At 45.5% G+C, this 272,457-nt stretch overlaps 1 protein-coding gene across 1 annotated transcript; it reads right to left on the bottom strand.

The window, feature by feature from the left end:
* Positions 1-61,704: 61,704 nt before the first annotated feature.
* On the bottom strand, positions 61,705-226,720 carry CABP7 (calcium binding protein 7). The gene is made up of 5 exons (XM_088443534.1): positions 226,156-226,720; positions 133,609-133,752; positions 107,411-107,523; positions 71,056-71,209; positions 61,705-70,240 (listed from the first exon to the last, which is right to left on the bottom strand). The coding sequence occupies exons 1-5, from the start codon at positions 226,262-226,264 to the stop codon at positions 70,113-70,115; spliced, it is 648 nt and encodes a 215-aa protein (XP_088299660.1). The 5' UTR covers positions 226,265-226,720; the 3' UTR covers positions 61,705-70,112.
* Positions 226,721-272,457: the final 45,737 nt, after the last annotated feature.

Below are 272,457 nucleotides of genomic sequence, written 5' to 3'. Positions count from 1 at the left end.
TGGAGGTGGTCTCTCACGGGTACGCCCTCTCCTTCCGGCACAGACCCCCGGCTCGATTCTTCACCACGGGTCTACCATCAGACCGGAACAAGGCTACGGAGCTGCGGAAGGTATTGCACACTATGCTCCAGGCTGGAGTTATAGTGCCTGTTCCATTCTCCCAGAGGGGCCAGGGTTTCTATTCAAATCTATTTTTGGTACAGAAACCCAATGGGTCATATCGTCCGATTCTCAACCTCAAAGCACTCAACAAGTCTTTGCGGGTCCCGAAGTTTCGGATGGAGACCCTACGGTCCATCATTCTGGCGCTGGAACCTGGGGACTACATGGTGTCATTGGACATACAGGACGCTATGGCGGTCATGGCGGCTTCTCTGCGGCTGCAAGGAGTCCGCATGTTGCCGTACTTGGACGACCTGTTATTGGTGGCAGGATCTCCAGACCTACTGTTACACCACTTGGACCTGACCATTGCACTGCTGCAACGGCACGGCTGGCTAATCAACTGGCAGAAGTCCACTCTAATCCCGTCTCGGAGGATTCTGTATCTTGGAGCCTTATTGGACTCGGGACAGCAAAGGATCTTCGTGACGGAGGACAAGATCTCTGCTTTACAGTCAAGGGTGCGCAGTTGTCTGCACAGCCGCCGGGTGTCCTTACACTCGGCGATGAGGTTACTGGGCTCCATGGTGTCGGTGTTCGACATGGTGGAATACGCCCAGTTTCACTCCAGACCTCTGCAGCACCTGATCCTGTCCAAGTGGAACGGGCTGCCTCAGTCTCTGAAGTTCCAGACGATTGTGCTCACCCCGGAGGTTCGCCTGTCCCTTGCGTGGTGGTTAAAGACGACCCACCTCAACAAGGGACGTCCGTTCTGGGTTCCAAATTGGGTCCTGTTGACAACGGACGCCAGTCTTCGGGGCTGGGGAGCAGTTTCGGGTCCACACTTGTTCCAGGGCAGGTGGACACCGACAGAAGCGGAGCTTCCAATAAATATCTTGGAACTCCGTGCGGTCTTCAATGCTCTCCTGCAGGCACAGCGGTTTCTCCAGGGTCACCCGGTGCAGGTCCAGTCGGACAATGCTACCACCGTGGCCTACATAAACAGGCAAGGAGGAACTCGCAGTCGGGCGGCTCTCGTAGAGGTCTCTCGGATCCTGGTTTGGGCGGAGCGCAATCTTCCGGCCATATCAGCGGTCTTCATCCCGGGAGTGCTAAATTGGGAGGCGGACTTTCTAAGTCGCCAGGACGTTCATCCAGGGGAATGGTCCCTGCACCCGGACGTTTTTCAACTACTGGTGGACAGGTGGGGTCTTCCAGAAATCGACCTCATGGCGTCCTGGCACAACAACAAGTTGCCGGTGTACGGGTCTCGCACAAGAGACGAAGGGGCGTCTCTGGTGGATGCGCTGTCCGTCCGGTGGACGTTCAGGTTCGCATACCTGTTCCCTCCGGTCTCCCTTCTTCCACGGGTAATCCGGAAATTCAAACAGGAAGGAGGGACGCTCCTGTTGATAGCTCCCGCGTGGCCCAGACGGCACTGGTTCTCAGACCTTCAGGGTCTGTCCGTGGACAGTCCTCTGCGGTTGCCGCTACGACCGGACCTTCTGTCTCAGGGTCCTTGTCTTCACCCGGACCTGACTCGGCTGTCTTTGGCGGCGTGGCTGTTGAGACGGCCATGCTGAGGTCCTGGGGGTTTTCCAGCTCTGTGGTGCGTACCATGTTACGAGCTCGGAAACCGTCTTCCGCGAGGATATACCATCGCGTGTGGCATACGTTCTTCCAGTGGTGTCGACCGAGAGGTTATGCACCGCGGGAGTTTCGTCTGTCTCGGATTCTCGCCTTCCTGCAAGCGGGACTAGATCATGGGCTTCGCCTTGCTTCTTTGAAGGTACAGGTTTCGGCCCTATCTGTCTGGTTTCACCGTAGGATTGCTACAATCCCGGATGTGCGCACCTTTATGCAAGGTGTTCTCCGTATTCAGCCGCCCTTTGTTCCACCTGTGGCGCCTTGGGATTTGGCTGTGGTCCTGAGGGCTCTCCAAGGACCGCCGTTTGAACCACTGGGCTCAGTGGATATTAAATGGCTAACAGCTAAGACTGTTTTCCTTCTGGCCGTTGCTTCAGCCAGACGTGTTTCTGAGTTAGGGGCTCTTTCTTGTAGACCCCCTTTCTTGGTTTTTCATGGGAACAGGGCAGTGCTCCGCACTCGGCCCGAGTTTCTTCCCAAAGTTGTTTCCCAGTTTCATGTTAACGAGGAAATAGTTGTTCCGGCCTTTAACTCACCGGGTCTTTCCGTGGGTGAGGCCTCTTTGGATGTTGTGCGGGCCTTAAGGACTTATGTTGACCGCACTTCTTTGTTTAGGAAGTCGGACGCTTTGTTGTCCTCTATGGCTTCTGTAAAAAGGGTTGGCCTGCTTCAAAGCAAACTTTGGCAGCCTGGATCCGTATGGCTATTTCTGAAGCTTATCTTCATGAAGGCCTACCGGTCCCTCCTTCTCTGAAGGCTCATTCCACTAGGTCTGTGGGTCCTTCGTGGGCAGCTCGACGTGGTGCCTCGGCAGTTCAGATCTGCAAGGCTGCTACGTGGTCTTCTGTCCATACCTTCGTGAGGTATTACAGGTTTGACACCTTCGCCTCTCAGGATGCTTCCTTCGGGCGGCGGATTCTCCTTTCTGCACAGGAGCGTCCCCACCCTTAAAGGATACTGCTTTGGGACATCCCCAAGGTATCCTGTGGATACCCTATGGACCCTGAAGTAGAAAATATGAGATATGGTAAGAACTTACCCTTGTTATCTCTATTTCTACGAAGTCCATAGGGTTCCACAGGACTCCCGCCCTGTCGCACCTGTGCTGCAGATGGGCTTTGCTCTGGTCACCGGTTTTCCGTCTCCCTCTGGTGAGAATGTGATTCTTGTATGTGTCCAGATCTTTGTTCTCTCTCTTCCTTCTCCTCCTCCGGCCTATGGCTTGGTAACTAACTGAGGTGCCTTGGCCCGTGGGCGGGGTATAGGAGGGGGACCTAGTGCATCCTGGGAGGCTGAAAGCTTAACTCTTTGGTGCCCTGCGACTGACGTCACACCTATACCCAAGGTATCCTGTGGAACCCTATGGACTTCGTAGAAATAGAGATAACAAGGGTAAGTTCTTACCATATCTCATATTTTTTGTTTTTTTTTATTAGGGATCCATTTGCCACTCTCCCGATATCTTAAATAGGAATTGATAATATGTAGCAATGATTGGAAATCTTAACCCCCTCAAATTACTTGCATCCTGAAAGGACAGTTTATTGCATCCTCAGGGGTATTTTCTTCCACACCAAAGCAGATGATGATGGACTATGCTTTAGTTTTGACAGTTTGGCCCAGAAAACGCTGCTTTAGTTAAAAATAAAGAGTGACAGTGATAATGTGTAGCCATGTCAAGAGTCATTGGTCTAAGGGATTAACTGTAAACCACTCATTTAATTGTTGCTGTAGAACAATAATACAGTACCTTAACGTATACCAGATATGTAGTTGAGAAGTCTATAAACCTCGTCACCTTAAACACAAATACCCAACTGACCCGATCAAAAGGCTTTTTCTGAATCAATGGATAGCAATATCGGGAATAAATAATTTATATACGCATTCTATAATGTTTCTTTGGCATAGTGGTTAGCAATACTGCCTAACAGTACTGAGGTCTTGGATTTAATTCCTGCTAAGGCCTTATCTGTGTAGAGTTTGTATGTTCTGTGTGTGTGCGCGTTTCCCCTCTGGGTGCTCAGGTTTCCTCCTACTATCCTAAAACATACAGGTAGTTATTTGGCTTTTGACCAAAAATGAACCCTAGTGTATATGTCCGTGTGTACATATGGTAAGGAATATAGATTGTAAGCTCCTCCGAGACAGGGACTGATGTGTATGACCAAATATTCTCTGTAAAGCACTGGATTATATATATGCATGCACTATATAAATAACTGTTAATAAACACTTGTTAATCATATGCCTCTGCCGTGGGAGGAACCTATTTGACCCAGGTGTATATGTACAGGAAGTAGGGTGAATTTTGGTCAATTCGCAAACTCCATTAGATAACATTTTACACCCATATTAGGCAATGGGCTGTGAGCCAAAAATATGACATCTCCTAGCCTTACTCCATTAGAGACTTGTTTAAATCCACCTCCGTCAAGGTTCTGATGAATAATGATCACCCTACTTGTCCCTACCTGTCTGAGCTCTTACACAAGCTGCCTTGTGCTGCTCTTATTTATTAACCGTTACATATATAGCGCAGCATATTCCATTGCGCTTTACAATTTGAATCAACATTAATAGAACAAGACTGGGTTGTAAAAGACAGGCCTAAAGGTAAGAGGGCCCTGCTCGCAAGCTTACAATCTATAGGGAATTAGGTGTTGATACACAAGGATAGGTGCTACATATTGTAAATTGGTCCAGCCAGATTGCAGAGGTTATTGGTGGCCTGACTGGAAATTGAAGAGAGAAAATGTGATGTGTAAACTATAAGAATGGAATTAGTTGGGGAAGCTATAAAAGGTTATGTGGGTGGTTCTGGAATCTGATAAGCTTGTCCTGAAGAGGTGAGTTTTCAGAGAACGCTTGAGTTTGGAGACTAGCGGAAAGTCTTATTGTGCATGGGAGGGAATTCCACAGGGTGGCTGCAGCCCAAAAAAAGTCATGTAACCGTGCATGGGAACAAGTAATGCATAAGGAGGAGAGACGTAGATCTTGTGCAAAGTGGAGATGTCGGGTTGGAAGATATTTTGAGATAAGTGAAGAGATGTATGTTGGTTTGGTTAATAGCTTTATGTGCGAGTGTAAATATTTTATATTGAATACAGTAGAAGACCGGTAGCCAATGGAGGGACTGACAGAGCGGATCAGCAGACAATGAAAGTTTGGCGAGGAAGATCAGCCTCACAGCTGCATTCAAAATGGATTGTAGCGGCAAGTGTTTTTGGGAAGACCAGTAAGGAGACTATTGCAATAGTCTATGCAGGAAATAATGAGTGCGTGTATTAGCGTTTTTGCAGTGTCTTGCGTAAGATATGGTTGAATTTTGGATATGTTTTTTAGATGTATGTAACAGGAGTTAGAGACAGATTGAATGTGGGGAACAAAAGACAGTTCAGAGTCAAGGATGACACCTAGACAGCGAGCTTGTGGGTGGGGTTGATTGTCGAGTTGTCAACAGTGATATAATGTATATTTCCACCAGACAATAGTAGTTACCAACTTGATATCTCTAATTCTGTTTTGGATATATCAAGTTTGAGGTGGCGAGATGCCATCCAAGATGAAATGGCAGAGAGACATTCAGTGACACGGACCAGCCCAGATGCTGACAAACCTGGGGAGGATAGGTAGATTTGAGTATCATCTCAATGCTCTTGAGCATCTTTTTCCCTCAGGAGCGGAGTTCTGCAGGTTTCCTCTGGGCAGTGGGTGCTAACATCTGGACCCGACATGCCAACTGAGTGGAGTTGACCCAGCTTCTCCTATCTGCCCCCCTTTGTCATTGGGGACCACCTGGTGTTCCTCAGTACCCCTGGACTCTTCCACACCGGGCTGGGACACCCAACTCCAGGAACTCCGGCCTCCAGTCCTGTCTGCAGCACAACACCTGCTGGAGGGATAGTCCTGACTCTCCTGGATCAGAGACTGCTTGTGGCTTTTAGTAACTTCTCTCCTTTGATCGTTGACCAGTTGTGTGGTCTGGTGCCTGCTCCTGAAGAGGCTGCTCCCATGGTGTGTCTGGGAATGCAGCATTTTTCCTGGGTCGCTTCTGCGTAGTGTGATGAGTGGAGCCTCGGCAGTTGCCTGCAACAATTTTCATTGGATGCCTGTCATCTCTACATTCTCACCAGGTCGCAGCACTGTTACTGGGTCCTAAGTTACTTTTTCTTTTCAATGCCATAGACCTGCAGCTTTAGAGACTCCCTATTTTTTCCATATACTGCATTTGTGAGTATTCATAATAGTTTTATTGTTTTGCATCTGAAACCTCAGCTTTTGCAACCACAGTTCTACACTCTGCTGCCATCTAGTGCCTAAGTTTAACCTGTTGATCAAACTTTACTATTGCTGGTATACAATCGGTAAGCCGGCTGCTTTAATACCGGCAGCCGGCTTCCCGACTGTCATATCTCAGCGAGGGATGAAATGCCGGGAGTCTAGATGTAGATGCCTGACATTTCCCCGACGCCGGGAGACCGGCGCCCGGCATCACGATCGAAGGGTTGCCGCGAGCGGACAGCCGTGGGGGGGGGGGGGGAGGGTTAGGTTTGGGGCATCCAGGAGGGGACATGGATTAGGCACCCCCCCCCCCCCCCGGGAGGGTTAGGCACCACCGGGGGGACTTAGGGTTAGGCAGCAGGGGAGGGGGGGGGTAGGGTTGGGCACTTGGAGGGGAGGTTAGAGTTAGGCACCTATAAGGAGGGTTAGGTTACTTAGTACTTACCTATCCACGATCGGCATTTCCAGTGCTGTCGGGCTTCCGCTGCCGGGAACTCTGCTGTTGTCGGCCAGGCGCTGCCGGGAATCGGTATTTCATACCGATTCCCTATTGCTGCCTGCAATTATGATTATTTAATTTGGACCACTAGCCTTCACATGGTTGCTGCCCTGTATATAAATCTCAACATTCCAGTTTTCTATCCATACATTGGTGGATAACGTGTGACACTGTCTAGACCAGTGGTTCTCAAACTCAGGTCCTCAGGACCCCACACAGTTCCCGTTTTGCAGGTCACTCAGCAGGTGCACAGGTGTATTCATTACTCACTGTCACATTTTAAAAGATCCACAGGTGCAGCTAATATCTCACTTGTGATTCTGTGAGGAGACCTGGAAAACATGCACTGTTTGGAGTCCTGAGGACCGAGTTTGAGAACCTGTGGTCTAGACTGCCTTATTATATTGCTTCCCTACCTGCAAACCATGGATACCATGCATGTAGCTTTAAAGTTTTTTTTCTCTAAGGGAAATGTGACACTGGTTATGATATCATGTTTTTTATTTTTTTATTGAAGCAAAAATACCATACATCAATTTAGCAAGACATAAGTGTAAAAATCCAGTACACAAAGGGAAAACAGTGCATACAGTGTCAAATAGCATACAATAAACATTCCAGTGCGTCTCCATGGGCCCTTACATTATACAAGCATTAATTTAGCCCAAGGTTTTTCCCAACATAGACTGAGATATAAAAACAAATAATAAAAAGTAAATAAATGGAAGTAAAAAAAAATGTAAATAGAATAAAAATAATGTCCGGCACTCGCTCACCAGGCAACGTGATAGGAGGATCACCCAAAAGAATTCTAGTTTCATACCATTGAGTCTGACGCATGCTATGATGAAATCTGGGCTTGTATAGAAGTCAGGGGGGGATGCAGATGCACACTCTAAAGGGTCCTATCCATTAGCAGATCTTTCTGAAAGACAAAAGATTTATCTTTTGAAAATCCCTGGGGCTGCTGTGACAGATATCTGTAATGTACATGACAGATTTTTGCAAACAACGAACGATATTGTATGACATCATTCTGGGAGTGGATTTTTTTTTTATGTTTCTATTCATTTTCATAAAAAAAAAAAAATCGTTCGTCGTTTACCGCGACAGATATTTCTAATATCTGTCAGCGATAAACGATAATTGACCAACATGTTGGAGAGACAAAAGACCAAATTTGTCAGCCGCGGGAGTACGCATTTTTATCGTTCAGAGCCTATCCATTAGCAGATAAATTTGAATGATGAACGATTTATCGTTCAAATTTATCTGCTAATGGATAGGCCCCTTAACACTCCCACAGACAATGATTGTCAGCCTCCTCCTTGGCACAACTAGAGCAATTGTGGGAATTGGATAAACCCATTCTATGTCGTCTGTGGGGGAGTAAGTGCTATGATATACGTTTCAAAAAAAGTTAATTATATGAACTAGCAGTCAGAAGTGCATGCGACCTCAGAGTTGGAAATTGCATCAGCCGTTGGCGCATCCCCTGGTTGACCAAATCATGGTCTAAATCCTCACTTAAGAATCTATAAGGGATAGAAATAGCTTTTCGTGAGGGTATTGGTCCAGAGCGACATTGATCTAGCGGTTTATGCAAATCAGCAGCCGAAAATGTCTGCACCACCAAAGCTATATAATGCTGTGCCTGAATATAAGCCAGTAAAAATCTAATTTTGCAATTGCCTCGACGAATGTCAGGGGTCGCTGCGTATCAAAGTTGAGCAAATTACTTATATTATAAACCCCCCCCCTCTCACAGACCGAAGAGTTGGAGAATCGCAGTGGATGCTACGGAATGGTTCCAGGAGAAGCGGGGAGAGGTCATCTTTAAGGATTTTGTAGTACTCACCTGAGTAGCCATCCCCACCGGGGGGCTTTATGGGCGGGCAAGGTTTTAATAGCATCACGAAGATCATGGTCAGTAATTTTCGAGTCTAAGATGTGCGTTGGTCCTGAGTAAGTTTGGGTAGGCGAGCTTCGTTTAACAAAAGTGTCTGTTGTTCTAAGTTGACTGGATGTGGGGAATATAATATAGAGTAATAGGTATTAAATAGGGACAATATGGCCTGTGAATCAGTAATGGGAACGAGTAGCAGGATTGAGAACCTCTGAGATGTGATTCCTAGGTTTTCGTGGCTTGGCTATGGTGGCTAAGAAACATCCGGCCTTGTTGCACCAGCGATAGTATTTGTGTTTGGAGATTTCCAAACTTTGTTTCGCCTGAGAAAGAAGGAAGTCCTGATGAGCTTGTTTATAATGATGCAGCTTATCAGGAAATGGGTCTGGAGTATACGCAGAAACCCGCAATGAAGTACAAGTGGTCGCTGCATTATGCTTAGCCATATAACCAATAATGTGGCCCCGTAACACTGCTTTTGAAGTCTCCCACATAAGCCCAGGGTTGTCCCAATAATCAAGATTATCATCGACAAAATCTGACCATTTTGACTTAAGAAAGGAACGAAAATCTGCGGAAAAAAATAAATATGCAGGAAAACGCCATATGTTATCACGCTAAGGGTCTGAGGGGAATGTAAGAGTAACAGTGATGAGAGCATGATCAGAAATCATGATGTCATGTAAGCGTGTGTCGTAGAGATGAGACGTCAAAATGTCGGACAATAGTAGATAGCCATTATGTGATAAAGAACCGTGCACTGCAGAGAGATGTGTGTAGGACCACTCGGTAGGATTCAAAAGACACCATGGATCCGACAAGTGTAGTGAAGTTAATAGAGACTGGAGCGTTCACCACACAGAAGGTGTTCTAAGGGGGGGGAGGCAGAGGATCTAGGACTGTTTTAAAGTTTCCTCCCGTGATGAGAGGTTAGTTTTCTCTCTGCTGCAACAGTCTAGTGAGGTAAATAAAGAAAGTCAGGGAGTCCGCGTCAGACAATGCGAAGATATTCACCAGTGTGAGGCCGAAGTGCAGAATTTTAACATCAGTAATAAGAAATCTACCATGTCTGTCCACCACCTGGTCTAAAATAGTGAGTAGTAAACCCCTTCGGGACAAAATGGCAACACCCCTGGATTTAGTGCTAAATGGAGCTGCAATAGTCTGCCCTGGGGGCACGGAGAGTAGCAATAACCCCCATACGCTAATGCGTCTCTAGTAAAAACATTGTCTGGGGGGGGGGGCGTGGCTTGGCTGCTGAGGACAGTGGACATGCCTCTCATCAGCTCCTGCATTAGGGCCAATATTGAGGGGATTTTCGGGGGACCTCCCTGTCCTCAAACCCTTACCACACTACTTGAGGTGTCCCCGGTCGGCTGGCCCTCCCCGCTGCCTTCCGGCAGTCTCTGCAGCTCTGCATCAAGCCGGGGCCTGCGATTGGGTGAAGCAACGGCCTCAATTTGATCCACCCAGGCGCTGCATCCCGCTGCTAGCGGTTCCCACCTTCTCCCTCAGCGCGACCTCAGACCGCTGCCCCTACCCTCCGATCCCTCTACAGGACCGGAGAGAAGCCCTCCGGTGGCATGACTAAGGAGGGAGCGACATACCCGCGAGTGCCCCGGGACCCGTCCACCATCTTGTTTTTTGTTTTTTTTCTCTCAAAGGAGCCAGCTTTGTATTAGGAGGCTGCCCTGAGCCTAAACCACCTCTCTTCTCCAGGCTCTGCTGCCGAGGCTCCTCTTACCATACAGGTACTCACTGTCTTGGTTGGGGACACCCCACTGACTTTCCCCCCTGCTGTGTGTGACACCAAGCCTTCCCTGCAGTCTCATATCCCCTGCTTTATATACCCTACCAAGTACTAAGGTCTGCCCTGCACACAGTGTTCAACCTCTGAAGGGTTTCCAGAGCTGTTACCTCTCCACTGGCATTACACTTTTTCTGGACGTTCCTGTACTAACTTTAATGCTTCAGTTGGCTTGGTGCTCCCTCCTGTGGCTGATTGAAGACACTACAGCGCTGTATCTGCCTGTTTTAATATGTTCCACAGCCCGGACTAATCCATTTAGAAACTTACTCCTCGACCTCTCCACCGACTGGACTTTAATGTGACTTCAACTCCACTGTGTCCGGGGCCTCATGTAGGCACTCCCTGTCCGCTATGCCGTTCCACTAACGGGAATATAATCTTCGTCATCCAATTTATCCGCAGTGCTCTCTTTCTATGTAACTTCAATCCACTGTTCTGATGGGCAAGACGGGGAAAGGGTCGCAGAGTAAGACTCCCCGAACTCCATGAGATTGTACCTCCCAACAGAATTTGCGCTCCTCTTTGTCCATTTCCCACAGTACGGACCCCTATGAAGTGCCACAAGGGGCCATCTCCAGTCCCTCAAAGCACATGGCTGTTGCTCCTGCCCCAGGCGCTATTCAAGATCATATGTCTCAACTACATGGCGAAATCACTGAGATACTGTCCCATGTGAAGTCGCCTCCTTCCAAGCAGGATATGCAAGAGCTCAAATCTCTGCTCCATGAATCTCTGCAAACACAGATTTCTCTGGCCGATGTCACTCATCTAGGTTCCCGAGTGCTCACTATGGAAGAGGACAGAGACGCTGTACACTCGCAACTATCCCTGCTTCATGAGACGATCACTCAACAGTCCTTGGACATGAGGGCCATGCAAAATAAGTTGGACAATAGGGGCTGCAGGAATAATATTAGAATCCGTGGCCTTTCAGAAGATATTCCTCCTTCGGGTCTCATAGACGTCCTTAATAAGATCTTTGGGGAAATCCTGGACTTGGACCCAAGCGATTCCATTGAATTTGATAAAGCCCACAGATCCCTCCGTCCGAAGGGTCCGGCATCGGACCGTCCACGCGATGTGATCTGCCGGATTCGCTACTCGCAGAAAGAAGATATCCTTCGCAAGACCCGCAACTTGGAAGGTGTAGAATTTAATGGTACTCGCCTGCAGATATTCCAGGACTTGTCGTGGCGCACGCTTCAGCAGCGTAGATTATTGAAGCCCCTTACAGAAGTGCTTCGCAAGAAGGACATTAAATATAGATGGGGATTTCCACTTTCCCTCACACAATGGCGGTTTTCTTAATCTCAAGACTCCTTTGGATCTTCCTGATTTCTGTTCAGCTTTGGTACTACAAGTTATAACCCTTCCTGATTGACAGGCCCTTTCTCTTCCCAATACATTACCTCCCAACCTTCAGAGGAGAGCCCGCTGGGAACAAGTTCAGCATAACAAGAAGAAGCCTAGAGGAGAAGCTTCCGCCCATGAGTCTGACCCCCCGTGAACTACTGCTGGTTTGCTGTGTATTTTTTATTTATTTTTTTGCTATATAACTTTACTGCATATTCTTGTATTTTTTGCGTAATTTGTTGTTATTACTGTGAGTCAAACTGGTTTTTAGTGGGTTTATCTCCAGGACTAGCCGTTAAAGCCACTACCTTTTATTCGTATTGATTTTTGTCGGCAGTACTTCCTGGTCCTGCTGTCCCTTGTTTTTCTAGTTTCCTTATATGGGTTCTCACCTAATTGCACCTTTGCTTGGGCCATGTTCCCCCTTTTGCCCATGTTGCCCCTCTGTTAGATTAGGGCAATCTCTCCCAAGCGGGGGATTGTCCTCTTCTGGGGTTACATTTAGTGTCAGATATTTAGCAGTCAGCACTGCTTTTTCATTTTGCTAATTTGTTATTGTCTTATTGTTTAGGATGACGAGGTTATTGCCCCCTAGTGTGCCCCCAACCGCAGAACTTTTTTCCGTGAAATGGACACCCTGGCGGTCCCCTTCTTGTCCGGATGCGGTTTGTCTAGGCTTCTACTGTTTCTATGTATATTTCAAATCGTATTTTTTCTTATGAATGATTTTTCTATTCCCTTTTTTTTTTTTTTTTTTTTTTACCCTCTTCTCTTTTACCTTTTTCTTTTTTTAAATTTAGCTCCGGTCCCCTACAGCCTTTCATTTGTGTGCCTCCCTTAGAATAATTTCTATTAATGCCAGGGGGCTAAATGTAACTGAAAAATGGGCTCAGGCACTACGTTCTTTTCATGCCGAAAGGGCGGACATCGTTCTGGTACAAGAGACCCATTTCCGCCATTCTGATTCTGCCCCTCGCCTTAACAATCGGTTCTTTCCCATAGTTTATTATTGCAATTATACACAGACTAAATCTAAGGGAGTGGCGATTTTGTTCGCTAAACATCTTTCTGTGTCTAATGTGGTTGTCCATAGATTGGAGGAGGGGAGGTGTTTGCTAGTTAAATGCACTGTATTTACCCAAACATTTACCATTGTCAATATCTATGCCCCTAAACAGGGTCAGCCAGCCTTCCTCGAAAAGATATTTGATAGGGTTGCCTCTCTTCAAGAAGGTATCCTGGTGGTTGGAGGGGACTTAAATTAGGCCCTGGACCACCAAGTAGATGTGTCTTCTGGTTCTGCTGCCTTCCTAGTTCGTACGTCACGTAAGGTAAGGAGTCTTCTCCACACTCATCAGCTGTCCGATGTTTGGCGTATCCTTCACCCCACTGATAGAGACTTTACTCACTTCTCACACCCACATCAGTCCTATTCAAGGATAGATTATTTATTGTTAGGCCATAGATCTCTCCATTTAGTGCGTGATGCCTCCATAGGTCCGATGACTTGGTCAGACCATGCTCCAGTCCTGTTGGATCTTTCTCTAGGGATCTCTGACCCATTTTGTAGATCTTGGTGTTTCAGTGAATCCCTACTGAATGATCCCTATTGTAAATCCCAACTTGCAGAGGCTATTGACGGGTACATTGAGTGTAATGTAACCCCTGATGTGTTAGGGCTTACTGTTTGGGAAGCACATAAATGTGTTATTAGGGGGAAGTGCATTTAGGTAGGTTCGTACTTAAAAAAACAAAGGGTCGGCCAGCTGGAGGATTTGTTGCAGAGGATACAGAGTTTGGAGTCTTCCCATAAGGTTTCCCTATCTTCTGAAATTTATGTGGAGCTGGTTGCTGCACGCACGGCATTGAACAAGCTCCTCCTTAATAAAGTTAAATACTCTTTTAGGAAATGACGTAGCAGATATTATAAATGGGGCAACAAACGCGGAAATTTGTTAGCTCGAGCGCTCCGTGTGCAGAGGGCTATCTCTTTTATACCTTCTATTAAGGATGGAGGGGGTCTGGCTCTTCACGACACCAACAAGATTGCAGCAGCATTTTGTTCCTTATACTCTTCCCTTTACAATCTCCCTACTTCATCATCTTTCCCCGATAAATTGGTGAGACAGAGGGCCATTAGTGACTATCTTGTTAGAGTAGGGTTCCCACGGCTTGCTGAGCTTCAGTGTGAGGAGTTGGAGAGGCCTTTCACCATGCTTGAATTAGAGGAGGCTATCAAATCTATCCCTACTGGGAAGAGCCCAGGCCCCGACGGTTTTACTACAACCAGGCCTTTAAGGATAGATTGCTCCCATTACTTCTGGAGGCCTTTAACATGGTCTCTGAACAGTCCCCTTTCTCAGGCCAGTCCCTGGAGGCCCACATTACGGTGATCCCTAAGGAGGGCAAGGACCCCTCCCTTTGTCCCAGCTTCTGGCCGATTTCCCTCCTCTATGATGATATCAAACTCCTTGCAAATAGACTAAAAGCTTTCCTCCCATCTATCATACATAGCGATCAGGTTGGATTTGTTCCGGGTCGAGAGAGGCTCGAGACAACACCTCTAAGATCCTGGCCCTTATTCACCATATCTCCACATTGAAGGTCCCAGCCGTATTATTGTCCACTGATGCCGAGAAGGCATTTGATCGCATTGACTGGGGTTTCATGGCCGGTGTGCTGAGACATATGGGACTAGGTCCTGTCTTTCAACGTATCCCTTCCCTTTACCACTCCCCGTCAGCCAGGATTAGAGTCAATGGTTCCCTCTCTGAATCCTTTGTTATTAACAATGGTACTAGACAGGGCTGTCCACTATCACCATTGATCTTTATCCTCTGTATGGAGGCCTTGGCGCGGTCTATTAGACTAAACCCCAATATATCTGGTTTTGTTCTACAAGATCAGGAATATAATATAAATTGGCCCTTTTCGTCGATGATCTACTGGCCACTATCACTTCCCCGATTACCTCCCTACCTAATCTAGAAGAGTTTAGGGTATTTGGTGACCTTTCGAACTTTAAGGTTAACAATACCAAATCAGTTGCCCTAACTATTACTGCTCCACCTCAAATGATGGCAGGACTTAAATCTGCCTTTCCATTTGCCTGGCATGCCTCTCAATTAAAATATCTCGGAGTTGTTATTACTAGAGACCCTGGTCATTTGTTTGAAGCTAATTTCACTCCCCTTTTAGCCAGAATACGTTCAGATTTGCAATCTTGGAGAGCTAGACCCTTTTCATGGTTCGGGAGATTAGGCATTTTAAAAATGAATACTCTTCCAAAGATTCTGTATCTTCTGCAAACCTTACCTATTAGGATACCCCAGCAATGGTTTATGGATGTCCAGGCCCTTATTAGGGACTTTGTGTGGGGAGGGAGGAGACCCCATCTTAAACTAGATCTGCTATACAGGACAATGAATAGAGGTGGCCGCCGGCTTCCCAATATTCAGGGATATTACCACGCATGCTTCCTGACTAGAATACTTGATTGGTCTAGAACTGATACTCTGAAGCAATGGGTTCAGATAGAAAAACAGGCTTTAACTATCCCTATTTCCATAGTTCCATGGCTCCCTTCCCCCCTAGCTCTTCCCATCCTACCATTGGCCCTATGTTATCTTGTTGGAGGTCTCTTCGCAGGAGTCCCTCCATCTCGTCTACGACTTCCCCGTATTTGTCTTTTCTTTCGAATGTTAATTTTCTCCCTGGGTTGGACCTTTAAAGCTTTTCATTGCTAGTTCGATGTGGGCCTTTTTCGAATCGGTCAGCTGGTGAGTGGGGGCAAGATTGCGTAATTTGCTGATATGCAGAGTAAATGGAACCTACCTCAGGGAGAATACTGGCGATATCTTCAGGTGCAGAAAAAAGGAATTTGCCCTCCAGCACACTGCAGCTAAATCAAAAATACTTGAGTCCTACATAATAATAGAAATTCAGAGGTATTTGTTACATACATTTGCAAATATATGAATAAGCGCTGGGCCAACGTCAAGGCTCCTCTATACCAGCGTCCCTAACATTAAGGGGTTCACGTCCGAGAAGCAAGGCACCCCAAAAAATTCCAGCCAAGGACCATCCCCAGGGCATCACACGAAAAGGGGAAAAAAGGTGTTAGTGAAGTGTAAAGGATAGATGTGTAAAGATAAATCAATGTGTTAATGAAATGTAAAAGAATTAAAATGACATAAATAATATACAAACGATTAGAGAAGTGAAAAAATATTCTATGTGAATTAAGTGGTGATGCCATGAGAAAGGTCCAGCCAGAACAACCCCGGGGGCCCCACTCCCAAACGCTCACCCCAAAATAATTATTGCTACATAATAGTAGCACCCACTCTGGGTCATATAATTACAAATTGGTGTACTGCATGATAACAGTACATGTATGAGCTGAGAGCTAACTTACCTTGGAGGTACCCCAAAAAACCTCCACATGGCACTATATAAGGATCAGCACCTCCTCCTAATCCCTTCATGCCTCCAAACTGCAAGCAAAAAATATGGTAGAGAATTTGCCCTCCAGCACACTCCAGCTAAATCAAAAATACTTGAATTCTACATAATAATAGAAATTCAGAGGTATTGGTTACATGCATTTGCAAATATATGAATAAGTGCTGGGCCAACGTCCCTAACATTAAAATTACATAAATAATATACAAACGATTAGAGAAGTGAAAAAAGGTAAGTTAGCTCTCTAATCGTTTGTATATTATTTGTAATTTTTTTGTCCTTTTCTCCATTATTTTCCTTATAAGTCACATGTTTCCGCCAAATGTTCACATCTGTAGGTCTTTAACGGCATGTCATTAGAAGCCTTAGTCATTGAAGAGAGAACCTCCTGTTGAAAATAGAATATTTGGAAGTAAAACCATCTGGTCCGCAACTTTTTCCACCGGAGATTTTATAGCTTCTTTCGGTTTTATGGGAGAAACTAAGCTCATTAAGGATTTAACCTGAGCTGGTGTAAAGGTTTGTAATTCCAAGGAAGAAAAGTACTGATTTCTGCAGAACTGTCGGGAGGATAGGATACAGAATTCTGTAAATTGTACAGTTTTTCATAACAATCTTTAAATAAATTAGCAATATTCCTAATCCCTATGAATAATACTATTCTTGTTTTTCCTGCCATGAGGGTGCTAGCCCTCTTTGCTTTAGTAAATTTAGCTAAAAGCTTGCTGCGATTATTATTGTTCTCATAAAAACCTTGTTTATAAGCTTTAAATATTTCTTCTGCATTAAATTGCAATAATAATTTTAATTGTTTCTTCAGCTTGTCTAACTCTAAGAATTGTAAAGTGTTATTGGGATTTCTCTAAATAGATTAGAACTTTCTACTAATTTTCTGTAAGAATATCTCATTTTTTTTTTTTTTTTACTTATCCCTAAACATTCTTTATTTCATTCCCTTATGCTTTGCTCTGCAATCTGAGGAATAATGTTTATCTCTAGGAAATGTAGTATAATTTTATAAATTCTGTTACAAACCGTCCTATTTTTTAATAATGAATTGTATAGTTTCCATTGCCAGTCTGTGAATATTTATTTGCATGGGCAACTTGACTATATTTAATACTTTCTATTTTACTCTCAAGTAATGTAATAGAGCCTAACAGATATGTATTTAATTCAGCTAGACGGCGGCTATATGATTTGTACACTCCAGAGTAAAATGTGCAGTTTTTTTTTCAACTGTGTGTACCAATCTTTATCAATCCACCGAAGTATCAGACAATAAGGATTTGTTTAATTAGGACAACTGAACTCTCAAAGGGAACAATCTAGTAGGAGTTGAAGCTGTTATTGAGATTGTCTCCTTACAGCAGCCTTCCAGTGGGTAAGGCTATTTCATGAGCACTTGATAGGAAAGAATACTAGTTAAGCTGCATACACACGATTTTGTAACCAACGATTTTCTGTCAGATTTTTTAGTGTATTGAATGATTTTTTGAACTACAAACGATTTTTTTAACTTCCCTTAATGAAAATAGTTCAGTTGGTCAGTCAGAATGAACTTCAAACGGGAACGCGCATGAACGATAATTGTTCATCGTTATAAAGGGGCCTATCCATTAGCAGATCTTTCTCTAACGATGAAAGACAAAAGATTATCCCTTGAAAATTCCTGGGGCTGCGGTGACAGATATCGGTCATGTACATGACAGATTTTTGCGAACACCGAACGATATTGCATGACATCATTCAGGGAGTGGATTTTTTTTATGTTTCTATGAATTTTCATTAAAAATATTGTTCTTCATTCATCGTTTACCGCTTATAAACTGCCAGATATTTGTAATATCTGACAGCGATAATTGACCAACATGTTGGAGAGACGAAAGACACAATTTATCGGCCGCGGAAGTGCGCATCTGTCATCGTTCAGGGCCTATCCATTAGCAGATAAATTGAACGACTGAACTATATATCATTATAATGGATAGGGCCCTTTACTAAGAAATTGAACAGTTTTTTCAACGATTGAACGATAACGACGTTGTTATAGTTAAATTGTTCAAAAAATCGTTACGTGGGTATGCACCTTTAAGCTGCATACACACGTAAAGATTTTCTGTCCAACCATCCAACTAGTTGATTGGTTGGAATGAAAATCTGATAACATATGGGAGTAAATGATGATCAGCAATTTGCTCCTAAATTCCAGAAAACAGGTGAAAATGGTCGTTCAGACAAGTTTGTTAAATGTTTGATGTAAACAATTTGTTCAAAACCGTTTTTGTCCATTTTCCAGCATTTAGGAGCAAATTGCTGATTGTCATTTGCTTTCATACCTTACCAGATTTTCATTCCAACCAATCAACTAGTTGAATGGTTGGACAGAAAATCTTTACGTGTGTATGCAGCTTTAGAGTTAGCTTTTATACATGCTAAGGCAACTTTAAGTGAATGGAGTTTTCCTTGGAAAATACAAGAATTAGAAATGGATTTGTGACTTTATTTTGCTGTGCTTTACTTTAATAGACTAAATTGTGTTCCTTGAATGAGTATTGGTGTTACATTAGTCATACTCTACAGCGGATGCTTCTTATAAATGCATATTATGACTAACATCAATAGTTAAATCTTAGACTATAGCTTGGAGCTTTGCTGTTACTCAGGAAATCACATAATGGAACACTGACAGATTATATCTGAACATTTAAAACTGATTTGGTATAATATTGTGAACCTAATCTTTAGTGAATTAAATTGTAACCTCAATATAAAGCAGAGTGATAACCTTCGTGTGATTAAGGCATGCGTCCGATTATCTGATTCTGAGCGCTGTAAGAGCACAGTAACAAAAAAATACTTCATAAACTTGGCATCCAGAATGTTAAACATATAACATATATTTTCTGATTGCTACAGTCCGTTTCAAAGAAATTAAGGTAGTGAAGTGACTACTAGAAGTCAAGAGCTGACCAGTGTTTACAAAGCTTTGGTTTGTGTGTTGGAAACATCCACGCCGCTGATTTTGGAAGACAATGCAGTAATTTTGCTCAGAAACGACAATGCCATCCCTATCTCTGCTGTCTGTCACTAGTTCTATTGCTTTTTATTATTATTATTATTATTATTATTATTATTATTATCATGGTCTAACTCTCGGTTGTCCAGGGCTGATGTCTGTGTTCTTTAGCTGATATCACATCTGTTGTGAGTGATTTGAAGTATTTCAGGACGTTTAGTAACTTGAAAATGACTTCAGTTTCCGTAGATACATTTTATGATATCAGTGTGACAGTCAATGTATATAGTGGTATAGGGTGCCTAGCATCTAGCACAGGGGTCTTCAAACTTGGCCCTTCAGCTGCTGTGGAACTACACATCCCAGCATGCACTGCCATAGTTTTAGCATGCTGTTATATCAAGAAGGTGGTAGTGCATGCTGGGATGTGTAGTTCCACAGCAGCTGGAGGGCCAAGTTTGAAGACCTATGATCTAGCATGTACCTGATTGTAGCTTTCAGTTTTGGCATACCAAACAAGGACTCGGAGATCCTTAGAAGAAATGCTTTTATGAGGGTAGTTGTGTCTGGTGGTGGCTCAGTCAGAGTGATTCCTCTAATTCTTAAGATAATTATTGATCTACTAGCTAAAGTTCTCCATTATTACACGTGTCTTCCAATTATCACAGTAAAGAGAGTTGACTCAACTCTACATTTCTGTTATGAAATCACTGAGGATTCTCTGGAGAAGTCTTCATTAGGTCCTGGTATAGGGGCCCATAAGATCTCTATCTCATTGTGTCAAAGTATTCACCTTCTTAGATGTATCCTCTGTTCCTTGTGGTGAAATGTCATTAGGGATATTCAGGAATAGCCGCATGAGCAAGTTTGAAAAGTAGTTTTGTGCATGTTTGCCCTTATTAGTTCTGCCCATCATGCAGACTATCCGTATTTAGTGCAGGAATACGTGTTACACACAGATCTTGTTATGTGGGGGTCTTGTGCCACTTTATGAGCTCTTCGCTGGAGAGAGGGGAGGGAGCACGCTTGTGTGCAGGTTATGCCCCATAGAGTTGAGTTTTTACATTACTGAAAATCATAAGGATCTTTAAATAAAATGTTACTAAGAAAATCGTAAGGTGAATGAGGAGGGAACAGAGGACCTCATTCAGAGTCGGTCGTTGCGGTCGTACGGCCAACGACCGCAAATTCCGATCGTACGGCAGGTTGATCGTAAACAAAGTGACGCCCATTCCTTAGCACTGCACCTCCTCTAGCTACCGACTGATGTGATCGAACGAAACAATCGTAGACAGGCGCTGTCAGTCGTTGTATGCTAATTATGTTCTGATGCTTGCGGCCGTATGTGTTGTTTTGATGGTCACATGTCATGTTTTCATGGACTATCGATCAGCTTGTTATGAGCTTGTTGTCAATTATCTAATTAAGAGTGTTTAACTCTTGCCGTTCTTGAAAACGAGTTTTTTATCATGTGTCAATAAACATTATTGTTCATTTCGTGGGTGTTTTCTCCGTTCTCTTTTTTTTTAACACAATTTAAAAAACAAAGTAAGATTTATTATCTGCGAATGTACTGTTGATAAGTGTGTTAACTTTAGAAATACATGTGCATTTTGCGTTAGGATCATTTGCACTCTTATGTTTGCAATTGCACACTGCGTGTTGTAGCCAATCAAATGTGACCTTATTTTTCGGGCCACATGATTAAAGTATTGGCCAATAGTGGTTTTTTTTTTGGAAACTGTGTAAATATTTTAGACAATCATCTTTTTTTTAGCCCATGTATATTTCATGTTTTCTGAAAAATCGGCCATTGCCATCATGAGAGCCGAGGCCTTTACCAGGAGAGAATTGCTGATCCTTGTAAATATACTGGAAAGGCGGATTACGTCCGCAGAGCCGCCCATTTCCAACCGCATAAAGCGGGCGGCTTATGCGGAGGTGAGGCGAACCCTGAGAAGTGCGGGATACAGGCGCCATATTGCGCAATTAAAGAGGCGCTGGTCTGATCTGCGCCGTCGGTTGCCTGTCCTTTTGATGAATTTGCCGGCGCAACTATGCAGATGTAAGTATGCGTTTGTTTAAAAGTAATAATTAGTGGATGGTTAAAAATGTATGTTCCTTTGCCAATTATTTTTGTCACTGTTAAAAAACCCTCCTGTATGTTGTCCCTATTGTCCTGAATGTGTAAAGTGTACTTGTATTGTGTAGCCGAAATTGAAAACTAATATATTTTTTTTTTTTATGTTTAAATTTTAGAAGCACAGCGGAGACAGAGAAGGGCATGCAGAAATCAAAGAAATGCAGGTGCCAACCTGCAGCCCTCACATTCACCATCTGCTGAACCCAGCCCTCCCTCCCCACCACCATACTCCCCAAGTAACCCTCCCTCCCTCTTCCAATACTCCCCGAGTATTCCTCCCTCCCCTGCCCACTCATCCCAAATTTCCCAAATATCCCCTCCCTTGGATATTTCGAGCTCTATTTCCCCTCCCACCATTCCCCCAACTCCAGATTATTCACCGTCTCCTGCAGCATCTCCAGCAACATCGACATCTGGGGTTGTGCCACACCACTCTGAGGGTATGTGGTTTGTAATATTTTTTTGATTTTTTTTTTTGGTGTTGATGTTATCCATGTATTTGTAAACATTTTTGGGAGTTTTCTTTTTGGTAATTTCAGTATGGGTGTCAAAATCATTGCGCAGTAATGCTGTTTTTCAAAATTGCGACCTTATGTTTTGTGCCTGGGCCTTTTTTTTTATTGGGGACCACAAAAATGTAAGTCTTTTGGGCTTTTAAAAATGTTTTGTATTTTTTGGAAAAAATTATTACATTAGGATTAGTATTTTAGAATGTTAAAAAACATGTCACACAAATTGGCAAGGTGCTAGGAACCAGACTACCCTTGTTAATGTTGTGGACACTGTGTTGAAAATGTACTAAGATGTAACTTCATTAGGAAAAGTGATGTTTGCCATAGCAAACAAACACATTGTATTTTAGGATTATCAAGAACATTCTAGAAGTGAATACGTGCATTGTGTTTTAAGGATATGGCCATCATGACTTAAGAATACACCTCCCATTATTTTTTACATCATCATAGGGGTTTTTGGCTTATGCCACATAGTTAGGGTTTCCAATTATTTTTACACCATAAAAGTATAAACATATTAATAATGTTGTGTGGCTGAAACTTTCAAACACACCCTAACACCATTGTGTTTACCCACTTTTTGGTACATTGACTAATGTGTAATGTTCAAATGTTTGTAATTTTTATTAAGTATTTAAACAAAAAAAAATGTTTCTGTCCACAGATCTAACCCTACATCCTGAGGCAAATAAGGGAGGAGCTGCGAAGCACAAGTGGATATTTAATGCAGGCCTACTGCCGCCTCCAACAAATTGTGGGGAGTTTGGAGGATTTTTAGTTTTTTTATCATATTTGTCCATTTTTCTAATTAATATTATCTTACATTAAAGTTTTTGTTGTTCAAACATTTGTCCTCTTTTTTTGAAGAAATTAAAGGGTATAATTCTGCATTTCAAATACTTTGTGAACAAAGCTGGGTGCCTTTCCATAGTGTAATAAATGCAAAAATGTATTAGTAAACCTTAATAAATTTTAGTAATGTTGTATCTTTTTTTTTTAGGGGTTGGCATACATTATCCACCTCAAAATGGCTTTCATTAAAAAAAAACCCATTTGTAATTAATTGTAAAAATTTATTAAATAACAAACCTGTTGCCAACAGGCTTTTACTCGTAAAAAGAATTTCAGAACAGAATCACACATAACAAATGTCCTCAGGGTTTTGCCAAAGAAAACATCTGGCTTAGACAGACATAAACAACAATAGTAAAAAACAAACAGATTTTTGAATGGAAAACATACAAATTAATAAAACAAAAGGCAAATTAACTAAACATGTTGGGGTATATCCGTGCTAAATTTGTTAGTTGTCCAAAAACATACAGGGTATTGCCAATGGGTTCCATTAGTTTTGCAGTTTTGGGAAGTGTTGTGATTTTGTTGGTAGGAAAAGAAAAAACAAAAATTAGGTACACATTAAAATACATTTGCACTAAGTGTTAAAAACAAAAAAACAGGTAAATATTCTTACCTAAAAAAATGTGAAACAATATAATTGCGTCTGGCCCCCTGGACAGCATCACAACACCTTCCTCCGGGGGGCCATCCTCTGGCAAGGCATCCTCTGGTTGCATGGGTACTCGATTCCTTATTGCAATGTTGTGTAAAATCCCACACAGGACCACAATGCGAGAAACCATATCCGGCGAGTACATGAGTGCACCACCAGAGTGATGGAGACACCAGAACCGGCCCTTTAAAAGGCCGATACAGTGCTCCACCACCTGCCTGGTGGCAGTAAACGTGGCATTATATTGAGTTTGTGACCCTGGTGTGGGAGTCAAATAAGGAGTCAGCAGCCAGGGCGTGCAAGGATATCCACTGTCACCTGATGGAAATGGGACACCAAAAGATACATAAATTGACCATGAAAACATGTTTACACTATTACTATAGCTACATACTGGATTTTTACTTACCAAGAAGCCACGCGTCACCAGCTTGCAGTGTGCTTAATTTTGGCCAAATCCCTGAGTGCTGGATCACGTACGCATCATGGCGGCAGCCTGGGAATTTGGCATTCAGGGAGAGGATCTGGAGGGAGGCATCACATAGCACCATTACATTTAGGGAATGGAAATGTTTTCGGTTCCTATATATTTGTCCCCTGCATGCAGGGGGCTGAAGTGCTATGTGAGTGCCATCCACTACCCCTATGACGTGTGGGAAGCCTGTAATTTCAAAAAACTTCTGCTTTACCACATCAAGGGCTTCCGTATCCAAAGGCATACTAATAAAAATGTGCTATATGATTGAAGAATGCATCTAGCACACGCCTCAGGATCCGTGAAAATGAGGGCTGGGAGAGACCACCCATCAGCCCCACAGTGGTTTGGAAGGACCCTGAGGCGCATAAATGTAACACCGCCAACAACTGTGTAAGTGGTGAGACTGCTGTTGGAATGTGAATCTGACTTTCTAGATCATTCTCTATTATTGAAAGAGTGTCTAGGATAATATTTGGAGGCAGGCGATAAGTGGTTACAACCACATCATCAGGCATTCCAAAAAGGGTGACACATGTTCTATATATCTTGGCCCTTGCACGCCTCCTATGCCTACGCCCAGGAGGAGGCTGAGGAAGTTTGGTGGGGGGCAACATGGCCACTATTAGCTGTCCCACATCGCTCTGTAAAGTTACATTTATTTAAAAAAATGGTTTTAGAGAATGGTTTTTGATTATTTGTTCAAAAATACTTAGCTTTATAATATTGGTGCATATTCTTACAGGGTCAGGCAGTGCCATCTTCGGAAATCCCTACAGGTGTATTTGTTGTACGGTTGATTTTTTAAGGGAAGAAAAAAAATGTTTTGATTTTTTTTATTAAAAACCACTATTACTACTATTATTGTTAAAACAAACCTTAACTTTTAAATTGGTCAATATTAATTGTTGTTAATTTTTTTTTTAACATTTCCCAAATACAAAAAAAAATTATTAAATGATAAAAAAACGACACAAAAATAAACATCAATTAAACAAACAAAATTTTAGGTTTGTATAAATAGACACTTATCTGATTCAAGTACCAAATTGACTGTTAAACACCATTAAAAAAATTAAAAAATAAAGATTAAAATTAAAATAAATAAAAAATGCAGTAGGCTGGCACACTTACTTGAGTCTTCTAATAATAATTTTTTAAGGCTACAAAATCACGGCCACCCAAACACAACAAGTAACCGGGTTTTGTAAATGTCTGCACCAAACAAATTTTTAAACAAAAAACCCCCACCAAAAAAAAAACCACCACCAAAAACTAAATAAAACCACCACCCAACAAAAAACCTAAAAATAACAAACCACCACCAAAAAAGACACAAAAAAACACCACCAAAAAAACCACCACCAAAAACTAAAAACTAAATAAAACCACCACCCAAAAAAAACTAAAAATAACAAACCACCACCAAAAAAAACAAAAAAAAACCACCACCAAAAACTAAAAATAAAAAACCACCACCAAAAAAAAAACCCCCACCAAAAAAAAAATACAAAAAAAACCCCCACCAAAAAAAAAAATACAAAAAAAAACCACCACTAAAAACTAAATAAAACCACCACCCAACAAAAAACGGAAAAAAAAAAACACAACCAACACTCAAACAACACACACAAGCACCTCTCAAACAACACACACAAGCAACACTCAAACAACTCACACAAGCACCTCTCAAACAACTCCAAACAATGTAACCAGTAACAATCCCTTCCTGCACCACAAATCACTCCAACTACAACCCACAAGTAAGGGAACATTTGGCTTTGCCTTAAATAAAGAAAAAAAAACACAATTATTGAATCATGCAGGAAAGGTGTACATTTGTAGTTAGGCAAATAAGGATGCACAGGTAACCAATCCAGGGATGCGCTCACATCTAGCCCAACCCACGCAGTGATTACGGAATGCAGGAAAGGTGTGCATTTGTAGTTAGGCAAATAAGGATGCACGGGTAACCAATCTAGGGATGCGCTCACATCTAACCCAACCCACGCAGTGATTACGGAATGCAGGAAAGGTGTGCATTTGTAGTTAGGCAAATAAGGATGCTCGGGTAACCAATCCAGGGATGCGCTCACATCTAGCCCAACCCACGCAGTGATTACGGAATGCAGGAAAGGTGTGCATTTGTAGTTAGGCAAATAAGGATGCACGGGTAACCAATCCAGGGATGCGCTCACATCTATAAAAAAGTCTGCACAAGCAGTATTCTTCATGCTCTCTCACAGGTTTGAAAAATGTCAAGCGAGGAGCATGGTGAGCAGAGGCCAACTGAGGCTGGTAAGTGCGAATCACATTTTTTGAAACAACACAAGAACAGTTCATATTTCCAAAAATATACTTTTTTAGTTTTATCTAATTTTAAAAATGTTGTAGGTGCTGGGAATCCAATTCCACCAGTAGAGGAGGAGGAGGCGGGCCCAAGCAGGCCAAGGCCAAGAAACCCTCCGTTTTCACGGATCGAGCTTGAGACATTGGTGACCATGACAATGGAGAACCTTGTCCATGCCCCAAGAAATATGGGGGCTGGAGTCAAAGACACGATTTGGGAGGAGATATCCAGGGCTGTTAATGCTGTGGGGACAACCTACAGAACCATGAAAGTCGTTCAAAAACGGTAAGAAAATTATATTGTGAGTGTACTGAAGTCAAAAGCTTGATCTTATTTTAAAAAACTAACCCTTAAAAAATGCAAAATCACATTGACAGCTGGACGGATTTCAAGTACCAACTGAAGAGGAAGCTACGGAGTAGGGTGGACCATGCTGCGGGGACAGGTGGTGGTCCCATCCCTGAGGAGCTGGCCTTGACGAGGTTGGAGACGTTGGCTCAGGGATGTGTGACGGAAGAGGAGATGGTCGGCGTGTCCACTATGGACACTGACATGGCTGACTTCAACGCTCCAGATGTGCAAGAAGGTAAAAAATTTTTGGAAGCCAAAAAGTATAAAGCTCAAACGTGTATGCGTTTTTTTTTGGGTAAAAAACACTAATGTTTTTTTTTATTATTCCAGACTCAGAGGAGGTAGTGCCTGCTTCTGAGGTCAGGTCTGGGTCCAGCACAGATGGAGACTCTGCAGGGGAGGATCCAAGTACTCCATCTGGGGACCCTGTGGAGTCTACTCCAAGGCAACCATCAGACCGAATAGAAACAACGCAGGTAACATCAGATTAACGATTGTACTGTTGTGGCTTACGGACGCTTCTTGCCTACCTTAGCCTGGACGATCAGCCTGTTCGTAGAGTGACGTTTTCATGCATCCGCAATTCTTGGTCGTACGAAGCAGGTAATTTATGCACTCCCCTAAAACGCCTGGAAACGCTGAAGAACGCCTCCGTTTGCAGACCACCACCCCCGTATACTCCCACAAACGGTCTTTCCTGTCAATCAACTTTAGCAATCCACTTCCGTGTCGGAAGCCCTACGACCGACAGTATTTTTCATCGGTAGAGCTTGTACACACATGCGCACAGCTAGCCGTGCGCAGGCGCAGAAAGAAAAACATCGTATGCGTACGACCGTGCTGCCGCAACGACCGACTCTGAATGAGGTCCAGAGTTCTGCAATGGCTGTATATTAGATATGTTTCTACTGGCAAAGGCACCTTCTGCTTGCAGATCTATTACCCTCTTGGTTAATAAAGAAACCAGTGTGTTATAACAGAGTATAGTGTGGAAAGGGGCATAAGCCTATCTGTAAATAAGGAGATGCCTGCTATGAATACATATCCTGTTGATTCCTTGTTCTGAATAAGCACAGTACACCAGATTGTATGACTGTAAGTAAAGAAAAAGAAAAAACGATCTAAGAAATGTAGCGGTGCTGTGTTAGGATACAGGAAAGAGGGTTAGGGGGTGAACAGGGCAGGGTTACAATACTTACTGTTCCCCTGTCGGGATTATCAGCATCAGGATGCTACTGTCGGTCTATTGACAAGCGGCATACCAAGTGCCGGGATTTCATACCCAACCCTGTATTATTATATGGTATTAATAAGTAACCCTATTGATAATCTATAGCAGTGCACCCCTAACAGTGCATGTTTTCCAGATCTCCTAGTTGGTGCACAGGTATATTTATTACTGGCTGACACATGTTAAAAGAATCACAGGTGGTGCCTATTGTTACATTTGTGATACTGAGAAGAGCATGCAACACTAGTAACAATTCTATATTACTACAGTATTTCTATTGTGGTCATGGTGTGGGCTGAGGAGGGGGGTTTCCAGGCAACCAGAAATTCCCCTTTGTTTTCCAATGCGACTAACCCCACATTCACGAGCCGCCGTGGAGGTATATGTATGGGGATGCAGGGGGTCCAGGGCGATGCAGGGGGGTGGCGGTAGCCGGGAGATTTGCCTACTTTTCCGGGGGGGCCAGGAGCGCCACCCGATGTTCGGGAGACTCCTGGCTATCCCGGGAGAGTATGCATGTATGGAGTACAGCAGTACAGACACATTGCTGCACAATAAACCAAAGTACTGGTTAAGTCCTGAGTTCTGTGTGTTGCATCTTGGATTCCGCTAGTACAGAGGTTCTCAAACTTGGTCCTCAGAACCCCACACAGTTCATGTTTTCCAGGTCACCCAACAGGTGTAGTCGTTGCTCACTGATACATTTTAAAAGAACTACAGGAGGAGCTAATTATTTAGCTTGTGATTCTGTGAGGAGACCTGGAAAACATGCACTGTTTCGGGTCCTGAGGACCGAGTTTGAGAACTTGTGCGCTAATGTATAAAGGGCCTGATTCAGCAAGGAACGCACGGATGCAGATGCACCTGTCCGATGCGAGAATATGCTAATCAATACATACGCTACTAGACCGCAGCACAAGATACCTAGCCCCATATTAAGCCGCCCATCTCCCTTTACTCACAGCCTGATCAGTATAAACATCGAGAACCATTGGACCCATTAGCATAATAGTGGCTGACCTGACCTGCCACAGGATTTTGGTCGCTTCCTATGCACAGGTTACGGTATGGCTGTGTATGCCACTGCCGCACTGCCTTAATTATGCACGCCCCTAAAACGGCGTTATGATGCCTGCATTTGCTTGACCACCCCCCGTCACCACCCACAAACGGCACTTCCTGTCAAACAATTTCGGAAGGGTCTGCGTACACACTGCGTGTAGTCTGCGTACCATAACCCAAAAGCACTGTCTGGTGCGCGTACGCACAGTGCGATGCATGTGCAGAGCAAAAACATCGGCCAAGTGCGTGCGTTCTCTCCTTTGCGTTCCTTGCTGAATCAGCCCCACTGTTTGCTCAGTTTACCACCATTCAAATAATATACACATATTAACTTATTAATGGGTCAGTAATTATCCCACCTGCTCCCACATATAACAATCTTCAAAACATGACCTGTTGGGGGTACATGAGGGCTGAGGTTGAGAACCACTGCAGTAATGAAAGGAATGCCCTATATGGTATTATGGTATATTCAGTTCTGAAACCAGAAGCATTATACATTCCACTATGGTACTAATGCAGTCACTGATTACATGACTGATGACACTACTCAACAAAATGTAGAAACTTCTCTGCATCGGGCATGTGATTGTGTTTTCACCTAATTTAGAGATGCTGAATTCAGTGGAAAAAATCTGATTTTCTCTCTCACTTCACATTTATTAGATGCACACAAATAACAAAAGTGGTGATAGATATATCTGAATAAAGTAAGATACGTGAAAGTTTCAAGCTGCTTAATGCGGCTAATCCCATGCATTCTCCTGTGAAAATGTGGACGTCATGCCCAGCGCGGGGCTGGTCGCTCAAAACAATTGAATAGCTCCTGTGTGGTCTAGACGGGAGCTACAAACAATTGAGTCGCCCCATTGAGTGTTATATACAACAATATTTAAGATTTGCAGACAGGATGTGCAGTGTTCACACTAGGTTGTTTTAGCAAGTGGAAGAATGTGCCATGCCGCCTTTCGGAGCGCAATGCTGAGCTGTGGATGAGAGCCCTTTGGATTGGAGGAGGTTTGTGCCACTCCGCCTCCTGTACTGAGAGACTGGGCGCTTGGGCTTGGATGCCACTCTTCCTGCTGAGATCCCACTGAATCCACAGCCTCTGACTGTCTCTTCATCAACCTGTTCTGAGGTATTTACATGTGTTATTGTATACTTAATGAATTGGAGACACTGCTGCGTGGCATATTTATGTATTGGGTACACTGATGTGCAGCATATCATGTCTTGGGCCACTTATGTGTGGCTTAATTAGGTGTTTGGAGCACTGTAGTTTGGCATATAATTTATTGGGGACACTGTACTGTGGCATATCATGTAATGGAGCACTGATGTGTTACAAATTATGTATTGGGGCACTGCTCAGTGGCATTCTGAATTGGGGCACAGGTGTTTGGCATACTAGGAATTGGGGGGAATGCTGCTTGGTATATTACGAAGTGGGGGCACTACTGCATACGGCATATTCTGAATTGAGGGCACTGCAAATCCCTCACAGCTCTTTTTTAGTGTACATTCAAATATTTTTCTCAAAACTTGGTCAACAGCATGTGGGTAAGGTTTTATGTACTTTAAATGGCTGGGAAGAGTGTATTTGGGGGGAAGGGGGGGGCAGAGCCTGTAGGGTCTGTGTAGGGTGAACTTTTGCCTAGGGCTCAGAGAAACCCTGCAGCAGTCTTGGGTCTGGGCCTTCCTCCTCCCTGTACCCAGCTCACCACCTATTGCTGGTGTAGAACACTTATGTAATTCAGTCAATTCAGTATATGGTGCCTTCCAAATCCAAACGGTAAATATGTATAGAGAGAGGTCATCAAATTTTTTCTACATTATGCCAGTCCCTGGAGAGCAGCCACTCTCTGCTTTTACATATATAACGTATGTGTGTGTGCATATATATGTATATACCATACTTGCCTACCCTCCCGGAAGTTGCGGGAGGCTCCCAACTTTTCGGAAAACTTCCTCCAGCCCCAGAAGATTAGGCACTTCTCCCGCATTATGCCCACTTCCTAGTGAAGTGGGAAAAATTGGGGAGAATATCACCAGGGATCGGCGGGTGTGTGCATTGGAGGCGGGGCCTAATGACACGATTATATGAGAAACACATGATTTATCCCCACCCCCTATTTTAAATATCCAGTAGTTGCGACAAATTTCTGTGAGGGGGTGGAGCTTAATGACGTGAGCTGGCTGACCTCGCCCCCAACTCCGCCCACCTGCTTCTCCCCAGTCTTCTCCCGAGGAGGAGAATGTAACAGTTGGCAAGCATGGTATATACATATATGTATATACATGTAAAAGCTTCACCTAGTGACTCTCATTTTTCGTTCTCACTATGGATATAGATCTAATATCTTCTTGGTATAGCTATTAATAAGATTAGGTCGTTTTTATATAGAGAGATGTCATATTCATGACATCACTAAGTGACCCACATGATCTTTAGTACGGAGATTTCAAATTCATGTGATCACTAAGTGACATTTTATTTTTTTGTCACGTTAACAAGGGGTATTTCTGGCATACCCAAAACAGTTAAGGGACCCCAACTTATTGAATTCCTTACGACTGCCCTCCCTAGAGAACTGTAGATTTTGGGTAACTCCTCTTTACCGCATATCGAACGGGCTCATCGCATTGGCCCTGAAAGGCCTAATTCCACTACTTGACCCCGCCCAGTGATAGCAAAATTCCTTGACTATCGCATGAAAGAGGAAATCTTGAGTGCCTATCGTAGAGCCCAACAATTGGAGGTTGAAGGATCTCACATTTTGATCTTTCAGGATTTTAAGGCTTCTGTTTCGCAAAAGCGAAAATAATTCGATGATATATGTAAACTGCTCCATGACAATAACAAACGCTTTCAACTCATGTACCCTGCCAAGTTAAGGGTGCAAGAGAATGGCCAAACCCTTTATTTTTCTGACCAAACTGTGGCCGGAACCCACTTCACCCGGGTCCTCAATGTAGCTGGTTCACCTCACCGCTGAGATGTCTTTAATTAGAATATTGTTTGAATTAATGATTGTCATGTTGTCAATATAGTTAGGCCACTACGATTGTTCTTATTTTTCTATTAAATATGATTCTCTATGTTTGTTTATTTTTGGGTGTTTACTCACTAACCGTGATACTCAGCCTAAATTTGTTTGGTATTGGAAACTTTTCGAAAACACGTTTTGAAGTGTTTTGTGTCCATTGCTCATGTACTGCTGGTGCCTGCTTTCTGCCCCCTCTACCCCCCCTGTTTTTTTCTCTATTTGCTGCAATTAGTCAACCCCTACTGCTGGCTGGGACAGAAGGGTCATTTACTTGTGGTTTATATCCTTGTTTCCAAATTTTGCTAAGTTGGGTATAGGATTAATGTCATCAAGCCCCAATACTGACCCTATTTCCACTGCCTCAACCCATTTTAAACTGATTTCCTGGAACGTGGGGGGTTTCAACTCCCCTGTCAAAAGAAAGCGGGTAGTTACGCATTTTCGTAAATTCCGCCTTAAGGTCATATTCCTACAAGAGACTCACTGGGAAGCTGGGGGCGATTCTACACTACGGACCCATAGGCAAACCCAGGAGGGGTTTCTGTCTGCCTGGAAACCCCCCTCCCCAGGTCACATCATGACCACAATAGTAATAGAATAGAATTTTACTAGTGCTGCATGTTCTTCTCAGTATCACAAATGAAATAATTTGCACTACCTGTGGATCTTTTAACATGTATAAAGTAATGCCAGTAATAAATAACTTGTGCACCAACTAGGAGATCTGGAAAACATTCACTGTTAAGGATGTGCTGCTATAGAGCCCAATATGTACATATATGTCCAGGGCAGTGCTAGGTTCCTCTGCTGCTCCCCCAGACTCCCGGACTTGCTCTAATACTCTGGAATGGAGCCCACATCTAAAATAAAACCATTCAGCTCAGACAGGATGTTCTTACTGCTGCATTTATTGGCTTACTGTGATCGCTGGTCCTCTATATGCTGGAATTATGACACACAATATACTTTGTATGATGCATATTAAAGCTGGTTAAGTGCTAATTCTGCCCTCTTCATGGACAGGCCACACTCACTCTAAATCAGGCATTGGAAACCCCCCTCTAGAAATCCTGCATTTGCCACTGGGGCCCCCTGGTTGGGTGAATGTATTTCCTCTAAATTTCAGAGAAAGACAAGGGGAGTCTCCATTCTATTTCACAAAGATGTTCAATATACTATTACTTCTATGGTGTCGGACCCGGAGGGGCGTTATTTAATATTAGATGCAACAATTTTGGGTACGAATTATACTCTAGTCAACTTGTACGCACCAAATGTGTCCACCTCTGAGTTTTTACATACCATCACACAGCTTCTGGCTCAGCGACAAAATGGCTTCCTGATCATGGGGGGTGACTTTAACTCAGTAAATAACCCTTCGTTGGACAAACAACCTCCTTCTAGAAACCCCACTTTGCCTTTATACAGACAGATGCAATTTCTAAAAACTACTCTTCAGCTCACTGATATTTGCCGCCTTCTTAATTCCTCTGATTGTTCCTTTACTTTCTTTTCTGCGGTATACAGCTCCTGGTCACGCATTGATGCATTTCTAATAGGAGATGCATTGGTCTCACATACACACCAGACTGACACACATAATATAGTCCTTTCCGACCATGCTCCTATCTCCCTTACGCTCACTAAGCCTGCTCTTACAGGGGGATTTCGTCCATGGCCATTTCCGTCTTATCTCTACACATCAGATGACTTTCGTAAATTTCTCATTCATTGTTGGATGACCTATTCTGATGATAAAATTGATTTCTGGGATAGGTCTGCTACATTTTGGGGGGCCTCCAAGGCTACAATGAAGGGGACACATAATTGACTATGTTTCTCGACAGAAAAAGAAATCTTCTTCTCAATATCAAAGTCTACATAGTTCTCTGACTAATGCAATGCGTGCTTATTTGGAGACTCCCTCTCATGACACACAATTGGTATACACCCAGGCGAGGCAGTCATTGGATGACTTTTTGCTGGCGCAGGCGAAGCATGATTTGACTTTCTCAAAGTTTAAATATTTTCACTGGGGCAATAAAATAGGTCACGCCAATCCCCAAATACGGGTTGCGTCCATTTGCCATCAGAGAGTTGTGACAGATTGCTCTCGCCCGAAAATATGGACGCTGCTGGTCAGACCCAAGTGGCAGACCCCAGTCTGGGTCTTATGAACGTGGTAAAAAGATTTCAGATGACACAAGCAGGTTTACTACAATACTTGGCTGATTGTTTTACCATGGCTTCTCAGTCTCAGAGAATTGTTTCAGACACAGTTAACCCCTGCATACCTCCACTCACTACTGAAGATTGTGCTGGTAACCTGCAACTAAATAGCTCAGTTAAAGGGACCACTACTCACAATTGTTCACAGACCTCCCAGTCACCAAGTAAATTGAATCATGCACAGTTTGCAGTATTTCAGCAAATGCTAGAGCAGCTGCAAAAGCTTTTAACCAACATTATGCTGATCGTACCAGAATTAATTACTTCTGATTCTGACAAAACCCCAACTCAGCATAATAAAGCCAGGGAGTTTGCTGATTTAGGAGCCTTAAAGACTGTGGCCCTCATTCAGAGGCGGTCGCAAGAAGCGATCGCTCTCTCTGAATGAGGGCGGCCACTTCTTTTTTGTTAGTGCGGCCTCCTGGTCGCTAGCTAATCTGTGGGTTACCACCCACAGCTTAGCGACCGACCAGGGTGATGGTCAAGACCATCACGACCATCGGGGCTTGTGACGAGACCCTAAGGTTGGGTCTCGGCAACCGCAAGCCCAAGGGAGCTTCCTGCTCTGATCGAGCAGGAAACTCCCCACTGGTATCACTGCTGATGTCATTGCGGCAGCCCACAAAACAGTAGGTGTTCCTTAAGGAACGCCTCCGTTTATGAAACCACCCCCCGCCCCACCTACAAAACGGGCCGAGCTGTCCATCAACATCGACAGCCGGCCCTTTTGTAGTGAGCTCTGGAGCAAGAGTTTCTCGCTCCGGGGCTTGCGCACGCGCATTGCGGCCGCTGCGCTTGCGCAGGACCAAAACATTGACCCGGTTGCGAGCGCTCAGCACTTGCGACAGGGTCTGAATGGGGTCCTATGTCCTTCTCTTCTGTATCGAAAAGGGAGAAATATCAAAGTTTTCCACGGCCCAAGCTCTCAGAAGCTGAATGTCAGCAGCGCAAGGAATTTCAGCTTTGTCTTTACTGTGGGGGCCCTGATCATTTTATAAAAGACTGTTCTCTGTGCAAATCAAGGAAAGGTGACAAGTCTCAGTGTCACAGCAATAATGCCAATGAATTATCTAGATTGTCACCTTCAGTTTCAGTTTCCATTACTAGGAGTGCTAAGGAAGTTGCCCAAAAAGGAACTTCAGTTCAAGATTGGGGTCCTGTGACAAGAGCACCCAATTCCAGCTTTGGAAATCAAAAGAGAGTATTAAAATCTCCCAAAGTCAGTGAGAAGTCTGTTCCTGCAGTCTCAGGAGGAGTATCCGTTATTCAAACTCCAGCAGGAGTATCCAATGTTCAGACCTCAGCAAGGGTATCCGATGCTTCAGTCCAAGCAGAGATATTCGATGTTTCAGTGCCAGTGGGGGTATCGATAATTCAATTCCAACAAGGGTATCCGATGCTCAGACTCCAGAAGGATTATTCGATGTTCAGATACCAGCAGGGGTGTCCGATGTTCTACTTGTAAGCAAGGTGTCCAATATTCCAACCAAAAAGGGGGTATCCAATGTTCCAGCTGCAAGAGAGGGATTCAATGTTCCAGCCCCAGTAGGGGTATCCGATGTTTCACTCTCAAGAGAGGTGTTCGACTGTTCAACCCCAGTACCGGTATCTGATGTTCTAGTTTCAGCAGTGGTATCCGATGTGTTAATCCCAGCAGGGGCAGCCGATGTTTCGGCCTCAAGAGCAGTGACCGATGTCCCAGTCCCAGTGGAGACACCAGACTTTCCAGCCCCAGAGTGGGCATCCAATTCTCTAGCCCCAGAGGGGGCATCTGATTCTGTAGCCCTAGTAAGGCCATCTGACTTCATAGCCCCAGAGAGGGCATCTGATTCTGTAGCCCTAGGAAGGGCATCTGACTTTGCAACCCCAGAGAAGGTGTCTGAGTTGCCAACCCCAGAGGAGGTGTCCAGTACCTCAGCCCCAGAGAGGGGTATCCAGTGCCTCAGCCCCAGGAGGGGTGTCCAGTGCCTCAGCCCCAGGAGGAGTGTCCAGTGCCTCAGCCCCAGGAGGGGTCTCCAGTGCTTCAGCCCCAGGAGGGGTCTCCAGTGCTTCAGCCCCAGGAGGGGTTCCCGGTGCCTCAGCCCAAGAAGGGGTCTCCAGTGCCTCAGCCCCAGGGGAGATTTCCAGTGCCAAGATCCAGGGAAGGATTCACAGTACCATGGATACATACATGTATTGCTGTTTGCCACTTCATGAGAGCATCACCATGTGGACATCTAGTATGGTCCAGACCCAGAAAGGGTCATCTAAACTTCCTGTTCCATCCAGTTCCAGTGTGTCCGGTCTTAATCCGGTTTTGACCTGTACTATTCCTGCCAGTTTAAGTGTCTCCAATCCCAATCCGGTTCTACCTATTCAGCCAAGTGAGAGCCCTCCGTCTTCTGGTTCCAGAAAGGGCTTAGAGTTCTCACAGATCAATTTAATTCCTGCTGCAGTGGGCCCTTCAACTAATTCTCTGCTAAGAAGTTCGGTGGATGATCGACCATCCATTTACTTTGATGGAGATTTAGATCAGTTTTACGCCTTGACACGTCAATATCTTTCTGATGTGGATTCCGGATTGTTGCCTTCACTTACTACTGCCAATGTGGTAAAATATTTACTTTTTTACTTTTCGGGATAAAGCTTTGGACTGGGCTAATCCACTCATAGAGACCAATGATCCCATTTTAGAAGATCTCTCAGCTTTCACTGAAGCGGTACTGCAAAGGTTTGCTCCAAAAGCATCGAGATCAGCACAAGGACCACGACCTGCGGTACTGCAAAAGTTTGCTCCAAAAGCCTCAAGATCAGCACAAGGTCCACAGCCTGCAGTACTGCAAAAGTTTGCTCCAAAAGCCTTAAGATCAGCACAAGGTCCACAGCCTGTGGTATTGAGACTTGGGGTCACTTCATTGGCCCCTCTCCATGAAGGCTCCTCTGGGTATTCTGGTCCTTTGGATCCATCATCCACTTCTGGTGCTGTTTCCAAGGAAAAAAATTAGATTTTGACTCTAGACTTGGATTCTGATTCTGATTCTGATCCTGGAGCAGACAAAGCACCTTTCCCTGGAGGTCCTATGTTTAGAAAGGAAGTTTTTCGTTGAACCAGAGATTTCGTCTCTTCCGGGTGGATCAAGACATTCCCAAAAGGGTAAGAAGAATCACCTAAAGCATTAAGGGGGTCATTCAGACCAGTCGTTAGCGCCGATGCGCTCGGACCGGGTCGATGGCCCCCCACAGAGCATGCGCACGACGGCACTGGCGCCGTCGTGCGCATGCGTGAGACCCGCTACGACCGACAGTGCCGTCATAGCGGGTCTCGATCCAAAGGGGGCGAGCTGTCGATGTTGATTGACAGCTCGCCCCGTTTGGAAGGTGGGCCGGGGGGGTGGCAGCCCAAATGGAGGCGTTCCCATGGGAATGCCTACCGTTTGGGGGAGGCCCCACTGATATCACTAGTGATGTCAGTGGAGAGCTTCCAGCTCTGACAGAGCCAGAAGCTCTCCGGGGCTTACGACAAGTGAGACCCTACCCTAGGGTCTCGTCGCAAGCCCCGATGGTCGCGATGGTGTCTGACCATCGCAACCATCACCGGAGCGGTCATTAGAGCTGTGGGTGTAACCCATACCCATAACATTGTTAAATACGGATATTAAGATACTTGCTAAAATCATGGCTGATAGACTTCAGCTTTTGTTGCCTCAGCTACTAACAGAACACCAGCTTGGATTTGTCAAAAATAAACAACTGGTAAAAGGGATTAGAACGGCTGTGGCGGCGGTAGTGGCGTCTCATGGTGAAAGTCGCACACAAAACATACTTCTTAGTCTAGATACAACGAAAGCCTTTGATACGGTCCTGTGGCCGCATCTGTTTTCCGTTCTTCACTTGAGACAATTTCATCCATCTTTTATTCATTTTATCAGATATCTTTACTCCAGTCCTTCCACTTTTTATTGATCAATGGCTGCTGCAGCAATCCCATTACTATGTATAGAGGTACTCGGCAAGGGTGTCCCCTCTTGCCCCTTTATTCAACCTTGCCCTTGATCCCCTGCTTAGACTTTTACAGTCTGGTACTTTTTTCCAAGGTATCAAAATAGGCAACAAGGAAATTAAGCTCACAGCTTTCGCAGATTACATTCTGCTATATGTGTCGGATCCCTCAGTGTCCCTTGATCGTATTTTTGCTGTTTTGGCTGACTTCGGCTCCATATCAGGTTTTTTGGTTAATATTACTAAGTCGGTGGCACTTCGCCTGGGTCAGCCCTCTTCTCGCATTGCTTTTCCATCCAATATCCCCATTATGTGGGCTACGCAAAGTTTCACGTATTTAGGTGTTCAGATTTCAAGTAATCCTCATCTTCTCTATGACTTAACTTTTTCCTCCGTAATCAGATCTGTTTCAGTGGAGCTGGATGGTTGGAAAAATTTACTATTATCTTACTTAGGCAGGGCCAACCTAATTAAAATGATGCAGATTCCTAAGCTAATGTACCCTATTCAAGTTCTTCCCTTCCTTCTTTCTAATAAAGACGCACAAATGGTCAATTATATTTTCAGGAAGTTCATTTGGAAGGGAAAGTGCCCACAAATTTAAATAAGTTGCAGCAACTCAGATCAAATGGGGGAATTAATTTTACTAGTGTACAATTGTATTCTTACGCTGCTCAGTTTAGATACGTTAAGGACTGGCTGTGCAACAGAGACCTACACGCTAATACTTCTCTTGAAAGGGAATTTTTGGAGGGTGGTGATCTTCGAGTTTTCTTCACGCTCACGATCAGGAGGTCAGCCAGGCGTTACTGTTATGTTCTGGGTTGTTTGTGGACCCGGGGTGGTAGCAGGAGCGATCACAGAAGCGGGTTTGAAAATAAAACTAGGTTTTTTAATAAGTGCTTGAGAAGACATAAAGTATGGCAGTAAATAAAAGTCCAGGTATATATAAACGTGCACTAAAGTTCTGTGGTGGGAGTAATGGGTTAATGTCCAAGTAGAAACAATTAGAACTGTCCAGGTGTGCAGGTAGTGAGACTGGAATAATCCACCAGGTATGCAGGTAGTGATGCAGGAAATAATAAGCCAGGTTTGCAGGTAGTGAACTAAGGCAAATGAGCTGGATGTCAGCAGGCTCAGGCACTCAGGTATGGGTAAGGGTGGTGGAGTAAGCGGGGTAGTCCAGCGGGAGCTAGGAGCTGACAGGCAGACTGGCAGACAGCGAATTCACAGGAACAGGATAAGCACAGAGAACTCCCTCTCAGCTAGGCTGAGATACACGTTGCACTGGCAAAGAAGGAAGGCACTGACCCTTCCTAAATACCCCATGCCGTGCTCTTACTGGCCGGAGGGAACATGTGACTCACCAGGATTGGCCAGCCGCATCACATAGCCAGAAGGCAAGATGGCGGCGCCCATGCCAAACGGAACGGACACGCCGCCAGGCCTTACCAGCGCAGAGTGACAACAGGCCCGCACAACAATGCGCGCAGCCAAAGCCTCCCACCAGACACCAGCTCCGCCACCAGACAGCCTGCGCCACAACGACCTCACAGGTAACACCTGCCTAGCGCCATGCTAAAATACCCTGGCCATGACAGTACCCCCCCCCCCCTTGTGGGGTGGCCTCAGGACACTCACCAGGCTTCTCCGGATGGGCAGAATGGAATCTCCTGATGAGCGTGGACATCACGAGCATCGGTCCAGCAACGTTCCTCTGGACAGTAACCTTTCCAGTCCAGCAAATACTGTAGATGACCTCTGCGTAGACGAGAGTCCAAGACCTGGGCGATCTCAAACTCAACTCCTCTCTCCGTCTGGACTCGAGGAGAAGCAGGTAGAGATATGTGGAACCTATTCAGAACTAAGGGCTTTAATAAGGAAACATGGAAGGAATTAGGGATTTTTAGGTATTATTATTATTATTATTATCGTTTATGGGGGTAACTGTAAACGGTAGGCCACTGGATTAATGACCTGTTATGGTGAAGGGACCAATGAAGCGAGGTGCATTGAAGGAACTCTTAGATGAAGATTTCGGGTGGACAACCAGACCTGGTTTCCTACTTGCATGCGTGGAACTATTCTACGCTTCTTATCGGCCTGGGTCTTATAGCGAGAGGATGCCTTCAACAAATCAGACCGTACTTGAGTCCAGATGGCAGCAAAATTCCGCAATGTGTCCTCCATGGCCGGAACATCAAAAACAGGCAGGCTTCGGAATTCGGGGACACGAGGATGAAGGCCATTAACAGCTTGAAATGGCGTTTGGTTAGTTGACGAGTGGTAGGAAGCATTATGTGCAAACTCGACCCACGGCAGCAAGGCAGCCCAATTGTCTTGGGAAGATGTCATAAAGATTCTTAAGAAAGTCTCTAGATCTTGATTAACTCTCTCGGTGGAGCCGTTGCTTTGCGGATGGTAGGCCGTGGAAAAGTTTAACTTCACTTGAAGAACAGAACACAAAGCCCTCCAGAATTTTGCAGTAAACTGCACACCACGGTCAGAGACAATTTCAGAAGGAAGGCCATGAAGACGAAATATGTGTTGGACAAACAACTGTGCCAGGTCAGGAGCAGAAGGTAACTTCTTCAAAGGTATATAGTGGACCATCTTTGAGAATCGGTCTATTACAACCCAGATAGTATTGAAGCCTTGAGAGACTGGCAGGTCTGTGACAAAATCCATGGAGAGATGCGTCCATGGATGTGACGGAGTAGGTAGTGGAAGCAATTCCCCAGCTGGAGCTTGTCGTGATGATTTATGCTGGGTACAGGAGGAGCAGGAAGAGATAAACTCCATTATATCTGCCTTCATGGAAGGCCACCAATAGTGTCTTTTCAGGAACTCCAAGGTCTTCCGAGTGCCTGAGTGTCCTGCGAAGCGAGAGGAATGTGCCCAAGTGAGAAGCCGCTTCCTTAATTCCGGGGCCACAAACTATTTTCCTGTAGGAGGTTTAACCTGTAATGTGGCAAAGACTCTTGATTCCAAGACAGGGGTGTTGTTTTGATTTTCAGATTGATCATCACAGAGGAGAGATCTCTATAGGGCATCAGCCTTCTGATTAAGTGCTCCAGACCGGAAGGTCAGGGTGAACTGAAACCTGGCAAAGAATATTGCCCAGCGGGCCAAACAAGGACTCACACATTTAAGGTTTTTGAGAAATAGAAGATTTCTATGGTCCGCAAATACAGTAAATGGAAACTTAGCGCCTTCTAGCAAATATCTCCATTCCTTCAAGCCAACTTTACAGCTAGTAGTTCTTGCTCACCTATTGCGTAGTTCCTTTTGGCAGGTGAGAATTTTTTAGAAAAGAACCCACAAGGATGGACTTGATTGTCCTCATAATGTTGAGACAGGATTGCTCCCACAGCTTCAGCTGATGCATCTACTTCCAACAAAAAAGGCCTGTCCAGATCTGGTTGTCGAAGAACTGGTGCTGAGATAAAGGCCTGTTTTAGGAGATGAAAGGCAGACTCTGCCTCTGGTGACCATTGGGCAGGATTAGCACCTTTGCGGGTCAAGGCTGTAATGGGAGCCAGCAGTGTAGAGAATCCCTTAATGAAATGCCTATAATAATTGGCGAAGCCCAACAATTTCTGGATGGCCTTCAGTGTCTGAGGTCGGGACCAATCCACAATTGCTTGTACCTTCTTGGGGTCCATTTCCAAACTGGAGCCAGAAATAACAGCCAAGGAAAGGTACACTGGGCACTCCAAAGACACACTTCTCCAGCTTGCAGTAAAGGTGGTTCTCTCTCAATCGGGTCAAACCTTCTTTAACATGTTCATGATGTTTAGCTACAGACGATGAAAAAATCAGTATATCGTCCAGATAGACAACAACTGAAACATATAACAGATCCCGGAAAATCTTATTAACAAAACTCTGAAAGACAGCAGGGGTGTTGCACAATCCAAAAGGCATTACTAAATATTCGAAATGTCCATTTCTGGTATTAAAAGCGGTATTCCATTCATCGCCAGCTCGAATACGGATAAGATTGTAAGCCCCTCTCAGATCTAATTTAGAAAAAATGACAGAGCCCTTGACCCTATCAAACAACTCAGTAATCAGGGGAAGAGGGTATTGATTCTTTACAGTAATGTCGCTAAAGCCTCGATAATCGATACATGGTCTTAAACCACCGTCCTTGCCAACGAAGAAAAACCCAGCTCCGGCAGGTGAAGTAGAGGGGCGAATTAACCCCTTTGCCAGGTTGTCCCGGATGTACTCGGTCATGGCTTGAGTCTCAGGCAAGGATAACGGATAGGTACGACCACGAGGTGGTATCTTATCAGGTATCAAATCAATTGGACAGTCCCATTCCCTATGAGGAGGTAAGATATTTGCTTGCTGCTCAGAGAACACGTCGGCGAACATTCTGATATTCCTTGGGAATGGCAGAAGAAACTAATGGAACTGTCTTTCTTACAGGTCGAATCTTTGTAAGACAGGATTTCTGACAGTCCATACCCCATGAAAGAATCTGCATAGAACTCCAATCTATCCGGGGATTATGTTGATGCAACCAGGGTAGACCAAGAACAATTTCTTGAGAGGCCTCTGATATCACCAGGAATTTTAAGGACTCAGAATGAAGTGCCCCAATTCGGACCAATACTGGTTGAGTCTCCTTGGTGACTATCCCGTTAGTTAGAGGGCGTCCGTCTATAGAGGTCAGAGAGATGGCATGATTGAGAGACAAACAAGGAATCTGAAATTTATCTATGAAACTAGACGCTATGAAATTTCCAGCTGCTCCCGAGTCAAGTAGAGCAGTAGCAAAGACAGGTTTGGGTTTAAGATCTAAAGCTAGGGTAATCGTGAAGTCTTTAATTTTTAGAGACGAGCACATAACTCCTAACTTGATGTCTCCAGGGTCAGTTAGGATTTGGGCATTTCCCGGTTTATGGGGACAGGAGATCAGCAGGTGACCTGATTCTCTGCAGTACAGACAGAAGGCCTAATTCAGACCCGCTCGCGAGCGTAGGACGCTCGCAAGCGGGTCGATGGTGCCCTAATGCGCATGCGCACGACGGAGGGAGCTCCGTCGTGCGCATGTGCGAGACCCGCATAGCGACAGCCAAGCTGTCGCTCCGGGTCTCGCACCAAAGGGGGTGTGCTGTCGATGGTGACTGACAGCACGCCCCCTTTGGTGGGTGTGCCGGGGGTGTGGCTGCCAGACGGAGGCGTACCCATGGGAACGCCTACCGTCTGGGTCCGGCCCCACTGACATCACTAGTGATGTCAGTGGGAGTGATTTTGGCTCTGATAGAGCCAAAATCACTCCAGGTCATGGATGCTCGCATAAGCTGTGGGTGGTGACAGCCCGTGCCACAACGACCTCACAGGTAACACCCGCCTAGCGCCATGCTGAAATACCCTGGCCATGACAGTTACGAGATAACCCATTGCTTTGGCAGACCAGGAAAACGTGGCACAATATTTGACACAAACTTGGACTGAATGCATATAAGTCTTTGTACCTCCCCTTTCTTTCCTACTCGGGCTTTCAAAATGGTAGGGCATCATATCCATTTAACATATGGCGAGCTCAGGGGGTGGGTGATATAGGAACACTTGTTAATAAATCCACCAAAAAGCCCCTCACGTTCCAAGAATCTAGGGAAAGTTATCTCACATTAGCAGCATACCCGCTTGCATTTTTGCAAGCGCAACACTATATTATCTCAGTTGTACGAGTTTTTTCAAACTTAGATTGGAATAACCCACTGGATACCCTCATACAAACCCAATCTCTGACAACAAAAGACATTTCCATAATTTATACCCTTCTTCGTCCCGTATTTATACCTGACAATTCTCTCACAAACCTTGCGCCTTGGCTAGCCCGATTTCCTCATCTGACAGCAGATGATTTAATTTGATCTCATGATAAAGCATGTACATTGCTGCCTTTCTCCCCTTATACTGCAATGTTTTTAAATATCCTACATAGAGCCTATTTATCTCCCCATAGGAGTTTCTTGATAGGATCCTCGCCAAACTCAAATTGTTATAAATGTGGAGCTCAATCAGCAGATTTGTATCATTGCCTTTGGGCATGTCCCATTATTCGTGGTTTTTGGCTTCAAGTGCATACCTACTCTATTGCTAATTTGGTTAATTATGTCCCTTTTACGTTGGGATGGGCCTTGTTTGGTATAATTCCCCCCAATATTCGTATTACTCAGACGCCTTTTATTGGCATTAAGCGCAGCGGCATGTAAGGCTGTTCTACAAACCTGGATAAACCCCCTCCCACCCTCACTTTCTCTTTTTAAAGCCAAATTACATTACTTGTTTAGAATGAATTGGATTGAAGTCATTTTAGATAAAGACCTTAAAACTGAGAAATTCTTCCTTACGTGGGAAAGTTATATATACACTTTCTACCTCTATGCGTTCCCAAATCCATAATAGTCTACAGAACTCGTCCTGGTATCTGTTACAACTTGCAGCTAATGACCCTCCGATAAGATTGCAGTATTTATTTTTTATTTTCAATAACTTTATATATGTACATTTGGTGGAGTATGGGGGGCGGGATGTGGCGAGCTATCTAGTTTATTTCTATTATGTCCTTACAATGATTTGTTGTACTATTCTAATTTTCTTATGTATGGCAATTATTCCATATGTAAATAGAACCTATTGGTTCTTCTCTTTGCTGTTCGGATAATATTATACACCATTTGCACTATTGTATAACTATTGTGATCATTGCATTTGTATCATTGTTCATTGTGATGTCTGTAAATGTTACACTTGGCGCTTCAATAAAAAATTTGTTTATAAAAAACAAGGGGTATTTCCTTTTGTTCCTACACTTTCACATTACACTGTTGATATAAGCGTGGGGAGTGTGAGTGCATGTGCTGTATGACAATGCAAAAAAAAACAGACTTACATTGAGCTCCATGAGATATAAAGTGGAGCCTCAATGTCTACAGGTTACCATGGTAAAAGGCAAACATTTACATAGGCTGTATAGAGAGATTTTTCTTTAGAACATCTGCGTTGTGTAGTCTGGGTTAATGTGTATTCGATAGGACTTAGATTAGCAGAAAATGAGCAATTTATCTCCCAGTAATTAATGAGCATAAGGTATAAATAGTAATTAAGAATTTTGCTATTGCTTTCTAAATTGAATATAGTTATATCTTATGATAGTTGAGAGGGTACATTAGATGTGCAAGAGGGACACATTCCGTTGAATGTCTCTGGTTGATGAATAGACATCGTATCCTATTCTCCTCAATATTAATTGTGTTTTGAAAATGAAATGCATTCTATCCTCAGAGCTTAGTCTATTTCTAACAAAACATACCAAATGGTCATTTTTGTCAGCACCTACTTAAATTACCAGTATGTTTTTGATGATGGGAGAAACAGCAGCACACAGAGGAAACCCATGCAAACGTTGGGATGAACATATAAGCTCTACACACATAGATGAACATACAGTGCTTCACTTTTTCCACATTTTGTTATGTTACAGCATTATTCCAAAATGGAATACATTAATTTTTGTCCTCAAAATTCTACACACATTACCCCATAATCACAACGTGTAAAAAGTTTTTTTTTGATTTTTGCAAATTGAATAAAAAAAAAAAAAAAAACTTTCTGGATGCACTGTATAATCTACACACCATTTATGAATGACGACAAGCCCTAATATCCTGTGAAAAGTAGAGTTTTTGCAGGATTTTTGGCTTCTGACAATTTATCAAAGCATCCCTTCTGATGATGACTATCATGATCTATCACCTGCAAGTTACCTTCATGGGGCCTCCTGCTCCTCCTGTCTATGTATCATGAACAGTAGCAGTACAAGTAGCACTGCTGTCTCCAATTACTAATGCCGTATTAGGACGGTGTTACCCGTGGGTGTCCACAAGAATAAATGCTTTATTACTAAAACAAAGCATACCGTATATTAAATTTTTTTAAATTCATTGTTTTATTTTTTTTTGCTTTTAGAAGCAAACTTTAATTTTTGGGGGGTGAATCTGTAACTGGAAGACCAAGTCCGTTAACACAAATATATATAGAATGTCTTCGTTAAATTGGGATTTTGATAAATAGACCCCTTAGCATCCTGGTGAGAATCAAACCCATGGCCCATTCTAGACAGGTTGTTTGAATCTCAGAAACCGTATGGGTGGCAAACTTTGGCTGCCATAGAGCATTCAGAAGAAAAGGAATTATCAGTGAGTGTGATTGCCAGTTTTCTTCTTCAACATTAATGGCAACCATTACAATGGGATGTAACCAAACAAATCACAAGGGTGAGGGAATTAAGAATACTAAGGCATATATGCCGCATATCAAACATTTATTTAAGTGGCAGTGTGGAGAATATGTCTCATAAGCTGTGAGTCAGTAGAGGATAGCACAACCTGTTGATTATGACGTGAATAAGTATGGCAGACTGTCGCTTTCTAGCGTTCTGCTGCAGAGACCTGAGCCTTCTTCACCCAAGATCGTGCTACTGCTCTAATCGAATGTGTCCTTTGGCGCTTTTGATAATTTTTCTTATAAGTATTTTTGATTATACTAGGGGTGAGCGGGTTCGGATTTCTGAAATCCGAACCCCCCCGAGCCCCCCCGATCCGAGGCCGATCCGAGTCAGGCTCGACTTTTCCCGCCTGACTCGGATCTGAAATCGAGGCAAAACGTCATCATCCCGCCTTCCGGGTCTCGCGGGTTTTGGATCCTATATAAGGTACCCGCGTCGGCGCCATTTTCTCACTCGGCTGTGGACAGTGAAGAGGGAGGGTGGGAGTTAGGGCTGGCTGGGCTGTGTAGTGTAGTGTAGTGCAGTGTAGTGTTGTGCTGCGCTGTGCTGCTGTTGTCCATAAGGGCTGTGTCCACTCCTCCAAAGTCCATAGGGGCTGGCTGTGCTGCTGTTGTCCATAAGGGCTGTGTCCACTCCTCCAAAGTCCATAGGGGCTGGCTGTGTTGTGCTGTGCTGCTGTTGTCCATAGGGGCTGTGTCCACTCCTCCAAAGTCCATAGGGGCTGGCTGTGTTGTGCTGTGCTGCTGTTGTCCATAGGGGCTGTGTCCACTCCTCCAAAGTCCATAGGGGCTGGCTGGACTGTGTTGTGCAGTCAGTTGTCCATAGGGGCTGTGTCCACTCCAAAGTCCTGTGCAGAGTCCCAGTCCTAAAGGGGTGCTGTAGTGTTGTCCAGGGGGTGCTCTGTCCATCAGGGGTGCTCCCCCCAAGTGCAAAAAAAAATAAAATATTTTCTGTGTTTGTGAATTGTGTGCGCAGTAGCCGCACGTGCATCAACAAAGTAGTGCCAAGCGTGCGCCTGTGTCATAAGTAAAGGGCTGGCTGGCTTGTCCGTTAAAGGGTGCTGTAACTCCCAAAGTACACTCCAAACAAAATAAAAAAATATTTTCTGTGTTTGTGAATTGTGTGCGCAGTAGCCGCACGTGCATCAACAAAGGAGCAGCGCCAAGCGTGCGCCTGTGTCCCATAAGTAAAGGGCCGGCTGGCTCATTTCTTAAAGGGTGGTGTAACCCACAAAGTGCACTAGTCTCAAACTAAAATAAAAAATTATTTTCTGTGATTGTGTGCGCCTTAGCCGCACGTATATATCAATATAACATAAATGGAGGACCAAACTTTCTCCGATAAAAATAAAATAGGGAAAGATCAAGAACCACTTCCTCCTAGTGCTGAAGCTGCTGCCACTAGTCATGACATAGACGATAACATGCCATCAACGTCGTCTGCCAAGGCCGATGCCCAATGTCATAGTAGAGGCCACATACAATCCCAAATGACAAAGTTCAGGAAAATGACCTTGAAAAAAACATTTAAATCATCTGAAGAGAAACGTAAACTTGCCAATATGCCATTTACGACACGGAGTGGCAAGGAACGGCTAAGGTCGATCCCTAGTATGTTCATGACTAGTGGTTCAGCTTCACATGACGATGGAAGCCCTCCTCCCGCTAAAAAAATCAAACGAGTTAAGCTGGCAAAAGCACAGCAAAGAACTGTGCGTTCTAAGAAGATATCACAAATCCCCAAGGAGAGTCCAAGTGTGGTGGCGGTTGCGATGCCTGACCTTCCCAGCACTGGATGGGAAGAGGTGGCTCTTTCCACCATTTGCACGCCCCCTGCAAGTGCTGAAAGGAGCACCCACAGTCCACTTGCTGATATGCAAATTGAAGATGTCACTGTTGAAGTACAACAGGATGAGGATACTGGTGTAGCTGGCGCTGAGGAGGAAGTTGGCGAGGAGGATTCTGATGGTGATGTGGTTTGTTTAAATCAGGCTCCGGGGGAGACAGTTGTTGTCCGTGGGATAAAAAAGTCCATCACGGTCATGCCTGGGCAGAAGACCAAACATTCCACCTCTTTGGTCTGGCAATATTTCTAGCCAAATCCGGACAACAACTGTCTTGCCATATGTACCATATGTAAAGGTGAAATAAGTAGGGGTAGGGATGTTAACCACCTAGGAACATCCTCCCTTATACGGCACCTGCAGCGCGTTCATAAAAAGTTACTGTCAAGTTCAGAAACTTTGGCTAAGACCGTAAGCAGTCCAGGGACACCTAAATCCCTTTTTCCTGTTTTATCCAAGGAATCGGTGGATGAGGAGGATGAGGACGACATCTTGCCTCCGTAGAGCCAGTTTGTGCAGGGACACATTAATTGCCAGCTTGTTTTGTGGGGGCCCAAACGAACCAATCATTTCAGCCACAGTCGTGTGGCAGACCCTGGCGCTGAAATGATTGGTTTGTTAAAGTGTGCATGTCCTGTTTATACAACAAAAGGGTGGGTGTGAGGTGGCCCAAGGACAATTCCACCTTGCACCTCTTTTTTTTCTTTGCATTATGTACTGTTTGGGGCCTAGTTTTTCAAACTGCCATCCTGTCTGCCACTGCAGTGTCACTCCTAGATGGGCCACATGTTTGTGCCGCCCACTCGTGTCGCTTAGCATAGTCATCCAGCTACCTCGGTGCAATCTTTTGGCCATAAAAACACTAGTGTGAGGTGTGAGGTGTTCAGAATAGACTGGAAATGAGTGGAAATGAAGGTTATTGAGGTTAATAATTGCATAGGAGCAGAAAACCCCACAAATTCTGTGATTTAAGCTGTTTTTATGCTTTTTTTCAAATAAATACAGATCCAAAACACAAAACCCAGAACCCAAAACACGGAAGGGTGGTTTTGGCAAAACCAATCCAGATCCAAAACACGAAGAAAGATCCAGATCCAAAACCAAAACACGAAAAGTAGCCGGTGCACACCCCTAGATTATACGCTCATAACCATCTGGAAATATCATGTTTTGAAGGTGTATGACATTTATGAGATACCATATGAAGCTCTATCAATTGTTCTGTATTCCTACGGCAATTTGTCTTGGAAAATTATGTGAATTAGATCTAGAGAATTTACCAACTTCTTTCAATTTAGTGGCTGTGGATGAAAGGATGATAATACAGTCTCTTGATTGATATGAAATGATGATACAACCTTTGGAAGGAAACATGGATTGTCTCTCATATATTCTAACATATTAACAAGGGCTTCTTTGCATGACATGGCCTGTAACTAGCAAACTCTTATTGCAGCGATAATAGCCACTAGGAATAGTGCTTTTAGGCAGTGTTGTATCTGGAAACAGATGACGTTGTACTGGCTGCTTTAGCTTGTAGCCCACAAATGCTGGGTAACTTTATATTTACACTGCAATTTAGATTTCAGTTTGGACATGACATATCCCTCTCAGACCTAATTCTCTCTGCGCTTCTTACATCTGCCCCACCTGCAGTGTAACATAGTTTTACAAGGTGCACAGTCAATTGCTCTTTTTTGCTTTGCTCAGGGAATCAGCCCCTTAATGTCAATTTCAGAGAAACTTCAGGCATAGGTTCCATTGGTGAATCCACCAGACATTTTCATATGAAATTGAGATCCCAAGGAGCAACAAATGATTTAATGGAAGGACAAATTATTTGTATTGCTTGGAAAAAAGTGAATAATCATTCAATTTGGTCCCTAAGCATATACTCTATGCTGATACTTGTACCTTAAATAGTGTTCACTCTAGGGCAGTGGCGTAACTAGGGCAGGGCCAGCGGGGCTTGTGCCCTTGGCACCATGGCGCCGCCGGCCACGGTACCAGTCCGTCCTAGTTAGCCAGTGTAGTGCAGACTACAGTGAGTGCGGTCAGTACTACACATTTATTTGGGTGCGGCGCTAGTCTTCCCTACGCCCAGCGCCATCCTGTGCTACACAGCCGAGCCTCTTCCCTCCCCTTGAGCGCTTACTCAATAGTGTCAGGCAGAGGGTGGGAGGTGAGTTCAGGCTAGTGCATTTACACATACATGTGTGTGTTAATCAGCAGCCAATGAGAGTCAGACAGACTCTCATTGGCTGCTGCTGCTGCGCCTACTGCAAGAGCCAGGCTGGAGCTCACTCATGAGCTCCGCCTTCCGGCTCCTGCAGTGGGTAATGGGAGTGACGTCATGATGTCTCTCCCATAATGCAGAGCACGCCAGCCCAGGAGAACTGATGTGCGGATGGCGGAGGGAGCAGTGGCCGGAGCCGGAGCACTACTGGGGGGGACTACTACTGGGGGCACTGCATCGGGGGACCACCACTGGGGGCACTATATAAAGGATATAGGGGGGACCACTACTGGGGTGCTGCATAGGGGGGTCTACTACTGAGGGCACTATATATGGGGCTCACTACTGGGGGCACAAGGGACACTGTACTGGGGGGACCACTACTGGGGGCACTGGATAGAGGGGACCACTACATGGGGCACTGCATAATGGGGACCACTACTGGGGGCACTGTATAAGGGGCACTGGATAGGGGGGATCACTACTGGGGGCACTGTATAAGGGGAACTAATGGGCGGCTGTATAAGTGGGACCACTACTGGGGGCACTGTAAAAGGGGCACTGGATAGGGGGGGATCACTACTGGGGGCACTGCATAAGGGGGGGCACTGCATAAGGGGTCCTACTGGGGGCACTGCATAAGGGGCCCTACTGGGGGCACTGCATAGGGGGGGCCCTACTGGGGGCACTGCATTGGGGGGACCACTACATGGGGCACTGCATAAGGGGGATCACTACTGGGGGCATGCATAAGGGGGACCACTACTGAGGGCACTGTATAAGGGGCACTACTGGGGGCCTGCAAAAGAGGGACCACTACTGGTGACATTGCATACTGGGGGCTACTGTATAAGGGGCACTACTGGGGGCCTGCATAAGAGGGACCACTACTGGGGGAACTGCATAGGGGAGACTGTATAAGGGGCACTGCATTAAGGTGCATATGGAATGGAAAGGAATGTTCAGAGTAACGAGAAAGCGGTGTGTCTCATGTAGACACGCCCCATTTTTAAATGACCACGCCCATTTTTAGCACGCAGGATTTGAGGAATAGAAGTGTAATTTCATTCTGGGTACACATCATGAAATAAACTTTCTCTAAACCTTGTAATATATTATGGAGTTTTTGGTTCTTGCTTTCCTAAAACTATCGATCCCAGATTCAGACATTCCGTTTTTTTGATTGTTTTCAATTTGTGCATGATTGAAAGTTGTGACTTTATACAAAATGTATTAAGGTGGACCCTGGGGTCAATGGTTTGAATGATCAGGTAGACATCCTAATTTTCCCTGAGTCCATTACTAGGTTATTGAAAGATAATAAGTGCATAGAAGAAATTGAAGAACATAACTTGGCGGCAGAACGGCATGAATCAGTAGTACTTTTCCTGATGCCTTGCTGAGGGTGACACGGCTTAACAGTTTAACACTTGCTTGGATTACCTGCTATTAAAAAAAAGATATTCTGTTGATGCATTCATCTTGCTTAACAAATGGATGTTGATACTAAATTAAGGATTCTTACTGCTCAGACTGGCAGTGTCAGCATATTTCCTCAGATAGTCTCAGTGGCGTAAATTCATCCAGACACCCGGAGGCAAGTTATAATTTGGTGCCCCCCCTAAAAAAAAGGGAAAATAAATATGGTGCATATCTATCTATCTATCTATCTATCTATCTATCTATCTATCTATCTATCTATCTATCCATACACACAAAAATATTAATATAGAATGTGAATTTGTTTCTATTAGGCCTAATTACTAAAGTCCATTTTCAGGACCCCCCCTTTTTCGGGTATATACAGCTATGCGTTAGCCACAGATAATATAGTGAACTGTATAGTGCAATTAGCATGATGCTCAGAATCCTCCTGATGGAAGCGAAAGCCATCTGATGTGAGATGGGGAGCCCTCCTGATACCCCTGATGGAAGGGAAAACCAACTGAAGTGGAAAACCGCCTGATACCCCAGATAGAGAGGAAAACCACGTGATGTGGGGGCTTCGACGACTGAGTGAGTCAAGATACTGTAAGACTACTTCAAATCACCCAGTTTACTGCCGACTGCTTCACATGCCGGGAAGTTGATCCACCAAAGATCTTCCCCCAGACTCAGTTGCTGGTGCCCCCGTTCCCCGCCTCCCATGCCCTCTTACCTGCAGCTCTGTCTGGTGCATCCTTGTTGACATCCAGCTCCTGGAAGATCTGCAGCTGCGCTTATGCTCGGGTCCGCCGCACAGGTCCGCGCCACCAGGGAGGATTGGGATGGGGGGTTGTGGGTGAGCGGGGGGGGGGGGGGGGGGAGGTGGGGGGCGCCAGAGTAATACTGGTCTGAGAAGCAGCAGCAGCATTGGTGAGTGGGGACAGGCTATAGAAAGATGGAAGCGGCATGTGATGGTCTGACACGGAGCCCTCCACTTGTATATGGTTATGGTAGCTTCTCAGGTGCTGGTAAGAGGTGCCATGTATTGGGCGGCTGTGACGGTACACTCCGGGTACATATTTACAGCCCTAAGTGGGGTGAATATATTGTGGGCAATGGAGGAGGTGCCCCTTCACTGCTGGCACCCGACACCTCCATTGTCTCCCATAGTTCTGCCCCTGGATAGTCTGATTCTGTATCTTTGTTGTAGTACTTTCATTATCAGAATGTTGAACAGATCTGATCAGACCTTGTATTTCCATGTTACTATTTTTGGTATCTCTGGAGATATTGAAAAGCACTTTAGCTAAAGAGTGATCTGGAAGACCCAGACTATTATAAATATTCTTTGCTTCAGTATGGTAAGAATCTAAGATTGAACAATGAAGAACTTTGATCCTTAAATACTTTGGGGTTGATACTGAGTTGAATGTAGGTTCATTGTAGAATATACCCTATGTTTTCGCTGTGTGGATGGGCAAGAACCAACCGTACACAACTACAGTGATACAGGGTTCGGTATGAGATTTCGGCTGTTGGGATGTTGCTGTTCAGAATACCGTCAACGGCATCCCAACAGTCAGAATCCCTGACACCCATAAGGGAACTTACCCCTACAAATCCCACCCTCCCCAGTGCCTAACCCTAACCTCCCCCCCTAGTGACTAAACCTAACCTCCCCCTCCCCACACCCTACCTAACACTCCCTCCCCGGTGCCTAAACCTAACCTCCCCTTAGTGCCTAAACCTAACCTCCCCCTCCCTGCACCCTAAACCTAACCACCCCTCTAAAGGCTAACCCTAACCCTCCCCCTAAAGCCCGATACTTACCCTCGGGATGCCGACAGTCAGGATTATGGTGCCGGAATCCCGCCGCTGTCTGGATTTCAGCACTGGTATTTTGCCCATCGTCATCCCTACATGGCGAGATGCTGACTACATCCCGTCGTGCACAAACTGACCGCCTCTGCACTTTGGCTGATGTAGGAGAAGGTGTTTCAATGGAATTACGCACTATTCAGAATTGTGTGTACATATAAATACACCTTTTCTCAGGTAAATCTTTTGCAGCAGGGATAATGCTATTGCTAGTGATATACTGATAATGATGATGGCTCTGAAATCATGCGTATAGGGGCAATGTATACCACTCTGCATAGAGACGGATATACACAGTTATGGCCTGATTATGAGGTAGGAGCGCATTGCAGCATGGATGGCGCGACTACTGTTCCCGCATCTATGGCGTGCACGTACATATGCACGAGCACGCCATACCCTTCAATGGGAGAATGCCGGCCGTGCCTAGTCGCGGCCCGGCGAGAGCTCTGCTATGGACGATGGACAGATGGACACGGCTTCATCTGTACTTCCCAGAAAATCTGGAGCTTCCAGCAGGTTTCAGGAGAGTAGGAATGTATGGGATACACCCTTCCCAAATGTAAATCTCTCTGCACATTTTAAGTCGGCCCCACCTTCTGTACAACATGATATTGTCAATTACTTGCTTTTTTTTTGGCTTCTTATAGGGCCCTATTCATCATTTATTATGGGACCATTGCACATGCGGAAACGTTCATTTCTGCATATTTTTAGTAACTGGCCTGTTTGTTATCTTGGGGACGCCTAGTATTCAGCAAATTGGATTGGCTTTAGGAACTCTATCCCGTGGTTGTGGTACACAATTCTAGTAGAAGAGTGAACACACCATGTGCTTAATATATTGTACGTTCTCACCCTATGTGATTTTTATTTCGATTATTTTGAGCTATGTGGATTTAAACAATTTAATTGAGATACCAATAAGGGGGACAAGAACAATATTGGACTACCTACTTTCTGTTCTTCTGCTGAACTTTTGACGTATGATTTACAAGTATGTGTGCTTTGTTTCAATAATCTAGGTTTTACTATTATTTGGCTGTTAGGGCTTAGGCTGCCTCAATGTTGCTGCTTTCATGTGGGCTGTAATCTGGAAGACAGAAGTGCTGCAGAGATCCCTGCTTCCTGTATAGGCTATAGGTCCATACTTGCCTACCCTCCCAATTTGGCCCCGGGAGCCTCCCCGGAAAAGCAGGCAAGCCTCCGCCCCCCTCCCCTGTGCCTCCCCTCCCGCAATTACAATATAAAAACCGGCAGCGTCATCGTGGCCCTGCCCCCTGCTTCACATTGCCGTTAATATGGGCAATGTGAAGAGGGGTCGGGACTACAATGACGCAATCGTGCTGTCATGCCCTTGACACCCCCCCGCCGTGGAAGCCCGACAGCTCCCTCCCGGAAGGTGGAGGCTAAAAGTCAGGAAGTATGTATAGGTCATTAAGACTGACGCCATGCACGTGTATGTGCAGAGGTGACAATATTTTGAATGAAGAAGATTCAGATCTTTTTAGCTGCCAGCAACTGCTCAATATAGCAAACTGGAAGCGCTGTGTTACCATCCTGTCCTTTGATTCAGCAGCATAGATAGTACGACCACGGGACCATTATGGTTCCTGACGAAATGATGTAAGATCATGAAACGTTGAACACATCAAGTTGTGTCTGAGTTATATCTTTGATGAAAAAACTTCCATCAGTGCCGCCTATAGTGTGGATAATATATATAATAAGCGAGAAAGCGTGTCTGTCTGTTTGTCCTTTATGCACAGCACCGGTAGTACCACTTATTCACATTATGCCCCCCACCAGCAAACCACATCCCCGTGGCCCTTGCTCAGCTTCTAGATTTCCCCTGTGTGCCATCAGCAGCCAGCAGGTGTGGATTTGGTGCTAGACTGCCAGCTAATTACAGCTAGCGCTCTGGCAGGCAGCTCCAGACATGGATAGGCAGCGCCGGCGCAATTTGAATCTGGCACCGGTCACGAGCCAATTGGAGCTCGCGGACCGACAGCCAATCAGGAATTGCCACTGCTGATTGGCTGCCGGTCTGCAAGCTCTGGTTGCCTCACGACTGGCGCCGCTGTCTCTTCATGCCTGCCTGCTGGGGCAGCCCGGTACCAGATCAACACAGCTACACCTGGGCGACCCTGACTGGACCGGCACACCTTTTGTGTGTGACTGGGTGCAGGGGGAGCAACGGCCCACAGAGGCAGGTCTGGAACCATAGCAGCCGCACCCCTTGCACCCACAGTAGTTACGCCACTGTTTGCATGCATGTTAGCAAACAGTGGCGTCCTTTTCAGGATCAATGGAGTAGGGTTGTAGTCGAGTACAATGTAAACAAATAAAGGCAGCAGGTGTACTTCAGGTTCCAGTCTTCAACAAACAGATGAGTACTCACCTTGACAAAGGGGCATGTGCACCCCGAAACAATGGTCCTATATGTGACCCAGCACATTAAAGCGCTTCAAGTCTCTGAATGCTGCTGGCTTTTTTTAATCTGTTTAATCAACCCTCAGAAGGCACCAGAGCTACGCACACCTCCTTCAGCAGAGTGCTGGTCGCCCAGGATTTATATATATATATATATTCAGAAGGTGCATTGAAAAGGACATATCTCTACCTGCAGTATCTAGTATGCAGCTTAACCTTTGTAATAGCTGAAATGGATATTAAAGAGGAAATTATAATTGTACAGGCTGAGTCTCCCATATCCAAATATTCCGAAATACGGAATCATTTTGGCATGACTGAGAAAATGAAACCTTTGATTTCTGATGGTTCAATGTACACAAACTTAGTCTAAGGCACAAAATTATTAAACTTATTGTATAAACTTACCTTCAGGCTGTGTGTATAGGGTGTATATGAAACATAACTAAATTTCATGTATGTACACAAACTTTGTTGGAGCCACAAAATTATTGAAAATATTGTATAAAATGACCTGCAGGCTGTGTGTATAAGGTGTATATAACACATAAATGCATTCTGTGTGTATATTTGGGTCCCATTCCCAATATATTTCATTATGATATGCATATATTCCAAAATACGGAATATTCCGTAATCCAAAATACCCCTGGTCCCAAGCATTTTGGATATCGGAGACTCAACCTGTATTGACCTTAGTTAAATCGTTCTCAGGTATCTTTAGTGTTTGGAAACTACTCAGGCAGCAATATCAGGCCATTGCTCTGGTTGTGTGTGAACAGCAAGTATAAAAATGTCTGCTAGTGAGACATTAACATTTGCATTCAACAAACTTTTCCTCTGTTGATTTGGATGGTGTAGGTCAGTGGTCTCCAACCTGAAGCTCGCGGTTTTAATTTTGGTAGCTCACCTAGCTGCAGTACTGCCGAGTAAACTAGGAGGAAGTGACTTGACGTGGTTCCACCCACGGTGTCTACGCTACGGCGGAATAAGGGACTCCCGCCCAGCCCTGCCAGAAAATCACACAGCAGCCCTGCCTATACAGTATCTTTTGCTCCTCTACTGCATGTACGTCCTTGGAGATGGTAATTAACAGTGAAATGTGCCTGTGCCTAAATATTATTTACAAACTACAGTATCACTGTAATAATCAAATGCAGTGTAGTTTTCTATGAAACTTTTTTTTTAATTTTCATTAAATGAGCTTCAATTGTTCGGTTATTAGCCAGATTTTTTTTCTACAATTTTAGTAGCTCTTCAGGTTTCATTTTACTAAAGTAGCTCACACCCCAATTAAGGTTGGCGACCACTGGTGTAGGTGTATTATCATTGCTATATACCCCCAATACTATTGGAGTATTTGCCAATGTTTAGGCAGCTGTATACAAGAAGAAACACCATGCATTAATGCAATATGGCATGCCCCTATTAAAATAAGAAATTATGCTATACATTCCACTGTCAACTTAAAAGCAGCAAAGATGTGATGATAGTGCTATGAGGAGTTTCTGCTGAGTTTTTAAAGGCCATATCCTACTGGCAGTAGCCAGATGAGCCGCAGCGACCTATAAAAGTTGGATTTGGAGTGGAGACCTTGATTACTGGCATCTGGCAAGACTTACAGTCCATAAAAATAGCGCTGTTTGTTGTGATATGACAAGTAACAGCTAGTAGAAGAGAGGTCAGAAGATGACCACACACCCCATAACGGTCTTTGGACACATTCATGAATGTGCAAATCGGCTCATTTCCCGGTTTGTGCCTCTACCTTTAAAATGAGACGGCTGAAAGAATGAAGTCACATATTTTAGTTACTGTATGAAGGTACAAAATTTACCATTGTGGGAGGTGGACAGAGGCGGGCTGGGGGGCAAGGTGCCATCTGCCCCACGGGCCGGTACAATCTTGACACTTTGAGGCCGCCCACAGGCAGCCAGCGGGCCTTGCTCTGTCTTACTGTCAGTCGGGAAGCAGTCCCTTTCTGCTTTCTCGCTCCGGCGACAGCAATGACTCCACCATGTGCCTGTGTCCCGGCCACTCGCTGCAGTGAAAGGGCAGCATATCTCTGGCAGCACCAGTAGCGCTGTGTGCAGCATTGACCCGGCTGGGAGCGCGACGTTGTTCTCGTGACATCATGTCCCGCGCCCTGCCGCAAAGAGGAGCCGGCAGCCATCTGGGAGAGGAGCAGCTACTACAGGACCATTTAAATGGTAAGACTCAGAGAGGGGGACAGAGTCTGTAAAGTCAGGAGGCTGGATAGCAAGGGGGGCAGGAGGTTGGAAAGAGAGGGGGGGCAGGTTCTTGGAAAGACAAGAGTGCAGGAGGCTGGAAAAACAAAGGGGCAGGAGGCTAGAAAGACAAGGGGGATGAAGGCTGGAAAGACAAGGGGGCAGAATGCTGTGGTCATGAAGAGCTTGGCAGGGACTTGTTGGGTGAGATGGAGGTTGGGGCACATGCAACAAGGTGAGAACGACAGGAGGGTATATGTGACATGGGGAGAATAAGTAGAGCACACGTCACAAAAATTAGGGTGCGAGCACAAGTCCTTAACAGACGACCCAGCTGCTCTTATGGTACCTGTACTGCCCAGTTAGCACAAATACCACTTCCACCCTTCTCAAGTGCTTCACCTATTTTACTCCTGGTACAGTCTGCAGAATGCTGGTTCTCTCATGTAATAGGCTGATGTGTTGTTAGCACAGGGCATATCACGCTCTGGAAAAAGCTCGCTCAATGTTTTTCCTGATGTTTAGGTGTCAGCGGGGTGCTGGATATGTAGGGGAGCAGGAGGCTGGAAAGATAGGGGGCAGGTAGCTGGAAAGGGATGCCGTCAGTATCCCGGCAGCCGTGATGCCGGCACTGATATCACCGGTGCCAGAATCCCGACTCATATCACAATCCCGGCACCGACATCCCGACCGCCAGGATTCCAAAGGTAAGTAGCGGGGTGGGGGGAGGGTTAGGGTGCGGGGTTAGACACTAGAGGGAGGATTAGGGTTAGGCACTAAGGGGGGAGGGTTAGGTTTAGGGTGTGGGGAGGGGGAGGTTAGGTTCAGGCAGTGGGTTAGGTTAGGGTCAGGAACCAAAGACGGAGGGTTAGCATACCCCTCAACAAGTGTCAGTATGCTAGCCCTGTCAGGATGCCAGTGTAAGGATACTGCCGGCATCCCATACCGATTCCACTGGAAAGATAAGGAGGCAGGGGGCTGGAAAGATAAAGGGGCAGGGGGCTGGTAAGATAAGATAAGGGGGTGGAAGGCTGGAAAGACAAGGGGGCAGGAGACTGGAGTGCCATAAGGCAGGAAGCTCAGGTGACATGGGGCAGGAAGTGACACAGGCGCTTCAATGTCATGGCAAGCTTGAGGTGAAACAGAGCTGGAGGTTACACAGGGCAGGGGCAGGAGAGATACAGGAGGCTAGAGGGGATATGGGGATGGAGCTGAAGGTGATACCGAGCAGGAGGGTGAAGAGACACATGTGGATGGAGGGGACATGAGGCAGTAGGTGACACAAGGAACAGGAGGCTGGAAGAGACAGCAGGAAGCTGAATGGCGTAGGGATCTGGAGGTGACACAGCGAGCAGGAGGATGGAGGAGACACGGGGCAGGAGGCTGGAATGTTGCAGGGATCTGGAGGTGACAAAGGAAGCAGGAGGCTGAAGATGACAGGGGACATGTAGCTGGAAAGACACGGGGAGAGATGAGACATGAAGCAGGAGGCCGGAGGGGACACAGGTGGCGAATCTGATTGAACCTCTGTTGTATGATAATGACACTAGTTATATTCCTACACAAACAGGCATCTTCTGGACAATGGGATTTCCAACATGAATAGTGAAGACACCGTCTGCCCAGAGAGGATTAATTCCTTCAGAGGTTCCACATCGCATATAAACCACCAAATAGGTAAGGTTAGGAGTATTTTTATATCGCATTCACATGCTGTGCCAAATATATTAGAATTGCACATAGTACACATGCCAGGGAATTGCAGAGAGAGAGTCCAATGAGCTTCAAAACAAAAGATGTGTAAAAGTAACTCCACACATGACATCTTTTGTGTTGCAGATCATTGCTCTGTTCTCTCTCTACAGTTCAAAAACCCCAGCACATGTACTGTGTGCAATTCTATTTGGCACAGGAACTACAGTATGCAAACAGTCCAGTCACAGTGATCCCCCCCCATGTCTTTCTCACTGCCCCCATCTCATCTTGCCCAGTGTCCCCCACCATCTCACTGACTCTCCCCATCCCAGTTTCTACCCACTTCCATCCCCAACCAGCCCACTGCCCCTCAAAAATAACCCCCTCTAGCCTTTCAGTGTCCCTCCATTATTCAGCCCAGTGTACCCCTTCTTCAGCCTAGTGTTCCCCTTTCCTACTACCATCTTTGCCCTCTTTCCATCCAGCCCAGTGCCCCCCTATATACCACAGGCTGCCCCTCCCCATTATCCTCTACCTGTCACCCACTGCCTTTCACTCTCTACCTGGCGTCACCCACTGCTCCTCCCTGACACCCTATTTCTGGCATCACCCACTGCCTCTCTCTGTCACATTTATGTCTGATGAGAGTATCATCATCCCAACCATAGGAATGGTTAATTGTAAAAGTCACCAAAAGCTCAAATAATAATATGGTCTGAATTTTATATAAGTCACTAGAATGTTCTTTTTAATATGTATGGGCTACTCATAATGCTCTCTGTTCTCTCACTAGAATACTTTGTGAATTGTGTAGAGGTTATTGTAATGCTATCTGTAATTTTATAGAAGTTACTGGTAGAAAGGCTGGGGCCACATGTTTATGCTTGCCCCCCAGGATGAAAGTTGCCAGCCAGCCCCTGGAGGTGGACACTAATGCAGCCGTGTCTGCGTCTTTATGCAAATGCCGCAGCCAATGGGATTCGTACAGAGACACCCACCAGCTGCATTGTTAATTTGACGTTTTGTGTAAAAAGTCGCACCATCGAACATTAGAGCTGCCGTATGGTTGCGCAGAATGCCCTTCGGAGTATGGAGCGCTGCTTGCGCCCAAAATCGACACTGCGTACACCTCTGAATCCGGCCCTCTATACTAATAAATTTTTGGCTTTCACAACCCTTGTTTTGTTTTTTCTACTTCAATATTAAAGTTTATCTGCAGTATTGAGTTCTTTTTACTACAGATTAAATGAAAGCAAAAAGGTAAGTGTGTGTATGACCAAGGCTCTTATTACAAAAATTGTGTATGTATTATTAAAATTATGCAAAAATTAAGTGAAAGAGAACAGTAGGGCCCTGTAATAAGAACTTGGTCATACACACTTACCTTTTTGCTTTCTTTTAATCTCTAGTAAAAACAACTCAATACTGCAGATAGGGCTCAAGAATAAGATTCTAGTGGCCCATAATCAGTCATGTGTATGACCAGTGCATGTCAGTCACTTTGTTGTGTCACCATGTAGACTGGATTGTGTATGTTTTCTTACACAACTTCCTTCTGTCAGACATATTATTACATATATAGGATTTCCTTTTTTAAGTTGTGCATGCATTGTTTTTTTTATGCTGTACATTTAAAGCAGCAAGTTACACATAAGCAATCCCTTTTTGATTTTGCAGCACAGTTGATTTATTTTGCTACGCAATACAGGAATTCTTCACTGTCTGCCAAAACTTGTGACATTTTATTTGACTTTTATCTGCAACTTTTTTTTAAATGTCCCAGCATGTTTGTATACAGAGAAATATAAGACACATAGGGAGCCTTTAATGTGACCAATGTTTCAATGCTCTGCATTCGTCTATTTTAAATAAATGTCTGTGCTTAAAGGTTAACTTCAAATTTACAAACGTTTTGAAAAGTGACCCCCTTGCTTCCTCTTACCTCAATTATAAATGTTACTCCCCAAGACTCCCCCTTTTCCTGTGTTGTTGGGGTCTGTGATTTTATCGGGTCCCAACGCAGAGCCAATTTGTGAGTAAGCCACAAGCTGATTCCTATGTTGTCTTCTGCTAGAACAGTTCTGGTTTCCGGTACCAGAGCCAACAGTATCTGGTGCAATGATGACATCAGCAGATGGATCCAAAAAAAGGGCTTGCTGCCTAATGGCACATCGGCTTCTTTGTTGTTGAGACTCAATAGAAATATGGACCTCAACAGCACAGAGGAGGGGGTCCCTTAGGAGAACTCCATAATGGGGTAAGCAGGTGGTTGGCATATTTTCAAAATATCTATTAGAAAGGTGGAATTAACATTTAAAGTGTACCAGTCTCCCACACAGAATGGAGGCCGCCATTTCCGTATTGAACTAACATGAGAATTCTCTAGGAAGTAGTGTTTTCACAGAAGTGGTTCATGGGCAAATATTAATGAAGCACTTACTTTAAACTGAGGCCCGCTGTCAGCTGCTCCCGATCTAACTTAATCTCTTCTTTCTTATGAAAGTGAGAAGGAGACTGAATGGAAGCAGTAGCACTGTGTGGTGTTTTTAAACCAAGCATGGAGAATACGCAGCACAACCAACCAGAGGGGATTATGCCCCTTGCGTTCTGGCTCCTTCCTCTGTGCCCCACCAACAGATTAGCAGATTATCCAGAGAGTGGCATGGGGGGTATGGGAGTGTCAGTGACATGGGAAAATGTCCACGTGCATGTGAAGCATTTCATGGCAAGTTGGACCTGAGGGAAAGTGTGCGATCTGATGGGCATGTGGTGAAATATTGGAGTGAGGAGAATGTGGGGGCACTTTGGGATAAATGGAGGACATTTAGGTTTATTTTTTCATTTTTGCATTAAGGGCCATATTCAATTAGAGGCGAAAAGTCCAAGGCTGGACTTTTCGTCATCATCAACGTTTTTCCTGGAATAAAGTATCGGGCGTGTGCCCGCTTATCCCCGTATTCAATTAAGAATCATCGAAAACGGGACCCGGCAGAAAGGTATCATAAAGTCCTGTCACTTTGGACGAAATCAGCCCCCAAAAGATGTCCTGACATGGGGGATCACTGTGGGTACTCCCGATTTGGCCTGCTGAAGGTAATTGGGGCTTTTAAACAGCCGTGGCAGGTGCATAAATGCGGCTTTGAAGAAGTGGTGAAGAATAGCATTTTTGCTTTATTTTTTTTTTAAAAATAACTAGTTCCATCAAATTTGGGGTACATGAAAATGGGTGCAAGCATATTTTTAAGTCCCTAAAGTGATTTTTTAAAATTCTTTAAAAATCCACCTGCCGCAACCACCCGCATTCTAGAAAATACCTGCCGCATACTTGGGGACCCCCTGAGTCAATTTTGCTAGTTTTTAACTTTGTCCCCAACTTTTTTTTTCTGCCCCCAAAATGAAACCACTTTTTTAGGGGTGTCCTATGCTCATTATTTACAATTTTCTGACACAGAATACTTTAAGGGGACATTCCAAAGGCTGCAGGGTACTTTTTTTAATTCTACACCCCAAAACCTCAATTCCGCAGTTTTTTCACCACCTAAGCAGTGGTGAAAACTTATCCCCATTTTTTTACAAAGACTTTTTGCACCTTGAATATGGGGATAAGTGGAAATGGCGAAAATTACGTCATTGGCGATAAGTTATCGCCGATAACGGACTTTACGCTCCTAATTGAATACGGCCCTAAGTGTCCTTTCCACATACAACCCTTCAAGTAAAGAAAAGGAGAGGAAACTGTATTCCAATGAAGGCATTCAAGTACCTCCATTAGAATGCGGTTTCCTCTATTTTGTATGTGACCTTGTCATATTCCAGAGTGCACCATCCATCCCCATATATTCTCAGTATTGTCGCTACTACTTGTCTTGATATAATCTAATATCAGCAATGGCTGAAACATAATTCTAGGTCTGATGCAGATACATTGTGTATGTGAGGCTGCCCATCCCTATAGCACTAGCTCTTAGTGAGTAGATAGCCTGCCTCCATTGAGTGCAGCTGATGGGTACACCTATATGTGTGCAGGAAATAGCCTATGCACGTGAACATATATTTTTCTGCTTATTAACATGATGGTCATCAGACAATTTCAATTTGTTCTGTAGCTGTAGTTTTCCATTAAGGATATAATGGAGAGGGCAGTTTCACAGATATCCACAATATACAAACAACATGAAGTATAAGCGTCCATTTTGCATAGATAATACATTTTCTGTAGGAGGATAAAATGCATCCACAGCTGTAAGCAAAGGGAGAAGAAATTATACCTGAACAGAAATAAATAATTCAGCTACAATAATGGAAATATACCAGCAAAACATTGATTTGCCGCTGTTTGACATTCAAGGACCAATCCTAAAAATAGTTTTTCTTAAGCAGCCATGTGTCAGTGCCTAGAGTATTTAGTAATAAGATACCTGCAGTATAGATTCCACCTTACAGAAACGTGTACAATCCATCTGCACCTGCTTCATCATGTGGCTACGGGTAGTGGGGTTGACAAAGAGGCATTTATGAATTAGACTTGATGGCATTAATGGGAAGAAAGGTGCAGCCTATTAGATCGCAGACAGAATATTATATAAGAATCCTCAATGCTGGAGAAGGGAAAGGGATGGACAGGGATTCCATATGTTCAATGAGTCCCAGTACCTGTCTCTCTGTACAATGGGGTATAATGTGAGCCTGCTTCTGGAGCATTCCCTATGCCCCCAGCAGACTCACAGTTGTATGAAATGTACTCACCTGAGCACAGTGCATGTTTGTTAGGTGAGCTCAGGCGCATGCATACTGGTTCTTTTTTCTAAGCTATCAGGAAGATTAACACAAAGCATTATGCAGCTGACAGGGGCTATCGTGACGGGGGTCAGTTACCACAGATGGGGTATCCCTTTGTTAACTGTAGTGTAACTTGTTTTGTACTGGTGCAGTACAAAATGTAAGTTACCACTGCACTAACAAATTCCACATAAACATACCTCTGTATGACATATACAAACACATACCTCCAAACATATTAGGAGTCTGGTTCAGGCCAAGTGGTGTGACTAGTGCTGAGAGCGCTAGGCTGTTCCATCTCCTCTTCATGTCCCTCACAATCACCATTATACTGCCATACTCACCAGGAGCATCCCACACCCCTGCACAGCTGTGATACAGAGCATCGGTGAATGGGTCATACCTGCTAAAGGCCGGACAGATTGGGACATTTAAGTCCCAATTCTGGCAGCAGGACAGAACCCACAGATCAGGGCGGGTGGGAAGTATGAAAAAACATTTCAACGAGATAGTCCTTTGCAATTGCGCTCGTCCTTTGGTATGTAGACCCTAAAATAGTCTAAGATGTACTTTTATCATTAACCAATCTTGTACTGGATGATCTTTGCCCTTAAATATTTTGTCGTTTTCATTTATTTAAATATAAACTTACATAGTTTTTTTTAATAATATAAATTCTGTATAGATTATGTATTTGTCCTTCTTAACTCATAATGACATGTTCCTGGGGTGGCAATGGATTACAATAGCTGACACTATTATTGTTAATTATGCTAAGAGAGAAATAAGACAATTGTTCTGCTTGCATGGGGTAGAGTTGGAATTGCTAATTTAAAGACAAAAGTTAGTTGATGAAACAAGTGGCTTGGGATTCTAGATCAATAGACATAGTTATCTCATGTAATATTGAAGGACTTCTGAATGCACACGCCATCAAATGCTGTCTGTCACTTCTGTCATTAGCCAAACAATGATTATTAAAGGTAGAAATGAGGTCTGTATGCAAACATTAGTCACATGGAGTGGACAATGTTGTTATTAGCCATGACAAGAAATGGTAAATATAGGTTTAATTTTATGTACATTGTATAATAAATGTGTTACTCAAAAGAATGATGTCACTAGGGGATACGACAAACCTGAGCATATATGGTCTCCAACCTTATGCAAATTACTGCTACATCTGTTTGAGTGTCGTCTAATGCACTGGTTCTCAAACTCTGTGCTCAGGACCCCAAACAGTGCATGTTTTCCAGGTCTCCTCACAGAATCTCAGTGAAATAATTAGCTCCACCTGTGGATCATATGAAATGTGTCAGTGAGTAATGACTACACCTGTGCACCTGCTTAGTGACCTGGAAAATGTGAGCAGGGCTGCCGACAGCTCTGCCGGGCCCAGGTACAGGAGGGGGCGTGGCTAATCGGGGAGGTGTGGCCAGACCCCCTCCTTCCGAAAAATAAATAAAAATGATTGTTTGCAGCCGTGCGCACTGCATAGGGGGCGCATGGGTCAGGGGGTGGGGGCGCTTTCGCTCCCCTGAGAGGCATGTAACGCTGGGAGAGAGGTCTGACTGCTGCTGCAGCAGCCTCTCTCCCTAGCCCTGCACACAGCGTGATAGCAGTGTGTGTGCTGGGCTGGGGAGAGAGGCTGCTGCAGAAGCAGTCAGTTCTCTCTCCCTACTGCCCGAACTTGACGACGCATGCAGGGTGGGGGACGGGCTGCAGGACCTGGGCCCCCGCCGGGCCCCTTCAACAGGCCCGGGTAAATAGTACCTGCTCCCCCCCCCTCTCGGCACCCCTGAATGTGAGCTGTGTGGGGTCCTGACGACCGAATTTGAGAACCACTGCTCTAATGTACCAAACAAATTGGTGACATGTATTTTGTTGCTGCACCCTCTGGTATCATGTAGTACATTATTTTGTTATATTAGAAATCATCATGTATGGCCTTAGCAGCTGTTGTATAATAATGTATCTGTGCCTGAACAAGAAGTAAAAGGTAAGTGGAGTGAGGAAAGCCAGCAGAGCAGAATACAATTGTCCAGAGTGGGAACCTAACAAATAAATGTATCAGTAAAGAAATGTGAGAGAGTAGAACGTGTGTGAGTCAGGGAGAAGAGGTGTAACTTTATTATCTGTTCTCTTCATGATATCGGCAGACACGAAAATGAGATTTACATCATCCTGTGACTTTGCCATCAAAATATTTAAGAAAGAAAGGAACGGGAAGGACAAAAGGGGGAGTGAGAATGGAGAGGATAGGAGTTGTGGGAATGAAAGAGACAGGTGGTGAGAGCAGAGGTGAGTGAGGGCTGTGGGATGAATGCAGCATTAGCTGATTATTGCAGGCTGTCACTCTGAGATCTCATTATCCCGTCTCTCATTGTGATGAAACAATAACTTCCGCCAAGAAGTGAGCGTGAAGGGAGCAGATTAGTCTTATGTGCAGGGAATCAGAATGGCTCATAGCTGCTGGAGGGGCTATCTATAATGTCACATAATGTGCACTGAAATATAGGCTGTATAACCCCTGAAGTGAGACATAACCACCAAAGTGCCTGATGTAAAAAGAACAACAAATTGCAATTCTTTCATAGACTCGACTGCTTGTCAAACGGTCACCTCCTGCAGTGCAATGTGATACTGAAATGTGCCTAAATGTAATCTCAGGAACCTTTTACTCTCTGCTCTCGCACTATTCAGGTATTACAGGAGGAAGACTGGTGTCTGCAGTGTGATAGAGGGAGAACTGTCAGATAACAATGGTGACAGAAGCTGCTTAGAGGGCAGAATAAAGTCTGCAGATAGAGAACAAGAGGACTACGGGGTACACAAAGTCTGATGAGAAAACAATGAACAGAAGGGAAACTGGAAGAAAATAAGGTAATATTGGTAGGGAACATGCGACATGAGTTGGAAGAAGAGGGAAGAGGTTACAAACAGCACAATACATGCAGAACATGGGATAGACATGGGAATGACGACTGCTAGGAGAGGGTTAGGGAGTACAATGTAAGAGGAGAAAGTGGCAATGCAGAGTGATGATTAATATTTGTAGAAAGCTTAGGGAATACAGAGGAAAGAGAACATAGGACCTGACTCAGAGATATAGGGGTCTATTTACTAAGCAGTGTTAGGAGACAGAGTGAAAAGTGATAAGAAAGTGATAAGGTGCCAGCCAATCAGCTCCCAAACGCCATCTCACAGGCTGTGTTTGAAAAATGACCGTTGTCTCCTAACACTGCTTAGTAAATAGACCCCATAGTCTACTGCCGCCACAGCGGCTGCAAATTTGTACCCAGTGGCTGTGCAAAAATATTCATATGTCGCAGCCACCGGGATTTGAATTGAGACGCCCACCAGCTGGCTTCAGAAATCCATGCAACTGGGTATAAAGACGCAGCATCAGTCGCAGATCAGTTGATAATCGGCCTTCTGAGTAACCCCATGGTGGCGCAGAATATGTGCGGGAACTTAGATGCCGTAGCCATCTGTACTACATATGAGATCGCATTCGCAGACTGAGACACGCTACAAAATCGGTCGCGACACACCTGCATTTGACTCACCCTCGCTGCCGCCCACAAAGGGTCCCTACCTGTCAATAAATCCTCACTGCGAGCAACAATTCCTCAACTGCATAAAATAATTTGGCATCGTGTCCATCTCTGAGTCATGCCCATAGTCCAGATGGGAAGTCACAAGTGAAGAATGGAGGTGGGCATGAAATAAGGTGAGACAAGCTACAAGGAGTAAAATGAAGGCCAGAAAACCTTACCCTGTGAGTCAGGATCCAAGCATGGGCAACCAGACCATTTATGGTGGGTCCTTATGGTCCCTTCTTTGCACACTATTTGAGTGCTAGCAACTAATACATTGATTATTAATCATGTTTTAAAATTATATTTTGTACCTAATTTTCTAATCATTCTATGTTATTAGCAATACCATACATAATGGGTAGACAATGGGAATTACAACATCCAAGAAATCTACATGTTGTGAAGCTGATTCATAAGATGTAATTTGGATCCCCGATCAAGTAAGGCAGTGGTTCTCAAACTCGGTCCTCAGGACCCCACACAGGTCACGTTTTGCAGGTCACCCAGCAGGTGCACAGGTGTATTCATTACTCAATTACACATTTTAAAAGGTCCACAGGTGGAGCTAATTATTTCACTTGATTCAGTGTGGAGACATGGAAAACATGCACCGTTTGGGGTCCTGAGGACCGAGTTTGAGAACCTGTGAAGTAAGGTAACAAACCCCTTCCAGGGAGCATACAGAAGACAAAAGGAAGACATTGGCAGAGAGAAAAAAATAATTATGAAAGACTGTATGGAGATAGGAAAAGTCGTAGATGCAGCAGTAAATTACCAACATTGATGTAGAAGGATACAGAGAATTAGAACACGTAATAGGGGAAAATTAGATAAAGGAGAGAAGATGCTGAATTTATCTAAGATATGGAAGGAATATTGTAAGACAGATGCAGTGAGTGAGTTATTAAGGAACGAGAAGATGGACGTCAGTAGTAAAGTAGAGAACTAGTGAATATTCTGCATACAGATAATTTATCATTATGATGAGCATTCCTGGTTTAGAAAATAACAACAAAATCAACTCTTTTGTTCTTGAAGCAACTTGCAGCGTATCAGTATCCAGTGCAACTGCAGCAAAGGGGATTAGAGCTTCACACCAATCCCCTCACCCCCACCCCTTCCTGTGTCACAAGGGATCATGTCCAGGCAGGGTATGGACCAATTATTTATACTCCAAGCAGGTATTTCAATATAGAGATGTGTGGAAGGAAAATAAGGAGAGCTACATTTAACATCAAACCATTCAGCATATTAGGGAGTAAGGCAGAGGACTGGGGAAGGGAAGACAAATTAACCTTCATGCTGCCTCTCATTTTGCAGTGTAGAAAGGCTTACACATTAGCAGGAGCTCATTAACCCTATTGACCCTGTGCCCAGCAACCAGAGTTAACCTTTTATCGACCAAAAGTGTTATTGCTCATAAATATAGACTTATATATCCGTATACATATATACACCTATTATATATATAGAGAGAGTCCCTTCGTGTCACAGATTTTGAAAGCACAGATGGTCACCTGACAATTTAAATGCCCATGCATTTTCCATGCAAATCCTCCCATGCACATTCAGACACTGGAGGGGGTATCCCATAGTTTTCAAGTTCTGGGGGTTCCCTCTCTGTATGTTGCAGTCCTTTTATGGGTGTGGAAGAGGCAGGAGAATCTCCTGAAAGTACATCAAAGTTCATGGCTTGGTATCCCCACTTGGTCACTTCATGCCACTGCGCAAGACCTGATTTGCTGCTATTAGCATCACACTGATGATGAAGGCGATGGCGAAGGCGCAGATCAGGCTCTTACGTACACAGGTCTGGCGGATTTGTTGATTTGGGGAACCTGAAACAAAGGGAAGTAAGTTCCATCAGAATTAACAACTACTTAATTATTGTATAAGCACCAAGTACAAAGGAAGATGACTAATTGTGCATTTAAAGGACACATTTTCATTAGGTGTCCATTTATATAATTTCTCAGGTAAAGTACAATACAATAAGCATTTATATTAATTACTATTTAAGAAGGATATGCTCCCGGCCCACTGCTGGATACACTAGCTAAAGGATTGTTTCATTATCCAAAGTGACAGGTTATTTACACTAGATGTGGTACTACCAGATGTGGGGTTAAGGGGGGTATCCACTACGTGACATGAAAGTCTGAACGTCCAGCGTTCAGACCTTCATGTCGCTGAGGTGCGGACACCGCACTGAACGGCATTCGCTGAATGTCATTCAGTGAACGAGCCCGACCTCCTATCCCTGAACATGCCGAACCTGAGGAGTGTCGTCAGGTTGACGGGTATGTTCAGTAGAAAGTCGGGGTGGATGGACAAAGATACAGCGTGCACACGCATCGCTGGTCCTTGCCGGTTATCCATTACCCGACTTTGTGAACAATGCGACCAAAACCTCCTGGTTTTGGTCGGATTGTTCATAAAGTCGGGTAATGGATAGGCCCCATTGTTTACAAAGTCGGGTTATGGATAGCCGGCAAGGACCAGCTTTTAAAATGTATTTCACCTTTCAGAGCTAATGAGTGTTTCAATCTTTCTAAATATCTCAGGCAGGTTTACTTTTATTTTGAAGGCTTTATTCTGGAACATAATTAAGGGCACAGTTGACTGTTGTTAATGACATATAAATAGCACTTACTCTCCATATCGACGGGACAATCCCCTCTTGTACCCAGGTTTCCAGCCTCCTCCGTCAAGATGATGTTCTCAATGTCTCTCATGGACAGGTGCTCACAGAATGTGTCGTACAACAACCGCTTAAGTTCCTCCACTGACAGTGACTGCATGTCACACTGCAGGGATACACCAGGGATATTGGGTTCACTGCTCAGGGGACATCAGACTGATAAATATCTAACAATGGCAAGTCACAGGCATGTCATAATAGTAATCATGGGATTTGTAATGTGTAATTCCAAGTATCATTCATTACCAAGAAGTCATGATCTGAGGTCTACCCAAACTAGTTATACAAATGGAAATCACAAAAGAGACAAAACTTCATTGGCACTGTGTAGAGATGTGCGGGTTCTGTTTTATTCGGTTCTTATCGCCAAATTAGCGCAAGTTCGGATTTATCTTATTGGTTATCCAAAACACATGAGAGCCCGGATGGCCAATATAATGCTGTTTTTGAGAACCGAATATATACAAGTAATTCCGAGTAAAACGGAATTGCACATCTCTAATACTGTGCTATGACATCTACTTCAGTTATCGTACACCATATAAAGGTAGAGCTTTAAAAAGTGAGAGATAGATGTGTTATGTTGGGCTCCCCTGCTCTCCATCCTGTCAGATAATTGTGTGATTTCAACTATATCATGCTGTAATTAAAAATGTTGCCTGCTCCAGGCAGCTGTTGTTCACTGATTCAAGAAAAATCTTAACTAAGAAAAAGAGTAACCCACAAACAATTCAGGTACACATTATATTACATGTGTTAGAAGTGCCTGAATTTGCATCCTTATCCAGCTACCACCTTGCAGACTCAACTGGCTGTAAGTTACTATGAAATAGTTCAAGTCTCCCACATATTATTTACTGACAATGAATGAAGCAGAACTGTTATCATAGGGCCTTATTCAGCCTGGATTGCAATTCCACTGCGAATCCTGATGGAAAGCAGCTGATAATATATACAAATGCAGCCACAACTTTATCCGTGCATAGAGACGCCCACTGCTGCCTTCTCTTCTGCGAGCGAACACACAGACTATTGTACACATCAGGAACATCGACCACCAACAACCACTTACAGCCAGTCTGACCTGTCTCTAATTCTGCTCTTGTGCTGCGGAGGTGATTGCACTGGCTAAATTATGGACGCCCATTAAATGGCGTCCAAATGGTAAGACACACCTAGTTGTCAAGACCATATCCCCGTCACCTCCCCCAAATGCTTGCTAGTTGTCAATCAATTCTGCGTGTTCACTGGCTTGCGAGTGCCATCGCTATGCGAACGCACGAAAGCGCTGTGCTGCATATGTGCACAGGATAATAGTCGCTCAGCTGCGTTGATGTTTGCAATTACGATCCAAGCTGAATCAGGCCCATAGTCACTAAAGCCCACTCTACCAGAGTATGGTTTTAGCTTTGGTGAAAGAGAGACATATTTTGAACAAGTAAGGGATCTGATTTGGTTTAGGAAGAATGTAAGGGGTTTTGCAAATGCCAACGGCGTAGTATTGTATTATTAGTAATGCTGATCCTCTGTTGCTTGAAGACCATAGAGCACTGTGGGAACATGATAGCAAGATATACAGAAGATCTTGCTATGAATATAAGCTGTAAAACTAAAGTGTATAAACAAATACCTGTGAAATCTAAGGACTCCATACTTACTGTACATACATATATACAATACATACATGCTAATTACATCTGCTAAATAATACAAGTCATAACAGAGATCAGTTTCATTGGGTATCGGGGGGTGTCTGGGCGGACAGGGGGGCGGACAGGGATTCCCACCCAACTCCTCGCAGCTGCCGCTGTGCGTGTATGGGCGGTCACACCGCCCTTACAAACCTGCCGATGGATAGATATGTCTGCAGACATATCTGTCCATCGGCTGTGCAGCACAGCCAGTGCGATATGTCAGTGAACGCCAATCGATCAATCGATTGGCCAATGTATCTGTCAGTGTGTACCCAGCTTTACTGTCTTATGTCTTTTTATCAGTACAGACTTGAGTATAAGTATTTATCTTGAGATCGAAAGTAGTGTATGCTTATATATAGGGTTGTCTCTATAGGTAGTGGGTGTTTACCATGGTCACAATAGATGGTTGGGATGCAGCCCATAACAAATAGATGGTTGCAATCAACTGTGTTTTACATGGTTATTTCGGATTATCTTTGTGACTTGTGGGACATTACTTTTATAGGGAACCCCAAGTTTTGTATATTTGCAATGTTATGTTATGATTTCTTTAATACTACTATAATCTCACAGTGTATGAACCACCATTTATATTTTAATAAGAGACTATCTAATTGTGCCACAACAAAGCCCCAGCCAGGGGAATTTGAAATGTCTGTAATACTGCACTGGACTGTGGACAAAGCTTTAGAGACTGGGGGGCATATTTATTAATCATTTTGTTTTCTACTAAAACAATGTGAGAAAGGGTGTTTTCACAACTTTTTAACATTATTTTAGTTTCACATACAATAAGCAAAGGGCTTTTGGAGGACACCTCATCTGAGCTTTAAAATATTCTGCATATATAACACACCTCCTTCTTAGGCAAGAAATATAATGTAATGAACATGTAATTAAATTAGACACAATTATCTGCACTATATGAATACTTTGTCCTCCTTTATCTGTTCCAGGATTCCTCCTCCTCTCCCTCCCTCCTCACGTTTGATAGCATCACCCCTTCTTCCCAGTTCACCCTCCAACTGTTTACCGCATCCTTGTAGACTGTAAGCTCTTGGCAGGTCCCTCTTCCCTTGCACTATCTTTACCACCTTTGCTCCTTGTTTCTTGTCTCCCCCCATTCAGTGACTCTGACACTTTCTGCTCGCCCATATGATGGGTACAGAATCACTGAAAGCTGTTGTGTCTTCCTCTGCGACTCACAAATTTCCCATGCACTTGTCACTCCCTGGTTATGATTTTACTGCAATGTTGTGCATTGCACCCGCTTTCGTGCATTATATTTATTCTTTGCTCTTGTACGGTGCTGCGTATACCTTGTGTTGCCTGACAAATAATAATTAATAATTAAGACTATATATTGAGGGTTTGAGGAGATCTCTGTCGCTTTTCAAGCTAACAATGGTGAAACCCTTGGGCACAGGGACGTTGTAAGCTACTTTTTTTTTTTGAGACTCTGGGGCTTTCTTGAATACAGTTGAAAATTCACATTCTTGTTGAAGAACTGGTGTAACAACTGCAGTCTCTGGAGGTAAATCTTCTTGAATAGACATCTCTGTAGAAGCAGCCTGAGGTTGTTCAACTAACATTACAGTTATCCTTTGAACTGATTCAACATTTGATCTCTTTTGAATTGATTCAACATTTGAACTGGCGACCTTCCTCCCTTAAACATTAAGGATTTGAGCTACTGATGACGCCATAAGACTTTTCCCATCATTTGTCATCTCGATAATCTTATGCTGACGCTTCCTGCGCAACACTGAAAATTTATTGTCAGTGTTTTACACATATTTTTGAATTGTGAGGGACCTCTTTATGGATATATCTGTGTTCAGTAAGCCTCAACGAGATCTCAGGTTCTGCTGAGGAAAGTCATTCCTTGTGTGTGCTATGTAGTAGCATGCTCAGCTTTTCAATAAACAATTAAAAAATTGTCAGTTTTGTGTTTAGTCATTTTCTCATTGCCTTGATAGTCTATTTGAATGTCTGAACAAATCTTTCAGCTAATCCATTGGTGGCTGGGTGATATATCGCCGACAGTGGCATACCGTGTGTGTGTGTGGGGGGGAGTGTTGAGCGGGGCATGTGCCCTGGGGAGTGTCGGACCCCGGCGGTGCAAGGGAGCGCCGCCGGCCGCAGTCCAGTGCACGTGCGGTCCGCGGCACTCCAACAGTAGTGGGTTTGTCTTAGCACTGCAGCAGCCAATAAGGGGTAAATTTACTAAGATTCATGTTGCTCTGAGATAGCAATCTCGGGTGAAAATATAGTTTTTTTACCAACACGGGAAATTACTATTGCTAAAATCAAGTGTTTTTTAATTTTGAATTCGGCCCTTTTAATCCCGCAAAATCGGCCGTTTTTTTCAATAGAAATGAATACACCATCGACTCAACTCGGAAGTACTTTTCATGCACTTCAGCATAACATGGGAATTTACCAATATTCATTTTGTTCTATTCGGCCGTTTTTGCAGCCAAATTGGGGAGTCAATAGAAGTTTTAAATAGACTACCTCCTGAGCTGCGAGTTTCCCTGAAACATACACAGATCAGTGTGATTTGTGTAAGTTTCAGCATGTAAATGGTTAAAATTGAAAAAAAAAAAATTTACATAGGGTCCCCACACAAAAGGCATAACCAGCCCCGTGCACCTCAGACCTGGTTCCTAAAAATATGGGTGGAAAAACGAGTAGGGTCCCCCCATATTTTAGGAACCAGCACCTGGCTGCTGGCCAGTCCTGGTTTTAAAAATAGGGGGGAAAAATGGCGTAAGAGTCCCCCTATAATTAAAACCAGCACTGGACCAAAAACCGACCGGGGTGTAATGCCACAGCCAGGGGACCCTATCACCTGGTCTCCCCGGCCAAAGCATTATAATCCCAAGCCGGGGATCTCAGGGGAGACGAGGACCCCCACAATAAAGGGGTCCCCCTCTACCTAGCACCCCAGGCTTAGTCTGAAGCCCGGGGCTTTTCCCTGGGCTGTGGGTACAGTGGTAATAATGGTATAAAAATAGAGAAACTATTGTATTTTACAGTGGAACTACAGGTGCCAGCATGCCTGCCCTTTGGCACTTGTGGAACCCCACTGACACATACTTACCTCAGCTGTTATGTCCCCTTCTCCAGTAAAATTCCAATGTGAGTACCTGGAAAGAAGATGTTATAATCACCTCTATCCTCACGCCGGTCTCTGCAGCATCCACGACAGTTTGCAAAACAAAAAAACGAATACCCGTTCCAAGCCAGACAAGTATAGGTTTGTGTGTAACCACACATACCTATACTACGTGAAATGACATCAGTCATCTGAAATTCACACGGGCCGCCAGCCAATCAGAGGCCGCTTTACATGTAGAGGTCGCTCATTGACAGTGACCCACTGGGCCAATACTGGGAGCACTATATAAGGGGCACTACTGGAAGCTCTACATAAGGGGCACTACTGTGGGGTACTATATAAGCTGCACTACTGGGGGCACAATATCAGGGGCACTATATATTGGGCATTGCTGGGGGCATTACTTGGAGCACTATATAAGGGGCACTACTGGGCACTGTATATTGGGCACTGCATTAGGGGCACTACTGGAAGCACTGTATAAGGGGCACTGTATCAGGTGCACTATATATTAGGCACTACTGTGAGCACCGATATAAGGGGCACTACATATATTCCATTACTGGGGGCACAACTGGCGGGGTCTGTGTAAGGGGCACTGTATATTGGGCACTGCATAAGGGGTACTACTGGGGGTACTGCATTATATGCACTACAACAGGGGGCATTGCATAAGGGGCACTGCTACTGGGGATATTGCATGACGGGCACTACTACTAGGGGCATTGCATAATGGGCACTACAACAGGGGGCACTGCAACAGGGGGCATTAAAGTGGATATGGAATGGTAAGGAATGTTCCCAGAGTAACAAGAAACGGTGGTGTGTCATGTTGACACGCCCCCATTTTTCAGTGCAAACAAAAAGTATGGTGGTCGCTCACATCAGCTTAAAGACTTTGCACAGGCGAGCGCACATTGGGGGGCTCCATTTTTCATCTTGCCCTGGGCTCCAAATTCCCTAGTTACTTCCACTGATCGCCGAAGTTAAATATTTAATGACTTCTCTTCAAGAATCTGTGGAATTCATCTGAAACTAACTGATATCTATTATCACTATCAATTTGTACATGTAGATCATTTCTGGAGAATATAGGCCCTCATTCAGAGCCGCACGTTAACAACAGTACGCTCGTTGCGTTCCGATGTTGACTAACCGCGCATGCGTCGGTGTTACACTGCGCATGTGCGTACGGCAGATTGCGAGCTTTTTTTCTCTCGTTCCTAAAATAGCGTACAGGAAGTGACATGTCAAATGTGATTGACAGAACAGGGCGTTTTTGGGTGTTGACGGGGGTGGAGATGAAAAAACGCAGGCGTGGCGAGGCGTTTTTGGGGCGTACATACATTAGCAGATGCGAACGTCAAATGTGTTCGGACCGTCTCATAGGTCACTGAAACATCCGCTTTCCCTTCAAAATGCTCGCACAGCTTAGGGTCAGGATTACTCGACCACATTGGCGATGGCCTTCTCCTCCGTCCCGGGACTCCACGATGGTGCAGCGATTAATCGCGGCTGGTCAGTAAAGTAATTAGTGTTGGATTGAAATCCGGCTTGGTATGTGTTTGGAAAGCAGTTTATTGGGATAGCACAAAAGCGTACGCAGGTGGAAATCAGAGCTGCTAATGTCATGATTACACAATCAATTAGCGTACATTTTTGGGGTTTTATTTTGGCCACAATTTGGTGGTTATGGCCTATTGTAACAATAATGTCATCATCTTTTAATTAGCTCCCCTTTTTTTTGGTTTACTGTGGAATTTGCATCGCTATGTGATTTTTTAAACGTTCCTTAAAGAGGCCTTTTTTTTTTTTAAAGAGGGTCAGTTTTTGCGTTTAAGGCCAGGATTAAATGTAACCCATTTGTACAATAATGTCACAATACAATGTCAGTGTTTTGTTTTTAATTTATTGTTTACACACAAACAAATTGGCCTAATATTGTATTGCCTTTTTTTGTGGCCAAGATATTTGATCCAAAAAAAAATAGAACATAACTACTAACATAAGCGTAAATACAAAATTTAAAAACATTTCACAAGAAAGGAGAGGGAAGTTTTGACCAGAAAGGAATATGAGCCAAGCACAGAAGGAGTGTGGGAAAAGTCGCCATTGCTGTCACCGTTTTCTCGCCCGTTTGGCTGGGTGAGGGTGGGCGCCAGACCGGGTCCGGGATGCCATCGGGCTGGCCTGTCCAGAGGCAGATGTTGTGGCCTCTGGACTAGGCACAGGGCTAGGCACATTTGGAGGATTGGCTGATGTTGTGCCAGAGGTGGAGGATCCGGATGTTCCGGCAGGAAGGGAGGTCGGCTCCACCATGTGCTGGCGAACGAGCTGCTCCAGGGCATCGGCGATGCGGATGTTGGCCCTGGTATTTTCCGCCAGGGCCTGACCAATGGTCACGTTGGCCGCAGCATTTTGCTCCAGGGCCTCAGCCACCCGTATCAGACTGGCGTCCATCCTCTGCAGAATCTCCGTATGGCAATCCGATTTAAAATTGAGTTCTGTGAGGAGGCCCACTGCCTGCGAGGGGGCACGCCCTGGACTGGCTTCTGCAGGGTCCTCAGCCGGATGTACTGGTTCCTCCCCTGCAGAGCCAGCAGAAATTCTGCGGCCAAGGCTCCCCTCTGGAGCAGACTCATCCGCCTCTGTCTCTGTTAGGAAATTGGAGAAAAGACTCACATTAGAATCTACATATTGGCACAATAGCATTTCTGAGTTGGTGACATCACAAGACTTACCTTGGCCAACATGAGGAGCCGCAAAGTCTGGCATGTCCGTATCCATGTTGGACACGCCAAACACCTCCACAGCCTGCACACACCCCTGTGCCATCTCTTCTAAGTCTGTCAACTCCAATGACACAGGGGTGGGACCCCCACCTGTCCCCCTTGCATGCCTAGCCCTGTCGGCAAGTTTTTGTTTGAGACGATATTTGAAGTCTGCCCATCTGTGGAATGAATTTGGAACCATTATCCTTTTTTTTACAATGGGGTTTGTTTATAGGATGGGAAAGTGTTTACTTACCGCCGTTTGACATCCCGGGCTAGACGGACATAATCACCCACCCTATTGACACCAACGGCGACCTCCTCCCACATTCTCCACTTCTGGCTTTGGCTCATATTCCTGGCTGCCTGGGGCAGGATGTCAACGCACTTCTGGATCAAAACCTCCATCTCCTTGCTTGTGAAATGTGGCTGCCTTTTTTTTTTGGCAGCTTTGGCGGGTTGACTGGGGCCAGCAGTCTCTTCCATGTCATCCTCCTCACCTATTTGGGTAAATATGCAGATTTAGCCACTTCACAACTTGACCAATATTATGTTTTAAAAGAATCATTGACACAAAATGCATGAAGGCCTTACCGCCGCAATTTTGACCATTGTTTCCCTGGTTTGAAGCCATGTCTCTGCTTCCAGCATGAAATCATCCAGAAATTCTATGTGATTTCGTGACGTATTTATACATGCGTCCTTAGTTTGCGGCCGCATCATTGATTGTGCGTCTCTATGATTCATCCTTAATTTGTGCGGGAAAATAAACACTATTTATGGCTTGGTGTGTGTGGATTCGAGGTGGGGTTGTTGGAGTGTTGTCGGTTAAGTGGTTTGGATTTGGTTGTTTGCGTTTGGAGGATTTGGCAGAGTTGTTTTTTTGTTTGTTTTTGCTACATTTCTTTGGTTTTTCCGTTCGCATTTTTTTCATTTTTTCAACATCCTTTCCTGATTTGGTAAGTTTTGTGCATTCAAATTTGTGGCCAATTGGTGTATTCTTCTGTTTTGTGGTTCGTTAATTTGTTTAACACTCATTTCATCTTTTTTAGTTTTTTTTTGTTTTCGGACCCAAAGAAGTTTTTTGTGGAAATCTTATATATTCGAGTTGGGTAAGTCCATTTTTTGTCTTGCATTTGCGAATTAATTACCGCATTTTTGACTGTTGGTGTAGCGACTTGCATTTGCGAATTAATTACCGCATTTTTGACTGTTGATGTAGTGACTTGCATTTGCGAATTAATTACCGCATTTTTGACTGTTGGTGTAGTGACTTGCATTTGCGAATTAATTACCGCATTTTTGACTGTTGGTGTAGCGACTTGCATTTGCGAATTATTTACCGCATTTTTGATGGCTTATTCATCATATAATCCAGTTTTGCTTTTCCCTTTTCCATTTTTTGGGTCCATTTGAACCCTATTTGACGTACGGTGTGCAATGTCGTTTTCATCGATGGCCAAATGTGTTTTTCCGCTATTTTCTGTGTTGGCTTGCAACAATTTTTAAACAAAAAAAACACCCTCTAAATTTTTGAAGTCTCATTGTTGGCTTTTTTACAGTTTATATGTATCATGACAATACCCCGGCATGTAAGCAGCTATGGATGGTATCAGAAAGCTAAGTTGTTTTTTCTTACTTTTGGGGTGGGTCAAAAGCCTTACATTGTAAACTTTGAATTTCAGGTAGATCTGGGGCGAATTGTTCTGGCCCTGCTCCCGGAAGACGACCAACCTCAAACTCGTCCCAGGCGTAGGCATCGTAGGCATGCAAGGCCCCAGATATTTCGAACACGTGTCACCCTTTTTGGAATGCCCGATGATGAGGTTTTAAGACGCTACCGTCTACCTCCCAAAATCATCATAGACACTCTCTCATTAATAGAAAGTGATCTTGAGCGGCAAATTGACAGTCCAACAGCAATACCACCACTGACGCAATTTATGGCGGTGTTACATTTCTGTGCCTCAGGATCATTTCAAACAACGGTGGGAATAGTGGCGGGCATCTCCCAATCCTCCTTTTCCAGGATCCTGAGGGCAGTGATGGAGGCACTTTTCAAGCACCTCCATCATTTTATTAAAATGCCTTTGGATATGGGTGCCCTTAGTGTGGCCAAGGCCAATTTTTACCAAATAGCTGGCTTCCCACACATCATAGGGGTTGTGGATGGTACTCACATACCACTTCAGCCTCCAGCACGGCTGGAGGCAATATTTAGAAACAGGAAACACTATCACTCCCTGAATGTAATGGTGGTATGTGATGCCTCCCTCCAGATCCTGTCCCTGAATGCTAAATTACCCGGAAGTGCTCATGACTCCTTCGTCATCCGGCAATCAGGGATATGGCAGAAATTAACCAACCTACAAGCTGGTGATGCGTGGCTTCTGGGTAAGTGGAGACCTTTAGTACATAACAATGTTAAGCTTGATACACAGTGTTCCTGATGTGGTCTATTTTTGTTCACAGGAGACAGTGGATACCCTTGCATGTCCTGGCTGCTCACTCCTTATTTGGCTCCCACACCAGGGCCACAAAGTGCGTATAATTCCGCACTTACAGCCACCAGGCAAGTGGTGGAGCGCTGTATCGGCCTTTTAAAAGGCCGATTCAGATGCCTCCACCGCTCTGGTGGCGAGCTCATGTATGTGCCGGATATGGTGTCGAAAATTGTGGTCCTGTGTGGGATATTTCACAACATTGCCATAAGGAGTGGTGTCCCAATGCAGCCAGAGGATGCCTTACCTGAGGATGGCCCCCCCGAGGTTGGTCGAAGGTCAGTATGTGGGGGGGCCATACGCGATGATGTGGTGGCCAGATTTTTTAGGTAAGTTTGAACAAAACTCCAGTGTTTATACCTAATGTGTTTGTGTTTTTTGGCGAACATCTAATTTATTTTTAATTTTCTCACCATCTTCTGTTTGTTCACATAATCTTTGGCACTCCAACGCTCACTACTTCCTGCTACCCTTACCAAACCTGGATCTGGTCCTTTTGGGCATATATTCTTGAACCCATATCGCAACGCCATGTTTGTGGAATCATGTTGGCATGGTCCTTCGTCAACCAGTTCTTGATTTTGTGTTTTTATTTAATTATTTCTTGGTATGTGTTGTATTTGAATTTATCACTGTGTATTTTTTTTGGGAGTGACCACTTTGTTTTCTCTGTTATGTTGTGAATAAATGTTTGAAGAGTGAAATGGTCTTCCTTTTTTGGGACGTTAACAGCAAGTGTAACCAGGTTAACACAAGTTACATTTGACTAAGGGGTAAACCAGTACTGACGCCAGTTGAGCAAAACTGAAATATGTTTTCAGCTTCCCAATCCACACCAAAAGGAAGCCTGGCCCAACCTTGGGATTTGTAAGATTGGCCTAAGCAGCTTGCGCACCAAGTAGGAACCTGGAAAATGTAGAAATCTGAAATTGACACTACACCCAAAAAGGGAAATGACATTGTTACTGTTATGTGTTTCTGGTGTCTGTTTGACATACAAAGACAAAACACAATCTAACTTTTAAAAAAGGGAAATCCTTGCAGGAACTTATGTCAGGCTAAACTATCTTGGTTTTGGTTTTTAAAAATGAGCCACAACGTATATTTGTCTTAATAAATTTATTTGGAAAATAGAACAAAAAAAAAAAATCTAATGCCGAAGGAGGCCAGACAGCCGGTCGAGGGCCACCAGAAGGCCGATTACATGGTGGCGCATCTGCCCCACAACATCCGCCACCTCTTGCCGACGCCTCTGTTCCTCTGTGGGTGAGAAAAGTGTGTGGGTTAATACAACAATAGGGAATCCACAGAAAAACATAAAAAAAAAACCAAATCACTCCTAAACCCAAAAACAGAAATAAAAAGGGTGGGCTGGCAAAAATACAAGGCCTAGGTACAAATTCCCACAGGTATGATATGTGTATGCTTAAATCACCAGGAAGAGGTAAAGGCAAACCTTCACAATCAACAAAAGTCAAGCCACAAAAACACGAAGAAAGGCACGACACATGATTACATACAAACAGTTTGTGCTTTAAAAAAAAAATTAAAAAAACATACCGGGAGACAAATCGGGAGCTCCGGCCAAACCTCCATGATCCTCCTCGGAGGATCCGTCATTCCCCAAAGAATGGGGCGGAGTTATGCTGGACTCCGGGGAGGGGGTAATTGGAAGAGGGGTGGGTGGAGGAGAGGGGGAAGTGGGACGGAGGGGAAGGAGGCCCGACATTTCCGGGAGAGGGTCTGGGAAGGATGGGGAGGAGTGGGGAATAGGGGAAAGATTTGGGGTGGAGTGTTGGCTGGGGGTTGGGGAGAGTGGGCGGGAACGCCGACGTTGACGGCGGAGTCTTGGCTGTCCCCCTAAAATATGTCAAATAAATTGCGTTTAGTTTATGGACAAATCCGGGCAACCAAACAAAAAAAAATAAAATAAAAAATAAAACCAAAAAAAATAGCAATAGAATTAAAAAATCAGAAAAAGAGTGGAAACATGCAGACGCAGATATGAGTACCAATAATAAATAGAACAGACAGGAAAACATGCAGACGCAGATATGAGTACAAATAATAAATAGAACAGACAGGAAAACATGCAGACGCAGATATGAGTACAAATAATAAATAGAACAGACAGGAAAACATGCAGACGCAGATATGAGTACAAATAATAAATAGAACAGACAGGAAAACATGCACACGCAGATATGAGTACAAATAATAAATAGAACAGACAGGAAAACATGCAGACGCAGATATGAGTACAAATAATAAATAGAACAGACAGGAAAACATGCACACGCAGATATGAGTACAAATAATAAATAGAACAGACAGGAAAACATGCAGACGCAGATATGAGTACAAATAATAAATAGAACAGACAGGAAAACATGCAGACGCAGATATGAGTACAAATAATAAATAGAACAGACAGGAAAACATGCACACGCAGTTTGCCCCACAAACACAAACATTAAAACCACAATACATAACACTTACTTGCCAGGATCTGCATGCGAAAGCATGCCAGCAAGCGGGGCGTTCGCCGTTGCAGGTCGGACCACCTGCGCTCCAGCTGCCCGATGTTGCGGCGTGAGCCGAAGGACCGCAGGCGGGACCGTACCTCCGCATACGCGGAGCGCTTCTGCCGGTTGGTCATGGGTTGAGGCTGGCTGGTGATCCGGCGATCCATGACCTCCGTAAGCACCAGCAGCTCACGCCTGGTGAATGCGGAGGCTCTCATGATGGCAATGGTGTTTTTCTTAAAAATCATTTTTGATAAAGTGTGTAAAAATTTTCTGATTGGCTAATGTATTTTGGAAATTAACAGGAGCAATTTTATTGGTTAGTGTATGAGTCATGTGTTCGACAGGGCCAGAAATCTCTGGAGAGTTAGGATAGGCTTGATGCAGTGACATGCGTAAGCAAATTTAAATAAAGAAATGAACCCAGGGAAATATGCGGGGATCCACAGCAATAGTACAATTGTTTAATTGTGGTTCACATGTTTTTTGAACAATAAAAGCGAATGTTTCATCCGTACGTATTCTGCGGGTAAACACAAACACGGACAAGAGTAAAGTTTCTTGCATTGTGTTGAAAAAAAACAAACAATTAAGCTAATTGATACATTGATTGGCATGATACGATTGATGGAGGTAGGCAGAATAAAGGAGCAGGTAATCGACATCTGACAAGGCCACTTCCTGTTTATACGTGTGCGTGCGTTCCTTTCAAGCCATTTCGGGGATGTACGCTCGCTATTTCGTACGCTCGTTAGTTAGAGGAGGGGTCGTCAGAGTTTAGGGAGGAATTTTAGATGCGAACGAAAATACGAGCGAGCCATTGAATTTAAATATTTTTGTACGTACGCCTAACGTACGTGCGCCCGCTTGCGAGTGGGTCTGAATGAGGGCCATAGTTCTCAAGACAATAATAGTTTTATCAGTCAACATAAATTTCACTTGGAATGTGCACCGCTGCAATCAGAATCATATAATCTATGACTGGACATGAAAAAAGTCAATATGAACTTTGGATTGCAAGTGTGATTACGCAAGCCATCGGCTGATTGTTGTGTTCTGCGCACGCGTATGCATCGCAGTGCATGTGCACAAACCAGTCGAGACTGCGATCGCAGTGACTATGCAGACCCATTGCAGAGTGGTTGACAGGAAGTGCCATTTGTGGGAGTGACGTGGGGGGGATGGGGGGGCGGTGAAACGCAAGCGTGCCAGTGCGTTTCAATGCCATTGCACGGGCGTGCATAAATTAGGCACTGCAATGCCATACGCAGCCTGAGTACTCACTGCGTAGGATGAGTTTAGCAATTCCTGAGTAAGGTCAGAGCTTGTGCAAGTGTACGGGGGGCTCCCATTGTACTAGATGGTTTTGCAGGCTTGCTAAACATTATGGATGTGTGTAAGGTAAGGTGAGCGTCTTTATGTTGCGCTGCAACGGCATAGAGATCGCAATGGATTAGCATATCATCGCAGTGAGAATGCGTGCGTAATCGCAGCCGCAATCCGTAATGACTCAGGCCCTATGTCATGGTCAGTGATATAGGTTGCACTACTTAAACATTTGGTTAGGATTCATGCTTCTAACATCTATAGATTAGCCCAGCGATATCACTCTCTGAGGTTTCAGACCATTGCACACAGGCTGAAGTGGATTCCTAGCTCCCGTCATATGGTTAAACTATCTGCACCGCTTAAGTGCTTAAAGTGAGACTTTACCTAGTAGGCAGTGCTAAGTGATTGACCTGTGTACCTGCTCTGAACTGACCTTGTTCTGCCCAGCTCCAGTTTCCTGTTGTAATATTACCATGTACTGACCCAATCTGCCTTCTGGTCTAGCTCTGTACATCTCACCTGTCTGTTTAATATTACTGTGGACCAAACCACTCTGCTTTCTGAATCTCCATTACCTGCTTAGTATAGTACATGGGGCAATTCTAGAGAGGAGGGGGTCCGTGTGCAGTCTCCGACACGGGCCCCCTCCTCTGGGTCGGGCGGCCGGCAGCGCACTGAGCTACAGCCCTGACGCTCTGAATCAGGGCGTGTTTTTTTTTTGGAGCGGCCTCCTGGCCACTCGCATAGCTGTGGGTGACCACCCACAGCTATTGTGAGCGGCCAGGATGATGGTCGCGATGGTCAAGACCATCGCGACCATCGGGCTTGCGACGAGACCCTTGTGGTAGGGTCTCGTGGCCGCAAGCCCCAGAGAGCTTCTGGCTCTAATAGAGCCGGAAGCTCTCTCACTCACATTACTGGTGATGTCAGTGGGGCCGCCCACAAACGGCAGGCGTTCGCATGGGAACGCCTCCATTCGTGAAGCCACCCCCACACCACGCCTCCAAAACGGTGCGAGCTGTCGATGAAAATCATCAGCCGCCCCTTTTGGTGTGAGACCCGGAGCAACGGAGTGCCCGTCGCTAGCCGGGTCTCGCACATGCGCACGTCGGAGCCGGCTCCGGTGTGCGCATGCGCAGTGGCCTAACATCGACCAGCTCACAAGCGCATAGCGCTTGCGAGCGGGTCTGAATCAGACCCTGTGTGCGGCTGAGTTACAGACTCTGGGCACTAGAGTGTGCCCAGAGTCTATAGAGCAGGGGTTCCCAACCACGGTCCTCAAGGCACACCAACAGTCCAGGTTTTAAGGATAGCCATACTTGAGCACAAGTGTCTTAATCAGTACTGCAGTTATTTTGATTTGAAAATCTGTGTTCAAGCATGGATATCACTAAAACCTGGACTGTTAGTGTGCCTTGAGGACCATGGTTGGGAACCCCTGCTATAGAGGTCACCGGGAAAATGGCCACGGCGGGCATTCTCCCTGTACTGCGCATGCGCAAATGACAGGAAAATGGTTGCGGCTGCCATTTTCCAGTCGTTCCTACAGCGTCGGACCCCCGCGCCGGCGTGGGACTCCGGAGAGGTAAGTAATACTATGGGTGCAGAGTGTGCAGTGCGGGGCCCAGGGGCCCATGTGCCCCGCACACCCTGCAGCCATTATAGATACGCCCCTGTATAGTACTGGATGACTTTTACACCTGAACTCGCTTGCTCTAAAGTGACCAATGCACTGACTAATGTGTAATTCCCTGACTATTGTATATGCATTAATCCTGTAATGGAAGTCAGTGGCAGATCCCCTGTAACATACACACCTCCAGATTAGCACTTTGGGTGGCCTCCCTCTCAGGGGCGTAACTAGAACTCGTGGGCCCCATAGCAACATTTTTAGGGGGCCCCCTACAACTCAGGTCTCAACCAGAGTGTGTGTGTATGTATATGTGTGTATGTATGTGTGTATATATATATTCAGGTAAACAAGAGTGCACTCACTAGGCTTAGTACAAAAAAGAAAAATATACTCAGCACTTTATTCTTTGCATTTGTATAAAAGACGCTTGTCCTTGGTCGACGTTTCGGTCCACACAGGAACCTTTCTCAAGACCCACAACCTGCCACAAAGTCAGACATATATATATATATATATATATATATGGCAAACAGAGGCAGCGGCACTCCACAATGATGCAACTAGTACAGTTCGGTTAGCAAAAACCTGTAAAATTTACTTTTTGAAGTAAATTTTACAGGTTTTTGCTAACCGAACTGTACTAGTTGTATCATTGTGGGAGTGCCGCTGCCTCTGTTTGCCGTCTATTCTATATAGCAGAGGGCACCCATCGATCACCACATGTGGAAGAGTGCCAAGCCTGCTGCTGTATGTGTGTGTGTGTATGTATATGTATATATATATATATATATATATACAAAATATAATATACATACATGTATTTATGTGTGTATATATATATATATATATATATAATACACACACACCCACCACAGATATACATATATGTATATGTCTCCAAGGGGTGTGCAACTACACAGTTTACGGCTGGTTGCCAAGGTAACCAGAGTGCATTGTAGATAGAACACGTCGTATGACCCAGACACACCTCACCTTGAAAAAGGATGTATAGTGTCCTGAAATGTTGGTGCAGGTTTTGTATCATGTGAAAAAAAAACTTTTCTACTGGGAAGACATGGAGTGCAGCCCATCATTCCTAAGGATTACTGTTTATTATAGAGGCACCTTAAGGGAATATCTGTACCAAAGTGATGGTCCCATCAAAATTGTTATTGTATTGTTATTACGGGGGCTGGGAAGTGAGGGAAGGTGCGCAGGAGTGGGACAGGACAGGGTTGTGGGCGGCAGTACTGAGCAAGAGGGGGACGGAGCAAAGGGGTGTCAGAAAAGCAGAGGGGGTGGCAGGGCTGGCCAGAGCGGAGGGCAGGACATAGAATGAGGTGACCCAGCATATGTGTATAATGTGTGTGTGTGTGTGTGTGTGTATGTATATATATATATATACATATATACATACATACATACACACACACTCACATATATAAATATAGATACAGACACTATGCACACACATATATCACATACAAATATAAAAATATGTGGTCAGTGGCAGTGCGCTCACAAGGGGAGCATACCATTTTCATAGATACTGCAATCAGGTTCCAGGACACGGACACCTCGTTGTTGATCAGCAGCAGCCCGTCCCCGCACAGCAGCAGCAGCCCGTCCCCGCACAGCAGCAGCAGCCCGTCCCCGCACAGCAGCAGCAGCCCGTCCCCGCACAGCAGCCCGTCCCCGCACAGCAGCAGCAGCCAGACAGCTTGTTATGAACTGCCTTCACGGAGATGAGCCTCAGCTTGTTGTTGGGCGTGATAGTAGCCGCGCCGGGGTTGCGGCGATCAAGTAATGTCATACAACGTCACATGATGGGGTGGAGAAGCCCAGTCTCACTGCGCCGCCAGTATTATCGAGCAATCACTACTTGAACCGCCGGCGGGCCTGCAAATTGGGGTTGCGCTTTCAGTGTCCTGGGCTGCCGCTGGCCCCGAGGCTGTATTAATGTAGAAGGGTGCAAGGGGTTGCTTGCTTGGCCTGCGGGCCCCCTACGCCGCCGGGCCCCATAGCAAGCGCACCCCTTGCACCCTCTGTAGTTACGCCACTGCTCCCTCTCCTTTCTTTCCTGTCCTAACCGATTTCCCCTTGACCCACCACTGACTTCCATTACAATGTCACTGCATGTTGTTGTTGATAAACTGGGTGCCGATTACTAACTACAAGACAGGTGAGCAACATTTAAAAAGTTGCTCGCCACATACTGCCAGATTCTGAAAAATGTCCTTGAAATCTATATTCTACTGAGTAAATAGGTAACAATCCATATTAGCCTGTGAAAAACTCTTTGAAGATGAGGGCCATTACCTGGAGTGTAATGAAACTGGTGGAGGAGCATTTTTTTTTCATCTTTTAACATCCTTTACAATGTAAAGTTATTGATTTGATCCTAACCTCGTTTCCAGACTATCATATACAAATTGTAGATAAGGCCTTCAATTTCACAATGCCAAAGTGGTCTTCATGCAATTCATTTTCATGAGGCTGCGGGCATGCTGGTTTGCAAAGCATCTCCACTGTACGGAAAAGCTGAACTATTTTGAGTAGTCTGACCACATAACTGGGTTTATTTTTAGGTCTCAACTGAGGGCCTGATTCATTACGGATCGCAACTGCGATTGCAATAGGGATTACGCACACAGGGGCTGATTCAGACCCGCTCGCAAGCGCTATGCGCTCGCAAGCGGGTCAATGTTTGTCCCCTGCGCATGCGCCGCCTATGGCGTGCGCATGCACGAGACCCGGCCAGCGACGGGCATTCCGTCACTACAGGTCTCGCATCAAAACGGGGTGGCTGTCGATTGTGATTGACAGCTCGCCCCATTTTGAAGGCGGGCAGGGGGGGTGACTACACAAACGGAGGCGTTCCCGAAGGAACTTCTGCCGTTTGTGGGAGGCACCACTGACATCACCAGTGATGTCAGTGGTGAGCTTCCTGCTCTATTTAGAGCAGGAAGCTCACTGGGGTTTGCGGGAACAAGACCCTACCACAAGGGTCTCGTTGCAAGCCCCGATGGTCGCGATGGTCGCAACCATCACCTGGCCGCTCACAAAAGCTGTGGGTGGTCACCCACAGCTTAGCGAGCGGCCAGGAGGCCAGCTCCATTAAAAAAAAACAAAAAAAAAAACGCCCTGATTCAGAGCGAGCGCTCTGAAAGAGAGTCAGGCTCTGATTCAGGACCACAGTCTCACTGCGTTAGTATGCTAATCCACTGGCGCTGCAGCACAACATAAGGACGCCCACTTTACCTTACACACATCCGTAATCCTTAGCAAGACTGCAAAATCATTGGTAACATCGAGTACCATCGCAGCCTCATGCACACTTACACCTTACTCAGAAATTGCTAACTTTGTTGCACGCTTTGAGTATTCAGGCTGCGTAAGGCATCTCAGTGGATAATTTATGCACGCCCATCAAACGCATTGGCACACCTGCATTTTGCCGACCACCCCCCCCCCTTCACCATCCCCAAACGGTACTTCCTATCAATCACTCTGCGATGGGTCTGCGTATCACTGCAATCACAGTCCCGATCGCAGTGGCCGGTTTGCGCACTGCGATGCATACGCATGTGCAGTACACAACAATCGGCCGATTGTGTGCATTTTAGCAGTTGTGATTCTTGCTTAATTAGGCCCTGAGCCACAGACTGTGGTTTAGTGCTTATTGTACTACTTTAATTTTGTCTTTGGACTTATGCAGATCTTTCTTGTCAATGTCATGTCTCCTGTAAGATATTTCTTCATTAAATAAATTACATTTAACTCAATTGATTGATAGGCTGTTGTACTAAAAAAAAACTTATTGCGAAGTGGGCGGCCGTAGCAGGATAGCTCCAGTCTCCGGGAGACTTGCTCACCTTATTTGCGGGAGCCTCCCAGGCCATTCCAAGAGGGTAGGGAGGTATGCTTCAATATTAGAACTATGACTATGGGCATGGGTCATGAACTCCATTCTACAGGTGACACAATTACTGAATCTTTTTGTTTTTTCAGCTGTGCCTCGACCCTTGGTTGAATAGCATATGGTACAGGTCGAAATGTGGAATGTATGAGTGCCTTTTTTATAATGTACAGTGCTGGCATTCGTTCTTTTGACTGTTTTTTATCCCTTTGATTTAGGGCCTGATTTAGAGGTGGACGCTACAGCATGCGTGGTTGCGATTTATGTCGGATTCACAGCTGCCATAATATGCCAATGCTAGTTTCAGTTCCACTGCAAGCCCTGAAAAGCCCACTTTCAATGTCTGTGGTCAGTGCAAGACCGCCGGTGGACTCCACCATCGATATACCATCACGTTCACCATCGACACCTATGATGCCCTTAAGCTAGTGCAGTGTCTCCTTCTGAACTTTCTCTAAACATGGCCTCTTTTTGAGAACACAGTCACGTTTACTGACACTCTCGTAAGATGGCCTTTTTTTCTGATCACTTCAAGCCACCACCTAAGATTGCCCATGTCTTTCCGTAACCAGCTCAAATGGGAGCAATTCAATCTGCAGCAGTGGTCTCTGCGTACACTCATTGGTATGCATGTGCCGTAGGGGTTTGCAAGACTTTTTGCGCATGCGCAGTGGAAAAAAAACGTTCAACTGGGCAAACATCGCCACTGCATCCACCTCTAAAGCAGAGGCCCTGTATCTGTTATCAGTATTTGAAATCGCAGATATTAGCACCTTCAGATTTTTTAGACTGCCAATCAATTTACATTTTCCAAGCAATGCCAGTCTGCAAATACATATAAATAAGGGGATTTTTGGTTACTTACCGGTGAATCCTTTTCTCTGAATCAGGCTGGGGGACACAGGACCATGGGGGTTGTAGATGAGACTGCAGGAGTTGGCACTGAACTAACTAAACCTGTAGCTTTAACAATAAGCTCCTTCCCTCTGCAACCCCATCATGCCAGTACAACTTTAAAAGTGCCCAGTGAAACTGTTATAACAAAAAAAAACCCAGAACCGTAGGGACCAACCAGTCATAAAATACAATGCAACATGACTGAGCATAAGGGAGGGAACGCTGTGACCCCCAGCCTGATTCAATAGTAAGTAACCAAAAATCCTCTTTTGTCCTTCATCAGGGCTGGGGGACACTGGACCATGGGATGTTCAAAGCCGCCCCCAGGGGAGGGAATGCTCAGGCTGCCTGACCAAAGAACTGTACGGCCAAAGTGGACGTCGCCAGAGGCAAAAACATGAAACCTGTAAAACCGAGCAAACGTGTGGACAGAGGACCAGGTAGCTGCGCGGCAGACCTGTTCATCCGAGGCCCCATGGCGTACCACCCAGGACGTTGCCAGCGCTCGAGTAGAATGAGCCAACACTTTGTCAGGTGCCGGTCTCCCCGCATCAGAATAGGCCAGAGAGATGACTGAGCAGATCCAATGGTCTGCTTCGTAGCCAGGCAGCCACTTTTCTGAACATCGTACAGAACCAGCAAGGAATCTGTACGACGAACGGAAGAGATCCTGTCCAAGTAGAGCCACAGGGCCCAGGCGACATCCAACAGAGCAAGTTAGTCCCAGTCCCTAGATGTCGATGATGGTGGAAACACAGGAAAGACAATTTCCTGGTTCAGGTGCAAAGCCGAAACCACTTTCGGTTGGAATTAAGGAACTATTCGGAGAACCGTCCTATCATCATGGAATATGAGGAACGGCGGTTTGCAGGACAAGGCCCCCAACTCAGAAACCCACCGAGTTGAGGCAACGGCCATAAGGAAAACCAATTTCCATATGATGAATTTAAGGTCCACGGAATCCAAAGGCTCAAAGGGAGCCTGATTAAGAACTGAGAGGACTAAGGACCTGATTCATTACAGATTGCAATTGCCACTGCGTACGCAGATCGGCCGATGGTGCGTACTCTGCGCATGCACCACAGTGCACGTGCACAGGCCAGTATTGCGATCGCACTCCAATCACGTACACAGATACAAAGCCATTGCAAAATGAGTAACAGGACATCAGTGTTTGAGGGTGGTGATGGGGGAGTGGTTGGAGAAATGCAGACGTGCCTGTCTGTTTGAATGCTGTTTCCTGGGCGTGCATAAATTAGCCACTGCGATGGCGTTCGCATCTTGAGTACTCACTGCGTGCGACAAGAATTGCAATTTCTGAGACAGGTGAGACCTGCTGTAATTCTGCGTGAGGGTCCGATGTTACAGCAGGATTGCGAGGTCTTACGGATGTGAGAAAGTGGTAGTGGGTGTCTCTATGCTGGCTAAGCAGTTGCTAACATTAGCATATTTTCGCAGTAGAAGTGCGTGCGTAATCACAGCTGTGATCACAGTAGCCATCCGAAATGAATCAGGCCCTGAGTTAAGATCCCATGGAGCCACCAGCGGTTGAAACAGAGGTCGAACCAGCAAGACCCCCTGCAAAAAGGTCCAAACCTCTGGCAGAAGGATCAGACGCCGCTGAAAATAAATAGATAGAGCCAAAATGTGCACTTTCAAGGACCTAACCCACAAACCGGCCTCCAAACCTCCCTGAAGAAAATCTAAAAACCAAGGCATGTGAAACCGGGATGTGTGAACCTCGTGCCGTTCACACCACAAGATGTAGATGTAGATCTTCCAGACCCTGTGGTAGTTGCGCAACGAAACCGGTTTCAGGGCTCGCAACATAGTATGGACTATGGCCTTCAAGAGCCCGGCATCAAAAGCCAGGCTAATAAAGTCAATCGAGGAAGGTCCTCGTGCCGAAACGGACCCTGCAGTAGTAGATTCGGTCTCAGCAGAAGCTGCCAGCCGGGGCCTACCGCCAGTTTGAGGAAGGAAGCGTACCACAATCTGCGAAGCTAGTTTGGAGCCACGAGGATCACCGGTACCTGTTGCTCTTTGATCCGCTGGAGTACCTGAGGTAACATGGGAATCGGGGGAAAAAGGTATGCCAGACGAAAGCTCCACAGAACGGTAATGGCATCCACTGCAAAGGCCAGTGGGTCCCCTGACCTTACACAAAATCAGGGAACCTTGCAGTTGTGACGAGAAGCCATCAGGTCCACCTCCAGAAAGCCCCACTTCTGAACCAGCTGCTGGAAGACCTCCGGATGAAGACACCACTCCCCCGGCAGGAAGGTGGTCCTGCTGATGAAGTCCGCCTCCCAATTTTCCACGCCCAGAACGAACACCGCCTAGAGTGCCAGAACAAAGGCTTCCACCGAGGACAGAAAGTGGTATGCCTCCGCTATTTCCCCCATGCTCTTGGTGCTGCCCTGATGATTCACGTACACCACAGCCATGACGTTGTCTTATTGAGTCCTCACCGGCAGGCCAGGACAGACTGGGCCCCCAACAGAGCCAGATAGATGAGCGGAGCTCGAGCACATTGATCGGTAGGGCAGCTTTCAATGACCAAAGACCCTGAAGACGGAGGCACGACATCACCGCACCCCAACCGATGAGACTGGCGTCCGTGGTCACAATGACCCAAGATGGAGTGACCAAGGATCGGCCTACAAGCAGATGCTTGGAAACCAGCCACCAACAGAGGGATTGCCAAGTGCTGTCTGACAGAACCAGAAGCTGAGATAAGAGGTCCTCCGTGCACCCCAAACCAATTTAGGAGAATTTCCCACTGGAATTCCTGCGAGTGGAAGCGGGAGTACTGGATGGTCTCAAAGGTGGAGACCATCGTCCCCAACAGCTTAATTCACAGCCAGATGAATGGGTGAGGGAACGACAGTACCATCGTGACCAAATCATGGAGAGCCCGGGCTTTGTACTCGGGTAGGAAGAGGAAAGTGCCTTAGATCACCCCCTAGGAACAGGAGGCACTGGCAAAGTATCAGGTGAGACTTGTCGAAGTTCAGGATTCTGCCGTGATCCTGAAGCACCTGCACCGTGCGGTCCAGACCTGCAACTGGGAAGCAGAATCTGCCTTCACGAGCAGATAGTCTAAATAGTGAACGACCGTTAACCAGTACTTGTGCAGCAGACTTGCCATTGCTGCCATGATCTTCGTGAAGACATGTGAGGCTGTAGCCAAGCCGAATGTCAGGGCCTAGACTGATAGTGAGCCGAGCCGACTGTGAACCGGGGGAGAGAGTGATGATTTGACCAAATAGGAAGGTGACGTTCGGTTTACGAACAAGGAAGAGGTTGGAGTAGAATCCCCATTTCCGTTCTGATGCCGAAACTGGAACTATAACCCCTTCCAAAAGTAGCGAACTGATTGCTTGGTCCAAAGCCACCCTCTTCTCCGCGTCCCATGGAAGAGCAGTTGCGAAAAAATGTTGCAGCAGCAGATCCCTGAGGTCAATTGTATAACCTTGATTTTAAGACAGGAGTTAGCGCTCACAGAATTTTTCCCAAAAAGGGGGCGAGGGGAGGGGGAAAGGTTTTGTGGGGGTATACCACTAGCGGATGGCTCAATAAGAGGTGTCCTAACCTCCTTAACATAGAGTAATTTCACATAAGGGAGCAGAGCAAGCGCTCTATGGTAAGACGTATGTATTCTACTTAAGTGTTTGATATGTGACAGAATAATGGCTAAATGTATAAATTGGAGTAGATGTATAGATGATTTTAATTGAAAACAGCTAGGCAATAACTGTAGGCAGAGAGTTCGTTTTGTAATGTAGGCTAAAGTTGGACTGTTAGGCAATAACTGTAGGCAGGGTATTCATCCTATGGTGAGGACTTAAGTAATGTTCCAAACAAATGTCCAAAAAATAAAAGTCTTAGATTAAACTCCAAATAACTAGGTGTCCTTCATCCACTGGTGGGCAAAAACTGTATGCAGGGTGTTCTCAAATGGTCACTAATTGGACTTTGTAGATGAGCTGGTGTTTCCCTGAGTCCAAAGGTGAGCCATTATCATGGCCATTACCTTGGTGAATACCCTGGGAGCTAAATATAGACCGAAGGGTAAGGCCTGGAACTGAAAATGTGAGCCCCGATGGTGAATCTTAGGAACGCCTGGTGAGGCGACCAGATGGGATTGTGTAAGTAGGCATCTTTTATGTCCAAAGACAACAAGGAACTTGTTTTCCTCGAGACCTGAAAATGACCAATTGATGGGACTCCATCTTGAGCTTGAATACTCTCAAGTAGGTATTAAGAGCCTTCAGGTTCAGAATAGGTCTGACGATCCGTCCGGCTTCGGAACCACGAACAAGCTGGAGTAGAACCCCTGCTTTAGTTGATGTGTGGGGACCTGTACCAACACTCGAGCATTCAGAAGTTTGTTTACAGCTTCCTGTATCACGACCTGTCTGTCGTTGGAAACTTGCAAACCTGTGGTGAAAAACTGAGGAGGTGGTTGGATCTGGAAATCGAGTTTGTACCCTTGGGTGATGAGGTCCCGAACCCAAGCGTTCGGACAAGATTCTGCCCATACTACCTTGAAATCTCGAAGACGAGCTCCCACCCTGGGGTCCCCCAGGTGAGAGGGAAACCCGTCATGCACCAGGTTTGGTGGAGGGCTTACTGTCCTGGTGTGTAGAGGTTCCTGAGGCTCTACCCCTACCTCTGGAACCAAGAGAAGTGGTAGGTCCTCATCTGGAATGGCCTCTAAATCTTCCTGGGGCCCAAAAGGAGTGAAAGGACGGTCCTGAATAAGGCTTACGAGGAGCCGGAGCAGCTGAGGGGAGATAAGTAGACTTACCCACCGTAGCCCGGGAGATCCACTTGTCCAGTTCAGGCCCAAACAGGACGTCACTGGTGAATGGAAGTGCTTCCACCGCCATCTTTGATTCTGCATCAGCCTGCCACTGTCGCAGTCAAAGAGCTCTGCCGGCCGATACTGCTAGAGCAGAAGACCTAGAGGCGAGATTACATACCTCTTTTGACGCCTCACCAAGATAAGCAGCCGACTCCCCAATCTGTTCTGCTAAAATAAAAAGATCCACAGCTGGGAGTCCTGTCCCTAATCCTGCATGTAGTTGTTTAGCCCAGGCTTCAATCGTTTTATTGACCCAGCAGCCCACCAACGCAGGGGGGAGAATCACGCCTGCTACTAAGTAAATGGACTTTAGGGTGGCCTCCAACTTCCTGTCCGAAGTCTATTTTAAGGAAATGGCCCCTGGTACTGGCAGAACCGTCTTTTTAGACAGACGAGAAACTGAGGGATCTACCAAAACAAACGTCCGTTTTCCTGATGGAACTAGTATGGTCCTCGTAGATCTTCAGAGCACTGACCACATCCAAGGAGGCCTCACCTGCCGAGAGGTCTGGTAATTGAAAGGCCGGAACCACAATTTCCTCATTAAGGTGGAAACGAGAGACCACCTTGGGAAGGAAGCCAGGACGTGTTCGAAGAACAGCCCTGTGCGGATTAAAGATCAGAAATGGGGAGCGACAGAAGAGCACCCCTAAATCTGATACCCTACAGGCAGATGCTATAGCCAGAAGAAAAAGCGTCTTCGCAGTGAGCCATTTGACGTTTACTGAATCCAGGAGTTCCTGAAGTGCATGGAGAACCAACAACAAATCTCACAGAGCCACAGGAGGGGACAAAGGGAGGTTGTATATGGAGAACACCCTGCAAAAGGTGCGAACATCTGGCAGAGGAGCAATCTTGCGCTGGAACCACATGGACAGAGCAGAGACGTGCACTTTCAGAGAGGCTAGGCAGAGTCCGAGATCAAATCCAGCTTGAAGAAAGGCAAACCCTAAAAACCTGAGGGTCATAGTTTCTAGTAGCACACCACTGGAAATATGTATGCCACACCCGGTGATAAATCCAGGCAGAGGCCGGTTTACGCGCTCTGTGCATGGTCAGGACCACAGAGCTAGAAAACCCTTTAAACCTCAAGAGCCAAGCCGCTAAAGACAGATGGGCCAAGACTGGATGCAGACAGGAACCCTGAGACAACAGGTCCGGTCGTAGAGGAAGTTGGAGAAGAGCGTCTATGGAGACACTTTGAAGATCGGAATACCAATGGCGTCTGGAGGGAAGAGGTATGCCAAATGGAAGGTCCACCTCACAGATAATGCATCCACGAAGGCTGCATCGGGGTCCCTTGTCCTGTCCCCATACACTGGAAGCTTATGGTTGTGTCGTGAGGCCATGAGGTCCACATCCGGTAGAACCCATTTGTCCACCAGGAGCTGAAAGACTTTTGAATGTAGAGACCACTCCCCTGCATGCACGTTGTGCTGGGCTGATAAAATCCGCTTCCCAATTGAGAATCCCCGATATGAACACTGCGGAGATGGCTGGGAGATTGAGTTCGGCCCATGTGAGAATGCCGGACACTTCTGCCATTGCTGACCGACTTCAAGTGCCTCCTTGGTGATTGAGGTAGTCCACTGCTGTGGCTTTGCCGGACTGTACTTGTACTGGCCTGCCCTGAAGAATATCCAGAGCTAGAGTGAGGGCTCTGTAGATGGCTCGGAGTTCCAGAACGTTGATTGGTAAGATCATCTTGGCTGAAGTCCAGTGTCCTTGGAAGGAGTGCTGGCCGTTCACTGCACCCCACCCGCGGAGGCTTGCATCCATAATGAGGAGTGCCCAGTCCGGGATCCAGAAGAGATGACCCTTGTTTAAGTGGGACATCTGTAGTAACCAGGATAGGGACAGGGGAACCTCGGAAGAGAGGCCCTTCATCTGGGATCTAAGCAGATTGGGCAGGCCATTCCGCCTGCAGAGGATCAGGTGTTGTAGGGGCCTGGAGTGGAACTAAGCGAACTCCACCATGTTGAAGGTGGACACCATGGATCCCAAGGTCTGCATTGCAGAGTGAATTGACACTCTGAGACTGTGGAGTAATCTGCGCACTTGGTGCTGTAGTGCAAAGATTTTATCTGCTGTCAGGAAGATTCTCTGAGCCTGAGAGTCCAGGAAGGCTCCCAGATGTACCATTCTTTGAGAAGGGGTCAGGGAAAACTTTTTCCAGTTGATCATCCAACCGTGCGTTTGTAGAAAGGCAATGATCACTTGTAGATGGCGGTGAAGAATCTCTGGAGTGCTTGCTAAAAGCAAGAGATCATCCAAGTATGGGAGCAGTCTGATCCCCTGATGATGAAGATAGGCCGCCATAACTGCCATGATCTTGGTAAAGACCCTGTAGAGCTGTAGAAAGCCCAAAAGGCACTGCTTGAAATTGGTAATGTTGCTGTAGGACAGCAAACTGGAGATATCGCTGATGAGAGGGCGCTATAGGTACATGTAGGTACGTGTCCTGAATGTCCAGAAACACCATAAAGTCCCCAGGATCCATTGTCAGGACAATAGAGCACAGGGTTTCCATACGAAAAACCTAGGCACTCTGATAAACTTGTTCAGAGATCCGTGGTTGAGGATAGGCCAGTGGTTCTCAAACTCGGTCCTCAGTACCCCACACAGTTCACTTTTTCCAGGTCACCCAGCAGGTGCACAGGTGTAGTCATTACACACTGACACGTTTAAAAGATCCACAGGTGCAGCTAACTGTTTCACTAGTAATTATGTAAGGAGAACTGCAAAACATGCACTGTTTGGGGTCCTGAGGACCGAGTTTGAGAACCTGTGGGATAGGCCAATGAGACCTGTTGGGCTTGTGAACCAAGAAAAGGGTAGAATAATAACCCGTCCCTCGCTGTAATGAGGAGACCGGAATTATTACCACTTAGAGCAGCAAGGACTGAATGGCATTCTGGAGGAGCAGGGCTTTGCTTGGGTCCGAAGGAGGGCCTGTGCAAACGAACTGCTGGGGGGCCGCCTCATGAATGAGAGGGCGTAACCATGGGATGGTCTGTGATGGTCTGATGCCAGAACTGGGTGAACTGAAGAAGTTGGCCTCCCACCGTGGGAGCCTCCAGGGAGAGGCCCACCCCGTCAGGCTGAAGGATTGTCCTCAGATTTTGTAGGTGGACATCTAGTAGCCCAGGCCTGTTTGGTCCTAGGTTTGGAGGCCTTTGTGGATGCCGACTGCCGTGGAAAGGACTGACATTTAGCTTTTCCCTGGGGATGAAAGGACCATAAGGATGACATCCGAGGCTTTGTAGTAGATACAGAGGGCAAGAAAGCTGCCTTAGAAGCTGCCAAGGTAGTCACAATCTTGTCCAATTCTTGGCCAAACAGGATCTCCCCAGAGTAAGGCAGAGACTCCAAAGCCTTTTTAGAGTCCGAGCCTGTCTGTCATGAGCGAAGCCAAACGATACAGCAGGCTACTACGTAGCAGATGCCTTGAAAGCTAGACCAGTATCCAAAGCCACTTCTCCTAAATAGGAGGCTGTATCCCTAATGTGAGAGATGTAGGACACCTGTTCCCACGAAGCATCAGAGGTAAATGTGTCTTCTAGAGCCTCTGTCCAACTCTCAATGGCTTTTGCCACCCAGGCCGTAGCTCTGGCAGAACGATGCTCCTGTAAGAGCTATTACTTCAGGCAAGCTTCAATTCTTCTATCCGTAGTCTCCTTTAAGGAGGTTGCTGTATGGATAGGTAAGGTAGCGTTCTTAACCAGGCATGTCACATGAGAATCCACAGCCGGGGGGAAATTCCCATTTAGTGCAATCTGTAGCTGGAAGAGGGTAAATAAAAATCAAGCGTTTAGGCAGCTTCCATGCTTCACTCATTAGATCAGATAGCTGATCAGAGTGAGGAAGCTCTGGCAAAACTATCTTCTGTCGCTTAAAGAATGGCTCTTTTGCCTTAGGAGTGGGTTCTATTTGAAGAATTGATTTTACAGCTCTGACAAGTGCAGGTATATTCAATTTAGAGGGGGGCTTCTCCTCTCCCAAAGGGGAGTCAGAGTGAGAGGGGTCTGCATCTTCTGCCTTCCCAGATGTTTGTTTCCCCAGATGATAACTCAGAATCTGATAGCTGGATGGACTGGGAAGATAACACAGCATGCTTAGTAGGTTTACTAGGTAAGGGTCTCTCCTTGTGCAACATTTGTTGAAAAGCTGTAGAGGTATCCACCAGACTCTGCACTGAGGTTGAAAGTAAGTATACCCATGGAGGAGGCAAAGGTTTGCAGGGAGTACCTGCTGTGGCCATCCTATAGGGGGAGCTGCCACAGGGACCGCTATGTGGTCCGCAATTTTTGCCAACACCTGTAAAAAAGAAGCCCTGGGGGAATCCTGAGGAGAGTTTGCAGGGACCGATGGGCCAGGTGCCGTATAATAAGATGCACACAGACCATCTTGCATTAAATCCTCTGAAGCTAAGCCTGATAAACAGGACTTAGAAGCTGTGGCGTCCCTACCTCATTAGACACCCAGTGCAGGGAGTAGTGATGGCTGGGCTCCGCCACGCGCTGGGGAGAAGAGGGCGTGGCATCGTGGGAGGGAGCGTGGCCTCACGGGAGGGGGTGTGGTCTTGCAACCCGAATCCCATTTCTGTCACACCGGGGGTGCGGGCTGCCCCCGGGGACCAGCCTGTCTGGAGTGCCGGCTCCCTCACTGTGTCAAGAGCCGAGTGCTGCACTTAATTCTACAGTGCACTGAGGGGGAGTCTGCCACCCCTCGGCGGGTGTCACCCGGGTGTGGCCCGCACCCCCCTTGTGATGCCACTGCTTACAAGAAACCAGAGTGGGAGCAGTAGCTTGATTGTTATTCTTATCTTTGCTAGACATAGCTGCAAGGATATTATAGCACACAATCTGGCACAGTGCAGTGAGCAACCCAGATATATGTACAGTCCTCACAAATGCAGGTAGATGTGAGGTACAGTGAACCCCCTATACCTCAGTATTCAAGTGTTATAATAAAAGAAAGGGAAAGGTATAAGCTGACAGTTGAGAAAAAATTAAACAGACAGCAGCGCTAGCACAAGTCACATACAATGCAGAGCATACAATTTAACTGAAGTGGGCACTAAATTCAACTACACAGACCGCAGAGGCTGGTAGGAAATAGCGCTGTATAACCTGGATACTAGGAGAGGGGGCCCAGCGTTCCCGGAGACCTGAGGCGGTTGAAGAAAATGGCTGCTGTGAGTCTCTGAGGGGGCGGAGGGTGAGGGAGAAGCAGCTTAGGGGCTGCAAGGCCGCAGTGGAATGGCACCCTGAGCTGGGGGAGGTGCCGCAGGGAGAAGACTCTCCCCTATGCTGACATCAACCATCGGGTCCCTGGTCTTAGCTGTCCCCTGCGTCAGTATAGGTTATGTCCTGGTGGTCTAGTGGAGTCCAGACGAACCGGTGTCAACATCAGCGCCTCCGGTCTGTCTCCTGAGACTGGAGGTAAGACTGCGCATAGACGCGTGTCATTTATATTCTATCTGACCCTTGTGATGTTTATGGCTATGTTGGTTTCAATCTTTGCCGTACCTGTCCCCTTGAGTCCTGGCTGCAGTCTGGGGTCCGAGGACCCCTGCTAGCTAGGTCCCCCTGGAGCCCCGCCGAGATTACCTAGCCAATGGCTGGAGTCGCGGTGCCGTGAAGGAGTGATGGAGCAGCAGTGCAGACGTCATAAACTAAAGCTTGGGTTGCTTAAAAGCAGCCCCACTGTCGAACGGTGATCCAGTTCCTGCCGAACACAAACGAAAATTGAGTTGCCTTCAGGCTGTGGGAGGGGTATAGGGGGAAAGACCGGAGCATCCTGGGATAGAAAAATGCTTTGCTGATGTTGTCTGGTCCTCCAAGTACCACCTACACCCCGCTGTCTCCCTGCGGAGGCCTATGGACCCTGAAGAAGAAAACTGCACAACTGCCAGACAGGCAATAATAAAATACAAATACTTAGCCTTCCTTGGAGATGTTATCTGCAGCAGAGCAGAGGATCTTTTGGCCTTATGTGACTGCACCCGCAGAGGCAGATGCGATGGCTGCTTCAGAGCAGCGTTCCATTGGCTGCTGTGCAGCAGGGGGAGACCAGCGCTGATAGGCTTCACCCGCCACTCTGTGCTGACAGTACAGCCTCCATTTGCCAAGTGTCACTCCCCTGACTGGGGAAAACACTTGGTATGCCTTGTAGACGGGCACCCTGTGTCCGGTGCTCTCCCTAAAGGAGCCGTCCCTCAGACAGCCTGGCCAGATGACGCCGCCATCCGGGACAGCACTGACGCCCTGCACCCTTTACCAGGCTGTGGGTGCGCACTGTCCCAGGGCCAAGACGGTCTCTAACTAGACCGCAGTGCTATGGGGGGGTGCCGGCGGTTAATGCACCCCTCCCACGCCACGGCTGTCGGCAAGCAGCGCATAGAACCTCACAAAAACAGAAAAGTTATATTACAAATAAAAACAAAGCAAGCCTTAGCTACAAAAGGGCTGCAGAGCAGCCCTCCTAAAACATGCATAACTCCATGGGCACTTAATCTACACTGGCATGATGGGGTTGCAGAGGGGAGGAGCTTAGGGTTAAAGCTACAGGTTTAGTTAGTAGCTCCTGCAGTCCCATCTACAACCCCATGGTCTAGTGTCCCCCAGCCTTAAAGAAGGAGAAATAATGTTTTCTCTTTGCATTTCACATGAGGATACATTTTTTCTACAGTACCATGTCTTCAAGAATGCAGAGGTTTTTTTTAAATGGAATTTCTGCAAATATTTTCTCATCTTCTGTTGAAAGGGCAGGTCCTGTGTCCATTTACTTTTTCAACTAAATTCCTGTAATTTGAAGGCAGATCTACATTACTTGGCTGCCTGCTGCCATCATACTGTGCAATTCAAGACAGGATAAAACTATTTTCATTTCTTATGTGTCATTTGAGTCAGGCTCATTTTTTGTCACCTTGTGTACTTATGAGATTTATGTAGTTCTTGGTGAGTGTGCTGTTTACTTACTTTATTATATAGCATTACTGAACTGCATACTCTTTCACTATGTCCCTTTTTATGACAATTCCTGCATTCTTAATCTTTAAACCAGTAGTGGCTGGCGTCATGAGAGGTCTACCCGCAGAGAAAATACTACAATCTCTATTTTAAATGTGTGTCATATATTCAAGCCTCTTTTTATTGTATTGTGCCAATGTTAACTCTGGTTTAGATAACAATAATTTTTGATCACTGAACATACTATACACCAGCCTGTCTCTTGTATCTGATAGCATACTATACACCAGCCTGTCTCTTGTATCTGATAGCATACTATACACCAGCCTGTCTCTTGTATCTGATAGCATACTATACACCAGCCTGTCTCTTGTATCTGATAGCATACTATACACCAGCCTGTCTCTTGTATCTGATAGCATACTATACACCAGCCTGTCTCTTGTATCTGATAGACCCACTCCAAATTGACAGTGTTCCTGATTCATTAGGGATCGCTATTGCCATTGCAGTTGCCATTACGCACGCAGACCCACAGCGAAAATACGCTAATGAATGCTATCGCAATGCCGTCTCATAGCCAGCATAGACGCCCACTACCACTATGTCACATCCATAATACATCGGCCCCTCACGCACAATTACAACAGATCAGACATTACTCATAAATTGCTAACCTCATTGCACACAGTAAGTACTCGAGCTATGTATGCCGTTGCAGTGGCTAATATATGCACGCCCATGCAACGGCGTTCAAACGGACAGGCACGCCTGTGTTTCTCTGACCACTCCACCGTCACCAGCCCCAAACGCAGCAAGCCTAACACACACTCTGCGATGGATTCCTATCTGCATAGGTGATCGCAGTGCAATTTCAATACTAACTCATGCATGCGCACTGCGGTGCGTGCGCAGTATGCATCATCGGCCGATCTGCGTACGTTGTTGCAGTTGCGATCTGTAATGAATCAGGCCCAATGTCTCAACTCTGCTACACATGCAGAAATGCTCTAATCTTTAAATTTACTTGTTTTATTAAAACAAAAACTTTGCACAATTATTAACAGTTTGGGGTGCCAATAGTTTATTACAAGATCAACAGTTTCTGAAACATTTTAATGGTGGAACTGGTGCTAATAAACCTGTGTAACAAACTGTATGTCTTCACCTTCATTACACTCAGTAGGACTGACACTTTGTTTCTTCCACTAACATTATTTGCATCACAATAAAGTGCCACTCTTTCTTCGGGATGTAGTTAATATCCCTACAAGCGAGTTGCCGGCTTCCAAAATCCCGGCGCCGGAATCCCGATCACTGAGAAAACACTGGCGCCGGAATCCCGACATGACTGGAGACACTGATGTTGGAATCCCGGCAGCCGGCATCCCGATCGCAAGGAGACCGGGGAAAGGTAAGTATCAGCCACAGGGGAGTTACGTTTGGGCACCACTGGGGCGAGGTTAGGCTCTAAGGCGGGAGGGTTAGGGTGAGGCACTAAGGGGGGAGAGTTAGGTTTAGGCACTTACCAGGAGAGTTAGGGTGCGGGGTAGTATGAAGGCTCAAAAAAGGAAGGTTTGGGAGTAAATAGGACAGGGGCATAGTACCCACTGTTCCTCTGTCGGATCCGAACCTTCGGGATGCCGCTGTCAGTGTACTGACAGCTAGCATCCCCTCAGTCGGTATTTCAAGATTCCCTTGCTACATATGTGCCTAATCTTCTATAGTGCCGACAAAGAGCGACACAGTGCCAATGCACCCTGACATTATTGTTACATAGTAATGGCTGACTCACATGCTCCAGTTGTGCTCTGGGCCTGTATAGCACACAGCGGAGCCCCGTATCTTACACTGACTTCCACAATTCACTGCCAGCCTCATGCTGATTTCTTTGTGCAGTGATGAATGAGATTTTAAGTTTTTATTCTCATCACCATTTATGATCTGCCTAGTTTTGAATAACCTCTCTGAACACTTGGGAATGTGAGGAACAGCAACTGCCGAACAGTTTACTTTTTAGCATGTGCGCACAGGGCTTATCATGTACGTCTACTGTAGGTGGAATAGCGGGCTATTCAAGGGTGAGTGGGTGCAGAGATCCGTCTTTTTAAAGACAGATCTCTTGCATCTAAGATAAGGCTCATACAAATGCTCACTGATAGAGATGATAGCTACTTCCACAAGCGGATGGTTAGAGCGCTGCGACTGCATAGATGCAGCCAACTCTGAATACAAATGGAGAGCCGCATTTATTTCCATGCGCTCAATGCAGCCGAAATATGTGCAACTCTGAAACAGGTCCATAATGCCAACTAATGTTTGGCTGCACAAGTATGATGAAGATACAGACACTGAATTCAGGGAAACAGCAATATGATAGCAGCACAGATGGTGTAATGGTTAGCATTACTGCCTCACAGCGCTGAGGTTGTGGGTTTGATTTCCACTAGGGCCCTAACTGTGTGGAGTTTGGCAGGTTGCTAATACTTGGTGCAAGTACTTTAAGGTGCAAGAAAAAAACATGCTATAGTCCCTTCAAATATCACATAAAAGTATACAAGGATATTAGACACAGGCAAAAAATGAAGCTTCAAATAAACTACAACAGTGGTGTAAGTTCATCCCAGACGCCCAGAGGCAAGTTCTTACTTGGTGCCCTCCATCACAGACGCTGACACTGTATGGAGGCGTGAGACAGAGAGTTGTGAGTGAGGGGTGCGCCGGACATGTTACACTGTCAAAGAAAATGCTGAGGAGCAGCAACACCAATGAGTAGGGACAGGGCTATAGATAGATGGGGGCGGCAGCTGATGGTCTGACACGGAGCTCTCCACTAGTGTATGGTGGCTTCTTAGTTGCCAGGAAGGGGTGCCATGTATTGGGCGTCAGTAACGGTACACTAGTCCGGATACATAGTTACAGCCCTAAGTGGGGTGAATATATTGAGGGCAGTGGAGGAGGTGCCCCTTCAGGAGTGCCTTGAATCTGTGCAGGGCACAATGAAATCTCAAGACTATCAAGGCATTTTTGAGCAAAACATACTGCTCAGTGTCAGGAAGCTCTGTCTCATTCGCAAGGCAAGGGTTTTCCAACAGGATAATGACCCAAAACACACATCTAAAAGCACCCAAAAATGAATAAGAATAAAACACTGGACTATTCTGAAGTGACCTTCTATGAACCCTGATCTGAATCCTATTGAGCATCTATGAAAAGAGCTGAAACATGCAGTCTGATGAAACTGAGACAGCTGGAGCAGTTTGCCAAAATACCTGCTGACGGGTGCAAAAGTTTTATTGAGAGCTACAGAAATTGCTTCATTGCAGTAATTGCTTCTAAAGATTGTGCAACAAAATATTAGTTCCCATCATTTTTGTCCATGCCATTTTCATTTATTTTCTTAATTAAAATATTCTTGGATCAAAAATCAAATGCAATGTCTGATTTTTTGTTAAATATGGAATAAAAAAAGATGGTGGCCACTTACTTTTGTCAGTTTCAAGTTATTTCAGAGAAAAATGTGTCCACGTCTGAATGACATGTCAGTCATAAAACTCCCATGCAATATTTTACTATTGAGAACTTTTCTGCTTTCTCTGTACAATTGCAATTGTGATTACCTTGTTACTCTTTTTGATGAAGCTTCCAGGTAAGAATGGGGTGTAGAGGCATGTTGTATTTGTTCCCTACTGCTCACTGACCTGCCTGATTCCAGTTATGTTGTAATAAATAATCATTCCTGTTCCAGCTCACTGGATAGGGTAGTAGGGTAGTATCACACAGGTGCATTAAATATGAGCTCTTTTCCCACATAGAACATCCTCAGAGCTGTCTTTCCTGTTTGTCAGGGGAGAAAAATTCGGTCTTCACCTCATCCAGCCATGACAAGTATAGTAGTACTAGTGTTCAAATCATCCAAGAACACTTCATCTAGAATTTGTTGTAATAACAAGATTGTTTACACTCAAGTTAGCTATCTTTCAGCACTATAATGTGTGTCCTGTCATGCATGTAGACATTTCTAGTGAAATTTCTAGTGTAGATATATGAAAACCCATTCACAGTACCTTCCAAAACACAGTGTCAAAGTCAGCTCCACGAAACTTATCGGGAATCCCAGAAGTTGTAATCTTTGGTCCCAATAACGTCACAAACTCCTCGAAGTCCACCTGACCATCCCCTGGAAGACAAAAAGTACAAAAGTGAGAGAAAAAAAACACTCAGGGAGACAATAGGGCCTGATTCTGAGTCTTTTGTCGCTGATGTCACTACAAACACCTTCCCCTGTGTAAAAGGGGTTGCGGATGGGAGCCAAGCACTCGGGATGCCGACTGTCAAAAGACTGACAGCGGCATCCCGATGCTGAGAATTCCAGCAGGGGACACGTTAGCTCCCTAACCTTCCCTCCTTCACACCATAACCCTAACCCTCCTGCTCTGCACCCTAACCAGGGGCAGGCTGGGCTGGGGGGGAGGGTGCCATCTGCCCCCCAGGCCGGTACAATTTCAGAATTCTAGGGCCGCCAGGCTGCGGCAGACATAAGCCGCTGCCCAACTAGAGAGATCCGACTCAAGTAGCAGGGGCTAAAAGAAAATGGCTGCCCCCATATTAGACTAGAAAAAGATGGCCACTGTTGACCAATGAGGAGCCAGGTTTCCCTACTCAGAAACCAAAGAGGCTGGAGAATGAAAAATGAAGGCGTGGCTTATCGAGTGGGAAGAGGAACTGAAAATTTTTTTTATATGGCACCCATTGAGGAGAGAGTCAGAGGGCAGAGATGAGTTCCACAGAGTGGAGGAGAGCCTGCTTCCCATCTTCTCCACTCATACCAGGTAAGTGGAGGGTGGGGCTTATATATATACAGTATATATATGTATGTATATACATTCACACACACACATATATATATTATATATATATTTATATATATATACATACTATATGTATGTATATATATATATATATATATATATATGCTGTATATACATACAGTATATATATATATATATACACATACAGTATATATATATATATATATATATATATATATGTTCCAAAGAAAAGTTGAAAGCACTCACCTGGGACTTCTTCATTTAGAAATAACTTTTATTACTCACAAAGGAGACACATCAGGTATAGTTATAATCAACGTTTCGGTCACCAAACGTGACCTTTCTCAAGACAAGACCCATCAGTGGTGAAGGAAAATAGCAGCATATACCCTAGTGCACATATCCCCCTTAAATATTAGTAGAATTTAAGACAAAAAACCACTACACGTGGCATGCCACCGGGAGTGACGTAATAACCATAGAAACCTCTAGTAAACTTACAGCAGGTATCTTATCCTTAAACCTTTACCTAAACTGACTCTCGTGTACACTACAGAGGCAGCGGCCTCCTCCCGGGAAGCATTACAGTCAGACACCCGTGTCTCGGTCAGGTTCACCTCCGATCAGCGCCAGCCGTAAAACCGGAAGTGCCTGTATCCGAGGCAACCCAAGCCAAGCTAAACTCCCGGCTGCGTCACACCATACACTATGCTAGAGGGCGGGGTCAACCATATCACTGCTTAGCAACAAGCGCTTACCTTCAGTAGCCACTGAACTACAACCCAGATATAAGCAAGCCCGAGGTGTTAGTCCACACTTAAGACATGCTAACTTCAGGTTTACTCATTTAGGGATATAGCCTAATAGTCACCTAATTAGTAAAACATCTTTAACTATAATATGCACAGAAATCTATAAACATCCGGTTGTGTAGTTAAACTAAAATGTTAATATTAATATGGAATGCAAGCAGGGAATATGATAAGGGACTAACCCTATATCACAAACCACCCAATAGAATCAGCACTAGTTAGCAATATACTTAAAAAGATCAGTGGGACAATAGAGCAGCTATGCAGTATCCACTACTATCTATAGTTAGGTAGAGATCATCTAGCCAAACTGCTACAAAGAAAAAGGGGGTAATAGACAAACAACAATCCCTACATACAAAGACAAAAACATTTACATATTCACAAAAATACAAAAATTATCAGGCGTTCTTAGACATCTATCTAGACATTATTGTTTGGAAAAAAGTCCAGATATTATATCTTTAATCCTACTGATTGGCCATGGGCTCAAGTACAGATTAACAATAGTCCATCATACTTTATTGCAAAAAAATATTCAGATGGATTTGTTCATTTAATCCCTTTGGGACTACTGTGTCTAATTGATGGATCCATCTTGCCTCTTTCTTAAGCAACATAAGACCCCTGTCGCCACCTCTCCTAGGTGGTGGTATCCAATCAATTATCATATATCTCAAAGCGGATACTTGGTAACCCATCTGTAAAAAAATGTGTAGCTACCAGTTTACCCAATTATTGGTATAAGCCAGTCGAATAGACGAACAATGCTGTGTCATACGCTTCAGAAAAGTCCGGGTTGTCTTATCCACCTACACATAAAAACCATAGATATTTCCACTGCATGGAATCTAGATAATTTAATTCATTGCTTTACCTCCCATCAAACACATCACAATTTAATGGTGAATAATACTATTTATAGAGTCTAATAGAGAGGGGTGCTACCAAAAATTACATATAGATGCATAGAACTAAACCAGGGAATGGGGAAAGTGGAGAAAGAATCTTAAAGCTAGGTGCACTCTGGCAATGTATTCGATATTAAAATATAACTTTTATTAGATCATGTAATAAAAAATATGAGATATGGTAAGAACTTACCCTTGTTATCTCTATTTCTACGAAGTCCATAGGGTTCCACAGGATACCTTGGGGTATAGGTGTGACGTCAGTCGCAGGGCACCAAAGAGTTAAGCTTTCAGCCTCCCAGGATGCACTAGGTCCCCCTCCTATACCCCGCCCCCGGGCCAAGGCACCTCAGTTAGTTACCAAGCTATAGGCCGGAGGAGGAGAAGGAAGAGAGAGAACAAAGATCTGGACACATACAAGAATCACATTCTCACCAGAGGGAGACGGAAAACCGGTGACCAGAGCAAAGCCCATCTGCAGCACAGGTGCGACAGGGCGGGAGTCCTGTGGAACCCTATGGACTTCGTAGAAATAGAGATAACAAGGGTAAGTTCTTACCATATCTCATATTTTCTACTTCAGGGTCCATAGGGTATCCACAGGATACCTTGGGGATGTCCCAAAGCAGTATCCTTTAAGGGTGGGGACGCTCCTGTGCAGAAAGGAGAATCCGCCGCCCGAAGGAAGCATCCTGAGAGGCGAAGGTGTCAAACCTGTAATACCTCACGAAGGTATGGACAGAAGACCACGTAGCAGCCTTGCAGATCTGAACTGCCGAGGCACCACGTCGAGCTGCCCACGAAGGACCCACAGACCTAGTGGAATGAGCCTTCAGAGAAGGAGGGACCGGTAGGCCTTCATGAAGATAAGCTTCAGAAATAGCCATACGGATCCAGGCTGCCAAAGTTTGCTTTGAAGCAGGCCAACCCTTTTTACGGAAGCCATAGAGGACAAACAAAGCGTCCGACTTCCTAAACGAAGAAGTGCGGTCAACATAAGTCCTTAAGGCCCGCACAACATCCAAAGAGGCCTCACCCACGGAAAGACCCGGTGAGTTAAAGGCCGGAACAACTATTTCCTCGTTAACATGAAACTGGGAAACAACTTTGGGAAGAAACTCGGGCCGAGTGCGGAGCACTGCCCTGTTCCCATAAAAAACCAAGAAAGGGGGTCTACAAGAAAGAGCCCCTAACTCAGAAACACGTCTGGCCGAAGCAATGGCCAGAAGGAAAACAGTCTTAGCTGTTAGCCATTTAAGATCCACTGAGCCCAGTGGTTCAAACGGCGGTCCTTGGAGAGCCCTCAGGACCACAGCCAAATCCCAAGGCGCCACAGGTGGAACAAAGGGCGGCTGAATGCGGAGAACACCCTGCATAAAGGTGCGCACATCCGGGATTGTAGCAATCCTACGGTGAAAACCAGACAGATAGGGCCGAAACCTGTACCTTCAAAGAAGCAAGGCGAAGCCCATGATCTAGTCCCGCTTGCAGGAAGGCGAGAATCCGAGACAGACGAAACTCCCGCGGTGCATAGCCTCTCGGTCGACACCACTGGAAGAACGTATGCCACACGCGATGGTATATCCTCGCGGAAGACGGTTTCCGAGCTCGTAACATGGTACGCACCACAGAGCTGGAAAACCCCCGGGACCTCAGCATGGCCGTCTCAACAGCCACGCCGTCAAAGACAGCCGAGTCAGGTCCGGGTGAAGGCAAGGACCCTGAGACAGAAGGTCCGGTCGTAGCGGCAACCGCAGAGGACTGTCCACGGACAGACCCTGAAGGTCTGAGAACCAGTGCCGTCTGGGCCACGCGGGAGCTATCAACAGGAGCGTCCCTCCTTCCTGTTTGAATTTCCGGATTACCCGTGGAAGAAGGGAGACCGGAGGGAACAGGTATGCGAACCGGAACGTCCACCGGACGGACAGAGCATCCACCAGAGACGCCCCTTCGTCTCTTGTGCGAGACCCGTACACCGGCAACTTGTTGTTGTGCCGGGATTCCATGAGGTCGATTTCTGGAAGACCCCACCTGTCCACCAGTAGTTGAAAAACGTCCGGGTGCAGGGACCATTCCCCCGGATGAACGTCCTGGCGACTTAGAAAGTCCGCCTCCCAATTTAGCACTCCCGGGATGAAGACCGCTGATATGGCCGGAAGATTGCGCTCCGCCCAAACCAGGATCCGAGAGACCTCTACGAGAGCCGCCCGACTGCGAGTTCCTCCTTGCCTGTTTATGTAGGCCACGGTGGTAGCGTTGTCCGACTGGACCTGCACCGGGCGACCCTGGAGAAACCGCTGTGCCTGCTGGAGAGCATTGAAGACCGCACGGAGTTCCAAGATATTTATTGGAAGCTCCGCTTCTGTCGGCGTCCACCTGCCCTGGAACAAGTGTGGACCCGAAACTGCTCCCCAGCCCCGAAGACTGGCGTCCGTTGTCAACAGGACCCAATTTGGAACCCAGAACGGACGTCCCTTGTTGAGGTGGGTCGTCTGTAACCACCACGCAAGGGACAGGCGAACCTCCTGGGTGAGCACAATCGTCTGGGACTTCAGAGACTGAGTCAGCCCGTTCCACTTGGACAGGATCAGGTGCTGCAGAGGTCTGGAGTGAAACTGGGCGTATTCCACCATGTCGAACACCGACACCATGGAGCCCAGTAACCTCATCGCCGAGTGTAAGGACACCCGGCGGCTGTGCAGGCAACTGCGCACCCTTGACTGTAAAGCAGAGATCTTGTCCTCCGTCACGAAGATCCTTTGCTGTCCCGAGTCCAATAAGGCTCCAAGATGCAGAATCCTCCGAGACGGGATTAGAGTGGACTTCTGCCAGTTGATTAGCCAGCCGTGCCGTTGCAGCAGTGCAATGGTCAGGTCCAAGTGGCGTAACAGGAGCTCTGGAGATCCTGCCACCAATAACAGGTCGTCCAAATACGGCAACATGCGGACTCCCTGCAGCCGCAGAGAAGCCGCCATGACCGCCATCACCTTGGTGAAAACACGTGGTGCTGTTGCCAGGCCAAAAGGTAACGCCCGAAACTGGAAGTGGTTGCTGCGGATTGCAAACCTGAGGAACTGTTGATGGCGCAAAAGAATAGGGACATGCAGGTAAGCGTCTTGTATGTCCAATGACACCAAGTAGTCCCCAGGTTCCAGCGCCAGAATGATGGACCGTAGGGTCTCCATCCGAAACTTCAGGACCCGCAAAGACTTGTTGAGTGCTTTGAGGTTGAGAATCGGACGATATGACCCATTGGGTTTCTGTACCAAAAATAGATTTGAATAGAAACCCTGGCCCCTCTGGGAGAATGGAACAGCCACTATAACTCCAGCCTGGAGCATAGTGTGCAATACCTTCCGCAGCTCCGTAGCCTTGTTCCGGTCTGATGGGAGACCCGTGGTGAAGAAGCGAGCCGGGGGTCTGTGCCGGAAGGAGAGGGCGTATCCGTGGGAAACCACCTCCAGAACCCAAGTGTCTGTCGTAGTGGTCGACCAACACTGGGCGAACTGTAGCAGGCGGCCTCCCACCCTGGGATCCCCCAAAGGGAGGCCCGGACCGTCAGGCCGCAGGCTTGTCATCTGGCTTGGGGGCCGGACGTCTGGTACTCCATGCCTGCTTCCGGGGCTTGACCGATTTCTTAGGGCCAGCCTGTCGAGGAAACGACTGTGGTTTGGGCCTGCCCTGGGCCCTAGATGACCGAAAGGACGATGGTCCCGAACCAGAAGGAGCAGCGGCCGACGGGAGACAAGCAGATTTGGCTGCCGCCAGCGTGGCCACAATGTTATCCAGATCCGGACCGAAGAGAACTTCTCCGGTAAACGGCAACGCTTCCAGACCTTTCTTGGAATCTGCGTCCGCCTTCCAGGATCGCAGCCACAAGGTGCGACGAGCAGCCACCGCTGCTGAAGAAATTCTAGACACCAGAGTACTAATGTCTAGAGCCGCCTCGTTGATGTAGGTGGCCGAATCACGGAGATTGCCAATCAACTCCGCCTGTTCGGCCAGACAGTCGGATTCAAAAGAAGCCTCTAATGAATCCGCCCAGCGCTCCATCGCTCTGGCAACCCAGCAAATGGCCATAGCCGGCCGTGCTGCCCCCCCTGCAAGGGAATAAGCGGACTTCAGGCAGATTTCTACCTTGCGGTCCGTAGCATCCTTAAGGGAGGACATGGATGGCATCGGCAATGTGGCACTACGGACAAGACGGGTCACGTGAGAATCCACCTGTGGAGGGGATTCCCACTTAGCAAAATAATTATCCGCGAACGGATAAGCCACCGCCAGGCGTCTCTGCGGCTGGTATCTTTTGCCAGGTTGTTTCCACGCCTCCTCTAAATGGTCCACCAACTGACCCGAAAGAGGAAAGACTGTGGCATCGCCCTTCACATCTTTGAAAAAGGCATACTTAGATTTAGCCGCTGGGGGAACTTCGTCCTCAATCACCAAGGCTGTGCGGACCGCCCGAATAAGTCCAGGAATATATACTTTGGACTTAGCATCAGCGTCCTTAGTATGGAGAGGTTCCTGATCGTAAGGATCCAGAATCTCCCCATCATCAGACGTCCCTTCGTCATCCTCATAAGGAGCGGACAGAGACGCCACCGGCCTTTTATGAGGCCGCATCACAGACTCCCCTTGCAACACATCCGACAAGTGCTGTACAGAACTCGTCAGGGAGTTAACCCACGCTGGCTCCTGAGAACCCGGGAGCGGGGAAATAGGAGACTGTGGGGTACCACCAATTGTCGTGGGAACCCCTGCATGGGTGACGACACCACAGACTGCTGGGACAAACCCATCGGAGTAAACGCGGGCTGCGGAGCTAACTGGCCCACTAAAGCTGTTAACGCCTGAGCGAAACAAGCCCAGGGCGGCTCCTGTACCGGTGCTGTAACCGTAATAGGCCGCGCCATGGACAAACACTGCCGGCAAAGGCCCTCCGCGCTACCCTCCCCCTCCGCTAACGGTACTTTGCACGTGGTACACTGTAGCCGGAGGGGAAAATCACTTTCAGACATGATGGCACCACGTATGTGACCTCTCTCACCAATTAAGTATTAAATAGGCGAGAGACCACCCTGCAGCACCGCACCGCAAGGGCTTTAGCAGAAGAACAGGGACAGTAATAAAGCTGACAGTTTAGAGAAGAAAAGTTACAGGCAGCGCTAGCACAGTCACATACAATGCAGAGAAATAACAATTCCTGCACTAACAGCGCTGATTACTCAACTACACAGACACAGGGCCTGGTAGGACACAGCGCTGCATACACAGACCTGAGCCACAGCGGAGGAGAGGTATGCGGGGGGACCCAGACCACGATGCTTCCGTCCAGCGCTTCCAACAGCGTTCACCATGCGTTCTGGAGAAGATGGCCGCCGAGGAGCAGAGAGGAGGCTGGCCTGGGGGAGGAGCGCTGCCACAGGACCAGTCGGCAGCATGCAGAGAGGGCTGTGTGCAGCTGGGGAGGCGCCGGCTGTGAGACAGGGAAGGCGCGCTCCCCTGGCATGCATTTAACCCCTGGGACGCCGCAGCGCTACCGCTCTGCTGCGGTCCGCTGTCCCAGGGGGTAGTGGAAGCGCAGGTTGGTCGCCTGGCTCCACGCTGCAGCCAGTCCCCAGGGAGCCCCCTGCCTGGGGACTTAGGACCAGGGACAGTAATAAAGCTGACAGTTTAGAGAAGAAAAGTTACAGGCAGCGCTAGCACAGTCACATACAATGCAGAGAAATAACAATTCCTGCACTAACAGCGCTGACCCACCGCGGGACCCCGCTGCTTACCTCTGTCCCCCTTGAATCCGGCCATGGTCCGGAGCATCTGGGGTCACAGCTAGCTGTGACCCCAGACGCCCACCAGCATCCCCGGATCAGTACCGGCGTTCTGGTACCGGCGGGGTGTAGGGAAGACAGCATGGACGTCAGGACTGACTGTCCATGCTGTTCATCCAGATGTGCAGTCACAGCTGCATGAAGAAAAAGCTTCAGGGGCTCTTCTAGCCCCCACTCCAACAGGTGCACCCGACTCCGGCCGGGCACCAAACTAAACTGAGGTGCCTTGGCCCGGGGGCGGGGTATAGGAGGGGGACCTAGTGCATCCTGGGAGGCTGAAAGCTTAACTCTTTGGTGCCCTGCGACTGACGTCACACCTATACCCCAAGGTATCCTGTGGATACCCTATGGACCCTGAAGTAGAAATATCAGTTAATTGTAATTAGCACATGTAAAGCTAGTGAAATAAAAACAGACATAGAAAAGAATGTGAAGAGAAATAAACAAATGTTTAAAATATGATTCTGCCGATGTTTATATAGATTAGCATCCAAAATGTTTCTCTTCTCTCACCATGAATTAATTCAAGTTGAGGTAATGCTGTTCTTAGTAAATTATGTGCAGCTGTTTTATAATAGACCAGTGATATAATTCTTTCAGAAATTCCTTCATTGATTGTAACACTATTATGTTACAATTATCACTTTAGTTGCAGAGTGTATTACTGGATGTTCATTGTATAAAATAGCTGGTGTTACCGTAATATTCTGTTGCTCTTGGTATGAACACCTGATGAAAATAGTATTTTACACTGATATAAATAATATTACCCTAATACCAACATTACTAGATGGTCATATGTATAGATTGAACACCTCTTATATGGTCAGACAATCCTATATATATGACAGTGAAGATTATATTACACGGCTCCTACAATTACTGTCGTCAGGGACCTGACATCCAGAGAGGTCAGTGTATCACCAGATATGGGTATTACAGTGTAAATTTAAAATGAGATGGTCTTTGGGAGATTATCTCCGTTTGACATGTTTCTAATAAACAACGCTCACATCTAACATGATACACATTCAAAGGCCTTTGACAATGCTGTTTGTATAGTGAAACGCGCGTCGGCAATTCCGCTGATGTAGTGCACCACTGTATAATCATTTATTACTGTGCAACAAGATTTTACTGCTTAACATGTCCATGTAATAAGATGTATGTTGGTATGACAACTAGACCTTTGAAACAGCGTGTCTTGGAACACATCGGTAACATTAAGAATGTGACCAAAGATCTACAAAAGATGAAAAAGATTACATCAGTAGCAAGACATTTTACCTCTTACCACCATGGAGCTTGGAAAGACCTGAAAGCCTTTGGCTTGGAGAAAATTTCAATTGGTCCGAGACTAGGTGATGTTACCAAAGAACTCTTGAAGAGGGAATGTGAGTGGACTTTTAGACTTGATACGGTTAGTCCACATGGCATGAATGAAATGATCAATTATAGCCCTTTTCTCAATACTTAATAATACATTCTGTTCTCCTAATACCTCTTTATTCATATCTGTATTTATATATCACATTAAAATATCTTTAATTTTTTTATATATTTATTTATTCTATGAATTTGTTTGTAATGTCATATTTTATCTAATTACTATACTTTTGTCATTACTGTGTGGACGGTTTTCTTCCCCATTTTCTTTTTTCCCCCCTTCCCCCCTTTTTTTTACTCACCTTCACCTCATTCATTAATAACAATATTAATCTTTTTGCACCATGTTTTATTCTGTTTTTTTTCATTCTTATGCACTTTCACTAATATTGTGATTTTTTTAGGACGATCACTACTCCTTATAGATACACTATATCCAGTGGTAATACACAACTCCTTTCATTTATTTCACAAATGATGGCTATTTGCCTATTATTGTTATTATATATTTCTCACATATTTTATATTTTTCACTCATCACATTCTCCTGCTGGATTTTGCAGAGTTTTTATCATTTGCCATATAAATTAATTGCGATGGTTTCACTTATTTAGATTCAATTATTTATTTATTTCACCTTATTCACTTCATAGCTATATCTTTATCTCACTCAGCGAATACTTATTTATTCTTTGTTATCAATTTGAATGTTTTTTTTTCGCTTTTCTTTTGTCCTTTGCCTTATATATGTTTAATCTCTGTATATCTTTTGTTCTTTGCCCATTTCAATACTTTTATAGATCAGTAATGCATATAGCGTTTTTGATGTATTGCTATATTGTGCATTACCTGTACGAAATAATGAACTTTGGGACTTCTTTGCTATATTTATATATTACCTATCTAGAATCAGAACATTTAGGTGCATTTGTCTGATTATGTTTATACCATTGTTTTATGGATCAATGGTTTTATTTTGGTACTCCTAGCTGTATTCAATATTCACTACATAGCGATATACATTTGACCCTGTTTTTTGTGGACATCATGGTTATGACATTGGCTCCTGTCCTTCTGTACAGATGATAATGTTTGTTTGCCTCTATTTTAGTGGTTAATTTGACAAATTACAAGCAAACAGCCTGACTATATATTGTCTATATATTATATTATAGTTTGTATTTGACAAATTGACTGTCTCTATATTATTTATATAGACAATGTACCATGATATAATAGCTCCCGTGGTTACCATGGGGATGACATTTTATTCTGCCTCCTCTGATTTAATGTATGGCTCTTACTTTCTTGTCAATTACATGACTTATTTATGTATTGTGATACAGTTTCGCAGTTACCATAAGGACGATACTTCTTTCTGCCCCTTTTTGATCTAATGTATGGCTCCCACGTCTATATCAATTATATGACTTGTTTAACCATCATTTTTTAGTATTATTTACATCTGGCTCTTGGTGTATAGTTGCTATGACTACAATAAGGACGGTACTTTACCCCGTCCCCCTCCGGTTTTGCTTTATTCCTATTGGCTTCTGCTAATATGTCAATCTTATGACTGGTCCAATTATGTGACCGCCGCAAGTATTTACAACATATGACTTATTTAAATCAACCATTTGTGGGTTTTGTTTACATCCGGCTCTTGGTGTATAGTTGCCATGACCACAAAGAGTATGGTACTTCAACCCGCCCCCCTCCGGTTTTTCCTTACTCCTATTGGCTGCTGCCTATATATCGATCATATGACTGGTCCAATCATGTGACCGCCGCCAGTATTTACATCCGGCCACTAGCAATGACGGAGACAGCTTTCTTGAGAAAGCCCGCCCCTGGCGAAACGCGCGTCGGCTCACCAGCTGGGGGAGCCCAGTGCGCACTGAGGACCCCTTCACCCCACACCCCTTGGAGAGTGTCTGTGTCAGGTACTACCTTTATCTTTTTCCCTGCTCTCTCATTAGTTGCCCGCCATGTGGGTCCCTGCGCTGCCTTGAGCAACAGGGACACTACATTGATTGTGGCACTAACAGCAGAAGCAGGCTGCACTGTTTCTATGAGTGCCATGAGACAGTGATACTCATTCCTCGTCCTCTGAATCTCATGACGTGGAACAGCAGAGTCTGGCCAGTAAGAGCACTTATCCTGTCTTTCATATCTATTTAGATATTTATCCTGTTTGATTATTATACACTCTCCTATATTGAATAGAGGGACGCCTCTTTATTACACTCCAGTTTGGAGTGTGGTGTGCAGCTTTTTAACTATGTTATATATGTCATTTTGTCTGGTTATGTATGTTTAGTCTTTGTCTTATTTTTCGCCCAGTGATGAGGATTTATCCTCTCTAAACACTATATATATATATATATATATATATAAATATATAAATAAATGTTTATCCTATTTTCTGTAAGCTTTATTGCCAGGTGTGGCACATTAATAGTCTATTGAATTTATGTTATATGGTCCCTGCGATCAATATTACAGAGGGTGTTTGAAAGGTATTCGACTACTTAGATATTATTCCAATAGATATATATCTTTTTTCATTAAATCAATGCTTTGATGTACATGAATACCTACCCTTAGACTCTGTCCATACACCTATGGAATTAGACTTACAGTGTTACTAATTTTGAATCATTTTGATAACTGTTTTCGTCGTTTTGCTATGTAGTTATATGTCAATTGATATTTTGTGCTTTGGTTTAGTGGTAGTTTTCTATTTTAGAATTATTTATTAAAGGTATTCGTTTTATTTCACTCATTTAGCAATCCTACACCAATTCTTTCCTTATTCTTTGTCTGGGGTATGCCTCATGTATGAATTCCTTTCTTCTCCTTTTTTTGCTTCTACTATACATTACTTCAGGGAGCACCCCCTGCTTATCTCAAACCTTTTCTGTTATTAGTACACCTATTATTTATACTCCTGTGCAATGGTTTCTCTTCCCATACCCTTTTAATATAATCCTATATATATGACAGTGAAGATTATATTACACGGCTCCTACAATTACTGTCGTCAGGGACCTGACATCCAGAGAGGTCAGTGTATCACCAGATATGGGTATTACAGTGTAAATTTAAAATGAGATGGTCTTTGGGAGATTATCTCCGTTTGACATGTGTCTAATAAACAACGCTCACATCTAACATGATACACATTCAAAGGCCTTTGACAAAGCTGTTTGTATAGTGAAACGCGCGTCGGCAATTCCGCTGATGTAGTGCACCACTGTATAATCATTTATTACTGTGAAACAAGATACCGATTGACTCCGTATACGGAATCGCTAAGCTAGTGCAGTGCGGGGTGATTGCAGGTCTGCAGGAGACCAGTTATACTTTGAATGTGTATCATGTTAGATGTGAGCGTTGTATAGTAGACACGTCAAACGGAGATAATCTCCCAAAGACCATCTCATTTTACATTTACACTGTAATACCCATATCTGGTGATACACTGACCCCGCTGGATGTCAGGTCCCTGACGACAGTAATTGTAGGAGCCGTGTAATATAATCTTCACTGTCATATATATAGGATTGTCTGACCATATAAGAGGTGTTCAATCCATACGTATGATCATCTAGTAATGTTGGTATTAGGGTAATTTTATTTATGATATCAGTGTAAAATACTATTTTCATCAGGTGTTCATACCAAGAGCAACAGAATATTACGGTAACACCAGCTATTGGATACAATGAACATCCAGTAATACACTCTGCAACTAGTGATAATTGGAACATAATAGTGTTACAATCACAGGAGGAATTTCTGAAATAATTATATCACTGGTCTATTATAAAACAGCTGCACATAATATACTAAGAACAGCATTACTTCAACTTGAATTAATTGTTATTTCATGGTGAAAGCACAGAAACATTTTGGATGCTAATCTATATAAACATCAGTGGAATCATATTTTAAACATTTGTTTATTTCTCTTCACATTTTTTTCTATGTCTGTTTTTATTTCGCTAGCTTTACATGTGCTAATTACAATTAACTGATATTTTTATTACATAATCTTACCCACATACATCAAGCCACATGGGCACTATAAAAAATAGATCACATGGTCCATTTGACAGGTCAAACGATATCTCAAACTAATTCTTTTACCGCTGTGTGAATGTGTCCTAAGATCAGGGATCTACATGTTGTACTTCCTAGGCATTGGAAACAGTCCTTTTTGTCTGTCAGCCAATTTGCCATTTGCCTTTCTCTAACAGACATATTGGTCCTGTATCATATTGGACCTGGATCTTTTAAATTTGGACCCTTCCATATACTTGGCAAAGGAAGTTTCTGTCCTATATTACCAAAGTTCGGGTCAGTACCCAAAAGGGGCCAGTGTTTTCTTTGGACTGTATATGTTAATATCCTATTTGTTGGCTCACTGGATCTGCACCCCAGGCCATGAGATGAGTTGTATTGTGAGTGGCATCTTGATACTGGAATATATATATATATATATATATATATATATATATATATATATATATATATTGTTCCCACTAGGTAATTTTTTGTTAATTGTGAAATGCACGCTGCCCATTTTGTAATTGATGAATTGCGCCCCGCCTTTTCCACAGCAGACACACACTGTGGGACGAAGCAAAAAGGGAAGGTGGAACAAAGGGCTGGGCACAGCTGCTCAACCCAGGACACCCACTACATGCCTCCAGCAGCCCAATCCACGCAAGCTGGAGAGGGACACTCGAACGTACAGCTTGTCGTTGTGACTGCGAGACACCAGAGTCGGATCAGCACATGAATTTACCTGAAGGATATGGAGCAGGCTGAGGGCCTGATTCAGAGCCGGACGCTATTTGCGCTCGCTCGTTCAGAAAAAGGGGCTGGCTATTTAAATTGAGCGCTCGCAATTTGCGGTCTGTTGACGCCTTTATGTCTGAGCGAGCGAACGAAACATGCGCTTGTTATTTTGTAAAGACGCCCCCTGGCCGTTCACATCATACGTCATCTCCGCTATTTATTAGATTAATCGAGTACATCGAAAGGCGTCTAAACTGCTCGCAGTGCTTGTGGTTGGATTTTCCTACCGCAGTCATGCGAACAGTTCAGGCTAAGAAACAACCAAGTGACGTGGTCGATGACGCTGCTTTGTTAATTATGCACATCCTTAAAACGCCCGTTTTGACCGTTTGGCACGCCTGTGTTTGGATCTCCACTCCCCGTTTTCAAGCACCTTCCCCTGTTACCACCCACAAACGCCTCATCCTGTCACTCAAATTAGCAGGCACTCGCTATTTTGCGAACACACGATTTCCGACCACAATGACTGGTTGGCGCATGCGCATTACGACCCATACGCATGCGCAGATATGCGAACATCGCTCGGAGTGAACGAGCGGCCGCTTACGAGCGGCTCTGAATCAGGCCCTGAATCCTTTGGGCCAGTATCTGGCCAGACAGGCATTGTTAGATGCTACACACACAAGCTGCTGGTCATTTTGTAATTGTCAGGGAGAAGTTTGAGCAGAGGCAAGGGCGGACCGGCAGGTAGACACAGGCGGACGGTAGTGGCCATAGCTGGCCATACCTCACCCTGAAGAGGCCCCTATTGCCACTGTGACCTTAGCACAGTCTAAGCTTTTTTCCTTTTTTTAAATATCTGCCCACCGTAATAAACAGCCTTAAATTGACCTGATGTTACACCCCCAACATTATTGTCACGCCCATTTTTAAAATTGCATTCGCTGGGCCACTTGCCTGTGTTTGCCAGCCAGCCTCTGACCCTAACCCTCCCCCCTTAGTGCCTAACCCGAACCCCCCGCCATGGTGCATAACCCTAACCCCCCCATATGTAGCCTAACCCTAACCTCCCCCTCCTGCAGTCTAACCCTAAACCCCCAAGGGTGCCTAAACCTAACCCTCCCCCCCTTCCCGGCTAACAGCTAAAGGGAAGCCGCTGTACTTACCATCGGGAAGACAGCTGTCGGATCCCAGCGTTGGCATTTCCCCTCAAGTCGGGATTCTGGCGCCGGAGTCCTGTACGTGATTCGGGATTCTGGCACCAGGATTCATCAGCCGTCACCCTGATTTTTGGCAAGTTAACTACATCCTATGTAAAAGACAGCATCCAAATGTGTATGGACCTAGACGCCCACTCAAAGTGCCTATAGACACCACATTACTGTCTGGTGTTTCTTTAGATGCCACCACTGGTCGCACCACTGAAACTTGCACCAGCCCTATAGTTTCCAGAGTATGAACTCCTATGTATGTAGCCACATTCACCAGCACTCCCATAAGATACAGCATTGGATCTCTCAGCAGCATGTGATACTGTGGACCACGGGATTCTAATTGAGCGCCTGAAAACTTTCTGTGGACTGGATAGCACAGTCCTTACCTGGTTCAAATCATTTCTGACCGGCAAGTCACAGAGAGTTTCTTCTGGAGTAAACTCTTCATCACCAGTGCCACTTCCATGCGGTGTCCCACAGGTTTCTATACTATCTCCCATGCTTTTTGCAGTATACATGCTACCATTGGGTGAAATAATCAGACGTCATAGCCTGGTCTACCACTGCTATGCAGATGATACACAACTGTACCTGTCCTTTACTCCAGGTACAAAGGACCCCATAACAACTCTAAATGGCTGCCTAGCTGAGCTTCAGGAGAGGATGAGTGCCAGTTGGCTGCGACTGAACCCTGATAAAACAGAGGTCCGTATGATAGGTCACAGCACAGGGCTACAGCATAGCCAGCCAACAGGACTTACGCTTGGGGGATCAGAATTAGAAAACGCTGAACATGCGGAATCTTGGTGTTATCATGGATAGTGACTTGACACTTAAACATCAGGTATCAGCCACAATCAAATCCTCATTCTTTCATCTTAGGAACATTGCCAGAATCAATCACTTAATTCCCTCAGAAGATCTGCCTAAAGTCATACATGCATTTATATCATCACACCTAGACTACTGTAACGCCCTCTACCTTGGACTCCCAGCAAAAGAATTGCACTGCTTGCAGATGGTACAAAACGCAGCTGCCAGGCTATTAGCCAACCAGCCCCGTTCCAGCCACATAACACCCACTCTCTACTCCCTTCACTGGCTGCCTGTCAGATGGCGAATTGTTTTCAAGATTGGATTACTAACTTACAAAGCTCTACATGACCATGGCCCAAGGTAACTAAAGCAGCTTCTGATTCCGTACCGTCCCACATGAGTACTGCAATCCGTTGACGAAGGGCTATTAACAGTACCTAGAATATCCTGGAATTCGTCTGGGGGTCGAGCTTTCAGTTTTGGGGCTCCAACGTTATGGAACTCAGGGGGTCATTCAGACCTGCTCGCGAGTGCAGGACGCTCGCAAGCGGGTCGATGTTACCCCAATGCGCATGCGCACGACGGAGGGAGCTCCGTCGTGCGCATGCGCGAGACCCGGACAGCGACAGCCAAGCTGTCGCTCCGGGTCTCGCACCAAAGGGGGCGTGCTGTCGATGGTGACTGACAGCACACCCCCTTTGGTGGGTGTGCCGGGGGCGTGGCTGCCAGACGGAGGCGTCTGGCAGCTAGTGATGTCAGTGGGAGTGATTTTGGCTCTGATAGAGCCAAATCACTCCAGGGCTTGCGGTCACCGAGACCCTACCGCAGGGTCTCGTCGCAAGCCCGATGGTCGCGATGGTCTTGACCATCGCGACCATCTTTTTGGCCGCTCGCATATGCTGTGGGTGGTCACCCACAGCTATGCGAGCGGCCAGGAGGCCGCTCCATTTTTAGGTAGGAGGGCACTGATTCAGAGCGAGCGCTCTGGTCAGAGCGTCCGGCTCTGAATCAGGCCCTCACTTCCCCGCACAGTTCGAGAGGCCTCCACTCTAGAATCCTTCAAAAATAGACTCAGGACTTACCTCTTCACCCAAGCATTTCACTAATGTCCCTTGTTTAAGCTTATTTTGTGTTTTGTACTGTAAAAGCAAATGTAAAGCACTTTGAGTCCTTTAGGAGAAAAGCGCTATGTAAATAAAATTATTATTATTATTAATAGTGTGCCTATGTTTTGCCATCCCCGTTACCTACCAGGAACAACCACTAATATTGTCGAAGTCTGAATCCAAATCTTTGCTGCGTCTTTGTGTGGAGAGAATCAGGATGCATACGCTGTGCGACTTGAACCCATGCACAGTAGTAAAAACCTAGGCCCTCATTCAGAGACGTACGCTCTGAGCAGAGCGCACGCTCTGAATGAGGGCCGGCCTCCATGAAAATGGAGCGTCCTCCTGGACGCTCGTATAGCTGTGGGTCACCACCCACAGGCTATACGTGCGTGCAGTTTGATGGCCGTGATGGTCTTGACCATCGCGACCATCGAAACTGCGAGCCGGAGCCTGCGGTTGAGGTTTTCAACCGCAAGCTCCGGAGTGATTTTGGCTCTATCAGAGCCAAAATCACTCCCACTGACATCACTAGTGATGTCAGTGGGCCGGCTTCTGACGGGAGGCGTTCCCGCGGGAACGCCCCCGTCAGGGAGGCACGCCCCCAGAACGCCTACCAAAGGGGGCGTGCTGTCAATCAACATCGACAGCACGCCCCCTTTGATCAGACACAACGAGCGAAGGACTTTCCTTCGCTCGCCGCGTCTGACGCATGCGCACGACGGAGCTCGCGAGTGGGTCTGAATCAGGCCCCTAGACCATTTTCATCTATTCATCGGCACTACGTCCAACTCAGAATCAGGCCCAATAATGTGTATATTCCATACATTCCAGTTCAAGAGAATTGACTGGAATTCATCACATCCCTGTGTCAAAAGTCTCCCAGGGCAAATGACTAAATTTAGTGGAATGGAAATTTTATTGGCTAATCTTGGTATAAACCATACGATTTTCTCCTGATTATTATATAGCTGATCCCATTGAGACAGCAATTCCTGTGATGTGTGAGTGCACTCATCTAGTAACCATCTCAGGACCTGATTCAGCAAGGATCGCAGTTGTCAATACACACGCAATCGGCCGATTGTTGCATACTGCGCATACATCGCAGTACGCGTGCACGAACTAGCCATTGCAATCGTGACTGCGATTGCAGAGGCTACGCAGACCCCTCGCAGAATTATTGACAGGAAGTGCCGTTTGTGGGTGGTGACAGGGGGGTGGTTGGGGAAACGTAGGCATGCCAGTGTGTTCGCACGCTGTTGCAGGGACGTGCATAAATTATCCACTGCGATGCCATACGCAGTGTGAGGTCTCATAGCGTGCGTGTAAGTTAGAGCAAGGTCTGGGCTTGTGCAAGTGTGCGTGAGGCTGCGATGGTACTCGATTGTACCGATGGTTTCGCTATTCTGCTAAACATTACGGATGTGTGTAAGGTAAAGTGGGCGTCCTTATGTTGTGCTGAGTTTGCATTGCGATCGCAGTGGATTAGCTTGCTACCGCAGTTGAACTGCATGCGTACGCAATATTGCGATCCATAGTGAATCAGGCCCTCAATCTGTTGTTTGGTGCCTAAGCAACAGATTGTTTTATTATGTGTTGTACTTGAGTATTATTCTGTCTGTGTTACTGTTATTAACCTAGCTAGTTCTTGGCTATGCTTATTTGTTTGTGACCCTGACGTCTGCCTGTTGTACAGATTCCAAACAATTTGTGCCTTCCCGAACTTGGGCCCTGATTCAGACCCACTCGCGAGCGGCTGTCCGCTCGCAAGTGGGTCGATGTTCTGCACTGAGCATGCGCACGACGGAGGGAGTTCCGTCGTGCGCATGCGCCAGACGCGACGAGCGAAGGAAAGTCCTTCGCTCGTTGTGTCTGATCAAAGGGGGCGTGCTGTCGATGTTGACTGACAGCACGCCCCCTTTGGTGGGCGTGCCGGGGGTGTGCCTCCCTGACGGGGGCGTTCCCACGGGAACGCCTCCCGTCAGAAGCCGGCCCACTGACATCACTAGTGATGTCAGTGGGAGTGATTTTGGCTCTAATAGAGCCAAAATCACTCCGGGGCTTGCGGTTGAAAACCTCAACCGCAGGCTCCGGCTCGCAGTTTCGATGGTCGCGATGGTCACGACCATCGCGGCCATCAAACTTCACGCTCGTATAGGCTGTGGGTGGTGACCCACAGCTATACGAGCGTCCAGGAGGACGCTCCATTTTTATGGAGGGCGGCCCTCATTCAGAGCGTGCGCTCTGCTCAGAGCGTACGGCTCTGAATGAGGGCCTTGGTCTTGTAACTCACTATGATATATGTCTTGTCCTTCTGTATAATCAGCTGCTATCTAGCCAAGCTAGTTCTAGGAGCCATGACTTGTCGGTTCCCTGTAGCAAAATTCTTGATGAAAACCGGGATTCCTATTAGACACTGGTCTTAGATTTAACCAACACTTACTAATAGCCTTGTGATGTCACATGTGAGACAATGTATTACAGTCTTTCCTGGACATAGGGTTTAATTTAGAATCCTACACTAATAGCTTTCGCTGCTGCATCTTTGGTTGCAGCAGTCATGCTAAAATATGCTAATGCTATGGGAGGCGTCTGAAGGAAAAAAAGACACCTTCTGTCAGCATCCCAGATCCGAGTGCTGCGTCCGAAGACGCAGCGTCGGATCACTGGTTGAGATGGATGCAGCAAGTAAAGCTGGCCACACACTAGAACAACTTACATCCAACCAGCCAACTTGTTGATTGGTTGGAATGAAAATCTGGTAAGGAATGGGAGTAGATGATTATCAGCAATTTACTCCTAAATGCCAGAAAACAGATGAAAATGGTCGGTCAGACAAGTTTGTTAAATGTTTGATCTAAACTATTTGTTCATACAACAGTTTTGGTCCATTTTTCAGCGTCTGGGAGCAAGTTGCTGATTGTATTCCTTACCAGATTTTCATTCCAACCAATCTACTAGTTGGCTGGTTGGACAGATAATCTTTAGATGTGTGGCCAGCTTAAGTCTTACTCAGAATGGGTGATGGACCTCTACAGCATACATGCCTACTCTCCCGATGTGGTCCCGGTTTCCCCGGAAATGTAGGCATGTCTCCCGGCCCCTCCAGTGCCCCCCGCTATACTTACCCAAACATCCGCAGCGGGCGGGGGGGGGGACAGATGACGCGATTCTCACTGAATCGTGTCATCATGACCCTGCCCTGCTCCACAATGCTGGAAATCTCGGCATTGTGTAGCGGGGGCGGGACCAAAATTACGCGCATAAGTGACTCCACCCCTCGCCCCGCCCCAAACAACAAGTCCTGGCTGCTCCCTCCTGCAAGGGACAGCCAGGATATCGGTAAGTATGCTCTGTGAAAGCCAGAATTCTTGCTGGTTGGTAGGTGTCCAAATATTTTTTTTTCGAAAGAATATGCAAATAAATTGTTTAAAAATCATACAATGCGATTTCCGGAATTTTTTGTTCTGATTCTGTCTCTCACAGTTAAAGTGTAGCTATGATGGAAATTACAGACCTCTCTCATCTTTTAAAGTGCAACAACTTGCACAATCGGTGGCTGTCCAAATACTTTTTTGCCCCACTTGTATATATATATATATATTTAGAATATGGAGCGCCATGTTTTAACAGTTGCACAGGCGCAGCTGCAACTAATCACTGGAGCACAGGAAGGGTTTAAAACTCTCACACACATGATGCTCCTTGCTCCTGATGCTGGACAAACTGGCCAGGCGATAGGCCTGGGGGTGGTGGTTAGAATTAGGGTGCCGGGACCTGGAGGATCCACAGACATTAGCACAAGGAGTGCTGTAACATTTACTTTTATGTTGTTTGCGTATTTTATGTTATGTACCTGTATGTGTGCAGGCCTAACCTCACGTATGCTAAGGTGCAGTGTCGGCTACCATTAAAAAGACACTGCTTCACCAAGTACCTGCCTGTCTGGACTCCACATTTCAATACCCTGTGTTACAATATACAGTGCATCCGGAAAGTATTCACAGCGCTTCACTTATTCCACTTTTTGTTATGTTACATCCTTATTCCAAAATGGAATAAATTCATTTTTGTCCTCAAAATTATACACACAATACCCCATAATGACAATGTGTAAAAAGGTTTTTTGAGATTTTTGCAAATTTAATAAAAAAAAAAAAAATCAAGAAATCTCATGTACATATTCTCAGCCTTTGCCATGGAGCTCAAAATTGAGCTCAGGTGCATCCTGGTTCCACTGATCATCCTTGTGATGTTCCTACAGCTTAATTGGAGTCTATCTGTGATAAATTCAGTTGTTTGGACATGATTTTGAAATGGCATACACTTGTCTATATAAAGGGCTTCATTCAGAGGCGGCCGTACAGTCTACGATGACCATCGCGACCATCACCCTAGCGGTCGTTAGAGCTGTGGGTGTAAACCCACAGCCTAATGACCGAAACAGAGGCGGCCGGTCAGGATGCAAACGGCCGCCCAGTTTCTGAGCGACCGCTTGCATCCTCCGACCGCCTCTGAATGAGGGCCAAAGTCCCACGCTTGACAGTGCATGTCAGAGCACAAACCAAGCATGAAGTCCAAGGAATTGTCTGTAGACCTCCGAGACAGGATTGTCTCGAGACACAGATCTGGGGAAGGGTACAGAAAAATATCAGCTGCTTTGAAGGTCCCAATGAGCACAGTGGCCTCCATCATCCGTAAATGGAAGACATAAGAACCACAAGGACTCTTGCTAGAGTTGGCCGGCTGTCTAAACTGTGCGATCATGGGAGAAGGACCCTAGTCAGGGAGGTGACCAAGAACCCGATGGTCACTCTGTCAGAGCTACAGCATTCCTCTGTGGAGAGATCATCACCTTCCAGAAGGACAACCATCTCTGCAGCAATCCACCAATCAGGCCTGTATTGTAGAGTGGCCAGATGAAAGCCACTCCTTAGTTAAAAGCACATGGCAGCCCACCTGGAGTTTGCCAAAATGCACCTGAAGGACTTTCAGACAATGAGAAACAAAATTCTCTGGTCTGATGAGACAAAGATTGAACTTTTTGGCGTGAATGCCAGGCGTTATATTTGGCAGGAAAATAGGCACCGCTCATCACCAGGCCAATACCATCCCTACAGTGAAGCATGGTGGTGGCAGCATCATGCTGTGGGCATGTTTTTCAGCAGCAGGAACTGGGAGATTAGTCAGGATAGAGGAAAAGATGAATGCAACAACGTACAGAGACATCCTGGATGAAAACCTGCTCCAGAGTGCTCTTGACCTAAGACTGGGGCGACGTTTCATCTTTCAGCAGGACAACGACCCTAAGCACACAGCCAAAATATCAAAGGAGTGGCTTCAGGACAACTCTGTGAGTGTCCTTGAGTGGCTCAGCCAGAGCCCAGACTTGAATGCGATTGAACATCTCTGGAGAGATCTGAAAATGGCTGTGCACCGACGCTTCCCATCCAACCTGATGGAGCTTGAGAGGTGCTGCAAAGAGGAATGGGCAAAACTGCCCAAAGATAGGTGTGCCAAGCTTGTGGCATCATATTCAAAAATACTTGAGGCTGTAATTGCTGCCAAAGGTGCATCAACAAAGTATTAAGCAAAGGCTGTGAATACTTATGTACATGTGATTTCTTGTTTTTGTTTTTTTTTAATTAAATTTGCAAACATCTCAAAAAAAGTTTTTACACGTTGTCATTATGGGGTATTGTGTGTAGAATTTTGAGGACAAAAATTAATTTATTCAATTTTGGAATAAGGCTGTAACATAACAAATTGTGGAAAAAGTGAAGCGCTGTGAATACTTTCCAGATGCACTGTATATATGGGTTGGATACGGGAACACACACACAAAGCACAAATAAGAGAGGGAGAGGGGGAGAGAGAGAGATTCCAAAATGTTTATACAAATTGCTGACAATTATAACTGTTTTAAAAAATCAATTATATCCCTTGTATTTGCAAGGTCAACTTTGAACAGATGCAATATTACCTTAAAAGTTGCACAATATGTTAATTGCTGTCACTTATATAAGAGATTAGGTATAGTTCCGCCCAGCCCTCTAGTTGGTGGAGTAGGTGCATACGCCCAAGCACCTACCTTTGGAGAGCCTCATACTCGCTACCCAGACTACCCACTGTATTCCAGGGTACATTGTGGATATCCTGTTGTCAACCCTCTAAATAGAAATACATCTCTCTAGAAGAACCTACAGCATGGCAGAGACTGTCAGAAAAAGGATTTAAATAGTATTAAAGAACACTGCAAAGAAATAATACTGCAGATACTGCATAACTTAAGGCAGAAATCTGCTGAAAAGTACAAGACCATTGCAAAAGCAGTGAACATGCCTCAGCTCTCAGGGGCTGATGCTAATCGCAGATTCACGATTATAGGGAAACTGCACGTGCGCAGGACCGTTCTGCGAATCTGCAGAACAGGTCCTGCATGATCGCACGCAGTCTCTTCTATGCCTCTGCCTGATTGACAGGCAGAGGCATTTAAGGGGCGATGCGGGGTCAGAAACAACTGGCGTTCCCGGAAACGGGCATGTCCGGTCCCATTTTCTGGGAGTGACAAGGCCAGGGACTGCGTCCACGGACATAGTTTCCTGGCCTCGCAAGCCGGCCAGCCGGAGTAAGCTGATGGTCGTGATGGTGATGCCAGCCTGCGACCTCGGTTGCAGTGCTGGGATTGCAAATGCAGCAGGGGGTGTCATACACTTCCTACCACATTTGCATATTAGCAGCGTGCAGCTTTGCAATTTCGCCCTAAGCTGAATTAGCCCCTCAGTGCACTGTACAGCTACTGCAAAGCCAAATGAACGACCTGCAGAAGTCAGTGGCTGAGATGGCTAATAATGTACATGGGTCAACAATCTCCAATGTATTCCCCATGAAAGGACCTTAATAGAGTGTCACAAAGAAGGATCCCTGATTGCTAAGACCCATATGCTTTCCCTGAGAAACTACTACCAAATAGTGCAAATATGCTGCAGAAGGTCAGAGATGTACGCTAGTGCCGCTGCAGCTGCAAATGTGTACACAGCATCTGTGCGAAAGTGGGAAATGTTACAACTGCCAGGATTTGTATTGAGATGCCTATCGGCAGCTTCATAAATCAAAGCGTCTGCATACAAAGATGCAGCATCGGTCGCAGATCAGTCAATAATCAGCTTTCTGAGTAAATCTATGGTCGCACAGGTGAGACACCATTTACTGCATATGGGATCGCAGTAACGAGCTAAGACACGCCCGGGAAATGGCCACAAGACACCTGATTTTCAGTCGCCAAACCCATGTTGCTGTCCACAAATGGTCCCTGCCTTTCAATTTCTTAGCCAATAAAACCTCACTGTAAGTAAACATGAGGCATGCGCAGTGCGACTCTGACACAGACCACCGATAATCACTCAACTGCATAAACTTCGGCACTGCGTCCATCTCTGAATCCGGTCCTATGTCATCTAATGAGACAAAGATGACATTTTTTAGCCTGAATGTGGGGATGGGGCTAGAATACTTTTTCAATAGATGTAATTATCTACTAATTAGCAACATAAACATTTGTGAAGAAACCATCATCTAACTAACCCTAAAATAACAGCATTATTGTATAAGTTACATTGGACTGCGTGTATCTGGCCTATCTAACTATTCAGTACTGAGCTCATATTTACCTAACAGACTGCATGTCTCCTCAGGTTGTGGCAGAAGCTGCGATGCTTGCCTATTTCCCATAGGTTGTACCAAAGGGTTCATGTTTACTTCGCATTACCTTATATTCCTAGTTCTCAGGAGTTTCCTACTAGTGTTCTGTGACATTCATGTAAAGTTGTACTTTCAAAAGCTATAATCCTGTCACTGGCATTCGTTTGGCACCCATCTTTGGATCAACCACTCTCAGGCTAGCTCAGAACTGTCTATCACGGACTCTGGTGGGTTTTAATTGAATTGGTGACCTGTGCATGCAGGCTTAGTAATAAGGTAGTTGATAATCAATTGACATAAGTGTAGTAGCTCAGCAAACTAGAGGCTCGGTCCAATTAGGTGCGAGTTCCTCACACCCGCTAGTAAGTGTGACTGTATGCCGTACTTACTGTACCTCCAGACTCGCACATTTCTGTTCGCAAACCAATAGGGATGTGAGCAAAAATATGTGAGTTGAGAACAGCCCGCAAGAGGGGCGAATTGTCGTGGTGTTACTGGAATTTCTAAGCCGTTCCAGCAATTATCCATATATTATTTTAACTGTAAAACAAAGAATATTGTATAATGCAAAATAAGGTTCTAAGTGATAGTAAATATTTTTGGCTTTATCTAGAGTAAAAAACTACTTATGAATATAGTATGTGGAACAAGATATAACAAACATATAATATGCAATTATGTAGAAACAGAAATATGTAGAAACATATAAACTACAGTTGTACTGCTATTAATTGTAATAAGGATATATAGAGAATCAGTTCAATATCCTTGAGAACAGATATAAAATATTAATTTATCTGCTCTGTTCTATAAACTATAAAGAAGTACAGACAATGCTCCCAGGCCTTACCATCCATATCCAGTCTCTGTATAATAACCTCCAGTTCCACTTCATTGGGCATATACCCCAAAGACCTCATTGCAGTGCCCAGCTCCTGCTTGGAGATGAATCCATTTCCATCCCGATCAAACACCTTGAAGGCTTCTCGAATCTCTGTGTACACAAAGAATAATAATTTATCACACATTATATACCTATAATACACTGCCTTACTCCTTACATGCTAGGCTATGTGTTATAGGTATATAATCATCCATTATATACCTATAACACATTGCCTTACTCCTTACACGCTAGGCTATGTGTTATAGGTATATAATCACCCATTATATACCTATAACACATTGCCTTACTCCTTACACGCTAGGCTATGTGTTATAGGTATATAATCACCCATTATATACCTATAACACATTGCCTTACTCCTTACACGCTAGGCTATGTGTTATAGGTATATAATCACCCATTATATACCTATAACACATTGCCTTACTCCTTACACACTAGGCTATGTGTTATAGGTATATAATCACCCATTATATACCTATAACACATAGCCTAGAGTGTAAGGAGTAAGGCAATGTGTTATAGGTATATAATCACCCATTATATACCTATAACACATTGCCTTACTCCTTACACACTAGGCTATGTGTTATAGGTATATAATCACCCATTATATACCTATAACACATTGCCTTACTCCTTACACGCTAGGCTATGTGTTATAGGTATATAATCACCCATTATATGCCTATAACACATAGCCTAGAGTGTAAGGAGGAAGGCAATGTGTTATAGGTTTATAATCACCCATTATATACCTATAACACATTGCCTTACTCCTTACACACTAGGCTATGTGTAATAGGTATATAATTACCCATTATATACCTATAACACATTGCCTTACTCCTTACGCGCTAGAAAGACACATCATTGGCCTGATTCTGAATTGGACAAGTGCAAAACCAGATACTTCTCATGCTTTTCTGCAGATTGCACATAAGGCAAAAACAGCAAACCAGTTCTGACTCTGAGCATGCATCCGGCAAAGCATCTGCAGTGGCAATGAGCAAGTCAGATCTCCAGTGTGTTTGGAAGGCATTCCTGGACGGCAACTGGGAGGTTATCATGTGGATGCACGGATCAGATGCGTCTTATGGGAGTGTCGTGGGAGTGTAGTCTGACGTTTGAGCTTGTTTGAGGTGTGTGGGTGCAGATGGGACACCTGCTCAATATGGATCTTTTACACTCGGCATGGAGTAATTGCAGGTGCAAATACAAATGATGACAGCTGCAACTGCGGCCAGAAAACCAGTGGATGGTGCGACTTATATGCATGAGGTCGCACGGATGGTCGCATAGATGAATGGATGTTCACGTTAGTAAGTTAGTATATCTGGCTGCCATGGACTTCTGCTTTGTGTTCAACTCAGAATCAGACCCAACACTGGTTTAATTAAACAAAACAGAACAATACTGTCCATGTGAAAAGTCCTTAATTAAATTTACAATATAAAGAAATTGAAGCAGTACATATTAAATAAATATTGTGCATGATGCGACCTATTCCTCACAACGACTTCAGAGCACAACTCTTCTGATGTAGAACACTGTGCGCTTGGTTCTGCATCGGACACAGCAGTGGACCGATGTTTTTAATCTGTGCATCTGCACATGTGTCTGAGTCACACCGTGCATGCGCCCTGATTTTGTTCATATAAAGTCGCCGATCAAATTGAGATGGTAGCAGAAATGTAAGGGCCGTTCCTGGACAGGACTGGGAGGTAAGGGGGTGAAAAAAAAATGCAGGGCTGGTGAAAGTTTTAATGTTGCGACCAATGGTGCAACAGGCTGAAGCGGCATTTCAGCCTGTATGGACACTGACAGTGGGTGTCTCAGTACATTGCACATGCAGATGCACGGATGTACACCAGGGAAGGGCTGGTAGCAGCATTGGCATAAAATCGCAGATGTAAGCCCGGCCAAAGACACAGATACGGAACCAGAATCAGGCCATGTATAAAGTGAGCTCCCAAGATTTCCTGTTCTAGCCCATCCTTTTGTTAGGGTAGCCTGGGAACGCAGTACAATACTTGGCGCCTGTCATGTTTTGAATCTTTTCACAACCAGTGCATTTTGCACCCCAGCACCCAGTATCACCATTACCAATTTGTCAATTATTTGTCTTCTGTTCTACTGTATATTCTTCTAATATTATTAGAGCAGAGTTTGATACTAAAATTATTCTACCACTACAAAGATCGGTTCCATAAACATTTATCATTTATGTCATTTTTAATATGTTGAATGCAAAATATACACTACTGTGCAAAAGTTTTAGGCAGGTGTGCTGCAAAGTAAGACTGCTTTCAAAAATAGAAGTGTTAATAGTAAATTTTAACAAAATGCAACGTGAATAATGGCTCCAAATGTATTCTGCAGCAGGACAATGACCCCATTTCATACAGTCAATGGGCTTGATTCAGCAAGGATCACTATTGCGATCGTGGCTGCAATTGCACACGCAGTTCTGCTGTGAAAGTATGCTAATAATTACAATTGCAACGCACTCGCACGGACAACATGCAGACGCCCACTTCCCCTCTCGCACATCCTTAATACCTTACAATCCATCCAATACAACGGTAACATCAAAGTACATTGGAGCCTCTCGTTCAATTCCGGCAGGTCAGACCTCACTTATAAATTGCTAACTTTCCTGTACGCAGTGAGCACTCAAGCTGCGTATGCCGTTGCAGGAGCTAATTTATGCACACCCCTGTCACCACCCCCAAACGCTCTCTGCCTGCCAATCACTCTGCAATTGCTCTGCATGATCTCCGTGATCGTAGTGAAGCATTCGCGCACGTGCACTGTGCTATGTATGCGCAGTACACAATAATCAGCCGTCTGCATAAACGATTGCAATAGCGATCCTTGCTGAATCAGGCCCTGGCCTCTGGAAGTGGTTTAGGGTGTGGGGGGGGGGAGGTTAGGTTCAGGCACTGGGTGGGGAGGTTAGGGTCAGGAACCAAAGACGGAGGGTTAGCATACCCCTCAACAAATGTCAGTATGCTAGCCCTGTCAGGATGCCAGTGTCAGGATACTGCCGGCATCCCATACCGATTCCACTGGAAAGATAAGGAGGCAGGGGGCTGGAAAGATAAAGGGGCAGGGGGCTGGTAAGATAAGGGGGAGGAAGGCTGGAAAGACAAGGGGGCAGGAGACTGGAGCTGCAATAAGGCAGGAAGCTCAGGTGACATGGGGCAGGAAGTGACACAGGCGCTTCAATGTCATGGCAAGCTTGAGGTGAAACAGAGCTGGAGGTTACACAGAGCAGGGGCAGGAGAGATACAGGAGGCTAGAAGGGATATGGGGATGGAGCTGAAGGTGATACCGAGCAGGAGGGTGAAGAGACACATGTGGATGGAGGGGACATGAGGCAGTAGGTGACACAAGGAACAGGAGGCTGGAAGAGACAGCAGGAAGCTGAATGGCGTAGGGATCTGGAGGTGACACAGCGAGCAGGAGGATGGAGGAGACACGAGGCAGGAGGCTGGAATGTTGCAGGGATCTGGAGGTGACACAGGAAGCAGGAGGCTGAAGATGACAGGGGACATGTAGCTGGAAAGACACGGGGAGAGATGAGATGACATGAAGCCGGAGGCCGGAGGGGACACAGGTGGCGAATCTGATTGAACCTCTGTTGTATGATAATGACACTAGTTATATTCCTACACAAACAGGCATCTTCTGGACAATGGGATTTCCAACATGAATAGTGAAGACACCGTCTGCCCAGAGAGGATTAATTTCTTCAGAGGTTCCACATCGCATATAAGCCACCAAATAGGTAAGGTTAGGAGTATTTTTATATCGCATTCACATGCTGTGCCTGTGCCAAATATATTAGAATTGCACATAGGACACATGCCAGGGAATTGCAGAGAGAGAGTCCAATGAGCTTCAAAACAAAAGATGTGTAAAAGCAACTCCACACATGACATCTTTTGTGTTGCAGATCATTGCTCTGTTCTCTCTCTACAGTTCAAAAACCCCAGCACATGTACTGTGTGCAATTCTATTTGGCACAGGAACTACAGTATGCAAACAGTCCAGTCACAGTGATCCCCCCCCCATGTCTTTCTCACTGGCCCCATCTCATCTTGCCCAGTGTCCCCCACCATCTCACTGACTCCCCCATCCCAGTGTCTACCCACTTCCATCCCCAACCAGCCCACTGCCCCTCAAAAATAACCCCCTCTAGCCATTCAGTGTCCCTCCATTATTCAGCCCAGTGTACCCCTTCTTCAGCCAAGTGTTCCCCTTTCCTACTACCATCTTTGCCCTCTTTCTATCCAGCCCAGTGCCCCCCTATATACCACACGCTGCCCCTCCCCATTATCCTCTACCTGTCACCCACTGCCTTTCACTCTCTACCTGGTGTCACCCACTGCTCCTCCCTGACACCCTATTTCTGGCATCACCCACTGCCTCTCTCTGTCACATTTATGTCTGATGAGAGTATCATCATCCAAACCATAGGAATGGTTAATTGTAAAAGTCACCAAAAGCTCAAATAATAATATGGTCTGAATTTTATATAAGTCACTAGAATGTTCTTTTTAATATGTATGGGTTACTCATAATGCTCTCTGTTCTCTCACTAGAATACTTTGAGGATTGTGCAGAGGTTATTGTAATGCTATCTGTAATTTTATAGAAGTCACTGGTAGAAAGGCTGGGGCCACATGTTTATGCTTGCCCCCAGGATGAAAGTTACCAGCCAGCCCCTGCCTGGCGGCCCATAACCCTCCCTTAGTGGCCCTAACCCTAACCTCCCACGGGGGTGCCTTACCCTAACCCTGCCCCTTATGGTGCCTAACCCTAACCCCCCCTTCCCACACCCTAAATTTACCCTCCCAGGGGGGTGCCGAACCCTAACCCTAAGACTCCTCCCCACAGCCTAACCCTAATCCTCCCTGAGGGGTGCCTAACCCTAATTTCCCCCTGGGGTCCCTAAACCAAACTCGCCCTTCCCCGGGCTAAACACGCATACTTACCCGGATCCTTGTTCGGGATATCCTGATCCCATTCGGGATAGCAAGATCAGCATTTTGCTGGGCGGCAGGATTCCGGCGTCGGTTTATCGACGGCCGGCCTCCCATCTGCCGGCATATTGATTACATCCCTATATGACACATCGCCTCAGACAATTTTATAGTGCACAAATGACACAACTATTTTGCTGCAGAACGTATTAGACTGTGACTTCACCCTGCAAGCAAACACGTAATTGTTTTGAATTGTTCATTCCAAATCTGTGATTAAGCTGCATCATGTCAACTGCATTTTTAGCTACCATGATCACTGTCACTTGGGACAGATTTGTAAGCCTACAGAGATAAAACTACTTACATACACAGATAAAGGCACACCAATGAAAATAAAAACATGAAAAGAAAATTCATACATTGGTAAAGTTTTTTTTTTTTACTCTAATTTACATGCTTTCATTAGAACAGAACTTGGTATGTGTGTTAGTTCTTGTTGCCATAATGTAATTTTGTACTATATTTATGGTCATTTTCTTTCTGTAAAGCAGTGGATAAATTGTATTATACTAATTAAATAAATACACAAGAATATATAAGGGCAATAGATAGGTAATGGATTTATTGAGTGGGTGGTTGTGTTTGTTGAGAATAGCCACTTGATGACAAGCCGGAAAAAAATACATTACATGACAAAATGTTATTGAACTAGAATGCAGAATTGATATATCCGGAATAAACAGCAAAGAGATAAATCTCTGCAGAGGTCACATCTTCAGAATAACCTAAGGAACCTATGACCGCTAATGGTATATCCACTCCATTGTTCCATTCTGTAATAAGAATACAGAACTGTGGCAATAAGCGGCTGAAATGCTGTCTGAATTATGTAACAAAAAGTATTGGAAAAAAAACAACTAAAAGTCTAAGGAGGGAGAAAAAAGGAGGAGGTAAAAAATAGTGGGGGATGTGATAAAGCATGGGGTCAGGACTATAACCCTCATTAATAGCTCTGTGCTTCAAACATCTACAAATATACTGCAGTGTTGCACAAACATATTACAAATATAATTACAGGCTGTATTTAAAGAACAAAATGTATAAGTAACTGTAGATGTCTTATACACTGCAGTCACGTGATGAACAAACGAGCAACATACATTACTATACATAGATCTGCAGTGTAGTCACACACATTTGCATACATAAACTTCAATCAAAGACTGTAGATTATTTTACACTTATGCAGCTACTTACAGACTGTCATCACATATATATTTGAAAACACAGAGGTTATACACACTACACAGTAATACAATGTAAACATTTCCCTTCTGCAGGCAGAGCATGGCATATACAGTATAAACACATACACACTGCAGCCACTAAACATACCCACGATGACTCCTCACATTGTAAAACTAAAGTCACATACACAAATCATACACATAATATACACACATATGCAAGCTCCATGCAGATTTATCTGTTACCAGCCAACGGCTGTCTTCATTTCCATTGTCTGTTATTGTATCATATCTCCTCATGTGCCGTTATCAGTTACAGGTCTGCAGACACTGTGTAATATATGTAAATAATAAACATATCCATGTAGAATCAAGCTAGACCCACACATTTTTACACACGCTACACATGCACACACATACACCGCAGTCTCCAGGTCTCCTCAGCTCACTCCTTTGTGCCTCGTGTTTGAACAAATTGAATTTCTCACTGAAACCTGAGAGGAATTTTAATGTGAGCAAGACAATGACACCCCACAGGCACCTACTATGTACACACCTGCAGCACACTGAATGCACCTCCAAGTGCTTCATACAAATTAAAGCTACTAATATTTATATTGTACACAGAAACCTCGAGTATACCCAGTAAAACTGATATTTGTACGCAATATTTTATTATTCACTACATTATATTTGCATGCTGTAAGCTTCAAGCATGTCTTGAATAGGTGCAGATTAACCACGACTGCCAGTTGATAATCAGTCAGGGTTAATGATGTATGATTATGTGGGGTTAGAAATATTTATCTGTTATAAAAAAGTGAATAGACAAAGGGGTCAATTTACTAAGATTAGAGATTGGTCGAGATGCTAATCTCAGGTGAGTTTAGGCATGATTTTCATCTCGCAAATTTACTAAAGGCAAACTCGGGTGAGTTAGAGAGAGATTTCTCTCTTCTCACTCGTAAAACTCGGGTGAGATCGCAAACTCAAATCAACTCATCATCGGGCCAAGTCGGAAGTACTTTTCACCTAAAATATACATCTCTCAAAACTACCAAGAATCAGGATGACAAGCTCGGGTGAGATTGGAGCAAACTCTCTGCCAAACTGACTTTTCAAACTCTCAACCTCCTGAGCTGCGAGTTTGGCAGAAACATACACAAACCATTGTGATTTGTGTATGTTTCTGCCTGTAAATAGTTAAAATAGGGTTCATTTTTTTTTTAAATGACGTAGGGTCCCCCCCAAAAGCATAACCAGCCCCGGACTTGTCAGCCAGTCCTGCTTCCGAAAATTACGGGGAACAAAACAAGTAGGGTTCTACCGTAATTTAGGAACCAGCACCAGGCTGCAAGGCCAGTGCTGGTTTTAAATATAGGGGGAAAAAATGCGTAGGGGTCCCCTTATATTTAAAACCAGCACCAGACCCAAACCGACCGGGGTGTAATGCCACAGCCAGGAGACCCTATTACCAGGTCTCCAGGGCCAAAGCATTCTCACCCCAAGCCAGTCAGGCCAAGCCGGACATCTCAGGGGAGGTGGGGACCCCCACAAGAAGGGGTCCCCCCTCTCCCGAAACCCCAGGCTTGGTCTGAAGCCTGGGGTTCTTCCCCACACCCCTGAACTGTGGTGCTGGTTTTAAATATAGTGGGGCCCCTGCGCAATTTTTTCCCCCCTATATTTAAAAACAGCACTAGTGTACATGGTTCAGACTCAGTCATCGGGCCACATGTGCACTGAAGATCCCTCTCCTATATAAATTTAGCCTTTAATGTAGTGGGTAATGCCATCTAAATTGTGTTAGCTATCGGGCGAAGGTCTGAAAAGCAAAGTTTTTTTTGAGTTTGATAAATTGGATTACATAGAGGTCAATGGGAATAGACATGTCCTATGGACCCTTAATTAATCTCAGAATCAATGCTTTAGTACTGTACAATGCCATGTCACTACAGATTCTGATATGTGGAAACTGCAATTTCCGAATCATTTTCTAAATGATAAATAGGCCCCTTAAACTTAAAAATGCTAGATTTGTCCAGAGAATGGCTATTGCTGCATTTTGTTCTACTTATAAATGGGTTCACTTTTGAGAAATTAGAGATTTCTCCTTCCTTGCCCTACTTTCTGCCATTTAACACATCCCTATACCTATAGTCATGTAGACTGGCCGTCTGAACTGAGGTGTTGGAACCACTTTATCTGCATATGGGATCACAGACGCAGACTACAACACTCCCCGAAAATGTCTGGGATACGCCTGCATTTATTGCTGCCACTCCCCATTACCTCCCCAAATGGTCCCTCACTGCCAATCACTTTGCAACGTTATCCTCACTGTGGAGGGCATCACAAAGGTACCTTGGCAGGTGTGCAGTGCGACCGTAATGCATGCGCAGCCTACCGATAATTGCTTAAATGCGTAAATATTGGAATAGCGTACATCTCAGAATGAGGCCCTTAGTCAATTGATCATGTGATAAAAAAAAAAGTAACTTTTCACCACTAACACTATCTTGGGATGGCGTAAGCTATACAAGGCAGTGGGGATCATCCAAGTCGTAGATACTTCACTGAATCCCCTTAAGGTCAAATCACTGTGGACATGCGCAGACAGTCACCATTCATGTGCATATCACTTTCATTTCTTTGCTGCTGGGGGTTTACCCATTCCTGTGCTGAGCCCGTTTTTCTACTTTTGCACTTGTCATATTCCAGTCAATGGGGCAGATGTATGAAGCTCTGGAAAGTGATAAAGTGGAGAGTGATAAATGACCATCCACTCAGCTCCCAACTGTCATTTTTCAAACACAGCCTGTAACATGTCAGTTAAGAGCTGAGTGGCTGGTCGTTTATCACTCTCCACCTTATCACTTTCCAGAGCTAAGTACATCTGCCCCAATAGCTGTCATTTTTTAGAAAACACCACTTTTAAAATGGTTTCTTGTTGAAGTTGAAAAAAATTATTTGTGGCTCTTACTTTTGGGATTAATCCAACTTTCCAAAACCATAAAAAGCAGGATTCCATATCAAGGTTTTCATAATAAAATCTGCGCTTGAAAATGTGTTCTTTTGTTGTGCTAGTTTCCACTGCCTTAAACTAATCACATTTACAGTGTGTGAGAATAATATGTCAACCCACCAAGGCATATAATTGTTTAAGTTAGAAACACTATTGCATTAAAATAAGAGGATATCCATTTTTATTTTAACACAAGATGGGGCGATCTGGGCACTAGACTTCCCCCGTCTGTGGTTTTAGACATTGTGGGCGGAATTCAATTGATTTCGCGGCCCGCATCTCCCGTCTAAAGTGACAGGAGATCGCGGGCCGCTATTCAATTGTGCCAGAATTTCACGCTGATCGCGCCCATAGAGGTCAGGTTTAGCCGTGTAAAGCAGCTAAACCCGACCAAAGTGCTGGACGCGATCGCGAAAAGTGATGTTTGGGCGCCCAAACATGTCACTTTTCGCACATTTCAGCTCTCATCCCCCAGGGGCTGCGAGCTGAAATGTAGCGCTTGGCAGCTGATCGCGCCCGACAGGAGCAAGAATAGAATAGCTCCGTCGGGCGCGATAGGGGATGAAAATAATTGAACTCCGCCCTGTGTGGTAATCACAATGCCTACTATGGAGGCACATTGCATAAAAAAGAGGACTTCCCTCTTTCAACAAGAGTACCCCCATGTGCCAGTATAGTGGAGATGGGGCACAAAATGCCCTCCCCACAGGGCCGGATTAACAATGGGCGGGTGGAGCTGCAGCTCCAGGCCCTCATTGAAAATAGGCCCACAGGAGACATGGTTGACAAGAAAACTTTTTCCCTGTCATAAACTGCCAGTGGCCGTCCTCCCAGGCCATTGCATCACCCCCATGTGAACATAAACAAGAGTCAACGTCAGGGCAAATAGTGCGGGTTCATCTGGGAGCCCTGTTTAACTCCTTAAACCCCATTGATCTTTTTCGACTAGGGTTGCTCTGCAGCAGGGGTGGGAAATAACCGGTAACTCAGCCGCTGCTGAACCACACACCCCGTCACAGCCTTAGCATGCCCTAATAGCAAAACTGAGGCAGTGCATGCTGGGATGCACAATCCCACAGCAACTGGAGAGCAGCCTACAGCTCCTGTACAGACTAGCTGGGCAAACTTGTATACCTCATACCACTGACTAAGGTTCCAGTGTGAGGTATATAATTTGGTGGGTGGTTTTACCTGCTAGTGCAGTGCTGGCCATCTGTATGTTGCTATACTTGCCTCTTTGAAGAGGCTGAGAACCTATTTACCTCTTCTGACTCACATTCCACTGAAAAGGGACATGGTGGACACACATACTCAGGAGAGTTTAATAGTGAAACATTGGGTTGGGACCCCTTTTGTCCTAAAGGTGCCAGCTTCGGCCAAAAGTACTGTGCTGTACTGTACAGCTATGGGCAGGAGAAATGTCTGGTGCGGACACTGGTGCTTTGCCACCTCCGGGCAATTTCAGGGAAGTATCCATTTGTGCCTGAACAAGGAATCCTTGTGTGAACTTTTCTCCACATTCACTTTTGCACCTCATGTTTTGCCAACTTTGGGCAATTTCAGTTGCTGCTACATTTCTGACTGGACAGGTATCCCTGAGTAGTCTCTGGAGGGTGAAAACGCGATGTGTTCTATATTTATTTATAAACCTTACTTGTTATAAGAAGAAATGAAATAATTCACACCAATACAGATTCTAAAATAAATGACAATGCTTTTTACTTAAAGACAGCGTAATTATACATGAATTTTGCCAATGCAGAATTACAACAAAAGGTCATATTAGCAGCAGCAGGGAATATTTGTAAAATAAATTTGTGACACCCAGTACAGTATCAGTCAACCAATTTCATACAAAGGTACGGCAACGGCACCTTGCAGACCCTCGTTGTGTGCTCCCTCCTCCTTACTCTAAGTGTTCCCCGACTGCTCCCCCCTCCCTCTCTCTCTGGGGAGTTTTATACTATAACTCGTCCATATCTCTAATACATCCAAAGTGGCGAATATTCATTTATTTAATATTCATACGTGCTAGGCACTAATTGGTTATACGTCCTAACTATAATATGTTATCTTCCTGTTCTGTTCCCCTGTAGCTTCTAATTTTTGCTTCTTGTAGGCCAAGGCTATCTTGATTAGCCTTCTTTATTTAATAAATCTGAGAATTGTTGTCTGCTGTTCTGCACACGCTGAAAACTGACAGATTTTAAACCCACAAGCACTTCTATTGCTGAACCATTAAATAAGATGGCTGCTTTATTCAGGGGCTGGCTGGCAACTTTTAGTCTGGGGGGCAAATGCATGCAGGCGGCCCTGGCAGAGGAGTAGCGTGTAGCCAGGGTGCCCGAAGAACGTGCGTGCTACCGCGCCGCCCCCACTCAAGTGTTTCAGGGACGAGGCGGGTCCATATGGGATTAATGTAGGGTAAAAATAAAGATTAGGCGCAGCCCCCTGTCGTAGTGCCCATATGCAGTGCCCCCGTGTGCCACAGGAGAGAACACCCTTATGCAGGCCTCCAGTAGTGCCCCCAGTAGAGATCCCCCCCTATGCAGTGCACCTTGTGCCCCCAGTAGTAAGCCCCTTATATAGTGCCCCCAGTAGTGTTCCCCCCTGTGCAGTGCCCCTTGTGCCCCCAGTAGTAAGCCCCTTATATGGTACCCCCTATGCAGTGCCCCTTATAGTGCCCCCAGTAGCATTCCACCCCCCATGCAGTGCCCCCAATAGTGGTAACCCTTATGCAATGCCCCTTAAATAGTGGCCCCAGTTGTAGTTCCCCCCCTATGCAGTACCCCCAGTATTGCCCTTTATATAGAGCCCCCAGCAGTGGTCCCACGATGCGGTGCCCCCAGTGGTAGTCCCCTCCCCTATGTAGTGCCCCTAGTAGTAGTCCCCCCCCTATGCAGTGCCCCTAGTAGTAGTCCCCTCCCCTTGTAGTGCCCCTAGGAGTAGTCCCCCCCTTGTAGTGCCCCTAGGAGTAGTCCCCCCCTTGTAGTGCCCCCAATAGTAGTAGTACCCCCTTGTAGTGCCCCCAGTAGTAGCCCCCCCTTGTAGTGCCCAAAGTAGTAGTAGTTCCCCCCTTGTAGTGCCCCCAGTAGTAGTAGTCCCCCCCTTTGTAGTGCCCCCCAGTAGTAGTAGCCCCCCCTTTGTAGTGCCCCCAGTAGTAGTAGTCCCCCCACCTTTGTAGTGTCCCCAGTAGTAGCCCCCCCTTGTAGTGCCCCCAGTAGTAGTCCCCCCCTTGTAGTGCCCCCAGTAGTAGTCCTCCCCCTTGTAGTGCCCCCAGTAGTAGCCCCCCCCCCTTTGTAGTGCCCCCAGTAGTAGTCCACCCCCCCTGGTAGTGCCCCCATAGTAATCCCCCCCGGTAGTGCCCCCAGTAGTCCCCCCCCCCCAGCAGAGAGAGACTTAATAATAAAAAAACAAAAACACTTACCTGAAACTCCCGCTCCTGGTCCAGACGCTTCTACCGGCTCCTCCAGCCGCTTTGCATTATGGGAGAGACGTCGTCATGACGACGTCTCTCCCATTATCCCATTACCTCAGACTCTGAGGTACAAAAAAAAATACAATTATTCCACTTGACAGAAAATTATATTTTTTTCATCATAAAGCAGGAAGAGGCCACTTATTTCTATCTCTTGAACAGAGGAGAGTGTCTACTTTTAACTAGGGATGTGTGCCGACCCACATGTTTTGGTTTTGGATCTGGATTGGTTTTGCCAAAACCTGACCTGTGTTTTGTTTTTCGGTTTTGGATCTGGATTTTTTCTTAAAAAAATCATAAAACAACTAAAATCACATAAAATGGGCCTGTTTTTGTTCCTACAATATTATTAACCTCAATAACATTTATTTCCACTCGTCTCCAGTCTATTTTGACCACCTCACAGCTCACAATATTGATTTTTTTCTTCTAGTTAAGGACCAAAAGATTGCATCCGGCTAGCTGGCTCAAAACTGAGTGATAAATAGAGTTGAGGACTGTGCAAAGATGATGGTTGGGGTACCCCTTGAGGATTGAAGAATTGATAGTTGATAATTGATACAGTCACTGACTGAAGGAGGAATTGATAGTTGATAATTGGTGCAGCCACTGGCTGAAGTAAGAATTGATAGTTGATAATTGGCGCAGCCACTGGCTGAAGTAAGGATAGTTGATACTTGATAATTGATGCAGCCACTGGCTGAAGAATTGATAGTTGGCGCAGCCACTGGCTGAAGTAAGAAGAGTTGATACTTGATAATTGGTGCAGCCACTGGCTGAAGTAAGAATTTATAGTTAATTGTTGATGTAGCTTGTGGGCTGAGCAGTACTGGAATACAGAGCTATGATTAGGAACCAGTCCTGCAACAGGCTTGAGGGCTGGAACTCTTGGCAAGTTGCAGCCGTTACAGCCTTGAGGGCTGGTGAGGAGTGACGACAGGTGGCCTTTGGGCCGTGAAGCAGGATTCGGCCTTTGGGCCATGCAGCAGCCTTGAGGACTGAGAACTCTTGGTGGGATGTGGCCTTTGGGCCATGCAGCAGGATGCAGCCTTTGGGCCATGTAGCAGCCTTGAGGGCTGAGAACCCTTGGCTGAATGTCACTGTTGTGTGACTTGTGCTGCCGGGTTGACACAAGCAGCAGTTAGTTCAGAATTTTCTTTAAAAAAAATGAAAGGGGCATGCAGGAGATGCTGTCTGTGGCCATTTAAATTTCTGGATATTCATAAACCATAACATTAAAAATGTCAGGCAGCAATGCCCCAAACAGCACATAATAGAAAGGAAAAAGGTGCAAGATGGAAATGTCCTTGGGCCCTCCCACCCACCCTTATGTTGTATATATGAAACAGGACATTCACAGTTTAACAAACCAATCACTTCAGCGACAGGGACTGCCACTTGTGGCTGAAATGATTGGTTTGTTTGGACCCCCAACAAAACAAGCTGTCAATGTGCAGTGGACATTGGTGGCAATGATCCCATACACAAACTGGCTTTACAACATAGGTAAGATCAGATGTCGTCATAGTCATCCCCATCAGTGTGTACATCCTCTTCTTCGCACAATATTAATTCGTCCCCGTTGGAATCCACTATTATAGACACCTCTGTAGTTTTCTACTTCAGGGTCCATAGGGTATCCACAGGATACCTTGGGGTATAGGTGTGACGTCAGTCGCAGGGCACCAAAGAGAAGCTTTCAGCCTCCCAGGATGCACTAGGTCCCCCTCCTATACCCCGCCCCCGGGCCAAGGCACCCCAGTTTAGTTTGGTGCCCGGCCGGCGTCGGGTGCACCTGTCGGAGTGGGGGCTAGAAGAGCCCCTGAAGCTTTCTTCAGTGCAGCTGTGGCTGCACATCTGGATGTACAGCATGGACAGTCAGTCCTGACGTCCATGCTGTCTTCCCTACACCCCCGCCGGTACCAGAACGCCGGTACCGATCCGGGGATGCTGGTGAGCATCTGGGGTCACAGCTAGCGGTGACCCCAGATGTTCCGGACCATGGCCGGATCCAAGGGGGACAAAGGTAAGCAGCGGGGTCCCGCGGTGGGTCCCCGCTGGTCACATGGTCCTAAGTCCCCAGGCAGGGGGCTCCCTGGGGACTGGCTGCAGCGTGGAGCCAGGTACTGAACCTGCGCTTTCCACTACCCCCTGGGACAGCGGACCGCAGCAGAGCGGTAGCGCTGCGGCGTCCCAGGGGTTAAATGCATGCCAGGGGAGCGCGCCTTCCCTGTCTCACAGCCGGCGCCTCCCCCGCTGCACACAGCCCTCTCTGCACTGTGCTGACTGGTCCTGTGTCAGCGCTCCTCCCCCAGGCCAGCTTCTCTCTGCTCCTCGGCGGCCATCTTCTCTGCAACGCATGGTGAACGCTGCTGGAAGTCTGGAAGGAAGCATCGTGGTCTGGGTCCCCCCGCATACCTCTCCTCCGCTGTGGCTCAGGTCTGTGTATGCAGCGCTGTGTCCTACCAGGCCCTGTGTCTGTGTAGTTGAGTGATCAGCGCTGTTAGTGCAGGAATTGTTATTTCTCTGCATTGTATGTGACTGTGCTAGCACTGCCTGTAACTTTTCTTCTCTAAACTGTCAGCTTTATTACTGTCCCTGTTCTTTCTGCTAAAGCCCTTGCGGTGCGGTGCTGCAGGGTGGTCTCTCGCCTATTTAATACTTAATTGGTGAGAGAGGTCACATACGTGGTGCCATCATGTCTGAAAGTGATTTTCCCCTCCGGCTACAGTGTACCACGTGCAAAGTACCGTTAGTGGAGGGGGAGGGTAGCGCAGAGGGCCTTTGCCGGCAGTGTTTGTCCATGGCGCGGCCTTTTACGGTTACAGCACTGGTACAGGAGCCGCCCTGGGCTTGTTTCGCTCAGGCGTTAACAGCTTTAGTGGGCCAGTTAGCTCCGCAGCCCGCGTTTACTCCGATGGGTTTGTCCCAGCAGTCTGTGGTGTCGTCACCCATGCAGGGGTTCCCACGACAATTGGTGGTACCCCACAGTCTCCCTATTTCCCCGCTCCCGGGTTCTCAGGAGCCAGCGTGGGTTAACTCCCTGACGAGTTCTGTACAGCACTTGTCGGATGTGTTGCAAGGGGAGTCTGTGATGCGGCCTCATAAAAGGCCGGTGGCGTCTCTGTCCGCTCCTTATGAGGATGACGAAGGGACGTCTGATGATGGGGAGATTCTGGATCCTTACGATCAGGAACCTCTCCATACTAAGGACGCTGATGCTAAGTCCAAAGTATATATTCCTGGACTTATTCGGGCGGTCCGCACAGCCTTGGTGATTGAGGACGAAGTTCCCCCAGCGGCTAAATCTAAGTATGCCTTTTTCAAAGATGTGAAGGGCGATGCCACAGTCTTTCATCTTTCGGGTCAGTTGGTGGACCATTTAGAGGAGGCGTGGAAACAACCTGGCAAAAGATACCAGCCGCAGAGACGCCTGGCGGTGGCTTATCCGTTCGCGGATAATTATTTTGCTAAGTGGGAATCCCCTCCACAGGTGGATTCTCACGTGACCCGTCTTGTCCGTAGTGCCACATTGCCGATGCCATCCATGTCCTCCCTTAAGGATGCTACGGACCGCAAGGTAGAAATCTGCCTGAAGTCCGCTTATTCCCTTGCAGGGGGGGCAGCACGGCCGGCTATGGCCATTTGCTGGGTTGCCAGAGCGATGGAGCGCTGGGCGGATTCATTAGAGGCTTCTTTTGAATCCGACTGTCCGGCCGAACAGGCGGAGTTGATTGGCAATCTCCGTGATTCGGCCACCTACATCAACGAGGCGGCTCTAGACATTAGTACTCTGGTGTCTAGAATTTCTTCAGCAGCGGTAGCTGCTCGTCGCACCTTGTGGCTGCGATCCTGGAAGGCGGATGCAGATTCCAAGAAAGGTCTGGAAGCGTTGCCGTTTACCGGAGAAGTTCTCTTCGGTCCGGATCTGGATAAGATTGTGGCCACGCTGGCGGCAGCCAAATCTGCTTGTCTCCCGTCGGCCGCTGCTCCTTCTGGTTCTGGACCATCGTCCTTTCGGTCATCTAGGGCCCAGGGCAGGCCCAAACCACAGTCGTTTCCTCGACAGGCTGGCCCTAAGAAATCGGTCAAGCCCCGGAAACAGGCATGGAGTACCAGACGTCCGGCCCCCAAGCCAGATGACAAGCCTGCGGCCTGACGGTCCGGGTCTCCCCTTGGGGGATCCCAGGGTGGGAGGCCGCCTGCTGCAGTTCTCCCGGTGTTGGTCGTTCACTACGACAGACACTTGGGTTCTGGAGGTGGTCTCCCACGGGTACGCCCTCTCCTTCCGGCACAGACCCCCGGCTCGATTCTTCACCACGGGTCTACCATCAGACCGGAACAAGGCTACGGAGCTGCGGAAGGTATTGCACATTATGCTCCAGGCTGGAGTTATAGTGCCTGTTCCATTCTCCCAGAGGGGCCAGGGTTTCTATTCAAATCTATTTTTGGTACAGAAACCCAATGGTTCATATCGTCCGATTCTCAACCTCAAAGCACTCAACAAGTCTTTGCGGGTCCCGAAGTTTCGGATGGAGACCCTACGGTCCATCATTCTGGCGCTGGAACCTGGGGACTACATGGTGTCATTGGACATACAGGACGCTTACCTGCATGTCCCTATTCTTTTGCGCCATCAAGAGTTCCTTCGGTTTGCAATCCGCAGCGACCACTTCCAGTTTCGGGCGTTACCTTTTGGCCTGGCGACAGCACCACGTGTTTTCACCAAGGTGATGGCGGTCATGGCGGCTTCTCTGCGGCTGCAAGGAGTCCGCATGTTGCCGTACTTGGACGACCTGTTATTGGTGGCAGGATCTCCAGAGCTCCTGTTACACCACTTGGACCTGACCATTGCACTGCTGCAACGGCACGGCTGGCTAATCAACTGGCAGAAGTCCACTCTAATCCCGTCTCGGAGGATTCTGCATCTTGGAGCCTTATTGGACTCGGGACAGCAAAGGATCTTCGTGACGGAGGACAAGATCTCTGCTTTACAGTCAAGGGTGCGCAGTTGTCTGCACAGCCGCCGGGTGTCCTTACACTCGGCGATGAGGTTACTGGGCTCCATGGTGTCGGTGTTCGACATGGTGGAATACGCCCAGTTTGACTCCAGACCTCTGCAGCACCTGATCCTGTCCAAGTGGAACGGGCTGCCTCAGTCTCTGAAGTTCCAGACGATTGTGCTCACCCCGGAGGTTCGCCTGTCCCTTGCGTGGTGGTTAAAGAAGACCCACCTCAACAAGGGACGTCCGTTCTGGGTTCCAAATTGGGTCCTGTTGACAACGGACGCCAGTCTTCGGGGCTGGGGAGCAGTTTCGGGTCCACACTTGTTCCAGGGCAGGTGGACGCCGACAGAAGCGGAGCTTCCAATAAATATCTTGGAACTCCGTGCGGTCTTCAATGCTCTCCTGCAGGCACAGCGGTTTCTCCAGAGTCACCCGGTGCAGGTCCAGTCGGACAATGCTACCACCGTGGCCTACATAAACAGGCAAGGAGGAACTCGCAGTCGGGCGGCTCTCGTAGAGGTCTCTCGGATCCTGGTTTGGGCGGAGTGCAATCTTCCAGCCATATCAGCGGTCTTCATCCCGGGAGTGCTAAATTGGGAGGCGGACTTTCTAAGTCGCCAGGACGTTCATCCAGGGGAATGGTCCCTGCACCCGGATGTTTTTCAACTACTGGTGGACAGGTGGGGTCTTCCAGAAATCGACCTCATGGCGTCCCGGCACAACAACAAGTTGCCGGTGTACGGGTCTCGCACAAGAGACGAAGGGGCGTCTCTGGTGGATGCTCTGTCCGTCATGTGGACGTTCAGGTTCGCATACCTGTTCCCTCCGGTCTCCCTTCTTCCACGGGTAATCCGGAAATTCAAACAGGAAGGAGGGACGCTCCTGTTGATAGCTCCCGCGTGGCCCAGACGGCACTGGTTCTCAGACCTTCAGGGTCTGTCCGTGGACAGTCCTCTGCGGTTGCCGCTACGACCGGACCTTCTGTCTCAGGGTCCTTGTCTTCACCCGGACCTGACTCGGCTGTCTTTGGCGGCGTGGCTGTTGAGACGGCCATGCTGAGGTCCCGGGGGTTTTCCAGCTCTGTGGTGCCTACCTTGTTACGAGCTCGGAAACCGTCTTCCGCGAGGATATACCATCGCGTGTGGCATACGTTCTTCCAGTGGTGTCGACCGAGAGGTTATGCACCGCGGGAGTTTCGTCTGTCTCGGATTCTCGCCTTCCTGCAAGCGGGACTAGATCATGGGCTTCGCCTTGCTTCTTTGAAGGTACAGGTTTCGGCCCTATCTGTCTGGTTTCACCGTAGGATTGCTACAATCCCGGATGTGCGCACCTTTATGCAAGGTGTTCTCCGTATTCAGCCGCCCTTTGTTCCACCTGTGGCGCCTTGGGATTTGGCTGTGGTCCTGAGGGCTCTCCAAGGACCGCCGTTTGAACCACTGGGCTCAGTGGATATTAAATGGCTAACAGCTAAGACTGTTTTCCTTCTGGACGTTGCTTCGGCCAGACGTGTTTCTGAGTTAGGGGCTCTTTCTTGTAGACCCCCTTTCTTGGTTTTTCATGGGAACAGGGCAGTGCTCCGCACTCGGCCCGAGTTTCTTCCCAAAGTTGTTTCCCAGTTTCATGTTAACGAGGAAATAGTTGTTCCGGCCTTTAACTCACCGGGTCTTTCCGTGGGTGAGGCCTCTTTGGATGTTGTGCGGGCCTTAAGGACTTATGTTGACCGCACTTCTTCGTTTAGGAAGTCGGACGCTTTGTTGTCCTCTATGGCTTCTGTAAAAAGGGTTGGCCTGCTTCAAAGCAAACTTTGGCAGCCTGGATCCGTATGGCTATTTCTGAAGCTTATCTTCATGAAGGCCTACCGGTCCCTCCTTCTCTGAAGGCTCATTCCACTAGGTCTGTGGGTCCTTCGTGGGCAGCTCGACGTGGTGCCTCGGCAGTTCAGATCTGCAAGGCTGCTACGTGGTCTTCTGTCCATACCTTCGTGAGGTATTACAGGTTTGACACCTTCACCTCTCAGGATGCTTCCTTCGGGCGGCGGATTCTCCTTTCTGCACAGGAGCGTCCCCACCCTTAAAGGATACTGCTTTGGGACATCCCCAAGGTATCCTGTGGATACCCTATGGACCCTGAAGTAGAAAATATGAGATATGGTAAGAACTTACCCTTGTTATCTCTATTTCTACGAAGTCCATAGGGTTCCACAGGACTCCCGCCCTGTCGCACCTGTGCTGCAGATGGGTTTTGCTCTGGTCACCGGTTTTCCGTCTCTCTCTGGTGAGAATGTGATTCTTGTATGTGTCCAGATCTTTGTTCTCTCTCTTCCTTCTCCTCCTCCGGCCTAGGGCTTGGTAACTAACTGAGGTGCCTTGGCCCGGGGGCGGGGTATAGGAGGGTGACCTAGTGCATCCTGGGAGGCTGAAAGCTTAACTCTTTGGTGCCCTGCGACTGACGTCACACCTATACCCCAAGGTATCCTGTGGAACCCTATGGACTTCGTAGAAATAGAGATAACAAGGGTAAGTTCTTACCATATCTCATATTTTTTACTTAATTGCTGGTAAAGGTCTTCCTCATGGAATTTGTAATTAATTTTGATGAACATAATCTTTTCCACTTTTTAGGGAAGTAATCCTCTACGCCGAGAGAAGAGTGGGCAACTTAAGTACAGCAAAGCCAGTTTGTGTAAGGGACTCCAACTTTCCTCTTTTTCCTGCCAGTCGTGAAACAGACTTTCTGACATGCCTATTTGGATGCTATCCCTAACATAGTCATCCACCATTCTCTGAATGGTGACCGTATCAGACAAAGTCACGGTAGTCATGTCACTCATTATAGGCAGTTCATCAGACCCAAACAGATGTCATTAGTTTTTGCTGACTAATCTGCATCACCACCAGCAGTAGGTCTCTTAGGAAAATGTAGTTTTTTCCTGGCAGCAGTAGAAACTGAAGGAGGAGATGCCGTGTCACGTGCCGCTTGAGCTGACAATTTTTTCACCAACTGCTCTATGCATCTTTTCAGATTTATGTCCATTGGAAAGAAAGACACAAGTTATGACTTAAACCTAGGATCAAGTATGGTCGCCAAAATATAGTGATCTGATTTCAAGAGATTGACGACCCTTGGATCCTGGCAAAGCGAATGAAAGACTTGATCTACCAGTCTGACATACCTAGCGGAATCACTCCGTTTCAGCCCCTCCTTCAGTTTCTCCAGCTACATTTGCAAAAGTCTGATTAGGGGAATGACCTGACTCAAGCTGGCAGTGTCTGAACTAACGTCACATGTGGCAAGTTCAAAGGGTTTGAGAACCTTGCACAACACGGAAATTATTCTCCACTGCGCTTGACTAAGGTGCATTCCCGCTCCTCTCCTTATGTCATAGGCTGTAGTGTAGCCTTGGATGGCCTTTTGCTGCTCCTCCATCCGCTGAAGCATATAGAGGGTAGAATTTCACCTAGTTACTACCACTTGCTTCAGCTGATGGCAGGGCAAATTCAACAGTTCTTGCTGCTTCTGCAATCTTCGACACGCAGTTGCTGAATGTCGAGAGAGCATTTCCTGCACTCCACTTACGGGCCATCGAGAGAGCATTTCCTGCACTCCACTGTAAGTTTTTATAAAATGTTGCACCACCAAATTGTGTGAGCAAAACATGGGATGTGTTTGATTTCGCCCAGATGTAATGCTCGCACAATATTGCTGGCATTGTCAGAATTCACAAATCCCGAGGAGTCCAAGTGGGGTAAGCCATTTTGCAATGATTTCCCTGAGTTTTTCTAAGAGGTTCTCAGTGGTATGCCTCTTAGTGAAACCGGTGATACACAGAGTAGCCTGCCTCTGAATGAGCTGGCATTTGTTAGATGCTGCTGCTGTTTGCACTGTTGGAGGCAATACACCTACCCAGTGGACTGTCACAGTCATGTAATCTTTAGTTTGCCCAGTCCCACTTGTCCACATATCTGTGATTGAGTGGACAGTGAGCACAACGGCATTTCGGAGGACATTAATAAGGTTTTTTTTTAATGTCCTTGTACAGATTGGTAATTGCTATTCTAGAAAAGTGGAATCTAGAAGGGACATGGTAGCGGGGACACAGGACCTCCATTAACTGTCTAAAACCCACTGCATTAATGGCGGATACTTGACGCACATCTAATACCAGCATAGCTGTTACGGCGTCAGTAATCCGCTGTGCAACTGGGTGTTTGCTGTCATACTTGCTCGCAAATACAAAGGATTGTTTGACAGTCAATTGTTTGGTTGAACTACTAAAAGTAGTCTTCATCCTGGTCCCCTTCTGGGATGAAGGCGTAGCACTCAAGGATCCTTCTGAGGAACATCGGATAGGAGAGGAGTCAGTCCTTATGATATTGGATGCAGGACTATTTCCGATCACGAATGAGGATGTTGATGACGATGCAGGTGTTGGTGGTGGAGATTGCAGGCGCTTGGATCCAGATAGAAGGGAGCAGCTAGGTGACACTGGACTGATTGTTGTTCGTTTTTTTTGTCCCCAAAGTTTCAGAATTTGAAATACCCTTTAAAATTTGATGAATGTGCTGCAAGTGACATAACAGGGAGGAGGTTCCAAGATGGTTAAGGTCCTTACCTCTACTCAGTTAAATGGCAATGGATACAAATGGCTTGGCAAAGGTTGTCTGGATTTGGGTGGAAATGATTCCACATATGAATGGATTTTTTGGTCCTTTGCCCAGGCATAGCAACAATGGGATTTTTCCCACCATGGGCAACAACTGTTGCCTGATTTACAGTTTTTACACAAACATCTTCGGTATCAACATCCTCATCATCCTTGTTGTTATCGCCAACTACGTAAATACCTCATCCTCCTGGTGCAATTCCACAGAAGCATCCAAGATTTCTACGTCAGCATGTTGACTTGTGCTGCTCATCCCCACATTTGCAGAGGGCACACAAATGGTGGAAGGAGGATCCTCTGTGTAATGCCCCCTGTGTAATGCCCCCAGTAGTAGTGCCCCATGTAAAGCCCCCTGTGTAATGCCCCAGTAGTAGTGCCCCCTCCACTTACACAAAAAAATAAAAACCAATACTTACCTTAAGCCCCGCTTCTGTGTGTCTCCGGTCCACCTGCCTGGCTGCTCCGAGTCCTCTGAAGTTACTATGGGAGAGACGTCATGGCGTCTCTCCCATAGTGCCCGTGGGGGGAGCAGAGCCGGAGCTCAAGAGTGAGCTCTAGCATCCGGCTGCCACTAACACTGCGGGGAGGGAGCTGGGCACCCGCTGGTAACAAAATCTCATCAGGCGCCCAGCAAATGGACCCTCCCTGCGGCGCCGGTCTAAGGAGGGTCGGAGGAGGCGGAACTGGTTCCGTCTGCAAATAGAAGTGACGGAGTTCCGGCCCACTTTAACCCCTGCCTATATATGGACAAAAGCCAGCCCCGCCCCCTATGGACATAAGCAGCCAGCCCGAGTGACAATGACAACAGTAGCCGGACCCTATGCACAGCATCAGCACATTAACAGCCCCCTCTCTCTTCACTCTCCACAGCCAGAATGAAAAATGGCGGCGATCGCGGGACCTTTTATACAATCCAAAACCAGCGAGAATCCAACAACGAGATGATGACGTTTTGAGATCAGAGCCAGGCAGGAAAACCCAAGCCAACTCGGATCTGCTTCGTATCTCCTAAGTTCGGGTGGGTTCGGATCTCTGAAATCCGAACCCACTCATCTCTACTTTTAACAGTGACTTTACCTCAGACTCTGAGGTAGAAAAACAAACAAACATTACACTCACCTTATTTTTTAAATAACAGTGTAAAAGATAAGCACTGATTAGTGGCTCTCCTGTCACAATATGGCAAGACAAGAGAGGACAGCTATAATGGCGAAAATCCACTACACGATAAAATTGAACTATTGAACGATTACGACATCGTTATTGTTCAATCGTTCATTAATCGTGCAGTGAATATGCCGGCAACGACCAGCGATGCGTGCTCCCGCTGGTCATTGCCGGCATCTGTCATTGCCTGAAAATATTGCCCAGCCTGATGATATCGACAGGTTGTGCATGTTCGGGGATGAGGGAGGGTGTCTGCACTGAACGACATATCGTTCAATGTGGGCACACTATCCACTGCACAGGATGATGAACGGTTACGATGTTGTAATCGTACAGTCGTTCTACACTCGTGTAGTGGATAGGCACCTTAAGTATTCTGTTAAACAGACCCAGCTTCCTCCCATGTCTGGGTGGGCTCAAGCGGTCACATCACCATTAGGTCAGAGAGCAGATGCTCGGCCCCGCCCTCCTGTGTAGGGACAAGCTAAGTCAGTTACACTTTACCTTGTTCCAGCGGTATTCGGGAGGTGTGCTCATCCACCTACCCACTGTTGCTTGGTGGCAAGCCTCCTGACAAACAAAGTCTGAGATAGTGGTTATGGAGAATGGATCAGTGCTGCAGAGAGCGTTTATCTGAGCAGAGTTGGAGACCTGCAGTTGGAAGTCTGCCAACAGAGGAGGCGCCCAGTACCTGAAGCTGAGGTGCTGGGTGGCGTTCAGGGGGGACACACAGAAGTGACAAACTAGGACTGCACTGTGGGGCAGCAGCGGATACTTCCTGGACAGGCAGATCTCTTCAGCCTATGACAGTTGGAGGCAGGGCTGCACTACTACCAATAGCCAGAATATGTATCATCGCTCTATGAGCAAGGGACCAGTTAACTGTTGCAGAAAAAAATGAACTCTGCTGCCCAGCTATTCACTTACTACACAACTACATCAGAGCTTCATACGAGTGCAGGAAAAGGAACACACTGCTAAATTGTCACTGTAGATTGATTCTTGTGACTTCTCCTATTGAGCTGAGAAAAGGCCTCTAATTAAACTGGTTATTCATATCAAGCATCAGTTAAATCCAAACTAGCTGCAAATCCGTCAAAGCCCTTAAAATACAAATAGCAGCATGTACTGACAGAGGTACCAACTGATATCATAAGGAGTTAATTCTGCTGCAGCATCAGAGACAATTATATTCCTCTTGACTCAATTAATTTGCCTGCAACTGTAGACTATTTACTATTACCCTAACAAGTAGACTAAGCTATAGCTAATATTCCCGATAAGGGGATCCAGTGAGGTGAACCTAGCTTCTAATTCCATAATTCTAAGTGCACTATATTTTTCATGGCCATGCTAATTTATTAATAGTGATAATATATTTGTTTGTTTATATTTAATGTATTCATAGCATACTACTAATATTGTATTACAATGTAAACCTTGCAGGGTATAATGAGCTTAGGGCTGTAGGCCATATGTAAGAGCAAGTGTGGGGCCAAGGGGTAGTCTGATGGGTGAAGGTTTTAGAGGTAATCAGAGTAATTACATGGTGCCCCTTCAACAAAAGGGAAAGAACATTTAAGTTCACTGGTGTATTGTACTAGTTGGACAGAGGCCCTCATTCAGAGGCAGTCGCAAGAAGCGATCGCTCTCTCTGAATGAGGGCGGCCGCTTCTTTTTTTAAGTGGGGCCTCCTGGTCGCTAGCTAAGCTGTGGGTTACCACCCACAGCTTAGCGACCGACCATGGTGATGGTCACGATGGTCAAGACCATCGCGACCATCGGGGCTTGCGACGAGACCCTAAGGTTGGGTCTCGGCAACTGCAAGCCCCAGGGAGCTTCCTGCTCTGATCGAGCAGGAAGCTCCCCACTGACATCGCTGCTGATGTCAGTGCGGCCACCCACAAAACGGCAAGCGTTCCGTTGAGACGGCCATGCTGAGGTCCCGGGGGTTTTCCAGCTCTGTGGTGCGTACCATGTTACGAGCTCGGAAACCGTCTTCCGCGAGGATATACCATCGCGTGTGGCATACGTTCTTCCAGTGGTGTCGACCGAGAGGTTATGCACCGCGGGAGTTTCGTCTGTCTCGGATTCTCGCCTTCCTGCAAGCGGGACTAGATCATGGGCTTCGCCTTGCTTCTTTGAAGGTACAGGTTTCGGCCCTATCTGTCTGGTTTCACCGTAGGATTGCTACAATCCCGGATGTGCGCACCTTTATGCAAGGTGTTCTCCGTATTCAGCCGCCCTTTGTTCCACCTGTGGCGCCTTGGGATTTGGCTGTGGTCCTGAGGGCTCTCCAAGGACCGCCGTTTGAACCACTGGGCTCAGTGGATATTAAATGGCTAACAGCTAAGACTGTTTTCCTTCTGGACGTTGCTTCGGCCAGACGTGTTTCTGAGTTAGGGGCTCTTTCTTGTAGACCCCCTTTCTTGGTTTTTCATGGGAACAGGGCAGTGCTCCGCACTCGGCCCGAGTTTCTTCCCAAAGTTGTTTCCCAGTTTCATGTTAACGAGGAAATAGTTGTTCCGGCCTTTAACTCACCGGGTCTTTCCGTGGGTGAGGCCTCTTTGGATGTTGTGCGGGCCTTAAGGACTTATGTTGACCGCACTTCTTCGTTTAGGAAGTCGGACGCTTTGTTGTCCTCTATGGCTTCTGTAAAAAGGGTTGGCCTGCTTCAAAGCAAACTTTGGCAGCCTGGATCCGTATGGCTATTTCTGAAGCTTATCTTCATGAAGGCCTACCGGTCCCTCCTTCTCTGAAGGCTCATTCCACTAGGTCTGTGGGTCCTTCGTGGGCAGCTCGACGTGGTGCCTCTGCAGTCCAGATCTGCAAGGCTGCTACGTGGTCCTCTGTCCATACCTTCGTGAGGTATTACAGGTTTGACACCTTCGCCTCTCAGGATGCTTCCTTCGGGCGGCGGATTCTCCTTTCAGCACAGGAGCGTCCCCACCCTTAAAGGATACTGCTTTGGGACATCCCCAAGGTATCCTGTTGATACCCTATGGACCCTGAAGTAGAAAATATGAGATATGGTAAGAACTTACCCTTGTTATCTCTATTTCTACGAAGTCCATAGGGTTCCACAGGACTCCCGCCCTGTCGCACCTGTGCTGCAGATGGGTTTTGCTCTGGTCACCGGTTTTCCGTCTCTCTCTGGTGAGAATGTGATTCTTGTATGTGTCCAGATCTTTGTTCTCTCTCTTCCTTCTCCTCCTCCGGCCTAGGGCTTGGTAACTAACTGAGGTGCCTTGGCCCGGGGGCGGGGTATAGGAGGGGGACCTAGTGCATCCTGGGAGGCTGAAAGCTTAACTCTTTGGTGCCCTGCGACTGACGTCACACCTATACCCCAAGGTATCCTGTGGAACCCTATGGACTTCGTAGAAATAGAGATAACAAGGGTAAGTTCTTACCATATCTCATATTTTTTACTTAATTGCTGGTAAAGGTCTTCCTCATGGAATTTGTAATTAATTTTGATGAACATAATCTTTTCCACTTTTTAGGGAAGTAATCCTCTACGCCGAGAGAAGAGTGGGCAACTTAAGTACAGCAAAGCCAGTTTGTGTAAGGGACTCCAACTTTCCTCTTTTTCCTGCCAGTCGTGAAACAGACTTTCTGACATGCCTATTTGGATGCTATCCCTAACATAGTCATCCACCATTCTCTGAATGGTGACCGTATCAGACAAAGTCACGGTAGTCATGTCACTCATTATAGGCAGTTCATCAGACCCAAACAGATGTCATTAGTTTTTGCTGACTAATCTGCATCACCACCAGCAGTAGGTCTCTTAGGAAAATGTAGTTTTTTCCTGGCAGCAGTAGAAACTGAAGGAGGAGATGCCGTGTCACGTGCCGTTTGAGCTGACAATTTTTTCACCAACTGCTCTATGCATCTTTTCAGATTTATGTCCATTGGAAAGAAAGACACAAGTTATGACTTAAACCTAGGATCAAGTATGGTCGCCAAAATATAGTGATCTGATTTCAAGAGATTGACGACCCTTGGATCCTGGCAAAGCGAATGAAAGACTTGATCTACCAGTCTGACATACCTAGCGGAATCACTCCGTTTCAGCCCCTCCTTCAGTTTCTCCAGCTACATTTGCAAAAGTCTGATTAGGGGAATGACCTGACTCAAGCTGGCAGTGTCTGAACTAACGTCACATGTGGCAAGTTCAAAGGGTTTGAGAACCTTGCACAACACGGAAATTATTCTCCACTGCGCTTGACTAAGGTGCATTCCCGCTCCTCTCCTTATGTCATAGGCTGTAGTGTAGCCTTGGATGGCCTTTTGCTGCTCCTCCATCCGCTGAAGCATATAGAGGGTAGAATTTCACCTAGTTACTACCACTTGCTTCAGCTGATGGCAGGGCAAATTCAACAGTTCTTGCTGCTTCTGCAATCTTCGACACGCAGTTGCTGAATGTCGAGAGAGCATTTCCTGCACTCCACTTACGGGCCATCGAGAGAGCATTTCCTGCACTCCACTGTAAGTTTTTATAAAATGTTGCACCACCAAATTAATTGTGTGAGCAAAACATGGGATGTGTTTGATTTCGCCCAGATGTAATGCTCGCACAATATTGCTGGCATTGTCAGAATTCACAAATCCCGAGGAGTCCAAGTGGGGTAAGCCATTTTGCAATGATTTCCCTGAGTTTTTCTAAGAGGTTCTCAGTGGTATGCCTCTTAGTGAAACCGGTGATACACAGAGTAGCCTGCCTCTGAATGAGCTGGCATTTGTTAGATGCTGCTGCTGTTTGCACTGTTGGAGGCAATACACCTACCCAGTGGACTGTCACAGTCATGTAATCTTTAGTTTGCCCAGTCCCACTTGTCCACATATCTGTGATTGAGTGGACAGTGAGCACAACGGCATTTCGGAGGACATTAATAAGGTTTTTTTTTAATGTCCTTGTACAGATTGGTAATTGCTATTCTAGAAAAGTGGAATCTAGAAGGGACATGGTAGCGGGGACACAGGACCTCCATTAACTGTCTAAAACCCACTGCATTAATGGCGGATACTTGACGCACATCTAATACCAGCATAGCTGTTACGGCGTCAGTAATCCGCTGTGCAACTGGGTGTTTGCTGTCATACTTGCTCGCAAATACAAAGGATTGTTTGACAGTCAATTGTTTGGTTGAACTACTAAAAGTAGTCTTCATCCTGGTCCCCTTCTGGGATGAAGGCGTAGCACTCAAGGATCCTTCTGAGGAACATCGGATAGGAGAGGAGTCAGTCCTTATGATATTGGATGCAGGACTATTTCCGATCACGAATGAGGATGTTGATGACGATGCAGGTGTTGGTGGTGGAGATTGCAGGCGCTTGGATCCAGATAGAAGGGAGCAGCTAGGTGACACTGGACTGATTGTTGTTCGTTTTTTTTGTCCCCAAAGTTTCAGAATTTGAAATACCCTTTAAAATTTGATGAATGTGCTGCAAGTGACATAACAGGGAGGAGGTTCCAAGATGGTTAAGGTCCTTACCTCTACTCAGTTAAATGGCAATGGATACAAATGGCTTGGCAAAGGTTGTCTGGATTTGGGTGGAAATGATTCCACATATGAATGGATTTTTTGGTCCTTTGCCCAGGCATAGCAACAATGGGATTTTTCCCACCATGGGCAACAACTGTTGCCTGATTTACAGTTTTTACACAAACATCTTCGGTATCAACATCCTCATCATCCTTGTTGTTATCGCCAACTACGTAAATACCTCATCCTCCTGGTGCAATTCCACAGAAGCATCCAAGATTTCTACGTCAGCATGTTGACTTGTGCTGCTCATCCCCACATTTGCAGAGGGCACACAAATGGTGGAAGGAGGATCCTCTGTGTAATGCCCCCTGTGTAATGCCCCCAGTAGTAGTGCCCCATGTAAAGCCCCCTGTGTAATGCCCCAGTAGTAGTGCCCCCTCCACTTACACAAAAAAATAAAAACCAATACTTACCTTAAGCCCCGCTTCTGTGTGTGTGTCCACCTGCCTGGCTGCTCCGAGTCCTCTGAAGTTACTATGGGAGAGACGTCATGGCGTCTCTCCCATAGTGCCCGTGGGGGGAGCAGAGCCGGAGCTCAAGAGTGAGCTCTAGCATCCGGCTGCCACTAACACTGCGGGGAGGGAGCTGGGCACCCGCTGGTAACAAAATCTCATCAGGCGCCCAGCAAATGGACCCTCCCTGCGGCGCCGGTCTAAGGAGGGTCGGAGGAGGCGGAACTGGTTCCGTCTGCAAATAGAAGTGACGGAGTTCCGGCCCACTTTAACCCCTGCCTATATATGGACAAAAGCCAGCCCCGCCCCCTATGGACATAAGCAGCCAGCCCGAGTGACAATGACAACAGTAGCCGGACCCTATGCACAGCATCAGCACATTAACAGCCCCCTCTCTCTTCACTCTCCACAGCCAGAATGAAAAATGGCGGCGATCGCGGGACCTTTTATACAATCCAAAACCAGCGAGAATCCAACAACGAGATGATGACGTTTTGAGATCAGAGCCAGGCAGGAAAACCCAAGCCAACTCGGATCTGCTTCGTATCTCCTAAGTTCGGGTGGGTTCGGATCTCTGAAATCCGAACCCACTCATCTCTACTTTTAACAGTGACTTTACCTCAGACTCTGAGGTAGAAAAACAAACAAACATTACACTCACCTTATTTTTTAAATAACAGTGTAAAAGATAAGCACTGATTAGTGGCTCTCCTGTCACAATATGGCAAGACAAGAGAGGACAGCTATAATGGCGAAAATCCACTACACGATAAAATTGAACTATTGAACGATTACGACATCGTTATTGTTCAATCGTTCATTAATCGTGCAGTGAATATGCCGGCAACGACCAGCGATGCGTGCTCCCGCTGGTCATTGCCGGCATCTGTCATTGCCTGAAAATATTGCCCAGCCTGATGATATCGACAGGTTGTGCATGTTCGGGGATGAGGGAGGGTGTCTGCACTGAACGACATATCGTTCAATGTGGGCACACTATCCACTGCACAGGATGATGAACGGTTACGATGTTGTAATCGTACAGTCGTTCTACACTCGTGTAGTGGATAGGCACCTTAAGTATTTTGTTAAACAGACCCAGCTTCCTCCCATGTCTGGGTGGGCTCAAGCGGTCACATCACCATTAGGTCAGAGAGCAGATGCTCGGCCCCGCCCTCCTGTGTAGGGACAAGCTAAGTCAGTTACACTTTACCTTGTTCCAGCGGTATTCGGGAGGTGTGCTCATCCACCTACCCACTGTTGCTTGGTGGCAAGCCTCCTGACAAACAAAGTCTGAGATAGTGGTTATGGAGAATGGATCAGTGCTGCAGAGAGCGTTTATCTGAGCAGAGTTGGAGACCTGCAGTTGGAAGTCTGCCAACAGAGGAGGCGCCCAGTACCTGAAGCTGAGGTGCTGGGTGGCGTTCAGGGGGGACACACAGAAGTGACAAACTAGGACTGCACTGTGGGGCAGCAGCGGATACTTCCTGGACAGGCAGATCTCTTCAGCCTATGACAGTTGGAGGCAGGGCTGCACTACTACCAATAGCCAGAATATGTATCATCGCTCTATGAGCAAGGGACCAGTTAACTGTTGCAGAAAAAAATGAACTCTGCTGCCCAGCTATTCACTTACTACACAACTACATCAGAGCTTCATACGAGTGCAGGAAAAGGAACACACTGCTAAATTGTCACTGTAGATTGATTCTTGTGACTTCTCCTATTGAGCTGAGAAAAGGCCTCTAATTAAACTGGTTATTCATATCAAGCATCAGTTAAATCCAAACTAGCTGCAAATCCGTCAAAGCCCTTAAAATACAAATAGCAGCATGTACTGACAGAGGTACCAACTGATATCATAAGGAGTTAATTCTGCTGCAGCATCAGAGACAATTATATTCCTCTTGACTCAATTAATTTGCCTGCAACTGTAGACTATTTACTATTACCCTAACAAGTAGACTAAGCTATAGCTAATATTCCCGATAAGGGGATCCAGTGAGGTGAACCTAGCTTCTAATTCCATAATTCTAAGTGCACTATATTTTTCATGGCCATGCTAATTTATTAATAGTGATAATATATTTGTTTGTTTATATTTAATGTATTCATAGCATACTACTAATATTGTATTACAATGTAAACCTTGCAGGGTATAATGAGCTTAGGGCTGTAGGCCATATGTAAGAGCAAGTGTGGGGCCAAGGGGTAGTCTGATGGGTGAAGGTTTTAGAGGTAATCAGAGTAATTACATGGTGCCCCTTCAACAAAAGGGAAAGAACATTTAAGTTCACTGGTGTATTGTACTAGTTGGACAGAGGCCCTCATTCAGAGGCAGTCGCAAGAAGCGATCGCTCTCTCTGAATGAGGGCGGCCGCTTCTTTTTTTAAGTGGGGCCTCCTGGTCGCTAGCTAAGCTGTGGGTTACCACCCACAGCTTAGCGACCGACCATGGTGATGGTCACGATGGTCAAGACCATCGCGACCATCGGGGCTTGCGACGAGACCCTAAGGTTGGGTCTCGGCAACTGCAAGCCCCAGGGAGCTTCCTGCTCTGATCGAGCAGGAAGCTCCCCACTGACATCGCTGCTGATGTCAGTGCGGCCACCCACAAAACGGCAAGCGTTCCGTCAGGAACGCCTCCGTTTCTGTAGCCACCCTCCGCCCCACCTACAAAACGGGCCGAGCTGTCGATCAACATCGACAGCCGGCCCATTTGTAGTGAGCTCCGGAGCAAGAGAGTTTCTCTCGCGCTCCGGGGCTTGCGCACGCGCAGTGCGGCCGCTGCGCGTGCGCAGGACCAAAACATTGACCCGGTTGCGAGCGCGCAGCGCTCTCGACCAGGTCTGAATGAGGTCCAGAGAGTGGTACCCATTAATAGTGTAGTTAAGGAAAGGAAACCTAAAACTAAGCTAAGGTCCTATAAGAGAGAGATAGAAAGTAGTGAAAGGATTTTAAACCACAAAACCAGCAAGGGATTAGTTACTCAGGGGCCTATTCATTAAACCTAAAAATTCTCTAGAGATAATTAGGTTTAGAACTCGCATGGAGTTCTACCTAATTATAGGTGGAATTCATCATTCCACCTCTCCATTAGTATCTATTCCGAAAAGCTGTCATTTTTGCGATGACAGCTTTTCGGGAAATAGATACTTTTCCCTGCCTACACTACCTCATCGCATCTGGAAACAGTGCTGCGCATGTGCTGTTACATCTGTAAAACCAGCGCATGCGCAGCACTGCCTACAGATGCATTAAGTTTGTGTACCCCCCCGACTTACCTGTCCGCGCAGCAGCCTCTGGCTCCGTCCTGCTGGTCTGTCATGTGGTTTCCCAGCAGACCACATGACAGATTAGAAAAAAAAAAAACTTTTTTTTTTCTAAACTTTCTTGTGCTCTGCTGGGGAGACGGAGGACGGAGCAGAGCGCCAGAGGGACTCGTGGGGGGACCTGCACACGCGGATACAGGTAAGTCAATTCTGCTATTCGCCACCTCACAGTGGCGAATAGTAACTGCATCAAATTCCGAAAATTCATAATTTTCGGAATTTGATGAATACCACAATTTCCACATCCCCATACTAATGTATGGGGAGTGTGGAAATTAACACAGGGGAACTTAGCAAGGAGATATCTGTGATATCTCCTGTGCTAAGTCTGTTCATGAATACCAAAATAACGTTATTTAAGAAAATGTCCTTAAAAACATTATTTTAGTGTTGATGAATAGGCCCCTCACTCACTTAACAAATAATTGGTTAATACAGCTACTGTTAAAATACCTTGTTGTGAAATGTAGATGGAATATGGTACAGATTTACTTACCTGTATTATATGTGTTTAAAAACTGTGCATTGGAGTAACCTCTGTGATCATCTCTGTCATGAGACAAAAGCAGAAGAGGAGTTCCCATAAACTGTTATACCTTTTATCGGTGTGTATTATATATGTGAAAGTTTAATGTTTGAATTAATATATTCTGGAAAGCTGTTTATGTGACTCTTTTGACCCAAAAGTATCTAGAGAGTAATTTTCTTGAATAAAAGATGTTACATAAAGGCATGGTATGATTATTTGTGTCTGGACTAATACTCCTTACCTCTCTAGTGGAATAGAAGATAAAGAAAACTGAAATAGTGTGGAGGAATTCAGTCCAACTCATTAAAGTACGTGAACAATTCATATCACACCTCTACACCACCTGTCAGGGTATTACACTTATGCTGGCCCTACACTAGCACGATGTCGGGCCGATTGCTCGATTTTCGACGCCCATATGATCCGTCGTATTCGTATGCTGATCATAACGTTTATTTCAGCATGCGATGAATCGTGCGCCCATAGGTGAGTGTGTGTACATGTGTGTGTACATGTGTGAGTACATTTTTGTTTAATAAACTTATACTGTGTACGGTGTGTGTCCTGTGTTTATTTAAATATTGTTTTTGCTGTGGAACTACAGGTACCAGCGGGCACGTAATGCCCCGAATGTTGGTACTTGTGGTTCTCCAAGTACCAGCATGCGGGGGAGGCTTGCTGGGACCTGCAGTTCCACAGCAAAAGACAATATTTTTAACTATTTGAAATGCACTACACCGCATAATCAACCCGGCACCCACCGCCCAGGGGTGCTGGGGATATCAGCCTGGGGTGCACTGGAGGGGGGGACCAGCACTGGGTCCCTAAAAGCCTGGGGCTGGTTGCTCCTTGGGGGGGCACACCGGTTTTTGTTTCTACAACACTTTTTTTTTTATTTTTTTTCCACAGATGTACGGATGGTTCTTACTGAACCAGCCCTGCATCTGTGTTTATTTTATTAAAGACAGATGAATGCATCACGAATCTCCCCATGCGTGCATCAGTTTTTATTTTTACAAATGAAGCCGCTTAGACGTCGGACGCACATTGCATCGTCTCGTGAGATCGCATGTACATAGTGTGTCAATCATGTGGCCCGGACTACCAGGGAGCTGCCGGGGAGTTCAAGGGAAATCGTAAGTTGAATTTTATCTTATGCTGGTTGTACTAGTGTATGGCCAGCAATAGAGCTGTGCAGTGTGCAGGCAGTGTGGTGGCCACCCCTTCCATCTACTCCAGTCCTCTTCTTCACTAAGATCCTCCTGAGCCTGTCAGTTACAAGCTCCGCACCCAGATGAGGAGCTGCTGCTGGATGGACCCTGGTAAATTAGGGGACTATTCACTAAGCCTTGGTTGGAGATAATGTGAATGGAAATAAAGTCCCAACCAACCAGCTCCTGTCACTCAAAACAATTGAATAACTCCCGTGTAGTTTCACAGGAGCTATGGGACCTTCCCCTTGTCGAAGCACCATGCTGAGCTCCGGATGAGAGCCCTTTTGAACAGAGGAGGTTTGTGCCACTCGGCCTCCTGTACTAAGAGACTGGGCGCTTGGGATCGGATGTCACTCTTCCTGCTGAGTTCCCACTGAATCCACAGCCTCTGACTGCATCTTCATCAACCTGGTCTGAGGTAAATACGAGTTCATGTATTTACATTCGTTATTGTATACTTAATGAATTGGCGACACTGCTGCGTGGCATATTTATGTATTGGGGACACTGATGTGCGACATATGTATTGGAGCACTAATGTGTGGCTTAATTAGGTATTTGGGACCCTGTCGTGTGGCATATCATTTATTGGGGCACTCTTGTGTGACATATGTATTGGGGTACTGATGTGTGGCATATCATGTATAGAGGGCACTGATGTGTTACAAATGAACTGCTGGGCAGTGGCATTATGAATTGGGGGCACTGGTGTGTGGTATATTTGGAATTGGGGGGAATGCTGCTTGGCAAATTATGAAGTGGGGGCACTACTGCTTGGCATATTATGAATTGAGGGCACTGCAAATCCCTCACAGCTCTATATTCCTGGCCTCCGTTCAAGGTAGCTTCCCCCGTCTGCTGAGTCTTCTTCTGCAAGGTAGTGTTTAGTAGGTGCCCTCAAAATAGGGCCAGTGAAACAAAGTCCAACTGATCAGTGTTGGACTGACCAACTTTTGTAAATATCAGCTCCTGGCCCATGTAGACCTTAATCTGGCACTGCCTCCCTATCTATAGAAAACATAATTATTCCTATGTTGTCTGCTTCATTTGAAAGAGTGGACTCCCTTCTTTGAAATGTGGGTGCCTTAATCAATAGAATCCAGTATGGGGGAGATCTTCCCCCTTTCTGGACTCCTTGATTTATTTTTCGGTTGTGTAGTGGTTATTGTATGGTGTTCACATTAATCATCGGGCAATAACTTCTATGCTGCGTAATCGCACGCAATGAATCTGCAAAAATATGCTAATGTCTGCCACCGCTCAGCTAGTATAGAGACGCCCACTACTGCCTTCTCACATCTGTAATACCATGCAGTACTGTGTATACATTGGTAACATCGGCCCCTTTCGCACAATTACAGCAGCTCTGACCTGTCTCAGAAATTGCAAGTCTCGTCACACTCAGTGAGTACACAAGCTACGCGTAGGCAATCTCAGTGGCTAATTTATGCACTCCCATGCAACGGTGTCCAAACAGACAGGCACACCTGCATTTCTGCAACCACTCCAGTCACCACCCCAAACACTCACGGCCTGTCACTCACTTGATGATGTATTCCTGTCTACGTACGTAATCGCGGTGCATGTGCTGTACGCAACAATCGGCTGATCTGCGTATGCAGTTGCAATCCATGCTGAATCATGCTCATAGTTTGGAAAAGGTGCCCCCATCTTTGCCACCTCTTGAATTATTTTTTTTCCTATAAAGATGTTATAGTGCACAGGTGCTGCAATGTCACTCTACCGCGTCCTCCTCCCTGGATGGGCGCTAAATTGTTGCAAAAATGTAATAAATTATTAATAATTATATAATCTTTATCACCCCAAATAAAGCTCTCCACTTGTTTTTTTTTCCATTGAAAGTAATGCTTAATGTTCTTAATGTTAGGTTACTGCTATCTGAGCAGATATGTAGAACTCAAGGGACAGATACAAGAGTTAAGCGCCAGTTGGCCACAATTGTAGCCGGATTGTATGTGTGGGAGAGCCAGGGCACGGCGCCCCATCCCCATGAAGACTTCATCGGGGATCGGACCCCGCGTCGCCGGGCGCGCCCACGTGGAGTGGCGCGTCATCACCGGGCGATGTAGCGTGCCAATGAGGGCCCGCCATGTCATCAACCCCAGAGGGCTGTGCGGCGGGCTATTTAAACCCTGGTGTGCAGCCCGGCAAGGTGTGGTGTGCGGGAGTTGCTGGAGCAGACGGACCGTCACTGGAAGGAGTCCAGGAAGCAGGTCAGCAGATCAGGTAAGCCCTCAATGAGGCCCCTTTTGCTTGCTTTATTAGGTTACTGCGTACCATTGTTCACCCACTGGAGCACCACCATGTGGCGTTAGGTCGAGGCCATTGAAATCTTTTATTAGGCTACTGTGCATCATTGTCATCCACTGTATCACCACCGTGCGGTGTTAGGCTGAGGCCATTGTATTCTACTGTGTACTATTGTCACCCACTGTATCCCCACTGTGCGGTGCTAGGCTGCAGGGGTTGTTCTCAATAGGCTCTAGGCCACCGGTATCATTATTGGTCGGCGCTAGGCCACAGGTATCGCTGTTGTCTGGCGCTAGGCCGCAGGTATTGCTCTTGCGCGGCACTAGGCTGCTGTGCTCTCTTGCAGAGGTTGTGACCAGGACCACCCACCCACTAAGGGGACAAAAGCAAAGCCGGTGAGAGCATTCTGTGTTAGTGTGTTGCATTATTGTTGTGTGTGTTATCCCCTCTCCCCTTTTCCCTCCTCGGGCATTTATGTTCGGGTTGCACCCCAGTGCTTGGCACGTGGGTGTAACCAGTCTGAGGCCAAAAGTGCCAATGATGACCATCTTCTAGTCCCCGTAAGGTCTGTCTGTCAGTCAGTAGTTGTGGCACCAGGGTCCCTTCTAGAGGCTCAGCGTGTCCGACTTATCTTACAGGGTAGACTATCCCCGGCCATGTCGAACCATAGAGACCAGGACCATTAGTAGGAGTAACCTTGGCGGCCTGAAGGTGAGAGCGACGGGGTGTGAGAGGTAAGTGTGCCGCCACACCTGCACGGCAGCAGGCGCACACATTAGCCCACCCCTTGCCCCTCTTACACATGCATGGCAAAATGCGTCTATTTGCCCATATGCAGAGCTGTGTGTGTCCATGTGACCTCACAGCCCATATCCGTAGTCCTGGTGTCATAGACATCATTATCAGTGCCAGCCGTATTCGTGGTGCAAGTGATCTGACTGAAAACAGACAGATGTTTGAAGTGCCCTCATACCTTCCACCGCCATCGGCTCTGATGATCCCGTCCCTCCACTGCTCCGGCTCCCGGCACACACAGCCTGCCCTCTCTCAGTGGCTGTCACTCCCCCATCAGAACAGCCCAGAAAGCTGGTGATGGTGACATCCTCCCTAATCAGGCACAGAATATCCCGGACCACAGAGCAAGCAGCAGGCAGGTGTTGTACAACTGCAAGTCCCAGCAAGCTGCACTAGCCAGTCAGTTCCACAACACCAGCATGCTGCTGTAAATAAGCAGGAGGGTGACCACATCCACAGAGCTCAGGGAGTAGAGCGGGTAGGGAGCGCAGCAGCAGGGTGATCACATCCATGGAGCTCAGGGACCACAGCATGCAACGGGGAGATCTGTAGTTGCGGATATTGGCTGGAAAGCAGGACAGGCAGTTGATGGTATTACTGCCCACAGAACACGCTACAAGCAACCCTTCAGCCACTTAGAAGTGCTGTACTTCCTGAGGCTGGAGTCCCTGGTGTAATAGGAAAGTGTTCTGTACTCCCGCTGTGCTCGGCACACACCACGCTCTACAATATAGTGTTAGGGGGACAGCCTCAGCAATCTATAAAAGAGTAAGGGGATAGCTCAGATAATGGGGAAAAGTATAACTTTTCCGCAAAGTTCACTCCGCAAAAAGAGCAGCTTTTCGGAAGTGATAAATGTTAGGGAGAGATACTGTATAACAAAGTTTGGAGAGAGATAAAGTGGAGAGAGATAAAGTACCAACCTATCAGCTTCTGACTGTCATTTTTCAAACACCTGTAAAGTGACAGTTGAAAGTTGATTCATCTACCCCTGTTAATGAGGCATGATGAATGCCTCCAAACAGTTTTTTAAACTCACAGCAAGTTAAAAACAAAATCATCACTAGTGATAATTATGTAATGATGAATAGACCCCTTGGAGATACAGTGGAGAGAGATAAAGTACCAACCAATCAGCTCCTGTTACATTACAGGCTACGAGGGGGAATCCAATTACCCGCGATAATGCAGTAATTTTTCACGCACTAAGGGGTAAATTTACTAAAGTGAGAGTTTTTAAAAGTGGAGATGTTGCCCATAGCAACCAAACGAAACAAGGTGGTTTCTGCCGGGGAAATGCTTCCAGCAGCCATGCTAACCACCGGTCAAGTTGTTTTTCCAGCACTGCAGATCATTGGCTCGCCCTGTTTTGGGCAGTCCTGGCACACATGACCGGGTTCGCCGCAATCAAAACACCCAGCTAGAGATGGGTTGTTTGCTTTAACAACTGAGACCTGGGTTCTAGGCTTAGGTAAGTCATACAAGTTATATAATGTAGTGCAACTTTGGGTTGATTTTTGGGGCGTGGGTCCCCTGGATTGCTTTGGTTGGTCTGCTTCAGGGCATCGCATTATAACACATTCTTCCTTTTTTGCATATTTTAACACTTTTACTGTTTATTTTATTATATTTGTATTTTCACTTTTCTATCCTATATATGCAGCCGCAGCTGCTCTTACCTTTCTTACTTTACACTTCACTTTTCTCATTAGAGCGATGCCCTGAGGTGGCTCGGCTGAGCTGGTTTGGGGGGTCCTGCGCTCTGGATTTGAACCCTAGTATGTTAGGGACCTACCCTACAGAGGTTACCTGGATATGGTGGGTAGGCCCATAACCTTGGCCATGATTATGCTAAAAACCTCTATTTATTGCAAAATGTTATTGCATAATATATTTATATATATAATCAGTAATTTGGAGTTGTGCACCTTTGATTTGTCTGTTTCTGTTCTAGGCTTAGGTACCAGCTGGAACCCCTGCTTTGCTTTACTCAATTTCCCAAAACTCAGGTAACGTTCAATCACCACTGCTAACTCCTCAAATGTTGAGGATCAGCCTGTAGGGACCACTGCTGCACCACGTGGTCTAATACTCGTACAGCATGGTCCAAAGCCACCATCTCTACTGTACACTGAGCCAAGTTTTTATCCGGCTGCAACCACGCCTTACTCAGCTGGGCTAATTTGGCCAGCTGGACCCTTGGAGGCTCAGACGAGTACAGCCGCCATTCCTGAAACTCCTGAGCTTTGCTGGGGCCTGTCACTCCAACCCTGCTGACTATTAACCCCCATACACCTACACAATTTCTGGACGATTACACGATAACAAGCAATCATAAGATGGATCTTGTGAAAATCGTGTCTTATTTTAGTAACATACGATCCGATGCGTGCTCCCGCTGTTTGTACAATCGTGTCATATGTGCAGCACATCTTGCCCGTCATATCCGAGGATCGTGCCGTTTATTTTGTTCATGCAATCCATTGTGTGGCATTTCAATGACTGTTTCCCTGATGAGCCTGTGAGACAAAGGTCGATCTTATGACTGATCCTGTGCTAGAAAAACAACAAACATGCTGCAGGGACTGCCAGGGAGATCCGGGGGAATCATAGGGAAAACGTATCATTCATCTGATCTTATGCTGGTCGTTTAGGTGTATGGGCCCTATATGGCATTTTTCAGGCGAGGATAGGCATTTGCCTCAGTCATGGTCAAATTGACATACGCTCTCTGAGGTTCCCCTGTGGGACAGGGAGCAAGTCTGGCAGCCCACTCCTCCTCGGACCATTTTAAACGTGCAGCAGTAAGCAAAAAGGTGCACAGAAAAGCTTCAACGTCATCAAATGGGGTAAGCTTCTGTAACACCTCTCGCTCATGCCCACCTTTCCTCATTTCAGTTAATTCCGCATGTAATAACTGTATTTGAGTCTGTTGACCTTGAATCAAAGTTTGCTGTCCTTGCTGCCCTGCTGCTAGTTCAGCAAAACATTTCAAAAGCTCCTCCATATTACACTGCTTTTCCACTTTGTGGATAAACATAGCAGGCTTAATTAACTCTCTCTTGCAAGCCAGATTCCCAGCAATCTATATCACCTGGCTTCCCTTAAAACTGCACTACATGCCCTGGGCTCCCAGTCCCATACACAAATTGTGCACAATTTGCATATACATATGGACAGATTATCACTGTGACAACTGACGTTTTATGCCTGGCCTGCCACGCTCACCTACCCAGCTGCTAGTAATGCGACTCAGACTCACCAAGCCGCTGTACAGCGGGTAGTGTCCTGCAATGCGCCTCACTGTGGGTGCATCCGGTCACTGTATCCGGGCTCTTGCTACATAGTAGTATCCAGCAAGGTCCCTGTTCGGGCACCAAATGTGACAAGAATCACATACAGTAGACTGGAGTAAAATCCAACTGAAGTTTATTTTCTCACCACAGGCAGATATACAGGTCAGTGCAGTGTTCACAGGCAAGATGTTACAGCAGATACACAGAATCTTCCATACAGCAACACAGTTCTTTTAGTGGACCCTCAGGTCCAGGATCCCTAACACTAGTCACCCCCGGGCCTATAACCTGGGCGACAAATTTACCATCAGGATCATTGTGAATTTGCACTGACACAACTTTAAAGACAGATAACAGGTGCTGCTAATTAGACTTGCTTGTAACTTACAACTGATCCCAGGAAAACCTGGACTGGATCTCATTACCATACTGTTTATTGCTCCATCTCTGCACAAGCCTGCTGCTCCACATTAACGTCATGTGAAAGCATGCTGTCCCTGTCACTATATAAATATATATATGAAATGATAAGAGAGACTACAGCGCCAAATGTGGTGAGAGCCCTTCTTCACAATTTGGACCAAACAATATTTCGGAATTGTATACAAGAAATATGTGATAAATATGAAATTATATAATATCTAAGAAAAGCACTCCCCAGTAATATGGGTGTCAGCTAATCAGTAATACAATAACAATGGTGATTTGTTAATAATAAAAATGTGAATATCAAAACTGATATAGAGCGCTCAATGTGCTAATATAATAATCTAAAACCCAGTGTATAACATTCTGTTATTTAAAGTGCATAGTAGCTGAAACAAATAAATAAATATCTATAAATATAAAGACCTTAGTGTGCTATAGGTGCACAATGCAATAAAGATACAATCCATACATACATACATATATATATATATATATATATATATATATAAATAAATGTGATTCAGAGTGCAAAACAATTCATGACAATAATATTACCAAAAATATATTCAAACTAGTTGCGAAAGTATAAAAAAGGTTTTTTTTTATTTAGAACACAGATCTTACCCTAAAAACATAGGGCAGGTAATATATAATATCTTCATTAAAAGGCATATACATAGTAAAATACACAAAGATATTTCATACAAAGTAAAACCATTCAAATGAGGATAAAAAAAGAGTGCCTTATATGAGTATAAATGAAAGGTAAGTTCCACCTTTAATGAACCTACTTTTCATTTATGCTCAGATAAGCCACTCTCCTTACGCGTGGCAGTGCGAGCGCTTAATTTAAATATCCGGCCTCTTTTTGCCTGCCTGCGAGCGAACGCATCTTGCGAGCGAGTCTGAATGAGCTCCTAAGGTCTTTGTATTTATAGATATGTATTTGTTTCAGCTACTATGCACTTTAAATAACAGAATGTTATACACTGGGTTTTCGATTATTATATTAGCACATTGAGCGCTCTAGATCAGTTTTGATATTCACATGTGTGTATATATATATGTATGAGATCCCGGCGGTTGGGATGCCGCTGGTCTCAATACCTACAGCTGCATCCCGACAGTCAGAATCCCGACACCCATAAGGAAGGAACCCTTTCCCCTAACCTCCCCGATGCCTAACCCTAACCTCCCTCCCCCTAGTACCTAAACCTAACCTCACCTTCCCCGAACCATAAACCTAACACACCCCCCTAGTGTCTAACCCTAACCCTCCCCCTAATGCCTAACTCAGCACCCTAACTCTCCTCCTAATGGCTGATACTTACCTTTTTGATGCCGACAGTCAGGATTCTGGTGCAGGGATCCTGACGCTGTTGGGATTTCAGCGCTGGTATTATATATATATATATATATATATATACACACTACAGGACGGCTACACTCACTGCTTCACATAAAGACACTGCAGGTGGAACCAATGTTTCTATGCACTTAGTAAGTGTCTTGCACCTTGACGGAAATGCTATCTGTCTTGCACCCTGAAGAAAATGCTAGGTGCACTGAAACATTGGTAAAGTACTTCCGCCTGCAGTGTCTTTATTTGAAGCAGTGAGTGCCGCCGTTCTGTAGTATAGTATAGCTGTCTGCGACCGTGGTTGGTCGTCTAGGGCACCTGCCTACACTCATATTGGGAACAGTTGGAGGAGTGCTGCCTGTGTTGTATGTCTGTCTGTCTGTCTATCTATCCATATACATATATACACACACACTAACATTACTCTTGCAATCATAATATATTTTTTGGCATATGTTGTTTTGGGGTTTTTTTGTCTTGTCTTTAGACCTTCCATATGTCTGTATGTGTCTCTTTGTCGTGTTGTAATTGTTATGACCCCATATCTGCATTTGTTGCGCTAAGCTTCCCTCCCTATATGTTTTGTATTGCTTTATCCCTCATCTGTAAATTCTGTACTTTTTGCACTGTGCTATCCACCCCCTACCCATTTGCATTGTGCTGCCCATCTGTATGTGTATGTCCTGCATTTTGCTGTTGGTCCCACTCCCCATGTATGTCCTGCACTGTACTGTCTCCCCCATCTGTATATCCTGCACTGTGATGCCCCCATATCTGTGTGTCCTGTAAGTCTGTAGTGTGCACTCCTCCTTTTGTTTTCTATATTTTGCCCCCCACCCCTAAGTTTTAGATTGCCCCCCATATCTTGTTTTGTCTTCTCCCCATGTCTTGCCCCCTTTATCTTGTACTGTACCCCCACTTTATGTGTTATATTGTCTTCTCCCCCTATGCATTCTATTGTCCTTGCCCAATACCCCTCTATGTTTTGTATTGTTCCCTCGCCCCTCCCTATATGTCTTTCATTCTACCCCCCAGCCTGACTTTCCTGTCCTCTTCTGTTCCTCTACACTGTGGCTCCTCCAGGTACTATCACAGGGTCATCAGGCAGAATTGATGAGAGCATCACAACATCATCGCCTGACGTTTGCACTGCTGCGGGCACTTTGGATGGCTTTAAGATTAGGAGTCCCATACTTACTGATCCCCTCCTCCTCTGATCTTACACACTGCCACTGCTAGGCACCCGCCCTGGAAACTGACAGCACTGTGGAAGAGCATTGGGCGCCTAGCTGTGGCACAGTGGAAGAGCAGAGGAGGAGGGGGATCAGTGAGCACTGGCTGCCAGAAGCTGGAAGCAGCGCACCTAGAGCTGGCACCCTGCTGTCTGTCAGCAATTAACCACTTGCCTGGCATGGTCGCATCAGCATGTGACCACACCAGGCTGGGCTTTCCCTGACATGGTCGCATCTGCTGACCAGTCAGAAACGCCCAGTGGGCAGCTTGCTGGAAGTTAACTTCCAGCAGCTGTCCATTTCAGAGGGACCACCTGGTCCATCTGCACCCATTGCTCCTCCCTCTGTCCCGATCACTGCCAGGAAGCATTGATCAGGAAGCCCAGTACCGGTGCACCCTCACCCGGCAGCTGCAGAGGAGATGTAGCAGCTGCCGGGGAAAAAAAAGTAACAGTCCACTGTCCACCTCTCGCACCCCTACACACACCCGGCGGCTGCAATAGGAAGGATCAGCCACCGAGCAAATAGAATAATACAGCCGCTGTCCTCCTCTAGCCCCCCGCCGCCTGGCTAGAGAAGACAGCCTCATGGATCCAACACCCGGCAGCTGCAGAGTGGATGCAGCCGTCGAGGATAAAGTCCACTGTCCTCCACTGGGTAACCCTAGCTAGAGGCAACCAAGCAGCTACAGAGAGAAAGGAGCAGCCGCCGGGCAAATAGAAGCAGCACGCAGTACACCTCTCCCCGCCCCCCTGATGCCGCACCCTAGCTAGAGGCAGCCTGGCACCAGTCCACCGGTGGCTGCTCTGTCCTCTATGCAGCCGACAGGTGTAAGCAGCGTGCTGTCCCCCCACTTGCTCACCCCACCATGTATGCGTCATCAGCAGAGCCCTGGCTATATATTATATAGATAGATATACAGATATGTGTATAAATGTGTGTGTGTGTGTATGTATATGTATATATATATGTGTTAATGAAACATTGGTAGCTGCGGTCTCCAACAATCTTTTATCGATGGTTGGCCAATTGACCATCGATGGTACAGCTGTCTATAGCCATCAATACAATATACTATAAAATTTGCTGTTTTTATGGCATTGTGTTTAAACATTTTTTTTCTATTTATATCGTGTTGGATAAGTTTTAAAATGATGTTCCTGACCTAATTCAATCATAAAAAGCCCGACAATTTTATAGCGGTTTTTTTGGGGAAAAAAATTGTCAGTTAAGTGGTTATACAGGTGCCGGTGCAGGACTTCAGCCTCACAGAGCGCCCTCTTACAGGTTTGGCGCCCAGAGCTCATGCTCCGCTGTAACCGCCATCCCTATACCCCTGAGTACAACTACCCTTAATAAATGCAGCAACACTCTATAGCTTGCATTTGGAGTTAGGGGATGTCATGAGCTATTGTGGATTAATACAAGCAAATGCTATGAATTGATACTTAGGGTCGTATTCAATTAGAAGCAAAAAGTCAGTTGCCAGACTTTTCGCCGTCATCGCTGGTTTTGGGTGCGAAAAAGTATCGCGCTCGTCCCCGCTTTCAATTCCAAATCGGCGAAAACAGGACCCGGCGAAACTGAAAGTGGCAAAAAGTTCTGTCAGTTTTAGGGAAATCAGCCTGACACTCCCCAAAAGATGCACAGACATGGGGGATCACTATGGGTACCCCCGAATAGCCCTGCTAAAGGTATGTGGGGTTTGTAAATGGTCTCAATAGGCGCTATTTAGCGTCTTCCAGCAAGTGGTGAAGAATAGCATTTTGCTACTTTTTGGGGGGAAATAAGTATTCCCATCAAATTTGGAGTACATGAAAATGGGTGCAAGCATATTTTAAAGTTGCTAAAGTAAAGCATTAAAAAGAGCCAAAAACGCCCCTTCAGCAAACACCTGCAACCCCCACTGATTTTTTTCCGCATATTTTTCAAAGTGCTTTTTTGGGGTGTCCTTTGTGTTTTTTTGGTGTTTTTTGACGCATTTAGCGTTAGGGGGGGGGTATCCAAAGAGTGCAGGGTGGTTTCCGAAACATTGCACCCCAAAACCCCAATTCTGCGCTTTTTTCCGCCGGGTATTCATAGGCTAAACTTTTTCGCCTATTATACTGCACTGAAATCGGCGAAAATGAAGTCAATGGCAAAAAAGTATTGCCGAAACTGACTTTTCGATTCTAATTGAATACGGCCCTTAGTGCAGATGTAATTCAACAATATGTGTAACTTTTGTACCTTTAAATAAGTCACAAAATTACTGTACTTATACTGTAAATATATCGGAATAAAAAAGAAGCAGTCGTGAGACGGCCAGGACAGAAACAATGTTTATAAGTTAGAAGAGCGAGAACACTCCAAACTGGGTAGAAGACAGAGGCCTGGTTCTGAGATATACGCAATGCCAATATCTACGCAGATTGTGAGATTCTTTGCCATTGCGCATACGTGAAAGCCATACTGTGCATGTGCAGCAATTGTTTTGCGATTACGCTTCCACAAAGGATTCATTCGTAAAGTGAGTGGCAGTAGGGGATGACTAGGCAAATGCAGGCGCGTCTGACCATTTAAACGAGCGTGAATTAACTATTATATGCAGCATGAGAGCTCCCTGTGTGTCAGGAAAATCGCTGTGTTTGAGACAGGTCAGACTTGCCGCATATGCTGCATGGCTACCCGATCTGCGTCGATGTTGCCGATGTTTACACTGGTACGTGATGTTGGACATATATGAGAAGGCAGCAGTGGGCGTCCCTATGCTCGGGTAAGCTTTGTAAACAAAAGAATATTTTCGCAGCTGCATCCATACAAAATCGCAGATGCAATTGAATTAGCGTACATCTCTGAATCAGGCCCTTAGACTTTAGGTCATTATAATGTATATTGGGGGAGATGTAAGTAAAGCCGCGTATCCACTTGCAGATATTGGAACAACAGTACGATTACATTGCAATCGTACTGTCGTAACTCATCCCCTGTAGTGCCTACATATGTCGTTCAGTGCAGACACCCTCCCTCTTCCCCGAACATGGCCAATCTGTCGTTATCGGCAGACTGACCGTCATGTTCAAGCGATAATTGATGTCGGAAACGACCAGCGGGAGCGCGCATCGCTGTTCATTTCCGACATTAAACTGCCCGATTTATGCATGATTAATGAGCGATGTCGTTATCGTTCAATTGCTCATTTATATCTGCAAGTGGATACGCGGCTTAAGAGGTAAAGTGGAGAGAGATACCAACCAGTCAGCTCCTAACTGTCACTTTGCAGGCTGTGTTTGAAAAATGACAGTTACACGAGATGTCATATTACAACTGATGCAATATCAATTTCTTTCTTTGTTTTTTATCTATGTATTTTTTCACACATTTTTGTAACACACTTAATACTGAGTATCTGCCTTCATACACCTGATAATCTGTAACACTCCACTGCTATTTTTCACCAGTGTGATGCCCTGGGGTGGTTCTTGGCTGGGTTGGTTTGGGGGCACCCTGCACCACAGATGTGAACCCCCAAAGTGTTAGGGACTTGCCCGACAAGAGGTGACCTGAACGTTGGTGGGCAGGCCCATATTTCTGGGCAAATATATGGTAACAACCTCTTATATGATATTCAATTGTAATATATATTTCAATTTTGAGCAGTAATGATTGCATATTGCATCTGCATCCATTCTTTCTATGCGTAATACTATAAATCTCAGCAAGATAGCACCTCTCATTACATTAGGGCGTGCAGTCTAAAGCCACTCCCCTTGTATACAACTGATGCAGGTCTGGGCATATCCAAAACGTCACACTATGGTGACGCCACCTACCATGACTTTTGGCACTTCAGTTTACAATAGCTCATAACATCCCCTCACTCCAATTGTGCCAAGGAACTGACATTATATACTGTATATTGGGCCTGATTCAGACCCACTCGCGAGCGGCTGTCCGCTCGCAAGTGGGTCGATGTTATGCACTGAGCATGCGCACGACGGAGGGAGCTCCGTCGTGCGCATGCGCCAGACGCGACGAGCGAAGGAAAGTCCTTCGCTCGTTGTGTCCGATCAAAGGGGGCGTGCTGTCAATGTTGATTGACAGCACGCCCCCTTTGGTGGGCGTGCCGGGGGCGTGCCTCCCAGACGGGGGCGTTCCCACGGGAACGCCTCCCGTCAGAAGCCGGCCCACTGACATCACTAGTGATGTCAGTGGGAGTGATTTTGGCTCTGATAGAGCCAAAATCACTCCGGAGCTTGCGGTTGAAAACCTCAACCGCAGGCTCCGGCTCGCAATTTCGATGGTCGCGATGGTCTCGACCATCGCGGCCATCAAAATGCACGCTCGTATAGCCTGTGGGTGGTGACCCACAGCTATACGAGCGTCCAGGAGGACGCTCCATGAAAATGGAGCCCGGCCCTCATTCAGAGCGTGCGCTCTGCTCAGAGCGTACGGCTCTGAATGAGGGCCATTGTTCTGTATTGGTAAGGTAGGGAAAACCTATAACTACCCCTGCTGCATATTATCGCTTACATAATCACCTTTGTGCAGAAACAGTTTATTTAATACTTCTATATGCGGTAATTCATCTGTGAATCCTCCAAATGTCATTGTATAGCATTCCATCATGAAATATGCATATCACAATACAAAATACACTCTTTTGATTAAATTAATGCACAATTGAAATAATAAGTATTTGAGTGGAAACTAAGGGCCTGATTCAGACCCGCTCGCTAGGCTGCGTTTGCACGTAGCCTGCCGATGTTTGCAATCTGCGCATGTGTATAAGATGCAGTGCACGTGCACAGACTACTCCATGCGATTGAGAAGCGTTCGCACCCTGGAGCCGATTCAGACCCTCTCGCTAGGATGCGATCGCTCGTAGCTGGCCGATAGTTGCAATCAGCGCATGCATCGCAATGGGCGTGCGCGAACCAGTGCGAACGCTCGGGAAGCAGTCGCTCACTGCGCATAGACAGCCCAGCAGAGTGACAGAAGCCATTTGTGGGTGGTGTCAGGGACAGGTCACTAGAAACAGAGGAGTGGAGGTGCGAACGCAGGCGTGCCTGAGTGTTTCAACGCAGTTTCAGAGGCGTGCATAATTAAAAGGCAGCATCATAGTACACGTCACTGGGTTGTATTTCACACTGAAGTGATCGCAGTGCTTGGGGCAGGGTATAGTCAACCTCAAGCGCTGCGATTGCATCTGATAAAGCTCAATGTACCAAAGTTTTCATGCACTTCCAGGAGATGACGTGTGCAGGTGCGATTTGCAGCCGATTACTGAGCGATTGCACGATTCCGATGTCGGAATCGTGCAATCGCTCAGTAAGGTCGCGTAGTGGATACGCACCTTAAAAGAAATATCAAATAAGTTGCCATAAATGCCCAACACATTAAATACAATACAACAATATGGGGTCTATTTACTAAGCAGTGTTAGGAAACAGAGTGAAAAGTGATAAGAAAGTGATAAGGTGCCGGCCAATCAGCTCCCAACTGTCATTTTTCAAACACAGCCTGTGAGATGACAGTTGGGAGCTGATTGGCTGACACCTTATCACTTTCTTACCACTTTTCACTCTGTGTCCTAACACTGCTTAGTAAATAGACCCCTATATCATATAGGCAAATTTGTATTTTTTTTCAAAAGGTCCAATAAACACTTTAATTTCCCAAAGTTTTCTTTTTCTCCCTGTTATTTGGTGTGTCAGTCTTTACAGGGATAAATACTGCTTAGTTTAGTCCTATTTACAGTGGCGTAACTAAGGGGGGTCTACCGGCGGCGCAGGGACACACACGACGGACGCCGCAGACAGTGGTCCAGGAAAATGGTTTCAAGTCAGCATAGTGCAGACTGCACGGAGTCATGACGTCTCTCCCATAGTGCAGAGCGGGAAGACGGAGGAGCGGATAGCGGCGGGCACAGGAGCGATAATTCAGGTAAGTGCTTTGTTTTTTTTTCCTGTTTCTGTTCTATATATGTAAGGGGCACTGCATAGGAGGGACCACTACTGGGGGCACTGCATAGGAGGACCACTACTAGGGGCACTACTGGGAGCACTGTATAAGGGGCACTACTGGGAGCACTACTTGGGGCACTGCATAAGTGGCACTACTACAGGGGACCTTGCATAAGGGAAACTACTACAGTGGGCATTGCAAGAGGGACACTACAACTGGGGGCATTAAGGTGCATATGGAATCGAAAGGAATGTTCCCAAAGTGGCGAGAAACGGTGGTGTGTCATGTTGACATGCCCCCATTTTTCAGTGGCCACACCTACTTTTTCCGCACGCGAACATATTTGGGGGGGCTGTTTTTTAACTTGCCCTGGGCTCCAAATACCCTAGTTACGCCACTGCCCATTTATGCCCATGTTTGCCTGCTCTAATGTCCTTAATATACCTGAACTTCAGGGAGCTAATCCGGTTTGCCTGGAAAATAGACTAGCCTCCCGGGTACATCCTTCTTCAGTAAGTAAGTGGGAGGTGCAGGCATAGGGACACATATTTGCAGTGAATGGTGTCATCATGTCCTGATTTAATGATGCAAACTGCAGCATTATATAGCAAGGAGTGGGCCCCCTACACACACCTTCCGCCTTGTTTTCTCTCCCTGCATTCTTATGCACCTAGGTCCTGATTCAGATATTTACGTTATGTTTTGTATGCTAAAATGTGCAAAAACCGCAGGAGGCATCTTAAGTAAAAAGACACCCACTGCAGGCTTCTGTGCTCCAAATGCTGCATCCATATAAGCAGCATTGGATCCTCATCTGAGTAATCCTCAGGATGTCCGGCAAAATCACGCTCCAACTGACTTCAGCATGCCAAGAAAACTGGGGCAGACACTCCCAAGTTTTCTAGAACTCTCCCTGTTAAGCACAAAGCTAAGGTATACGTCATACATCGTAAACAGACACAGGCCCTGATTCAGCTTCAGACGGAATAGCTAAGTTGCTCGCAAGCAGCTTAGCTATTCCGTCTGTTTATATGGTAATGCATCATGCCTCCTGCTGCATTACATATCTGAGCTTCATTGCCTAACGCAGCATCGGATACTCTGCGGACCATCGGCCGGCTAAGGAGACCCATGGGGTAACGCAGCCGGCCGTCGCAGCTGCGGAGATCCTGGCCTCTTCCCTCCCTGGGTAACGGAGGCTGTCGCCGCCCCCTCCCTGCCCCCAAACGGCAGCACACTGTCAATCACTGCTGCCAGTTTACGTGCGGGCTTGCAGACCCTTTCTGCACATGCGCAGAACGGGTCTGACGCCTGCGCAATTACCGATCATCGTGCACTGCTGAATTAGGCCCACAGACCCTTATGTACTAAGCCCAGGGGTGACGAGAGAGGGGGCGGGCACTAATTACCTGGGCCCGGGCTAGCTGGAGGGGCCAGGTGCCGCCCCACTCCCTCTTACCACACAGCAGCCCAGCAGTGGCAGATTGTTCACGGCTGCTGAGCAGCAGCCGCAGCAGTCACCTATGTCTGTGTGGGGGAGTGATCACACTGATCGCGCCCCCTGGCTTTGTACCGAGGCTGAAGGGGCTGACAGTGCCCCCCTCCCCAGCGTGCAGTGCCGCTAAGAAGCGCTGCAAAAATGTTTTTGTTTTTTTTTTAATTATCCTAAGGGTGATTAGACCACGCCCCCTTCCCTGCAGCTCTCAACGCTCCTGACTAAGGGCCTGATTCAGAGCCGGACGCTATTTGCGCTCGCTCGTCCAGAAAAAGGGGCTGGCTATTTAAATTAACAGTTCGCTCTTTGCGGTCTGTTCACGCCTCTATGTCTGAACGAGCGAACAAAACATGCGAACGTAATTTTGAAAAAAACGCCCCCTGGCCGCTCGCATCATACGTCATGTCCGCTATATATTAGATTAATCGAGTACATCGGACGGCGTATGAACTGCTCGCTATTCTTGTGGTTGGTTTTTCCTACCACAATCATGCGAGCAGTTCTAACTATAAAAAAACAACCAAGTGACGTGGTCGATGACGCTGCTTTTGTAATTATGCACACCCTTAAAACGCCCGTTTTGACCTTTAGGCACGCCTGCGTTCGGATCTTCACTCCCCGTTTTCAAGCACCTTCCCCTGTTACCACCCACATACGCCTCATTCTGTCACTCAAAATAGCAGGCATTCGCTATTTAGCGAGCACACGATTTTCGGCCGCACTGACTGGTTCGCGCATGCGTATTAAAATCCGTACGCATGCGCAGTTGTGCGAACATCGGTCGGAACGAACGAGCGGCCGCTTACGAGCGGCTCTGAATCAGGCCCTAAGCCTTGGAGAGATATAAAGTGGATGGAGATACAGTACCAACCAATCAGCTCCTGACATTTTTCAAACACACCACTAAAGTGACAGTAGCTGATTGGTTGGTACTTTGGGCTTTATTCAGAGGCGGCCGTACGGTCTACGACCGCACGGCCGCCTAGATGTTTGTCTAGTGCGATGTTTGTCTAGTGCGGCGGTCGTAGCGGGTCTCTTTCCAAAGGGGGCGAGCTGTCGATGTTGATTGACAGCTCGCCCCATTTGGAAGGCGGGCCGGGGGGTTGCAGCCCAAACGGAGGCATGGGAACGCCTGCCGTTAGGGGGAGGCCCCACTGACATCACTAGTGATGTCAGTGGAGAGCTTCCGGCTCTGACAGAGCCAGAAGCTCTCCGGGGCTTACGACAAGTGAGACCCTACCCTAGGGTCTCGTCGTAAGCCCCGATGGTCAATGACCATCGCGACCATCACCCTAGCGGTCGTTAGAGCTGTGGGTGTTAACCCACAGCCTAACGACCGAAACAGAGGCGGCCGGTCAGGATGCAAGCGGACGCCCAATTTCTGAGCGACCGCTTGCATCCTCCGACCGCCTCTGAATGAGGGCCTTTGTCTCCATCCACTTTATCCTTCGACAAGGCTTAGTACATTGGCATTGTTTATCTGGCTCACAATGGGGTCAAACAGCAAGAAACTTCTAGTCAGATGCGTAGAACATAGAAAGAGATGTGGACGTTGTATTGATGAGTAAAACAACAACAAATGCAATTGCACATGCTGCAATACGACTTTCTAATAATTTTCCTACCAAAGGAGGAAAACGCTGAACCCAGCTGATAAGCCAGGGACACCTTGAGAGTCACTATCTTATCCTCCTTTTGCTGTTACTATTAGATGTAGCATGTTGCTTTCACCCCACTCCTCATACTCCCCTGTATTTATCTACCCTACCTTGCCATGCACATTTCCATGTAAAATAAAAATCCACAGTTGATTGCATTTCTTTGTTCCCCTTAAGGCAATAACTGCTCTCTACATATTATATACTCCACATTGTATACGTATTTTGATATAATCTGTGTGCTATTTCATATATTTCTCTGTATTTTTCATCATCTGCTGTTATAAATTAAGAGAGAATTACAAAGAAAACGAGGAGAGACATTTTGATTACAAGAGGCAGTAATCAGACCTAGAAGAGCAGGACTGATGAGAACCAAAAACTTCTACATCAAGATTATAAACAAAACCACCAGATACCCAATGGTGAGTCGTAGCAGTTTATGATTTGTATCAGCAGGTGCATTCTCAGTAGGTGATGAACAGGTTTACAATTCCCCTCTGAGGAAATAATTGACTATAATGATGAAACGCGTCCGAAAAATATATATTTTTTTTCAAACATCGAATTGTCTTTGTCATCTGGCAGTTTAACGTGTACAGCCTTATTTTCTTTACAGGGCCCCATCATCCTTCTAAGGCTCCAGCGCATCTTACCAAAAAAGTTTTGTGACTAACAGCCCATTTTGAAACTACATCAATCAGTTCCAAGTTTCGTGCTTACCTTTGCAGCTAATCAAAGTCTGCTTGAAGCAATAAGAGCTGACATCTTGAGACATTATTGTTTTTGATATATAAGGAGCTACTGTGTCAACATTGTTCGTATTGTTACTGTGGATATTGGGCCTCATTCAGCAAGGATCACTGATGCGATCACGGCTGCAATCGCGCACGCAGGTCTGCTGACAAAGTATGCTAATGCATGCAAATGCAAAGTGCTCACACGGACAACATGCAGACTTCCCCTCTCTCACATCCGTAATACCTTGCAAACCTCCTCAAACATTGGAAACATTAAGTACCATCGACCCTCTCATGCAGAATTATAGCAGCCCTGACCTTACCTCTAAATTGCTAACCTTGCTGCGGGCATTGAATGCCTGAGTCGGCAATGATCACAACCGCTAAAGCATATGCAGACGGTCGATTGTTGCGCATGTGTATGCCTATCAGTGTGCGTGTGAGAATGCCTCACTGCGAACGGGACTGTGATCGCAGTGAGTATGCAGATTCATTGCAGTGATTGACAGGAAGTACCATTTGGGGGTGGTGACGGAAGGGGTGTTTGGAGAAACGAAGGTGTGCCGGTGCATTTGAATGCCGTTGCAGGGGTGTGCATAAATTATCCACTGCGATGCCATACACAGCATGAGCTCTCACTGCGTGCAGGAAAGTTAGCAATTTAGTGGTAGGGTCAGACCTGCCTTAAATGTGCGAGTGGCTCCGATGTTCTTCGATGTTACCGATGTTTTGGCTGGATTGCAAGGTAATATAGATGTGTGAGAGTGGAAGTGGGCGTTTGCATGTTGTCCGTGCGAGCAATTTGCGATTGCTATTAGAATACTTTCACAGCAGAACTGCGTGCGTGATTACAGCCGCGATTGCATCAGCGATCCTTGCTGAATCAGGCCGAGTACTCAAGCTGTGTATGCAATCTCAGAGGCTAATTTATTCAACGGCGTTCAAACGGGCAGGCACGCCTGCGTTTCTCCGACCACCCCCGTCACCAGCCCCAAATGCTCACTGCCTGTCAATCATTCTACGATGGCTCTACGTGGTCTCCGTGATCATAGTGGTGCCTTCGCGCACACGCACTGTGATGCATATGCATGGGCAGTATGCAACAATCGTCTGTCTGCATACGCTTTAGCGATCCTTTCTGAATGAGGCCCATTGTGCAAGTTCAGCTTGCTACATTACCATCCAAGGATTCCAGGTAGCTTTGGATATATACTGTACTTGTTATAACACCATTTCAAAGTACCATTGGCTTGGTCTCCTATTATGGTTTTGTTCAGCTCTATTTAAGAATTATTGAGATCTTGATTTCAGAGTTCTGATTAATACAGTATATTTTCTCAACATCATATATAGTATATGGTTAGTATTTTTATGACTTAGAGCAGAATTATTCATTACAATGTACTGAATGTGTTCATTTTTGAATAATAAAATGTATTTTTGCGTGGTAACAGAGATATATTACTGATAATATATTCTATAGGCTCAATCCTATTAGGTGCGAGTTTGGAAATGCGAGTTTGATTCGTGAAACACCCAGACATTGCAAGAATGCCCGGCCCGCACCTGAAAAATGCAAGATCCAATTAGAAATGGCAATTTTCGGAAGTCGCAGCGAGGGTGTGTGACTTTTCTACAAAATGCAACATAGAAGTTCATGGAAAAGTGTCCCACAGCACTTACGCCTCCACATCCCTGTCCCACTTAATTTACACCTCCACATCCCTGTCCCACATCATTTACACCTCCACATCCCTGTCCCACATCATTTACACCTCCACGTACCTGTCCCACACCATTTACACCTCCACATACCTGTCCCACATCATTTACACCTCCGCATCCCTGTCCCACATCATTTACACCTCCGCATCCCTGTCCCACATCATTTACACCTCCGCATACCTGTCCCAAATCATTTACACCTCCACATACCTGTCCCACATCATTTACACCTCCACATACCTGCCCCACACCATTTACACCTCCACATACCTGTCCCACATCGTTTACACCTTCACATACCTGTCCCACATCGTTTACACCTCCACCCCCGTCCCACATCATTTACACCTCTATATACCTGTCCCACATCATTTACACCTCCACCCCCTGTCCCACATCATTTACACCTCTACATACCTGTCCCACACCATTTACACCTTCACATACCTGTCCCACATCATTTACACCTTCACATCCCTGTCCCACACCATTTACATCTTCATGTACTTGTCAAACAGCATTTACACCTCCACATCCCTGTCCCACTTAATTTACACCTCCACATCCCTGTCTCACAGCATTTACCTGTTCCACATCATTTATACCTTCACATACCTGTCCCACAGCACTTACACCTCCAGATACCTGTCCCACTTAATTTACACCTCCACATTACTGTCTCACAGCATTTACACTTCCACATACCTGTCCCACTTAATTTACACCTCCACATCTGTTTAACTGCATTTACATTTCCACATCCCTGTCCCACATCATTTACTCCTCCACATCCCAGTCCCACATCATTACACCTCCATATCCCTGTCCCACATCATTTACCTCTCCATACCTGTTCCACATCATTTTCACCTCTACATCCCTGTCCCACATCATTTACACCACACACCTGTCCTACATCATTACACCTCCAAAATTCATCTAAAAACTGACATGTGGCCAAATTATGCTATTTAAACTCTTCCAAGTGCATGATTATTCATTGGGAGGGTTGTCCTACGCGGTGTCCGACATTTTCACCTTAAAATAATGTTTTCACTGCCTTTTCCCCTGCTCAGGCGGTTGCGCACATAAAAAGGGAATTTGAAATTGGATTGCAAATGTAATTCGCAGGGAGAGTTTGCTGCTCACATGACCCAACTTGCACCTAATAAGATTGAGCCCTATCTATTATTGTAGTAATATTTTGAATTGTAGCACTGTGTATTTTTATCAGAATCAGAAACATAAAACCATTATATCAATGTGGATTTTTTTTTTCTGTTCACATTGTTCAATTTGTTTCCTTTTTTAAAAATGAAGTTATGTGTTATATCATATTCTAATATTCTATCAGTTTATGTGGAGTTAAGTTATTTTCTGGTGCCTTTTACAATATCTATAAAAGACAGTGAGAGTGAAGAAGACGCTTTCTCATGCGACACATGCCGTCTTGCATAAACCCCCAATATAAGAATATGTGTAGGTATTGAGGGCAGTGCCTATAGCATCTTATCTTCATTGAACTTAAAATGGTCCACAGGCCCACACAGTGAAGATCTCCCTACCTCTTTCCGTATTTCTTTTAAATCATACATCCAACACATATGACCTAATTCCCAGATATCAATGCATGATGCCTTTGTATTACAATACTCAATTTCCCCCAGACATGAACCCCTTTTCCAATTGGACTTGTCATCATATAAGATTTCTCACTGTCCTGGCCCCCCCGACAGCATTCCCTCCTTTGATGGCATACACATGAAATAGGAGATCGCCCAGTCAAAGGGCTCGATCCAATTAGGTGCGGTGTACTCGCGTGTGCCAGTCATCGCGACATTGGCCATGCTTGACGGCCGCCTGGATTCGCCTGAAAGTGCTCGCTGCCCCAAGAGCAGCAAGCAAATTCAGGCGAATTCAGTGGCGAGTCGGACTGTGAAGGGTGTGATGTCCCAGGCCGTTGCCGGCGTTTTAACGCCGTTGTCAAGGCACATCGCACCTAATTGGATCGAGCCCAAAGTGTTTTTAGTATATAAAACAGACATTTTTTTTAAATTTGGTACAATCACCTAGTCTTACACTCTTCTCTCCTCAGAGATCTTCCTCTAGGGCAGTGGTGCCTACTTGCAGCGGTGCCGTGGGTTGGTGGTTCAGGACCAAATCATTTTATTTATGTCAATGTGATAGGCAAAACCAGAGCTGGTGGCTCCCAATCATAATATATGAGAATCCCAACCCTGTTCACCACCACATAACTTATCCTAAGGGGTGTATTTACTAAGTGTCGGGTTGTAACACCTGACACTTCATGTTTATGCCTGATATTTATATTGGCAGTGCTTTTACTAGCAAGATATGGCTATGTCTTATTTCCACCTGGCCAAATGTAATAGCATGAAACTTTACAAAATGTGAGAGTTTAGCAGTAAATTCTCACACTTTTAAAACTCGGCCAATGTAATAGACTCCGAGAACATGCAAACGCACATGTTTTTAGATTAAAAAAACTCTCACGATTTAAAATTCTCACCCAGATGTTTTCCCATTTTGAAGATAAAACTCGACCAATGTGAGTTTGCTACTAAACTCTCACATTTTCTAAACTCTCGCCCTATTACATTTGGCCCAATCATGTCCTAAGGCCCTACAGAAGCTCAGATGAGAGGAGGACATCTGAAAAATAGTTGACTCTAAAGTCTGGGCTAGGATCAGAGTTTATATTTGTAAAACTTCCATTTGAGTAAAAATGAGCAAAAATACATACAAGATATTTTATAGCTGATATAACTTGTGCATAACTGTTGCATTCTTTCTGAATATTGCTTCTTTGTGCTAGCTCCTCTGTGGTGTTCATCCCCATTAACCTTGCGGTCCCCATCATAGGATACAATGTAGCGGTTCCCACGATAGACTTCAATAGTGCTTTACCAGTTTGACAGTCTGCCCGCTCATAGCCAATCAGCTGGCAGCTCCTTTGTAGGCTCCCCCTGATTGGCTGCCCGCTCCTCTAATGACAGGAATCACCCGGGTCCTGCTCATTCGGATGGAGGAAGTGTATTAGTAAACATGTACACTTCCTTGTGTCTGCCAAGGTTTGGGTTTCCCTTTTTTTTTCTTTAACCGCTTGGATGTCTGCTTGGACTAAAGAGGATATGATCTACACTAGGAATAGGTGAGTATGTTTTGTTTTTTTTACAGGTTACGCGGATACTACATGGACAAGAAGACATGACTACAGGGATTATAGGTGACTATGTGTGAGTGTGTGCATGTGAAATAAAACTCCCCAGGGACTCTGGACTAGGCTGACTAGCGGTAAGGTGCAGAATGCTTTGGCCGGGGGACCCGTGAAAGAGTACCCCGGCTGTGGCATTACACCCCTGCTAGAGTCTGGTGCTGGTTGTGGAAAAGACAGGGGACCCCTACTCATTTTGACCCCTGTATTTCCACAAACAGGACTGGCTCACTTAGCATCCCATACGAATTCATCCCTCTAGGAAGTTTTCATCCAAATCCATCCAATGGAAGGCCCAACACAGGCTCCCTGGGTCAAAATTCTGCCAGGCACACTCCATCGTGATGTCCGACAGGGACCCCAACCACTCCATTAGGCATCCCAGAACAATTGCCACCTCTCTATGAAGTTTTCATCCAGATCCATCCAGTGGAAGGCCCAGAACAGGATCCCAGGGTTAAAGTTCTGCCCAGCATCCCTGTATCAAGTACCATGTATTTGACTCGTGCATGTGGGGAAGGCTTGCTGGGACCTGTAGTCCTACTGCAAAAGACAATATTTTTACTTTTATTTTTTAACCCCAAATTTACACTATCAACCCAGCACCCACCGATCCAGGGTGCCGGGGATAGACATGGGCTATCAGCCCAGGCCTGGGGTGCCCTGGAGAGGGTGACCCCTTTATTGGGGGGTCCCCACCTCCCCAGGGTTCCCCGACCTGGGCTGACTAGCAGTCAGGAGTAATGCTTTGGCTGGGAGACCCAGTGAACGGGTTCCCCTGGCAGCGGCATTACTCCCCTGCTACAAAGAGTTTGGTGCTGGTTATGGATAATACAAGGGACCCCTACTCTTTTTGTCCCCTGCATTTCCATAACCAGTACTGTCTCGGCTAAGCCCAGTGCTGGTTGTGCTAAATACAGGGGACCCCTACGTATTTTGTGTATTTTGACTACCAGGACTGGCTCTGAAAAGCCCGGTGCTGGTTGTGCTAAATAAAGGGGACCCCTACGTACTGTGGGCCTGATTCAGACCCGCTCGCGAGCAGGGTCGATGGTGGCCCAGTGCGCATGATGGAGCCGGCTCCGTCGTGCGCATGCGTGAGACCCGGATAGCGACGGACAAACCGTCGCTCTAGTACCAAAGGGGGCGTGCTGTAGATGTTGAGTGACAGCATGCCCCCTTTGGTGGGCGGGGGCGTGGCTGCCCAGACGGAGGCGTTCCCATGGGAACGCCTACCGTCTGGGGCCAGCCCCGCTGACATCACAAGTGATGTCAGTGGGAGTGCTTTCGGCTGTTAGAGCCAAAAGCACTCTATGGCTTGCGGCAACGAGACCCTACCACAAGGATCTCGTCGCAAGTCCGATGGTCTTGACCATCGGGACCATCTTCCTGGCCGCTCGCTATAGCTGTGGGTGGTCACCCACAGCAATGCGAGTGGCCAGGAGGCCGCTCTAAAAAACAAGAGGGACGGCCCTAATTCAGAGCGAGGGCTCTGTCAGAGCGTCCGACTCTGAATCAGGCCGTGTCCCCTGTATTTCCACAACCAGGACCGGCTCTGAAAAGCCCGGGGCTGGTTGTGCTTTAGGGGAGGGGGGACACGCCATTTTTGTTTTTATTTTACGCTTTGTATTAATTTTTTTTTAACACAGATGCATGGGTGGATCTCACTGATCCGTCCATGCATCTTTGCTTTATTGATTTTTTTTAACACAGATGCTTGCAGCACGATCACACTGATCCATGCGTACATCTGTGTCTTGATGCTTGCAGCACGGATCTCACTGATCTGTGCATGCAAGTGACGTCAGCATCGTATGCAGGTCTGAACGACATATCGTTCAGGCATAAACACTGAACGATATGCCGCCGGATTGTGTACGAGATTGACAGATCTTGCCTGAAGATACGACGTACGCATAGGCGTCTTTATAATGGGTGCAAGGTGTGCGGTGCACACGGACCCCTGGGTCCAGGGGGGCCCACACCGCACACCCATAGTGAAATACTTACCTCTCAGCAGTTTCCGATGTGCTCCTCCACAGCGCCGGACCGGTGCTGCAGAGCAGCAAAAAATCACTGGGAAAATGGAGGCAGCCATTTTCCTGGTGACCTGCCATTCGCAGAAAAGATGTCCCCGGGAAAATAGGTGCGGGCCCCATTTTCCTGTAGACCCGCGCATGCACAGTAGATTCTAACTTGAAGCCTTAATCTACCACGCTCAGGACCTCATTCAGAGTCGGTTGTTGCGGCCGCACGGTCGTAAGGTAAAAGGGGCCGGATATGCAAATGAAGTGCTCGCAAGTTGCGTCGTTAAGATGGGATCGTTAGCTGGACGAGCGAGGGGAGGATGCGGCCGTAAGACTAAAAATACGCCCCCTTCTCGTTCCCATTATACGTCATCTCCGGGCATATAAGGATTAATCGAGACCATCGGAGCTAGTCGTAGAGCTTAAGGTTGACCATACCCTCTCTTAAGCACTACGATCAAGTCAGTGTAAAAACCTCCCATGTCACATGTGCCATGACACTACTTAGTTAATTATGCACTCCCATAAAACGCCATTTGCATAGTCAGGCAAGCCTGCATTCGGATCTCCACTCCCCCGAAGCACCTTCCCCTGTTACCACCCACATACGCCTCATCCTGTCACTCAAACTAACGACCTGGCCAAGTTGAAGGAGAGAGCAATTTCTGATCGTAATAGCTAGTTTGCGCACGCGCATTGCGAATTTTTACGCATGCGCAGTTTAGCGAACATCGTGGCGTACGACCGCAACGATCGACTCTGAATGAGGTCCTCAGTGCGCTGATAGAGAGGTGGGCCCAAACGGAGGCTGCACATGGGCCTCCCTCCTCTCTTAAAACTCCCCTGGATGTACAACCAGCGGGAACGCGCACTGGCATCGTTATCGTGAGTGGACACTCACAATTTGCACATATTGTGCACGATCTGTTGTTCTGATGTGTCAGAATCGGCAAAATAGTGCATAATATCATCTAGTGTGTAGGCACCTTAAGTATCCCCCTGAACCTATTACTTACCTCCGCAATCTGTTGGGATTCTGAAAGTCGGGATGCCAGTGTCGGTATTGTGACCGTTGGCATCCTGACTGTCAGAATGCTGACTACTTCATGATGTTGACAAAGCCCCAAGACAGAAGTAAACTGCTAAATTTCAGCATTATTAAAAAAGGCCTTTCCACAGTCCCATAAGTGAAGTTTTTTAAACACTGAGCCAAACATCACAATATAATCATAGATGGGAGGCCTGGATATTTGCTGGAAGAATCCTCTGGTAACCTCTGTCTGCTCACCTGCTAAGCTGAATTGTCTATGGTGTCATTGTGGGCTTCTGGCTACATTCCATGTGTAGCGTTATAACTACAGAAAATTGGTTCATTTTAAATCTTTGAAGATGGAAACATCCAAAAAACATGACTTTGATGTGTTGATCGAGTACTGAAAGAACTTTCTGTTTAATATACTGTACATTCTTTTGTAGTTATTTTTTTAGAATGTGTCTTGTTTCCAATTCTGGTAGGAGGACCCTCAAAGAGGATAATGAAATACAGTATACAAAAAATATCTATCTAGTGATGAGGATAAGACACAGAAGAAGAAACAAAAAAATTCAAAAAATATGTCTCTAGTGATGAGGAGAGTGAGGGCGATGTGTATATAAGTTAAGCTGTTGGTCAGGCAGAAATTCTATTTGTTTATTGAATAGGTTTAGAAACAAAGTTTGTGATTTTCTTCCGCACATTTCTGATATAAGGTCATAGGTGGATGGAGATAAAGTCCCAGCCAACCAGCTCCTGTCATTTTTCAAAGCCAACCTTATCGCTGTTCACTTTATCTCCATTCAAAACTGAGTAAATAGACCCCTTAATATCATAGATGGACATTTCTGAGATAAGGTCATAGGTGCACATTTCTGATATAAGCTTATTAGTGCACATTTCTGATATGTCATAGGTGCACATTTCTGATACAAGGTCACAGGTGCATATTTCTAATATAAGGTCTCAGGTGCACATTTCTGATATAATGTCATAGGTGCTCATTTCTGAGAAAAGGTCATAGGTGCTGTGACACAGTTAGGTTAGGGGGTCCCTCTCCTGGGTAGAGGACTCCTTCCTTACACACACACACAGCAGCAGGGAAGCAGCACACCAGTCTGGATGCAAGTACAAGCTGGTCCGCGCCAGTCTTTATTGTACAATGTCAGAAACAAACATAAAGAAAACATAAACATAAATCCTAGCCCTGTCGGGGCACTAACTTCACAGGTAGTTCCCTCACTACCAGAACCTGGCAGGGCCTAATGCCCTCACCAGCAACAAGGCCACAGCACAACACTTACAGTTAGGTTTTCAAGTGTCTCTGAGCAAACTCCCTGTCTGCTCTCCCAGGTGAGACAATCAGCCCTCAACACACTAGGCTTATATTGGCCACTCTCAGGTGGAAACCCCAACAAGCCTGTTACCAGGCTAAGAGAACCAAAACCTGGAGTGGCCGTGGGTGGAGCCCTCCCTCTCCTCTCACCCACAACCCCCAGGTCCCAAACCGGCTTTTCAAAAAGCCGAGACTCAAGCCTGCTACACTGCAGACTTTCTCCTGGAGGTTTAAAACACATAAGACAGGAATCTGGGACAAATGTACCTGCCACAGACCACTTTACCAATGATCCTATCACAGTGCATATTTCTGATATAAGGTCATAGGTGCATATTTCTGATACAAGGTCATAGGGGCACATTTCTGATATAATGTCATAGGTGCACATTTCTGAGAAAAGGTCATAAGTGCTCATTTCTGATATATTGAGGTATTCAATATGAAACTTTAACTTCACTGCCGAAGTTTACGTTTCATATCGGAGTTTTTTTCTGCGTTAAAGTATCGGGCGCGCTCCCGCGTATTCAATTTGAAATCGTCGAAAACGGGAACCTCGATGTTGGATTTGTGTAAAGTTACGATTTTTTCCATAAAGTTGTAAAATCATGGGGGATCACGTTTTAGCTTTTAAATGAAAGTTGGGGATTTAAATAGCCGCAGCAGGTGTTTTTTCCCGACATTGAAGTGTTGCAGAAGAGCACTTAGGTTATTTTTTTCGTTTTCTTAAGTGGTCCCATCAAATTTGGGGTACATGAAAATGGGTGCTAGCATATTTTTAAGTCCCTAAAGTAAGTTTTTAAAAATTCTGCATTTGTGCACCTGCCACTATAATTCTATTCTTCAAAACATCTGCCGCATACTTGCAGAATAGCCCTGAACCTATTTCCCTATTGTTAAACAATTTTTTCCCTTTTTTTTTTACCCCAATTTTTAAAATCATTTTTTGGGGTGTCCCTATTTTTTTTTTAAACCCAAATTTATTTTTTAAGGGTGTCCCGATTTTTGGTAGGACATTTTTTTTTTTAACATTTCCTTTTAAGGGGACATTCCCAAAACTACAGGCTATTTTTTATAAGCCTACACCTCCAAACCCCTATTCTGCTTTTTTTTTCACTTTCTATAGTGCTTAGAAAAATGATCCGTGTTTTTCAAAAAATGACCCTTGAGCGCATTTAAGGAAAAAAACGGGAATTTTCGGGAAATATGCCTGGGACCCCCCTAAAGATGTCCTGACATGTGGTATCACTATGGGTAACCCCGTTTTTGCTGCTTAAGAAAGTCGGGTTTTTATATAGCTTTGCAAAGTGTTTTTCCCTGCCGCAGCTATTAGAAACCGCGACTTCCTTCAGGAGTTAAAAATGGGGGTACCCATAGTGATCCCCCATGTCTAGACATCATTAGGGGGGTCCCTAGAATATTTTCCGAAAATTCCCGTTTTTGTTAACCTTTAAAAAATAAATTGTAAAAATTTAGAAAAAAAATGACATAAGGTCCCCCCCCAAAAGCCAAACCAGCCCCAGGTTAGCCAGCCAGTGGTGGTTTTCTAAAAATACGGGGAACAAAATGTGTAGGGTTCCACCGTATTTTAGAAACCAACACCAGGCTGCAGGGACTAGTGCTGGTTTTAAATATAGGGGGCAAAAACGACGTGGGGCACCCTGACCGGGGTGCAATGCCACAGCCCAGAGACCCAATCACTGGGGCTCCAGGTCCAAAGCATTACACCCCAAGTCGGTCAGCGGAAGCCGGTGATCTCGGGGGAGTCGGGGACCCCCAAAAAAGGGTCCCCCCTCTCCCGAGCACCACAGGCTTACGCTGAAGCCTGTGGCTCATCCCCATACCCCTGGAGCGGTGGGTATGGGGGTAAAAGGGGGGCCAAATAATGTAAAACTATTGTACTTTACAGTGGAACTACAAGTGCCAGCATGCCTGCCATTTTGCACTTGCGGCACCTGTAATTTCACTGTAAAATAAATAGTTAAAAAAAGACAAAACACACACACCGTGCCCAGTATAAGTTTATCACACAAACCTACCCATTCACACATACTTACCTATACCAGATGTTCGGTTCCCTTGTCAAGTAGAGATCCATGGTAGCTGGCCCTGCAAGAAAGATTTCATACTCACCTACATCCAGCGCTGGTCTCCGCAGTAATCCATGGGTGTTTTAAAACAAAAAAACGTGTTACCCGATCCACGCTACAAGCTATGTGTATGTGTGTTGTCACACATACACACAGCTCCCGAATGGCCGCTGCCGGGACTTCACGGGGCATTGCAGTCCCATCGGCGGCAGCGCTCACTGTAGAGCGCCCGCTGATTGGCTCCAGCAACTAACAGTTCCCACGTGGGCTGACTCACCCACGTGGGAACTGTCAGTTACCGGAGCCTATCAGCGGCCGCACTACAGTGAGCGCTGCCGCTGATTGGCTGATGGGACTGCAATGCCCCGTGAAGTCCCGGCAGCGGCCATTCGGGAGCTATGTGTATGTGTGATCGGGTAACACGTTTTTTTGTTTTAAAACACCCATGGATTACTGCGGAGACCAGCGCTGGATGTAGGTGAGTATGAAATCTTTCTTGCAGGGCCAGCTACCATGGATCTCTACTGGACAAGGGGACAGAAACTTCTGGTATAGGTAAGTATGTGTGAATTGGTAGGTGTATGTAATAAACTTATACTGGGCACGGTGTGTGTGTTTTGTCTTTTTTTAACTATTTATTTTACAGTGAAATTACAGGTGCCGCATGTCTGCTGGCACTTGTAGTTCCAGAAGTGCAAAATGGCAGGCATGCTGGCACTTGTAGTTCCACTGTAAAGTACAATAGTTTTACATTATTTGCCCCCCTATTACCCCCATACCCACCAAGCAAGGGGTATGGGGAAGAGCCCCAGGCTTCAGCATAAGCCTGTGGTGCACGGGAGAGGGGGGACCCTTTTTTGGGGGGTCCCCGACTCCCCCGAGATCACCGGCTTGCGCTGACCGACTTGGGGTGTAATGCTTTGGACCTGGAGCCCCGGTGATTGGGTCTCCGGGCTGTGGCATTGCACCCCGGTCGGTTGGGTCTGGTGCTGGTCTTAAATATAGGGGGTACCCCACGTCGTTTTTGCCCCCTATGTTTAAAACCAGCACTAGTCCCTGCAGCCTGGTGTTGGTTTCTAAAATACGGTGGAACCCTACACATTTTGTTCCCCGTATTTTTAGAAACCACCACTGGCTGGCAAGCGTGGGGCTGGTTTGGCTTTTGGGGGGGGACCTTATGTCATTTTTTTTCTACATTTTTACACATTTTTTTAACAGGTTAACAAAAACGGTAATTTTCGGGAAATATTCTAGGGACCCCCCTAATGATGTCTAGACATGGGGGATCACTATGGGTACCCCCATTTTTAACTCCTGAAGGAAGTCGGGCTTTCTAATAGCCGCGGCAAGTGCATAAATGCGACTATGAAGAAAGTGGTGCAGAAGAGCATTTAGAATTATTTTTTGGGAAAAATAACTATGCCCAGCAAATTTGAGGTACTTGAAAATGGGGGTCAGCATATTTTAAAGTTGCTAAACAGACTTGAAAAAATCGTGAAAAACCCACTTGCGCAAGGAGCTGCAATGAAAAAACCACCTGGGGCATACTTGGGGACACCCCCAGAGTCAAGTTCGCTATTTTTAACTTTGTTCCCCAACATTTTTTTTTTGGGCCCCCAAATTCAAAGTGCTTTTTTTGGGGTGTCCCGATTTTTTTTTATTTTTTTTACACAGATCGTTTGAAGGGGTCATTCTGAAGGGTGCAGGCTATTTTTTTTAAGCCTCCACCCCTAAACCCCAATTCTGCACTTTTTTTCGACACCTATTCAATGGTGAAAACTTATCCCTGTTTTTTAACTTCGACTTTTCAAAAATGCGATAAGTCTTTGATATTGAATACAGTGTAAAAGTAAAACCTGCGATAATGACGTCATAATTGCGATATTAACGCAAAAACGATATTATCGCACCCATATTGAATACCCCTGTTAATGTCATAGGTGCACATTTCTGAGAAAAGGTCATATGTGCTCATTTCTGATATAATGTCACAGGTGCACATTTCTGATATAATGTCATAGGTGCACATTTCTGATACAAGGTCACAGGTGCAAATTTCTAAAATAAGGTCACAGGTGCACATTTCTGATACAAGGTCACAGGTGCACATTTCTAATATGTCACAGGTGCACATTTCTGATATAACGTCACAGGTGCTCATTTCTGATACAAGGTCACAGGTGCACATTTCTAATATAAGGTCACAGGTGCACATTTCTGATATAATGTCATAGGTGCATATTTGCTTTATAAAGGGGGTCAGTGACTAAGGCAAGGGGTTTCTAGTGTATTTACTGTCCACCGTCTGTTATTCTGCAGGTATGTGTGTATCTGCTTGTTTTACACCCTGTAGATATATATAAAACAGCACTGATGCAGTCATAATATGCACAGATTATACTAAGGCAATTTGTACGAATTACCACCATAAAAATTAATTTTCATATCTGGCAGATTGGGGCAGATGATTAAAAGGGACAAATATACAGATGTGTCCTCATACACTGTTGCTCAAATCAAGGAAATAGCCTTCTCTGTGCACCAGGTCCCGGACGAGTCGGCCACGCTGAGCATCAGCCTTGCTCACAAAGTGCGTCTTATTTACATAAATAAAACAACTGGAAGTGACAAAATACTTTTTGCTAGATGATACTGATTAATTTGATGTGTGACATTTGTACATCTGTGTGTGACTGAGTCTGGTATATTTATGATTTTTTTGTGATTTGACATTCAATTTGCATACGATTCACATTCGATTTTGCCTTTGGAAATTTACTAAAAGCAAAACCGAATGTCAAATTGAACATAAAAGCGAATCCCACTCAAAAACGAACATCGGAAAAACATCAGTACTTTTACACAGACCAACATACAAATCCCACATTTACTAATATTCGATTTGAAAAGGAACACCAAATCGAACTTCAAATCCCCAAAATAACTGCTTCATGCTGGCAAGTAAGGAACAATAAGAAGAGTACAGACAAGCAGGGGCATTGAGATTATAGATAAGGGGGGGGGGGGGGCATTATGAGGAGAGTATAGATAAGGGGGGGCATTATGAGGAGAGTATAGATAAGGGAGGGGCATTATGAGGAGAGTACAGATAAGGTGGGTACTATGATGAGAGTACAGACAAGTAGGGAACCTGAGAGTACTTACAAGTAGGGAACCATGAAGAGAGCACAGACAAGGAGGGAACTATGATGAAAGTACAGACAAGTAGGGAACCATGAGGAGAGCACAGACAAGTAGGGAACCATGAAGAGTACAGACAAGTAGGGAACCATGAGAGTACAGACAAGTAGGGAACCATGAAGAGAGCACAGACAAGGAGGGAACTATGATGAGAGTACAGAGAAGTAGGGAACCATAAGAGTACAGACAAGTAGGGAACCATGAGAGTACAGACAAGTAGGGAACCATGAGAGTACAGACAAGTATGGAACCATGAAGAGAGCACAGACAAGTATGGAACCATGAAGAGAGCACAGACAAGGGAGGAACTATGATGAGAGTACAGAGAAGTAGGGAACGATGAGAGCACAGACAAGTAGGGAACCATGAGGAGAGCACAGACAAGGGAGGAACTATGATGAGAGTACAGACAAGTAAGGAAGCATGGAGAGCACAGACAAGAAGGGGACTATGATGAGAGTACAGAGAAGTAGGGAACCATGAGAGTACAGAGAAGTAGGGAACCATGAGAACACAGAGAAGTAGGGAACCATGAGAGTACAGAGAAGTAGGGAACCATGAGTACAGACGAGTAAGGAAGCATGAAGAGAGCACAGACAAGGAGGGGACTATGAGAGTACAGACAAGTAGGGAACCATGAGGAGAGCACAGACAAGGGAGGAACTATGATGGGAGTACAGACAATGGTGGCACTAAGGAGAATACAAAGGGGGCTCTATAAGGAGAACACAGACAAGGGGAGGTGCACTGTATGGAAATGTATGTTTATTTGAACACCAATGGGCTTGAGAATTCAGCCAGAATTTTAAATAACAATTTAAGGGGCACGATTTTTTTTATTTCCCCTGGATGCCATTGATTCTAGTCACGCCTCTGTTCAGAGGGTTTTGGAAATGCTGGTTTTCCATTGTTGATTTTCAGGCATAACTGGGAGAATCTTAATGAGGCGGTGGGAACATTCTTGGTGGGTGAGGAGAATGTCTTATAGTTGAGTGGCTTTGTCCTTGTTGCTTAATGATATTTCCTTATCAGCTCCATAATAGTCATAACAAATTGCTTTACTCCTTTGTCAGCCTAGTAGATACAGGAAAAATAAAAAAATTATCTCCCAATGAAGGTAAATAGTGTGACCCTTCCTTACCCTGCTGTATTGTTATGTATCTCAGCTAAGTAACTATAGTGTACAGTGCTTCTCAAACTGGGTGTCGCAAAACCTTAGTATGTCAGTATGAGTTGGTCCCTGTTGAGTCATGCAAAATGACAGCGGGGTGACAAAAAGAAAAAGCCAGTCCTCTCAGGATGCTCTCCAGCTAATCAGCAGAGCAAGGGGAGGAGAGTATGCTTTCTCACTCTCTCCCTTGTTTCAGTGCATACAGCGCGGGCTTGACAAATCAAAGTAACAAAGGGCCTGATTCAGACCCACTCGCGAGCGGCTGTCCGCTCGCAAGTGGGTCGATGGTCTGCACTGAGCATGCGCACGACGGAGGGAGCTCCGTCGTGCGCATGCGCCAGACGCGACGAGCGAAGGACTTTCCTTCGCCTGTTGTGTCTGATCAAAGGGGGCGTGCTGTCGATGTTGATTGACAGCACGCCCCCTTTGGTGGGCGTGCCAGGGTCGTGCCTCCCTGACGGGGGCGTTCCCAAGGGAACGCCTACCGTCAGAAGCCGGCCCACTGACATCACTAGTGATGTCAGTGGGAGTGATTTTGGCTCTGATAGAGCCAAAATCACTCCGGGCCTTGCGGTTGAAAACCTCAACCGCAGGCTCCGGCTCGCAGTGGCGATGGTCGCGATGGTCAAGACCATCGCGGCCATCAAACTGCACGCTCGTATAGGCTGTGGGTGGTGACCCACAGCTATACGAGCGTCCAGGAGGACGCTCCATAATTATGGAGGGCGGCCCTCATTCATAGCGTGCGCTCTGCTCAGAGCGTACGGCTCTGAATGAGGGCCAAAGTCCCATCCACCCCCCTCCTGCAGCAACAGAGAGGAGCCAGAGAGCAGGCATGTTAAGGTAAGTAAGCTTCAATGGTTAAAAGAAAAGGGGGGGTTATCAGTGTTGGTCTGGGACCTGAATGGCCCACTCAGAGAATTCATTGGTAGGGGCCCACTGAAGAAGGCGGCGTAAAACTGCAGAGGTGTGGCCAGCCATCAGAGGGGTAAACAGAGGTCACTGTGTGGCATATGTACTGGCATCAGTACAAAAAGGCATATTGTTACAATGTGACATAATATGAAATTGGGCACTGTGTTGTATAATGTGAACTAGGGCACTAGTATGGGGCATAACACTATCTAGGGCACTATAGTTCATAAAATGGATTAGGCAATACTATGGGGCATAAAATGAACACCTGCTGTGGAGTGAGGTGTCTCTCTAGAAGAGGCCCCTAAAAAATGTTGCTATGGATATTAAATATGGAAATTAATATGTGTATGTACATATAAATATATACACTTTATATAAATGCTGCGCGTAAATGGAGCATGTGCAATACTAGGCAGAGCAGGACATTCTCTTTGAACAAATGAAAAGTGAGCACAGACAAGGGGTGAACTATGATGAGATTACAGATAAGGCGGGTACTATGATGAGAGTACAGACAAGTAGGGATGTCAGGTTTCGGCCTAGGATCGGCCGATACTCACCACAGCGCCGACTTCCCGTCCGGTCAGACGTCAGGTGCGGCAGCGAGTGACGCACTGAGGATTATGCCCTAGGTGCAGTTGGACATTCATGTGCTGCACCATGACTTGGTTACCGAGGTTGCTGTCATGAGCACAACCATGACAGCCTTCATCACCTGACTGACCCTTCGTCCAATGGCAGCATGGTTGTTGTCAGCTGACGCTGTCCTCCAATGCACTGCTACCTTGGGGTATATTACTGGGCTCTGGACATCAGGAAGTTGCCTGTACAACATTATTTCTACGTTTGCTTGCCATCACTTCGTTACAGGTTCCCTTGCTATTCTGCTCTCCAGTAATTTCTAGTTACTCTCCTGTGCCAACGGTGCATCTGGATACCTTGCCCGCATACTCAGTACAACATCCGAGTACAACTACAGTATCACTCTCCTGTGCCAGCGATGCGTCTGATACCTTGCCCGCGTACTCAGTACAACATCCGAGTACAACTACAGTGTCACTCTCCTGTGCCAGTGATGCGTCTGATACCTTGCCCACGTACTCAGTACAACATCCGAGAACAACTTCAGTGTCACTCTCCTGTGCCAGTGGTGCGTCTGATACCTTGCCCGCATACTCAGTACAACATCCGAGTACAATTACAGTGTCACTCTCCCGTGCCAGCGGTGCATCTGATACCTTGCCCGCATACTCAGTACAATATCCAAGTACAGAATCCTTGCTAGTGATTCTTTCAGAAGTACACTCTCCTGGGCCTCATCAGTGTTATCTCCCTCCAATTCCCACCTGTATCGGATACCTGACCAAAGGGCCGCGACCTGCTTGCTGGGTGCAGATAAAACCCATATCCCGCTTGGAGGAGTCACTTGTGAACACCTCCCAGCAGGTTAGACTCCACGCCTTTGGTCTGGTCTCACCAACATCCGATAATTGTGGATGAGGACATACATCCAGGCCCCTCACCTCCGATTCCTTCCACAACCCAGGACCTCAGCTTTCAGCTGCTCAGTAGGAGATCCTCTTGAGCCAGTTGTGACAAGGGAACCATGAAGAGAGTACAGAGAAGGTGGGTACTATGATGAAAGTACAGACATTAGGGAACCATGAAGAGAGTACAGACAAGGGGGATGAGAGTACAGACAAGTAGGGAACCATGAAGAAAGTACAGATAAGGTGGGTACTTTAATGAGAGTACAGACAGCAGGGAACCATGAAGAGAGTACAGACAAGGGGGGAACTATGATGAGAGTACAGACAAGTAGGGAACCATAATCGCAATTGCGTTCACTGCTGAATCAGGACCATTGACAATAATTTTGATGGTTTTAGCTGAAATTATTTGAGCCAATACGAGATTATTGCCGTAGATATATTTTTACATTACCTTATATGCTCCAGCTAACTGGGAACCAGAAACATAAGAGTATGTACAGTATGCTGCATTACCCATGAATGAAACAAACTAAATTGACAAAAATAAAATAATGCTAGTGAGCAAGGTAAACCTAAACTGTTTCTGAGAACTAGTAGAGAAAAAACAAAACGGCGCTTGTCAAAACAGCAGCTGTTTTAAGGATGGTGTTAAGCTCCTCAATAAAGAACTATGTGGTCCATAAGTGTGGAAACACCATTATAAAAAGGAAATACTGCAAGTAAGGAAATATTAATCCAGTGTCTACACACATGATATGGTAGTGGGGGAAAACTGTCACCCATATTGAAGTCAGCCATCTTGGATGCAACTCTATTTTTTTTTAATTGGGAAGATAGTCATGTGTCATTGAATTTCATAACAAAAACAATGGGGTTCTTCGTTTTAACGTGTCTTTATTCATTATCGAGTCTTAACTGAGTTTTTTTTTGCAGGTAGTGACAATAATGACAATGGCACTAACACAAACACAACATGTTGACATGAAGCACACGTGCTATTGCAAGTTATTTAAACCAATGTCACCCAATACTCACAGTGCAGTTGCCAGTCTCCTTGCCAAATGTAAAGAAACTGGATCAGTTGCAGAAAAACCAAAAAGTGGATGACCAAAAACTGTTACAGATGAAGCAACAGCTGCTGTGCTGACATCTTTTTCAAAGAGCCCACAACGTAGCACTCGTCGTCTGTCTCGTGAATGTGGGGTTATGAGTACGACCATTTTGAGAATGTTGTCTACACATAAACGGCACCCCTACAAGATTCAGATGTTGCAACACCTGATTGAGCATGACCCACACTGTTGGGTGAGTTTGCACACTGGGTAACACAGCAGCTTCAATTGAACCCTCATTTTCCACACCAGGTATTGCTTAGTGATGAGGCAAATTTCTTCGTCAATGTTGAGGTAAACAAACAGAACCACAGGTACTGGTCAGAGACAAACTCTCAATGGATTGATGCCTGTAGGGTTGTAGCCTCGGCGAAAGTTGGTATGATGTGGTTTGTGGGGTACATGTATTGTGGGACCATTCTTCTTTGATGTTAAATTAACAGCAGCACGTTACAAAAGGTTGTTAGATGAAGACATTTTTCTCTCATTGTTATCAGAGGATGGGTCATATCCTAATTTCTTCTGGCAAGATGGTGCCCCACCTCATTATGGACTCATTGTCGGGTAATATGATGTGCATTCTCCCCAAAGATGGATTGGCCAAGAGGTCCAGTCCAGTGCCCATCAAGATCCCCAGATTTAACTCCATTGGATTTATTTCTGTGGGATTACCTGAAAGAACGTTTATGCTGTAAAGAAACAAGATCGTTATCATCTGTAACAACGAATTGTTGATGCTTGTGCTCAGATTTAGCCAGACATGTTGGTAAAGGTTCATCAGGAATGGGAACAGGGAACAGCCTTAACACTGCAACATGGTGGACAGCACTTCGAACATATCCTATAAACCTTATGCTAAAACTCGAGAATGAATAAAGATACATTAAAACGAAAAACACAATTATTTTTCTTATGAAATTCGCCATCTGTTTGATATGTCACATGACTACCTTCCCAATTCTCAAGAGTTGAATCCAAGATGGCCGACTTCAAGATAGCCACAGTACTGGTGACATACCCTAAAAAGATAATCCCACCATATCATATGTGTAGACAATGGATTAATATTTACTTACTCATTTCCTTTTTATAAGGGTGTTTCCACACTTATGGGCCACCCTGTAGGTGGAAATCAATGTGGATACTCAATCTAGTATATCTGAATATATAGTCCACAAGTCCTCAATTAATCAACACACCAATAGCTGATTTTGAGGTCTATCCACATTGATTTCCACCTATTTCTCCGGTTCCATATGATTCATGGCTATTTATACATGGACTGTATTTGAATCTTTGAGATTTTATTTGACTTACTGATATGTTTTAATCTTATATATAAAATTAATTGGTTTATTTGTTTGTTTATTTGTCTGTAAAGTTATGTAATTGGACACCCGTGCACCGATTGGGATGAAACCAATGTGAGGTGGTCAAGTTGGATCCTGGCCAGGTTAGGGTCCCGGTCAGTGTATGCTGGGCAGAACTCTGATCTGGGGATGCTGAGCAGTACTTTGACCCGGAGAGCCTGTTCTGGACCGTCCACTGGATGGATTTGGATGAAAAGTTCACAGAGGGGTGGCAATTGGTCTGGAATGCCTAATGGAGTTGTTGGGGTCCCAGTCGGACCTCACAGCGGAGCGAGCCGGGGAGAACTTTGATCCAAGGAGGCTGTTCGGACATGGGGAGCCTGTTCTGAGCCCTCTACTGGATGGATTTGGATGAAAACTTCAGAGTGGTAAAATTGGATCCCAGAAGATATACTAGGGGGTTGAGGTTCCGGTTGGACCTCCCATTGGTGTACACTGGGCAGAACTTTGAATAAGGGAACCTGTTCTGGGCCTTCCACTAGATTGATTTGGATAAAAAGTTCACAGATGGGGGCAATTGGTCTGGGGAGCCTAATGGAGTGGTTAGGGTCCAGGTTGGACCTCACGGCAGAGTTGACCCAAGGAGCCTGGTCTGAGCCTTCCACTGGATGGATTTGGACGACATTACATAATAAAATGTAATAACTTGAAGATTTAAGCCCAGGCAACGCCGGGTACTTCAGCTAGTGTGTAATAAATGTGTTATAATTTTAGATCAAGCAGCATCTATAATTTTATTTGTAATGTTCACTAGAGAGAATAACCCACTAGCTCTGTTTTACTCTTTACATATGTCTAAAGTAACTATTTCTGAGCCTGGGGCCTGATTTAGATATGTACGCTAATGCATTTGCAGCTGTGATCCTGCATGTACCTCCTGTTCAATAATATGCTAATGCTGTAGTCGGCTGGAAATGTATTTGCCCACCGGTGGCTTTGCAGATACAAGCATATGTGTACAAATACCAGCCGCCATGGCAGATCATTTGAAAATTGGCCTTCTGAGTAGCCCTAGTGGCACGCAGAATGGCCACCTGAACTGCCATCTTAACCACTTTATCTGCGTACGGGATTGTAGATGCAGGCTATGACATGCCCCAAAAATGGGCGGTACACACCTGCGTTTTTGCCGCTACTCCCCATTACCTCCCTCAAAAGGTTCCTCACTGTCAATCACTTTGCGAAGTAATCCTCACAGTGAGCAGCATAGCAAAGTTACATTGGTGTGCGCAGTGTAACAATGACGCATGTGCAGTCGACTGTTAATCGATCAACTGCGTAAATATCAGAATAGGGTACATTTCAGAATCAGGCCCATGAATAGGCTATTTAGGCTTGTTTTCACTTTAAAAATATCTGTAATCACACCAATATTTGACGCTAATATTTAACTAAGAAATATATCTTTTGGTTTTTCTTGTTGTTTTTTTGTGACCCAGGAAATATCTGTGATTTTCTGTAATTTTCTTTTGTAGTTGTTTTCTTTTATATATTATCAAAGTGCAGTCCTGTTGGGGATGTACAGCATGCAGGAATGTCACTGCTCTGTATGCAAAGAGCATTGCCCAAAACTACATCAACTATTATCCATTGCACGCATAACAGGAGCACTACACATCATCGGTATCCCCTGTGATCTCATTGCCAAGTTGTCCATAGTCTGGTTGAACAAGCTACTGTTTAAATCCTTCTTACACAACGATAACCACTGCAGGAACATCAACATGCAGAGAAGTTAGAACAGAAGTGAAGAGCCAGACAATCTCAAGCCTGTATAGCAGTGTCTGTATAGCAGTGTCTGTGACCCAGAGTATCCAATCTAAACAGGATTACTCCACAGGGTGCCAAGTAGTGCTGTATATTATAAACTAAACATTTTGTATTGACAAATATTTATGTTTGGGCTTGAAAGATTTAATAATGCCACTTGCTTTAAAAGTTCTTTAAAACTTACATGCCTATATGTCATGTTTGGTAGGAATAATAGGTAGGGAAGGGATGACTTTTATGTGGTGTGTTATGCATTTGGTATACATGTAGGTGGTTGTGTATTAAATTATGAAGAATCTAAAACGTAATGCAAAACTGAGCAGGGTTTCTACATCATTTTAATATATACATACATATAGATAGTTAGACAATATACATAGGGGTAATACACAGTATATATATATATATATATATATATATATATATATATCTATATCAGGTGCATAAATATTGGGACACTGACAGAATTTTCATATTTTGGCCTCTATTCACCACCACAATGGCTTTGAAATGAAACAAACAAGATGTGCTTTAACTGCAGACTTTCATATTTAATTTGAGGGTACTTACATCCAAATCAGGTGAACGGTGTAGGAAGTACAACAGTTTCTATATGTGCCTCCCACTTTTTAAGGGGCCAAAAGTAATGGGTCTATCAACTCAAAAGCTATTTCATGGACAGGTGTGGGCTATTCCCTCGTTATTTCATTATCAATTAAGCAGGTAAAAGGTCTGGAGTTGATTCTAGGTGTGACATTTGCATTTGGAATCAGTTGCTGTCGACCCTCAATATGAGATCCAAAGAGCTGTCACTATCAGTGAAGCAAGCCATCATTAGGCTGAAAAATCAAAACAAACCCATCAGAGAGATATCAAAAACATTAGGTGTGGCCAAATCAACTGTTTGGAACATTCTTAAAAAGAAAGAACGCACCGGAGAGCTCAGCAAAACCAAAAGACCCAGAAGACCACGGAAAACAACTGTGGTGGATGACAGAAGAATTATTTCCCTGGTGAAGAAAAACCCCTTCACAACAGTTGGCCAAATCAAGAACACTCTCCAGGAGGTAGGTGTATATGTGTCAAAGTCAACAATCAAGAGAAGACTTCACAAAAGTGACTATAGAGGGTTCACCACAAGATGTAAACCATTGGTGAGCCACAAAAACAGGAAGACCAGATTAGAGTTTGCCAAACATCTAAAAACGCCATTACAGTTCTGGAACAACATCCTATGGACAGATGAGACAAAGATCAACTTGTACCAGAGTGATGGGAAGAGAAGAGTATGGAGAAGGAAAGGAACTGCTCATGATCCAAAACATATCACCTCATCAGTGAAGCATGGTGGTGGTGGTAGTGTCATGGCGTGGGCATGTATGGCTGCCAATGGAACTGGTTCCCTTGTATTTATTGATGATGTGACTGCTGACAAAAGCAGCAGAATGAATTCTGAAGTGTTTCGGGCAATATTATATGCTCATATTCAGTCAAATGCTTCAGAACTCATTGGACGGCGCTTCACAGTGCAGATGGACAATGACCCGAAGCATACTGCAAAAGCAACCAAAGAGGCTAAAAAGTGGAATGTTATGCAATGGCCAGCGTCTGGTGATGTCTATGCGTTCCAGACTTCAGGCTGTAATTGCCTGCAAATGATTTGCAACAAAGTATTAAAAAGTGAAAGTTAGATTTAGGATTGTTTAGTTTGTCCCATTACTTTTGGCCCCTTAAAAAGTGGGAGGCACGTATAGAAACCATTGTAATTCCTACACCGTTCACCTGATTTGGATGTAATTACCCTCAAATTAAAACTGAAAGTCTGCAGTTAAAGCACTTCTTGTTTAGTTCATTTCAAAGCCATTGTGGTGGTGAATAGAGGCCAAAATATCAAAATTCTGTCAATGTTCCAATATTTATGCACCTGACTGTATATATATATAGAGATAGAGAGAGAGAGAGCGAGAGAGAGATGTGCAGGTTCGGTTTCACTGTTCTTTTCACCAAAATTATCGCAAGTTCGAATTAGTTCGGATTTATTTTATTGGCTATCCAAAACACGTGATAGCCGTTAGCCAATAAAATATAAAATGCAGTTTTTGAGATCCGAACATATCCGAGTAAAACCGAACCCGCACATCTCTAATATATATAATCCGAACTCAACGTGCAAACTCGAACCTATCCGAGCCTGCACATCCCTAATATATATATATATATATATATACATACATACATACACACACACACAGCCTTGACTTACAAAAGTTGCTGCTTTGTAAATAAAGCCCATGGGCTTCGAAAAAGGAGCACATCCCTGCAATGTGTTAGAAATGAAGTGATAGCATTAGCGGTCACCACTTCTGTTTTGAGCCTCCGCAGCGCTACTGCGTATGGGTGGTCTGCTGACCATGCATGGCCACTGCACAGCCACTATCCTGCCAATTTGTGCGGAATGTAGCCCATAGGCTACAGATGGCAATGCTTCACATTCTGGAGCTTGGTAAACCTAAGGGTGCTGGCAGCCCTGTGTGGCTGCCAGCACCCTCTGTGCAACCACTGGGGCGCCAGAAATACTACTATTTTTATAAACATTTTTGAGGGGGCCATGCCTTCCTGGATTTGGTCACACCCCCTTATTACCCAGGCCCATGGCCGCTCTGGCAGCCCTAAGGGTGACCGTTAGGGTTGGCATTAGGGATAGAATAAGACTAAAAGCACACTGTCGACATTTCAGCAATGTCGTCAAAATATACCACACCAAAAGACAGCTTTTAACAGTACGGAATACATGAGTATAGAATATGCCAAGTGTGGTAGCATATAGAGAAGAGAATGTCAACATATATCTTCATATTTCAAGGCGTGATGTGTATTGCTGATTTAGGTGACATTCTAATGCTTTTAGGGCTTATTCACACAAATACATTTGAAAAATTACTTTAAATGCATTTTAGTGTACAATCTATTCTACTGGCAGTGCATGTTAACTCCTGAGCAGAAGGTTGTGCCGCATTCTAAAATTTTAAACATGACATTAACATTTTAGTATGCAATGCAAACCATTCACCCAATTTGAATAGCGTTTTCAGGAGCGTGTGGCTGAAAAGTGTATTTGCAGAGGATATGAGTGAATAAGCCCTTCACAGTGACAAATCAGTCACATGGTTTCAGTTTTTTTATATTCTTAAACAAATTATTATATTGAAAATATGTATATTTTAGATTATTATGATATGGCTGTTTATCTACAGTAAATAGATGTCATTTGGAAGGGCTGTATAACATCCGCAATGGGAGATTCAGTTAAACATAGTTACAGCTGAGGTGTGTACTGGACAGTTTATACAAAGGCACAGTAATTTACCAGTGATTTGCCATTGTCGCCTTACTGTTGTATATTACATCTGCACTGTGATCAATTGTTGCTGCATGGAGATGTCTTCATGCTCAGATTTTAGTTGCAAATTTCAATGAAGCAGCCAAACACTATATACAATACATGGCTGGAAGGTTCCAGTGATGTTTCATAGGGATAGATCTGCTGTCCAGCTGCTCTGCACCGTCACACAGCTGTTAGTCATGTACATTCTCTCGTCCTGCTTGCATTGCAACAACAAAGTTACCCTACAGCCCTTGTTCTAGTGTTCTAAAGAATGGATAATAATTAATATTGCCTGGAATTGTATCTATGTTAATGCAATAGCTTCTAGTTGTGGGTATATATATAAAAAACACACTCACCTCTCATCGAAGGGTAAGAGATAGCTACTTTCACGCCAACCTGTATGTTTGCCATGCTTTTAGAATAAAGCCTTTTTGGAACTGAATGTGAGTGCCAGTCTTTCACTTTACCCTTGGGTAAGAGGTGGGTGTGTTTACATTACCTACTTCTGGACATGTGCTCCTCCTATTACAACTACTGAGTGCATTTAATATAATATTATATATATACACACACACACACACACACACACACACACATATACACACGAGGTCTGTCTAAAAAGTTTGGTGAATGATCTGATATAGCTGTATGCACCACTTACAACAAGGCCACTCATGCGTGCTGACATGCATGGACATGTCTGGACCTGCCCCCCAGTCGGAGTTTGCCCGAGGCCGCCACCGCACTGCCATTGCATTCCTTTCAACAGAGTGTCCCGAGCATGTGAAATCAGGCTTGAAGTCAGCCAATCACAGAACCTGTGTAAATCATGAGTGTCCTGGTTTAAAGGGATAGTATGGTAAGTAGATAGATAGATCGATAGATACAGATACACACACACATAAATTATATATAAATGTGTATGGGGAGCACAGTGATGACGCATCCTTGATGACATCATCGTGTGCGCCGGCCAGGTGGGTGCTCTGTCTCGTTCCCAGCGTGTGGCGCTTCACTTGGTGGGTGAAGACTACATAAGGTAGGAATATTTCTGTATGTTGTTAAACCTGACGAAAGTGCTATATTAAAGGGCACTGAAACGTTGCTGATATAACATACTGTGTTAAAGTGTATTCATTCACGAGTCGCTAGGAGTGCTGCACCTCTTATATATATATATATATATATATATATAGGGGTCCCTCTCCTGGGGTATATGGACATCTCCTTACACACAGCAGACAGGAAACAGCACTCCAGTCGTGGGTTTTCGTGCAAGCTGGTCGGCGCCAGTTTTTATTGTGCAACACCAATAATCAAATAAACAAAACATAAAATAAATCCTAACCCGTCTGGGCTCTAAGTACACATTAAATTCCCTCACTAACTGAACACTAAATAAGCTCACGTCCACAGTATCTTCTGGATTGTAGCAAACAGTGTCTCAGAGCAAGCTAACCTGCGGGCCTGCTCTCCCAGGTATGAGACACTGCATCAAAACTCTTACACAGCTATATTGAGCCACTTCCAGGTGTATTCCTTAATTAGCCTGCTCACATGCTGGAAGGCCCAACACCTGAAATGGCCCTATGGATGGAGCCCTCCCTTCTCTCTCATATCCACACCCCCAGGACCCATTCTCTGGCTTTTACCTAAAGCCGACACTCAGATCTCTTCCTGGGGGTTAAGATACATATTACAGGAATCTGGGATACATATACTCGCCATCCCTAACTTCTCCGGTGCTTCTATCACATATCCCCCCCTTTGTTTCGACCTGTGGGCGGAACAACTGCAGCCCCCACACAATGGACATGTGACAAAGCATCTGTATTGGCCAGCTGGCTTCCTGGCCTGTGTTCTACTGCGAGCTTGACATTTTTTAATGCCAAGAACCACCTTGTTATTAAGCTGTGGCTTTATTAAAACCTCTGCCAATGTCTGCTCGCTCACACCCGGTCATCTCCTTTACATTCTCTATATGGGATTACTGTAAATCCCATTTTAACATCACCACCTACCCATCCCCCATTACCCCAATATGGTCGAACCCAGCATTCTCCCCAGGTTTCACCTTGCCCGTCTTTCTCCATGGATTAAAAGTGGCATCAGGGTGGTATCTGATCTCTGTGAGTCGGATGGATGCGCCCCTCTGGATTCCCTACAGAATAAATTTAAGATATCTTCTGTAAATACTTTTACTTATATTCAAATACGTCACTTTATTAACTCTTTTCCCATTAATTCAATTGTTAGATCTTTAACACCCTATGAGTCTCTATGTCTCCGTAATCCTCTTATGAAAGGTATTATATCTGTCATCTATAATCTTTTATTGAATGTTAATATATCAGATACACCTGGCCATGAACTTCAATGGGAGAAAGATTTGGGGAGTCCACCAGATGAGGATACATGGTCTGTGGTACGGGAGAGGGTATCCAAATCTTCTATCTCCACCTTAATAAAGGAAAATGCCTACAAGATATACTACAGATGGTACCTGGTACCTACTCGCCTGCATAGAATGTATCACTTAGCATCTGATCGTTGCTGGAGAGATTGCGGTGAGGCAGGCACCTACATTCACATTTGGTGGTCATGTCCTAAGATAGCCAAGTTTTGGGATGAGGTTGCTGTCCTCCTTTCGGACATACTAAAGGTCCTTCCTCCTTGGCTGTCCACTTGAGGGCCTCAATCCACATGCTGATAAGCTTTCCTCACATATCCTAAACGCAGCTCGATGTTTAGTTGCAAAGCATTGGAAAGATATCAACCCTCCTCCTCGCCAACAACTTATAAATAAAATTTGGCATTTGGCGGCCATGGAGAAGATTTCAGCTTATCTCCATAACACCTCCCATAAGTTTCTTACAGTTTGGGGTGACTGGTTTCTCTATAATAACACCACACCACATGGATCTCTACCCTCAGCCTTTTCGAACCTTCTACTTTAATGATTATATTTCACCTATTAATTGTTGAATTCCGGACTCGGTCTCTTCTTTAATTCCCATGTCCCCTCCAACATATTTTTCCCCTCCTTTCTCTTCTTTCCTTCTCTTTCTTTTTCTTTTTCATCTCTCTACCCCCAACGTAGTCCTGCTTTCCATGTATATTTTCCAATATTTTGTATTGCTCTATATGTTTATTCTAATCAGATTGGAATGTTGATATATGTGCTAACATGATATCATATTGTTTTTGTCGATCTGATTATTTCATATACCTCTTTATTGGATTATTTTACTTCTGTAAAATCTACAAATAAACTTGTTAAAAAAAACAAATAAAAAACCTCTGCCAATGGTGTAACCAAGATACTTTACTTCCTCCATCCCTAGGCAACATTTCTCTGGGTTGGCTGTCAATCCTGCCCTATGGATGGAGTCCAACACTGCCTGTACTCTGGGCAAATGAGACTGCCAATCAGGACTATGAATGACTACCTCACCTAGACAAGCAGCTGCATACCATCTATGGGGTCTTAGAATTCTGTCCATCATCCTTTGGAAGGTAGCTGGTGCCCCACGTAACCCAAAGGGCAACATCTTATATTGGAACAACCCTTCTGGTGTCAGAAAAGCTGTTTTTTCTTTGGCATTCTCAGTTAACGGCACTTGCCAATACTCTTTGGATAAGTCTAGCGTGGTTAAATACCTGGCTGTTACTAGCCTTTCAACTAGCTCATCCACCCTTGGCATTGGGTAGGCATCGAACTTTGACACACTGTTCAATTTTCAAAAATCGTTGCCGAAACTTACACTCCCGTCAGGCTTTGGAATAAGCACAATGGGACTTGACCACTCACTATGCGATTTTTCAATTACACCCAGTTCCAACATATTTTTAATTTCTTTAGACACTGATTCTCCTTGGGCTTCTGGTAACCTACAGGGCTTTAGGTTAATCTTAACCCCTGGGTCAGAGACTATGTCATGTTTAATGACTGTGGTTTTGCCCGGTACATCTGAGAACAAAACCCTATTTCTGATAAGAAACTACTTAACTTCCTGCTGTTGAATGGACGACAGGGTTTTAGCTATTGTCACTTCAGGAACCAAAGGCCCTAGGTTTACTGGAGGGGCCGGGATAGCTGACAGAGCTGCTCTATCCTTCCAAGGTTTAATAAGATTTAGATGGTATAACTGTTCTGGCTTTCTTTTCCTAGGCTCAATGACAGTTTTATATGGACTGGACTGCCCCTCCCCTGTCTCCTTGGCAATGTCAGGTAACCCCCTTGGAAGTCTCCCGTACAAAAAATCCTGGCGTACTGCCATGTGAGGAAATGACAGCGGACTATCAGGGTCTATGGATTTACCACCAATCACTTTTACATTTTCCCTGGCTTTTACCAGAGTAGGGTCATTTAACTGCTCCACTGCAAATATCTCTTTTCTGACCTCAAGATCAGACAGACGATCAACTGGCTTAACAACACTTCCCACCTCAGTATTCTCTGGTTCACCAATCACGCTAGAAAAAGGGAACTTCTTAAAATCGGAAGAAACTTCCCCTGCTACTGCATCAGCAACCTTCTCAACTGGGTCGGGGTTATTAACTTCGGTAACAAATCGGCTTTCCCACAACTTCCAGAAGTGAGCGAAGTTTCTCCTCAACATTATATCATACCTCAAGCCATGCACCAAACCCACAGAGACTATAGCGGAACCACACTGTGTTTCTATGTTCACTTCCGCAGTAACATAATACCAAGTAGCCCCATGTATGCAGGTCACACCAACAGCTTTTCCCTTGCGCTTTAAGGGGTTCACCAGTTCAGCTCTCATAAGCGTAACCAGGCTGCCAGAATCTAACAGAGCTGCTACTTGATTGCCTTCTACAGTAACCTTACACATTTGCTTATCTGTCTCAGCCTGTCGGACAGCAGTATAGACAGGCTGTGCAAAGAAAGACATTCTGCGACGGACATAAGCAGTATCACATTGCATAGGTTCAGAGGTGAGGGGACAATTAGCAGCAATATGGTCCAATTCACTACATCAAAAACATTGTTTCATATTATTATCAAGTCTCTTATGGGGTAAGAACCTTCCTGGCCTAGCTGGCCTATCCCCAGGTTCCAAACCCACAGTCTTAAGTTCATTCCACCGCCCAACACCCTTCTCCCCTGGAAGTCTTACCAGTAGTCACGGAAGATCGCCGTTGCGGAATCGGGGCCCGGTGGGACACACTCAACAGTTCCTCAGCCGCCACATACCTCTCCACCAGTTCGACTAACTGGTCTGAGGACTTAGGGTCTGCATGGCTCACCCACTTGCTCAGAATGCAGATAGCGATCGCAGATACCGATCCATCACGACTCTTTCCACGATCTGCGGTCCTGTCAGCGTCTCGGGCTGTAGCCATTTTGTGGTTAGATGGACGAGGTCATGCATCTGTGAGCGTGGAGGCTTTTCCATTTGGAACTCCCAGCGGTGGACTCATTGGGCCCGAACAATTGAGGTGACTCCCAAGCGAGTTAGGATCTCCCGTTTTAGCTTTGCATAGTCCTTGGCATCAGCCAGGCACAAGTCATAGTAGGCCTTTTGTGGTTCTCCACACAGGAAGGGTGCCACAAGACTTGCCCACTGTTCCTTGGGCCAACTCTCCCTTTCTGCAGTTCTCTCAAAGGGGGTCATTCAGACCCGCTCGCGAGCAAATGACGTTCGCAAGCGGGTCGATGTTTGCCAAATGCGCATGACGGAGGGAGCTCCGTCGTGCGCATGCGCGAGACCCGGCAAGCGACGAGAAATACGTCGCTCGGGGTCTCGCACCAAAGGGGGCGTGCTGTCGATGGTGACTGACAGCACGCCCCCTTTGGTGGGCGTGGCGGCCAGACGGAGGCGTTCCCATGGGAACACCTACCGTCTGAGTCCGGCCCCACTGACATCAGTAATGATGTCAGTGGGAGTGACTTTGGCTCTGATAGAGCCAAAATCACTCCTGGGCTTGCGGCAGCGAGACCCTACAGCTATGCGAGCGGCCAGTAGGCCGCTCCATTTTCAGGTAGGAGGGCACTGATTCAGAGCGAGCGCTCTGGTCAGAGCGTTCAGCTCTGAATCAGGCCCAAAGGCCGTAAGATACGCTTCCACATCTTCACTTGAGATCATCTTTCGCAGAAAGTGACTGGCCCGTAAGGAGCGAATGTTGTCTGGAAGTCCAGTGGAAGCATCTCCAGACCGGACTATTAGCTGTTGTGCCGCGTCTTTTAAGGCCTGGCGGGTTTTCCACTTGCTGAGTCCTGTTTGTTTCCTGCTGAACTTTGATAGCTTCTTGCAGAGTTTTGTTAGATTGGAGCAAGGCCTTAACAATGTCCTCCATGTAGTCTTTAGGTGTAGGTTTGTAGCAAAACCTGGCTTCTCTAAGCATCTATCAACGCCACCTTCATGGACTTCACAGAACACGAGTTGATATCCAACACAACAAATTGGTGTCTGTCACTTTAAATTTTAAATGTAGAACTTTTCCTCTTGCCGCAATTTCCAGTGTGCATTGCCTGCATTCTCCACCAATTGTGATATGATCAGGGTAGGGGTCCCTCTTCTGGGGTAGATGGACACCTCCTTACACACAGCAGCCAGGAAACAGCACTCCAGTCGTGGGTTTTCGTGCAAGCTGGTCGGCGCCAGTTTTTATTGTGCAACACCAATAATCAAAAAAGCAAACATAAAATAAATCCTAACCCGTCTGGGCTCTAACTAGACATTAAATTCCCTCACTAACCGAACACTAAATAAGCTCACGTCCACAGTACCTTCTGGATTGTAGCAAACAGTGTCTCAGAGCAAGCTAACCTGCGGGCCTGCTCTCCCAGGTATGAGACAATGCATCAAAACTCTCACACAGCTATATTGAGCCACTTCCAGGTGTATTCCTTAATTAGCTTGCTCACAGGCTGGAAGGCCTAACACCTGAAACGGCCCTGTGGATGGAGCCCTCTCTTCTCTCTTACATCCACACCCCCAGGACCCATTCTCCGGCTTTTACCTAAAGCCGGCACTCAGATCTGTTTGTAAAACAGACTCTTCCTGGGGGTTAAGATACATATTACAGGAATCTGGGATACATATACACGCCATCCCTAACTTCTCCAGTACTTCTATCACAATATATATATATGTTTGATAGCTACATATTTCCAGTAACTGGCCTGTAAGGTTATCTGTATCCCAAACAAAACCAGGCATCTCACTCTACAATAGCTCTGGTGATACTGGCCGCAAAACCCCCCCATCATTCATGCTAACAATATGTACAAAATTAATAGAATTATTATAGGACATGTAGGAATAGGTAGTCGGAAGATGATAGCTATTAGTCTAGGTATCTTCCGACCACACTATCAGTGACCAGTAAAGGGGGAAAGGATTTTATCACTAACCCAGAACACTGTATACCCACATCTCACCCATACTGGTCTCCTCGTATGTGGCCTGTTGGACAGGAAGCTTGTTTCTTGGGGTAAATTTCAGGAGTGTCTGGAATGTGGCCAGAATTATTGTTCCACACGTCACAATCCAATCATTCAGCCACATCACCTAATCACATCTATTTATATATTTCGCCTTTCTGTAAGTGTGTATAACAATTTTAAGGCATATTAATAAAATGTATACATTTTAAATGTAATTAACCCTGTGATTGCCATATGAAATACTGTCTTCTCTGTCTCCTAACCACATTATGCTGGGCATACACTATACAATTATGTCACATATCTGTCCAATCTGGCTGGTTGGAATGAAAATCTGGTAATGTGTGTGAGCAAATGACATACATCATTTGCTCATAAACACTGGAAAACAGACAAAAATGGTTGTTCTGACAAATTGGTTAAAACACAGGAATTTAACCAATTTTAACAGTTGTCTTTTGTCTGTTTTCCAGTGTTTAAGACCATATGATCAACTGTCAATTGCTCCCATACTTTACCATGTTTTCATACCAACCAGCCAGATTGGACAGATATAAAATAGATAATTTATAGTGTATGCCCAATATAGCTACTCAAGTAAAGAGCAAAACTACTTGCTGAACCATTGTATCACAATGTAAGTTGGGTATATTTTCTCCTCTTCCATGTCGCAATTAGTATCTCAACAGTGATTATTTACCAACCAGGTTTCTCAGCTCACTTTGGATCAGATTGTGGACATTTAAGTTGTTAGTACTATATTTACAATGCTCAATAATAGGCCAATTTGCTCACCTGTCACGAGTTTTCCCCAGACATAGACATTCCAGACCAATAAAATGCTTTAGTCGGCTGCAGGGAAGAGAGGAGAGGGCCCCGGACAGGGAATGCACACGGGCCCCCTCCTCTCTAAAGACGCCCCTGTTTATGGCTTTGCTTACTCATGGAGGGCCCAATTCTGAGTGGGACAGATCTCTGTGCACGGCACAATCGGCCAGTTTTTGTATACAGCCCATGCGCAGATGCCAATTTTTGCACCTTTCGTATGCCACCCTATTCTGAGGCGGATGGAATTTGGCCGCAACTGTCTTGGAATTGGGCATTTCTAGGAGTTACCTGGGTGGCAACAATGCGCACGAAACTGACCCTGGCTTGTTGGAATGTCGTGGGCGTGCAGTAAAAGCTCCATGTGATTCTGGGTCATGGGTACGGGTAAGGGAAGCCTGTTTCTGACAGATCCCATGCACCTAGCATGGGGCTGATGTAAAGGGGGATACTAATTATGACGGTTGCGGCGGCTGGTGTAAAATAAATGGGGGGGCACAGATTTCTGGTGGGAGACACAAATTTTTGCATTATACAAATGGATTCCCACGTTACCATAAGGTAATAAATCAGGTTCCGTGGCTGCCCACAACTACAGCCACTTTGCCGACTCAGAATCAGCCCTTGAGTGAGGGGATAGTGAACTTTTCTCTTACATGTCACTTTTTTGTGTGTAAATTACAATTAGATGCACCCATACTTGTACTGTGCACTTTGTTAAAACGGTCCTCACTCCACCTAACAAACTTCTACTTCGCAAATGCCACCATCTTGCTCTGCAAGCTCACGTGCTTTAGTAAAAATCTATGTGCACTTGTGCACATCGAGCAGCCTGGCTCCTCGAAAGGCAAATTTGTACTGTGCCTGGACCATTTTGCCCTTCATAGTTTGTGTTAACGCAGAACTGCTAAGAAAATATGTTTGTAACAATGAATCATATTCATTACATAACTATTAGATATAAGGGAAGAAAACGGTAAAGTGGCTATATCAGACTATAAGTGGATGGAGTCACATGCATGGGTGGACCATCATGCCCTTGCTACACATTAAGAAACACTTTTCATCTGCATGATGTACACAACGTGCTTCTACAAGAACATTCATTATATAAACTGTTTATTGATCAAACCAAAATCTTGCTATACCCCCCCTTCAATCAATAACTAGCTGCTTTTTCAGCCCTATATATGAATATCCCAACAGGATACTGCAACTATACAACTATAATTAAAATAGTAATCCAAATTATACATATGTTCAAACTTCAAATTATTTTAAAATAATAAATCACACACATATTAAATGCCCGCTAAATGTCTCATACACAATTTAGGACACAGCCCTGTAATTCATACTAATGAGGACCAGACCACGTAGTAATCCTCACATTACACTCAGACACTTATATCCAAAAGGACACAATTCAATGAGATGCTGTCTGAATTGTGCATGACCTACATAATAAAGCAGGTAGGACTATGAAGGTAATAAATCCAGTCTGAAAAAGAGGTTTCATAGATTGTGTTTAATACATCAGAACCCAATTTTAATGAGTTATGTTACGTTATTCCCTGGCCTCAACTTTTATCTCTCAATGCTTTTTAGGCAAGAAATGTTTTCATGTGACCTGATGCACTTGGCAAAATGTGCCCATGGATTCATCAACTGGGCATCACTCCTTCACTTAGAGGGGGAGATGTATCAAGCCTTGGATAGAGATAGATTGGGGAGAGATACACAGGTCTATTTACTAAGCCTTGGATGGAGATAAAGTGAGCGGAGATAAAGTACTAACCAACCAGCTCCTAACTCATTTTCCAAACATTTTTCAGCCTTTGTCATGGCAGTTAGGAGCCGATTGGCTGGTTCTTTATCTCCGTTGACTTTATCTCCATCCTAGGCTAGAACCCAAAGTACTAATCAGCTTCTAACTGTGATGTTACAGGCTGTACTTGAAAATGGTTGGTACTTTATCTCTCTCCACTTTATCTATCTCCAAGGCTTGATACATCTCCCCCACTATAAGTTCCACGCATGTTTTCATCAGACTACATGTGCACAACAATGCTTAAAACCACAAAGCTGGTATGCACAAACCGTTGTGCATCTCACATATGTATGTGGTGCATAAAGTAGAAATAATAAACAAAAAGGAAATTGTATATCTCTGAAGTGTAATTTAAGAGGCAGCTAAATATGTGGTGTACACATACCTAAATCAATTCTACAATCTCAGTGAATGCTAATATAGAGCCGCCATGATGATCTACTTCAAAGTGGCCAGTGACAGTCATTTATTTATTCATGGGTAATCATGTAATCATGCGCCAGCCAACATTTTACAAGGGACACTTACAGATTAGTGTTAATAGGTGCTTCTGTTTGTAGACAAGCAATTATGGAGTCAGAATGTTACATAGAGATTCTCATAAAGCAAGAGATGCTTTGAGTCCAAGTTTGACTTCGGACTCAGAGCCCCATTCAGACCTGCTCACTAGATGCGTACGCTCGCACAATGCGTATGCAAATTCGGTAAGTGACAGCAAGGCAGGCGATCGCACGGCAAGGCATAAGCACACCCACTATGTCTTGGCGTGCGATCGTATTGTGTATGCAGACGCCCACCAGCATGTCTTAAGACGCCCAGTTGCGCACGTCATCTCCAGAATGTGTATGCACCCATCGGAAGCAAACGCAGGGCTTGTGGTTGACCATATCATATCGCAAACACTGCGAGCACTTCAGTGTAAAATTCAGCCAGGTGACGTGTATTATGCACGCCTCTAAAACGGCGTTAAGACAATCGGGCGCGCCTCTGTACGCACCTCCACTACCCCATTTTCCTAGACTAACCCCTGTCACCACCCACAAACGGCTTCTCCTGTCACTCACTCAGCTGGGCAGTCTATGCGCAGCGAGTGTACGCTTCCCGATCGCTCAGACTGGCTTGCGCACTGCGATGCGTACGCATGCGCACAGTGCGAACCATCGGCAGCTACGAGCGAATGCATCCTAACAAGCAGGTCTGAATCGGGCCCTAAGTTAGGTAGTAAAGATTTTTTTACAATATTTGGGTTTGGAGAATATAAATCTGGATTCACTTGGAATTTTAATGCTCATTACACATATTTATAATTTTCAAAAGAGAAACATATATATATATATATATATATATATATAGTTCAAGTCACTGTTGCTTAATTTTAATATAATTATATTATAATAGAATTAGGACAAATTTGGTATCTATATTGATATTCTAATATATGGATTGATTGCTATCTACATGAAACACAGGTCACCGTACACAAATATAAAGACCATGGATATAAGGAAACACTGAATAATGTGATTATCATATTAAATTTAGAGGACAGGACAGCACACTAGTGTTGGATCTAGCCCTCCTATAAGGACAAGGTAGGTAAAGGTATAGGACAGTGGCAGCAGAAGGGCTGATGAGGCCACCGCAGTGCCCAGGAAGCTGAGGGCAGTGGACACAGCTAGCAGTGGTCTTGTTCTGAGCAGTCCTACCTCTTATGGCTAGAATCATTTTTAACTGCTATACTGTCCTATAAGTTAGAAAGTGTACCAGGAAAAATACAGTAGATATAGTTAAAAAAAATAAGATAACAGAAGTAGTATGTTCTGCATAAGAGCCCTGGAACAATGGTTTACTTAAGAGTGGTTGATTATGGAAAAAAACTTCCAGCCATGGTGCATAATGATATCAGTAAAACAATTTCAGCTGCTTCTTTTGTAAACTGCTCCCATTAGGAAGCTAAACATCACACTGGTGTGTGGCTTTTCAGCCGGCAGCAGTAGGGACACAGTGTAAACCTATGGTAGTGGTTCTTATTTGTGGTGAGATTCTGATTTTATGACATCCTTTGACACCAGAATGGCAACAGTTCCTGCTGTCAGCACACTCTATGACAACTGCTGTACACCAATTACCATCTACTCAACTACACCACCCCCACTCCACAATCTATGAATGAAATACATGAAAGACATATGGGAACAGCCTCCTTACATGCCATAGACTTCATCACCCGCATTACAATTTTTACCAACATCACAGACAGAAATATGTCCCTCTAGTCTATATCATCACTATAGGCATATTCCTGATGCCAGCACCTGGTGAGTGGGGAGTTCAATAGGATCAAATCCTATACACATGTATGCATACTGTACAGTATATGTGTATATATATATATATTTGTGCATATATATGTATATATTTGTGCATATATATGTATATATTATACACACATAAATACCCACACACAACTGGTCAATGACACTACAGACAATTCCTCCTTGGATCCCTCACCCTGTACATTACACTGGAATGTGCTGCTTACACACCGATGAGACACTTGTGTCCGCTCACCTTTTACTCCCCCAGTATCAGACACCTGCACTCACCTGTTGGAGCCTGCCCTCACCCACAAAGCACACCTGTCACCCTTATACCCCACACATCGACTTACCCTCTATCTCGTCTTCGGGAAGCTGAGTAGGTGAGTGCTCTCTCAGTAATTCGGGGATCGTGTAGACCCCCCGGTACATTAACGCCGCCGTCACCGGGTGAAAAGGCATCTCTGCGGGCGATAGGACACCCGAAGGCAGATACAACTCGCAGGGGCAGCATACGGAGTGACTGTCACCGAGAGACTGTCAGCGGGAGATGACCACCGACACACAGTACAGAGACTGTCAATGGGCGAGTGTCACAGGTGAGCTGCATGCAGGCAGACTGCCGCTGTCACGGTAAGAGTGTGTGCCACATACAGAGACAGCAGAGTGAGGGAATGCCATGTGAAGAGCCATAAGAGAGGGGATGTCACATAGAGAGAGGGCATGCGGTAGGACACAGGTAGAGAGAGAAGAACCAGCAGATGAAGATGGAGAAAAAGGGGGAGAGCAAAAGATGAGAAAGATAATGAAAGACAGTGACAGAGAGATAAGGATACAGAGAGTGCTGGAGAGGAAGACAAGGGGAGATGCAGGGAAATGAGACAGGCAACAGGAGAAAGGGAAGGGAAAAGGCAGAATGAAAGAGAGAGACAGGGGAGGAAGAAATTGGAGAAGGGGGGGCACAGAGAGATGGAGGGAGAAGAATAAGAGCGAATTGGAAAGAAGGAGAGAGGGAGACTGGAGACAGGGAAGCAGAGAGAGGGAAGGAGGGATACAAAGTGCAGCTGTGGGAGAGATGAATGAGAGATGTGAGGACCTACCTAGCTCCTTCCTAGAAGTAAGTGCACTCCAGGTGACATTACCCCTGCCTGTCTCCTCAGATACCCATCTGTATGGCACGGGAGAAAAGATGACAGATGGAAGTGTTACTACCAATCCTCACCACACTGGAGACGACTTCTAGCTGAAGGAACGGACATATGTAATATACACATTGCACCAATACAGAAGTGTCGTTGTCCTCACGCTCAGCTAGAAGCCTGGAACATTTGTATCGATTGACTGACATAACCAAATCTAGGCTATAAATAGCAGTTACCTATATTACTAATATACATATAGCATAAATAAAGCCCATCACAATGTTGTGAGCGGGAAAGCAATTCAGGGTTCCTAGGATAGTCCGGTTTTGGTCGCTATATATCGTTAATGCTCAAGTCATACTTCCGATGAATCTAAAGAGAACAGAATTAAGGGCATCCGCAAAAAACACTACCTTAGAAAGGTGACTGATACTGATTGTTTGCGAGTGGCAAAGCTGTGAAAGCCGGACCAGATTCCGGAACGCCGGACCGGACTAGCTGCCTGCAGCGACCTCTGCCGCTGAGGAGCTATGTAGCGCGCGTTCCCATCCGACAGGCTGCTGTCACCGGGGAGGGAGAGATAACAGCCGTCTCCCCGCACGCTGCTCCGAGACCGACAGGAGACTGCACAGTGGCGCTATCTGTGCGCTGATGTCACCCGGGGGACAACGTGCAGAGAGAAGTTACACAGTCTCCTACCTACCCCGCTGCTGCTGCACCAGTTCAGAGAGAGGGAGGGGGAGCACAGAAACGGCTGCCAGTGCCCCCGGACAAAGGGCGGGAAGGGGAGCACGGTGATGGCTTTTGGTGCTACAGCTCAGATCCATATTGCACTTTCTGCATTCGGGGAGGGGTCAGATGTTTGGAATACTGTATAAGATATAATTAATATTGAATGTTAATGTTGGGAGAGTAGGAGGTGTAACTCTAAGCTGAGTGATTAGGAATGCCAATCATTTTTAAAAAAAACATTTATTGTGTTCAATATTCTACAATTGCAATTTTTACTATTTTAATCAGCAATTCTGCTAGCCAGAATGTGGCACAGGCCACCTTATCCAGCCATTCTGGGTGCTGGATCGGGGAACTGACAATGTTAGATAGCCGTTCCAGGTGCCGGATTCACTTTAGATAGCTGTTCCGGGTGCCGGGACGGGGAGTTGAGCACCTTAGATAGCCATTTCCGGTGCCAGAATGGGGCACAGACCACTAGCCGTTCTTGGTGCCGGAACGGGGAGCAGGCCACCTTAGATAGCCGTTCCGGGTGCCAGAATGGGGAGTTGACCACCTTAGATAGCTGTTCTGTGTACCAGAACGGGGAGCAGACCACCTGAGATAGCCATTCCGAGTGCCTGATTGGGGCGCAGACCAAGGTAGATAGCCGGGACGGGGCACAGACCACCTAAAATAGCCATTCCAGGTACCGCAATGGGGCGCAGAGCACCTTAGATAGCCAAAACAGGGCGCAGGTCACATTAGATTGTGGTTCCAAGTGCTGGAACAAGGAGCTGACCACCTCAGATAGCCTATCCGGGTGTTGGAGCTGACCACTGTAGATAGCTTTTCCGGGTGCGGGAACAGGGAGCCGGCCACCTAAGATAGTCATTCTGGGTGTCGGAATGGGGTGCAGACCATCTTAGATAGCCAGCATGGGATGCAGACCACTTTAGATAGCCTTTCCGGGTGTCTGAAGATAGCTGTTCCAGGTGACAGAACGGGAAGCTGACCACCTTAAATAGCCTTTCTCGTTATTAGAACAGGGAGCTGATTACCTAAGATAGACATTCCGGATGGCGGAATGGGGAGCTGACCACCTTAGCCGTTCCGGATGACAGAACGAGGCGCAGACCACCTTAGGTAGCCAGAACAGGAGCAGATCACCTTTGATAGCCGTTCTGAATGCCGGAACGGGTAGCTGACCACCTTAGATAGCAGTTCAGAGTGCCAGAATGGGGTGCAGAACACTTAAGATAGCCGTTCCAGGTGCTGGAACAGAGCACAGACCACCTTAGATAGCCAGAACAGGGCTCAGACCACCTTAGATAGCCGTTTCGGGTGCCGGAACAAGGAGCAGGTCACTTTAGATAGCCATTCTGAGTGCCGGAACGGGGAGCTGACCAGTTTGTTTTATATACCAGTGTACCTAATGTTCCTGATCATGAACCTTACCTAAAAGTGGTCCCAGGGGCCATACAACAATGTTTTACACTACCGTAAAATTTGAAGGACAGGGCCAATCCCTTCATTCTGTAAACCAGTTAAAGGCCATTGTACAATTAAATCATATTAATACCAAAGAGTGTACAAAAAAAATCTTTATTTCAAAAATAGGCCTAGACACAAATCAAAAATAATAACAAACATAAATACATAACATAAGTTATTTATTTGTTTAATCTTCTTCTGTCCACAAAATAGAACAAGCAACAGTCTATCTACTCTCTTTTTTAACCTTTAACAATCCACTTGGTGCCTGACTTATGCTGCCGATCCATTAGGCAATTAAATCTAGCGATTGAGCAATAACGACCATCGTTATCACTCAATCGCTTGATAATCACCCGCAAATCAGGCTGTAAAATGTTAAAAACTACCAGCGATGCACGTGCCCGCTGGTCGTTTTTAACATCTATCATCGCCCAAACATGACGGTCAACCTGACGACCGCCGTCAGGTTGCCATGTTCGGGGATGATTGATCTGCATAGTCTGAACTTTCAGTGTATGCACTTCACCCCTAGGGTGACAACAGAACAATTATGATGTCGTAATCGCGCCGTTGTCCCCGCACCTAGTAGTGGAAGGGCAGCATAAAGCTGCATACACACGTAAAGATTTTCTGTCCAACCATCCAACTAGTTCACAGGTTCTCAAACTCGGTCCTCAGGACCCCAAACAGTGCATGTTTTGCAGGTCTCCTCACATAATTACTAGTGAAATAGCTGCACCTGTAGATATTTTAAAATCTGTCAGTGAGTAATGAATACACCTGTGCACCTGCTGTGTGACCTGCAAAAAGTGTACTGTGTGGGGTCCTGAGGACCGAGTTTGAGAACCACTGAACTAGTTGATTGGTTGGAATGAAAATCTGGTAACGTATGGGAGTAAATGATGAAAAGCAATTTGCTCCTAAATGCCAGAAAACATATGAAATTGGTCGTTCAGAGTAGTTTGTTAAATGTTTGATCTAAACAATTTGTGCAAACAACAGTTTTTGGCCATTTTCCAGGGGTTTGGGAGCAAATTGCTGATTGTCATTTGCTTTCATACCTTACCAGATTTTCATTCCAACCAATCAACTAGTTGGATGGTTGGACAGAAAATCTTTACGTGTGTATGCAGCTTTAGTGTTTACTTTAGAGGTAGCCAAAAATGTTGACGGCTTGCAAAATCTATACAAAAAAGGAAAAAGTGTCCGCAACAAACCTATAATATAACCGTAGATTTTAACAATCATCCATTCCAATCCATATATTGTTAATTAGTTTTAGGGGACAATATAAGCCCAACTGTATTAAAGGTGGAGGTGCACCCGGGAATAAGATCAATCATTAAAAGAAGAAAAAAGTATTCCCATAAGGACACTCACTGGAAAGGTTGTTACAATCTATTCAGTGAGTGCTCCTTATGGGAATACTTTTTTCTTCTTTTGTTTAAGGCTTGAAAAATCTGCAGACAAAGACAACATCCCCCTCACAAACCTAAACTAGGTTTTACAGATTAGAAACTACCTAGTGGCACAAAATATAAACAAGTGTCCTATTTGTTTCTAACGCTAAATCATCCCTTTATTTGTGAACATAAAAATGGACCCAGAACATGCCCACCAAAAGCCTGCAATTATTATTATTATTAGCTCTATTTAGAGTATCATGCATCATAAGGGATGTTCAATCTTAAGCAGAGTGCGTAGATAGATCTGGAGCATGCCATCACTGTCAACAGGTAAACAACCCCCAAGGCTTATGTTAGTTGAAAATTTTACATCTGCAAAACAACGTCTCCCAAGATGAATTAAATAATGAAATAGAAAGCATCTGTAATCTGCATGCCTCACTTGCGTGTCCAGCCTCTTATTGTACCAGGGACATGCAGCCAAGGGAGGCAGAGCCTCCCCTGTCATACTCCCTCCCCTATCATGCTCCAGAGTTTTGATAAAAAAAACGGTGTTTTTATACATGTGTTCCTCCCCAGCCATTGACCTCACCACTCGTCACTGTTTTGTATTGAACTTCCTTCTGAACGGCCTCTTAAAACCTAAGCGGTGTTAAGTAGAGATGTGCACCGACCCTCGTGTTTTGGATCTGGATCTCCCCTGGTTTTGGATCTGGATTGGCTTTACCAAAACCTCACCTCTGTGTTTTGTTTTTCGGTTTTGGTTTTGGATCTGGATTTTTTCTTAAAAAATCATAAAAACAGCTAAAATCACATAAAATTGACCTGTTTTTGTTCCTACAGTATTATTAACCTCAATAACATTTATTTCCACTCATTTCCAGTTAATTTTGACCACCTCACAGCTCACAATATTGATTTTTTCATCTAGTTAAGGGCCAAACGGTTGCATCCAGCTAGCTGGCTCAAAACTGACTGATAAATTTGAGTTGAGGACTGTGCAAAGATGATGGTTGGGGTACCCCTTGAGGATTGAAGAGTTGATAGTTGGAGCAGCCACTGGCTGAAGTAAGAAGAGTTGATACTTGATAATTGGTGCAGCCACTGGCTGAAGAATTGATAGTAGGCGCAGACACTGGCTGAAGTAAGGGAAGTTGATAATTGGTGCAGCCATTGGCTGAAGAATTGATAGTTGGTGCAGACACTGGCTGAAGAAAGAAGAGTTGATAATTGGTGCAGCCACTGGCTGAAGAATTGATAGTTTATAGTTATTTGTTGATGCAGCCTCCGGGCTGAGTAGTAGTGGAATACAGAGCTATGATTAGGAAGGAACCAGTCCTGCAATAGCCTTGAGGGCTGGAACTCTTTTCAATTTGCGGCCGTTACAGCCTTGAGGGCTGGTGAGGAGTGATGACAGGTGGCCTTTGGTCCGTGAAGCAGGATGCGGTCTTTGGGCCATGTAGCAGCCTTGAGGGCTGAGAACCCTTGGCTGAATGTCACTGTTGTGCGACTTGTGCTGCCGGTTTGACGCAACAAGCAGAAGTTGGTTCAGACATTTAAAAAAAAATGAAAGGGGCATGCAGGAGATGCTGTCTGTGGCCATTACACTTTCTGGACATTCATAAACCATAACATTAAAAATGTCAGGCAGTAATGCCCCAAATAGCACATAATGGAAAGGAAAAAGGTGAAAGATGGAATTGCCCTTGGGCCTCCCAACCCACCCTTATGTTGTATATATGAAACAGGACATTCACAGTTTAACAAACCAATCACTTCAGCGACTGTCACTTGTGGCTGAATTTATTGGTTTGTTTGGACCCCCCACAAAACAAGCTGCCAATACGCAGTGGACATTGGTGGCAATGATCCCATACACAAACTGGCTTTATAATACATTAGATTAGATGTCGTCCTCGTCATCTCCATCAGTGTGTGCATCCTCCTCTTCACACAATATTAATTCGTCCCCGCTGGAATCCACCATTACAGACGCTTCTATATTTTTTGGACTTAAGTGCTGGTAAAGGTCTTCCTCGTGGGATTTTAATTCATTTTGATGAACATCATCTTTTTTTACATTTTACGGAAGTAACCTCCTACGACATCACTGACAAGGTTCCCCGGCTGCGCTGAAAACTCAGAGTATACACTCGAGGGTGGGCAACTTAAGTACAGTAAAGCCAGTTTGTGTAAGGGACTCCAAATTGCCACTTTTTCCTGTCATTAGTGAAACGGACTGTCTGACATGCCTATTTGGATGCTATCCCTAAAATAGTCATCCACCATTCTCTGAATGGTGACCGTATCAGACAAAGTCACGGTAGACATGTCACTCATTGTAACCAGTTCTTTCAGACCCAACCAGATGTCATGAGGTTTTGCTGACTGATCTGCATAACCACCAGCAGTGGGTCTCTTAGGAAAATTTAGTTTTTTCCTGGAAGCTATAGAAAATGAAGGAGGAGATGCTGCCATGTCACGTTGCGCTTGAACCCACAGTTTTTTCACCACCAGCTCTTTGCATCTTTTCATATTTATGTCCATCGAAAAGAAAGACACAAGGTATGACTTAAACCTAGGATCAAGTATGGTCGCCAAAATATAATCATCTAATTTCAAGAGATTGACGACCCTTGGATCCTGTCGAAGCGAACGATCTACAAGTCCGACATACTTAGCGGAATTGCTCCATTTTAGCTCCTCCTTCACTTTATCCAGCTGCTTTTGCAAAAGTCTGATTAGGGGAATGACCTGACTCAAGCTGGCAGTGTCTGAACTAACTTCACATGTTGCAAGTTCAAAGGGTTTGAGGGCCTGATTCAGAGCCGCTCGTAAGCAGCCGCTCGTTCGCTCCGAGCAATGTTCGCACATCTGCGCATGTGTATGGGTCGTAATGCGCATGCGCCAACCAGTCAGTGCGGTCGGAAATCGTGTGTTCGCAAAATAGCGAGTGCCTGCTAATTTGAGTGACAGGATGAGGCGTTTGTGGGTGGTAACAGGGGAAGGTGCTTAAAAACGGGGAGTGGTGATCCAAACGCAGGCGTGCCAAAAGGTCAAAACGGGCGTTTTAAGGGTGTGCATAATTAACAAAGCACCGTCATCAGCCACGTCACTTGGTTGTCTCTTAGCCTGAACTGTTCGCATGATTGCGGTAGGAAAATCCTACCACAAGCACTGCGAGCAGTTCAGACGCCTTTCGGTGTACTCGATTAATCTAATAAATAGCGGAGATGACGTAGGATGCGAGCGGCCAGGGGGCGTCTTTACAAAATAGCAAGCGCATGTTTCGTTCGCTCCCTCGCTCACACATAGAGGCGTCAACAGACCGCAAAGAGCGAGCACTCAATTTAAATATCCGGCCCCTTTTTCTGAACGAGCGAGCGCAAATAGCGTCCGGCTCTGAATCAGGCCCTGAGAACCTTGCACAACGTGGAAATTATTCTCCACTGCACTTGACTAAGGTGCATTCCCACTCCTTTCCCTATGTCATAGGCCGCAGTGTAGCCTCGGATGGCCTTTTTCTGCGCCTAAATCCGCTGAAGCATATAGAGGGTACAATTTCACCTAATTACTACCTCTTGCTTCAGCTGATGGCAGGGAAAATTCAACAGTTCTTGCTGGTGCTGCAATCTTCAACACACAGTTACTGAATGTCGAAAATGTTCAGAAATCTTTCATGCTACCGAGAGCATCTTCTGCATGCCCCTGTCATTTTTTTTTTTAAATGTTGTATACCAAATTCATTGTGTGAGCAAAACATGGGATGTGTTCGAATTCGCTCAGATGTAATGCTCGCACAATATTGCAGGCATTGTCAGAAATCACAAATCCCGAGGAGAGTCCAAGTGGGGTAAGCCATTTTGCAATGATTTCCCTGAGTTTTTCTAAGAGGTTCTCAACGGTATGCCTCTTAGTGAAACCGATGATACACAGAGTAGCCTGCCTCTGGATGAGCTGTAATCTTTAGTGTGTCCTGTCAAACTTGTCCACATATCTGTGGTTAAGTGAACAGTAGGCACAATGGCATTTCGGAGGACATTAATAAAGTTTTTGTTTTTAATGTCCTTGTACAGATTGGGAATTGCTATTCTAGAGAAGTGGAATCTAGAAGGGACACGGTAGCAAGGACACAGGACCTCCATTAGCTGTCTAAAACCCACTGCATTAACTGCGGATACTGGACGTACATCTAATACCAGCATAGCTGTTATGGTGTCAGTAATCCGCTGTGCAACTGGGTGTTTGCTGTCAAACTTGTTCACCAATGTAAAGGATTGTGTGACTGTCAATTGTTTTGTTGAACTTTAACTACTAAAAGTAGTCTTCTTCCTGGTCCCCTTCTGGGATGAAGATCCACTCATAGCAGCAGCAGCAGGCATAACACTCAAGGATCCTTCTGAGGAGCAACGGATAGGAGAGGAGTCAGTCCTTATGATATTGGATGCAGGACTACTTCTGCTCACGAATGAGGATGTTGATGATGATGCAGGTGTTGGTGGTGGATATTGCAGGCGCTTGGATCCAGATAGAAGGGAGCAGCTAGGTGACACTGGACTGATTGTTCGGTTTTTTTGTCCCCAAAGTTTCTATACTTTTTCCAATTTGATGAATGCGCTGCAAGTGACGTAACAGGGAGGAGGTTCCAACATGGTTAAGGTCCTTACCTCTACTCACTGTTTCAAGGCAACGGTTACAAATGGCTTGGTAAAAGTTGTCCGGATTTGGGTGGAAATGATTCCACGCATGAGATGTGGATTTTTTGTTCCTTTGCCCAGGCATGGCAACAATGGGATTTTTCCCACCATGGGCAACAACTGTTGCCCGATTTACAGTTTTTGCACAAGCAACTTCCGCAACAACATCCTCATCATAATCAACATCCCCATCATCCTTGTTATGTCCAACTACATAAATATCCTCATCGTCCTCGTACAATTCCACAGAAGCATCCTCGATTTCTACGTCAGCATGTTGACTTGTGCTGCTCATCCCCACATTTGCAGAGGGCACACAAATGGTGGAAGTAGGATCCTCTACAAGTACAGTATTAGAAAGGTCAGGCTCACACATGGCAACCGTGGACTCACTTGGACTCTGTGACTTTTCTGAGACAATTTGAGTTTTTTTGTACCTACAAGCAGAAGGGCTTAAATCATCACAACTAGAACCACCAGTCATAAATAAAGACCAAGGGCTTATACAGGTGATTACCAACCTCGGTCCTCAAGGCACACTAATAGTCCTGGTTTTAGTGATATCCATGCTAAAGCACAGATGGTTAAATGAAAATAACTGAGGTACTAATTTAGTCACCTGTGCTCAAGTACAGCTATCCTTAAAACCTGGACTGTTAGTGTGCCTTGAGGACCGTGGTTGGGAACCCCTGGCTTATACTTTCCTTCTTTCCTTGCCACTTCGTGTAGTGAATGGCAAACTGCCAATTTTTTGTTTTTCTAAAGCTGACTTAAGGTGCATACACACACGATTTTTTGAACGATTATCGATAACGATGTCGTTTATCGTTCAATTGTTGAAATAATCGTTCACTTTCTAAGTTAAAACGATGAACAATTATCATTCATGCATGTTCACGTTTGTAGTTCAGTCAGACTGACCAAATGAACGATTTTCATTAAGGGAATATGCAAAAATCGTTTGTAGTTAAAAAAAATTGTTCATTACACTTTTAAAAATCTGACGGATAATCTGACAGAAAACTTCATAAAATCGTTGGTAACAAAATCGTGTGTGCATGCAGTTTTAGCTTTAGATGTTTTTTTCTTTAACAAGGTAAAATTAGATTTTTTTGGCCTGACTTAGGGCCTGATTCATAGGCGTTCGCAAAAAGCGAGTGCTCGCTCTGAATCAGGGTGGGTGCTTGGTTTTTAAGTTGCCGCTTCTTGGCCGCTCGCATAGCTGTGGATTACCACCCACATGTTATGCGAGTGGTCATGATGATGGTTAAGACCATCGTGACCATCGGGCTTGCGACAAGTCCCTTGTGGTAGGGTCTCGTGGCCGCAAGCCCCAGAGAGCTTTCGGCTCTAACAGAGCCGGAAGCTCTCTCACTGACATCACTGGTGATGTCCGTGAGGCTGCCCGCAAACGGCAGGCGTTCGCTTGGGAACGCCTCCGTTTGTCAAGCCACCCCCCGGCCACGCCTACAAAAGGGGTCAAGTTATTGATCAACATCGACATCTGCCCCTTTTGTAGTGAGTCCCGGAGCAAGCGCTTTTTGCGCTCGCTCCGGGGCTCGCGTGCGCACTGGCCCACCATCCACCCGGTTGCGAGCACACAGCGCTCGCGACCGGGTCTGAATCAGGCCCTTAAGCCCTGGTACATCGGCCTTCATAAATGACATTGACGGCCTTGCATCGTCATCATGACTGCTGCCGGCAGCTACAAGACTGGTATGTGGATCCTGCTCTCCTGTCATGTAACTGTTCTCCATACTCACTGTGGTCTTACAGCAGTGTCACCAAGCAATTATAGCACAGCTAAGTTGCGGCTAATGCACGCAAACATCTCCACACACAAAAAATTGTTTTTATTTTCACACTGGTGTTGTGGCTAGCACACACACACAAAAAAAATGTTTTTATTTTATCACTGGTGGTGTGGCAAACATGCACACAAAAATTGTTTTTATTGTTTTTACTGGTGGTGTGTCTAACACACACACACAAGAACTAGTTTTTATTTTTTCACTGGTGGTGTGGCAGGCTAACACGCACTCACCAAAACTTGTTTTTATTTTTTCACTGGTGGCGTGTCTAACACGCACACACAAAAAAATGTTTTTATTTCTTCACTGGTGGTGTGGCTAAGACGCACACTCAAAAATTTTTTTTTCACTGGTGGTGTGGCTAATGCGCACACAAAAATTGTTTTTTTATTTTTTTCACTGGTGGTGTGGCTAACAGCCACACGCACACACACAAAAAAATAGTTTTTATTTTCACACTGGTGGTGTGGCTAACAAGCACACACCAAAAAATTGTTTTTATTTTTTCACTGATGGTGTGGCTAAGATGCACACACAAAAATTTGTTTTTATTTTTTCAGTGGTGGTGTGGCTAAGACGCACACACAAATTTTTTTTATTTTTTTTTCACTGGTGGTGTGGCTAACAACCACATGCACACATACAAAAAAAAAAAAATTATTTTTTCACCGGTAATGTGGCAGGCTAGCACGCACACACCAAAAAAAACCATTTTTTTTTCACACTGGTGGTGTGGCACGCTAACACGCACACACCAAAAAATTGTTTTTATTTTTTCCCTCACGGTGTGGCTAACAGCCACATGCACACACAAAAAATAGTTTTTATTTTCACAGCTAGTGGTGTGGGTAGCACACATACACCCAAAAATAGTTTTGATTTTCACACTGGTGTCACACGCTAACATGCACACACCAAAAAATTGTTTTTCTTTTCACACTGGTGGTGTGGCTAACATGCACACAGAAACATTTTTTTTTTTTCACTGGTGGTGTGGCTAACACACACGCACACAAAAAATAATTTTATTTTTTCATTGGTGGTGTGGCAGGCTAACACACATGCACATACAAAAAAAAATGTTTTGTTTTCACACTGGTGGCGTGGCAGGCTAACATGCACACACAAAAAAAAATTATTTTCACACTGGTGGTGTGGAAGGCTAACACACACACACCAAAAAAATTGTTTTTATTTTCACACTGGTGGTGTGGCTAACATGCACACACCAGAAAATTGTTTTTTTATTTTTTCACTGGTGGTGTGGCTAACACCCACACACACATTTGTTTTTATTATTTTTACACTGGGGGTGAAGAAGAGCACCCCTGATGGATAGAGCACCACCTGGACAACACAGCAGAACAGCCAGCCAGCCCCTATGGACAACAGCCAGTTAGCCCCTATGGACAACAGCCAGCCCCTATGGACAGGACAACAGCCAGCCCCTATATGGATTAATATGGATAACAGCCAGCCAGGCCCTATGGACAACAGCCAGCCCCTATGGACAGGACAAGCTCAAACAGCCAGCCAGCCCCTATGGACAACAGCCAGCCCCTATGGACAGGACAACCTATTATGAACAACAGCAGCGCAGCACAGCTCCCTCCCTCTTCACTCTCCACAGCCGGAATGAAAAATTGCGGCGATCGCGGGACCTTTATAGAATTCAAAACCCTTGAGAATTTGACAGCGGGATGATGATGTTTTGCCTCGTTTTGAGATCCGAGTGAGGCGGGAAAACCCGAGCCGACTCGGATCTGCCTCATCTGCCATGTTCAGGTGGGTTTGGTTCTCAGGGAACCCAATCCGCACAATCTCTACTTTGTAGGCATCACTGAAAGATGCACAACTCCCCCATTACTTTCTGTGACCGTGACCTCCAGCTAAGCATATCCAATGGCTTTGTAACTTTGTATGTGTTTTTTTTCTCCCTTACCTGATGCTGTTATCTACAAGCCCCATGACGTCAATCCCAATTCCTAAATCATTTATCAGCCTGACTCATTCAATTCCTTTCATTTGATATCCCTATTATAATTAAGGAAGACTTTAAGATCCCCATTGCTATAGACAGCCCTGTTGCATCTAAAGGTGCCTACACACTTGGCGATTTTTTACATGATTTGCCCGATTTCAACAAATCGTGATGACAAATCATGTAACATTTGCCCAAATCGTGAGTGTCCACTCACGATGCTGATGCGCGTCCCCGCTCATCGTACATCTCATCTTCAGATCTGCCATGCTGTATGGCAGATTTGCCAATCTGAGGCACAATGTGGTGTCGATTGTGAGTACTTTTTACTCACGATCTATTGCACGATTCATTGTATGTCGCATATTTTGACTGACAGGACCCTGTACACACCCAATTGCCATCTTGGGCAACATCATGATTTGAAGGAGGACACCTGAAGTCTGGACTCTTGCTTTGGTGAGTATATTACTTGCTACTGTATTAATGCAACCCCACTGTGCCACCCACCTACCCACCAATGTCAGCCACCCACCTATAAATGCATGACCCAGCCACCACCCGCTTATATGAGGCGGGTGGTGACAGGGTCATGCATTGTACTCCCACTGCCCACCAATGTGTGCCACCCACCTACCCACCAATGTCAGCCACCCACCTATAAATGCGGACGGTGGCTGGGTCATGCATTATACTCCCACTGCCCACCAATGTATGCCACCTACCTACTAATGTTAGCCATCCACCTATAAATGCATGACCCAGCCACCGCCCGCCTATATGAGGCAGGCGGTGGCTGGGTCATGCATTATACTCCCACTGCCCACCAATGTGTGCCACCCACCTACCTACCAATGTCAGCCACCCACCTATAAATGCATGAGCCAGCCACTGCCCACCTATATGAGGCAGGCGGTGGCTGGGTCGTGCATTATACTCCCATGACCACCAATGTGTGTCACCCACCTACCCACCCACATCATGGCCCACCTAATAAATACCTAGAAAATATGAAAACACCACAAACTTATTAAAACACTAAAAACAAATATATTACAACATAAACGTATATATCACAACACCATAAAAAATATATTACAGCAACATAAATTACAACAACATAAACATATATCACAACACCATAAACAAATATATTACCACACCATAAACAAACATAATCCTGTAAGAAAAAAACATATTATAAAATAGCATAACAAACATATTAAAATCCTGTAAGAAAAAAACATTAAAATACCATAACAAACATATTAAAATCCTGTAAGAAAAAAACATTCAAATCCTGTAAGAAAAAAAAAAAATTAAAACATCATAACATGAATAAACACTTAAAAATGTACCTAAAAATTAAAAAATCAACATTAAATATCACAAAACTATTTACAATTATTGCTAAAACTTTGGGCCTGATTCAGAGACGGACGCTATGAACTAGCGCTCGCTCTGAATCAGCGTTTTTGTTTTTTTTTTGTGCGGCCTCCTGGCCGCTCGCATAGCTGTGGGTGACCTTTGGTGCGAGACCCAGAGCAACGGAGCACCCGTCGCTAGCCGGGGTCTCGCGCATGTGCACGATGGAACCGGCTCCATCGCGCGCATGCCCAGTGGGCAAACATCGACCTGGTTTGCAAGCGCTCAGCGCTTGCGACCGGGTCTGAATCAGGCCCTTTGTGTCCATATTTTTCTCATTCCTAAGAATGTCTATGGATAGCGAGCGAGAATTTGTCACAGGATTCCTTGAGATCCTGCAGTCCAAAGAATGTCTATGGTGGATAAGCTGTAGACAATAATATTATAAGTCCCAAAAATTGGAGGTGTTGTTGGAGTGCACGAAAAAGTTTGTTTCGGTAGCTACTCTGAAAATTGTCCGTCAGCCAATCCAGAACTTGCGTACAGTGTACATCAAGGAGAAGAAGAACGTGGGCGATTCCAAGAGGCCTGGAGCGGGCACCGACGACCTCTATCATCCAACGCTGTGGTACTATAACATGATCAGCTTCATCAGTGATCAGAAGCCACAATGCCAGTCTGTTGTCCTGATGGCCGAGCGAGAGGGAGAAGATGCGGCAGAAGTGAGTGGACCGTCTGAGGAAGTTTTGGTAAGTAGAGACACTGGAGGTCATTCAGACCTGCTCGCTAAGCTGCGGCCGCTCGCACTGACCGATATTTGCCTGTCTGCGCATGCGTATAATTCGCAATGCGCGTGTGCAAGCCAGTCTCTGTGATCGGGAATCGTGCGCTATTAGTACACAGACTGAACACTACTTTGAGTGACAGATAGCACCATTTGTGGGTGGTAACAGGGAAAGGTGCTTGTGAACGGGGGAGTGGTGCTGCGAACGCAGGCGTGTCTGACCGTCAAAACGGCATTTAATGGGCGTCCATAATTAGCAAAGGTGCAACATGGGTGCGTCATTTGACGAGGCAGCAGGTGTAATTTTACTTGAAGTACTTGCATTGCTTGCAGCAGGGTAGAACTCCCACAAGCACTGTGAGTGCTTCCAATGGCTCTCGATGTTCCCGATGGTTTTAAACACTTCCTGGAGATGATGTTAGCTGCGGGCAGCAAGGGGGTGGCATTACACTATTTTGCGATTGCACAGCCGCCGCTCGCTAAGATATAGAGGGCGTCCTTATGTCTTGCCGCACGATCATGCTATTAGAATACCCGGCCCCTTTTTGATGCGAGCGAGCGCAGCTTAGAGTCCGGGTCTGAATCAGGTCCACAGTTCATAAACTAAAACCTTTTTTTTTTTCTTAAACAAAACATTTTAGATCAATCCCAAATGTCCAATGTAGTCAGTTATCTCACAGACAGTCCTCCTGCCATGGCACCGTACGTGGTCCATTGAAATAGGCCATATACTCCTCCCTCACTTCTCCGGATGTCCTGCATCTTCTGGTCTAGCCGTGACTGGTCCTCGTTGTGTAGTTTTCCTTCGCAAAAAGTTATGCAGCACACGGCACGCTACCACGACCCAGTCTATCTCGTCCACACGTAGGTTTATGGTGGTGTGGAAAATGCAGAACCGGTTACTTAGTATTCCAAACGCATTTTCCACAATGCGCCGTGCCCGGGATAGACGATAGTTGTAGATCCTCTTCTCTCTGGTCAGGCCCCTCTGTACAAATGGCTTTATCACGTGTTCATGTTAAGCAAAAGCCTCGTCTGTGATGAAAACGTAATTTAGGCCGTGCTTTGTCTCGTCCATGACGGCAAGTTGAGGGTTTTGTTGGTGAGTCTCTGGTAGAATGCTGTTTGAAGGACCCACCATCCGAAGCATGGCCATTCTTGACAACATCCACAAACAAAAATTCGTAGTTGGCATTCACCACTGCCATGAGAACGATGCTGAAGAAGCCTTTATAGTTGTAGTAATATGATCCGGTGTTGGCAGGTGGGTTGATGCGTATATGTTTTCCATCGATGGCTCCTCCACAGTTAGGGAAATTCCAATGTTGTTCAAACTCTTCAGCGATGCTCTTCCACTCATCCATGGTGTTTGGAAACTAGAAAAATAGTAAAAAGAATGGGTAACTATATTTTTTTCTAAATTTTTTTCCTATATAGACTACCACCCAAGAGCCTGATATGTCCTCAACTCCGGACATCAGTCTGATCGGGGACAGCGAGGTGGATACTTCATTCCCATGCCCACCAACCATTCAACCCCCCCCCCGCTGTCATCTTCCCCACGTCCCCAAAGGAAAAAGAAAAGGCAGGGTAAAAAACAGCAGCAGCAATACACAGAGCAGGAGGACATATTCCTGCAACAAGCGGAACGAATCCTGCAAAAACAGCCAGACGACATAGATGACTTCACGGCACATATAAATAGCACGATGTGTAAAATGAATGACCAAACAAAGAAGGATTTCCAGAGGCTGGTTTATGAGCTTTTAATAAGGTCTCTAAATCATACTTGCCTACTTTTAAAAAAGCATTTCAGGGAGATTGTGAAAGCAGCACCTAAGAGCGCGTGTTACAGTGGGCGTATACTGATATATCTGAGAGGCGTGTCATAAACCTGACTTACATCCAAATGTAAACTCAGCGCAAAAGCAGTTAGTAAGATCTGTTTGTAGATGAAAACACACTAATACTTTTCAGAAATTCATAGGGATCATTGTGCCTTATAATAACCAATGCAAGGAAATGACACTAACGATCCCATTTGAATGTATATATCTCTATTTTTTAATATAACACCTTCATAATGGATGTAAGGATGAAATGAGGGAGATTGCTAGACTCTTCAGGGAGACAGGGAGATTGCTACTATTTCAGGGAGTCTCCCTGACAATGAGGGAGAGTTGGCAAGTATGCTCTAAATTCAAATTTGCATGGGTCAACATACATAGCAGACCCACTTCTGTACTCAACTGCCTCAACCACCTCTGTGAGCCAGCCCTGTTGGAGTTTACTCCCCCACCCAGTACCCCATCCACAAGCCAGGCTATTTATACTGCTCTGCTGGAGGCAGAGGGTGATTTGCACCATTATTCGAAAATGTAATGTCTTTTTTTTTTTTTTTTTATTGTTACCTGTATCACTTCCAATAGGTACTGTATGCTATACGGTGGTGATGATGCTGATTGGACAAGGTCACTACACACATGGTGCAAGTACAGAATGATGGAAGCCAGGGCCACAATCTGTACTTGTGCCATGTGTGTATTGGCCTGTTCAATCTGGCATCTGACTCACTGTATAGCATACAGCAGCACCTATTGGGACTGATAAAATTTAGGGATAGTGCAGTTGTCTACATTTTATATGTATAATTTAAAATTTATATATTAAAAAAAAATACATTTTTTATTTACTACTGTGCAGTGTTGTTGGAACAGTGTTGTTAATGCAGCCTTATTGGCTGACAATACAGTTATATAAAGAGTTGAAAAAAAAAACATTTTTCTTTAACAAGAAACAAATGTGTAGTGTGTTTTTTTTTTTTTTTTTACCATGCAATTCTGGTACTGCAGCACTTTAACAATAGCCGTGCAGGTCTCCGGGATGATGACACCCAAGGACTGAGGGGAGATGAGGGTCCCAAACTTCAGGTCTTCCAGTGACCTTCCTGTAGCCAGGTACCTCAGCCTCTCTTCAGCAGGGATTGCCCTCCGCAGCCTTGTGTCCTGCCTCCGGATCTGGGGGGACACCATACTCAGCAACTCCTGGAAGGTGGCGTCATCCATGCGCAGGTAGTTGCGGTAGTCGTCCGGGTTATTCTCCTTGATCTCCATTAGCAGGTACATGTGAGAGCGGGTATCCCTTTGCAGCAGCCACTCCTTGGTCCAGCATGCTCTCCTCCTTCGCTGGGCCCTCTCCTGAATCACCTTGACCCCAGCATGGGCGACCAACACTCTATACCGATAGGGATCCATCAGCACAGAATTCAGGAACAGGATAGAATGCAGGTAGGTAGTACACACTTGCAGGCAGAACAGACTTTGTAAAAGGCAAGCCAAATACAAAGCAGAGCACAGTAGCAATGTACAGGGTTCAGCAGGTATATACCTAGCCTTACTAGTAGCAGAGCAGAATGTGCACAGGGTTAAAATGGCGCCTGCTTTTTATACCCCCTAGCTAGCCCCGCCCATTATTTAAATTCCCAACCAATCGTGAGGATCCTCGTGTGTTGTTTGGTAAACTCACGATCTGTCGTGCACGATCTCACGATTTGGACTTCTGACAGATCGTGAATCTTTTGGCAGTTTTCTAGACCTGATCGTGACCACGACTGCCAGGGAGCTCCCGGGGGGAGTTCAGGGGAAATCGTACACGATGTCGGATTGTGAGCACATCGCCAAGTGTGTAGGCACCTTAAGTTCCCCTCTCTCACTTGGTTCATAAACCTGCTGCCAATCGTGCATAGATTTCCTTTTACAATCCTAATTACAAAGTCCAAAATAAAACTGTACCTCTTCGCACCTTATACCACTTCTCCTACCCTGTAATTACTACCCCAGGTGCATATTCTGCTCATTGCATGACCTCTCCTTTTCTTCTGATTAACTCATTCATGCTTAAAGGAATACAAGATGCTGAATCAATCCCTTGTGTGTTGAAAGGTGGCTTAATTGTAAGCCCATACTACACGTCCTTTTTCCCAGATGACAGTAGAAGTTCTGTCTCGATTTAACTGCATTTTTAAAAGTGATTGTTCCCTGTTTTCCTACAGCAGCAGCAGTTGGTCTGAATGATGCGAGCATAGCTAAAAGCTTTCGGTGACCAGAGGGAGGAAATTGGCAAATGGGTTAAAATGACAGTTAGCCAAGGCTCAACCCCTCCACAAGTCTTATCTGGCCATTGTCCTCTTTGTTTACCTGGTACGTTGGACCAATAGCCAGGCTTCAGGCTTATGGAGTCAAGTCAGCAGGAACTCAGTAAGGGGACAAGTTGGTCCTGCATACCAAGAATAGCCTCCGGTCATTGCCAATTAAATTCCCAAACAGTATAAAATCTTAAATTTAATGGGAGAAATGTTGATGGCTGGTGATTATGGTTCCTGCCAAGCAGTACTGGCACTACCATTAGGCAAACCTTGGCAGTCGCCTAGTGTGACAATAGTTAGGAGGTACCTAAAGCATTATGGGGCCTATTCATCATACCTAAAATATTGATGGAGGTAATTAGGTTTAGAACTCACATGGAGTTCTACCTAATTACCGGGGGAATTCATCATTCCTCCTCTCCATAGCTATCTATTTCAAAGAGCTGTAATTTCTGCGATGACAGCTTTTCGAGAAATAGATAGTTTTCCCTCTCTACACTAACTTACCACAGCTTGAATCTGTGCTGCGCATGCGCTGTTACATCTGTAAAGCCAGCGCATGCACAGCACTGGCTACACCTGCTGTAATTTTGTGTCCCCCTCCGCACACCTCCCCCCTGTCCCACACTTACCTGCCTGCTGCAGCACCTCTGGCTCCAGTGGCTGCTCTGTCACGTGGTCTCCCAGCAGCACACAGTACAGTTTAGAAAAAAAAAAAACTTTTTTTTTCTCTAAACTTTATTGTGTTCTGCTGGGAGAGCAGCCACCGGAGCCAGAGGACGGACTAGAGCGCCGGAGGGAGACGTCGGGGGACCTGCCCAGCTGAAAGCAGGTGTCTCCTGCTATTCGCCACCTCACAGTGGCGAATAGTAACTACATCAAATTCCGAAAATACATAATTTTTGGAATTTGATGAATACCATAATTTCCATATCCCCATACTAATGTATGGGGAGTGTAGAAATTAACGCAGGATGACTTAACCAGGAGAATCAGTGATATCTCCTGTATTAAGTCTCTTCATACTAAAATAACGTTAATTAAGGAAAATGTCCTTAAAAAAGTTATTTTAGTGTTGATGAATAGGCCCCTATGTTACTAATATAGGGGGGATGTTTATCAATGCTCAGAGAGAGAGAAAGTGGAGAGAGAGTAAGGGCCCCATTTAATAACGATACTTATTACCAGCTAAAATATGCTTGGTATAAAAGAGAAAATTTCAATCCAGCTGGTTAATACTATTACATAATAACATAATAGAGAAATTATCCAGGACTTCCAGGTCATTTGTAAGAAACTTATACTGACAGTCTCTGCCTCTACCCTTTATAGAGGAGGATGATAAATGGTTCTTACCAGTGGCTGTGTTTGTAGTCTTTGCGCCACTCATTGACTTTAATGTAATGGAGATTGGGTACACCGAGTGGCTGACGGTGCTATGACACAAGGCAGAGGGACCTCTTTTCCCAACCGCAGCACTCACAGCAGCTCACGCTGCCTCAGCTGGCCAGGAGATGCTGCTGAACTTGCGGTTTTCGGGACTTCCGGATAGCGTTCTACCTGCGGTCCAAAAGTAAACTGATTCGTTTCTCCACCCAATTACACGGCGGTAATTTCATATGAGGCATGTGATAAACAGCAGCAAGAAAATTTGATAAATATTTGGGAAATTGGAACGATACATTCAAAAATATCACATTTCTACTATTTTTCAATTGCAAGACAGAGGTTATGTGATCTTTAAAAAATAGATAATTATTGCAATAATTTTCCACGAAAAACCTTTAATCTCCTGCTTAATATATGACTGATACTACGTTATGCAATAATTAATTTGACTGCATTTTTTATTCAAAATCCGCTTTATACATCGGCCCCTAAGTACCAGCCAATCAGCTCCTGTCATTTTTTAAACACAGCCTGTAAAATAAAGTTAAAAGCTGATTGGTTAGTACTTTATCTCTCTCCATGCTATGATAAATATCCTCCCCAGTGTTTTCAGTGCCCCTGTGTCACCCCCACATGGATCACCATCCTCTAACATGAATGCAGAGGGGGGTTGTGGTACATGGTGGGGCGATGATGTGTGCGCAGCACCAGAAGGTAAAGTGGGTGCCACTTCCGAGTGAGGCCATACTCAGCATCGTTCCTGCCGCTGGATTAAGGCGATTGGAGGGAGGAGCTGAATCTGAATGGAAGATTTATCAAATCTTGGAGAGAGAGATAGGGGTAGATGCACTAAGCATTGGAGATAGATAAAGTGGAGAGAGATAACATACAGTACCAAACAGTTAGCTTCTGTCATTTTTCTAGCACGCCTCTAAAATGACAGTTATAAGCGGATTGGTACTTTATTTCTCTCCAAGATTTGATAAATCTCCCCCTCTATGAGTAATAGTTGTGTGCGGACAAGAATGGTGTCCAGTTGAGGTCTCACTTGCCCGTGTAAGTTTGTCAAAATTGGGGGTATGCCTATCTTTGACTGCTGCTTAGTCAATAGAGCACTTGTGAGGAGAGATCACAGCACGATGAGAGGGAGATAGAAATTAGCGAATCATGGTCAGTGGTAAAGCCACTCCTGTGTGTGTAGAGAAGGGAGGGGAGTGGGTACTACTTACACGGGACCCAGGCCGGTTGGAGGGGCCCAGCGGTGGCTCGGGTCAGCGACTGCCCACTGCACTGCCCACTACTGCTGTACAGCAGCACAGACGCTGCGACACATGGTGCAGCAGTGGCAAACGCAGGATTTTTAAAGGGGGGTTTCCATAATATATATATATATATATATATACACACACAAACAGCATTCATACACACAACTTATAAGCATACTCACGCACAGCGTACACACAGACACACACACACATAGGCATACATACACTCAGGATACCTACATATATGCATAGTTACACAACATACATACATTCATACATACACACGCATACATATGCACAACATACATACATACACAAATATCAGTATACTTACCGAGGGCTGAGGAAAGACCTCCTGAGCGGTGAGGAGGGTCACCGCTGGAGCCCGTGTGAGCGTAGTTGCCGCTGCTCGGCATGCGTAGCAGTTCCTTCCCGGCGATCTCCTGAAGACTTGGAGCTGAGCCAGACCCAGAGCAGCTGCACCAGGAGGACGACGGCCACAGCGATGAGAACTGCGGCCTTCAGGGCACCTGACCACCCACACGGAATGATGGGAAACACCGGGAGACAAGCGGCTGCTCCATCCCCTACTGCCGCCGCACCAACACACCCCCTCACAGCGCAGCAGGGACTGTGTCTCACACAACAGCGCTTCCTACCCGGCGCCCGCTGTGTCTGTGGATCCGCGGCAGCTCCGTCAAGCCCGCAGTCAGTGAAGAGACGGAGACAGTGCTGTCTCCGTCTCTAAAAAAAATAATTTGGTCAGTCGGGGGGTTTCTGGGTACTCAGAAACCCCCCCTGCGTGCGCTACTGGGCAGTGAGATTGCGGAGACTGTTGCTGCAAGTCTCCACACACTGGGTGGGATGCACTAACACAGTGCAAAACTTACCGCTAGTCATCGCATTTGTACTGATTGCATATGCACTAACTAGGGATGTGCGCCGGACCATTTTTGCCGGATTTGGATTTGGTTCTAATTCGTCGTCCGGCTTTGGATTTGGATTTGCCAAACTGCGGTGACTGGCTTTGGATTTGGATTTGGATTTGGATTTTTTTACAAAAATTTAGAAAAAAAGGTAAAATCACATAAATTGGTCTTTTTTTTCTTCCTAGAGTATTATTAACCTCAATAACATTAATTTCCAGTCAATTTAGACCATATAACAGCTCATAATATTGTTTTCAACATTATTGGCCAAAGGTTGCAGTGAGCTGACTGGTTCCTAAGCGACAGAGCAGCGGCACAACGACACAGACACCACAGTATAAAGTACATCTATGACACATTGCCACACAGCAGTGGCAGAAATGAAAAGTAGTGCACCCACCCAGTGGGGTACGGCCAGCAGAGTCACAGTACTTGTTTACATAGTGGGCTACGGCCCAAGGAGTCACAGTGCACAATCTTATTCACATTACACCGCACGTAGGGCCCGATTCACATTACACCATAAAGTAGTGTCTCTTATTTATGTTACGACACAAAGTAGTGCCCCTTTTACACAAGGCCCACAGTAGTGACCCTTTTACACAATGCCCACAGTAGTGACCCTTTTACACAATGCCCACAGTAGCGGTGTTCTTTACACAATGCCCCCAGCAGTGGTGCCCCCTATGCAGTCCCCTTAGTAGTAGGGTCCCCTATGCAGTGCCCTCAGTAGAATGCCCCCCAGTAGTTTGCCCCCCATTAGCAGGCCCCCCCAGTAGTATGCCCCCCATTAGCATGCCACCCAGTAGTATGCCCCCCTTTAGCAGGCCACCCCAGTAGTATGCCCCCCATTAGCAGCCCCCCCAGTAGTATGGCCCCCCAGTAGTAGGCTGCCCCCAGTAGCAGGCCCCCCTCAGTAGTAGGCTGCCCCAGTAGTAGCCCCCCCTGTAGTATGGCCCCCCCTGTAGTATGGCCCCCCAGTAGTAGTAAGCCCCCCCAGTAGTATCCCCCCCAGTAGTAGTAAGCCCCCCCCAGTAGTATGGCCCCCCCAGTAGCAAACCCCCCCAGTAGCATAGCCCCCCCAGTAGCAGGCCCCTCAGTAGTATGGACGCCCAGTAGCAGACCCCCCCCCAGTAGCAGGCCCCTCAATAGTATGGACCCCCAGTAGCAGACCCCCCCAGTAGTATAGCCCCCCCAGTAGCAGACCCCCCCAGTAGTATAGCCCCCCCCAGTAGCAGACCCCCCAGTAGCGCCCCCGGACCTTTGACAAGTAAAAAAAATAAATAAATAAAACTTACCTGATTCCCCGCTCCCGCGCCGTCCGCTCTGCTGTCTCACGCTGCGGAGGGAGCCGGAAAACGGAGCTCATGTGTGAGCTCCAGCCGGCTCCCTCCGTACAGCAGCCAATGAGAGTCTGTGTGACTCTCATTGGCTGCTGTGACAAACACACAGCTGCCGCAGGCGGCTGTGTGTCTGTGTAGGGCAGAGCGCTATCACTGCGCTCTGCCCTACTCGCGAGGAGACCTGATGTCGGATTCTCTAGTGAGAATCCGACATCAGGCGGCCGCCGTTCAGCCCCGAACGGGGATCCGAGTCAGGCGGTGAACACCCGAACAGGGTTCGGGTGGACTCGGATCCCCAATGTTCGGAGCGGTTCGGATTCCACAGAATCCGAACCGCTCATCCCTAGCACTAACATCAGTACAGCAAAGGACAGTTCTTCCAATAAGATATGTCCTTTTCCGATCTCGCATGCGCAGAGTGACGCGGCGGCCCCGGGGCATGCTGGGAGAGATCCGATGTGGTAGAAGTCCACAGGCTTCTATAGGGTAACACCAGCAAAAAGCTGGTATTACTCACCGCATCGGAGCCCGGCGGCCAGGACAATAGTACATACGGAAAATGTGGTAAAACCCCGGAAACAGGCTTTTTACCCCATTTTCCATTTAGTGCTTCTCGCCCACTGCCCGATGTGCTGCTGCGGATGCGATGCTAAGCAGGCGCGGTCAGCAGTATTGAGCAGAGAAGACAAGTGTTACAGGTATGGCTGATCGCATTGATTCCCCCCCCCCCTCCTGGAGTTAGTAGTTTGCTAATTTTTTGGGGGGGAGGAAGCGTTGCGGCACCTCCCAGATTCGGCCACGCCCTCTCAGTACACGGGCCCATCAGAGCTCTTGACGGCCGATCCCGTTGTGTGTACTCTGGGCATATTTCATTGAGGATCGCTATTACGATCGCAGCTCCGTAATCGCATGCAGATCTGCTGCGAAAATGTGCTAATGAAAGCTATCACAATGCCGTCACACTGCCAGCATAGAGACGCCCACTGCCTCCCATTATCACTATCTTACATCCGTAATACCTTGCAGTCCTGCATATACAGTCAGGTCCATAAATATTGGGACATTGACAGAATTTTCAGATTTTGGCCTCTATTCACCACCACAATGGCTTTGAAATGAAAGAAACAAGATGTGCTTTAACTGCAGACTTTCAGATTTAATTTGAGGGTAATTACATCCAAATCGGGTGAACGGTGTAGGAATTACAACAGTTTCAATATGTGCCTCCCACTTTTTAAGGAGGCCAAAAGTAATGGGACTATCAACTCAAAAGCTATTTCATGGACAGGTGTGGGCTATTCCCTCGTTATTTCATTATCAATTAAGCAGGTAAAAGGTCTGGAGTTGATTCTAGGTGTGACATTTGCATTTGGAATCAGTTGCTGTCAACTCTCAATATGAGATCCAAAGAGCTGTCACTATCAGTGAAGAAAGCTATCATTAGGCTGAAAAATCAAAACAAACCCATCAGAGAGATAGCAAAAACATTAGGTGTGGCCAAATCAACTGTTTGGAACATTCTTAAAAAGAAAGAACGCATCGTAGAGCTCAGCAACACCAAAAGACCTGGAAGACCACGGAAAACAACTGTGGTGGATGACAGAAGAATTATTTCCCTGGTGAAGAAAAACCCCTTCACAACAGTTGGCCAAATCAAGAACACTCTCCAGGAGGTAGATGTATATGTGTAAAAGTCAACAATCAAGAGAAGACTTCACAAGAGTGAATATAGAGGGTTCACCACAAGATGCAACCATTGGTGAGCCACAAAAACAGGAAGACCAGATTAGAGTTTGCCAAACAACATCTAAAAAAGCCATTACAGTTCTGGAACAACATCCAATTGGCAGATGAGACAAAGATCAACTTGTACCAGAGTGATGGGAAGAGAAGAGAAGGAAAGGAACTGCTCATGATCCAAAACATACCACCTCATCAGTGAAGCATGGTGGTGGAAGTGTCATAGCGAGGGCATGTATGGCTGCCAATGGAACTGGTTCCCTTGTGTTTATTGATGATGTGACTGCTGACAAAAGCAGCAGAATGAATTCTGAAGTGTTTCGGGCAATTTTATATGCTCAAATTCAGTCAAATGCTTCAGAACTCATTGGACAGCGCTTCACAGTGCAGATGGACAATGACCCGAAGCATACTGCAAAAGCAATCAAAGAGTCTTTTAAGGCTAAAAAGTGGAATGTTATGCAATGGCCAAGTCAATCCCCTGACCTGAATCCGATTGAGCATGCATTTCACTTGATGAAGACAAAACTGAAGACATTTGCAGTAGAGGCCTGGCAGAGCATCAACAGGAATGAAACCCAGCATCTGGTGATGTCTATGCGTTCCAGACTTCAGGCTGTAATTGCCTGCAAAGGATTTTCAACAAAGTATTAAAAAGTGAAAGTTAGATTTAGGATTGTTTAGTTTGTCCCATTACTTTTGGCCCCTAAAAAAGTGGGAGGCACATATAGAAACCATTGTAATTCCTACACCGTTCACCTGATTTGGATGTAGTTACCCTCAAATTAAATCTGAAAGTCTGCAGTTAAATAACATCTTGTTTCTTTCATTTCAAAGCCATTTTGGTGGTGAATAGAGGACAAAATCTGAAAATTCTGTCAATGTCCCAATATTTATGGACCTGACTGTACATCGGTAACATCAAGTACCATTGGCTCCTCACGCAGAATTACAGCAGCCCTGATCTTACTTAGAAATTGCTAACCTCGTTGCACGCAGTGAGTACTCAAGCTGCGTATGCATTCACAATGGCTAATTTCTGGACGCCCATGTAACGGTGCTCAAACGGAAAGACATGCCTGCGTTTCTTCGACAACTCCCCGTCACCAAGCCCGAAACGCCCACTGCCTGTCAATTACTCTACAATGGCTCTGCATGATCTGCTTGATCGCAGTGGTGCCCTCGTGCACGTGCCCTGTGATACATACGCCTGCGCAGTACACAACAATCGGCCAACTGCGAGCGATGCTACAGTTGCAATCCTTAATGAATCAGGTGCTCTGTATGCAGTTTAAGTATAATTAATATTTTATTAGTTCGAAGATGGACAGTTTACTATATGAATAACCTCGTGTTAATTTACAATGGCTATCTGACTGTGTGTTCCTATTCTTGTCAAGTTAACCATTGTCTCTGCTCCCTAGCCCCTAATCTTTATTGGGTGGTCACTCAGTGACAGTTGAGAGGACTATTGTCAAGTGGAATTCTCCTACCACCAGACACTCACATAGCGCCCCATCCATTTGACACTCTGAAAATTAATCTCTTCAAACAAGTTTGTTGCGCCAACCTGCAGCAACTAACCACATTGTCTAACCACTGTAATGTTTGTGATAGTTCACAATTTTTGCTCATAGTAAACTATCACAGAATGCCATAGCAAATCTCATTTACTTGAAAAAATTTAATAATAACCCTAACTGATGCAGATTGGCAAGCCAGCTGATCTAAATAGAGTAATAAATGTACTGTATGTTTCAGTCTTTCAGACCTCTTTTCCTTTGTAAACTCTTCCAATTTGAGTCAAGCTGAGTGGAGTGTTGTTCTAAATCAGTGTTGGCTAACCTTGATACTCCAGCTGTTGTGGAACTATATATCCCAGCATGCCCTGCCACAGTTTTAGCATGCCCTAATAGCAAAACTGTAGCAGTGCATGCTGGGTTATGTAGTTCCATAACAGCTGGAGTGTCAAGGTTAGCCAACACTGTTCTAAATAGTGCCCTTTGTAATTAGCATAGGGATATATAAATCTATAATTCTTTCATAAATGTCAACTTTAATGAAAACATTTTGTTCCTTGTGAAATCACATGGAAACAATTCATGTTGGACAGAATGTACAAAAACCTCTTTTTCCCTTATGTGGGGCTTTCAGGTTGAAAAATAAATGTTAATTACGACAGATAAGGTGTCCATATGATCTAATGCTTAAACCAAATGGAGAGTAATATATAGAAGCCAAGATTGTGTAAAATAAACACAAATGCGGTTATATACAAAGCTGGGACTCGTAACAGTTATTGAAAGTGTTACAAACCCCACTTTCCACCTGGGGCTGTAATTAACTGTTATGATAGTTCCTGCTTCTCATTTACAAAGTCTAATGGAGCATACACACGGTCAGATTTGTCAGATTTGTCAGATGAACGATTTGAACGATTTTACCAAAGTTTTGAACGATTTGAACGATTTTTGACTGCATTAAAATGAATGGAATCGTCCAAGTCTGACTGCAAACACATCAGATGTCAGATATCATTATCTGACAAACGGGAACGCGCATCGTTGATCATCCATCGTTCAGGCATGTCAGATATGTCAGATTTTCCTTCAGATATGAACGACTGAACGATTTTTAAATCGTTATCGTTCATATCTGAAGGAAAAATCTGACCGTGTGTATGCACCATAAAACTGTAACCCAGAGCAACAGGTGTATATAATGTATCCAGGCCACAAATAGGCGTTTCTGCATGAAAATGAAAGCAATGGGGACCTGCAATATTGTTACATCATCAATCTATTCGCGGCAGCTCACACAAGTAATGTTACTTAATATTTTAATGAAAGAGTAGATGCTTAGGAAAAAAAAAGCCTGGAGATGTAAAAGGAGGAACACTGGTAAATTAATTTAAACTTATTTTTGGCTAAACACACTGTCCTGAGATTAAAGCTGGGATACATGGCCAGTGTGTCTGGTTTACAGACAATTAGCAAATATTGTAAATATCTGAAGTTCCATCAACCACCTACATACCTGAGAATTATTAATTAAATTCGCAGGCCTGCAAAATTGGGGTCATTGGGCCTGATTCAGCAAGGAACGCAGTTGCTAATAAGCACGCAATCGGCCGATTATTGCGTACTGCACATGCGATTACATCACAGTGCGGGTAGCAGCCGCTGCGATCAGGACTGTAATCGCAGTGACTACGCAGACCCATCGAGTGATTGACAGTAAGTGCCGTTTGTGGGTGGTAACGGGGGGGGGGGTCGTCGGACGAATGCAGGCGTGCCAGTGTGTTCGAGTGCAGTTGCAGGGGAGTGCAAAATATTACACACTGTGATTTAAAACAAAAGGAAAGGGAAAATTGGAATAACGGGTCGCACCAAGGGTATTATATTTGCAGAATAACCCTGTTAACAATCAAATTATCTCTCAATCTATAGTATAATGATCTGCAGGGGTGCAACTCAGGGATATTACAATACTATATAAACACAGAAAGAGAAAAGAAACCCTATACGAGTGCACAGATTCTTGCCAATGTTCACATAAAATATAACTTTTATTAGGATAATTAAATAACCACCTCAGTGGTAGAATTTAAAAACACAACAAAATATAAATCAAAAAGAAAAATTGTTAAAATAGTATGTATAATACTAATGCGTGCTCAGTCATGTGTGTTCTACTAATGAATACTCAATGGTACGCTAAACATTAGTTGATAGTGTGCATTATATATCAGTATCTCATGATGGTGATAATATAAGCCATCAAGTCCTGTAATGCCCCTCAATCTCACAAATATATGAAGACTATCTGTCTACATATAGTGCACAGAAAATGGACTAACCAACTCTCTTCTATTACACTATACTCAAATGATAATTGGGTGAGTATTGCTCACCCAGTATCTGTGCAATATCCACCAGAATGATCAGTGTTAAATCTATACCAAAACATCCCAAAGTACTCATATACCGCAACAATTCATCTGTTACAAAATGTATGGGATAATGAACATACATTTATTATTAAATGTACTGAGTTGTTGCACCTAATTCTGAATCGGGAAGGCTGCCACGTGTAACGACAGCATAAGCGGCTATCCGGCTGAACTTATACCCCCGAGTAGTAACAGAAGAGGCTGCTGTGTGTATTAGCAGCATAAGTGGCCTGTCAGCTGGAGCCCGCACTGACTCTGCAGCGTCGTGCGGCTTGCAGTTACACTCCTCACAGCCGCGTATCGTGCACAGCATGGGACATACAGTATCAGTATTTAAGTATCGATTCACACATTTATAACAACATATTTAGACACATTTAGACTGGCACAAAAAATCGCCTGACGCGCGTTTCGCAGTGCTTTTTCAAAGGGCAGATAAGTAGAACACACATGACTGAGCACGCATTAGTATTATACATACTATTTTAACAATTTTTCTTTTTGATTTATATTTTGTTGTGTTTTTAAATTCTACCACTGAGGTGGTTATTTAATTATCCTAATAAAAGTTATATTATTACACACTGTGACGCCATACGCAGCTTGAGTACTTAGTGTGCGATGAAGTTAGCAATTTCTGAGTAAGGTCAGGGCTTGTGCAAGTGTGCATGAGGCTGCGATAGTACTCCATTGTGCAGATGGATTCACAGTCTTGCTAAACATTACGGATGTGTGTAAGGTACAGTGGGCGTCCTTATGTAGTACAGCGGCGGCATAGCGATCACAATGAAGTAGCATACTATCGCAGTTGAACTGCGTGCATAATTGCTATTGCATTCGCAGTTGCATTCCGTAGTGAATCAGACCCCTTGTCTACAATTTGATGACCGATTCTTATGGTTTTTGTCATGCTGATTTCAAATATGACCACCACATTTCGTAAGGTTTTTATCACAAAGTGTATGCGAAAAAAGGGGATATAGCATAATAATACATATCCTGGTTGAAACATTTATTTGTAGAAACACTTTAAAAATAGTTTTTTTGCACAAACTTATTGATAGCAATCCATTTTGATGTTGTAAAAAACATAAATAGTTTTATGCACGTTTACAAGCCCTTATACTGCCTTTTGCTTTTTCCAATCAAAGCTCCATTTGGTACTTTTTCTCCTGTAGACAGTTTGTGGCTCTTCTCTGTGCAGCATCCAACAGTAGTATGCAACCATGCCGACGTTCCACCAACCCTGCCATCTGCATTCCGTCTCCTTCAGATATCTTGATAATATCTTTTCCTCTGCTCTTCACTTACAGCACCAATATTTTCGGGGAAATAGTCTAAATGAGATTTTGAAAAGTGCACCTTTAAACTCATCGAGCAACCTAAGTCTTTGAATTTCATTAGCTTATCTTCCACCCAGGCTTGAACTGGGCCACCATCCACACAGATGTGTACTTTGAATTAAATATTTTATGCACTATGGAGCACCCCCTGTATGTTCTCTTTATTTACCCGTGGGATTCAGGACTACAAAGGGGAGCAGCGGATTGAACATTAGGAAATTAGTGCAAACATTTGGACATTTGTGGCTGTATAGTGTTCCTATTTTAGTTGTGGACATATACAGTATGTTTAGACACTAATTCTCTATGGATGTGAGGAAGCTGCATACTGGCTACTAATATTGTTATAGTCCTGTTTTTTTGGGACTTCCCCGCTCTGGGGGGGAAGTTGGGGGGGAGCACACACTGCTGCTCTGCAGAGCAGTGAGTAAGCAGAGGCCCTGAGTGATGTAAACGGTCACCCATTTACTATCAGACCACACCCCCTTTTTGTCACGCGGAAGTCCGGCATCGCAACATACAAATGTTGGGAGATATGTATGTATATATATATATAATATATATATATATATATATATAACAGTTCATGGAAAAATCGCACACAATTTAGTCAACAATTGGGTGCAGGGTCAATAGATCTCCATACAAAAAACACTTAGCTGTATCCGTAGAAACAATCAAGATAGACCAGCACACCAGCCTTATAGCAAAAGTTAATCCATTTATTTAGTCATAGAAAAAAATGGCATCAAACTGCATGTCAAAAATATTGAGTGGTATATCGATACTTATCAAAGTAATGCAGTCTCAAGCATAGTGATAGCTCCCAGCCCCGACAGCTGTTTCGGTGTTACCACCTTCATCAAGGGTCAGCCATACTGAACATGTCAGCAGAGGCCATATAAATACCAAACTACCTAATGGTGAAAACAATCACCTGTGTGCACACCTGAACTCTGACATCACTCGGCGTGACCGGAAGTCTAGCCGCGGACAGCGGAACACACGTCGCCACCCCACCTCACTGTGGTTAGCAACGGAGTTCCGCCTGGCCGGATCTGACATCACGGACACGACGGAACTCAAACAGCTACCCCGGCTAACACCGGACATTGCTGTATGGTTTCGTCTAACCGGAAGTGATGTCATAGTCACTAACATCCTATAACTGGATAAAAGATATCCCGTAGTGCAATCGGCCCCGATCACCATGACAACAGGGGGCGATCAACAAAGAAACGCCCCATGAGGCACAGAACATCAAGGACAACAATAACCAGGATCAGAACCATAGTAACATTCATAAAAAATTAGCACCAATAGCAGCCTCATTCAGTGATAAACAATCTCTACAGTGAATCAATCATATTCAAATATTAAGGTCAATATGCAAAATTCTTAATATAAATAAAGTTATAAACTATAAACAAATTACAAAAAAAGTTTTTTATCCATAGTAAAATCTTTACGACTAAACTACTAGCAGCTACTGATAAATTAGCCTTATTTCATAATTACGCTAAATATTAGTTAAATTCAGATAATGCATCACTAACAATATTAATCACTGTAAGGTGCACACATCAATTAGAGAATGGATCATTTAAGGAAAGAGTATAGTAAATGCATAACCAACATTATACTAATGCAATTATAGTTAACCCCTGCAGTCACTCATAGTGCATCATAGAAAAGATGAAAAGGTAAATTCCTCACTGAGTCCCAAAGGAGACATCGAATCCAATCGATATATCCACTCGCATTCCCGTTGCAAAAGCAGTTTATGTCTGTCACCACCTCTTCTCAGTGGCGGAATGTGGTCTATTGGCATAAAAACAAAATCATTCATGCTGTGACCATGTCCAATGAAGTGTCTCGCTACAGGCGGTGTACTGGTGTCAACTAAAGTAACAGCTTTTTTAATTGAGGAACGATGAAGTGCAATACGTTCCTTGACCATTCGTATGGTCTTGCCCACATATAATTTTTTACATGGACATAGTATCAAATATACCACATATCTTGTCTCACAAGTCATGCGATGTCGAAGCTGGTAACGTATACCGGTAGTAGGATGACAAAAATATTCCCCCGTTAATAAATATCGGCAATTGATGCATTTTATTTGCGTTATATTGACGATTTATTCTTGATCTGGACTGGCAGTGCCCTTGCGTTGAAAAACTTTGTGGATTCGTTGAATTCTTTATCGGGTTCTATAAGATTTACATTCTCCTGCAGTGCACTCAGCATCTCTTTTTTGGATGTTTTGATATCAGTTGAGACAAATACATTTACTACAGCAATTTTTAAGAAGCCAACTGATAAAAATACATTACTACTGGCTAGTAGTTTTCATCCTCAACCCTTAAAAAAGGGATTACCGTATTCCCAATTATTGAGAGTAGTAAGAACTACCTCCAACATGCAACAAGTCCGGGAGGCCCTACAGTCGATGGGTCAAAGCTTCATTGATAGAGGATATGATACTGGAGAAGTGCAGGAAGCCATTCAAAAATGTCTCACATTGAAAAGAGAAGATTTGTTAAACCCTGATACTAATTTCCAGTACATATTCCATCACATCAGCATTGATGAGAAAAGTGATCTTGAAACACTGGCATATTTTGTGAACTGATCCTATATTGGGTCCACAAGCGTAGTCCTAATTTGAAAGAAAGGATCACTTTTTCTGATGTAAGTCCAAGGGTCAGCATTCATACTAACTGGCTTACACTTAAAACTGGAGCTTTCAAATGTGGCGGATGCATCAATTGCCGATATTTATTAACGGGGGAATATTTTTGTCATCCTACTACCGGTATACGTTACCAGCTTCGACATCGCATGACTTGTGAGACAAAATATGTGCTATATTTGATACTATGTCCATGTAAAAAATTATATGTGGCAAGACCATACGAATGGTCAAGGAACGTATTGCACTTCATCGTTCCTCAATTAAAAAAGCTGTTACTTTAGTTGACACCAGTACACCGCCTGTAGCGAGACACTTCATTGGACATGGTCACAGCATGAATGATTTTGTTTTTATGCCAATAGACCACATTCCGCCACTGAGAAGAGGTGGTGACAGACATAAACTGCTTTTGCAACGGGAATGCGAGTGGATATATCGATTGGATTCAATGTCACCTTTGGGACTCAATGAGGAATTTACCTTTTCATCTTTTCTATGATGCACTATGAGTGACTGCAGGGGTTAACTATAATTGCATTAGTATAATGTTGGTTATGCATTTACTATACTCTTTCCTTAAATGATCCATTCTCTAATTGATGTGTGCACCTTACAGTGATTAATATTGTTAGTGATGCATTATCTGAATTTAACTAATATTTAGCGTAATTATGAAATAAGGCTAATTTATCAGTAGCTGCTAGTGGTTTAGTCGTAAAGATTTTACTATGGATAAAAAACTTTTTTTGTAATTTGTTTATAGTTTATAACTTTATTTATATTAAGAATTTTGCATATTGACCTTAATATTTGAATATGATTGATTCACTGTAGAGATTGTTTATCACTGAATGAGGCTGCTATTGGTGCTAATTTTTTATGAATGTTACTATGGTTCTGATCCTGGTTATTGTTGTCCTTGATGTTCTGTGCCTCATGGGGCGTTTCTTTGTTGATCGCCCCCTGTTGTCATGGTGATCGGGGCCGATTGCACTACGGGATATCTTTTATCCAGTTATAGGATGTTAGTGACTATGACATCACTTCCGTTTAGATGGAACCATACAGCAATGTCCGGTGTTAGCCGGGGTAGCTGTTTGAGTTCCGTCGTGTCCGTGATGTCAGATCTGGCCAGGCGGAACTCCGTTGCTAACCACAGTGAGGTGGGGTGGCGACGTGTGTTCCGCTGTCCGCGGCTAGACTTCCGGTCACGCCGAGTGATGTCAGAGTTCAGGTGTGCACACAGGTGATTGTTTTCACCATTAGGTAGTTTGGTATTTATATGGCCTCTGCTGACATGTTCAGTATGGCTGACCCTTGATGAAGGTGGTAACACCGAAACAGCTGTCGGGGCTGGGAGCTATCACTATGCTTGAGACTGCATTACTTTGATAAGTATCGATATACCACTCAATATTTTTGACATGCAGTTTGATGCCATTTTTTTCTATGACTAAATAAATGGATTAACTTTTGCTATAAGGCTGGTGTGCTGGTCTATCTTGACTGTTTCTACGGATACAGCTAAGTGTTTTTTGTATATATATATATATATATATATATATATATATATATACACACACAAAGATACCCTATTATTTGCGCTAAAATTATTGATGATACTGATATGTAACCAACACTTAAATCTAATAGAGTGGACGGCTGCACCTTTCACCTAATATCTCTGTTAGACAGATATGGAGGGAAATGGAAACCAAGAAAGAAGAGAAAGGGCGCTGTAATGTACAAAATGTAAAATATATTAAAATACAAAATGTGTAAATAACACAAACTGAATAATTAAAAAATCAACAATTAATGCAGCAATGAAGCTACTTCAATGATCAGTCCTAGATGTCGACACAAAGGATGAATCTCCCTTTCGTTTCACAGAGAGTACATTTATTGAGTCCTTTGTTGGTCTTTAAATGATTTTGTAGAGGTCATAAATCCTGTTTTCAGGGTTTAGCAATGATTCCTTGTGATGTTGCTGAAAAATACCCTTCCACCAAAAATACACCCAAACAGGCCAAAAGGCCACTATTATTATTTGAATAAAACACTTCAATCTCAATAAAAAAGAACAATATTTATTCAATAAAATCAGTGAATCTGATGAGCTTACATCAAACACTAGTCAAAATACGATGGAGACCCAACGCGTTTCGTCCCCACATGGGACTTCATCAGGGGTACATCATCAAATGACTGTATTATCAGTCCTATTAATAGTCAGAAAAATGAACACTGATTAAACGATCCTAAGATCTGTTTTCAGTCTGCTGCAAAAGGGTCACTTTTGCAGCAGACTGAAACACTTGTCAGCAGTATTTTGCAGGAGTGGAACAGGATTATTGCTTCTGAGCAATCCTTACCCGGGAGTATAAATCCATCCACTATATAAAGTGCGTCTACTCCAGTTTATTCTCCGCAAACAGATCTTAGGATCGTTTAATCAGTGTTCACATTATGGCACTGTGCAGGCTGGTGGTGATTCCAGAATGGAGCTGGGTGTGTTCACGTGGCATAGGTTGGGTCCGCTGGTCTGCCTATTCTCGTCATTGAGGTATAACCGCTACATTGCATTGTTTGATGACAATTTGCAGTCCTTCATGGAATTCATGTACCCCCATAATGATGGAATATTCCAGCAGGTAAATGCACCATGTCATTGGTCCCAAGTTGTCCAGGACTAGTTCGAGGAGGCTTCTGGAGAGTTCCAATGAATGGTTTGGCCACCACGTTCACCCGACATGAACCCAATTAAGCATTTATGAGATGTGGAAGAGAGGTCCATTCACTCCCAAGATCCTGCAGCTACATATATCAGGGAGCTGTGGCTAGCTATCCAGGTGGCATGGCTCAACATGGTCTTCGGTCTACTTGTGAAATTGATACCATATTAAGTTACTGCGCTTTGCTGGGTTAGAGGGTGCCCTACACGAAACTAGGCATCTATCCTATGACTTTTGGCACTTCAGTCAGGGGCGTATCTACAATGGGTGCAAGGTGTGCAGTGCACATGGGCTCCTGGGTCCAGGGGGGCCCACACCGCACAACCTACACCCATGCTCAGCTGGGAGAGGCACTACACAGAATCCCTGTAAAATGGCCACCACAGCCATTTTCCCGGCGTTCTGCGCATACGCAGTAGGGAAATCGCTGGGAAAATGGCTGCCGCACCATTTTCCCAGTGTCCTGCGCACTACTGAACCTGTAAGTGCGCCGCTGCTGCCAGAGAGAGAGGAGGGGCTCCTGGACGGTGAGTGAACACAGGCCCCCACCTCTCTAAATACACCCATGACTTCAGTGTATATGCTCCTGCATTGCTCCTAGGAAATAAATGAGTATATTCACCCTTATACACATTGGTACATTTACACCAGAATATACTTGGTGAAAATGATACGCCTGCATTTACACTTACATTGAACTCTGCATAGACCACTTTGCCTATGTGATAATACAGAGTTATAACTTAGCCATGCCTTATCACTTCTAAGTGGAGATGCTATTGACATGTGTACAACTCTGCATTGCCAGTACTTGGTTGCTTGGCAGCAGAGCATGCGCAGTGCAAGAACACACAATATATGCTCCTCAAACAAATGTACATTCAACTCTATGTCAGCCCTAAAATGAGTTGCATATATTTGGATGCAACTTGGAACAGTATGTTGTACAGGTGGGTATCACTGCGATGCCATAAGCCCTGGGTATCACTATAACATGATCTTCAATTTGGTACATACTTGCCTACTCTCCCAGGATGGACGGGAGCCTCCCGAAAATTGGGTGGAGATCCCGGGCCCCCCCCCGGGAGAGTAGACAAGTCTTCCGGTCGTTTGCTCCTCCTTATAATTGGCTGTCCGGAGGAGCCGATGTTGCTATTCGCGCTAATTCGCGTCATCGTGGCCCCGCCCCTGGCTGCAAAATGCCTGTAATCGGCATTTTGTAGTGAGGGTGTGGTCGCGATGACGCAATCGCCCAGTCCTGTCTCCACCCCACCTTCAAATTCACATCACACCCCCCTGCTCTGACAATCTGACTGCCTCCTCCCGGAAGGGTCAGCCAGATTGTCGGCATCCCTGATTTGGAATAACATATGTATCTGATGAAGCCTTTTAACTTTTAAGTCATGTATTGTTGGAGTGACCTAAAGGGACTGTGAGATTACTGGCTTTCTGTTTTGATTAGTTCCATAACTTGTTTAATACATGTGTCAATCTCGGCATTTAATAGGTGCTGACCTGCAAATGGTGCCTGCAGAAGAACATTTGGAGGTGAAGTCAGCTTAAGCTACAGAGATCAATGAAGAGCTACAGAGCTGGCTGCCATCCTAGCTGATAACCTTTCCTTCTGCAATGAAGCTTGGCACACGTACCTGCCCACTTCTGTGATCTGGTTAGCAAGATATCCCAGATAAGCTGCAGTGGCACGCTTTTAGGCAGTGGCTACTTGCATATAAAGCATACATGCTTTTTTCTTGTTGTTATGTCTGCCTTCTCGGGATATGCAGTCAGGGTAGGCAGGGAAGGCAGAGTCTCCCCTTTCATACTCCTGAGAGTTGATATAAAAATTATTACAATACTACAAAGAAGATATTTATAACTTAGAAATATCTTCTTTATTTATTGTAATAATTTTTATAGTTAACACTCACCAGCTTTGTGGAGCTCCTTGAGTTTGCAGGGAGACGAGAGATGAGGAAGCAACAGCTCAGCCTCACTTCTGTATAGTCAGGCAGAGCTGAGGGCGGGACCACAACACAGGCAGTAAGCTGCACAGAAAGAGAGCTACTTTTGAGTATGGGCAGGGTGCCTTGAGCTCTGATGGACACCTTGGATGTGTCATGTGACCAGGAAGTGCACTGCAGTGTTTAGAGATTGGAGCTTTTGCAGCAGAAGCAAGAGAAGACATAGTGATGCAGGTAGGTGAATTAATGGACACTGAAGCTTAGTGTAGTGAAGGGAGAGTTACAGTGAGCAGGAGCGCAGAGAAGGGGGGGAGTGGGTACAATTTATCCAGACCCAGGCTTCCAGAGGGGCTTGGTTGGGGCTCCCGGGTCCGCCCCTGATGCCCCCCCTGGCTTTGCGCCGGGCTGAGGGGCTCTTCCCCAGCGCGCAGCGGCGCTGCAAATATATATATATTTTTTTCAAGGGGGTGTGGCCACGCCTCCCTCGATTAGGCCATGCCCCCTCCTTTACCAGAGCCCGGCGGCGCTCTCTACGTCCCTGACAGTGAGTAAGGGCTGTATCTCCATGCGTGCCTCCCCAGCCATTGACCACACCGCACGTCACTGCTACCTTCCTAAATGTAGTTTACTACCTTATCATATTTCTCCCCATTTCTGAAAAAAAAATGACTAAACAAAAGCTACAGAGCAGCTGGATTCCCTTCCTATTTTTCATTGCCCCTAATTCTGCCTCTGTACATGTTTTTTTCTATCCTGTTAACTTATTTTCTTTCTACTATCGGACAATAAATTGATCTCCATCCTGAAGTAATTCACCTGTCATTTACTTTGTTGTATTCCATTTAGGCCGGTGTATTCATCTACTCCTATAATGATAACCACATTTCAGAGAGTTGTACGCAGTACACATAGCAGCTGCGTCTTTGGACATTAGATGGGAATGAGTGACAGTTGAGATAAAGGAACAAAGGAGGAGAAGGAAAGTGACAGGCAGACCAGAAGCACAATTGTGGACAAATGAATTAGCTGTGAGGAGCTGCAAACAAAAATCTGTGAATCCAGAGGTACTGTAAATGCAGCATATAGCCACACTGACTTGTGATTAATTGAATTGACCCAATAGAGAGAAGGAGTAGAGGCACACATGGGAAGGGGGGGGCAAGGGAACCCAGCTGAGTAGGGCGCCACATAGTGGAGGGCGCCTTGGCTGCGACCATGCTAATTTATTATTGTGTAAAAACACAATAATAGTGCTGTGTAGTGCTGACCAGACGGAGTTCGGTCAGCACTACACAGTGACAAACACACAGCCGCCGGCTGTGTGTTTGTTTTAATTAGCAGCCAATGAGAGTCAGACAGACTCTCATTGACTGCTGCGCCCACTGCCGGATCCGGGCTGGAGCGTACTCATGAGCTACATCTTCTGGCTCACGCAGTGGGTAATGGGAGAGACGTCATGACGTCTCTCCCATAATGCAGAGTGGGCCGGCCCGGGAGGACAGACGGAGGAGCCGATGGTGGCGGCGGCGGGAGCAGAAGCGGGGATTCAGTTAAGTGGTTTTTCTTTTTCTTTTACATGTGTGTCTGCTGGGGGTGGAGGACACCACTACTGGGGGCACTGCATTGGAGGGGGGGACACCACTACTGGGGTCACTGCATCGGGGGGGACCACTACTGTGGAGAGGACTACTACTGATGGGTGGGACTACTCCTGGGGGCACTACTGGGGGGCACTGCATCGGGGGGCACTACTGGGGGTAATACCACTACTGGGGGCACTACTGGGGTGGGACTACTACTGTGGGCACTACTGGCGGGGGACTACTACTGGGGGCACTACTGGGGGGGACTACTACTGGGGGCACTACTGGGGGGGACCACTACTGGGAGCACTACTGGGGCGGGCATTACTGGGGGCACAACATTGGGTGCAGAGGCACTCATGTGGAGGAAGAGGCAGAGGCACTCATGTGGAGGAAGAGGCACTCATGTGGAGCATACTTACCTACTTTTAAAAAAGCATTTCAGGGAGATTGTGAATGCAGCACATATGAGCGCACGTTACACATGTGGACGTGTACTGCTACATCTGAGAGGCGTGTCATAAAAGTTATTTAAACCCAAATGTAAATGAGCCCAAAAGCAGTTAGTAAGATCTATTTGTTGATGAAAACACACTAATACTTTTCAGAAAATACATGTAGCCACAGGGATCATTGTGCCTTACTGGTATGAATGATCCAATTTGAATGTATATATCTCTGTTTTGTTTTTTTAAATATAAAAGCTTCATAATGGGGGTAAGGTGCAATCAGGGAGATTTGTAGACTCTTCAGGGAGACAGGGAGATTGCTACTATTTCAGGGAGTCTCTCTGACAATGAGGGAGAGTTGACAAGTATGATGTGGAGGAAGGGGCAGAGGCACTCATGTGGAGGAAGAGGCAGAGGGACTCGTGTGGAGGAAGAGGCAGAGGCACTCATGTGGAAGCAGAGGCAGAGGCACTCATGCAGGAAGATGCAGATGCACTCATGTGGAGGAAGAGGCAGAGGCACTCATGTGGAGGAAGAGGCAGAGGCACTCATGTGGAGGAAGAGGCAGAGGCACTCATGCAGGAAGATGCAGATGCACTCATGTGGAGGAAGAGGCAGAGGCACTCATGTGGAGGAAGAGGCAGAGGCACTCATGTGGAAGAAGAGGCAGAGGCACTCGTGGAGGAAGAGGCAAAGGCACTCATGTGGAGGCAGAGGCACTCATGGAGGAAGATGCAGATGCACTCATGTGGAGGAAGAGGCAGATGCACTCATGTGGAGGAAGATGCAGATGCAATCATGTGGAGAAAGAGGCAGAGGCATTCATGTGGAAGAAGAGGCAAAGACACTTATGTGGAGGCAGAGGCACTCATGTGGAGGAAGGGGCAGAGGCACTCAGGACTCATTCAGAGTCGGTCGTTGCGGCCGCACGGTCGCAAGCCACCGATGTTCGCTAAACTGCGCATGCGTAAAATTCGCAATGCGTGTGCGCAAACTAGCTGTTACGATCAGAAATTGCTCTCTCCTTCAACTTGGCCAGGTCGTTAGTTTGAGTGACAGAATGAGGCATTTGTGGGTGGTAACAGGGGAAGGTGCTTGTGAATGGGGGAGTGGAGATCCGAACGCAGGCGTGCCTGACTATGCAAACGGCGTTTTATGGGAGTGCATAATTAACTAAGTAGTGTCATAGCGCACGTGACATGGGAGGTTTTTACACTCACTAGATCGTAGTGGTTAAGTGAGGGTATGGTCAACCTTAAGCTCTATGACCAGTTCCGATGGTTCCCGATGGTCTCGATTAATCCTTATATGGCCGGAGATGACGTGTAATGCGTACGAGAAGGGGGCGTATTTTTTGTCTTATGGCCGCATCCTCCCCTTGGTCGGCCAGCTAACGATCCGATCTTAAGGACGCAACTTGCGAGTGCATCATTTGCATATCCGGCCCCTTTTCCCTTACGACTGTGCGGCCGCAACGACCGACTCTGAATGAGGTCCTCATTGAGGAAGAGGCAGAGGAACTCATGTGGAGGAGGAGGCAGAGGCACTCATATGGAGGAAAAGGCAGAGGCACTCATGTGGAGGAAGAGGCAGAGGCACTCATGTGGAGGAAGAGGCAGAGGCACTCATGTGGAGAAAGAGGCAGAGGCACTCATGTGGAGGAAGAGGCAGAGGCACTCATGTGGAGGAAGAGGCACTCATATGGAGGAAGAGGCACTCATGTGGAGGAAGAGGCAGAGGCACTCATGTGGAGGAAGAGGCACTCATGTGGAGGAAGAGGCAGAGGCACTCATGTAGAGGAAGAGGCCCTCATGTGGAGGAAGAGGCAGAGGCCCTCGTGTGGAGGAAGAGGCAGAGGCCCTCATGTGGAGGAAGAAGCAGAGGCCCTCATGTGGAGGAAGAGGCACTCATGTGGAGGAAGAGGCAGAGGCACTCATGTGGAAGAAGAGGCACTCATGTGGAGAAAGAGGCAGAGGCACTCATGTGAAGGAAGAGGCGCTCATGGGGAGAAAGAGGCAGAGGCACTCATGTAGAGGAAGAGGCAGAGGCACTCGTGGAGAAAGAGGCAGAGGCACTCATGTGGAGGAAGAGGCACTCATGTGGAGGAAGAGGCACTCATGTGGAGGAAGAGGCAGAGGCACTCATGTGGAGGAAGAGGCAGAGGCACTCATATGGAGGAAGATTAAGAGGCACTCATGTAGAGGTGGGGACATATAAGAATAAGGCTCTATATGTTCCTGAATGTAGAGTTGCACATAATAGGTCTAATTCTGAGTAGGGTGCAAAGTGGCTGTATTTGCTGGTAGTTGCCAAAGCCTGATATCCTGCCTTATGCTAATGCAAGATTCTGTACAGCTAATGCGAGAATGTGTGCATCTACAAGCGGAAGGCCGGGACCCCCACTGATTTTACGCCAACCGCCATAACCATCGTCATTAGTACCATGCTAGGTGCAAGAGATCCATCAGAAACAGGCTTCCCTACCCTGTATGCATGACTGAGAATCACATGGAGCTGCCCAGTTGCTGCCTCGAAAACACTAATTTAATGGAAAAACAGATCTAGCCAAGTTCCGTCCAAATCAGAATCAGACCCAATGTGCATGTACTAATGCAGTGTAAACTATAGCTGCATACACACGGTACGATCTGTACCACCAATGACTTGAAGATATCTTTCAGTGAAGTCATCCTGCCACATCTCTGAACAGACAAAGTTGACAATATCATGCAAGTTGGCCTGCATGTACGGACGATCATAGATATCGTTATCGTTCATGCGGGAACGTGCATCGTTGGCTGTTCACTGCATAAAAATTAACGATATGAACGATATATCGTTGAATTATATCATTATCGTTCATAGTGTGTACGCACCTTTAGAATCATACTTCAGTTATATTGCAATATGCATGACTATATTTAATTGTACAAAATCATTATCTATGCTCAATAGTCTTATGACAGAGTTTATCAAGAACAGTTACAATAAGTATGATATGTATATAAACACGTCTCAGAAATAATCTGTTTCCCAGTTAAGGATAAACTACAAACCGTCCGTCTTCCAGATGGCCCACTGACATAATTTGTAAGAACAGGAAAACTAAAATTATGTCTACATACATTGTACTTCTCCTGTCTGATGCACATGAGCTGAGCTCATATTGTAATTAGTCTTTACACAAACACATACATATATATATATATATATATATATATATATCAGGGTTGCCTGCCCTCCCGATTTGGGCGGGAGCCTCCCGATAAACGGGTGCAGCTCCCGCCCCCCCGGAAAGGCAGGCAAGCCTCCTGCCTGCCGCCGATCCCCCGTCTCCCCCCCGCCAGTAGCTGTTAAACCCCCGCAGCGGGGGGGCTGCTGACGCGATTCGCGTAATTTTGGCCCCGCCCCCTGCTTTACAATGCCTTTTTTTCGGCATTGTGTAGCGGGGGCGGGGGGAAAATGACGCGATTGCGTGGCCCCGTCCCCTGTCACACCCGCAAACTGTCTTCAGCCCGCCCGGCCATGCCCCCTTTTGCTGGCCATGCCTCCTGTTCTGCCGATCTGGCTGCTCCCTCCCGGAAGGGGCGGCCAGATAGTCGGCAAGTATGATATATATATATATATATATATATATAGATATAGATATATATAGATGATATATCAAAAGCGGCACTCCTCAAAATGGTCAAAAGAAATGGTAATAGTTACTATACGGTGCCCTCCAAGACATACATGAAGATCGTGTGGCCACATATATAGATTTCAGCACCGGCGGCACTTGGAAAAGATGAGACATGCACAGGTATGTAAACCAACTTTTCAATGCTCTATTCCAGCATTTTCGTCAGTACTTGCACCCTGACGAAAATGCCGAAATAAAGCATGGAAACGTTGGTTTACATACCTGTGCATGTCTCATCTTTTCCGAATGCCGCCGGTGTTGAAATATATATATATATTATATATATATATATTAGGGGTGAGCATATATATGCATACATGCACACTTTATCAAAGCCATCCAGCTCTCACCCTAACCTACTGCCTCTCACTTCTGTGTCACCCCTGTCTGTCTGCCCCTCCCATTTAGAATGTAAGCTCCCATGTGCAGGGCACTCTTCCCTCATGTGTTTCTCTTTCCCTTACTTACACCATCATCTACTCCCTCCCTACTACCAATATCACCCAACCCTTGGGTTCTGATGCCCTGTTACCTATTTCAGTATTATGACTGCTGATACAGCAATGTTTATAAAATGTCCATGTCCTGCAATGTTCTGTGCTGTAAGTCACCTTTTTCTTGTTTTGTACATTCTGTTTCTGTCTATGGGGCCTATTCATCAACCGATAAATGGCACGGTAACCATGCGGAAACGCTAGTTTACACATATTTTAGTTACCAGGCCATTCATCATCAGGCGTCCGATAGGACCCCCTGATATTCACCAAACGCAGCATCCATTCAGCTAATCCGGGGGTCCGGCACCCTCCCAACATCCCAATTTCAGTGGGACAGCACTGTCCTGCTGTTCCACCCTCCCGACCAGACCACCCGCGGGACACTTCGGCCCATGGGTGGAACAGCAGGACAGTGCTGTCCCACTGAAATTGGTATGTTGGGAGGGGTGTGCCCTATATGGGGTGGCATCCCTGTTCGACCGAACTGGTCGAACACCCCAAGAGCCGGCCCTGAGTACTGGAACAGATGTGATTGACAGGATACTCTAGCAGCGTCAGATGATCAGTCTCAGGAATGTCTAGGGACTATGGTGCAGCTGGGTAATCAGGCAAGATGCGAGTAGACGAACTAAGCAGGACTGTGATACTGCAGGATATCAGACAAGGACTGGACAGACAAGATACTGACAAGAACTTGCCAACAGAGCCATAACTAGACTTTTTAGTGCCCTGTGACAGAGAGAGCATAGCCGCCCCCCTCCCCCCATCTTTAACATAGTGACATAAGATAGTGCACCTGAAAAAGGGCCATGGCCTCCTGGGAAGGGCCAGGGGAGAGATAGGGGAGGCCAGGAGATGCTGGGGATAAAAGAAGAGGAAGCTACAAGTGAGAATCATAATACACAGGAAAAATGACAGGCCCTGTGCCATGGCACTGGTCGCACCACCCTAGTTACAGCCCTGCTTGACAAACAAGATACAGACAAGAAATAGACAGACAAAAATGCAGACAAGGACTAGACAACCAAATTACAAGCTAAGATTTGACAGACAATGAACAATGATGTGTCAGGATCAGTGGCTGAAGCAACAAAATTCAAGGTGGGCCTTGAGGGCCGGGGGGGCCACTATGACAGCCGAGATACAACTTGAGAGCCGAGATGAATACAGGCTATGATGCAGCCTTGCGGGCCGTGATGCGGCTACGACAGCCGAGATGCGACTCGAAAGCCAATAGCTGTTCAAGTCGTGATGCGGCCTTGCAGGCCGAGGTGCGTCTGGAACAATATGGCAGACAGGTGAACTCAGGCACGACAGGAACACAGGCTGGAAGCAGACTGACATGGATTGACAGGACTCATAAAAAATTCCACAGGCAGTGGCAGGGTATGATTCACAGGCTACTACTAAACAGACAGACGGGTGCAGGACACTGGAAGAATGACTCTGCAAACAGGAACTGTGGGACAAGGTAAGACCGGCAAAGATTCAGACTTCTGAGCACAGAACAAACAGTCTCTGGACGTCAGACAATATAACCGGCAC

Source organism: Taudactylus pleione, unplaced genomic scaffold, assembly GCF_031769625.1.
Source record: "Taudactylus pleione unplaced genomic scaffold, aTauple2 ptg000330l, whole genome shotgun sequence".
In the NCBI taxonomy this organism is placed as follows: Eukaryota; Metazoa; Chordata; class Amphibia; order Anura; family Myobatrachidae; genus Taudactylus; species Taudactylus pleione.
The sequence above is the reverse complement of the archived record's forward strand: the minus strand, read 5'-3'. Positions and strand labels throughout refer to the sequence as shown.

What these genes read in the sequence shown, in the direction of transcription:
- CABP7 (XM_088443534.1), bottom strand. Translation starts at nt 226,264, where the DNA reads ATGCCTTTTCACCCGGTGACGGCGGCGTTAATGTACCGGGGGGTCTAC. An exon ending in ACAGAGACTGGATATGGATG is followed by an intron (nt 107,524 to 133,608) that starts GTAAGGCCTGGG and finishes TTTGTCTTCCAG; the next exon opens with GGGATGGTCAGGTGGACTTC. An exon ending in TTGTCCCGTCGATATGGAGA is followed by an intron (nt 70,241 to 71,055) that starts GTAAGTGCTATT and finishes CCTTTGTTTCAG; the next exon opens with GTTCCCCAAATCAACAAATC.